The sequence below is a fragment of the Cervus elaphus genome, chromosome 11, assembly GCF_910594005.1.
Source record: "Cervus elaphus chromosome 11, mCerEla1.1, whole genome shotgun sequence".
Taxonomy (NCBI): Eukaryota; Metazoa; Chordata; class Mammalia; order Artiodactyla; family Cervidae; genus Cervus; species Cervus elaphus.
Window position 1 is genome coordinate 6,233,048 of NC_057825.1, and position 213,890 is coordinate 6,446,937.

General features: G+C 52.7%; 1 protein-coding gene and 1 long non-coding RNA gene across 3 annotated transcripts; one reads left to right on the forward strand and one right to left on the reverse strand.

Annotated features, from left to right (window-relative positions):
* Positions 1-8,216: 8,216 nt before the first annotated feature.
* Positions 8,217-181,619, reverse strand: HMCN2 (hemicentin 2). 2 transcript variants are annotated; one of them, XM_043916716.1, is made up of 98 exons: positions 181,212-181,619; positions 157,778-157,848; positions 156,064-156,222; positions 155,116-155,238; positions 146,269-146,440; positions 145,526-145,632; positions 144,286-144,406; positions 141,579-141,842; positions 138,427-138,571; positions 137,771-137,892; positions 135,552-135,824; positions 134,527-134,668; positions 133,968-134,095; positions 132,765-132,878; positions 130,039-130,188; positions 120,107-120,295; positions 119,229-119,324; positions 118,812-118,939; positions 116,865-117,009; positions 113,547-113,659; positions 113,264-113,423; positions 112,066-112,231; positions 101,021-101,148; positions 98,364-98,618; positions 97,588-97,674; positions 92,795-92,989; positions 91,730-91,860; positions 91,247-91,394; positions 90,731-90,857; positions 89,578-89,732; positions 88,337-88,615; positions 86,423-86,704; positions 85,638-85,746; positions 85,243-85,412; positions 83,552-83,706; positions 83,008-83,104; positions 81,849-81,944; positions 79,960-80,136; positions 78,786-78,943; positions 77,637-77,760; positions 76,806-76,981; positions 75,475-75,571; positions 75,151-75,270; positions 72,488-72,649; positions 71,398-71,679; positions 70,080-70,247; positions 68,354-68,467; positions 67,853-67,939; positions 63,835-64,026; positions 61,902-62,075; positions 61,671-61,784; positions 61,023-61,165; positions 60,506-60,656; positions 59,704-59,919; positions 56,970-57,083; positions 56,163-56,350; positions 54,865-54,961; positions 53,947-54,108; positions 53,643-53,756; positions 52,683-52,885; positions 51,907-51,988; positions 50,025-50,156; positions 46,890-47,033; positions 46,638-46,797; positions 46,424-46,548; positions 45,373-45,556; positions 42,778-42,875; positions 41,975-42,241; positions 41,023-41,213; positions 40,490-40,571; positions 40,259-40,395; positions 39,552-39,693; positions 39,321-39,465; positions 38,393-38,520; positions 37,604-37,760; positions 36,682-36,803; positions 35,721-35,885; positions 34,334-34,441; positions 33,983-34,117; positions 33,497-33,631; positions 32,761-32,951; positions 30,868-31,081; positions 29,582-29,716; positions 28,201-28,391; positions 26,552-26,633; positions 22,708-22,977; positions 18,901-19,050; positions 16,994-17,131; positions 16,752-16,873; positions 16,159-16,396; positions 15,963-16,025; positions 15,728-15,850; positions 14,935-15,069; positions 13,300-13,428; positions 12,454-12,771; positions 11,196-11,315; positions 10,219-10,345; positions 8,217-9,029 (listed from the first exon to the last, which is right to left on the reverse strand). In XM_043916716.1, the coding sequence occupies exons 1-98, from the start codon at positions 181,465-181,467 to the stop codon at positions 8,684-8,686; spliced, it is 15,222 nt and encodes a 5,073-aa protein (XP_043772651.1). In that variant the 5' UTR covers positions 181,468-181,619; the 3' UTR covers positions 8,217-8,683. The 2 variants fall into 2 exon arrangements, with proteins under 2 accessions (XP_043772651.1, XP_043772650.1); XM_043916715.1 differs by having other exon boundaries at positions 46,890-47,036.
* On the forward strand, positions 8,627-24,525 carry LOC122702838. The gene is made up of 3 exons (XR_006343342.1): positions 8,627-8,756; positions 23,851-23,978; positions 24,061-24,525. It is a non-coding gene; the product is annotated as an uncharacterized LOC122702838 (long non-coding RNA).
* Positions 181,620-213,890: the final 32,271 nt, after the last annotated feature.

The window sequence follows — 213,890 nt, forward strand, 5'->3', positions numbered from 1 at the left end:
AGACCCTGGTTCAGTTCCAGGGTTGGGAAGATCCCTAGAGGAGGGCATGGCAATCCACTCCAGTATTCTTGCCTGGAGAATCCCCATGGACAGAGGAGCCTGGAGGGCTACAGTCCATGGGGTTGCAAAGAGTCGGACACAACTGAACGACTAAGCAACTAAGCATAGCACATTTACTACAGCAAACAATATGGACGTTCTTTAAAAAACTAAAAATAGAGCTATCGTATGACCCAACCATTCCACTCACGGGCATATATCCAGAGAAAACCAGAATTTGAAAGGATGCACGCATTCCGATGTTCATTGCAGCACTATTTACAGTAACCAGGACATGGAAGCAACCTAAATGTCCATCAACAGAAAAATGGATAAAGAAGATGTGGTACATATATACAATGGAATATTACTCAGCCATAAAAAGGAACAAAATTGTGGCACTTGCCGAGCCGTGGACGGATCTAGAGATTGTCATACAGAATGAAGTAAGTCAGAAAAACAATCATTGTTAATATCACTTACATGTGGAATTTAGAAAAATGGTATGGATGAAGTTATCTACAAAGCAGAAATCGAGTCACAGATGTAGAGAACAAACTTACGGTTACCAAGTGTGAGGGGTGGGATGAATTGCGAGATTAGGATTGCCATATATACATATATACAATGCATATATGTGCCATACATATGCATTGCAGGCGGATTCTTTATCAGCTGAGCTACAAGGAAAGCCCAAGAATACTGGAGTGGGTAGCCTGTCCTTTCTCCAGCAGATCTTCCTGACCCAGGAATCGAACCAGGGTCTCCTGCATTGAAGGTGAATTCTTCACCAACTGAGCTATGAGGGGAGCCCCCATATATACACTGCTGCTGCTGCTAAGTCACTTCAGTCGTGTCCGACTCTGTGTGACCCCATAGACTGCAGCCCACCAGGCTCCCCCGTCCCTGGGGATTCTCCGGGCAAGAACACTGGAGTGGGTTGCCATTTCCTTCTCCAATGCATGAAAGTGAAAAGTGAAAGTGAAGTCGTTCAGTCGTGTCCGACTCTTAGTGACCCCACGGACTGCAGCCTACCAGGCTCCTCCATCCATGGGATTTTCCAGGCAAGAGTACTGGAGTGGGGTGCCATTGCCTTCTCCCACATACACTACTGTGTATAAAACAGAGAGCTAATGAGAACCTGCCCTACGGCACAGGGAACTCTACTCCATGCTCTGTGGCGACCTAAACGGGAGGGAAATCCAAGAAAAGACTGGTATGTATACACATAACTGACTCACGTCACAGTATAGCAGAAACCAACACAACATTGTAAAGCAACTGTATTCCAATAAAATTAATTTAAAAGAAAAAGGATCCCTGCTGCTGCTGAGGTGTTGTAAATGGACTAGGTGAGTGTGGACACGCTCCACTTGGGAAAGAATGTGTGGCTGTCGTGAGAAGCGGCTGGAATCCGTGGCATCAGTGTGAACAGGTCGCCTCTGGTGCTGGAGGAGGAGACAGAGCTTCTTGGGGCCCCAGAGCCCAGCTTTGAGATGGATCTTTTATTGGACACTTTGGATGACTTGCCAGGCGGAAGTCTATTCTCAGGCAAATGCCCAAGTCTTTCATTTAGAGAAGTAACACCTGACGGGTTGGGGCATCTCTGATGGCTGGTACAAAAGTCCTCATTTTCAACCCGACTGCCAACAGATCCATCTTGACTCAGATGTCTGAGCACGTTTTATAGTTTTCAGTGTGTGGTTCTTGCTTCTTTCATTAAATTTGTTTCTAAGTATGTTAAGGTTTTTTGATACTATTGTTAAGTGATATTTAAAATTTTATTTTCCAATTGATTGTTGCTAATATATAGAAATACAACTGACTTTTGTATATGGGATTTGTCTCCTGCAACCTTGCTAAATTTGCTGATTAATTTTAGTAGACTTTTGTAAATACCTTAGGGTTTTCTATGTGGACAGTAACGTTGACTGTGAAGAGAGACAGCTGTCCTTTTCCCCTGTGTTATCTTTGTGCCTTTTTTTCTTGCCTTATCCCAACGGTGAGGACCCTAGTACAGTGTTGAGTAGAATTGGTCCGAGTTGATATTCTTCACTTGTTTATGATCTTAGGGGGTCATTCATTCAGTCATTCACCATTAAGTATGATGTTAGTTGCAGGTTTTTATTAGATATTTTCCACAGGTGAAGAAATTCACTTTTCTGTTTTTGTCATGAGTAGGTATTGAATTTTGTCAAATGTTTTTTTCTGCATCTGTTGAGATGATCATATAATTTTCTGTAAATGTGGTAAATTACATTGATTTTCAGATGTTAAAGCAACCTTGCATTCCCCAGATAATTCTATTAATATCTCAATAAAGTTTATTTTTAAGGGAAAAAAAAAGATGAGACAGGAACTTTGAGTTAGAACACACATAGAGGACTTAATCAATCACAATGTGTAGATTTTATTTGGATCCTGGAATTTTTTTCATCATAAAAGAAATATCTTTATGAGGAATTGGAAGTTTGAACACTGATAGGATACTTAATAATAGCAAGGAATTATTGTTGATTTTTCAAAGTATGATAATGGTATGATAACAGATCTTTTCTAAAAAGATTTTTAAAGTTTAGAGCTATACTGTGAAATACCAATGAATTAAAATGATTTCTAAAAAGACTCTGATGGCCCTCCATCCCTCTTAGGATAAAATCTAGAACCCTGTACGTCCTTTTCTGCCCTCACCCGCCACACTCCAGCAGCACTGGCCTGCTTTAGGTGTCTTCAACATACCAATCTGTCCCTTGTCTTATGGTCTTTGCACACGCACACTGCTCCTTGGGGCTGCTTCTCTGACCCTTCCCTTCCTCCCACCGGTTGGCCCCTGGTCATATGCCGTCTCTCACACTGGTACCTAGTAGACCCCTAAAGTTTCCAGTGGCAAAATGCAGGAGCATGAGGGCTCTGATCTCTTCTCCCCCTCCCCACTGCTGTGTTGTTGTTGTTTTTTTTTCTCTCAATATTTATTTATTTGTCTGGTTGCATCGGGTCTTAGTTGTGGCACTCAGATCTTCATGGCATCACGTGAGATCTTTCATTGTGGCGCACAGACTCTCTAATTGTGACGCACAGACTCCTCTAGTTGTGACGCACAGACTCTCTAGCTGTGGCTCAGGGTCAGTAGCCTCACGCCACGTAGAATATCAATGCCCCGACCAGGGATCAAACCCGAGGCCCCTGCATTGCCAGGTGGCTTCTTCACCTCTGGACCACCAGGGCAGTCCCCTCACTGCTGTTGTCTTAGATCACCATCCCTTGGCACCTCTACCTCTGCAGGAGACACCTCCCCTGTCTTCCTGCCTATGCTCACTGCCTGCTCACTGCACCTTCCACACTGCATCCAAGGTGGTTTTCTCAGGGTCAGCTCTGACTATTGAGGTCCGTTGTCTGAACTGAAGGGCACGCTCAATGGACGTGATCTTGTTGAATCCCCCGAGAACCTATAAACATAGATGCAGTTTGTGACCATAGAGTAGGTCCTTCTTGTCCCCCATCTCTCCTCTGCCACACAAGAGCTCTGCATGTGCAGCTCATGGAGGGGCCTGGGTGTGTAGAGACCCCAGCCCCGCACCCTGCGACGATCTCATGGTTGGCACCAGAAGCCTCTTTGCTGCTGTCCGGATCTGGGCACTGGCCCCAGGAACAGGGAGTGCCCTCTGGGCTGGACCCCGGGTTGCCTGTCCCCACCCAAAGGGAACACGGAGTCCAGAGTGGGTTCTTGGAAAGGCTGCATCAGGGAGTTTAATGAGTGACCTGCAGGGCTGTTTTCCACCCCTGATGGTTCAGAACAGCCTCAGAGGTCAGGCGGCAGCAGGAGGCTGGGCAGTTGGATGGGGTTTTGGCCAATGGCGGCGGCAGCTGGAAAAGCAGAGTAGAAAACACCCCTCTGGGGCCAGCTGAGCTTCCTTGGGAGGCACCTCCTCCCCTTGGCGATCATTCTGGGGATGAGGGTAGCGTGGGAAGCACAGGACTCGGCATCACAGCCTGGATTCCAGGCCAAGTCTGCCCCTGGCTGGGGTAGACTCGGAGCAATCGCTCCCTCTCACCTGTCTCTGTTTCTGAGCTTCAGATGGGAAATTGAAGAGAAGAGAAGGCGGAGCGGGGGTAGGGGGTAGGAGATGGGGGTGGGAGGAGGTCAACAGAATTCACCCTGTTTTGGCGGCTCCTCAGGTCTGGAGTTGCTGATGTCTCTCCTCTTCATCCTGCTCCTGGCCTGCCTGCTCCTTTCCATCCTCCTTTCTCGGAGACTGGAGGCAGGGGAGCCTGGAGGCTGCGTTGAGTCCTTCTCTTCCCCTCTGTGCTGTGTGAGCTTGGCCAAGTGGCTCACCTTCTCTGAGCTCCCATTCCCTCATCTGTGAAATAGAGATGCTACTTTTTTTTTTTTTTAATCGCTGGAGTTCCTGGGAGAATTAAATAAACTCAGGTCTATAGGGCATTGAACAGTCAACAAATACTTTGACAAACATGAAGGGCCAGCGTGAGTCTGGGGAGAGGAGGCGGGAGAGCAGCAATTCTCACCACTCAATGCCACGTCCCCAGGGTTGACCCTTTCATGGGCGGTAAAGTCCCTGACTCCATAAAATATTAACAGCCCAGCAAAGGGCAGGGCTCAAGTTGTGACCCATGGCCCCAAGGGCTGCACAAAAAAACGTTGTTCAGTCCAAGGATAGTCTTTACAAGTGGGCCCCGGACAAAGCGGGTTTGAGGAGGAACTGGGAAGCTCCTCCCTCCCTTCTTCCCTCCTCCCTGGACTCTCTCACCAACCCAGCTTGAAATTCCACCATTGGCAACTTCTGTGCTTTAAGCCAGCAATTGGTAAACTATGGTTCCTATTTGTTCTCATGAAGCCTGCAGGCTAAAAATGGTTTTTGCATTTGTAAATGGCTTTAAAAAAAAAAAAAGACTGTTCTGCAGCACATGAAAATTGCATGAACTTTAAAACCTAGACAGTATATTAAAAAGCAGAGACATTACCAACAAAGGTCCATCTAATCAAAGTTATGTTGAAGAAGGAATCCATAGGGCCTGGACTCCATCTCAGGCCTGTCTGTGCTGGCCGTGCTCGGCTGCCTCTCCAGCAGACTCTGAACTCTCTGCTTAGTGCCTGTGGGGATGACAATGGAAGGATAAGACCCCCTCCAGACAGGGGAATCTTGAAGATCACATCCAGGCTACTCATTGCCTAAGAGGAAGCATACCGTAATCACCCCTGTCTCCGGACAGGTCATAAACTTTTTTTGTATCTATCAGGATGTAATCACAGGCTTATCGATTATTAACTGGTTGGAATGTAACTGCGGGCTTATTGACTATTGACTGTTTAGACACGTACACATGGGGTAGGTGGTGGGTTTAGACACGTACGCATGGGGTATAAAAGATTTTCACAAATGCTGGACAGGGTCCTTGGCTAAGAGGAGACTCTGCCTTGGGCCCGCCGGCGTAATAAACTGCACTCCACTATCTGCATTGTCCTTCTGAGTGAGTCTGTTTCCCGGAAAGCGTGGCTATAACATTATAACAATGTTTTTTTCCAATAGTCATGTATGGATGTGAGAGTTAGGACTATGAAGAAAGCTGAGCGCCAAAGAATTGATGCTTTTGAACTGTGGTGTTGGAGAAGACTCTTGAGAGTCCCTTGGACTGCAAGGAGATAACCAGTCCATCCTAAAGGAAATCAGTCCTGAATATTCATTGGAAGAACTGACACTGAAGCTGAAACTCCAATACTTTGGCCACCTGATGCGAAGAACCAACTCATTGGAGAAGACTCTGATGCTGGGAAAGATTGAAGGCAGGAGGAGAAGGGGATGACAGAGGATGAGATGGTTGGATGGCATCACCAAAGCGATGGACATGAGTTTGAGTAGGCTCTGGGAGTTGGTGATGGATAGGAGGCCTGCTGTGCTGCAGTCCACGGGGTCGCAAAAATTTGGACACGACTGAGCGACTGAATTGAACTGAACTTAAAACACAAATGAAGTGTTATTGGAAGCCAGTCACTCCTCTTCTGTGTGTTGACTGTGACTGCTTTTGCAGTGCAATGGCCAGGGGAGAAGTTTAATGTGTCCCCAAAGCCAAAATGTTTCACTCTTTGATCCTTTACAGAAGATGTTCACAGACCCCCAGTTCAAGAGAAAACGAAGGGTTATTTGTTCAGTTGTGTCCGACTCTCTGCAATCCCATGGACTGTGCCCGCCAGGCTCCTCTGTGCATGGAATTCTCCTGGCAAGAATGCTGGAGTAGGTGGCCATTCCCTTCTCCATGGCATCTTCCTGACCAAGGGATCGAACCCAGGTCTCGTGCATTGCAGGCTGATTCTATACCGTCTTCAGCAACCAAGGAAGCCTGGTTCAAAAGAAACAAACTTTGAAATTGGGAGTACCATGGGGAAGATTCAGTTGGGGCTGCTGGTGGGAGTCCCAGTCTAACCACTAACCAGTCACCTATCAGGCAAGGGACTGGGCCCTGTTCGCTCTGAGTGTCCTTTTCTCTACCTATAAAATGCACACAGACTCCCTGTTCACCCCAGCATGGCTGCAAGGGCTCCGTTTATGAAGTCTGATCGCCATGCATCCCTTAGTGGGAAATAACTCTGCTTTTCTTGTTGCCCATATGAGAGGCTGGGGATGCTAGGCAGAAGGTGAGTGTCACACTGACCAAAGGGAGCTGGGACAAAGGATCCATCCTCTCCAGAAGCACGTGGAAGAGAAATGGCCTCTTTCTGCCAGAGGCTGTGTTTAGGGGCAGCTGGCACAGAGATCCCTGAGCAGGGGGCTGTGGGCAGCCTGGGCGGGAGGGCAGGGAGTGGGGAGCGTGAGGGAACAGCATTGCTGGGCTTCTGATGACTCCTTTCCCAGCTCACTGGAGACAGGCCCGTACAAACACAGACATTCCAATCGTGTCCCTCAACAGTTCACCCCGTGGAAGCCAAGACCCCTACAGCGGCCCCACAGGCCCCCAGAATCTGCCTGACCCTCTTTTGCTTCTGATCGCGCTCCCCACCCTCCACCCCTCCTCCCGCCAAGCCGCAGCATCCTTCTACCTGGGACACCCTGGCATTTGTCGTTCCCTCTGCCAGAACGCCCTTCCACTGACTTCTGCATGGCTGTGCAGACCCACCTTCCTTGGGTCTCTGCTCCAGTGCCACCTTCTTGGTGAGGCCCACCTTGATGGCCTATTAAAAACTGCCCCCGTACCCCCACCTTCCCAACAGAGTTTTTCTCCCCAGCACCTTTGGTAACTGACAGATACACATTTCACTCTTCATTTCCTTGGCGTCTATAAACCTTTGCCATGAAAACATAAACTTCACAAGCGCAGGAATTTTACGTTCACTGTCTGGCACATAAGTAGGACCTAATGACTCTCCAGTGGATGATGAAATGATCAAATGTAATTAATTCATTAAATATGTTGACTTAAAAGTATTTATGACCTAAAAGTTGAGAGTATGTTTTATTCGGTGGCAACTTTTAGGACTTCAAGCCTGGTCGGCAGCATCTCAAATTTGCCTGAGAAAACCGCTCAGAGGAGGCAAGGGTAGGAGCCAGGTTATACAGAAGTTTTGCAACAAAGGGCAGGTAGGCTGAACATTAAAAGATTTTTGTTAAAGGAAACCACATGTCCCAAGTTAAGGAATGGAGTGCTTTTCTATGTATGGGAGGATGCAAGGCTCACTGAACTCAATCCTTTCATATGCACTTCAGCCACCTGGGGTCAGTTTCCTGTGTTTTTCACATCCTGAGCTCCCTTGGGGCTCACCAGCTCACATTGGAGGACTGCAATCACTGACTGTGACAACCTTGTTTACTGATATGGCCGGAAACATTTCGTTCCTCAAATACAATTAGCAATTATTTTAAATTAAGAATTACTTTTTGCTACCAGGGATAGCTGCTGTCTGTGTGATACATTTCCTTCTTCATTTAATTATCCCCACAGCCCTGGGTTGGGGGCACTCTCAGATTTTCATATTTTTGGCTGAGGAAACTGAGCCCAGAAAGGTGCCAGGACCACCCTATCCACAAGGAGCCTGGGCTCCATCCACGGGGAGGGCCGTGGTAGCCCCACCTCACCAGGGGACTGGAGCACCAGGACCTAAAGGGTGGTGGTCTCCCTCCCAAAGCCCCTCCTTACCAAAGCAAAATAACTGGAGGAAGAAACCGAACTGGTAAACACAGACGTTTTTATGGTTTCCATACACACACCCGGTTCAGGATGACAATGCCAGGTATGGGGGGCGCCTTAAGTGTCTCAGGGCGCTGTGTCCCGGCCCGGGGTCCCCTGGGGCTTGCGGAAAGACCGCCGAAGCCGATCAGGCTTCATTCACCCCAGCCTGCCTGCTGTCTTCGCCACCTAAGGACCACGTTTGTCACCTATCTGCTGGGCTCCACCCCCACGGCGGAGGAAGCTAGGCGAGCTCGGACGCTCGCTGTCCTGGGGTCAAGGCTGCCTCGCCGGGCCGTGTTTGCTGAAGGTCTCGCTGACGCACGGGGACAGGAGAAGATGACGTCGCTTGCCACAGCTGGCGGCATGGGCCAGGGCACCGCCGGGGTGGCGGGGGCGGGGGGAGGAGGGCGGGGTCTGGTCCTCTCTGGCCCCCATCCCCGGAGGTCGCTGCCCCTTCCCGCGGCCCTCAGTAGGGGTAGGGGGACACGGCGATGAGCAGGACGAAGACGCTCTGGTGGCGCGGCGCCGCGGCGTGCACGGTGAGCCGGTAGAGGCCGGCGCGGGTGAGCGCGCGGCGCGTGTATACGGCGCCGTATCCGGCGCGCAGCGGGCGCAGCGCGAAGGGGCTGCGCGGGTCGGGCTCCAGCACGCGGAGCTCCGTGCGGTTGGCGGGGACGCCGGCCTCGGAGAAGGCGGCCAGGCGGGCCACGTCGTGGAGGGCGCGCACGCCCAGGGGCAGCGGGAGCAGCTTGTACTGCAGCGTGGAGGGGCCGCCCGAACTGCAGTCCTGCGAGCAGCGCCGGAAGCATGTCCTGCGGGACAGACAGACCGACTCCGGGTTGCCATCCGCGGGCCCCGGCTGCCCGCATAAACCAGACTCCACCCCAAATTCCAGCAGTTCAGCTGTGAGCTGCACGACCACCACCTCGCGCGCCTCATGCCTTTACAAGCGTCACTGTTAGCCCATTCTAGAGAGCAGCGAACTGAGGCTTCAAGAAGCCAGAGACCTGCCCCTTCCCACCCAAACAGGTCCCCCATCAGTGATAAGCCCTCTAGGCACTCCAGAACCCCAGAACTGGCTCGGGGTTACCCCTTTGCAGCGGGGTAAGGGGGGGCTTCTCTCCTAGCTCAATTGGTAAAGAATCTGCCTGCGATGCGGAAGACCGGGGTTTGATCCCTAGCTGGGGAAGATCCCCTGGAGAAGGAAATGGCAACCCACTCCAGTATTCTTGCCTGGAGAAACCCATGAACAGAGGAGGCTGGCGGGCTATAGTCCATGGGCTTGCGAGGAGTCCAACTCGACTTAGCGACTAAACCATCACCACCAGCAAGGGGGTTCAACCTTGCCAAGGGCGGCCACTCTCTCTCGCCTCTCCACCCCACCCCCACCCCCAGCCTAGGCTTCCTGATTAATGCTGTCCCAGGCAGGAGGACACCCAAGATCCTTGCCCTGACAGCTGCAGCTCCTGCCAGCCAAGGTCCCATCTCCGCATCTTTATGAGTATCTGTAGCCACAGTGAGAGGCCTGGAGGAACGTGTTTCGTGTTTGTGTGGCTGTGTGTGTTTGAGTCCTTGGGTTTTGCGTGGGGTTCTGGGTGGAGTTTATGCGCCTGCGCGTGTGTTCCTGCATGGACTCACGTGTCCCCACGTGTCCCTGTGTGTGCATCCCCCAGCAGCCCTCCCTCCCAGTGCTCTCCTGGCTCTGGCCTCTCCCTGCGCTCCCTGCTTAGCGGAAGCCGTGCTGTGCAGGAAACGATAACCTTTCAAGTGAGTTCACATCCCAAACGGCTGCAGGAAAAGTGCTTTTCTTGATGGCATGTTGCCCTTGAGCTCAGGAGCCCCGCCCAGGAATTCTGGCAGGGTTGACCCTCTGGCCCGAGACAAGGCCTTCCTGGAGGAGGAGGGGTCAGGCTCTCTAGGAGCCAGAGTGCCCCGCTGCCCAGCTCCTGGCAGACCAGCCGCCCCCCACCGCCCCCCACCCCCAGCCAGCCCGGCCCTTACCCGGGGCTGGAGCCCTGCCGGTAGGTGGCGGGGCACGGCGTGTCCACACACTGGTAGCTGCCACGGGTGTTGAAGCACATCTGGCCGGGCCCGCACTTGATGCCGTCCTCCTCACACTCGTTGATGTCTGGGCAGGCAGGTGGGTGAGGAGAGCAGGGTGAAGAGATGGGGCAAAGGGGAAAGAGCCCAAGGCAGGAACCAGGGAGGCGTGGGGGGGGGGGGGCGGTTAGGTGGGAGAGCGATGCCCTCAGAGGACAGCGAGGTGGGCAGCCCCTTGCCCGGTCCCCACCCAGCCTGGCCCTGTAACAGCCCAGCTGGCAGGCCCCTGGCACATCCCTGTCTCCCCAGGTGGGCACTCCGGGGACTGCTGAGCCTGGAGCTGGGGTGGAGAGGCTGAGGGAGACGATGACTGCCCTAGGACCCCGAGAGGCCACGGCTAGTGATCCTTCTCTGCACCCCCATCCCCGTGGGAGCCCCACCCTCGCAGAGGCCATTCGGTGACCCCCACGATACAGAGTGAGGGATGGAGACTGGCCAGGCAGACACGGGCGTTCCTGCTTTATAGAGAAGCAGCAGCAAGACCCGACCGGCTCCAGAGCACCTCAGGGGAAATGTGCTGGCCTGGGGCTTAGAGGACTTCCCTTCTACTCCTTGCAGCCGCTGCCTTGCTGAGCACGGGCTCTGCGCCCACCCTCCTCATCCAAACATTTATTGGAGGGGCTGTGTGAGCCCCACCTCGCCAGGAGGCTGAGGCACAGAGAGGTGAAGTGAGTTGTCCAGGGACACACAGCCCAGCTGCTTTCAGAGCCTGTCCACAACAATTTCTTAGCTCCTGCTGGGAATGTGGGTCCCGCCCTGGCTCTGGCCACCTGGGAGGGGGCAGCACGTACCCCCTCCTGCCCCTCTGTCACAGGAGAGGGTTGAGGGGGGGGCTGGAGAGAGCGCAGACTGGGTGAGAGACGCCCCTTCCTGCTCACCCTGGCAGTTCTTCCCGCTGGGGAGGAGGCGGTAGCCTGTGGGGCAGAGGCACTGGTAGCTGCCCTCTGTGTTTTGGCAGGCGTGTTGGCACAGGTTTCTCACGCGGCACTCGTCCAGGTCTGGCCCCAGGGTGGGGTAGGGGGTTGCGAGCAGAGAAACACTGAGTCACTGATGCCCAGCTGGCCTCACCCCTGCCTACCGCCAGGCTCGGGACAAGCCAGGGAGACCCCCTGCTTAGGCACCAGCGATTTCTCCCTGCCATGCCCCTTCCCTGGTGGCTCAGACGGTAAAGTTGTCTGCCTACAATGTGGGAGACCCAGGTTCAATCCCTGGGTTGGGAAGATCTCCTAGAGAAGGAAACGGCAACCCACTCCGGTATTCTTGCCTGGGAAGTCCCATAGACGGAGGAGCCTGGTAGGCTACAGTCCATGGGGTTGCAAAGAGTCAGACAGGACTGAGCCACTTCACTTTCAACCTCCCCTGGATGGGGAGGTGGGGAGAGGCCCCGGGCTCCGCGTGCACCAAGCCATGGGGTGGAGGTGGTGGGCAGACAGCGCTCCCAGGACAGACGGTTCTGTCTAGGCAGTGATGCTGAAACACACCTGCCTTCCAGGCTACCTTCCCCCTCACCTCTCTGCAGCTCAGCGCCAGTCTGCCTCCACACAAGGGCCCTCTACCTGCATGAGTCTGTAGCACTCCCCAGTCCCTGCTCACCTTCCCAGGTCAACCTGGACCGTTCTCCTTCCCTCCCTGACTGCTTCACCTCTGCGCACCCGAAGGAGGGTTCCTCCAAGTGGGCTCCTGGGAACATTTGCCCTCCCTCTGGGTAATGTGAACGTGAAAGGCACTCAGTCGTGTCTGACTCCTTGTGACCCCATGGACTGTAGTCCGTGGAATTCTCCAGGCCGGAATACTGAGTGGGTAGCCTTTCCCTCCTCCAGGAGATCTTCCCCATCCAGGGATCAAACCCAGGTCTCCCATATTGCAGGCGGATTCTTTACCAGCTCAGCCACAAGGGGTAAAGTAGTCCTGAAGTCAAATGGTTTGGAAAACGTTCCACCCACTTTGGAAGCCCCTTGCCCATTGGCACAGCCGGGGTTCCGAGAAATCATGTAGTGAGGAGGCAGCCATCTGCCTGCCTTGCCCAGCCCACTTGCCTGTGAACCCTGGGTTTCTGAACACGGGAGTGGTGGCCACACGCCCAGCCCGGGGGCCTGAGACAGCACAGCGGGGTGTGTCCCACGGGGCCGACCTTACCCGTGCAGACTCCGTTCTGCCGGATGAAGCCGGGCGGGCACCAGGCCCGGCCCACACTCAGGGCTCTGGGGCCCGGTTGGAGGGAGACCCAGGCGTGGTAGGACCCCCCGGGCTTGGGGGCACGGGCCCGCAGCCAGGCCACCAGGAGGTCCCGGTGGCTGACGGTGGTCACGTTTGGTCCACTGCGCTCCAGCGGGGTGCAAGTCTTGCCGTCACGGAGGAGAGCCTGGCCCGGCGGGCACAGGCAGCGGAAGCCGCCCTGGAGGTTGTGGCATTGGTAGGCGCAGGGCTCGGGCAGCTGCAGGCACTCGTTGATATCTGGGGGGAGCAGGGCCAGGCCAGGTGCCCAGGCGGCTCAGGGTTGTGCTGCTCCGCCTGGCTCTGGCCATCTCTCTTGCCCTCCAGCCTTTCCCAGAATCCAGCTGCCTCGCCCCCTGCACACCAGCCTGCCACCAAGCCCTCCCTCTCCGCACCCCCAGCCTCCTCTCCCCTTCCAGGATCTACTGCTCCGAGAGGTTCCCATCTCCCCCAGCCCTGAGCCCAGACCCAAGGTCCCTCAATGCTCCTCCCTTCAGCCTCCAGGCTCATTCTTGGCAAAGCTTCTCTGAGACCCACCCACCTCTCACCACCCTCCTCCCCCTCCTAGGCCCCCAGGGAAGGTGACCTTGCTGGGCAGGGGGTGGGAAACAGCAGGCGAAGCACAGATCAGGCACGTGCTGGGCGCACAGTTGGTCTTGGCGGCTATTTCTGTTCACTGAACTCAGTGTCATCCTTGTTAAGACGGCTCCCTGCCTGTGAGCTGGGGTGCTGACCAGGGTCCCAGCGAGGGGGTGGTGCTCCCCGTACCTAGACAGGGCAGGCCGGGGCCCTGGACCCGGAAGCCCCTGGGGCAGCTGCAGCGGTGTCCGCCTGGGATGTTCTCACAAATCTGGTTGTAGTGACAGTCGTCCGTCTGCTCCAGACACTCGTCCACATCTGGAAAGGCAAGAGCAAGGGTGGGCCGGGTTGCAGGGGGAGGTGGGGAGGGTTGCTGAGCCCAGAGCCCCTCCCCCAGGACACATCACACCTCTCAGCATCTGGGCCTCATCCCTGTCTCCTTCTTCAACTTCAGTGCCAGTAGGTGGAATGCCAGCCTTTGCAACCACTACTTTTAACTATACCAGCTTTGGAGGGTAAGAAGGGTCTGGGTTCAAAGGAAGGAAGGGGCTTAAAAGGTGGACTCTGGAGGCACAGGGCTTCCCTAGTGACTCTGACAGTGAAGAATCTGCCTCCAATGCAGGAGACCCAGGTTCCATCCCTGGGTGGGGAAGATGCCCTGGAGAAAGAATGGCAACCCACTCCAGTATTCTTGCCTGGGAAATCCCATTGCCTGGCGGGCCGGCTACAGTCCATGGGGGTCACAAAGAGTCAGACACGACTGAGTTGCTTAATGCTTTTCGAGGCAAAGCGCCAGGTTTGGACTGAAATCTGCCATGTCTCTGGATCCTTGAGTCAGGAACTTCCCCTCTCTGAGCCTCAGTTTCCTCATCTGTAGAAAGGGGTCACAACAGGACTGTTCCATGGGGTCACGGGGAGAAAACTGGCTGGTGCATATGAAGGGTTTAGGACCCTGGTGAATGGGCAGAGCTCAAAATACGGTGAGAAAGAAGGAAGGGAGGGCAGGAAGAAGACGGGAGGCAGAGGAGTCCTACAGACAGTCACCGAAATGGAGTGACTGCCTCTTCTGGGTCCAAATTGACCACGCTCTCCCCATTCACTGATGGCCTCTCTCGGAGGAACCAGAAAGAAAGATAGTGAAGTCGCTCAGAAGTGTCTGACTCTTTGCGACCCCCATAGACTGTAGCCCACCAGGCTCCTCCATCCATGGAATTTTCCAGGCAAGAGTACTGGAGTGGGTTGCCATTTCCTTCTCCAGGGGATCCTCCTGACCCACGGATTGAACCTGGGTCTGCAGCATTGCAGGCAGATGCTTTTACTGTCTGAGCCACTAGGGAAGCCCAAGGACCCACCATCATGAAAGCCTAGAATGCTAGGACAGGAAGGACCCTAGAAGTCACGTATCCAGGGCTGGCACCTAGGTTTCATCTCGAAGGAGAGCTGCAATAGTCACTGTGGCTGGAGAAGCTGTGTTAAAAAGGATGCTGAGGCTGGACCACGCCCAGCATGGTCCAGCATCTCCCATGAGGGGAGATGGTAGCAGAAGTAGCCTGTGTTTGCCATCCCTGACCTGGCCCCCCTTCATCAGGTAGACAGATGACAAACTTGGGGCCCACAAAGGAAAAGGGCACTTGCCGAGGGTACTTGGACCTCTTGTGCCCAGCTCAGGCTTCCTCCCTGGCCTCTCTGGGCTCCTTCTGCCAAGAAGACTTCCAGCTTCCCTGAAGGCCCAGCGTCCCAGGGACACACGACAGGCCCTCTGCTGCACCCTGACCACCACTGGGCTCCCAGGAGCGGGATAGTTCAGCCCCCTGCTCTGATCACCTTCACAACTGGCTCCATCGGCAGCCACCCGGAAGCCAGGCCTGCAGTCGGGCAGGCAGTGGTAGGACCCCAGCAGGTTCACACAGTGCTGACCCTCCTGGCAAAGGTCGGCCTCCCACGCACACTCGTCCACATCTGGGGGGGGAGCGGGGCGCATGAACACTTGTCCCCAGGCCCAGCCCACCAACCCACAGAGGCTTTGTCCCCAGGCCCAGACACTCTTGGCACGAAGGTCCCCGCCCCTCCTGCTAGCGCTGGCCATCATCTCAACACCCCCAGGAGCACACAGCCCACCCCAAGGGGCCCTGGGCCTTGGCCTGTGGCATCTGAAGTGGGGCTGCAGACAGCACCCTTTGGGTGCCCCGAAGACACCCAGCAATGCCAGGCCCCACTGGTGGGATGGAAGGCACAGGCAGGGCATCAGTGTCTAGACCGCGGCTCACGGTCAGGTTTGTCGTCCAGCAACTTCGATAAGGGGGCAAGTAGAACAGGAGGGGACAGGCGGGTGTCAGCTCACTTGCAGTTGGCCGGAAATGCCCGCTGAGGCTTCTCAGGGGGTGTGCATGTGGTGAGCACGTGTATATCTTTGAGGAGCCCCCTCACCCCCAAGTACTTGAGCCTCCCCACTCTGAGGCCCTCAAAACAGCAAGATCTCCGTGAGAATAGGGCATTGGAACCCCTCGGCTCACATCCCCTGAAGGGTGTGCCCCTGGCCCAGGGTCCAAGCCCGGAATCTCCCTGCGCGCCCCTGGGCCAGGTCCCCGGTGAGCCTCTCCCCCGGGGGCCCGCTCACCTCTGCAGGTCCTTCCGTCCCTGGCCAGGGAGAATCCAGCGGGACAGGAGCAGGAGAAGCGGCCGGGCGCGTTGTGGCAGGAGTGGGAGCAGGGCCGGGGACGGTCGGAGCACTCGTCCCTGTCTGCAGGGAGCAGGGAGGTCTGGCGGTCCATGCTCCCAGGCCCTCCCGCCAGCTCGCCCTTCCTAGGCCAGGAGGCCTCCCTCATCCTTGCCGGGGCAGGGAGGGTGCTCACCCACACAGAACTCTCCCTGGGCGTCCAGCTCAAAGCCCTCTGGGCAGCCGACCTCATTCTCTTCTGCAAGGCAAAGGGGACGGGCCCTGAGTTCACGCGGGCCCCAGTGCCCAAGCTGCCTGGCGAGAGATGGCGCAGGCTCATCTGGGGGCCCTGGCTGGGGCCATGGGAGCTGGGGAGACAGACAGGGCCTCACCAGCTTGCAGGGCTGTGTCGAGCTGGAAGCGCAGGGCCTCGGCCTCGGGGTCGAAGGCCGAGCTGATAGAGGAGGCCCGCAGGTGCTGCACCAGCTGGGGCTGGGGGCCCTGGGCCGCGCTGTACCGGATGCTGTGATTGCAGCGTAGGAACGAGCGGAGGCTGTCCTGCAGGAAGCTCTGCGTGGAGCCCACGAAGAGCCGGCCGGGCCCTGTCTGCACGTACCGCTCCTGGAAGTCCTGGGCAGGGTGGGGGGTGGGGGGACAAGGACATCAGGGTACCAACTTCCAAGGGGCGAGGGACCCTGTTCTCGACTGGGGATGCGGGCTTGGTGGGCCTTTCCGCTCTGCTTCCAACCAGCTGGGCTCCCTCGGGCTCTTGGGGAAGCTGGACCCAGAGCATCCTCCCCCTGGGGGCTGGTCCTCCTCTAAGTCAGGCCAGGCCAGGCCCAGACCCTGCTGGGGGGCCAGGAAGGAAAGGGGCTCGGCTGCTTGGGGCAACAGTGGCGGGGGTGGGGGGCATTGGGGCAGGACCTCCCACTCTCTCACCCACCCCACCTGCACACCCCAGGGCTCGCCACCCCCACCCCCCCACCTGCACTTGCAGATCTGCGTCCGCTAGGCTCTCAGGGACGTTGCCATTGACCACCATGTCGAGGAGCAGGAGGCCATTGCGATCCAGGCCCCGGGCCACCTGGGTCATTGTGAGCAGCTCCCCTGCAACCCACCCCACCCCCCAAGGCTGGAGTCACCAAAGGGGAGAGGCCCAGGGCTCAGACCTCAGCCCCACTCGGCCCACCTTGGGGGAGACCACCTCCCCCCCAGCCCCACCCTTACCTGTGGCAAACTCCACATGCGACTCCTGCTGGAAGCTGCCACCCGTCAGGGAGTGGCCGTTCAGGGCGTCTCCACTCTCTCCAGCTAGGGCCCAGTAGATGGGGGCAATGGTGACCACGAGCACCCGCATCAGAGGCCCTGGATGGATGGACACAGAGGCCGGATCCTAAGGGCAGCAGCTCTCCCGCTCAAGGTCCCTCTGTGGCTCCCTATTGCCCCAATAGGAGAGATTGGTCCCTTCCCCCCCACCGCCCAGGCCCAGCCTCATGAAGACAATATCCACTTCATGGACTAGTTGTGAAAATTAGCAAAATATATTTATGCAGAGGAGTCCATTTAGTATTCAACTGAGTTCAATAAATACTGAGGGCTACTGGGTCACCACAGAGCCCAGAAATGTACAGACCGTCACTGTATACATGCTGGACCCAGTTGAAAATTAACCATGTCTCCTAACTTGTAGACACCTTGCATAACAGCCTGGGAGACACAGAACCACTGACTTGGGAAAAGGAGCCCCCCCCCCACCACCACCAAAAAAAAATGTCCTGGACAGGGATTCTCAGATCTCCCATGAAGCTCAGCCTCTGCTTGGGGCAGGTGGGATCTGGGATTGGGGGGAGGGGGAACCCTGCTGGCTTGGGGCCAGGGATGGTCCAGCTTCTCCGCCAAACTGCTGGCTCAGAAGAGGCTCAAGAGGGCTGATGTTCACGGGAGCCAGCCGGGCCCCCGTGCCTGGGAGCAGAATCTTCTTGGCCTCTGTGTCTCTGCTTCCACTAAACAGAGCCTGAGTGCCTGGCCTGGGGCCAGAGGCTTCTCCATGGCTCCTGCTCCTGCAGCTGGAAGAAAGGCAGCCGCATCTGGGCAGTGTCTCGCTCGCTGTCTACTGAAAGCCGCCCGGAGTGACCCCCTGCAGCCCCGCCCCATGCCCCCCGGCCAGGGCTGACACAGTCTGCGGTCAAGGGCAGTGCTGGAGGGGCTGCTTGTAGCAAAACCCCTTTCAGCACAACCCTCTCCCTCCTCTGGACCCCCATGAGGGGATGTAGGAGCCCCTGGGCTGGGTGAGATGGTAGGGTCTGTTACAGCAGCGTTTATAATGTCTCTCCAGAACATTCCATCTGCGTGCGTGTGTGCGTGCTAAGCTGCTTTGGTCGTGTCCCACTCTTTGTGACCCTACGGACTGTAACCCGCCAGCTGCCCCTGTCTGTGGGGTTTCCCAGGCAAGAATACTGGAGTGGGTTGCCATGCCCTCCTCCAGGGGATCTTCCCCACCCATCGAACCTGCAGCTCTTATGCCTCCTGCACTGGAAGGTGGGGTCTTCATACCAGCACCACCTGGGAAGCCCATTTGCTTAGAACACACTATTTTATGAATCTGTTTGAGAGTGGACATTTCTTGATTCTCCAGGCCTTCTAGATAATTTTATTTTCCACTTTCCCCATGTCTGTCCCCTCCATCCTGAATCCCTTACTCCTTACTGATGGCTTCCCTTGGCTTCCCTAGCAGCTCTTGCCTTAACAGTGGAGAAAACCTCCCACAGCAATCAGTGGTGGCAAAAAGTCACGATCTGACCTTGCATTCGTATCAACCTGGTCATTTCACACTCTCTCAGGCTGATTTAAAAAAAAAAATGTATCTGGCTGCTTCAGGTCTTAGTTGCAGCACACGAACTCTTAGTTGCAGCATCCAGGATCTAGTTCCCTGACCAGGGATTGAACCCGGACCCCTGCATTGGGGGCGTGGAGTCTTAGCCACCAGGCCACCAGGCAAGTCCCCCTGGGGCTGATTTTAAATGCAGTTATTTTGTTTGGCTTGGGGCTGCGGGGTGGGGAGGAAGTGATCCGCACCTCCACCTGCTTTGGTTTGGATTCAGCTGGAGTCAGAGCGTCCTCTGGCCCGCACTCACCCACACTCGCGGGGATGTGGCTGATGCTGCTGCGGATGGTGGTGGCCCCGGAACGTGCCTCCTGTTGCACGCTGGTGTTGAGAATGGCTGCGCCAAATTTCTGGCCGTTGATCACCCCGATCACGCTGCCCCGGCTCCCCCGGGGCTCCCCTGTGAGGAAGGAAGAGAACAAGAGGGACACTATCCACCTCTGAGCCCTCAAGGCTATGCGGGTGCTGTTGTCCATTTTCCTGAAGGAGTAAACTGAGGCTCAGAGAGAGGCAGGAACTTGCTCAAGGACACACAGCTCATGGGTGATGAATTTAACACCTAGACGATCCTGGCTTTGAGAGAGACAGGGGGCATTTAAGAGGAAGCCCCTGAAGAGGTGATGCCAGCTTTTCATTCTAACACCTTCTTGAAAAGCTTGGCAAGTTAGGCCCTCATGCCACCCTGGAGTTGGCTCCTCTATAAAATGAGGAGGTGGGGCCACAGATGTGCCAAATACCTGTTGGGTTCTAAAATGCCAGGTGATGGGGGGTGGTGGGCTGGTACACTGGAGGAGCCAGGGTGGAGAGGCAGGGCACCAAGCCAGGAACTAAATGCCGCCACCTGAACACCTCCCATTCCATCAGTGTAGTGCTGGCTCCAGCCACCCTGCTGCTGGCCCCGCTGGGGTGGGCTGGGTTTCTAGCAGCCGCCAGGCAGTCTGCTAGCAGACGCTCTTGAGCACTAATCAAATGGATGGTACGGGCACAGGGGGGTGCTTCCTCTGCCTAATGGGCCAGCTGTCTTGTCTGGACAGATGGCATTCCAGGGGGCAAGAGAACAGAAGCTAGCCTGACTCTCCGCTCACCAGCCCTCTGGGGAAATTAACAAGAAATTGCCAATGATCTGTCAAAAAAATAACATAAAACACTCAACTGCCAAGATCCTAAGTGGGTAAATCAGGGGGCTGGTTGATTTTGGATTCCAGGAAGCAGTGCCATTGCCTGCTGGGGTTTGATGAGATTTGATGCCCATCTGGGATGTCTCCTGTCAATATCCGCAGCTAGGGTTTATCGAGGGGAATAGGGAAAGGCCGTGAACCTAACCCTGGCCTTGTAATAAGGGGGCAAGGAAGGAATTGGGAGCAGCAGGTAAGAAGGCAGCAGTGTGGCCCTGGCAGCTGCAGAAGGGGACAGAAACTGGAGGCCAGGATGACAAGCCACTGTCAGCTTTCTCAGATGTGGGCTGACTCAGCAGCTTCTTGTCCCCCATAAGCCAGCATGCTCCCCCAGGCCGATGGGAAAGGAGGGAGGCGGGTAGGGAGCCTCAAAGCCTTTGGACATCTTTAACTAGCAATGTCCCTTGAAGGAATGCATCCTAGAGAAATATTCAGGCCAGCACACAAAGATGTGCGCTACACGATGGCTGTCAGAGGGGAAACTGGAAAAGAAAAACCTGTTGCTTGTTTAATGAAGCCAACAGCAATTATGTTATAAAAATGGGACTTCCCTGGTGGTCCTGTGGTTAAGACTCAGCACCCCCAACTCAGGCAGCAAGGGTTCCATCACTGATCAAGGAAGATCTCACTGCCTTGTGGTGCACCCAAAAAATTTTTTTTTCTATTAAAAATAAAAATGTCCCTATGAAATGATACGAAACCATCACAGAAGGTGTGGACTAGGCTGACTGTCACGGAATATTTTCCGTAATAGAGTAAGAAAGATGGCAGGCTGTAAACACAACTTGTACATTTGTACTCATTTGTAAAAAGAAAATATATATATATCTCCTTACATTCAGAGAAAAGGGTATAAATATACACCCCCAAATATTACCTGAGCTATTCCTGATAGCTGAATGATCAGAGATAATTGATCACTATTTTTATCTTCATAGATTTTAAAAAATTTTCTGGCCCTTCTATGGTTAACATATATGAGTTAATATAATAATAGAAATTAGTTTTTTCCATTAAAAAAGTAAGGAAGCTGTTATGGATTGAACTGTGTCCTCCTAAAAGGATGTGTTGAAGTCCTAATCCTCAGTACCTGAGCGTGTGACCTTATTTGAAGATAGGGTCTGTACAGAGGTAACCAAGTTAACATGAGGTCAGGAAAGTGGGCCCTAATCTGATATGACTGGGGTTCGTATATAAAGGGGAATTTTAGAGACAGACACGAGCACAGGAGGAATGCCACGTGATCATGGAGGCAGAGACCAAAGTGATGCTTCTACAACCAAGGAGGTCTAACGACTGTCACCAGGGAAGACCCTGGTGATCCAGTGGATCAAACCCTGCACTTCCTTTGTGGGGGCCTTGGGTTTGATCCCTGGTCAAGGAATAAGATACTGCATATGGTGTGGCCAAAAAATAAAAATCAAAATAAAGACTGCCAGCAAACTACCAGAAGCTAGAGGAGAGGGCTGGATAGATTCTCTATTACAGATTTTGGAAGTAACCAACGGTGCTGACACCTTGATCTTAGATTTCTACCCTCCTGTGAGATTATACATTTCTGTTGCTTCAGGCCACCTGGTTTGAGGTATTTTGTTATGGCAGCCACATAAACTAACCCAGAGGCCATGTGAAGAGAGAGCTCTGTGGTTTGGGGTGGGAACTTTTCGACAGGACAGGGTAAGAACTGAAATAAAGGGAAGGTCTGCTCAGGGAAGGTTTGCTCTAGAGACAGCATTTGTGGCCGGGTGTCTGAGAACCACTGGGTTTTCAGAACTGCATGTGTCCGTGTTCCATCCCTGCCTGCAGGAGATGAGGAAACCAAAAAGGCCAGAAAGGGTCCCACCGTTGGTTGGCAGTGGGTTTCGAGTGGGTTTTCAAATGGCCAAGTGTCGATTCCCAATCCAAGTCAGTGTGGAGGTGCTGCATGAAGTGCTCTGTGGAGAAGGGATCTGATGTCGTGGGTGGTGATAGATTAGTGATGTCTGCCATGGACAGGGACAGAGTCACATAGCCACAAATATGGAGTGTCTCCTACAGGTGCACAGAAAGAATATATTTTGTGACTTTCCTTTATGCAATCTCAGTCATTTTAGTGCAGTTTCTCAGCATAGTCCTTTACCAAATTTTAAAGTTTGATCTGACCCAAAGGAAAAGGAAGCTGACTGAGGAGACCTGAGATGTCAGGGTTTAGCATCACCAGGAGGCAGCATCCATTACTGACCACCTACCACGGCTGGGCAGAGCTCAGGGCAACACCAACTCACAGACTCCACCACAAGCCCCAAGGTGGGTACTGTGGACACCCTTGCTTCACTCTGCCACATTATAGGATCGTGTGTGCCCAAAGGGGCTTCCCAGGTGGCTCAGTGGGTAAAGAACCCGCCTGGCAACGCAGGAGATGCAGGCAGATGCAGGTTCGATCACCGGGTCAGGAAGAATCCCCTGGAGGAGGGCATGGCAACTCACTCCAGTATCCTTGCCTGGAGAATCCCCATGGACAGAAGAGCCTGGCGGGCTACAGTCTGTAGGATTGCAAGATACAGCTGAAGTGACTGAGCACGCACACGCTCAGTCCTTTGTGTCCAAACGAAGGACACCAGTCTGTGCCAGCTAAGCTGGAAGGGCCAGGATCCAAGAGGAGCGTCAAGCACTCAGCATTTCAGAGCCTCAGTTTCCCCAGGTGTAAAGGGCAGGGTAGACAAGATGACCTCTTAAGGCCCTCTGGGCTGGTTCATTCTAAGTCTGTGACTCCAAACAAAGAGAAGAAGAGTCAGGGAGTTGACAGGACACTGAGCCAGGAGCCCCCCAAGCAACACACAGATCCCCGTCAGGCAGGGGATCCCACCCCCATTCATGATGATCTGGGCAGGGGCGCCCCATACCTCTCACGACCAGGAATGCCCGAGCCGTGGCAGAGCCCAAGAGGTTGTGAGCAACGCACTCATACGGGCCTGCATCTCCGGCCTCCACTCGCTCCAGCCACAGGCTCCCGTCCGGCAGGGTCTGGAGCCGCCGGCTGGCCCGCACGGGCTGGCCCGCTCGCAACCACTCCACCGTGGGCACCGGCTCTCCGGAGGCCTGGCACCGCAGGGCCACGGAATCCCCGGGTCTCACTGTCACGTCCTGGGGCTTCACCTGGAACACCGGGGCACCTGCGGGAGGCCCAGGACAGCTTTCAGGAACACTTCAGTTGTGTTTGCACACAGGCCGAGCGCACAGATACGGAAGGTTCAGTTCTAGACCACCGCGACAAAGCCAGGATCACAATAAAACAAACCACGTGAACTTCTTGGTTTCCTAGTGCGTACGGAAAGTATGTTTAGGGAATCTCCTGGCAGCTCAGTGGTCCAGATTCCGCACTTCCACTGCAGGGTGCACGGGTTTGATCCCTGGTCAGAGAATTTAAGATCCTGCATGCCATGTGGTGCGGACAAAAAAAAATGAGAAGGGGAAAAAAAGTACATTTACACTATATACTGTAGTCTATTAAGTGTGCAATAGCATTATGCCAAAGCGTACAATCTATATATCTTAATTTCAAAATAATTGATGACTAAAAATGCTGACCATCATCTGAGTCTTCAGTGAGTCACAATCTTTTTGGTGGGAGGGTTTGAACTAGTTCGAGAATTATCAAAATACGACACAGAGATACTAAGTGAGCCAACGCTGCTGGGAAAATGGTGCCAGCAGACTTGCTAGAAATAGGGCTGCCACAAGCCTTCAGTTTGTAAAAAAATGCAGTATTTGCAAAGTGCAATAAAGCGGAGCACAATAAAACGGGTGTGCCTGTATTCAAGTGACCGGTATTCATTCAGACAGACTAGAAAACCCAGAGGCGAAGGATCCTCCCACCCCAATACTCATTTCAGAGTGTTTCCTTCTTGACAGTGTTTCCTTATGGGAATGTGATCAGATTGCCCTTTCTCTTTCTTCTTCCTTAATTCTATAATAGGTCATAAGGACCTTTTGTGGCGTTCAATATTCATCTTTAGTGACCACTTGCTATTCCACTGTTTGGGCAGGTTACAATTTGCTGAACCGGGTCCCTATTAGCGGACATTTAGCTTGTTTCCAGTGAAGCCCTGACATCTGCTAGAAGTGCCTCTGCTTGACACCTGGGTACCTGGCAGACGTGGACTCTCACCCACAGGTGAGTGGTTGTCACTGAGTCACGCCCTCATCCTCAGGTTTCGCCTCTGAAGATAATCATTCCTGTCTCCTCACTACTACAGACCCCCCAGAACGGCTAGAATGAAAAGGATGGAAGATGCCCAGTGCGGGTGAGGCCCAGCCAGACTCTCGCCCTGCGGGGGGGGATGCGTGTCATCACTGCGGAAACCATTTGCCAGCGTATTCGTTTCCTGTGGCTGCTGAAACAAATGGCCACAGACTTGATGGTTTAAAGCAGCAAAAATTTGTTCTCACACAGTTCTGGAGGCCAGAAGTCCCAGGTCAATCGTTTCTCGGGGCTAAAGTCAAAGCGCTGTGCTCCTTCCAGGGCTCCGGGGGAGGAGCTGCTCCTCACCTCTTACAGCTTTTGGGGGGCTTCTAGCAATCTGCGGCTGGACTCCTGTGGCCGCATCGCTGCATTGTCTACCTACACCTTAACATCTGATTCCCCTCTCTTGCTTCCCGCGTCTCTGTGTGTGTGTCTCCTTCTAATGCCCCTCTGCTTCTCTCTTAAAGAACACTTGCTAGCATTCAGAGCTCACCAAGACAATTCAAGACAACCTCTTTATCGCAAGATCCTTAACTCAATTGCATCTGCAAAGATTCTTTTTCCAAGTAAGATAATATTATACGGGAAAAGGATCCGACAAAGAAGAGGTACACGTATCTGTGTAACTGCATCACTTTGCTGTACATCTGAAATGAACACAACACTATCAGTCAACTGTGTTCCAATATAAAGTAAAAAGTAAATTAAAAAAATAGAAATCACAAGTCCTGGAGACTAGGATGTGGCCGCATCTTTGGGAGCCACATGTAGCCTCCCGCAGCCAGTACGGCAATTCCGCTCCCGTGTGTGAATTTTGTCACTTGAAAACCTGTGGGGATTTCCCTGGAGGTCCAGTGGTTAAGACTCCATGCTTCCAGTGTAAGGGGTATGGGTTCGATCCTTGCTCAGGGAGCTAGGATCCCACATGCCACGCAGTGAGGACAGGAAAAAATTGTGTAAAAACCATAGAACATAAAATTTACCATCGCACTCGTTTTTAAGGACACCGTTCAGTCGTGCTGAGTGTATTTGCGTTTCCTGCAACTGTCACCACCATTCACCCACAGAACTTTTTCATTTTGCCAAACTGAAACTCTGTATCCATTAAACACTAAATCCATGTTCCTCGCACCCAGCCCTTTGCCCCCATCGTCTTACTACCCATTTATATGAATCTGATTACTCTAGGGACCTCATACAATTAGAATTATATAGTATCTGTTTCTTTGTGACTGGCTTATTTCATTTACCGTAATGTCATTCAGGTTCGTCCGTGACATAGCATGTGACAGAGTCTCCTTCTTTTTTAAGGGTGGGGCGTTTTTAATATGAATGGGTGGATTTTATGGTACATAAATTGTGTGTCAATAAAGCTACATTTTTCTAAAAGGCGAAGCCCTGGACGGTGGTTCCCTTGGGATGGGGGTAGAGACTGGAAGGTGGTGTGATGTGGGGAGGGTCTGGGAGCTGATACTGCTCTGTTTTCGGATCATGTGATGAAATTTCACTGAGGTGTCCTCTTGCAACATGTACCCTCCTCCTTGAGTGTTAATCAACACAGAGTATCATTAAAAATCCCTGTTTATTTCTGTTTTGTAAATAAGTTCATTTGTACCATATTTTTCTGACTCCACATATAAGCAATACCATATGGTATTTGTCTTTCTCTAATTTACTTCATTCACTATGACAAGCTCTAGGCCCGTTCATGTTGCTGCAGATGGCATTATTTCCTTCCAGAGCTGGGGGGAGCGGTAAACTGAGAGATGGGGATTGACATATACACACACTACTGTTTACAAAATAGATAACTAACAACGACCTATTGCGTAGCAAAGGGCGCTCCAGACTCTATGTGGGATGACCTGTATGGGAAAAGAATCTTAAAAAAGGGTGGATATATGTGTATGCATGACTGTTTCACTTTACCGTACAGCAGAAACTAACACATTATATTAATAAATCAACTATACTCCAATAAAAACTTTAAAAAAATTCCTACTCAGACTGTTTCATAAGCTTATTTTGAGGCTCACATGGTGCTTTGTTAGTTATAAGCTGCTTGGCAAATGTAGGAGCTGTCATGATCACCTTGGTGACAGTTTTGAGTTCTTTTTTTTTTTTTTTTTTAACTGTATTTATTCATTTGGCTGTGCCACGCAGCGTGTGGGATCTTCGTTGCCCAGCCAGGGATCAAACCCATACCACCTGCATTGGAAGCGTGGCGACTTAACTAGCGGACCACCAGGGAAGTCCCTTGAGTTCTGCATAAACAGGATCCCCCAGGCCTGGCTGCTGGGTCCCTAGGACTCACCAGCCTCTGATTCCCATCCCACGTCGTAGAGACAATTCATGGAACTTCAACTGTGTGTTCTGAGTAAATATTCAGAATGGCCCTCCTGTCCCATCAGACAGCCACAGCCTCAGCACAGCTGCCCCCTGAGGACCCCTGTCACCTGGCGTCCCCCCACCCAGGGCCCAGGAAAGGCGGGCCCGAGACTCACTCTGCAGCGCAAGGACCACCACTTTCTCCACAGCGCCCAGCTCGTTCTCTGCCAGGCACTGGTACTGTCCTGCATCGTCCATCTGCGGGCGGGCACAGAAGGGGGCGTGGCATTCAGGAGAGGAGGACGAGGGGGGCAGGGAGCATCTGGGGACAGCTGGACACGGGAAGGGGCCCCTGGAGCAAGGCCCGCCTAACCGGGAAGGGGCTGAGAGCCCAAACCAGCCAGGGGCCAGCACGTTCCATCAGCAGGGCAGCCACGGCTACTGCTGAATAGAATCCAGAGAGGAAACTCCTGCCCCTTTCACACCTGCAGCTTGAGGGTGGTGGCGGTTCATGGCTCTAAGTGGAGCCATATGCTGCCAACGCATGCATGAGATCCACCTCTTCTGAATTACGTACATTAAAGTATTATGATGCCACCGCACATTATTAGGGATGCCTTTTTAAAAAATAGTTTGGGCAACACTGAGTTAGACAAGAACAGGTGCAGACACAGAACTGCAGGCTCCTTGGGGGCACAGCTGCAAGGCTTCCAGGGGAGGAGGGAGTGTTTACAGCACTTCCCGGCCCTGGTGAAACGGAAGACTTCGTCCTGGGATATCCATGACCACGGCAATGAGGCAACTCAGGAAGAATGCTGGCTCAGATTCACTTCCGAGGGGCAGTACCGCCATGAGATGGAGCTGGGGGCAGCCAAGGCCAGGGTCCACACCCAGAAGATAATTTCCCGGAGGCCGCTCCCAAGGGACTGTAAGCGGGAGGCATGGCATGCAATTAAGAGGGCAGAGTTGGGCATCAGTCCAAGATGGGACCGGCTCTGGCTCCCCTGCTTACCATATTGAACCCATTACTAGTGCATGACTGTGTCTCTGGAGACTCAGTTTCCCCATCTCTGAAATGGGGATGATAGGATTGTTGTAAGCATCAGATGAGATCACGCTCACTAAGCGCGAGGCACAGTGCCTGGCCCCACACTGTAAATATGCAGGTCACGGAAGCCCCGTTGCTGCTGCTGTAGCTGCCTTGATACTGGTCTGAGACAGGCTCCCAAATGGGTGAGATTAAGGACCTCTAAAGCGAGTCCATGACAGCCCTGAACTGTGGGTTTCTGAGCAACCACTGGGACTTGGGACACAGAAGCAAAGGTGAGCAAGCAGACTGCCTCTGAGTTCAAGGCTTTGGAAACAGCGTGGAGTAGGAATCAGGATACCTGGGGTGGGGTCTTGACTCAGGTGCTTACTGACTGGGGGCCTCTCTGACCCTCAGTGTCTTCATCTGTAAAATGGTGCACTCTTATCTGCTTACTCTGCTCCATGGGGTAGTTATCGATTATATACATTAGCATTACCGAGGGGCCAGTCACTCTCATACCTGGTGTGGGTCATCTCACTGATTTCTCACTGCACATCTATGAGGTGGGATGATTATTAGCCCCACTGAATGGATAAAGTAATTGAGGTGCAGAGAAGTGAAGCCATTGGCTGGAGGTCGCCCTAGTTAGTCAGGGGAGAATCTCGGGGTATGGGCAGGAAAGCGCTTTGAAGACTGTATCAGCAGGTGCCAACCTACTAAACAAGTATCTTGGGCCATCAGACAGAGCGGAGCTTGTCCTGGGTGGCCCCAGCCCAGCCCCGGGCCCCGCCTTGCCTCCGTCCTGCGGATGATCAGTGAGCCATTCTGCAGCCGGTGCCGGAGCCGGCTGCCCCGCAGCGGAAGGCCATCTTTGATCCAGTAGATGTCAGGCGCTGGGTCTCCATGGACTGCACAGTCCAGCCGGATGCTACCCCCGACGGGTTCCACCAGGTAGGAAAATGACTCCCCTTGTAGGACAGGGGCCTCTGCGTCAGGTGACATCAGACAGGGGGGTCAGAAAGGAGGTCCCCTTTAGGTTAAGCCTCCCACGAATCCATCCCCAAAGGCCTGCCTGCCAGACCCCAATGACCCACAGAGGCTCCTGCTGGTTCGGCATGGCTGTGTAGAGTCAATGCATTAGGGATAGCAAACAACTTCCGTGTCATGGGTCAAGTGCACTAGCTTGGCAGTAGCTGCCAGGAACACGGTGCTGAGGATTTGAAGCCGAGTGGGAATAGTGCTATGATTGATTAGTGATGCCTGAGACAGGCACAGGAATGGAGAAATGGTATGAATGTCATATACTCATAGAGTACTTTGGTAAACAAGGATGACAGGGTCATTAGGACACCTCTGTCGGACACAGCAACACTGAGACGTCTCCGATTCTCATTCCATGCAATGCTTAAACCACTCTTGGCTGCCCTGTGCCGGTTTTCACCCTTGCTGCTTTCCTGAGGTTGAATCTACTGACAGTAGCGTCCTGGTGCCAGGGGCAGCTCATTCTGTCCATTGGGCCCCACCCTCCCATCCTAAAGTTGAGTCTGCACATCATGGTGCCATGAGGGTTACTGGGCTGCTCCTGGGGGAGGAGGGCTGTGGGGGGCAGTTGGAAAACTGGTGAGATTCTCACATTGTTGGCCAGGCCCCCGGCCCCCTCCCACACTTACCCTGTCCAGCTAAGGGTAGTGCTGAAGGTCAGTGGGTCAGATCTCATTCTACCTGCAGCCGGGGCATCTGGGCATGCTAAGTCACTTTAGTTGTGTCTGACTCTGTACAACGCTATGGACTGTAGCCCGTCAGGCTCCTCTGTCCAAGGGCTTCTCCAGGCAAGAATACTGGAGTGGGTAGCCATGGCCTCCTCCAGGGGATCTTCCTGACCCAGGAATTGAACCCTCATCTCCTAGGTCTAACTGCACTGGCAGGCGGGTTCTTTACCATTAGTGCCACCTGGGAAGGCCCGAGACATCTGGGGAGGGTAAAAAATACTGATGTTGGGGCCTTTACTGGTCAGGTGAAATCTGGGCCTCAGGGTTTTATGAAGCCCCCCAGGAGATTCCAAAGGCCAACCAGGGTGGAGAGGTATTGGTTCAGAGATCAGGAGGCCAGTTTCTTAGAAAAACCACTAGACTGGGTTGGCAGAAGTCTGGAGGAAGCCCACGGGGTCATTGCCTACCCTTCACGTGGACGAAGCTGACCACCTGCACGCGGCCCACTCTGTTCTCCGCCCAGCAGATGTAGGTCCCACTGTCCTCTCTGGTGACTGCCACCCGCTGCAGTGTGCTGCCCCCGTCCTGCTCAGACACCCCTTCTGTGGCAGAGAAAGAGACGCCCCGTGGAGCTCTGGGCTCAGGGTGCCGGGACCTCCTGCCCGGAACACTTAACTCGGGCCTGAGTATCCAGCAGGTGCTTCATAAAGGCACAAAGTGTCCTTGGACTGGAAGCCTGAGCAAGTCAGACCCGATCACGGCAGGCACAGGCCATGTTACAGGGTGCAGTCGAGGACCTGTCTTTTCTCATTTTCCTGTTCACACTGAGTTTGATGAGTGGCCCAGGGAAGGTGTTTGGAGACCTATTAACACGTGATACTTGTAGAGATGATGCCACGATCTACATACAGATAGGTGCTGTGGCCAGCCTTTGATTTCCCTGTCATCATTAGACATGGTCCCTACATCAGGCACAAGGGCAAGTGCTACACTGATGGGCCTTTTACTCTGGGCGAGGCCCTGCCAGGCGTGCCTTCTGCATTGAATCATGCTGCCCTCAGGCACACAGCTTTCTCCATTTTAAGATGAAGAGCAGGGCTCACAAAGGCTGAATCTCTTTCCCAAGCTCCCTGCCCAGGAAGCCATGGGGTTGAAGCAAAGCTTTCTGTAGGTGTACAAACGGGAGCCACACCTGTTCCCCAGCACCTGGGCTAAGAGGGTCTGAAAATATCATTTGCAGTGGAGGGGGCTTAGCAATTCATCCATTCAACAGACACTTACTGAGCACATACTCTATATACCACAGGGCCTGGATAGACCTTGTTGTTGCTCAGTTGCTAAATTGTGTCCGACTCTGCAACCCCATGGACTGAAGCACGCAGGCCTCCCTGTCGCTCACTATCTCCCGAAGTTTGCCAGGTTTGTGTCCATAGAGTCGGTGATGCTATCCAACCCTTGGGCCTCCCAAAATAGTGCCTGAGGTACAGGTGGGAGGAGTTTGCTGAGGGGCTAGGTTGGAGTTCGGTCAATGTTCCTGGCCCGGAGGTCTCCAGAGTCTTTTTTGCAGGTGGCTTCTTGTCGGGTCTGACCTGTGACTGGTCACGTAGGGCCACGTGTGTTTGCCCTGTCCCCCCAACGCAGGGCCAAGTCTGGAGACCCAGAACCCACAGGCTGACTAGCACCCTCTTCCCCATCCTCTTCAACCTCCCAGGGTCCCAGGTCCCTGTCCCGCCCGCCCCCAGCAGGCCGAGACCTGTGACTAGCCGGTTGTTGATGGTCCAGCCTATTCGGGGTGTAGGGCTGCCTCGGGCCGCACAGTGAAGCCACAGCCTGTCCCCGAGGCGCAGGCTGCGGTCCCCGGGCACAGTGGTGAAGACAGGCAGGGCCAGGATGGTGAGATGCACTCGGCGGCGGGCACGGCCCACAGCGTTCTCAGCGGTACAGGTGTAAGTGCCAGCGTCCTGGCTCTGTGGGCAAAGGGAGGAGTCAGCCTGAGAACTGTTCCCGCTACAGCCAGAATGTTCCCTGGGGACCTGCTCCCGGGAAGGTTCCCGTGGACCATGCTGCCCAGAGAGGCAAAGTGACTTGCCCCAGTCACACAACTGGTGAACGGCTTGGCTTCACCACTGTGCCTCCCTGAAACCTCCATATGGCTAGGCACTGGTTTTCTTTCTTTGGACGGTGCCATGTGCGGTTTGTAGGATCTTAGTTCCCCACCCAGGGATGGAACCCGTGCCCTCTGCATTGGGAGCACAGGGTCTTAACCACTGGACCGCCAGGGAAGTCCTGGCTATGCGTTTTGATGAAATAAAATTTATATTTTAAGGCAGGACAAGAAAAATGAAACATCAGATTCTCTCTCCAAGTCTTTTTGGGCCTCCCCTTCCTCTCACTAAACTGCACTACCCATTAACCAGACCTCCTCAAAGATGGATGTGCCTGCTTGGCCGTAAAGACCAATCTTTTTTCTTTGCTCAGACGCTAGCAACATAACTTCTTAAAAGAAGAGCATTCTATCCCAGCTCTCTAAGCGGGTCATGGTGACTTGCTGCTCACTTTGTATGTGCTTACCTGGAGTATGTGTCTTTGGTTAACTTTATTTAAAATACCAGTATCTCATTTTGATATATGATTCTTTGTCTTAAAAATGTATGTGACTGTGTCTTTGATGTCTAACAGGTCCCCTGGGTTATAATCCTCGGTTGGGCTCAAATTAAATTCCCTTTAAAAAAAAATCTTCATCTGATTGTTTATTGAATTTTCAGCCTTTATCATCCAGGCCTGACCACACGCTCGTAACAGTCACCATTCGCTGAGCACCTATTACGTGTGCAGGATGGGACCTGAGCTCACCTCATCCATCATCCCTGAGGCCAGTCCTTCTCTGAGAGGAGACATCCCAATGGGCATCTCAACAGGGCTCACCACTGCACATCTGGCTCCCTGTGTGGCAGGATCCCTGCCCCCGAGACCCCCTCTGGTGTGCCCGCCCAGCAGCCAGCTGCCCATCTAACTGGAGAGCGACTTTTTGTCATTATAGAACATGATGCATGCTGATGGGGGAAGGGGGCCCGGGTCCCATCCACGCCCGTGGCTCAGGTTGAGAAGAGTAGGGGCAGTTTGGGGACATAAAGTCATTGCCATGCACCCCTCTCCTTCCCTCCAGGGCTCCTTCCCTCCCCAGGAACTAGCCACAGAGGTCCTGATTCAAATCTCCATTCTGCCTCTTGGAAACAGCATGTCTTGAACACCTGGGTACACTCTGAACCTTAGTTTCCTCATCTGTTGTTGCTGTTTAGTCACTAAGTCATGTCTGACTCTGAGACCCTGTGGACTGTAGCCCACCAGGCTCCTCTGTCCATGGGATTTCCCAGGCAAGAATACTGGAGTGGGTTGCCATTTCCTTCTCCAGGGGATCTTCCCCACCCAGGGATTGAACTTGGGTCTCCCGCACTGGCAGGCAGATTCTTTACCACTGAACCACCAGGGGAGCACTTCCTCGTCTGCAGCGGGGGTGATAACACCTACTTCCCCAGGTTCGAGGATTAAGAAGCGGCGCAGGGTTCAGCACAGACCATGACACACGGTGTCTGCTGCTTCCGCCGTCACTATCATCTCCCTCTGCTCCCTGGGGCCAGGCCCTCACCTCCGAGTTTTTCACCAACAGCTCCCCGGAAGGCTGGATGGTGAACTTCCCCTCGGCTCCGGACACAGGCTGGCCATCCTTTTCCCAAGTGATGTTAGGCTCGGGGCTGCCGCTGGCGGTACAGGGCAAGAGGGCGTGGGCGCCCTCGGTGATGGACAGGTTGGGGAGGCCAGTCTTGATCGCGGGCGGGACTGTAGGGGGAAGGGGAGTCCACTCGGGGACTGGGGCTGGCCTGGGGTGGCTTACCCCTGTCCCAGTGCCCTTGCACTTGGCACAGCCTCAGCCCCTTCTTCCACCTCACCTGCTGGACCCCTCACTGTCCCCTGGTCATAAGCCATTGCCTGTGGTCTGCACAGCCTGGGGATTTTCTCGAGTTTGGTGAAGCTGTGATATAGTGACCCCCATTCACACACACGCGCACACAGGGACTAAGACGACAGGAATGGCTGTTGCTACTGCAAAGCCAATGTGAGCGAAGAACAACCAGATTCGTTTCCCACGAGAGGCCAGAGGAAGCAGAGAGGACTGGAGTTACTGTCTGAAGCCAGACCTTGGGTGCAAAAATGGGAGCTGTGTTCCTTGAATTCCTTCTAGAACCATCAGCCATGCTGGAATAGGCGTGGACGCAGGGACATGCCCCACCTGGGACCAGCCAGGCCAAGACCGAAGGGGCTCTCAGGAGTCTCAAAGCCCCTAGCTCACGGGGGTCCACTTTGGTCCCCCTCCCCGGGCCCACCTTGCACCACCAGCCGAGTCTTCCCCACGGCACTGCCTGCGCTGTTCTGGGCGAGGCAGAAATAGTTCCCGGCATCCTCTGGGCTGACATGGATAATCCGCAGCTGTCCACTGGGTAGGACCTGGGTACCGGCCCCTGGATTTGGTGGGGAGGAATTGGGAGCTGGTGGCTGGGGCAGCAGGACCCCCAAGGAGGGCTGGAAGGCTGCTTGGGCGGCTTGGTCTGACCAGGCAAGTGACTTGCTGTGGTCACAGGCTGACCGGGGGACAGAGTGAGCCTGGACGCTGGACCCAGAGCCCTTCTGGGCTATCCCCCTCCTCAGTCCCCCAACCCAGCCACCAAGTGCTCAGGCAGAATGAAGAGCTCTGGGCTGGTGAGGGAAGACAGGTGGGTGCCATGCCTCTGGGCAGGGCATGGGCTTTCCAGACCTCCCCGCAGGAGTGGGCGGCCCCGGGACAGGAAGGAGGACCCCAAGAGGGGACTTACCCGCAGGCACGCTGAGCCCCTCCTTCTGCCAGGTGATGCTCGGCCGGGGGAGGCCCGAGGCCTCGCAGGGCAGCAGTACCTCCTCCTTGGCCACCGCCCAGACCACACTGGGCAGTGGCTTCACCACGGGGGAGGCTGCAAAGGAACAGGGCGGCAGAGGTCCCTGGGGACACCTCCAACCGAGGGGTGTCTGAGCACCAGAGACAGAGGCTTCTAAAGGGAACAGGGGCTTCCGGAAACCTCGGAATGGAGGACATAGGCAGGCTAAGTCTTTTCTCCCAGAGAATCCCCTAGCCCTCCACCTGCTCCCCTGCCTCCAGGGCCACAGCTGTCCGGCCCGGGGACGCTCACCTCGCACAGTGAGGACCACGTGCTTGTGGGCCATGCCGGCAGCGTTGCGGGCCGTGCAGGTGTAGCGGCCGGTGTGGATGGGGAGGGCCTGCCCAATTTCCAGGGCCCCTGTGGGTGGGAATGGGGCACAGAGAGGGATGAGGGGACCCGGAACGGACATCCCAGGGGAGAAGCCGGCTGGGCTCTTACACATCCCACCCTGGTGTCTCTGTTGCAGACCATGCAACCTGCCTCCCTGCCCATCTGTAAGGAGCATGCGGGAACCTGGGCCTGCCTCTCTCCCTGCCCAGAGCATAACCATGGGCAAGTCCCTTCCGCTCTCTGCACCTTCCAGTCTCTGGGCCAGGTGTACAATGTGGAATCACACAGGATGGTCTTTAGACCTTTCTGGCTGTGATGTGCCTGAATCTGCCACTGCCCCACCTGGAATCCCTGGCCCACCTCCACCTTAGCAAGGTTCCACAGGCCTTCACTCTGCTGTCCTTGTTGTGTGCTGCTCAAAATTTGCCTCCTCCAGGCAGCTCTCCTGGGTTACCACCTCCTCTGTCTTCCCTTGGCCCTCTCTGCCTCAGTCTTGGCTGCTCAGTGAACACCATTTCAACCTTCCCAGACTGTAAGCTGCACCTTAACAGTCAGGTAAGGTGGTTTCTAAATCATTCCCTGTAGACCCCTGAGGGCCTCCTGAGTGGGCAAGGGAAGCCGAGGCCCGCCTGACTCTGGACCACTCTGCAGCACCCACCCCAGCCCCAAACAGAACCAGAACCTAGCTTCTCTCACATGTCCAGCTTCCTCATAGCCACTTGTCAGAAGGAAGAGTTCTACTGCTTTGAAAGAGTTGGACAACTACAGATCTGGCCAATGGTTCACACACTTTAGGATTTCCATAACCAATACAAATACATTTAATTTGGAGAATCCCCGTAAAGTTGCCAACTTTTTATTTTGACAAGCAAAGACACTTAAGTCACACCTACTACCACTTAAGTCACATCACATCTACTATCACCTTAATTTCATAAAAACTTTCAACCCCAAATTATTAAGAAAAGCGCTATTTCAGAATAAAGGACAATTCTAATGAGCTAAAACCAGCTTTATGAAAACTCTCACGTAACCCTTATCTTTCTCATTTTGTCATTAAGCAGCACCAATTTGCCAGCTAGCATTAGGGACCAACTGATAAATATCAACACTCCAGTGATTGGATGGGCAGACCCAGAGAGGGTCAGGGGGTTCTCCCAGGTCACACAGGGAGGGAATGGCAGAGTCGGGCCAGCACTTTCCATCTTGCTCAACCACCAGGCCCCCGTGGGCTGCTTCCACGGCCTCTGCCCAGTGTCCCTCCGTGTCCCCTCCGCAGAGGTCCACGCGGCTCACCCTTCCTCACCTGAAGGTAACACGCGGTAGCCGTTCCCTCGCACCCCCAGCCGGGTGCCTGCTTTGCTCCAGGACACGACCGGGGCCGGCATGCCCGTGCTGTGGCATGTGAGGACCACAGGCGCCCTCACGGTCACCGTGAAGTCTGTCTGGTCGTCGGCAATGGTGGGAGCCACTGAAACACAAGTCAGGGCTTGAGGTGCCCCGGGGATCACAGAGCCACGGGGCCAGGCGGACAAGGAGGACAGATGGACTAAGACACGGGGATGTCAGTGATGGGAGCCAGGCAGCGAGGCACAGCAGAGAGGCAGTCACATTCGTTCACTCAGCTGTTCTGCTGGGCCCGGGGGATAGTTATGAACTGCTTTCTAGAAATACTAGCCAGGTATCTCAGGGAGCGTTTCACAAGACAAGGGCGCTTGGTGGGGGCACAGAGCTGGGGAGGCCAGAGAAGGCCCTCGGGGGACATGGCATTTAACCTGAGACCTGAAGGAAGAGCAGGTGTTGCCTGGGTGAAGGGAAGAGTGTTCACTGCAGAGGGAACAGCATGTGCAACGGCCCCGAGGTAAGGAACAAAAGGCTGAGCTGAACCTGGGGGTTGGCAGGGCTGGCCTTGTGAGCCCAGGTGACACTGAGCTTTCTATCCTGAGGGCAGTGGGCAGCCATGGTGGGAGGGGCTTTTATCTGGGGTGATGACAAGGTCAGATTTGGGTTCAGAACATTTTGGATTTAGGGAGAAGCCTCTCCTACAAGCTCCCACAGGCTGTGCTGGAGTCGGGTTATGTCAGTGTGAGAGGGCAGGATCAGAGAGGGCTTCCTGGAGGAGGTGATTCAGGAATAAAAGAAAGACTCGGGGGAACCCTCAGGTCCTTGCAAGCGGAGAGAGCGCCCAGGAGAGGGAGGCACTGTCCTCAACCTTCACCCCTGACCGTGAGCTTCCCGTAAACTATCAGCCCTGACCCTGAACTCACCATGAACCATCACCCAGTAGAGCTTGCGGGCCTCACCCACTTCATTGCTCACCACACACTCAAACTGGGCTGAGTCCTGGGGGCTGGGGGCTTCAAGGAGCAAGGCGTTGGAGGGCAGGAGTCTGGACGGAGAGACAGACAATCATCTGCTAAGTGACTGGCTTGGCTGACCTGAAACCAGCCAGCCATGACTTCCCTGGCTGGGAAAGTTGGAGGCAGGGCATGTGTCTCCTGACTGTTTTCCCTTCCTGTATCTGGCCCCCAGGGCTGACTCGAAAAGTTTCTCCTAGAATTTTCCATCTCCTAAGGTCAAGCTGTTGAGTTTGTGGGCGGTTTTAGTGTCTGTGCCTGGGTTTCTCCATAATCCTAGAAAGTTTTCTACAGTCAGCACCTGGGATAACTTCTGCAGTAGCAACCCCATCCAAAGCCCTGATTAGAACTGCTTGTGTTCACTGAACACCTGTTTCATCACAAAGCTCCGCGATGACCCGGCACCTAACACAACAAATACCTGGTGAATTCATTGCTGAACCGGCTCCCTTAATCCTCCCAGGGATCAGCTCAGGATCAGATTTGAGAAACAGGGAGACCAAGGCTGCTGCAGGCGCTATGGGTTCAGTCTCAGCCAGCATGAACTTAAGCTTCTAGGTGGGTTTTTAAATAGTGACTGAAGTGGTTTCAAAGGCCATATATTCTCCAGTTGGCTTTATGTCACCAATGCCCCCACCTCCTACCGAGCATCTCCTGTAAAGATCTCCTTGCCCCCTGAGGTCCGGACACAAAAGTTCTGGTGCTGGCTTTGGTGAGTGAGACCCAAGCACATCCCTACCTCGGTTCTGACCCAGCTCCCCGTCTGTGAGATGGGCAATCCCTCCTCCACCCTGAGGATCTCCTGATGTCCCCGGAAGTACCAGCTCAGCACCTGTAGGTGCCCTGATGCAGGCGGAAGTCCAACTTCTGTCCATCCTTCCACCAGGCCACGAGGGGCTTGGGGGAGCCACTGGCCTCACAGGGCAGCGAGGCTGGGGTGTGAGCAGTCAAGGTCAGGTTGGAGGGGCCGGGGGCGATGGTTGGAGGCTCTGGGGAGAAAGCAGTGATCAGGAGACACGGTGCGGAACGCAGGCAGCGGCAGGGGGTCTGGTGGGGCTGTGCCCAGAGAGGAAGTCAAGGAGCAGGGTTTACTCTTATCCCCTTCAACCCGCTCCCAAGGAAGCAGGGACTGGGAGGCAGGAGAAACTCCCGGAGTGGGTCTTCCAATGGGCTCCCAAAGCTGGGGTGATGGGACCTTTGCTCACCGGAGTTTGGCATCTCCCTAACTACCTCTCCTTGAATGGGGCCTCCAGGGCAAAATTCCCCAGCAGCCTGCCTGAGGCCAGTGCTCAGCTCCTCCACCAAGGTCATCAATTGGATTGAAGAGCAGATTAGAGCCTCTGGCTCAGTGATTCTGAGTGTTATACAGCTTGTACATCTTTTCTCTCTCAATATAATAGTATAGTAGTAAGTGTATATGTTTGTATAAAAACAAATATGCATCTTTGAGTATACACACTCAAAACTTTTAACCAATGGGCTTCATAGTCAAAAAACATTTGGAGACCATTGCTCTTGACTCCTGACAGCTAGGATGACCCAGAAGCTAAGCAGGACCTGGCCCAGACAGGGGGTGGGTGCTGAAGGCAAAAAAACACACTTTCTTTACTCATCTACCTACCAAAGACCCGGAGGTCACGACCCTGCCGATCAGAACCTGCAGGGTTGGATGCCAGGCAGAGATAGTGGCCGGTGTCCTGGGCGAGGACTGGCTGGATCCTCAGGGAACCCTCAGACAAAATTTGAAACCTGGAACACAGGGAGGGGATGCCTGGTGGTGTCTCCAGCAAGACCCTCCCCTCGGTCCCTCACTTTTCCAGCAAGAGGTTGCTAACTCAGGAGTCCTGCAGGTTTGAGGCCAAGGTCTGGGTGGGGTGGGGGTCACGGCCATGGGCAGCAACCCACATGGTGACCTAGAACCAGAAAGGGTGAGGGGGGCTGCTTCCGGCCTTCCACGCTCCCACCTTGACCCAGGCTCTCCCCAAGAGCCCGCAGGCAGTGGTACCCCCACTCCTTCGGAGAACAGCCTCTAGATCAGGTCTGGCAACTGCCCTTTCCCAGGGGCCAGACTGTACTCTGTGATCCCACCCTTGGCCACGGCCAATTGGACTGGGGACGGACACACCCCGCAGGCCGGGCCAATGGAATTCTCTGCCCTGGGAACTTGGAACTGGGATTCACAGACAGCTCTCCAGGCTCTGCAACTTGTGTGAACGGAGGAGTTATAACTTGGGCGGCGTGGGAGGCTGGTGGGGGAGCATCCCTAACCTGTTCACAGAGAAAGAAGGTATAGAAAGTTGATCTGAGGGACAGAGAGGCCTAAAACTCACACACGGAAACAGAGGTTAGCAAGCGAGAGTCAAAACCAGACACAGACAGACAGACAGACAGACCAGGGTTCTCAGGCCTTTAACCAATGGGCATGTCTGCCCTTGGATTCTGAGAAGATCCATGTCCTTTCTGCTCCAACTGCCCAGGTGGGCTTCCACTTACAACCTGCAGAGAGGTACCTGAGCTCCTTCCTAAGGCTGCCCCTTGCCAGCACCCACCTGGGGCTCTCAGGATCCAGGGGGACCCCGTCCTTCAGCCAGCTCACGAGGGGCCGGGGGGCACCGTCTGCCTGGCAGGGCAGCAGGGTCGTCTGGTTCATAGAGGCGTTCACTATAGGTGGTCCTGGATGGATGGTGGGTACCACTGGAGGAGGGGCACAGAGAGAGCGGGTGCTGGGAGTCTGTTGCTCTCCGGAGGGTGGGCAGGGCGGGTGGGCTGGGAGCACTCACTGTGGACCTCCACGTGGAAGGCCAGGCTGGTGCTGCCCGCCGCATTGCGGGCGGTGCAGCTGTAGTCGCCGCTGTCGGCCGTGCTCAGGGCCTGCAGCTGGAGGAATCTGCCCTCCTCGGGGAACTGGGTGTGGGCATCTGCCTGGAGAGACCCCCCACCGGGTGGCAGACCCTCATCAGTGGGGGACTGGACCTGGCCAGCCCCCCAGGTGGCCCGGTCATGGAACCAGTGGGACTGGCCCTGCACTGGTGCCCAACTGAGGACTCTCTGGGGAAACAGACTCCTTTGGGAGGGAAGGGCGTCCTCCCTGGAGCTCCGCCTTTGGGCCTATTGCAGGGCGCTCAGGCTCAGACCAGGAGCTGGAGCCTCCCTCAGATCTACAGTCCTTGAATCCACAGCCTCAAATGGGCCTCATCTCAGGGGTGAGCACAGAGAACCTCAGGAACGGGCCCCAGGCCACACAGTCACGAGGCCTGGCTCAAAGGTACAGTAGACAGGCATCAAAAGTCCTGGGTGCAAACCTTAGCCTCATCTCAGTGGCCCCGTCACCAATATGAGGTAATAGTAATATAACAATTTAAGAGGGCGGAGATACAACTTAACAGTCAGGAGAGCAGGCTCCTGGCACCCGGGAGCCAGCCTGCTCAGGGCCTGGGGCCCGAGAGGGACGGAAGGCAGCGCCCCAGGGGCCCAGCCTGCCACCCACCTGCAGCAGGACGCCCTCTCGGTGCCACTCGATCTCCGGTGCTGGGTCTGCTTCCACCGAGCACTCTAGAACCAGCTGTCCCGGGGCCAGGCCAACCACAAAGCGGGGGCCATGGGGCCCAATGACATTTGGGGGGGCTGGTGGGGCAGGCAGGGAGGGCATGAGAGATGGACTCGCCGTGGCCCGTCCCATTCTGCCTTCCTCTCCTGCCCCCGCTCCGGCACCCCATACCTTGAACTCTGACCCGGAAGCTCTTCTCAGCTTCACCGGCAGGGCTGTGGGCCAGGCAAGTGTAGAGCCCAGCATCACCCACCTGGGGATGGAGCAGGGTGAGCAGCTGCCTCTGGCCCCAGCCTGCCCGCCTCCTGACCTGGCTTCCCACTTACACAGCTAAGGGCCCAGGACTCAGACTCAGGCCTGTTGTCTGCCACCCCGCCTTCGCCACAAACCCATTCTCCTCTCTGGGACGTTCCTTCCCTATTACTGCCTCGCCCTTGTTTCAGGGCTAGGGCAGAGCTCGTCTCCTCCAGGAAGTCCCCCTTGACTGTACCAGTTCTTTCCTGGTTGGGCTAGGGATTTACCTGTTTCCGCATAAGCCTTGAGTCAGACCTGACTGGGGGTTCCCAAGGGCATGGCCCCGGGCCAAGGGGCTCATCTTCACGTCCTCACACCCCAAACAAAAGGGGAGCTTGGCCGAACCTTGCCGAGTGCTGCTGGGCCCCTCCCCGCCCCTCCTCGTCCCATGGCAGCAGGGGCAGCCGCACCTGCACACTCTCCACCTGGAGCATCCGCCTGGCCCCTTTGCCATCCTCTGGACTGCTCAGGGCCTGCCCATCCTTGTGCCAGGTGATGTTGGGTGCGGGGGTGCCCCGGGCATCACACAGGAGCTCCAAGGGGGTGCCGGGGGTCAGCAACAGCTCTTCGGGCTCGCCTGAGTCCTCGATGTAGGGGGGATCTGCAAGACAACCCGCCCTGGGTCAGCCTTGGGGGCCGTGTGGGGAGCACTGGGAGCTGGGGCTCCCCACCCCCCACCCTCCCCCACCACCCAGATGCTGACAGCAGACAGGCCGCAAACAGGCGGTGGTGGTCGTGTTACTGCTGCTGCAGCTTACTTCTTCACTCGTGTCCAGCTCTTTGCGGCCCCATGGACTGTAGCCCACCTGGCTCCTTTAACCTTGGGATTTCCCAGGCCAGAATACTGGAGTGGGTAGCCATTTCCTTCACCAGGGGATCTTCCCCACCCAGGGATCAAACCCATGTCTCCTGCATTGCAGGCAGATTCTTTACCACTGAACCACCAGGGAAGACCTGGTGATGGTGTTGGAGGGTCCTAAAAGCATCAGACCATTGGCTCATCTGCCTGGGGCAATTATCTGTGTTTTAAAACCAACCAGAAAACAGGATAAAGGGAGATGCATCTTTTCAATGTGGCACAGCTCTTGCAAAATCTTGTGCTTGAGACCCAGAACCCCCGAGACCTCAGTGGCTTTTTACCTGCTTTACAAGGTTTGGGTGATGAGACTGGGGGGCACAGCCCCAGGAGAATGAAGAATCTGGGTCCCCAGACACTGCAGCCAGGTCAGCAAGGCCTGTTCCCCAAGCCCCAAGCCTCTGGGGTGCTCACCTCCCTCACCACCTTCTCCATTTTCTCCCCACCCTGAGGACCCCCTGCCACCTCCAGCCCAGAAAAGCTGGCACTAGGGGCAGGCGACTCACCCATCACCGTCAGCTGGAAGTGCCTCCTGGCTTCCCCTGCCTCGCTCATGGCCACGCAGGAGTAGGTCCCTGTGTGTCCCGCTTCCGCTGACTCCAGCAGCAGGCCAGGCCCATGCTCCACGCTCGGGGGCAACAGTGGTTCCCCATCCTTCATCCATGACACAAAGGGCAGGGGGCTTCCCCGGGCTTCACAGGGGAGGAACACCAGGGAGCCACGGACCACTGCCACGTCATTCTGGAACTCAGCCGGCACCAGGACAGGGGGCACTGTGCAGAGCCAAAGAGTGAGCATGAGTCAATTTATTTGATGCCAGGTGGCCCCTGGACCTTTGCACAGGCTGTAACTATTGGCCAGAGTGCCCTTCTCCCGGTCTATTCCTTCTCATCTCCAGTCCATAACTTAGACCTCACCTCCTCCAGAAAGCCTTCCCTGAACCCCCAAGACCAGGTAAGGTGCCCCCTCGGTGCTCCCCTGGCATCCTCTCCTTCCCCTGGCATCACCAGTCACCTTGAATTTTAATTGTCTTTCTACAGAGCTGTTTTCCTTACCGACCTCCTAAGGTCAGCGGCCACCTCTGCTCACTGCTGTATCCTGGTGAGGCCCTGGCATGCTAGTGTCCAAGAACCACTTGTGAGATCAATGAAAGAGTGACTGAATGAACCAGGGGCTGCGTGTGTGTCCTGCCTTGACATTCCTGAGGGCCAACCCTCGGTTCTACACAGAGGGGCAGAGGGGCGGGGACAGGGCCTTGATTCTCACCCCTAAGGCCACAGGACCCGGTAACCCACCCCCTGCTCCGTACCGTGCACCTGCAAGACGAAGTGTCTGTTGGCCACACCTGCTGGGCTCGAGGCCACACAGGTGAAGGTGCCCGAATCTGCTGGTTGCGCCTGAGAAATCCTGACGCCCTCGAGCAAAGGGAGGGATGAGAGTGAGAGGGGGAGAAAGAGAGAGAGGGACTCAGACCCCTTTCTTTTCCATCTCGTCCCCAACATCTCACTGGCCAGAGGGTGGGGCTCTGAAACATACACCTGACCGGGTCCTGCCTCTGCTCAAACCCCCAGAATGAAGCCCGGACTCCCCACCTCCACCCCTGCTGCCTTCTCTGCCCACCTCACTCTGCACCCAGACTTTCTGCTTCCCAGATTCTGAAGCTTCACTGTCCCTCCCCAGGGCGGCCTGCTATTCCCACCCCTTTCTTCTAGACAATCTCGCTCAGCTCCCAGGACTCATCAAGCATCTCTACTCACTGTCTCCACTGCCTGAACCCCTACTGTCTGTTGAATCCCCTTTCACCCTGACCACTCCTCCTGAGTTGCCTCTGTCAATGGCCACAGTGACCCTGAAATGTCTGTTATACCCGCCCTAACGCTGGCAATCTGGGAACAGCCCACACTCGATCCCTGGGGAATGCAGCCCATCCTGGCTTCCAACACCAGTTGTTTGGGGACCATCTCCAATCACCCATCTCCTAACTCCCGACTAGAGCATCCACTGCCTGGTTCCCATCTTTCCTTCTGTCCAAGAACCTCTCCAACCAACACGAGGGAAGACAGCCCAGGTCTCAACCCTCAACCTGCTCCTCCCACTGTGGACCCGTCTCAGAAAATGGGAACTCAGCCTTCCAAGTTCCCGGATAAAGACCCCAGAGCCCTGCTCAACTCCTCCCACCATCTCTCCTCTCTCCACAACGCCACCAGCTGGACCATCGCCATCACCCCCGTCACGTGGCTCTGACCCAGGCCCCCCCACCATGTCTCACCTGGATTATGACCGAAGCCCCAGAACACCCTCCTACTGAGCCCTCAGCCCTACAGCCTGCCTACGGTACAGTCTGCCTACAGTACAGTCTGCCTACAGTACAGTCTGCTGTCCACACTGCAGCCTAAGTCACAACCCAAAGAAATGAAAGTAGAGGCTCAAGTGGATACGTGCACTAGGATGTCCAGAGCAGCATTATTCACATTTTTCAGCATTATTCACACAGCTGCTGAAATGTGGATGCAACCCAAGTGTCCACTGACGAGTGAGTGGATGGATAAAGGAAATGTGTTCTACGCACACCACGTGATATTATTCAGCCTTAAATATTAGGGTGGAAAGTTTGACACAAGCTACAGCATAGATGATCCCTGGGTCGTGAAGATCCCCTGGAGAAGGAAATGGCAACCCACTCCAGTATCCTTGCCTGGGAAATCCCCATGGACAGAGGAGCCTGGCAGGCTCCACAGGGTCGCAAAAAGAGTAGGATATGACTTAGCGACTAAACAGCAACATGCGCGAATCTTGAAAACATGATGCTAAGTGAAATAAACCTGTCACAGAGGACAACTACTGCATGATGCCACTTACATGAGGGACTTGGAATAAGGCAAATTCATAGAGACAGAAAGTATGATGCTGGGCGCCAGGAGAAGGGGAGGGGTCGGGGAATTGGTGTTTAATGGGTCAGAGTCACAGTTTGGGAAGACGCAAAGGTCTGGAGAAGGATGATGGTGACGGCTGCCCAACAGTGTGAATGTCCTTAATGCCACTGAACAGTGCACCTAAAATGGTAGATTTTCTATTATGTATATTCTACTACTATAGACACAAAAGTCGAGCCACATCATGAGGCTTCTCTGCTGAAAACTCTCTCAGGACTCCCCTTCTCTCCTTAGGAAAACCCAAGTCTTTTGAAGCGCTTACAAAGCCCTGTGTTGCCTGACTGACCTTCCCTTCATTAACCCTCCAACTCTGTTCCTAGAACGCACAGCCACATGCCCACCTCAGGGCCTTTGAACCTGCTCTTCCTGCCTGGGAGCTCTTTCCCATGGAATCCACTCACCTCCCCTTCTTATCTCGTTCTACATCTGCTCAAGTGTCATCTCCTCTGAGTGCCTGCCGCTGGCCACCCTAAAATTGTGCCCTCCATGGCCACTTCCTATCCCCTCACCCGGGCACACATCTCCTGTGACATGTCACTTTTATACTTGTCTATTTTCCATCCCCACAACTGCAGGAGCAGAGGCTTTGTCTTGATCACTGCTCCACCCCAATGCCTAGAACTGTACCTGGAACAAGCACCCCGAAGTGTTGCTGAATGTGTGAAGACTTTGCTCAGGCACCTTCTTCCAGGAAGCCTTCCCTGATTTCTCCCACCAGGGCTAGGCTGACTTAGGTGCAACCGGATGTCATCACCCAGATCTGTGCCTCCCCTACTGGCCTATGAAAACCTGAGGGCAGAGGCCACTTTCACTTCTGGAGTTCCATTTGGGTCCTCTCATTCCCCTCGTCAAAAACGTCTATGTGTTTATATTATTTTCAGTCTAAAAGCCATTCAGTAGTGTTTTTAGGCAAGCTGCTTGAGGAGGATGTCTGGGGTCCTGGTTGGGGGGTTGGGGAACCAGCACCTTACCGGAGGCTGCGGCCGGAGCTGTGGAGGTAGGTGCGGTGGGAGAGCGGAAGGGGCAGGCCGTCCTTGAGCCAGCTCACGTGGATAGGTGGGGAGCCCCGGACAGGGCACGCCATGCTCACCAGATCGCCAAGCCTGTGCACCAGGGTCCCTGCACCCTCTGGCCCCTGCTCGATGGTGGGAGGCACTGGTGGGTGGGCAGAGAGGAGAGAAGGAGCAGTGACAGGGTCAGAGAGCTGGACCATAAAGAAGTCTGAGCGCCAGAGAATTGATACTTTCAAACTGTGGTGCTAAAGGAGACTCCTGAGAGTCCCTTGGACTGCAAGGAGACCAAACCAGTCCATCCTAAAGGAAATGAGTCCTGAATATTCATTGGAAGGACTGATGCCAAAGCATCAATGCTTTGGCCACCTGATTCAAAGAGCCGACTCACTGGGAAAGACCCTGAGGCTGGGAATGATTAGACAGGAGGAAAAGGGGACGACAGAGGATGAGATGGTTGGATGGCATCACAGACTCAGTGGACAATGAGTTTGCCCAAACTCTGGGAGATGGTGAAGGACAGGGAAGCCTGGCGTGCTGCAGTCCATGGGGTCGCAAAGAGTTGGACATGAATGAGCGACTGAATAGCAAGAGCAAGGGGGTCAGGGGAGGGGGGGTGGGCTCCCCCCAGGGAAGCCCCAGGAGATGGCACTGATATCTAGCAGTCATCAAGTGGCAATCACCATGTGGTTCTCGGATCCACATCCACCCCCGGTGAGGATGACGCCCGTGGCGTGGGGGTGTGGCCTTGCCCTGTGGGTCTCTCCTTTATCCTCTGACTCGCTCGCTGTACCCCTGGAGCAGTTGTGCCCCGGCCTGAGGATGAGGTAGAGGCCCAGAGAGGCCAGACGGGCCTGGCTCACAGGGGGGGCATGGATGGGGGCTCACAGATCCCCCCATCAGGGCCCTGTCTGTACCCTCCAGATAACCCAGTGGAGGCCCTGTGTTGGCCCGGCTGCTGCCCTCCTGGGACGGCTGGACTGCCTGCCTCTTCTCGCCCTCAGCCGCTCACCCAGCACGTTGACGGTGTGGAGCCTGGCGTCCTCACCGGCAGCGTTGTGGGCCACGCAGGTGTAGGCGCCCGAGTCTGAGGCCCTCAGGCCCTTCAGCACCAGGGAGCTGTTGTCCAGGTAGAACCTGTCAAGGGGAGAGAGAGCCGGGAGGCAGGCGTGTGAGGACACGCAGGCCCGCTGCCTGGGACGGGGAGGGTGCTGGCCGGGCCTTACCAGGGGTAGGGGCCCAGGCTGAGGTCCAGCGGGCGGCCGTCCTTCAGCCAGACCACGTCCGGCGGGGGCTGCCCATAAGCCTCGCAGTCCAGCCGCACGTCCTGTCCCTCCAGGACGCTGTGCTCCTGAGTGGTGCCTGAGCTCCAGATCCGGGGGGCCACTGTGGTAGGGGCTGTGGTGAGGCCCTGGGGCAGAGGCCGGGGCTGGTGTGTGGGGAGTGGAACACGGGAGGGGCTCAGGGTGCGGACGTACCCAGCACGGCCACCACGAAGTCCTTGCGGGCCTCAGCCTGGGCGTTCTCGGCCACGCACGTGTAGGTACCAGCCTGGTCTGGCTGCAGGTGACTCAGCTGGAGGCGGCCCCCCCGGGAGACCACACCATGCGCCACGCTGCTCTCTGCTGGAAAGAGGGGCAGGCCTGGGCATCATCTGCTCGGACCCATCACCCCCGGTGCCACTATTGGGCCCAGACACAAAAATCACGTGACTCCCCGGGAGGGTGGTTAATCCCCACTCACAAGGCTGGAAAGACCCTGGGAACCCTTGAATTACCCACCCTTTTCTTACACTCATAGGGAAACTGAGGCCCAGACACATCACAGCCTTCCCCAGCCTGGGCACCTTTGATTGCTTCAGTCGGTATAACCAACCCCTCCATACACCCTTCCACTGGGGACATTTCTCCCCAAGGGATCCCACTCCTTTTATTGTCTACGACTTGCTCCTCTTCCTGTTGACTCTCAGGCCCAGCTCATCTCCCACCTCCCTTCCAATCTTTCCCTCCGCCCCCCTGGATCACAGCAAACCAGAACTCACTGACCTTGATGTGAGTCAAGTGAGGGGCTCCTCTGAGGCTCTGCTCAGGCTGCACACCCACCCCCACCTGGAATGTCCCCCCCCATCGTGTTCTCCAGCGGCACCTCTGCCCCAAAGCCTTCTCTGACTGCACCAGCCCAGGCTGGTCTGCCCTCCCCTCAGAGCCTCATCTGTCCAGCCAGCCCTTCAACACAAAATGTATTGAGCAACTACTACAAATCCAACAGCGAGCTCAGGAATAGAAGACACGTGAAATGTGGTCCTGTCCTCAAGGAGTTCAAAATGCATCAGAGACAGTGACACGGGTACAAGCCTGTGTGCCTGGCCCTGTGAAACCCTGATGGAGCCTGGAGAGACAAGGCCAGGCTTCTGGAGGAGGTAAGCCTCAGCTGAGACTTGAAAAGTGGGTCTGAATCAGCCAGGTGAAAGTGGAGGTGGTTCAGGGAGCCCAGGGTGGGTATTTCAGGAAGGAAATAGCATGTGCCAGGAGCTGAAGGCCAGAGAGAAGAGAGCCCAGAGCAAGGAAAGCGTATGCCGTGCACTTGTACAAGAACATTCACGCATGTTATCCCTCACAGCCAAAGGTGGAAACAACACAAATGTCCATTGACTGGCAGACGGATAAACAAAATGTGATAGAGCCACACAGTGGAACGTTCAACCATAAAAATGAATGAAAAAATAAACTTAATGAAGAACTGACACATGCTACAACATGGATGATCCTTGAAAACACGGTGCTAAATGGAACAAGAGGCCATGTGTTGTGTGATTCCACATGTTACATGAAGTGTCCAGAACAGGCAAGTTTATAAAGACAAAGTAGGTTAGGGGCTGCCTAAGGCTAGAGTGGCTATGAGTGAAGGTAATGAGTAAGGGATTTCTTTTGGGTGATAAACTTGTTCCAAAATTATAAACAACGAGGTCCTACTGTATAGCACAGGGAATTGTTCAATATCCTGTGATAAACCACAGTGGAAAAGAATATAAAAAAGAATGAGTGTATATATATATATATATATATATATATGGGTATGCATGCATATTCAGTTGTGTCCAACTCTGCACCCCATGGACAGTAGCCAGCCAGGCTCCTCTGTCCATGGGATTCTCCAGGTGAGAATACTGGAGGGGGCTGCCATTTCCTTCTCCAGGGGATCTTCCCCACCCAGGGATCAAACTCACATCTCCTGCAATGACAGGCAGATTCTTTAAGGTTCTTTACCACTGAGCCACCTGGGAAGCCTATATATATGTATACACGCACACACACACACACACACACGCATATATGTGTGTGTGTGTGTGTATATATATATATATGTATATATATATATATAACTGAATCACTTTGCCATACAGCAGAAATTAACACAACACTGTAAATCAACTATACAAGTCTACTACAATAAACTAGGAAAAATAAAATACACAGTTAAAAAAATGTTTCAAAATTGATTGTGTGTATGCTCTGTGAATGCAAAAAACAATTGAATTATACATTTTACTTGGGCAAACTGTACAGTATGTGAACTGTATCTCAGTAAAGCTGTTATGGAGAGAGACAGACACGGGCACATGCAAGGAGCCGAGAGCAGCTGGGTCTGTCTGGAGTACGGGGCAGGATGGAGGCGGGCTGGCCCCGGCCAGTGGGCCCTGGCCCCGAAGGGCCTCCTGGGCTGTGGTCCTGAGGACTCCAGCCACGGAAGGATTTTCGACAGATAACTGACGCGCCCAGACCTGCCCTTTGCCATCCCTTCTGCCCCCGTGGAATCTGCACTGAGGCCTGGACGGGGCCCAGGAGACAAGTGTAGGGGCTGTGCCCTCACCCAGGGGTGTGGACCGTGGGGCTGAGATGGGAAAGGCTGTGGGTGGAGAGCAGGGCTGACCTCAGACGTGTTTACACTGACAAGACGAGGCACCTACTGGCTGATGGGCGGGCGGGTTGGGGGAGAGTAAGAGTGGGGCAAGGATGGAGGCCTGGATGGGGGTGACCACCAGCAGGGCTGGACAGAGCTGAGGTGCTGGAGGAGGAGCAGCTCTGGGGACCAACGTGGAGCCCAGGGTCAGGCCAGCTGTACCCTCAGCACCCACTGTGTCTCTGTCCTGTGGACACAAACACAGGAGCTGCCAAGCCCCCATGTGAATGGTCCTCAATGTTGGGATTTCAAGGCCAACAGGGTTGAGAGACAAATGGGGGAATGGATCAACAAGGTGCTGCCAGCTTTTGATTTTGCCAAGCAAGTACAGTTACAAACCCAACTCTCCCCTTCTGCTTTCACTGCCATTTCATTAAGTAAAGAAAGTTGTTGTTGTTGTTTTAGTCGCTAAGCTGTGTTTGACTCTTTTGTGACCCCATGGACTGTAGCCCGCCAGGCTCCTCTGTCCATGGGATTTCCCAGGCAAGAATACTGGAGTGGGTTGCCATTTCCTTCTCCAGGGGATCTTCCCGACCCAAGGATCTAACCTGTGTCTCCTGCATTGGCAGGTAGTTTCTTTACCGCTGAGGTACCAGGAGAGTCCCAAATGAAGAAATACTTGGCAGCAAAATGATAAGGACTGAGGGACTCACCGACAGGTATCCTGTCCTTCAGCCAAGTAACAGTAGGTGCAGGGACCCCGGTCACATCACAGCTCAGGACCAGGGGGCTCCCAGCCACCTGGCTCACGGTCTCCATCTCTGGGTTCTCAAACGTTGGGGGCACTGCAGGAGAGAAGCCAGATTCCCAGAATCCTATGACTCTGCCCCCTACTTCCTTCCTCCCAGGCTGATCATGGATGCCTGAGAAGCACTTCCCTGTGGTTAGGAGCTGACATTTTATGTTTTGCCATTGATGCGGATATGAGTTGTTTTATCCACAAACATAAATACGACCAGCAGCTGGCTATTTCAAAACATTTACAAAGCAGAGCCCAGAGGGGACCACTTAGCTGAAGGATGGTAAATACGTGACTATTGCACCAGCAGGCGTTAACCTATGCCAGGGCAGACATCACTAATCGATCCCAACACTCTCTCCTGCTCAGCCAGCATGAAGTTATGCACCACAGGCAGCCACTGCCAGTGGAACACAGATGGCTGTGCTTAGGATGAAACAGCTCTCTCAAGGACTGGAATTCCACCCTCCCCCTGTTCATCAAGGTGGCCATTAGGAGAAGGAGCTATGAGCTTAGAGCAGCAGACTTGGTATCAATAATTTTCAACACTGGCATTCAGTATGGTCAGGGTTGGATCCATCCACTGTCCCTGTGCTGGGGAAGCTGCAGGCTTTGGCATCTGCGGCAGATAGCTGGTGTCTCTCTACCTGTCCTTCCCATCTCACACAGGGTCACTCGGGTAGAAACTACATTTCCCAGTCTTCTTTGCAGTCCACTGTGGCCAGCTGCTCAAGTTCTCTGTGTCTACTCATTTCTGCTTCATGGGCTGGGATACAATGCAACGTGTGTATGCTGAATCACTTCAGTTGTCTCTGACTCTGAGAGCCCATGGACTGTAGCCGCCAGGTTCCTCTGTCCATGGAATTCTCCAAGTAAGAATACTGGAGTCGATTGCCATCTCCTCCAGGGGATCTTTCTGACTTAGGGATCGAATCTGAGTCTCTTCTGTCTCCTGCATTGGCAGGCAGTTTCTTTAACCCTAGCGCCACCTGAGAAAGCCCAAAGATGCAATGCAGACAGGGACAACCCCCGGGGAATGGGAGATTAATAGGATGGAAGGGTCTTGGTCCCTAAATTAGCATTTGGTAAGTCCAGAGTTACCCTCCAGCCCAGATCCTCACTTCTAGGCTTTTGGATGACAGAGGTAAACTTCTCTCTTCCTTGATGCACTATATTTTGGAGTCTTTTTGTTACACAGCTGAGTCTATTCCCTAACTGACACAACATCTGACCACAAGAAAATCTGACCAAGCCTTCATCCTTTGCTTCCTTAGGCAGTTCCGACAAGCTCTCCCTTCACCCCCAGCTTGAGCCACACCCAATGAAATGCCCATCTATATTCCATCTTGGGCTGCCAGGACAAGTGTCTCAGGACTCAGGTGGGGATGACATGGTCCCAGGACTCCGAGGGTCTGATCTTTTAGGGGTCTGTCCCAGTGCTCCCATCCTGGGCCCTGTGCCTGGCCATTTCTAGACACAGTCATGGCAGACCATAGATGGGGCGCTTTCTGCATGCCTAACAGGCAGGTCCTATTTTTGGCTCCTTTTACTGCAGGTAAATCTGAGGCTCAAAGGGACAAGGTCACTCAGAGCAAGTCATCAGTGGAGTCCTGTTAGGATCCTGATCTTGTGCCTGATGTTTTCAAAAAAGATCCTGAGCTTTTCAGTTCCAGATCTTGTGCCCTAAACACTCAGCAACATGCTTCCCTTTTCAGCCACTGCCCTTCCCATCCTTGGGAGCCCCGTGTGCTGCCAGGGGTCCCACAGTGGTGTTTGGAGTCTGGTCCCCAGCTTACCCTGGACCGTGAGGCTGAAGGCCCGCATGGCCTCCCCGGCTGCGTTGCTGACTCTACAGCTGTATAAGCCTCTATCCGACACCTGGGGCAGACAGAGCACGTGACGTCAGTGTGCATGTGGTGGGGGTGGGCCCCCCAAACCTCCAGGCCCCAGAACCTTCCAGAGCAGGACTCCTCTAGGATACTGGTCATGCCTGGGAGACCCAAGAGGGAGATGGGACTTTCCGGCCTTTCCCAAATTCTAGAGATGCAGGAGAGATGAGAGGAGGTGGGTACAGAGGACCCAGACCCCCCCCTCCCCCGGGTCTGCATGTCAGCTGAGCCAGGGCGAGAAGGTTCCTTCACTGTGGGGATGGAGCTGAACCCAGAGAGGGGAGCCCTGGGTACAGTTCCAGAGGAACAGCAAATATTCACCCAGTGAACACTTGTGGGTATCTAATCCACCAGGGAGGGGGGTGGCAGGTAGAACCAACTCCCCGGGAGTCATAACCAGAGGGGCCTGGAGAGGCTTCTGGATCCTGGGGAAACAGGCAGGCGGCAGGGCCTGGATCCGCTCAAAGTCGTTCTGGGGGCCAGTGTGGAGCCGGGCCTGGGATCCGGGGCTCTTTCTGCATCTCCCACCCCCGAGGCTGCTAATCACCTTGGACCGGGGTTCTTTGGGCCGAGGAGGAAACAGGCCCCACATCCTGCCACCCAGATGCCCGCCTCCCCCTGGTACACCAGGAGGTGACAGCCCCAGGGCTGCCCGGGGCTGCCCGCACGACCAGACAGCTCACCTGGGCGTCCTGGATCTCCAGCCTCTGCCCACCCAGCAGAGCTTGGATTCGCTCTGCCAGGACCAGGGGCTGCCCGTCCTTCTGCCAGGCTACAGTCGGCGCGGGGAGTGCGTCTGTCTCACAGCTCAGGACAGCCTTGTCCCCCGCACTCACCAGGACCGCATCCTGGGGTCTGCTGGGCACCTGCCGGAAGGTGGGGGGAACTGGGGCAGGAGACGAGCCGAGTGAGGGGCCAAGGCCTTCCCCTGTCCGCCCCAACCGCCCCGCAGGTTAACCGTCTATGGAGAGAAAGGGTCACACAGCGGACCCCACCCCAGGGGACGGTACTGACTCAGGGGGCTGGACTAAGAGAATCCAGGCCGGCACACCGAGGACCTGCTGGGTGACCTGGGAAGTGCCTCTTGCCCTCTCTGGGCTCAGCCTCCCAGTTGGGGTACATGCATGCTGAGTCACTTCAGTCGAGTCTGACTCTTGCGACCCCATGGACTGTGACGCGCCAGCCTCCTCTGGCCATGGGATTTCCCAGGCAAGAATACTGGAGTGGGGCTCTGTTTCCTCCTCCAGGGGATCTTTCCGACCCAGGGATTGAACCCTGCATTGACAGGCGGATTCTTTACCAGTGAGCTACCAGGGAAGAAGTCCTGGCGCTGGGCTAAATGCTCACATACCACCATCTAATCCTAAACCAACCATCACCTTATAGTGATGGGAGACTCAAGGCTCAGAGAGAGAGTGACTTGCCCAAGGTCACAGACCAAGGAAGCACACCGCTGAATTTCAAACCCAAGGGCGTCCAAGTCTTAATAACCAGGAAGCTAACCCCACGGTGCCCCTAGACACCACTGCAGCAGAACGCACGGTGCGTCCCCGGCTCCCCCGGGGCCGGCTGCCCCTCCCCTGACTGTGCTGACGGAGGGGTGTGAGGGCTGATGGGAGGAGTGGGGGACAGACGGCACGTACCCAGCACGCTGAGCTGCACCAGCTTCTGGTCTCGGCCGGCGGCGTTGAGGGCCTCACACATGTACATCCCAGAGTCCGACAGCTGAGCCCGAGCCAGCTGCAGGGTGTGGGTGCCTGCCAGGGGTGGTGGTGGGAGGATGGTGGGCAGCCAGCGCTTGGCACCAGGGAACAGGCCCCAATCCCCAGACCCCACGCCCGCAATCCTAAAGCCCTGCCAGACCCCCCGTTCTGTCCCAGGTTTGGGGAGGCTACTCGGCTTCCCCACAGAGCCTCCAAGCCGAGCCTCCAGCCTCAGTTTACCCACCAGGCAGGAGGAAGCCCTCTTCTCCCAGGGAGAGGGTCCGGCTGTCCTTGTACCACGTGACCTCGGGGCTGGGGTGAGCACGGACTTCGCAGGGCAGGGAGACGCTGCTGTTGATGGTGGTGGTGATCTGCTCCGGGTTCGGACCTGTGATTCGTGGTGGGACTGTCCCCACAGGGCAACCGAAATAAAGAAAGACGTGACAATGCAGACCGGCAGGGAGCCAACGGCCACAGGGTGATGCACGGGGCCTCCCGGGGCTCCTGGCACTTCAAACCAGCTCTTGTTCGTCTCCCTCATCTTGTAGAGGAGAACTCGGGGCTCAGAGATCAGAGAGGGAGCGTCATTTTTCCAAGGTCACTCAGCTGCTCAGTGGCAGGGCCAGAATATCCATTCAGTTCAGGCGTGAGTCCTAGACCTCGAGTGCCCAACGCTGTCATCCCTCTGCCCCTGAGGCCACAGTTGCCCCACGTCTGGAGCCAGAGCTCTCGGCCCCGAGATGCACATGTCATAGGAACGCAGAGGTTGAGAGGGCTGACTCCGGGGCGGGGAGACCCCCACCGAGTAACATCTCTGAGACTGTTTCCACGGCCCTAAAATGGGACCCACCTCTCGGCCTTGAGCCCAGGAAAGTAAGTGCTCTCAGAGTAAATGATCAATCATGCTGCTGGAAAGGCCTCGAAAGAGCCGTTCTTCTGAGAGCTTCCAAGGTTGCTTAAGATGGTTTCTAGTGGCCAGGGTCCCCCAGAGCTCTCTGTCCTGGGGTAAGGCTGGCAGAGGCCGAAAGCCCAGGATGCTGGAAAGACCGTGGCGCTCTGCCTGCCTGCCTGGTGAGCCCATGGAACGCGCCACGGCCGACTCAGAGGACCAGCCCCTGCTCAGCTGGGGAACCCGCGGGGGCTGCCCGCTCGCCCGGCTCACCTTGCACCCTGAGTGTGAAGAGTTTCTCTGCAGAGCCCGCCGGGTTGTCGGCCACACACATGTAGCTGGCAGCATCAGCCACTTCCGCTGTGGAAACCTGGGGGTGCATGTCGCCAGCCCGATGGCTCTGGGCCCCCCAGGAACTGCGAGGGCTCCCTCCCACCCATCCCAGGCACGGCAGGCACCAGGCGGAGCCCCCTCAGAAGACCACCTTTGTCTACACGGAGCAATGCTTAGGGAGGTCACCTCACGTCCAGCTAGGGCTGTCTGTGACATTGGGGGGTGTGGGGCTGACAGATGAGTCCCTGTAGCAAACTGGGTGGTGACCACGGTCCCCTCCCCCAGCCCCGGGGAGGGTGCTCTGTGCTACACTGGGCTCCAGGGGTCCCTGTAGGGGTGTCTGGATGCTGGGGGTCCAAGGTGCTGCCTGAGGTCCCAGGTGCCCGCACTGGTCTGTGGGCATCCGATGGCCTTCCTAAGGAAGGCTGCTCTGTGCCACGCTGGCTCCAGGCATGCCAGCCTCTGCTCCTTTTCAGGGGCTGCGAGCAGCCCTCCAAGGCTCCTCACATATGGTTCTTTGGTGAATTAAATAATTAAGTAAAAGTGAAAGAAAGTGAAAGTGTAAGTCGCTCAGTCGTGTCTGACTCTTTGCGACCCCATGGGCTATACAGTCCACGGAATTCTCCAGGCCAGAATACTGGAGTGGGTAGTGTTTCTCTTCTCCAAGGGATCTTCCCAACCCAGAGATCGAACCCAGGTCTCCCACATTGCAGGCAGATTCTTTATCAGCTGAGCCACAGGAGAAGCCCAAGAATACTGGAGTGGGTAGCCGATCCCTTCTCCAGGGGATCTTCCCAACCCAGGATAATTAATTAAACCCTGAATTAAATCCCAGGGGTTCCAAGACAGTTCCAAGCAAAGAGCTTCAGATGATGGTAGTTCGTTGGTCCCCAGACAAGCAGAACTGAGTCACTGTAGCAGCTACCTTTATTTATTTCTTGATCATGCCACAGGGCATGTGAGATCCTAGTTCTCCAACCAAGGATCGAACCCATGGCCCCTTGCAGTGGAAGCACTGGAAATGCAGTCTTTTTTGCTTTTGTTTTTAAATAAGTTGTTTTTTTTTTTAAAGTATTTTTGGCCACACCCTGCAGCATGGGGGATCTTTGTTCTGCCCCCCAAACTAAGGGTTGAAGCCAAGCCCTTTGTTGGAAGGAAGGCAGAATCTTAACCACTGGACCGCCAGGGAAGTCAGCCGCTGCCTTTAGCCGGAGCAGGGGTTAGGGAGTTGCCCTGACCTGTAAGATTCGCCCGTCTTCCAGGACCTGCAGCCGTGGGCTTGGGGAGAAAGGCAGCCCATTCTGGAGCCACGAGATGGTGGGCGCAGGGTTGCCCAGGGCTGGGCAATACAGGCTGACGGTGCTGTTGGCATTGACGGTCACCTCCTCTACAAGCTCCTCCGTTTCACCCAGGATCACGGGTGGGGCTGGGGGCGGGGAGAAGAGGGTGAGGAGTGGGCAGCCCCCTTGGGAAAGGCCCCAGGAGGAGCGGGGTGTGGAGGCGAGAGCTCTTGGTGCCAGGTGCTGGCTGGGGCTCCTTGAACCCTGCCCACCAAGCCCTTCCAAGCCCTGAGATGGCTGAGGAATCCAGGCCACAGAGAGGGCTGTGGTTCACTCAGGGTCACACCGCTAGCAAGCAGCTCATGTGTGCTGAGTCACTCAGCCGTGTCCAACTCCACAATCTCATGGACCGTAAGCCCACCAGGCTCCCCTGTCCCTGGGGTTCTCCAGGCAAGAACGCCGGAGTGGGTAGCCATTCCCTTCACCAGGGGATCTTCCCGACCAGAGGACGGAACCCATGTCTCCTGCCTTGCAGGCAGACTGTCTACCGTTTGAGCCACCAGGGAAGCCCCAGAAGCAGCTCACTTGGAATCCGAACCCAGTCTGGTTTGGTTTCAGGGTCCGAGCTTGTAAGCCCTGCGTCATCCACTTTGGAGAACGGCAGGACTACAGCTGCTCTCTACTTGGCCCCCTTCTGGGGGGCCCTCACGGGGCCTTAGACCTGAGCCCGCTCCCTGCCGCCCGCCCCCAGGCTGGGCCACTCACTCAGCACCAGCAGCTCGTAGTGTAGCCAGTCCTCACCCGCCTCGTTGGAGGCCCTGCATGAGTACCTTCCCGCATCCTCCGCCCGCACCAGGGGGATCTGCAGGACCCGGCCTCCTGCAGGGACATGGGGGTAGACAGAGGTCTCAGTGAGAACCAAGAAACCTGCTCTTCCCCCTGGAGGGGGCCCGGGACACATCACCGCCCCGCTCCCCACACTTCATCTGTGACACGCAGAGAAGCACCTGCTGTGCCCGGGGCCACGGTCGGTCGAGAGGGTCAGTTAAAGCGGTAACGGCTTGCTCTGCACCAGGCCCCAGGCTCAGCACGTCCCGGCCTCCCACTGGGTGCTGCCACTACTCCCATCTTACAGATGGAAAATCTGAGGCTTCCTAAGAGTACCTGGCAGGGCTGAGCCCAGCCCCTCGATGAAGGCAGAGAGCTTGGCACAAGCCTGTGCAGAGTCTCTCAGGAGGCTGTAGTGGTTGGAGGTGGGGGCTCTTGAGGGGCGTCACCTGGGACCCTCTGTGATCGAGAGCCAGCCAGGACCAGACTCTGGCATCGAGGGGGGCTGGAACTGGTGTCTAGCAGGAGCGGGGTTCGGGTCACTGTGTGCTCAGGATCCTGGGTTGCAGGGTGGCCAACCCAAGATGTGATGGGCTGTGAGCAGGGTTAGAAGCAGGGGCTCATTATATGCAGAGCCAAGGGGTGGTAGCCTGGGCTGGGGAGGCCGTGGCCATGGTCAGGGGAGAGGTCACTTAATGTGTGAGATTAATCTATGATCAGGGCCAGAATTAAGGTCAGTGGTGACTATGACCACTGTGTGCCCAGGATTAGGGGCTCTGTGGCCAGGGTCAGAGGCCAGTGGTGGGATTGGGGGGGTCAGCATTGTGACTGAGCTCTCTGTGGCCCCAGGTCAGAGGGCAGTGGCCAGGTTAAGGGGTCAATAACATCTTTCTGTAAGCACTGCCTCTCCCAGATCTCCAAGGGGTCGCCTTCTTTCACAAACACCAAAGTCCAAACCCTGCCATGACTGTTCATCCTACAGCCCACCTCATCCTTCCCTCTACCACCGGCGTCACCACGGACCCACGCCTGGCAGGCCACCGTGTGACCGCAAGCCAGGCGACCACCCTAGCGGGGCTCTGTGTCTGGGACTCCTCCCAGTCCTGGACCCCGCCGGGGAAGCCAGGCCTTTCTAAGCCCCATCCCCAGAGCCCTCTAATTCAAAGCCGTCCGTAAAGAACTATGCTAAGACAAAGCAGTTGTTTAGGCAGGACACGGAAGCAAGTTAGATGCCCATCAACTGATGAGTGAATAAAAAACATGTGGTACATAAGCACAATGGAATGTTACTCAGCCATAAAAAAGAAGGGATTTGAGTCAGTTCTAGCAAGGTGAATGAACCTAGAGCTTGTTATATACATAGTGAATTAAGTCAGAAAGAGAAAAACAAATATGGTATATTAACGCATATATATGGGATCTAGAAAAATGATACTGATGAACCCATTTGTGGGGAAGGAATGGGGACACAGATGTAGAGAATGGACTTGTGGACACAGTGGGGGAGGCAGAAAGTGAAGCCGCTCAGTTGTGTCCGACTCTTTGCGACCCCATGGACTGTAGCCCACCAGGCTCTCTGTCCATGGGATTCTCCAGGCAAGAATACTGGAGTGGGTTGCCATTTCCTTCTCCAGGGAATCTTCCCGACCCAGGGATTGAACACAGGTGTCCCACACTGCACGCAGGCGCTTTAACCTCTGAGCCACCAGGGAAGCCCAGGTGGGACAAATGGAGAAAGTAGCATCAGCATAAATACAAAATATCCACGAGATAGATAGCTGGTGAGAAGTCACTATGTAGCACAGGGAGCCCAGCCTGGTGCGCGGTGAGACCTGGAGGGATGCAGTGGGGGAGGGGAGGAGGCCTGGGAGGGAGGGCTGTACTGTATGATTATGGCTGATTCACGTTTTGCATGGCAGAAACCAGTACAACACTGCCAAAATTAAAAATGTTTTAAATATCAAAAAAGAAAAAGTGTTTATGTTCTTAACAAAAAAGCAAGTAACTTTAAAAGATTCTTTACCAACTGAGCTCTCAGGGAAGCCCAACTTTAAATAAACAAATATGTAAAGCAGGAAAAAGACATAAGAAGGTCACAGGACAACCTGAAGGGGTGGGAGGTGGGAGGCAGACTCAAGAGGGAGGGACATACGTATGTTTACGGCTGAGTCGTGTTGATTCGAGTTGATTATATGGCGGAAACCAACACAATGTTGTAAAGCAACTGTCCTCCAATTAAAAATAAATAATTTTTTTTTTAAGGTCACATGAGCCATGATCTTGGATCCTGGGTGGGCATCAGAGCCCCATGAGAGCTTCTTCAACATTTGGGGTCTTAATAAAGGAACTGCCCCCTCCCCCCGGAAAAAGGGGCCAGGACATTACAGATCTCGAAGCCCAGAGGTGGGCGTGGTGCAGATGAGGACCTCTGTTCTAACCAGAGGCAGAAGGGGATCCTGTTCTTGCCTTCAAACTAGTAAAGGACTTCTAGCCCCAGTTTATGAAAGGCGGCTGAGGTCCAGAGTGGTCAGATGCCCTGCCAGGGTCAGACGGCAAGCAGCAGGCCGGAGACCTCAGGCCGCAGCGAAAGGAGAGGAGGCCAGCTCTGGTGTGGGAGTGACCCCGGCGCCTGCCTGTACAAGGCCCGCACTTCCACGCAGCCCCGGCCTACCTTGCAGAATAGACACCCCGTCCTCGATGGAGAGGGGGTGGTCCTCCCTGAACCAGGTAAGCTCCGGGGCTGGCACCGCATTGGTGTCGCAGTAGAGGTAGGCAGGGTTGTTCTCCACGACCTCCCGGTATTCCGTCACCCGACCCCGGGCCTCTTCTTCCCGGAACGGGGTCTCAAAGACTGCAGTGGCATCGCTCTTGTGGAACATGGGGGGTACTGGGGAGCAGGGGACAAAGCCGTCAGGACACACCATTGAGAGATGGGCATGAAGCTCTGCTCAGAGATTCCCGTCCCAGCCTCCCCCGGGCAGGGATATCCCACCATTCCAGCCAATCCCTTCCATCAAAGCAGTTTTTGTTTTTGTTTTTTAATGGTCTTTTTTCTTCATTATCAGCTATTTTTTTTTAAGATCTTTTTTTCTGATGCAGACCATTTTTTAAAAGTCTTTAGTGAATCTGTTACAATATTGCTTCTGTTTTATGCTTTGGTTTTTTTGGCCAGGAGGCCTGTGGGATCTGAGTTCTCGGACCAGGAACCCACACCTGCTGCATTGGAAGGGGAAGTCTTAACCACTGGATCACCAGGAACGTTCCCTGATCACCCATATTTTACAAGGATAAAACTAAGGCCTGGGGGGCAGTGATGTCCCGGTCCCCAGGTCAGTTCATGAAAGAGCCCAGGCCAGGGTTCAGGGGGGCCAGACGTGCAGACAGCGATGAGAACAGAGCCCTCCTGCCAGGCCTCCCCAGAAGCACTGACATCCCCCAAGTCCCACTGACCCCCGCCCTGTGGCCCCACTCACCCTGGATGAGCACGTTGAAGTCCTGGTCATCCTCGCCTGCCACGTTGGTGGCCACGCACAGGTATCGCCCAGAATCCGAGACCTGCGTGGGCTGGATCTGGAGCAGCCGTCCTCCACCGAGGATGCGGACACGCAGGTTGGGGGTCACGGGCTGGAGGTGGAAAGAGGGGGGACGGAGGTCAGGACTGAGGGGTAGAAAGCACCCAGATAAGTGTACTTACATTTTCACATGATTTTTAAAACACCACACAAAGTGGTCAGAGCACCCTGACAATTCTGTAACACCAGACCCACAGAACATAAAAATCAGAAGAGAATTCAGTGAGTGAATATAGGGTTTCATGTTTATGAGACTTGTTTTCTATAAAGAGTTGAACTTCTTATTAAAATATAAAGGACGGGGCAGGGCCCAGGACAGCTCTGGGGCCTGCTGCTATGACTGCCTTTTCTGGAAGGTTCTGTGGATGACGGGGACCCAGACTGAGAATCTGAGGCCACCAGGGGCTCCTGATCTTACCTGTCCGTCCTTGTACCAGCTGATGGTGGGTGGGGGCACGGCCCAGCACTCACACTCCAGGGTCAAAGTGCTATTGACCTTGGTCTTCACTTCCTTCACGCTGACCTCCCCCAAGGGGTCATCTTTGGAGATGGAAGGGGGAACTGAAAACCATAAAGGAGTCTGAAGAGCAGGCCGGGAGAAGAGGTGTTGAGACCCTACACTCCCCCTGGCCCCTAGGCCCATCCCAGAAATTGGGGGCTGGCTCCCCAGAGTAGAGGAACAGAGAGCCTGGAAGCCCACCTGCTCCTGGGAAGAGATGGTTATGGGACAGGGCAGGTCTGAGGCAGGAGAATTCCTGGGGTGACCTCTGGGGACCCTTCCGGGGGTACCAGGTCTCCAGCTGTGGGCGCTATTATTGCACTGCAGTGTGAGTGGCAGAGGAAGCCAGGACTGCTGTGGGTCTAGGCATGCACATGGCCCTGTCCTAACTCACTGGATCCCTCCTCCTAAGCTCTAGGCCCTGAATGAACCGAGCTGGCCTGGCTGGCCAGGGACCATCAGAGGAGACAAGCCACGTGAAGGCACCCGGGGTGTCCAGTGCAGCCCCGGCTTTCCCGGGCAGCCTCCTGCCCCTCCAGCTGGTGCCCTGGAGGGGCCCTGACTCACTGAGGACTTCCACGTGGTAGTTCTTCACGGCCTCGCCCAGCTCGTTGGTGACCACGCAGGTGTACTGGCCCGCGTCTTCCTTCTGGGCATTCAGGATCTGCAGCCCGTGGGTGCCTGCTTGGGGTAGGGCAGCGGTCAGGGTCACCCCCTGGTTCCCTGCCTCTGACCCAGCCTGAAGACGTGTCACCTGCTCTCCGCCTCTTTGCCCCCCCATCCCCTCGAGGGCATCACCTGGGAGCAGCTGGATGTTGTTCGAGGCCTCAAAGGGGGCCCCGTCCTTCATCCAGGTGATGGTGGGGGAGGGAAAGGCCAGGGCCTCGCAGATCAGAGAGATAGGGTTGTTGATGGTCACGGTCACCTCCTCGTCCACGCTGTCCTCCGTCACTCCCAGGATGGTGGGAACCACTGCGGTGGGGCAAGGGGTGTGCTCCTGAACAGGGATCCCCCACCCTGAGCCCGAGGACCCAGGAAAGTCTGAGACCCTGGTGCTGGGCTTCGGAGCTGTTGTTTGCATTACACAGATGGGAAACGAGGCTCAGAGGAACCACGTCCTGGGCTGCCAGACTTCAATTCAAGCCTTGGTGGCCCAGAGCCCAGGCTCTCCCTTGCTAAGCAATATCATAGGGGAAGCTGGCCTCTGTCTCCCCAGTGGGCTCTTAACATCCATGCGTGTGCAGGCTCAGTTGTGTCCAACTCTTTATGACCCCGTGGACTGCAGCGTGTCAGGCTCCTCTGTCCACGGGATTTCTCAGGCAAGAACACTGGAGTGGGTTGCCATTTCCTCCTCCAGGGGATCTCCCCGACCCAGGGATAGAACCCCGTCTCCTGAGTCTCCTGCATTGGCAGGCAGATTCTTTACCACTGCGCCACCTGGGAAGCCCCTCTTAACATCCAGACATCTGCTCATTTAACCAGCATCTTCCCAGTTCTGTGTGTGGTTCCAGTTTGTACCCTGCTCTGAGCAGAGGTGGGGGTGGAGTTCTGTTTTCTGCTGAGTAGAATAGCTCTGCTTTCATTGGTCCCCAAATATTCTCTTTCCACTCCTGCTGGGGACCCTCCTTTTTACCAACACGCAGTTTATTTTATTTTGTACTAATTAATTTTGGCTGCCCTGGGTCTTTGTTGCCACGGGCGGGCTTTCTCTAGCTGTGGCGAGCAGTGGCTAGTCTCTAGTTACACTATGCAAGCTTCTGTTTGTGGTGGCTTCTCCTGTAGCAGACCTCAGGTTCTAAGGTGTGCAAGCCCAGTAATTGCAACTTGCAGGCTCTAGACCTTGGGCTCATAGCTGTGGCACGCAGGGTTAGTTGCCTCAGACCACGTGGAATCTTCCAAGAGCAGGGATTGAACCTGAGTCCCTTACATTGGCTGGCAGATGCTTAACCACTGGACCTCTAGGGAAGTTTTGTGCTGTGCGTGCTAAGTTATTTCAGTCATGCCTGACTCTTTGTGACCCCATGGACTGCAGCCCGCCAGGCTCCTCGGTCCATGGGATTCTCCAGGCAACAATACTGGAGTAGGTTGCCATGCCCTCCTCCAGGGGATCTTCCTGACCCAGGGATCGAACCCGGGTCTCCCACATTGCAGGTGGATTCTTTACCGCTGAGCCATCTGGGAAGTCCTACCAACAGCATTTTGAGAAACAGATCTGTCTAATCCTCTAGAGCCCTGTTTCTCCTAATGAGACAGCTCATGCTGATAGCTCTTGGGAGAAGGACTCCCTGGGTGTAAGCCCCCACCCTGAGGCCTGGAGTCTTGTCACCTCCCTAAGCCTCACAGCGTCATTGGTGACCGGGGGACAAGCACATCTCCCACCTCCTAGGGTTTCTGTAAAGATTCAGATAGTCAGCGTGACTCCCTGGTGGTCCAGTGGTTAGGACTCTGCCTTCCAGTGCACGGGGTTTGGCTTCGATCCCTAGTTGAATAACTAAGATCCCACATGCTGCGGGGTGCGCCCCTCCTCCCCCATTCAACTAATCAGGCCTGTCCAAATGCCTGGCTTGTGGTAGATGTTTAGCCAATATACCTGCTATTATTACTTTTGTTGTTGCTGACATGGAAGAAACAAAAGTAAAGTGCTTTGTGGGAAGCTGCCTGTAAGGAGGTGGTCACCTTGGTTTTCCCTTCTGCTTGAACCTAGGGTCACCAGGAGATGTTCGGCACTTACCCAGGACGCTAAGCTGGAAATGCTTGGTCTTCTCCCCTATGGCATTGGCTGCAACGCAGGAGTAGTGGCCCGCGCTAGACAGGTTGGCCTGGAGGACCCATAGGAAGGCTCCATCTGGAGAAACGTGGTGGGTGTCTCCACTAGCTAGGGGTCGGCCGTCTTTGAACCATGTGACCTTGGGCTGTGGGTGGCCTGTATGCAGAGGGGAGAGGCAGGTGAAATGATTCAGCAGGTTTTGACCAGGTCAAACCAGAGGTCAGAGGCTGCTCCGAGATGGGGTGGGAGACATCGTTCTCCATGTCAGTCCAGAGGCCCATACGGCAGGGCAAGACACAGAAGCAGCCATCACACCTGGCCTGGACCCTTTCCTATGTGATTCGGTTACTGTTTCCTTTCCCAGGTTGTGGGCAGGGATGGCTTGGTACAGACAGGCAGAACATAAAGGCAAATTATTCCTTCCATCCATCCATCCATTGTCCATTCATTCATCTACCCATCATCTACCCATCCATTCATCCATTCACCTACCCATCTACCTATCCATCCACCCAGTCATCAACCCATCCATCTACCCATTCATCAACCCATCCATCCATTCATTAATCTATCCATCTACTCATCCATTCATCTACCCACCCCACCCCATCCATCCTTTTATCCATTCATACATACACACATTCACCCATTTATCCATCCATCCATTCATCCATCTCTCCCAGGCCACAAGCATTAATGGGAGCTTACTTTGCCAGGCACTTGGGGAACCACGGTGACAAGATAGTTCTTGGTTCTCATGGAGCTCAGAGCCTGGCTAGGGTAGACAGATGTCATAAGGCCACTATGGCCAAGGGTGGTCAATGCTGGGACAAGGGAGAACTAGGACCTTGTAGGAGAACAGCCGAGAAACGCCTCCAGAAAGAATGAAGAGACCCAGTTGTGGATGTGACTGGTGATGGAAGTAAAGTCTGATGCATAAAGAACAGTATTGCATAGGAACCTGGAATCAAGGTCCATGAATCAAGGAAAATTGGAAGTGGTCAAACAGGAGATGGCAAGAGTGAACATCGACATTTTAGGAATCAGCGAACTAAAATGGACTGGAATGGGTGAATTTAACTCAGATGACCATTATATCTACTACCGTGGGCAAGAATCCCTTAGAAGAAATGAAGTAGCCCCCATAGTCAATAAAAGAGTCCGAAATGCAGTACTTGGATGCAATCTCAGAAACGACAGAATGATCTCTGTTTGTTTCCAAGGCAAACCATTCAATATCACAGTAATCCAAGTCTATGCCCTGACCACTAATGCTGAAGAAGCTGAAGTTGAACAGTTCTATGAATATCTACAAGACCTTCCAGAACTAACAGCCAAAAAAGAATTCCTTTTCATTATAGGGGACTGAAATGCAAAAGTAGGAAGTCAAGAGATACCTGGAGTAATAGGCAAATTTGGCCTTGGAGTACAAAATGAAGCAGGGCAAAGGCTAACAGAGTTTTGCCAAGAGAACACACTGGTCATAGCAAACACCCTCTTCCAACAACACAAGAGACAACTCTGCACATGGACATCATCAGATGATCAATAACAAAATCAGATTGATTATATTCTTTGCAGCCAAAGATGGAGAAGCTCTATACAGTCAGCAAAAACAAGACTGGGAACGACTGTGGCTCAGATCATGAACTCCTTATTGCCAAATTCAGACTTAAATTGAAGAAAGTAGGGAAAACCACTATACCATTCAGGTATGACCTAAATCAAATCCCTTATGATTATACAGTGAAGTGAGAAACAGATTCAAGGGATTAGTTCTGATAGACAGAGTGTCTGAAGAACAATGGACTGAGGTTTGTGACATTGAATAGGAGGCAGTGATCAAGGCCATCGCCAAGAAAAAGAAATGCAAAAAGGGCATGGTTGTTTGAGAAGGCCTTATAAGTAGCTGATAAAAGAAGAGAAGTGAAAGGCAAAGGAGAAAAGGAAATATACACCCATCTGAATGCAGAGTTCCAAAGAACAGCATGGAGAGCTAAGAAAGCCTTCCTCAGTGATCAGTGCAGAGAAATAGAGGAAAACAACAGAATGGGAAAGACTAGAGATCTCTTCAAGAAAATTAGAGACACCAAGGGAACATTTCATGCAACAATGGGCACAATAAAAGACAGAAACAGTATGGACCTGCCAGAAGCAGAAGATATGAAGAAGAGGTGCCAGCAATACACAGAAGAACCATACAAAAAAGATCTTCATGACCCAGATAATCACGATGGTGTCATCACTCACCTAGAGCCAGACATCCTGGAATGCAAAGTCAAGTGGGCCTTAGGAAGCATCACCATGAGCAAAGCTAGTGGAGGTGATGGAAATCCAGTTGATCTACTTCAAACCCTACAAGAGGATGCTGTGAAAGTGCTGCACTCAATATGCCAGCAAATTTGGAAAACTCAGCAGTGGCCACAGGACTGGAAAAGGTCAGTTTTCATTCCAATCCCAAAGAAAGGCAATGCCAAAAAATGCTCAAAATACCACTCAATTGCACTCATCTCACGCTAGCAAAGTAATGCTCAAAGTTCTCCAAGCCAGGCTTCAACAATATACAAAACATGAATTTCCAGATGTTCAAGCTGGATTTAGAAAAGGCAGAGGAACCAGAGATCAAATTGCCAACATCTGCTGGATCATCAAAAAACAAGAGAATTCCAGAAAAACACCTACTTCTGCTTTATTGACTATGCCAAAGCCTGTGACTGTGTGGATCACAATAAACTGTGGAAAATTCTGAAAGAGAAGGGCATACCAGCCCACCTGACCTGCCTCCTGAGAAATCTGTATGCAGGTCAAGAAGCAACAGTTAGAACTGGACATGGAAAAACAGACTGGTTCCAAATTGAGAAAGGAGTACATCAAGGCTGTATATTGTCACCCTGCTTATTTAACTTACATGCAGAGTATATCATGAGAAACGCTGGACTGGATGAAGCACAAGCTGGAATTAAGATTGCCAGAAGAAATGTCAATAACCTCAGAAATGCAGATGACACCACCCTTATGGCAGAAAGCGAAGAGGAACTAAAAAGTATCTTGATGAAAGTGAAAGAGGAGAGTGAAAAAGTTGGCTTAAAGTTCAACATTGAGAAAACTAAGATCATGGCATCCAGTCCCATCGCTTCATGGCAAATAGATGGGGAAACAATGGAAACAGTGAGAGACTATTTTTGGGGGCTCCAAAATCACTGCAGATGGTGACTGTAGCCATGAAATTAAAAGACGCTTGCTCCTTGGAGGAAAAGTTATGACCAACCTAGACAGCATATTAAAAAGCAGAGACAGTACTTTGCCAACAAAGGTCCATCTAGTCAAAGCTATGGTTTTTCCAGTAGTCGTGTATGGATGTGAGAGTAGGACCATAAAGAAAGCTGAGTGCAGAAGAATTGGTGCTTTTGAACTGTGGTGTTGAGAAGATTCTTGAGAGTCCCTTGGACTGCAAGGAGATCCAACCAGTCCATCCTAAAGGAGATCAGTCCTGGGTGTTCATTGAAAGGACTGATGCTGAAGCTGAAACTCCAATATTTGGCCACCTGATGCAAAAAATTGACTCACTGCAAAAGACCCTGATGCTGGGAAAGATTGAAGGCAGGAAGAGAAGGGGACGACAGAGGATGAGATGGTTGGCTGGCTGGCATCACTGACTCAACGGACGTGAGTTTGAGCAAGCTCCTGGAGTTGGTGATAGACAGGGAGGCCTGGAGTGCTGCAGTCCTTGGGGTCACAAAGAGTCCGACATGACTGAGCGACTGAACTGAACCAAACTGAGGACCTTGGAGGCTGAGCTCCGCAGTCAGATGAGTAGGGAAGAGTGTTTGTGGCAGAGGCATAGAGAGTGAAAAGTCCAAGATGCCAAGAGACACTTTGCAGGGAACAGCAGGGTAGTGGGCCGGCACGCCAGATCTCTGAGGACCCCCTCCTTCCCACAGCTGCCTCTTCACCCTCCTCCAGTCTGCTGTGTGTCCCTTACCTGAGACGTTGCACCTCAGCTGGGCAGTCTCCCCCTCGGGGACCTTGACTGCCTCCTCCAGGTCCTCCTTCTCAATACTGGGAGGAACTGCGAGAAGCAGGGAGGACAGACGCTCACTGACTGGGCCGAACAGCCACGGAGCAGGAAGCCAAGCGCCCACAGGATCTGTCTTCCTCCCCATTCCCTCACACCTGTTGCCATGGGGCAGGGGGTCTAATAAAAATTTGCAGCTGGCTGAGACAAATACCAGTGCCACTGGGAGAAGGCCCCAATCAGAGGAAGGCAGTTGGGTGGTATTGAAAATCTTTGCCCCCTTTCATCTTGGGTTGGTTCTGGATGTTTCTGGAAAGTTCTATGGCAGCCTCAGAGAAGAGGCTGCTGATGAGGCAAAGAAGACGAGGCTTGGTCTGTCCCTCCTGTCTGTACTGGGCCCACCCCCAGAGGCTCCCAGGCTGGGAGGAAGGATGGGTGGGCGCCTGTGAGAACCGGGTGGTGACGTACCCAGGACCTCCACGCTGAAGTTCCTCCGTGCCTCCCCAGCCTTGTTGCTGGCCAAGCAGGAGTAGAAGCCTCTGTCCTGCTCCTGTGCCCGGGTCAGCTTCAGCATCCAGCCACCTGGGAAGTGGGAGAGTGGGCTCCAAGCACAGCTGTGAGCAGCCTTCTGTCCCTAGCTGAGCCCAGGCTGCCCACCGGGAAGAGGAGCACGCTGGGCAGTATATTTAGATGTTTATGTGTCTGCCTCCCACAGTGTTCCATTCCGCAGAGAGGGAAACTGAGACCCAGAGGGTCAGCAGATGGATGGAGCCCTCTGGACATTAGTCCTTGCTGTTGTTTAGTCGCTAAGTCGTGTCCAACTCTTTTGCAATCCCATGGACTACAGCCCGCAAGGCTCCTCTATCCATGGGATTTCCCAGGCAAGAAAACTGGAGTGGGTTGCCATTTCCTCCTCCGGAGGATCTTCCCAACCCAGGGACCAAGCCCTCATGTCCTGAATTAGCAGCTGAATTCTTTACCACTGCCACCAGGGAAGCCTGGATATTAGACCTACGCCAGGGTAAACTTCCCTTAAGCGTCCACGGTGACTCAGATGGTAAAGAATCTGCCTGTAATGTGGGAGACCTGGGTTCAATCCCTGGATTGGGAAGATCCCATGGAGGAAGGAATGGCAACCCACTCCAGTATTCTTGCCTGGAGAATTCCCATGGACAGAGGAGCCTGGTGGGCTACAGTCCACGGGGTTGCAAAGAGTTGGGCAAAACTGATAAGCACACATAAGCACAGGGTAAACTTGACCCTGTTCTAGTAAGAAGACTCTGTCACCTGGCTACCCTCTCTCCTGTGGACTGACTAGAGCTGAAAGCACAGCAGCGGTTTATGCAATCCTGGCTCAGATCAGAATCCCATTCTACTCTGATGGACCTGGTGCAAGTCCACCTTCTCCCAAGGACCTCTCAGAGGTGGTTCACTCAGAGGTGAACCAGTTCCTCTCAGAGGAACACAAGGATCTCCTAAGACCAGCCCAAGGAAAGCAGATATACAGGACTTGTCATCACGGCTACTCCTGCACCCAGGGCAGACATCACTAATCGATCACCAGGCTCCTTCCTGCTGGACCCAGATGAAATCTCTGAATTCATCTCATCTGATGAATATTGCAGCCCCTACCAAGTGACAGGAAGTGATACACGAGGGGAAACTTATTTACCATCCCAGCTTGGACTGCATGGAATAATTGATGGGTCATTGAGGCTGAGCTTCAGTGGGCCTGGAAGTCCCTGCAAGATTCTGATGGGATACTGCCTCCTAAGCCTCAGTTTCCCCATTTGTATTCCAGCAAGAACCTTCACAAACCAGCTTTGTGAAGAATATGAGTATTCAGAGAAGAAAGTGCTTGGATCAACATTTCTAAAAGTTTGCTACAGCTCCATGGGAGGTTATATAAGCTCCATGAGATTTTTTTTTTTTTTTTTTGGCTACAGGACTTATCAGAACCTTGACTATGCAAATGGTTCCTGTGGGTCTCCAGGAAAACTGAACAGGAAGCCTTTTCCAGACTTATTTAAATCCTTTTTTTTTTTTCCTGGAGCACCTCATCTGACCAGTGTTTTGGGGTGCACTCTTGGGAGACTAACAACTGAAATGATTATCCCAACCATGCCGGGCAGGGCAGGATCAGAGATCACAGGCACGTGATGGACAGAGGCAGAAGCTGAGTATCAGACCTTACCTGCTAAGAGGTAGGTGTTCTCCCCAGGGCTGATGGGCTCCTCCCCGCGGAACCAGCGGACCTCTGGTGGTGGGACGCCCGTGGCTTCACAGAACAACGACAAGGGGTTGTGCAGGCTGGCTGTGACATTGGTCAGTGGGTCCAGGTCGCCGATGAGCTCTGGGGGCACTAGATACAGAGAAGAAGCCACGGTCAGGGTGCAGATGGGGGCTGTATGCTCTTTGCTGCCTCCCCACCGGCCTCCCCAAGCATTCCCACGGAAGGGGGTGAGTGGTGGCCACAGGCTGGACTCTGGCGTCAGGCTGAGGCCTCAGTTTCCCCGACCCCTCAGAGGACCGCCAGGAGAATCCGACAAGGACATGTGTGAAGCCCTTAGCTCAGACCCTGGTACGGAGCAAAACTGAGCAAAGGAGACAGAAATCAGAGCCAAGGGGAACACAGATGGGACCCCAGGTCAACACAGCAGAGTCCCCTTCAGAAAGGAAGCCCCACTCTATCAGGCAGGGACTGGTGGGTGAGGCCTGGGGTCCCAGCAATGCTGGCGATATGATGAGAAGAGCCTCCCTAAAGGACCCCTGCCCACCTCTCTCCTTGTCTCTTCCCACTCCCTGCCTCCACCCTGAGGTATGCAGTAGGAGCTCAGTAAAAGATTAGAACCAGGAGGCTGTTCTAGCTACTCTGCTCCAGGCCTCTGCAGAGTCTGTTCCCTCTGCCCAACATTCTTCCTCTCACCCCAGCTCCTGATGAACTCCAACTTAGCCTTTACATTTCACGTTTAAAAGTCACCTCCTATAGGAAGCTACCCTGACTTCCTAAGACAGATGACGGTCTAGCTGATCTCTTAGGAACGCTCAAATCCCAGCATCACATACAAACCATGCAGGATAAAGACTGCCCAGAATAGAGTAGGGAACAGCAAAGGAGAGAGAGAAAGGGGGACTTCCCTGGTGATCCAGTGGCTAAGACTCCAGGCTCCCAATGCAGGGGGGCCCAGGTTCCATCCCTGGTCAGGTAACTAGCTCCTCCCACATGTTGCAACTAAAGATCCTCCGGGTCTCAATTAAGTCCCAGTGCAGGCAAATAAGTAAACAAATAACTTTTTTAAGGCGGGGGAGAGAGGGAAGGTGGGAAGAGGGGAGGGGGATGAGGGCTCTTTGGAGCCTGTCCTGATTTTGAGAGCAGTGTTCGCAGCTTCCCCTGACAGCAGCCTTCGCCAAAGGCCTGGCTCCCGGCAATACAAGGAGGTGGCCCCAGGAACACGGAGTCTGAGGCCGCCATGCCCCTTCCTGCCCTCCTCCCGGAGGCTGCGGGTCCTTACCGAGCACTGAGAGCGAAAACCACCGCTCCGCCCTGCCGGCCTCGTTCTCGGCCACGCAGCTGTAGCGCCCGGCGTGGGCAGGCTGCGCCCGCTCCACGTGCAGACTCTGGCCGTGGTTCTGGAGCCGCAGGCCGGTCTGGGTCCCCACGGGCCACCCGTCCCGCTCCCACGTCACGCTGGGCGCGGGTTTCCCTGTGGCGTTGCATTCCAGGCTGGCCTCCTCGTCCTGAACGACGGACACGTCCGCGTAGGGCTCCGCGGGGCCGGCAATCTGCGGGGGAACTGGGGTGGGGAGAAAGCACGTCGTGGGGGGCGGTAAAGGGGGCTGTTGGGCACCAGCCTCAGGCCAGGCTCTGGGCTCGCCTCCATCTGGCCTGTGTACCCACTGCCTCTCGCTGGCCGTGTGACCTTAGCCAGGTGAGCTCACCTGCCCAGGCCTCCACTTTACATCTCTATAAAAGGATCACCAGGGTACCCCAGCCCCCTCTCCTATACCCTGGGAATCACGGGAGGGCCTGCCCTTTGGACAATGAGCTCACAGCACGGTGCTGAAGATTTGTAAGGACTTTTCTTCCTTAGAAGCCAGGGGCTTCTGAACAGTTGTTAGGACTGGTGGTGGGGGTGGGGGATAGTTCCACAGGTGGGATTTTCCCCGAGACCTTAGACAGTAGTTTTCTTGGTTTTATTTTCTAGAATGATTTTTATAAGGCCGAGATATTTAATTTTATCCCCCATAGGATAAGTAGATGGAAACTTTTGTTTCCATCACATATGGGAACTTCATATCAATTTTACATTTCTTTAGTTTCCAGCTGTTTCAAGCTGTGGTTTCCCTTTTCTCTCAGGGCCATTGGGAGTCTCTTGGCATCAAGCTGCTTGCTCTCTCATGGTCAGGAGCTATAAGAAGCTGACTTGGAGGGGGCAGTTAAAAGAGCAGTAATCTAAAGGGGGACAGGAGAATCCAGCTTCTGTCTTTGCTTGGGTTTTGCGGGGGTGAGGTCTGCCCTGCCAGGGTGCCTGGTTGCCCACCCTTCAGGCTGGCCCCTTCCAGCCCATCCTGCCCGGTCCAGGTCATCCCAGGCCGACTCACCGTACACCACCAGCTGCTGGTCCTGGCTGCTATTTCCAGCCACGTTGCTGCACTCACAGGTGTATGTTCCCTCCTGGGCTGGCTGGGCCTGTCCCAGATACAGCAGCTGCCCCACAGTGGACACCTGCCCAAGGCTGGCCCCCTCCCTGGGCAGGGGCTGACCTGGATGCATGAGAAAGAAGCCCCTGGTCCCTGATCCTTCCACCTTGGACATCTGTCCTCCCATCCATCCTGGCCAACTCCTGCTCATCCCGCAGATGCCCGCTAAATGTCACCTCCACCAGGAAGACTTCCCTGAGCACCAAATCTGATCCCAGAACCCCCTCTGATAACCCACAACTCTGAGCTTCTCCCCAACCCAGCTCTACCTACAGGTGGCACGTCTGAATCCCGCCCTGGCCTGGGCTGTCCTGGAGGGAAGACCCTGCCTCACTTTCCCCCTGGGGTCCTTGGAGGCTCTCCAGGGCCTGGCATATAATAGGGCTCAGTGAAAGCTATTGAGTGAATGACCCGTCTGTCTAGCTACAGTGGTGGCAGAAGGAGACCAAGCAGCAGGCACGCCTGGCAGCAAGGAGACCCCGGTGCAGGGAAGGGTTTTGTAACCCTGGAGGCACTAACCTCCATCACCCTGCACCTGTTCACAGAGGAGCAGCCCTCTGGGCCCCCGTCATCCAGCAGCACGTGTCCTGGCCGGGGGAGGGGCTCGGGTGGCCATACAATAGGCTCCCTCGCTCTTACATTCTATTCTCTGTCCACGCTGTCTCCCCTGGTGATCTCGGCTTGTCTCATCACTTCCGGATTTATTCTTAGCCCAGACCTCTCCTCTGAGCTCCAGACACCTCTGTCTGACTGCCCACTTAACATCTCATTTGGTGTCTAATGGATCTGAAAATTAAAATGCCGCAAACTCCCGGTCTGGCCCCATAAACCTGCCCTCAAAGCCTCTCCATCTCGGGGATGGTAGCAACTCTCTCGATTGCCAGGCCAAAACTTTGTCATCCTCAACTCCTCATTCTCCTTAGCCTCTCATCCCAGCCTCATCCCCTCATCCCCTCATCAGGACATCCTGGCAGCATCACCTCTGAAATGCATCCAGAAGACTATGGCCCCCTCTCAATACCTCCTTGCTACCCACCTAGTCCAGGTGCCAGTTTCTCTTGCCTGGAGTCCTTGCAGAAGCCCCCTCACTGGCCTCCTGCTCCCACCCTTTCTCCCAATGGTTTGTTCTTATCATGCTGGCAGGAACCTGCTAAGTACAAACCAGATTGTGTCCCTCCTTTTTCCAGACTCCTAAAACAGCCCATTTCACTCAAGGTAAAACCTGGGACCCTTACAACAGCCTTTGACCCAGCCATCATAGCTCATGTGACCATCTCGAGCTGAATCTGCTGCCGCCCCACAGACCGATCTGTTGTTCTTCAAACAGGCTTGACTCACCCCTGCCCCAGGGCCTTTGCACCTGCTATCACCTCTGCCCGGAATGCTTTTCCCTAGAGTCGTCTCATGTTCATTCCTCACCTTTCTTCATGTCTGCTTGGTCAAAGGTCCCTGACCACTCAACTTAAAATCACAAGCCCCACCCCTCCCCCAGCAATCTTCTCCTCTTTCTTGGCTTATATTTTTTCTGTAGCCTTTATCACGTCAGGTATTAAGTCATTTTACAGGCACACCTCAGAAATAGCAGTTTCAGTTCCAGACAACCGCAATAAAGCAAGTATTGAAATGAAGCGAGTCACATGAATTCTTGGTTCCCCGGTGCATATATGTTGATACTATAGTCTGTTAAGTGTGCAATATTATGTGAAAAGAAAACAATGTACATAGCTTAATTAAAAATATTTTAAAATGCTAACCATCATCTGAACCTTCAACAAGTCATAAGCTTTCTTCAATAGAAACATCAGAGATCACAGGTCACAGATCACCATAACAGACTTAATAATAACAATGAAGTCATAAATACTGTGAGCATTATCAGAATGTGACAGAGACCCAAAGTGAGCAAATACTATTGGAAAAATGACACCAATAGACTTTTTGGAGGCAGGGTTGCCATAAACCTTCAATTTGTAAAATACATAATGCCTGTGAAACTCTAAACACAGTGCATTAAAACAAGGTATCTCTGTACTCATTTCTTTTTTTTTTTTTTTTTTGTACTCATTTCTTATTTATTATCTGACTGTCTCAATCCACTGCTGCATTTCTAGCACCTAGAATGATGCCTGGTACAGACAGGCTCTCAATAAATACTAGTTAAATGAATGAATTCCAAATATTCACTGAACATCTGTTTTGTATCAGGCACTGCTAAGCCACTGCTAAATTCCCAGACATTGCCTCCCGGGACTCAGGGCTCATGGAGGAGCAGACACTGAAGGACTAAGGTGGGTGACATGACAAGTTAGCACATAGGGGCGGTGTCAAGGAGGCCCCTCTCCCTAGACTGGGGTAGAGGTCAGGGAGGGCTTCCTGGAAGAAGAGACATCTGATGGGAGGCCTGAGATCAGTCTAGCTCTCACTGGCTGAGAAGGGGCTGGAGGGGCGCCGGGGGCTTCTGTAACCAGCACCTGCACCCATCTCCATCTCAGCCAGGGTCTGAAGCAAGGGCAGGGGGCAGCCTCGACGGGTGGGGCAGTGAGCCTGGGGCTCAGCCAGCCTACCGTCCTTCTTCCAGGAGATCTTGGGGAAGGGAACGCCCCTACAGTCGCAGGAGAGCCGGGCAGGGTGCCCCTCGGTCACGGTTAGGATGCGTGGCTCCCGCGAGGGGAACACTGGAGGGACTGAGAAAAACGGAGCAGAGGTGAGGAGGGCAGGAAGCTGGGGACTGGGGTGAAAAAGAGACCCCCGGGGGAGGGTGCGGCGGGGGAAGGCTGTATCCTGGGACCCATGCAAGGCAGCACCGCCCTCCGCCCTGGGCTTGAGAGCCAGCTCTGACAGACGCAGGGGGAGGGACCCCAGCCCAGCCCAGCCTGGGAGACCCTCACCCCAGACATTGAGGTTGTAGTGCTTCTGCGAGCGGCCCACTAGGTTCAGCGCCTCACAGGTGTAGCGGCCCGTATCCCCCACCTCGGCTCTCTCCACCTGGCCGAGAGCAAAAACCACCCATCAGGGGTCTAGCGTAGAGATGGTGTCACATCTGTGTGACCCGGGCCCGTCACTTTCCCTCGCCGAGCCCACGCTCCCACCTGGAACCTAGGGGTTGATAAGCCAATGGTAACACCCGCTGTACCTCCGGCACCGGGGAGTTTCTGGGAGCCAAGGGCTTGGTGGCCCTGCCACCCTCACCCTACTTCACATCCACAGCCGTGTCCCAAGGGGGAGGTGGAGGGGGCCCTGTCTCAGGGGTCAGATCCTGACCTGGGGGATAATGGAGCCGGGCTGTGGCTTTGAAGAATGAAAGAGGAAGGAGGGGGCAGTATTCCAGGCGGAGGAAGCCAAACTGAAGTTGCTCGGAGTTAGGAATGATCATATCACCAAGTGTAGAGGGCTGGGGGAAGGAGGAGCAGGCTGGAGTGGGGAGTGCTCCCCAAAAGCTTGGAGCTGTGCCCCCCTTCCCCTAGCTGACGGGGATGAGCTGTTCTCTAGGGCAAGTGGGGACCACACAGGCATTCTCTGAATTCTCCCGGCCAGCCCAGGAGAAAGGTGTCACCGTGCTCACAGGTGAGAGATCTGAGGCCAGACAGGAGGTGACTGCCACAGGCAGGAGCGGCTGACTCTAGACGTGACTCTAATTAACCCTTGCTTTGCCGGGCTGGATGAAGGGCCTTAAATGCCCAAAGGCAAGAAGGTTTTCCAGCAAGGAGTGAAAAATGGGTGGAAAGCTTTGGGGGAGGGGAAGGGCTGAGAAGGACTGATGCTGAAGCTGAAACTCCAATACTTTCGCCCCCTGATGCGAAGAACTGACTCACTGGAAAAGACCCTGATGATGGGAAAGATTGAAGGCGGGAGGAGAAGGGGATGACAGAGGATGAGACGGTTGGATGGCATCACTGACTCAATGGACAAGAGTTTGAGTTGGTGATGGACAGGGAGGCCTGGCGTGCTGTGGTTCATGGGGTCGTAAAGCGTCGGACACGACTGAGCGACTGAACTGAACTGAACTGAAGGGGCTGAGAGAAACTCCCGGGGCTCAGTCCTGGGGCTTCAATCTCCATCCTGGTTTGGCTGGAAGTGGCTCTGCTGGGTCTGGGGACTGGATGGGCTGCAAGTCGAGATGAGCTGAACTGATGTTGGAGGGGGTGTCCCAGCCCGCCCGGCTCAGGGCTCAGATCCGCTCATGGTGGGGCCCTCCTCGGTGGCCTGGGAGGCCGCACACCTCCAGCAAGGCCTTGTCTGTAGAGAGGTGGACGCCGGGCCGGGGCTCCAGGGGGCGGCCGTCTTTGCGCCAGCTCAGCACAGGAGGGGGCACAGCGTAGCTCCAGCACTCCAGGGCCACGGACTCATTGGCCACGACAGACACGTTCTGCTCTTCTCCGAGGAAGCTGGGGGGCGCTGCGGGAGGGGGCGGGGCAGCGGCCGTCTCAGGCAAGTGAGTCAAGTCACGTCCTGAGTCAGGCCCCCCCCATCCAGCAGCCAGGAGCAAACACGGGGGACGGGGAGGTGCTGTGAGGATGGGGGCCACCCCCTGAACTGAAGCCCTCTTGTCCTCCCCTCAATGACCGGCAGAGGAGACCCCCAAACCTGAACAGGATGGTGGGTTATGACGTCAATATTCTGAATATGATTTTGTATTTTACTTTTATACTTCTATAAATTTTTTAAAAAGAAACTTTAATCTTTATTTATTTAAGGTCTTAGGCCAGGCCATGCACAGCATATGGGATCTTAGTTCCCTGATCAGGGATCAAACCCGTGCCCCCTGCATTGGGAGCACAGAATCTTAACCACTGGACCCCCAGGGAAGACCCCTGATTTTGTACTTTAGCTGTATCAGATGTTACCACTGAAGAAGGGCCCACCAGCCCACCGGTCCATGAGAGGGGAGTTGACAGTTTAAGACATGGTTCAGGGGGGTCCAACGGACCCCTACACGAAGGCAGATGCAGTCTCAGGACAGACCTGGCACATCCACCCCCTGGGGATGCCCCAGTCCCACCGTCTTGAGCCTCCAGCCTGCACCTGGCAGCCTCCGGGGCCTATGACTCACTGTGGACATGCAGGAAGACGTCCCGGCGGTCCTCGCCCACTGCACTCACGGCCACGCAGGAGTAGCTGCCAGAGTCGGAGGCCCGGGCACTGGCCAGCGTGAGGACCCGGCCCCCAGGGAAGACCTGTGCCCCAGAAGAAAGTCCACAGGCGATCAGTCCCCTTCACAAGCTGGCATTGCCGACAGGTGCCCCTGGGCAGCCTGCCCCAGGCCCCCAAAGCCCCCCAGCAGTGCAGGGGAAATGCAAGCTATACCCGGACCTCAGGACCTCTGCTGGCTGGTGGGCAATTCCATCAGTCTTGAGAAAGGGTCCCCTGGGGAGTAGGGCTGGGGCTGGGAGCCCTTGAAATAAGGCCGGTCCCCAGGTGTAAGATGCATGACAGATGTCAAAGGGTTTGTACCAAAAGGAGAAGGTAAGCTGTCTGGTTAATGATTTTTTATAATGATCACTTGATACAGTGACACTTTTGGGATATACTGGGTGAACTAAAATGTATTTTTTATGCGGCAGTTTTTAAAATATTCCCTTTTTATATAGCCAAAGGGTATTCTGTTTGCTTGTTTCTTTGTTTATTCATTCATTTATTTTGCCTGCACTGTGCAGTTTGCAGGATCTTAGTTCCCTGACCTGGGATCAAACCCCTGGCCCTTGCAGTGGAAGCACGGAGTCCTAATAACTGGATAGTCAGGAAATGCCCTAAAATGTATTTTTAAAATTGGTTTCACCTGTGTCTTTTTACTCAGTCTCATGCAGTTACTAGAAAATTTTAAACTAGATATTTGGTTCCTAACATATATTACATTAACATTATGTTATGTTCAGTTCAGTTCAGTCGCTCAGTCATGTCCGACTCTTTGAGACCCCATGGACTGCAGCACGCCAGGCTTCCCTGTCCATCCTGTGCATAATGCAATGTATGTTATGTTACGCTACATTATATTATGATTATATCTCACATTGGTGGTGGGCCTTGTTCCTGGAGACCACCTGGCCCCTGACTCCTTTTAGCGGCTCTCCTCCCTCCCTGCAGCCAACCGACCTGGGCCATCACTGTTGCCCTCTCCCCCCGGCGTCCCCAGGCCCTGACCTCTGTTCCCAGCACCTACTGAGGCACCAGAGAGGTGAGTTGCCCCCCCCACCCCACTGACCTGGAGACCAGTGGTCCCTGCAGTGGACACGGGGTTTCCATCCTTCAGCCACATCAGCAGGGGGCTGGGAGTCCCGGTGGCGTTACAGGTCAGCCGAACCGGGCTGTGGAGCAGCACGGGGCCCGGGAGGCTGGGCGGCAGCGTGATGCGCGGGGGCACTGCAGTGCGAGGGAGACACGGGGCGCTGGCTGAGCCCCGCTGAGGGCGAAGCAGGCAGGGCCCCTGGCCGGGCACCCCCGCGGGAGTGCGTGGCCACCAACGAAAGCTCAGGGACAGCCACTCCCAACACGGGCAGGGCACGCCCCGGGTCTCAAGGCTGCTCGTTTCATCCCTCCGGCCCCACAGATGGGAAACCGAGGCTTAGAGAGGGCCAGTGACCTGCTACCCGGGGCTGGCAGGAGCAGCCCTTGAACCTGGGCCTCCTGGTTAACCGTGAGGTCATCATCATGCCGGTGGTGTAGGGGTCACAGGGGTGACCCCTGTTATGGTGATCAGTGATCTTTGATGTTACTGTGACTCACCCAAGGCTCAGATGATAGCAGTTTTTAGCAATAAAGTGCTTTTTAATTAAGGTATGTCCATGTTTTAGACACGCTATCGCACCTGTAACAGACTACAGTACAGTGTATATAGAACTTTTCTAGGCACTGGGAAGCCAAAAAAACTCATGTGACTTGCTTTATTTTGTTTTTTGCTTTATTGTGGTGGTCTGGAACCGAACGTGCAATATCTCTGGGTTGTGTCTGTACCCAATAAATGTGGTTGGATAGAAGATGGACAGATGGAGGAATTGATGTTTGAACAGACGAATGGTTGGGGGATGAACAGCTGGATGGTTAGATGGGTGGGTGGGTTAGATGGGCAGAGAATTGAATGGTTGGTTGAATCAATGGATGGACAGTTGGGTGTTTCTATGTGTAGACAGAAGAATGGATAGATGAATGGATGGGTGGATAAATGATAGATGGAAGGAAGGAAAGATAAATGAAAGGAAGCATGGATGCATGGATGATTGATGGAAGACAGAAAGGATGGATGAATGGATGATGGATGGAAGGATGGGTGGTGGATGGAAGACGGGAAGGATGGATGGATGAGAGATGGAGGAACAGACAGGGACAAATGGATGGGCGACGACTTTGGGGACAAATCCCTTTAGTCGTGGGCAGCTCACCATTGACTTGCAGGTTGTACTGCAGCTCCGTGCTGCCGGCCACATTGGATGCCACACAGCGGTAGCTCCCAGCATCAGAAAGCTGGGCTTGCTCAATGAGAAGAATTCTCCCATCAATTGACACCATCACTCTGTCCCGGGCAGAGACAGGCTGGCGGCCCTTAAACCAGGAGATATCTGGAGAAGAGAAGAGAGAGGCAAGGGTCCCTGCCAGCCTTTCAGAGTGTGCCTGTGTCCTATGCATCCGAGGGAGGCTTCCAGGGTGCCCATATGGTGCAACTTTATTTCAGGCACTGGAGAAAGCCTGGAAGGAGGACAGATGGGAGCAGAATACGGCAGTTGTTTGAGATGGAATTGAAGGCAGAGAGGGACACAGGCTGGAGCAGCCAGGAGCAAGAACAGTCAAAGCCAGCCTGGCCCCTTCACATCTTCCCCCTGCCAGGAGACCACCCACGAGGTAGATCTTTAAAAGAGAGTATAGTGAAAGTGAAAGTGAAGTAGCTCAGTCGTGTCCAACTCTTTGCGACCCTGTGGACTGTAGCCTACCAGGCTCATCCCTCCATGGGATTCTCCAGGCAAGAATACTGGAGTGGGTTGCCATTTTCTTCTCCAGGGGATCTTCCCGACCCAAGAATCAAATCCGGGTCTCCAGCATTGCAGACAGACTCTTTAACCTCTGAGCCACCAGGGAAGCCCCAAAAGAGAGTATAGTACACCCCCAAACAGCAGCCTCATCATTATGGATCGATTGTGAATAGATACATGGACCCCAGGTTCCAGCAGCACTATTCACAATAACTGAGATAAGGAAACGACCTAAATGTCCATCAACAGATGGATGGATAAAGAAGATATAGTACATGTATGCAATGGAATATTACACAACCATGAAAAAGAACAAAATAATGCCATTTGCAGCAGCATGGATGGAACTAGAGATTGTCATACTAAGTGAAGTAAAGACAAATACCAGAAAGAGAGAGACAAAGACCATATGATATCACTTATATGTGGAATCTAAAATATGCTACAAATGAACCTATCCACAAAAGAAAAACAGACTCACAGACATAGAGAACAGATGTGTGGTTGCCCAAGGGGGCGTGGGGGAGGGAGAGGGATGGCGTGGGAGGCTGGGGTCAGCAGATGTAAGCTATCATGTATAGGATGGAGAAACAAGGTCCTACTGTACCCACAGAGAACTATATTCAATATCTTATGATAAACCATAATGGAAAAGAATATTTATAAAGAATGTACATACATGTGTACAACTGAATCACTTTGCTGTATAGCAGATATTAACACAACATTGTAAATTAACTGTACTGCAACTAAAAACTAAAGTTAATAAAGAGATTATAAATGAATAAGGACCGACTGTATCTCCAACTTCCTTCCATTCTTCCAGGGCCCATGCCAGAACAGGGTTCCCCTACAGCAGAGGGCCAATACCTCCAGGGCTCACTACCCCAGGCAAAGCAGGGTGGCCATGGTTCCGAAGGGGGACAGGAAATGGACCCTCTTCCTGGGCCCATCCTGTCTGCTGGGCATTCACACCCAGCCCCAGCTCCCAGCCCTTTCCTCAACCGCTGGTCTAGAGAAGATTCTCAACCCCCAGCCCAGGGGCAGCCCCATGAAACCACGAACTCAGCAGAAATCCTGCAGGTTTGTTTCAGACACCAGCACAAAGGCTCTGCGCCCTGGTGTATAATGGGCATGAGATAAACAGCTGTTGAGAAGGACGAGGGGAACATGGGGAGGGAAGGGGAGGGTCTGCTGATTTCATCCTCAGCCAGAGCGGTGCCTGGAGCCCTGGCTGACCTCTTCAGATGGGAACTGGGGTTGGCTGGAGGCGGCTTTCAGACAAGAGGAGGGGTCTTACTTACCAGGAGGGGGCACGCCAGAAGCCAGGCACTCCAGGGTCACGGAGGCATTTTCTAGCACCGCCTTGTTGACCAGGTCCGGCTCAATGTTGGGAGGCACTAGGGAGATAAGAAGAGCCTGGCTTTCAGGGTGAGGCTCCAGGCAGCTCAGCTCAGCCACCCCAAGACACCCGCCCCCCAGCCTTCCCAAGGGGGCCTGGGCACTAAGGCACCCCAACGGTTCATGTTTGCTGATTAAGGAGCCCCCTCCTGGACCATGCCCAAGAACAAAGGCGCTGGGATGCAAGCTTTATTTCAATCGCTTGTACCCAACCCCCCAGGAACAGCCAGCATCAGGCACAGTGGGGGAGGTGGACTCCAGGGACTCCAGGAAGTCATGAGGGGTGACAAGGGCAAGGATGTGCCCATATACCCAAGGACCTAAATGAGCCCTCAAATGCATAAAACAAGCAAAGATACAAATGAATGAGAACAGGCTGTCCACTGAAAGTCTAACAGAAAGCGATCAAAGGAGAGGCTTCCCTGGTGGCTTAGTGGTAAGGAATCTGCCTGCCAATGCAGGGGACGTGGGTTTGATCCCTGGTCTGGGAAGATCCCACGTGACATGTAGCAACTAAGCCCGTGTGCCAGAACTACTGAACCTGTGCTCTTGAGCCCGTGAGCAGCAACTACTGAGCCTTCACGCCACAACCACTGAAGCCCACGTGCCCCAGGACCGGTGCCCCACAACAAGAGAGGCCACCGCAATGAGGAGCCGACCGCAACTAGAGAGTAGCCCCTGCTGGCCGCAGCTAGAGAAAAAGCCCACGCAACAAGGAAGAACCAGCACAGCCAAGAAAAATAAATAAATAGATAAATGAAATTATATATATACACACATATATATAAACAACCAAAAGGGACCAGAGTAAATGACTTTCTACTTATTTTATCTTATTGGCTGCACTGCATAGCATGTGGGATCTTAGTTCCCCGACCAGGGATCAAACCCTTGCCCCCTGCAGTGGAAGCGTAGAGTCAACCATTGGACCGCCAGGGAAGTCCCATCGACATCTAAAGTTAAGTACGTGACATTGATTTTAGGACCCCCGGCCATCTCGGACCTCTGGCAGTGGCCCCGCGGGCCCTCAGCCACCCACCACGCCCGTTACAGTCTCCTTACCTAACACCCTGAGCGTCACGTCCCTCCTGCTCTCCCCGGCCAGGTTAGTGGCGACACAAGTGTAGATGCCTTCGTCCTTCAGGTCCACCTTCTCGATCTGAGTGGACAGGAGGAAGGGCGGGTGTGTACCAGGGAGGTGGGCAGGGCCCGGGGTCAGGGCGGTCAGAGAGACACTGGGGTATGGCAAGTGGGCAGGCTGCTGCTGGCCCCAGGGCAGAAGAAAGTGAGGATGGGCACAAGCTTGGTTCTGGGGTGGAGTTCTGAGCCCCGCTTTCAGATTCCAGAGGATTCCTCTGATCTTGGGGGCTACTCCCCTCCCCCAACTTTCTCCCTCTGGCCACCCAAACTCTCAGACCCAGTCGAGGCTAAGGGCTCCCTTCCTTCTTCAGACCCAGCACCCCAGCGTCCACTGAGCATTTCCAGGATGAGTGGACATTGTTCTGCCTTCAGGCTTCCAGGGCCCCTCTTGGGCTCTCCAGGACCCCAAAAAGCAGCCGCTCCCCCTGTGCAGTTGTCCCACCAGCCCTAGGGCCCTTGCACATACCTGCAGGCTCCCCCCCGAGGCTGCCAGAGCTGCCCCATCCTTCCACCAGCGGAGGCTTGGGGTAGGCACCCCAGTCCCTGCACATCGGAGGGTCACAGGCTGCAGGAAAGGGGCTGTGATGTTCTCACTCCCAACTATGACCACCGATGGGAGCTCTGGGCAGAGGAGAGGCAGGGAGGCCCAGTCAGGGTCAGGAGGGGTGCAGTGGGCACCCAGAAACCTCCTCAATGCCTGGGTAGTGAGGGAGTGGCCTTGCGGGGCTGGCCTCTAGCTTCCCCCCACTTAACCCTCCAGACACCTGGCCTTGCGGGGAAGAGCAGCAGGCTGGGAGCCAGCAGAACAGGTCTTTTCCTTTAAAATTCTCCCATCCACCATCCATCATCCACCCATCCATCATCTACCATCCATCATAGATCCATTCATCATCCATCCATCCACCCATCATCTACTATCCATCATCCATCATAGATCCATTCATCCATTCATCATCCATCCATTCATCCATCCATCCACCCATCATCTATCATCCATTCATCCATCATTCATCATCCATCCATCATCCATCCATCAACCATCCATCTATCCATCCATCAACCACCCATCCATCCATCATCCATCTATCCAACCATACATCATCCATCCATCCATTGATCATCCATTCTTCCTCTATTCATCCATCATTTGTCAACTGTCCATCCACAATCCACCATCCATCCATCCATCTACCATCTGTCTATCCATCATCCATCCATTCATTCATCCTTCATCCACCCATAAACTGTCACCCATCCACCCATCCACCATCCATCCATCCATCATCCATCCATCCATCCATCCATCATCCATCCATTCATCCATCATTCATCACCCATCCATCCATCAACCATCCATCCACCCATCATCTATCATCAATCATCCATCCATTATTCATCATCCATCCATCTACCATCTATCTATCCATCATCCACCCATCCATTCATCCATCATCCATCCATCCATCCATCCATAAACCATCATTCATCCATCAATTCATCATCCATCCATCCATCCATCCATCCATCCAGCACCCACCCATCATCCATCATCCATCCATATGTGCACTGTGCCCCTCACTGCACTAGGCACAGAGACACAGCAGAGAAAGCTCTGTGCCGCCCCCAGAGCTCCCAAGCTGGGCAGGAGAGATGAACAACCAAACAAGCAATTCCAGTACAATAGGTGGGGGTGCTATGGTCATGAAGTGCAGATTGTAACCATGTTGGAATCAAGGAGGGCTTCCTGGAGGAAAGGGTGTTTTACGACAGATTTAAAAGATAGAGAGGAGGTAAGCAGGCGAAGAAGACTGTTCCAAGCCGAGGAAACAGCATTTACAGGCTTGAGGTAAGAGAGCCAATTTATTTAAAGAGTTGAATGAAGTTCGGTGTGATCAGTATAAAGAGAGCAAATGGGATAAGAGAGGCTGGGGAGAGGATCGTGGGCCTGTGGACTGGGGAGACATCAAGTGTAGTGAGAAGCTGAGACCCCGCTCACGTCTGTGTCTCTTTGGTGAGCTGGGGAGTCCAGCCCAGAAATGCCGTCCTGAGAAGACCAGCTCCCCACCCTGCCCAAGTCTACGAGGCCTGCCAAAGGCGCAGAGGACCTTGGCCCTCTGGCTTTACCCACCCCGGCCCCGGAACCCCAGGCCCACTCACCGTGCACAGAGAGCTCCACCTCGGCCCCGGCCGTGCCGGCCTCGTTGGTGGCCTGGCAAGCGAAGAGACCTGCGTGGCCCAGCTCCACGCGGTCGATGTGCAGCATCGTCCCCTGCAAGGCCACCCGCACCCCGGGCAGCTCCTCGGCCGGGCGGCCATTCTGCAGCCACCTAGAGTGTGGCGGGGAGGGGAACAGGTCAGTCTAGGCCGGGGCAGGCAGGGGCGACGGGACAGGCCAAGAGGTCAGGCACATCTCTCTCCTGCTCTCATGCCCCTGGCTCCGTGGCCTCCTTCAAACTTCTGGGAGGTGGAGTATCTCCCAGCCCCACCCCTCCAAGCATGCTCTTTGCCCACCCCCATCCCCCCCGTTCTGGCCTCCACCACCCCATACGCACTGGATCGTGGGCACTGGGAAGCCCGAAGCCAGGCAGGGAAGGTCCAGGGACTGTCCCACGAGGGTGGTCACCTGGCCCAAGCCTTCAGCCACCAGGAGCTGTGGGGCAACTGCAGACAGGAGTCACCACTGGGTGTTTGGAGTTGAGAAAGTGCCGGCCTCCAGCCCTCCCAAGCCCCTGTGCTGCCGGAGGAAGGCCCAATCTCCACCTCACCCTTCAAGTCTCCCTATAAGTGGCCCCTCCCCCAGGAGGCCTTCCAGGACCACCCAAGTTCGGCCTCCCCACCAGAGCGGTCTGTTTTTCAGCATCTGTCTTCTCCCCAGACCCAGGGCTCAGGAGTCTCGTCTGCCTGTTCCCTGACTTATCTCAGAGTCAGGGGTGGGAAGAAGCAGGCAAAAGCCCCGCCCACCTGTCCTGGGACCAGCGCCCACCACCCAGCTTTGGGCCTCAGAGAGTTAGTTCCCCATTGAGCTCCCATTGACCAGGAGCATCTCCTGGAAGACAGATGTCCTCCTTCCAGGGGTGGTGTCCTCCACCCAGGGGTCCTCCACCGCCAGCCAGGTGGTGACCTAGCCCAGAGTCCTGGGAGGGAACAGGGACCCTTGAACCTGGGAGTTAACCCCGTCCACCCGGTAGCTACGAAGGGCCCCTGCCCAGGTCACAGTGCCCTCATCTGTCTCAGGTACTGGTCACTTCTCCCCCAGCTTCCACCCCCTCCGCACACAGCCGGAGTGCGAGGAGGGGCCCCCGGCCCAGTGAGGCGGGCGGGGCAGGCCTGGGCTCACCCTGCACCTCCACGGAGTAATGCAGCACGGCCTCCCCCGCGGGGCTGCTGGCCACGCAGCTATACAGGCCTCCGGACGCCTCCCCCAGGCTCTCCAGGCTCAGCACACCGCCGCCCGCCTCCAGCCACGTCCCGTTGCTCTCCACCAGGGGCAGCCCTTCGTGGTACCAGGAGACGGTGGGGGGTGGGTAGCCTCTGGCCACACACTCGAGGGTCAACGGCCTCCCGGCCACGGCCTTCACCACTCGAGGTCCTTCGCCAGTGCCCTCGATGGTGGGCGGGACTAGGGGAGAGACGGAGGCGGGGGGCTGTTGAGGGGCCAGAAGCCCAGTTAAGCCCCTCCCTGACCCCACCCCGTGCGAGATGCCTCCTCCCTGCTCCGCTAGCTGGAAGCCCTCTTCAGACCTCACCTCCTCCTCTGAGTCTCCCCCAAACCCCTAGCTGGAAGCACCCTCTCCATCCTCTGTCCCTAGGTGGCACACCCCCCATTACCCCCTACTCTGCCTGCATCTTCTCTCCATGCCTTGCTCCCCCCATGAGCTCATCTTCCACAGAACGCTCGTCTCTGCATATCCCCAGTAGGTCTCCTTATCCACTGAACCCCAGATGATGTGCTCCCTCGGGCCCAAGACCAAAGCCTCTGCTCCTACAGGCCCCCTTTCTGGTCCAAGGGAGTGAGCCGACCCTAGTCCAGATGACCCAGTCTGTGGGGGCTCCTAACTCAGCCAGGGATGGCCAAGTGGGTAGCCAGGGAGGGGGGCTCCTCTCTTCCCATTGGGGAGGGCCCCCCAAGTTGCTAAGCCCATGGAGCTATTGTTGGAGCTGTCGCCCAGAAGGCAAAAAGAGACTAGGATGGGCGTCTCAACCTCACGGGGGTCACAAGCCCCACTGTAAACATAATGAAAATACACGTGCATTTTCCGTCAACTTCCAGGAGGCCCTCAGATCCCTGAGCTGGCAGCTGGGCTCACTCTCAGAGGGGGCCCGCAGAACCCAGACACCCCAGCTTCCCTTTGGGGTTCCCAGGACTCCAGCACCCAAGCCATGGGTATCTTCGGGGACCAGAGCTCCAGAGCTGACCCTTCGAGAGGAACCAGAAGGACCTCACTGGCCTGCATTCTGTCCTCTCGAACTTCACCTGCTCGGACCCATCCCTGCCCATCGACACACATCCTGTCCCCTGAGTTCTCTGCATGCCCTCAGAGCCAAGACCCTTCACGCAGGCCAACGCCCAGGTTAACAGCATGCGGGAGACCAGGGTTCAGTCCCTGGGTTGGGAAGATCCCCTGAAGGAGGAAATGGCCACGCACTCCAGTATCTTGCCTGGAGAATCCCATGGACAGAGGAGCCTGGCGGGCCACAGGGTCGCAAAGAGCCAGACCCGACTGAATGACTAACACTTTCACTTTATCTATAGTCAGACCCTCTAGGTGTGAACCAGGTCCTCTCACCTCCTAGCGGGGTGACCTGGGTCAGTCCCAGAGCCCACCAGACTCACCCTTGAGTGGGGGGACCAGGGCCCTAGTCCCTGAGATGAAATTAGCTGTTGCTATGATGAGGCCCAGGGGGTCTGGACCACAGTAAGTGATTAATCAAGAGCTATTAGTGGTGGTCTTGGGGGTCTGGGTGCAAGTTTCTGAAAAGCCCTAAACCATGAGGGGAGACCTGGCTTCTCCACTGGGCTCTCCCTGGGCCCCGAGACAGACCCGTCTCCTGGTCTTAGTTTCCGCTTTGGCCAGGGGAGGTTGGATGAGATGACCCTTCTCCCCGGGGTAACTCTTCAATCTCATCATCTTGGGCCTCTGGCCACTCCCCTTGCCACCTTTGGAGCCAGACAGAGGCCACCGTGGTGCAGGGTGCTTCCCCCGCTCACCCCAGCTGACCCTTGCTCCTGCCGCGCCCCCGGGCCGCTCACCGTAAACCTCCAGCCGGGTGGTCTTCTCCACGACCCCCACGGCATTGCTGGCCTTGCAGCTGTAGGTGCCAGCGTCTGAGCCCTGGGCCCGCTCCAGCTGCAGCTGCCGGCCGCCTCTGGTGTAGACCACCTCAGCGCTGGGGACCAGGGGGTCCCCATCCTTGAACCAGGTGATGTCGGGCATGGGCACCCCTCGCGCCTCACACAGGAACCACACGGGGTGGCCCTCCATGACGGCCACCTCGCTCGTCTCGTTGGAGCCCCAGATGGTGGGGGGTGCTGAAGACAGTGGGGGCAAGAGAAGGTCATAGGGAGCCTGCCCAGTGCCGAGGCAGCTGGCGTCCCGCCCCTTGCAGCCCCCAAGCCCCTGCCTGTGGGTCACAGCACCGCACCCGTCACAAGCTTCCACTGCAGGGGGCAGGGAGGGGCAGGGGACTCTGGGGACAGACGGGAGAGGCCAGCTCGGGACATGCTGACGTGGAAGGCGAGCCTGGCCATTGCAAGCGGTGCAGGAGGCGGGGCAGGGGCCGCAGGTCAGGCTCTGGACGCCCCCACTGCACCCCCCGCCTCTAAGTGGCTATATGACCTGGCAAGGTCGCTTTCTCTGGGGTTCAGCCTCCTCATCTGTAAAACGAGGGGCTGAACTGGATCAGGGGTCCCGCAGGGCAGGTCACACACCACGGGTGGTACCCAAGGGGGCCCTCGGGACACACGGACGTGCATCTCATAACAGAACAGTTATGCCCTTCCCTAATCTCCTTCTGGCCTGATTACGACAAAGGAAAAGGCAGTTTGGTGTGTCTGGCGTGACTGTGTTCTTAACCTTTCTAGCACTTTTTATTCTGCACTTTCTACCACATGCGGGCAGCTCATGCCTCAGGGTTTCCAACATCCCTCTTTGGTGGCATTTGTTTTCACAGCTTCCTCCCACGAAGGCCAAGCAACACTGGTTCCCACTTCCCTTTGAAATATCCAACATCCTTTTAGGTAACTGGGCTTCAGTGGAAAGAAAAGTGACTTGATTTAAAGAAACGACCATCTGGAGTATACCAGAGATAGGAGAACTCGGAAAGCTCGGATGGGGACGATGGGATTTGGGGAATGTTTCAGATTCCCTCTGTCCGTCCCCCTCCAGTTTTACTGGACTGGGGGTGGACTCCTCAGAGACTCCCGTTTCTGCCCTCACCCCCTCTCCATGCAGTGGGCAGCCCCTAGTGAGGATGGGAAGGGGCCGGGCTCACAGTAGATTCTGAGCTGAAAGTCCTTGGTCTGCTGGCCGGCTGGGCTGAAGGCCACACACTGGTACCAGCCCTCATCTCCCAGGTGACTGTTGGTGATTCTGAGAACCTGGCCATCCTCCTGAAGCTGGACGTGAGGCTCCTCCAGAAACACAGGTCTGGAAAAAGATGGTTGAGAGAAGTAAGGCCAAGGTGCTGGCAGGGGCAGGCTGCACAGAGGGGGCCTGCTGCTTGGGAAAAGGAAGACTGGAAAACAGTCGCTGAGAAGTACCAACAACCCAAGTGCCCATCAATGGATAAATGGATAAACAAAATGTGGTCCTTCCCTACAATGGAATATTATTCAGCGTTAAAAGGAATGAGGTGGCGTGGTTGTAGCGTGAAGGAACTTTGAAAGCTCTGTGCTAAGGGCAAGAAGCCAGCCGTGAAAAGTCACACGCATACTGTATGACTGCAAGAAATTAATACAAAATAGAGGGAAGTCCGTAGAGACAGAAAGCAGGTTAGTGGTTGCCAGGAGCTGGGGGCGAGGGAGGAACAGAGGAGTGACTGCTCATGGGTGTGGGGTCTCTTTCCGGGGTAATGAACTATTCTGGAACTAGATAGAGCTGACGGATTGCAACCCTATGGATGTGCTACTCACACTAAATTGTGCACTTCAGAATGACAAAGAGAAAGTAAAGTGAAAGTCACTCAGTCGACTCTTTGCGACTCCACAGACTATACAGTCCATGGGATTCTCCAGGCCAGAATACTGGAGTGGGTAGCCTTTCCCTTTTCCAGGGGATCTTCCCAACCCAGGGATTGAACCCAGGTCTCCCGCATTGCAGGCGGGTTCTTTACCAGCTGAGCCACACGGGAAGCAATGGTAAGCTTCCATTTCAGAATGGTAAACATCATATGAATACCTAAAAAATTTTTTAGAAACCTTTAAAAATACTTTTGAAAAAGTTTTAAAAATAAAAGGAAGGCTGGCCGTGTAACGAGAAGGCTCTGCCCATGGAAAGCGGGGTCTCACCTGGGTGGTCTCTGCCTGGGCCCTGTGTGACTCACGCAACACCCGTCAAACCCCATCCCTGCAGAGTTTACCTCCCTGGAGGACCCCACTCACACGCACACTCCACCCAGCCCATGCTACCCGCCAGGGGCCACTCACCGCCCGTCCTTGGTCCATTCCACCTGGGGTGTGGGGACCCCTGAGGTCCGGCACTCCAGCTCCACCCCTGCACCAGCCAGTCCCACCACCTCCTGGGCAGCCTCGGCTCCAAGCACCGCAGGTGGGACTAGCCGAGAAAGGGTTGGGGGGTGTGGTGAAAAATCCTCAGCTCCTACAATCCCTCCCTGCCCAGGGCCTCTGCCTGCTCACCCTTCCCTTCTCCCAACCGGCCCTCGTGGGAAGCTCCCCAAGCCCCTGGCCCAGCAGCCCCGGCTCTGCGCATCCTCTGCGCCTGCATTTTGTATCACATGGTCCAACAGCAGTGACACAGCTCCCGGCCCGCTTGTCCAATGACCGCCCCACAGCTCCGTGAGGACAGAGACGCGGTCTGCCATGGGCCCCTCTGTGCCCCCAGCTCCCAGCGGGCAGTACCCCCCGCCACACACACACACCTTAAAGGAGAGGGGGCGCAGGGCCAGAACCCCCTGGGAACTGGGGGAGCTCCACCTCACTCACTGAGCACGAGCAGATCGAAGTCCCTCTGGGCGATCCCGGCCTGGTTCTCGGCCCGGCAGGAATAGAGGCCAGAGTCGCCCTCCTGGATCCTAGGAAAGTGGAGGGCCCGGGCTCCATCCAGGAGGCGGTGGCCACCCACGGCGGGGATCTGAGCAGAAGAGGCCCGAGGGAGTTGGCAGTGGGGGGTGGTCCGGCCACCCCCTAGCTCCCAACAGCAGTGAGGAAACTGAGGCCCAGGGAGCTGGCTGGTGACTGGAACCCAGAATGGTGCTGTGCCCTCTCCACCATGCAGCCCTCCAGGCTTCATTGTGGGACCACAGTGAAGGGACCCCCGTGGCCCTGAGCCCCCAGTGCGTCCCCAAAGACACCTGTCACCTTGCCACATCTCCCAGCCACATCTGGTTACCTGCAGGAACCCGTCCAGAAGGCCCACACCCTGTCTATATCCCACCTGGAGCCCATCCAGCCCCGGGGGACACCCACCTGCCGCCCGTCCTTGAGCCACGTGATCTCGGGGGCTGGGAAGCCATTGGCGTCACACTCCAGCGTCAGGGACTGCCCGGCCATGCCCGACACGTTGGCCCTGCGCCCGTCCTCCCGGAGGCTGGGGGGCACTTGGGAGAAGGAGAAGCAGAGGAGCCGCCCCTCGGCAGGTCAGCCACGGCCAGGGACCCCACTTGGGCCGTTCTTCCTGGCCTGGAGGGCAGTCCTGACTCCCCCCTCTTCCCCAGCTTCTGGGCTTCCAGGATGCCCATTCCAGACTCTGGCCGTCAGGAGCCATGTGGACCTGGGAATGGCCACGGCGGCCTCGCCCTGGGACCTCGCCCTGGTTGAGCCCAGGAACTCTACTGGCTCTGACATTCAGCTCTCCAAGATGCGGGAGCCATTGGTTCCATCCGGTTCTCCACCCAAACGGTTGTCATGGTCACCAAGGAGGGTGCCTAGGGGACCACGCTGTCCCCCACCCATGGAGTCAGAGTCTCTCTAGGTGGGGCCTGGGTATGTCTTTGAAACAAACTTCCCAGACAAGTCATTACAGGGCAAGCGGGTGTGGCTGGTTACCGGGAGGCAGAAGGTGGTTCCATTAGGAACCTATTATTAAAGCGGCTTCTCTCACATGCTCTGTGAGCCCAAGTTGAGGGAAGGGCTCCCTTCCCCCTGCACACAGCACCCTGATGAAGGGGCTGGGTACCAGGGAGACATGTGGGCCTTGGGAAGTGGGAATATGAGCCTCAGGTAGCTTCAGCAGCTTTAGTGGGAGGTGGGCTTTGACCACTGGTGAGCATTCTAAAGGTGATTCACTCCTAGCCCATTTTAAAGCCATTTACGGAATTCCAGGGTCTCCTTACACTGTCTCCATGGGAGGCTCTCTGCATGAAGAAAGCACTCTCCCAACAACACCCTCAAGCCCTCCCTGACAGGCATGAGGGACAGAGGAGCAAGGACCTGTATCCTCCTGGCAGTGAGCTCTCGGGCCAGGGAGCTCACGTTGCCCCACCCTGGCACCCCAGGGTACCATCACCCCCCAGCTCTGGGGTCTCTACTCACCATGGACCACCAGCTTGGCTCTCCTGGACGCGGAGCCCGCCTCGTTGGTGGCCTGGCACTCGTAGTCTCCGCCATCGGAGGGAGAGACGGAGGCCAGGAACAGAGAGCCTTCGTCCAGCACCGCCAGGCCGGGCCGGCCACGCAGCGGCTCGGACGACGGGCCCTTCCGCCACGTGACCTGCGGCTTGGGCGTCCCTGGCAGGGCACCGGCTCGTCAGCACCAATGCCCTGTCTCCTTCTCGGTCCACACCCGCACTGCCTCGCCCCCAACCCGGGTGCAAACATCACTGTCCCTCCAGGAGGGGGTCGTCTCGGGCCCCTCCTGGTCCCCAGGCTGCAAGAGCTGCTCCTAGAGCTGCAGGTGCCCACACACCCGGCCCCTCCCACCCAGAGCTGCGTGTCCACTCAGCCTCCCAGCGCCCCCAGAAGCCGGTTCCCTTCTCAGAGGACCCACCCCGCCTGGAACTGCACCGTCACGGGCCCTCCCACACCCCACCCCCCACCCCTGACCTGTGTCTTCCTTTGCCCCCCACCTACAACTTCCTAATGTATATAAGATGCACTTTTTTTTACACTATATATGTATTTTTTGGTCTATTGTCTGTCTCCCTCCACAAGGTCTGGGGTCTCTGCTTTGTGCCCCGCTGCACCCCCAGCTGCAACCCCAGCCCCTGGCACCCAACAGGTGCTACAGGGAAGAAACCAGCCCTCCATGCTCAGCCCTGGTCTCGTCGCATTGGATCATCACATAAACGGTGGAGGCCCCGGCTCGGCCTGGCCTGCTCTGGCCTGGCCTGCTCTGGCCTGGCCACCTCTGAGGCACGAGGTGGGCACTGCTGGCCACACACCCCTGCCCCATGAGCGTCGCGATCCCCCAGAACGCCCTTCTCCATCATCCCCCACGTTGCACTGTCCAGAGTCTGGCTCTGCCACAGGACTGTTGACTCACAAGGCCTGGCACACAGTGGGTGTGGGATAAACAGCCGGGGCACACAGTAGGTCCTCAGATCAGTATTGGAGGCATAACCCAGTCTTTCAAGCAATGCACGTGCCCAGGAGGCGAGGCGCCCAGTGGTCACAGCCAGGCTCGGGTCACGTGAGCCCCAGCTCTGCAGAGGCGCTGAGCGACCTCAGGACCAAAGGCAGCCCTTACCCCACGGCCTTGCCCACTGGGCCCTCACCTCCCTTCCTGCCTCCACCAGCGCCCAGGAAGAGGGCAGCCTACAGCACCTCCATCACCCCCATCGGGATCATAGTCATCGCCAAACACCGTCATCATGAACTGCACCCCCACTTCGCCTGCCCACTGCCCTGGCAGCTCGGGGCACTCTGTAAACACACTCTGTCTGTCTCACTTGCTCTCTTATCCTTGCTATTGCAAGGAGGGGTGGGCCACCTCACTTGGGGGCAACAGGGGAGGGAATGACATCAAGAGGCAGCATGTCCAGCCTCCCCTGGTGATCCAGTGGTTCCCCTGTGAACCCGAAGGAGACACCGGTTCGATCCCTGCTCCGGGAAGATTGCACATGCCTCAGAGCAACAAAGGCCCATGCTCCGCAACTCCTGAGCCCACGTGTGAAGAGCCCGTGCTCCGCAATAAGAGAAGCCGCTTCAGTGAGAAGCCCCTGAGCTGGGACTGGAGGGTAGCCCTACTCGCTGCAACCAGAGAAAGCCGGCACAGCAACAAAGACACAGTGCAGCCAGAAATGAATAATTAAATAAAAAAAGATGCGGCACATTCAAGGCATCCAAGGTGTTCAGGAGGCCCTGCCCGAGCAGCACCGACAAGTGCTGGGCAGTCTGCCCGCTGGCCGTCTCGGAAACGGAGGGACCACAACCACCACTCTGTGATCTTTGAGCCACTTAATCCTCCGTGTCTGTTTTCTCATAGGCTCCTCTGTCGTTTCCTCTGTGCCTGCCTAGGATGCTCGTCCAGGTGACCCACTGCCGGGTCCTGCTCCCCAGGGTGGGGACACGTGTGTGAACACACACGTACACCCCACAAACACACACAAGCCCCTCCCAGCGCCTCATCTTCTCCAGAAGACCCCAGCCCGTCCTCCTCCTCCTCCCCAGAGACCAGGACCTCGGAGCTGCTGGCCTGGAGGGGCATTGCGTTTTGAACCCTGGAACTTTTCCTTTTAAATACAAATGCCTAACCCCTAAACAAACTTTAACCACAGAACTCCACCACTGCTCTGAATGAAGACTCCAGGGACTCGGGGCTGTTGCTGAAAATCACTCTTCACTCCACTCCCATTTTAAGGGGGTTGAGAGAGGAGGGGTGATTGTCCCAAATCACCAGCAGGTTGGTGACCAGGCTCCTGGCCTCTGCCACACCCCGCAAGGAGGAGGCAGATGGTGCCACCCACTGCAGGGGACCAGGGCTCCCAGGGGACACACCCAGGTGCTCAGGGCTTTCTCCTTTTGACATCAGAGCCCAAGGTCGCATGGCTGAAATGAATGCCAGTGCCCAACAGACAGTCACCTGCTTGAAAGGGAGAAGGTCAAGGGCAGCTGGGGAGTCAGGGAGGGGGAGTAGGCAGTTTTAATGAAGGAGACTTGGGTGATGCCGACCTGGCTGAAGTTAGGCCCAGAGGACGCCCTGGCTGACCAGAGATGATGCTGGGGTCGTGGCTGGCCGTGAGGCATCAGGGCAAGAGGTGGTGGTTGGTGGTTCCGCCTCCCACAGCCCACTGTTGCTGTTTAGCTGCTAAGTTGTGTTTGACTCTGCAACCCCAAGGGCTGTAGCCCGCCAGACGCCTCTGTCTATGGGATTTTTCCAGGCAAGAATACAGGAGTGGGTTACCATTTCCTTCTCCAGGGGATCTTCCCCATCAGAGACTGAACCTGTATTTCCTGCATGTGTCTATATCGGGACTCCCTGTGCGAGAGCGACCGAAAATTTTTTTTTATGTATTTTTTTGGGGCTCCAATCACTGCAGATGGTGACTGCAGCCATGAAATTAAAAGACGCTTGCTCCTTGGAAGAAAAGCTATGATAAACCTAGACAACATATTAAAAAGCAGAGGCATTACTTTGCAAACATCTGGTCAAAGCTATGGTTTTTCCAGTAGTCATGTATGGATGTGAGAGTTGGACTATAAAGAAAGCTGAGTGCTGAAGAATTGATGCTTTTGAACTGTGGTGTTGGAGAAGACTCTTGAGAGTCCCTTGGACTGCAAGGAGATCCAACCAGTCCATCCTAAAGGAGATCAGTCCTGGGTGTTCATTGGAAGGACTGATGCTGAAGCTGAAACTCCAATACTTTGGCCACCTGATGTGAAGTACCGACTCATTTGAAAAGACCCTGATGCTGGGAAAGATTGAGAGCAGGAGGAGAAGGGGACGACAGAGGATGAGATGGTTGGATGGTATCACCGACTGAATGGACATGAGTTTGAGTAAACTCCAGGAGCTGGTGATGGACAGGGAGGCCTGGCGTGCTGCAGTCCATGGGGTCGCAGAGAGCAGGACCCGACTGAACTGAACTGTGTGAACGTGCCCTAAACATTCCTTGCTGTTACCAGACACTAACACAAGGTGGCGGCCTGGTCAAGGGCGAGATGAGGGTTGGTTCAGGTGGTCGGCGCCCAGGGCTCCAGTGATTAGGCGCTCAGTGGCGAATGCCTCTTTGCAACCCCATGCACTGTAGCCCACCAGGCTCCCCTGTCCATGGGATTCTCCCGGCAAGAATACTGGAGTGGGTTGCCTTGCCCTCCTCCAGGGGATCTTCCTGACCCAGGGATCGAACCTCGGTCTCCCGCCCTCCGGCATTGCAGGTGGATTCTTTACCAGCTGAGCCAACATGGAAGCCCATGGCTCCCACCTGCCTTCTACCTGCCCTCCCCCCGTCCCTTTCCGAGGACTTCCCTGGGCCCCGAGCAACGAGGAAGTGCAGTGCCAACCGGAATCCACTTTCCTAGCTCCTGCCAGTCTTCCTGTAAGCTGCCACTCGCTCCCCGAACACCCAGACGCCTGCTCTCCAAGAGAACACTGTCCACATACAGAGGAGACATTTAGGCCGTCTTGGTCCAAAGCCAGAAGAAGCAACTTGGGCTGGCACCCACTGGGTGCCACTGGGAGGCTTCACGGATGGTAGAATCACTCCACGCATTCAACATGTTTCCCCAAGCCCCTACTGTGTGCCAGGCACGGTGCTGGGACCTAGTACTCCTGCAGTCCATGGCAGTCCTCTGGCGAAGAATGGGTGTGACCCCACTGGACCACCGAGAAAACTGAGGCTTGGAAAGGACATGTGACCTGCCCAGCACTGGGCAGTTGACCAGGGGTGGCGATCTTGACCCCGCACTGTGCTGTCACCCCAGGAGGGCCCCCAAGGGACGGTTTGCCCAGAACCCTGTGGATCCATCCTCTGTGAGAAAGTCTGGGGCTGGGGGAGAGGCCGGAGCCACAAGCCCTGATCCCAGGACCCCTGGGCCTTCCTCAGCCCCAGGTGTTACGCTCCCTGGACACAGAGGGACTCAGGGCTTAACAGGTACTCAGAGCTAGGGGTTAAAGCATATTATACTCCGTGAGTCATCTTCCAGGTGTGTGACCTCGGGCAAGCTGCTTAACCTGTCTGAGCTTAAATTGCCCCTAGTGAAAAAGAGCTAATGCTAATACCCATCCTATAGGGTTGTGGATGGGATGAAGTGCTTGGCATGGCAGGCGGAAGTGGGGACCCCATAATCCTCCATACCCGTGGGCACTGCCCACAGTGAGTGACCCAGGGCGCTGGAACATGGGTGGATTTTCTCCCCCGCCTGGCCCACCCAGGGCCCAACCTCACCTCTGGCAGGGCACGGCAGGCTGGCGTTCTCTCCTGCTACCCTCTCCAGCAGGCCGCTGGTCTCATCCGTCCCCCAGTGCGGTGGCTCTGGTGGGAGGTGATGTGGCCACACTCACACCCCCAAACCCAAAGTCTGGCACTTCCCCCAGGAGCCCAGGGCCTTGGGGGGAGGGAGCGTTCCCTTCAGAGCCTCAGCTGGAATAAGGGGGGCAAGCCCTGCACCCCAACCCTCAGCCTCAGGGCCAGAGGCATCAGCTCACCCCCTGCCCAGGGTGGTCCATGGAACAGCCTCTAGGGCCATGCGCAAACCCCCCAGGCTCGGGGGCTAAGCTCGGGCATCTGGCCCCTCCAGCAGCAGCTTTCTGTGTGCATGTGTTTCAGATTCATCAGAGCGAACAGGCTAACACCAGGGATCCAGAACTTTCTATGCACCAGACACTTCACACGCATTCTCGCACTGACCCCTCACATATTATTGGACACATTTTATGGGGTCAGAGAATGTAAATGACTGGCCGATGGTTGTCCAGCTGGAAAGTGGGAGAAGCTGGCCCCAGGCCCAGGAGTCTGCTCTTCAATCAGCAACCCCAGGGCGCCTGCAGCCCACCCCAGGGAAGGAACCCCGCCCCCGCAACCCGGGGCGGGCGAGAGCTGCCTGATGCGGCCTCAGGTCTGGGGGGAAGAAGGAGTCCAGCAGCTCAGAAGCCCAGGCGGCTGCAGGGGGCTTCAGAAGATGGGGGGGGGCTGGGGAGCTCCGGGGGTCGGGGGCCACTCACCCAGCACCCTGAGATCCAGCTCCCAGGCGTCCACCCCGGCACTGCTGGACGCCTCGCAGCGGTATGTCCCGGCGTGGGAGGTTTGGATGGCCGTGAAGTGGACGGAGCCCTCGGGCCCCTCGCCCCGCAGGGCCACCCCATCCTTGGACCAGGCCACCCGGGGCTCCGGGTTGCCCTCGGCCACGCAGTTCAGGTCCACGGCTTCTCCCACCAGCACCTTCAGGACCCGCGGGCCCGGCTGCACCTGCGGGGGCACTGACAGGGCCACGGGAGGGTGGTCAGGGCAGTGGCACGGGGGGCGGGGAGGGGCCCAGGGCCCAGACCCACAGGGCAGGCCCGGCCTGCTCGGGGCTCCCCGCATCCTGGACGTCACCAACCTGCAAGGGCGCAGGGGTGATCGGAGGCCGACCGCTCCTGGTTTCTTGGGAAACGACATCAGGGCACCTTGTGTGGACCACCCCCCCAAGCATGAGTGCCATCACCCTCTCCCCTGAACAACCGAGCTCTCACCAAAGCATCGCTCCTCCACGCTGGACTTACTTCCCCACCCCGCCCCAGCACTCCCCCCCCACCCCCGGGCTTGCCCCCAGCACCATGTGAGAATCACCAGCTCGGTGTGGGGTGGGGACACCGAGGCCCAGGGGGCAGCAGGCACGAGAGGGGGCTTCAAATCCTAGCCATGCCCCTCGACATCACAGGACCTGCATTGGCCGGGGCCTCAGTCTCTCCTGCTCACAAAGTTGCCCCAGATGCAACAGGACACGGCATCAGAGCAGCCAGCACGGAGCCTGGTCCACAGCGGTGCCTAAAACGCAGCGGCTTAGACCCACTCTCGGGGTTCCCAGCTCGCTCTTTTCCTTTCCCTGGGATGGGGTGGGCTGGGGATGAGGGAGATGATGGGTTTCATTTCCAACACATTTTCTGTTTTCAAGTCACTTCCCCATCCTCCATCCCAGTTGGCCCCTCCCACGGGTGGGTGATGCCATGCCCATTTTGCAGATGAAGAAACTGAGGCTCAGAAGGGTTATGTGACTTGACCAGAGTCTTCCACTCCATATCTGCTCACAGGAGCTGGATCAGCCCCAAGCCTGGGTCTGGATGAGCAGGAATGCAAGAGGTTTCCATGCAGCCAGACTGGGTGAGCCTGGGGGAATTCTCAGAGACTTGGATAAGTGTCCTGGGCCCTCAGGGGAAGTTGAGGACACCCAGTCCCTTCCCAGCTTCAGAGGAGGAGCCTGAAGATAAGACCATCCATGAGAGCTGGCCCCTGGGCAGAGTTTGGCTCCCCCAAACCCAGCCCAGAGCCTCGCTGTCCAGAAGCACAAGGGTGGACAGGGTGCCTACCACCCCCCTGAAAACACTAACAGTTTCCACTGTGCTGAGTACCTGAAGTCATCAGTACCCTTACTGTGGGATAGGCGTTATTGCCTCTACTTTGTAGACGAGGAATCCAAGGCTCAGAGAGGCCAAGCAGCTGGCCTAAGGTCACACAGCCGGTCGGTGGCAGAGTCAGCACTCAAGCCCAGCTCTGTTCATCCTCCCGCCCCCCGCTTCCCTGTTTCTCTCCTGAGCTGTGCTGTGTTTAGTCTCCCAGTCGTGTCTGACTCTGTGCGACCCCACGGACTGTAGCCCGCCAGGCTCCTCTGTCCATAGGATTTCTCCAGGCAAGAATACTGGAATGGGTTGCCACGCCCTCCTCCAGGGGATCTTCCCAAACCAGGGATTGAACCCAGGTCTCCCGCACTGCAGGTGGGTTCTTTAACATCCGAATCACCTTCTCTCATACGCTCATGTGAACACACAGCGAAGCTTTGAGCCCCTCCCTCTCTGAGCCTCAGTCTGTCCACCTGTAAAATGGGGAGTTAAGCCTAGAGCAGGGATTGGCTCATTCTAGAAAGGGCCAGAGAGTAAATATCTTAGGCTCTGCAGGCCAGATGGTCTCTGTCTCAGCTACTAACTTTGCCATTTCAGCGTGAAGGCAGCCACAGACGCTATGTAACCGAACGTGTGTGGAGGCGCGCCAGTGAAGCTTGTATTAATGGACACTGAAGAACTGAGCTTCATATAATTTTCATATGTCACATTATTTGTCTTTTCTCCCCCAATCATTAGAAAACGCAGACATCATTCTTCACTTGTGGGCCAAATGAGAACGGCGTGTAGGCGAGAAGTGGCTAAGGGCTGTGGTTGGTGGACCCGGGTCTCAGATGACTCACTGGGGCTCTTGGAGGTGACAGGCTCCCCGCCTCTTTGGTGGAGTGACTCCACTGCATGGCTTCTGTGAATGGGACCTGGACCACCCAGGTGAACACCCACTCCTGGGCCCCCACCTGGGCTGGGACCCAGAATCCCCTCCGTGGGTCGCCCTCCCAACCCCCAGGTCCCTGCTGCCTTTGAGTCCCACCCTTGGTTCTCAGGGAGGGAGCTCTGAACAGCCTGTCTGAGCTCAACCAAGGGGTACAGGAGAGGGGAGGAATAGGGGTGGGGAGAAGGACAGACAAGACTCGAGGAAGGAAATAGGGTAGATGGAGCACACGCTGGAAGGCCATGAAAAGGTGACAGAGCCTGGCATGGGGATGGGGAGGAACACAAAAGGCCCGAGAGAGGTGGGGGCAGGGGCCACGTGGGGAGACGGAGGCTGCCAGCCAGGGCCCTACCTTGCACCCTGAGGATGTAATATTGAGTAGCGGACCCGGCGGGGTTACTGGCTGTGCATTCATAGAGGCCGCTGTCACTGACCTGGGCCTGGGCCAGATGCAGGGAGCCCGGCAGGAGGAGGTGGTGCCTGAGGAAATGAGGGACACTGGTGAGACCCCAACCAACCCCGCATCTGCTGGCAAGGTCTCAGGACCCAGCTGCCTCCTCCAGGAAGCCTGCCAGGACTAAGGCAGTATCCACCACCCACCTTTCACTGCCCCCCGTGCCCTGCTTCCAGTTCCCCAAACCACCAGGCCAAGGCCAGGTCCACTCCAAGTGGTGTAAGAGACAAAGAACATTAGGCTAGGAGTCCGCTGGCTGGGTTTGACTTTGAACTCCAATTTTGAGCTGGGTAAAGCAAGTCTCTTCATCTCTTGGAACCTCTGTTTCCTCATCTGTAAAATGGGTACATTAAGGAGTGCTGTGACTGGGGCTGGTGAACAGATTCCACGTGGGCTCAGTCCACGGCCCAGCACCTGGTCTCCAGCAACTCTTCCTCTTCTAATGCACACACCTACGATCCCTCAACCCTGTCCTGAGAGGTGGGGAGGAGGCCTCACCTGGAGGACCCCTGGCTTCCAGGGAGAAGCTGCAGGCCAGAGGCCCTCTGCGTCTTGGGGTCAGATTCACCCAGACTATGAACACAGTGCTTTTTGGTGTCCAGCTGTCTGGCGCTGTGCTGGGCTCTCGGGAGGAAGCTGTGAGGTTCCCCCATCACTGTCCTCCCCACTCCAGCCCACCTGCTGAAGTCACCTGGCCCCCAGCCCAGAGATCTGGGACCCTCAGCCAGGCTCCCGCAGCTGGACTGGACCCCAGGGGATCCCCGCAGACATGATATCACTGGCCCATATGTGCTGGCTCCGTGTAGCCCCTGCCCTGATAGAACTGGGAGGGCAGCTGCGGCCCCTGGCCCCAGCCGGCCCTGAGCACAAGCAGCCAGCATAGCGGTGGGGGACCCCCAAGGGCCAGGCCCTCCCCCGCCTGTGCTCATCAGGGTCCAGCTGAGCACCAATCCCCGTCCCCACTCCCCTCTCATTGAGTCTCAGATTTTTGCTATGCAAAACAGGGATGACAGTAGTCCCCCATTTACCAAGCAGCTTCAAGCAAAGTACTGGGCATACACTTGTCCACCAGGTCGATACTGTTGGCAGTTCACTTTCTGTGCAATCTCGGGCCACTAGCTTTGCCCTGTGGGTCCTCTGTCTCCCCATCTGTAAAGTGGGGTTGTAACCCCCTCCTCTAGTTTGCCCTGAACGTCCAGCGGGCACCTGGGCCAAGTCCTCTGAGGACAGCTGGGAGTGATACACCAGCTGGCGGTCTCTAGAGCCCAGGCACCAGGCTGGGGCCAGCTGGCTCCGACCCTGTTCTGCCCTGCGCCTGCTGTGTGACGTTGGTTAAGTCACTCAGCCTTTCTGTGCGTTGGTTGGCTCCTTTGCAGGGCAGGGGGAAATACGACAGAAGTGGTGCTTCTTCCTCATGGGGTTGTCCAGAGAACCGAAAGACCTAATTCACAACACGGTGCCTAGAGCAGTGTGAAAGTGTGCTAGGTCGCTCAGTCATGTCCCACTCTTGGCGACCCCATGGACAGCAGCCTGCCAGGTTGCTTTGTTCTTGGAATTTCCCAGCAAGAATACTGGAGTGGGTAGTCATTCCCTTCTCCAGGGGATCTTCCAGACCCAAGAACAGAGACACACTCAGTCAAGGTCAGCTGTTACCATGGTGACGACCGTGCATCCATTACAATATGCCACACAATTTTGCATTGTTTAAAACTCATATAAATGGCAACGTGTATATGTATGTGGGTCCAATTCACTCATTTTTCACTGTTGCATAGTAGTCCTCTGTGTGAATTTACCACACGTGATTAATTAGTTCTCCTTTTGGTGTACATTTAAACATCTAGATTTTTTTCCTTTCCTCCAGCCCTTTTTTCCTTCCTTGGCTCTTTCTTTCACCACCAGAGTTCTCTGCATACTGACCTACGTGTCCCCCACGCACAAGGGCTGGCCTCCCGGGCCACACGTGGGCTCGCACACCATCAGCTCTCATAGAGGCCGTCACTCCCTGCTCAGGGCACGGCTTCTTATCAGAATTTTCCAGCCACATGTGAAACATACACATTCCCAGGCCCCAGCCAGATTTGGGGGTCGGAGGCTGGAATCAGGGTTGTACCAAGACCCTCTGGGGTCCACCCTTTGGGAGCATTGCCCCGGGACACAGGGAAGTGCCCCTGCCCCCCAGAAGTGACCCAGAGGAGCGGACGGGAGCCGGGCTTTGACAGCAAGTGCCATCACCCCCACCCATGACCTTTGGGCCAAGGACTCCCTCTCTCTGAGTCTCAGTGTCCTCACCTGGGGTCACAGGACACGGCACATATGAAGTGACATGACGCACACAAAGTCCATGGTCCCTGGGACATAGGAAGTGCTCCATACACGATCCCGCTGTTAGTAAAAAACCCACCTCCAGTGTGTCCATGTGCTCGCTCCCAGCCCCCAATCAGTAGGTCCCTTGGTCTTCCAAAGTGGAAGAAAAAGGAGCAAAAACACCACACAGATGTCTGTTTGTCCCAGTGACAAGTAAACACTTCCCCTGTGCGGCTCCACTCCCCTGGCTTGGCTTTTCTCATCCACCGTGGTCGTGTTTTTTTTTTTTTTTAATTAGGTTAAATAATGTCAACATCCAACAGCATGAGCCAAATCAGTGTGAGGTTGAAACATACGCACTTAATCACACTTGGGGCGGTGACAAGGCTCCCTCGGGGACTTTGCTGCGAACCTCGACTAGCCAAGCAGGAGCCCCTGGGCCAGTGGAAAGATGTCTAGGCTGAGCACTAGAGTTCTGGATCCAAGGTCCCATTCTGCTCTAGACATGCTGTGCAACCTCAGACAGGGCAAACAATGTCTCTGAGCCCCAACTTCTCCATATTTGAAAAGGCAGCTCTGGACTCCTTTTATCTTAGAAGTTGCCTTCTAGTTCTTCTAAGAACTTTAGAGACTAAAGGACCTCTTGCTCCCTCCCTCACCAAGCCCTTAAAAGGATAGGAAGTCGGAGCTTCTGGGAGAAAAAAAAAAACAATAATGAAAGAAATTTCCAAAAGTGGAAACAATTCTCAACAATAGAACAGGCCTCTTGTCTTTCTCATGATGAGCCCCAGGTCATTTCCTAGAAAGGGAAGGCTGCTCGCTATATCACAGAGGAGGAGATGGAGAGAAGGGAGACTCCATCTTATAGATGGTCAAGCTGAGACCTCTAGAGACCCCTCCATCGCAGCCTTCACCACACTGGCTTGTGACCACCTGTCACCTGCGGGCCCTAAGAGAACACATTTCCATCCGCCTTATTTGCCTTTGTATCCCCAGAACCTAGCCCAGACCTGGCACAGAGCAGACCCCACTCAGACCAGACTTAGGACAAAGGTGTGGGGCCTGAGATAGATCAGAGAGGACCTGGAGGTCTGGGGGTTCCAGGGCAGCCCTTCTGAACCACCCAAACTCCATGCCCCTTGCACACTCTCTCTCTTTCTCCATGTTCCCAAGGATCCTTGAGGTTTGGGGGCTACAACCTCCAGGAATGGGGGTGGGCATGGGCAGGGGCGAGGTGGGAGGAATTGGGGAGAGGGCTGCCGTGTGGCCGGGTGTGGTGTAATTAGCAGCAGACTCCCATCGTGGTGAGAGCAGCCAGATGGCTCCAAGTGGCGCCCAGATGAAAACGCAGAGAGGTTCGAGGGGAATTTCCTGTTTATGACACGCACTGGACTTCAGCCTTGGCTGCTGGCTGTGAGGTTCACACAGCCACGCAGATGGTGGGGGACGGTGCGGGGGAGATCCACCTACCCTGCCGGGTCTCCCTGGCCCTGAGAGCTCCAAGGGGGACGTACCTGCCCGGAGAGACCAGAGGGCATTGGGTAGAAAGTGCAAATCCCAGGCCACACCTTTGCTGCAACCCAGCTAGGGGTCTCCTCTCCAGGCAGCTGCCTCTGCTGTCCCAGGTGGACCCCTGCTCTCACACAAAGGCTCCTGGAACCACGATGGCATTTATCACCCCTGCAGCTGCCTGTCGCTCTCTGATGGCTCTGTGGGGGCAGGGGCCAGGTGTGCCCAGGTTCCTGCCATGTCCCTGGCCCTTGGCACAGGTGCTGGCCCATAACAGGTGCTCGATAAATATTTAATGGCAAATCCCAACTGTCCCTGTCCACACACACACACACACACACCCCTTCCCAGCTTTGCTCACAGTGTTTCCCACACCCCATCCTGTCTCAGCACTGCTCTCCTGCCTCCCAGATCCCCTTCAAGGAAGCATAGCCTCCAGCTCCTCCAGGAAGCCTTCCCTGATGAGACCAGGCAGGTGAGTTATACTTCCCCTGCTCTGAATTCTACGGAGCCAAGTTCTGCCGATTGCTCGTTTATTCACTGATTCACTCATCTGCCAAAGAGCCACTGGGTTCAAGGTGGTCCAGCCGCTGCTGTGGCGGAGTGGATGTCGCCCGTCCTCAGGTTGCTGGGAGTCTGGGTGGTTGGTTTCCACCCAGTCCCTCTTGCTGGATCCCATGCTCATTCTGCTGCCCTCATTTCTAAGCAGTCCATCCAGCCTCCTCTGCAATCAGAGCCTTCTGGGAGGAGGTTGTCAAATGAATGAACAGCACCACTGCAGAACCGAGCCGGCCAGAGGCTGATCCTCACCCACAGTGCACAGCAGAGCTGGGCAGCGCCCAACAGATGCCCACCGCATGTCACTAACATGCTGGCCACGAGTCTGCTGGGCCAGGGCATGGTCTGAGCCCGGGGGCAAGGACTGCCCCCCTTCCCACCCCCAGCACCACTCAGCCTGAAGAGCGCCTTCACCCATCCACACTTCAGGCATATCATAGACCTTTGTAAGGAAGCTCCAAACGGAAACCACAAGCTGGAACAATTCAGCAAGTGGGGCCTGACACCAACCGAAGGGCCAAGCAAAATATGTGAGCACGGGGGTGAACGCGCAGCCCCTGAGCCCGGGAACATAAACCCTGAGACAGCTAACAGGTGAGGCTGTCAACACTCAGATGCTTCCTATGCGCCACCGTGGAGCTCAGCACTTCCACGGACACTTGAAACTCCCCAAATCCAAACCTGCAAGGCAGGCAGATCACCCCGAGGCAGGGGTGACCCAGTCATCTCCCCTTTTGCAGAGGAGAAAACTGAGACCCAGAGGGATGAAGTCATGCTGTGCATGGGCCACCCAGACACCAGGCTAAGAATCGGCATGAGTTATGAAGATCCAGCCAGGTAAAGACCCCCACGGGGAGCCCCTGGGCAGTCCCTGCCATGCCATTGGCTTGCGATGGGGAGTAGCTTTTCTCTTGGACCGTCAGAACCCAGGTGCAGCCCCCTCCCCTCCTCTGAGCCAGGAGGGGGAGTGAGTGTCCCACTGCCCTGCAGCATCCCTGGACGCTCCATTCTCTCACTGTTCCCTCTCTTCCCCCCGACGCGGTTGGCCTGGCCCTGTGTGGATCCTGGCCGGCTGCCCCCGGGAGCCAGAGCCGGAGCCAGGAGCACTTGCAGCTGTCCCAGCTACGCATCAGAACCACAAACAAACACTGTTGCCTAGCAACACCGCCTCGCCCCAGCATCCCCAGGCTGAGTCAAGGGACCAGAGTCACTAGGCGCTCTCCCGCCACCATCGCCTGTTCAACTCTTTCATTTCTCAGATGGGAAGACTGAGGCCCAGAGAGGGGAAAAGGTCTTGTTCAAGTTCACTCAGGGAGCTGGGGGCACGGCTGGGAGGGTACTCAAGGTCTTTTGCCACCTGACGTCACACACAGTCCGGACCCAGGTCTTCTCTTCCTATACAATCCTGGGCACAAAGGTGCTCAATAAACCCTGTAGACTTCAATTTTGAATTCACAACGACAATGTGTTTTTTTTTTTTCCCAAACAGCAGTCCCACAGGGTAAGAGGCACACGGTGGCCATTCCCAGCCTTGGACTCAGCCCTCGGTTTTTGGGGCTCTACCCCAAGGAAATGATCCAGGAGATAAAGAGAAGCATTTGTGCAAAGACGTTCCAACAGCCCCATTTATTATCACCAAAAACTGGCAACAGTGCATCTGCCTCAAACAGAGGAAGAGCTTAGCAACCATGAGAGCTGAATGCCCGGAATGTTATTTTGCCCTTTAAATGAAAAGCAATGACATGGGTCAGGATGAATCTAGGAAATGGGTAAATGTGGGAAAATGTGGAAAAATCAATGATGAGGGCAGGATAGAAGATGCACTCAGCTGAATTCTGTAAAAGCATCTGTAAGAATACATTAGAAGGGGTCATGGACACAGGTGGGTGCTTTAGAGTTTCAGGGGTATTCAGGTTCCTACTATGTTTTCTTTCCATCAGGACTTTCTGACTCAGGAGGTCAAGTCTCCTGAGTTCAGAATATTCTCTAGAATCTCCAGAGAAAGCAGTGGCATGCCTGATCTTGGCCCAGAAGCCTGATATGTGTGTGTCCATGTGCTCTCACACTTGCCTCCCTGGTCTGTCTGTGTGCCTGTCCATAAATGTGTCTGTGTCTATGTCACAGCTGGAGTCAAGATTGCCGGGAGAAATATCAATAACCTCAGATATGCAGACATGCAGATGACACCACCCTTACAGCAGAAAGCGAAGAGGAACTAAAGAGCCTCTTGATGAAAGTGAAAGAAGAGAGTGAAAAAGTTGGCTTAAAACTCAACATTCAAAAAACGAAGATCATGGCATCTGGTCCCATCACTTCATGGCAAATAGATGGGGAAACAATGGAAACAGTGACAGACTTTATTTTCTTGGGCTCTAAAATCATTGCAGATGGTGACTGCAGCCATGAAATTAAAGACATTTGCTCCTTGGAAGAAAAGCTATGACAAACCTAGACAGCATATTAAAAAGCAGAGACATTACTTTGCCACAAAGGTCTGTTTTGTCAAAGCTGTGGTTTTTCCAGTAGTCATGTATGGATGTGAGAGTTGGAGCATAAAGAAAGCTGGGTGCTGAAGAATTGATGCTTTTGAACTGTGGTGTTGGAGAAGACTCTTCAGAGTCCCTTGGGCAGCAAGATCCAACCAGTCCATCCTAAAGGAAATCAGTACTGAATAGTCATTGGAAGAACTGATGCTGAAGCCGAAACTCCAATACTTTGGCCACCTGATGTGAAGAACTGACTCATTTGAAAATACCCTGATGCTGGGAAAGATTGAAGGTGGGAGGAGAAGGGGACGATAGAGGATGAGATGGTTGGATGGCATCACTGACTCAATGGACACGAGTTTGAGTAGGCTCTGGGAGTTGGTGATGGACAGGGAGGCCTGGCGTGCTGCAGTCCATGGGGTCACAAAGAGTCGGACACGACTGAGTGACTCAACTGAACTGACTGTGTCTATGCAATGCATGGCCATGTGTCTGTGTCTCTGTGCCTGTCCTTCTATATTCATGTCTGTAGGTGTCTGTGCATGTCTATGTGTGTCTGTGCACATGCACATGTGTGTGTGTGCTGTGTGTGTGTGTGTGTGTGTATGTTAGGGCCCTCCCAGGAGAAGGAAAGTCAGGATTCTGGTTCCCCACCCCCCATGGCTTCTGTCTCCTCCCTCAGTGCACTGTGCATGACCCTGCCCACCCCACCCACCTCCAGGATGGCCAGCAGAAGAGGGCAACCGCTCGCCCAAGATGAAGAGGCCTCAGAGGCTCAGCCACACTGTGGAACTCAACCCTGATTGCACCAGAGTCACCATGGAGCACCAGCGCTGGAGGTCTGCTGGTGACCCGGACCACAACTCCTTGGCCAGGGTCGGCACAGCATCAGGAAAGAGAAGCCCTGGGCAGCCCATGCAGTTCAGCCTTCCCCTTGCCCTCTATCAGCAGAGGACAGAGGAAGGGGCCACTGCAAAAGAGGGGCGTGGCTTATCCAGGCGGAAGGGGTGTGGCAGAGTAGGGGCGTGGTTCAGCCAGGCAGAAGGGGTGTGGCAGAAGAGGGGCGTGGTTCAGCCAGGCAGAAGGGGTGTGGCAGAGTAGGGGCGTGGCTCAGTAAGGCGGAAGGGGTGGGGCAGAGTAGGGGCGAGGCTCAGCCAGGCAGAAGGGGTGTGGCCGAATAGGGGCGTGGCTCAGCCATGCGGAAGGATCTCAGGTTCTGGAGGTAGACGGTTGCCCACGACTCATCAGAGTAAGTTCTGAAGCAACCAGAATGCCAGCTTTGAAGCTGAGCCTTGGTGGGACGGGAGCAGCAGCGTGTCCCTGGGAGATGGAAAAGATGGAGGAGGAAGTGGGGAAGAGCAGCGGACAGCAAGGCCACCCACTTCCCACCATCATCAGTGCTTCGTGTGTGCGTCCCACGGGTTTTTTTTTTTTTTTTTAAATTTTTTATTTTATATTGGGGTGTAGCCAATTAACAATGCTGTGATAGTTTCAGGCGGACAGCAAAGGGGCTCAGCCGTAGGTATACATCTATTCATCCTCTCCCAAACTCCCCTCCCAGCCAGGCTGTCTCCTAACATTGAGCAGAATTCCCTGTGCTGTACAGTAGGTCCTTGTTGGTTATCCATTTTCAAGGTAGCAGTGGGTCCATGCCCATCCCAAGCTCCCTAGCTATCCCTCCTCCAGACATTTCCCCTTGTGTGTGTGCCCAGTCAGTCAGTCGTGTCCGACTCTTTTCGAGCACATGGCTGACCAGGCTCCTTTGTCCATGGGGATTCTCCAGGCCAGAATACTGGAGTGAGTTTATATGCCCTCCTCCAGGGGATCTTCCCAACCCAGGGATCAAACCCAGGTCTCCCTCATTGCAGGCGGATTCTTTACCAGCTGAGACACGAGGGAAGCCCATCCTTGCCTCATGGGTTTTTCAAATCCGCATTTTCTGGCTGAATGGCCATGGGACTAAGGGAACTGTGTCTGGTAAGAAAACTGAGCTCTATTCTGTTCGGGGAAGTTGTCAGATGCTACTGGGAGGCCCAAAGAACCACACGGACGCAGAACCCACGAATGAAGCTAAGATACAATCAATAGTCGGTGAAGTTATTATTCACAATTGCCAGCAAGAGGACACAGACCAAGTGTCCATCAGCTGGTGAATAAATCGACAAAAGGTGGTCCATCACCACAACAGAATACTATTCAGCCATAAAAAAGAATGAAGTCCTGACACCTGCTACAACACGCAGGAACCTCAAAAACATGGTTCTCAGTGAAAGGAGCCAGACGCAAAAAGTCACATTGTTCATGATTACATTTATGTGAACCATCCAGAGCAGATCAATCCAAAGGCAGAAAGCAGATGAGTGGTTGCCAAGGGCTGGGCTGGGGTGGGGAAAGGATGAGAAGTGGCCGCCAACCAGTGTGGGGATATTTTCATGGAGGAGGGTGCTGGAAATGTTCTAAAATTAATTGTGATGATGGTTACACAACTTTAGAACTTACTAAAAAAACATATAATTGGAAAGCATGTGAATTATATCTCAATAAAGCTTTCCTATTGAAAAAAGTCAGTGAGAATTAAATGGGATAATAGATATGATGATGATAATTTTTTAAAAGCTGGAAATGGTGCTTTAGTTTCCAGCAGCAGCAGGAAAATGATATCAAAGGGGGTGATTTTCCACCGCTCACAATGCACCAAACATCGCACATTCATCACTGTATCTTGAAAGCAGGATTTAAACCGTGTCCACCTTACGGATGGAGAAACAGGCCAAGAGGAGCCAGGGGCCACCTGAGGCCACATGACTAATACATAAGCAGTCAGCATCCGCAGGCAGGTCTGATTTAATGCCAGAGTCTTCGCCCTTCACCCCAGCCCCACCCCGCCTGGCACATTTTGCCTCTTCATGTAGGTGAACTCCCGGAATCTCATAAATCTCAAGAGAAAGCCATAAGCCAGCAAGAAGTGGAGGGGGCAAGGGAGAAAGAACAGAACAAAACTCTAGGATTGCAAAAGCAGCTTTCACAGATTTATGGCTCCCGGCTGATCTATTAACGTATCACAATAAGGAGGGGCGAACAAATGGGAATTGCGATTCTCCATTTCAGTAACAAGCGAGAAATAAACAAGCACCCGCCGGCGGCTGTCCAGCCAAGGAGCCAGGACCGGGCTTTCTGGGGAGAGAGGCAGGTTCCTCCGGCCCCCACGCCCACCCACAACACGGAGCCGCCAGAGACACCGGAGGGCATGCGGGTGGGGGCGGCACAGAACCAGCCCGGTCACGGACCCCAGCCCCATTCAGGTGTGCATGCTTCCAGGACTGGGAGGGTCACCAAACAGATGTTCGGAGAGCAGAGCCCCATGTGTGGGTGTTGGGGGGGGCGGGGTGGAGGCTGCACCGCAGGCTACTCTGAGACCTTCTCCATCTGGAACGTCTCAGAGACCTCGCCAGGACTGATGTCACCAGCTGGAGCTGCCCCCTCGCCCCACCCCCACCCCGCGAGAGTCAAGGGCCCCAGGAGTTCTGAGGCATTCTTGTCGGGAACCACCCTGCCCTACATCCCTGTCTAAGCGTGGGGGTTTGGCCTGGCTTTGAAGAGCAGCCTCCTCCCTCTCCCCTCAACTCCCAGGACCCCTGAAAGCCCGGCTGCCAGACACCGGGTTGGAGGAGCAGGCAAGGATGGAGCACATGTCTTGCTCAGGAAGGCGGTCCCAACCATGGCGTTCCACTTTGCTAGCTGAGTGACCACGAGCAGCTCACCCCACCTGGCTGAGCCTCACTTCCACTCAGGTAGCAAGGGCTGCTGAGCAGATAGGAGGCGATCCTGCAGGCAGCGCCCCTTGGCTGTGCGGGAAGGGCCGTATGCGTGTTATTTCAGAGGCCTCGCCCCTCTGAAGGGCAACCATGCTCCCTTAGAGGCCAGTAGGTGGAAAGCACTGCCCGTGGAATCAGTTGCATACCCCGCCCCCCACCATACACAGGGTCCCACACACCAGCTGGGTCACTGGACACCTTGAGGTCAGTTTCCCCAAACATCAAGCTCTGTCCATCCCCTGACCCGAGGCCATGCAGCTGGGGTTACCTGTCGGTCATGGGCAGCATGGGGCGGGAGTCCTTGGTCCAGGTGACCAGTGGGGGTGGAGAGCCCTGGGCCTCACAGTCAAGGATCACCTCATCACCAGCCTTGGCCGTGACCCTCAGAGGCTTGTCTGCTTCATGTGACCCATTCACGAGGATCCTGGGCTTGGCTGTTGGCGGAAGCAGGCAGGGAGTATGAGCAGGGTGGGAAGCCATGGGATGCGGCCCGCAGAGGACCAGCGTGGCTCCCCTAGGAAGCTGAGGTGGTACTGCCACCCCGGAGGTGCAGAGGAAGGTGGGCTCTGCTCTATCGGGAGAGCGTAGGTTTCGGGTTGGACTCAGATCTGATGGTTTCCCCCAGCCTCCCCTCTGCTTGTCCACCCCACCCTCCTTCTGGAAGCTCATCTTGCTTTGCTGACCCCAACATGGTCCTTCCTGCCCCAACATCTATATTCCTCTAGCTTCTCTCCATCCTGCTCCCCTTCCCCGGGGACATTCTGGCAGGTTCTTTCCTCCCTCCTTTCTCTCCCTTCTTGGCCTGGATCATCCCATTTATCCTCAGGAATAAATGGGATTAACCATCAGCTGATGCCCAGTCTCCCTCCGTGCTTAGGGCCCGAGGGGAACCCTGGCTCCAAACAGTTCAGTACACAATTAATTATTCAATGGCAGTTGTGATGGGCACTAAGAAGGGGAAATTCCAGAGAGTTCAGCCCGAGGGATCAGAAAGCACTGAGATCTGACTGATGGGAGAAGTCAGTGGACCAGGAGTGAGGGAAGGGCATGCCAACAGAAGGAACTGTGTGTGCAAAGGCCCTGAGGTAGGACGGATCATTTAAGAAATTGAAAAGTGGCCAGAGGTTCTGGGCACGAAGAGTCAAAGAGTCGTGGAGAAAGGTGGGCAAGGGGGCTGCTGAGGGGTGGGAGTCCAGTCTAGGGCCTTGTGTCTTTCCCCGGCTTGTCAACATGAAGGTCTCTCCCCCTCCCCATCCAGTTACTGAGCTGGAGCCACTCTTAGAGCGTGGCCACACTGCTGGGGACAGTCCTCAGAGGCGGGACAGCTTTGATCTTCAGACAGGAAGCATTTAGAGGCAGGGCTGCTGACAGGGTGCCAGGAAGATGCAGGGGAGGTCAGATTGTACATGCCCCTGCCTCCACACCTGCCCAGCCCCTCTCCCAGGACAGGGGTGGCCATCACTCACTATTGACAGAAAGCCACATCTCCTGGCTGGAGAAGCCCACTGCATTGGTGGCTGTGCAGACATAGGCCCCTGCGTCCTGGACAGACGGCCGGGGGATGACCAGGGTGCCGTCCTTGCTCACGTTGTAGTGGGGATCCCCAGAGGCCAGGGCATTGGTCTCCTGCAGCAGAGTCACAGGTGACATCAGCAGAGCCCACCTCCCACGGCAACTTGCATCGCTCCTCTCCCCATGATCACTGGGCCTACCTCTCTGGTTACCTTTATGGTAACAGGCTTCACCTACCTTGGTCCAGGTGATGGTGGGGGTGGGAACTCCTGAGGCTACACAGCGGAGAGAGGCTGGAACGCCTTCATTGGTGATATGGTGGGTGGCAGTGGGCTGGATTCTAGGTGGCACTTTCAAAAACAAACCAATTTCATAAACCAGAGTTCACAGCAGCATTGTTCACAACAGCCAAAAGGTGGAAACAATCCAAGTAGCCATCAGAGGGTGATGGATAAACAGAATGTGATGTGTACGTGTGGAATATTATTCAGCCCTACAAAAGGAACAACCGTCTGATACATAGTACAACATGGAGGAACCTTGACAATATTATGCAAAGTGAAATAAGCCAGACATGGAAGGACAAGTAGTGTAAGATTCCACTTATAGGAGATACCTAGAACAGGCAAATTCATAGAGACAGGAAACAGAATTAATGGTGACCGGGGGCTGGGGGAGGGGAAATGCAGAGTTGGTGGGTACAGTTTCAACTTGGGAAGTTGAAAAGGTTCTGGAGACGGACGGTGGTGGTGATGGTTGTGAAACTGTGTCCCATGGAGTTAAAAACCCATCCCCAAACTGAGCCCCATGGAGTTAACAATACCGGCAACTAACAGAAATTCTTGAGCTTATCTTACAGCTTGCTGCATACCCTTCTGCCTGAGCCCGCCTTCACTGAGCAAGATCGCTTAATTGTTTCATTGCAAATTGCATATCCTCCAAGCTTCGTGTAGCCTAAACAATAAGATGTTTGTCTGAGTTGTTTCCCAGGAAAACAACTGGAAGTCAGCTGTGTTTAGTTAAAGTACAAGCCAGCTAAGACTGATTGGGACCACTGACCCTAAAACTGGGTCTACGCAGGTGTCTGATAGGTGACTTTTTGACATCAGAGGACCAAAAGCCCCACCCTCAGATCACGCTAGGCGCCTCCATTTTTGGACATGCATCTCATGAAGAAGCAAGTCACCCAGGGACACCTGCACAGAACACTGATGACCTTGCCCCTTCCCTGCCTGCAGTCACCTTTTCCCACGCCTAAGACCACACTACTTCTTTAATAAATACCCTAGGCCTCTGGCCTTTGGGGAGGCCAATCTGAGATTTATTCTCCTGTCTCCTCACTTGACTGCCTTGTAAACACACCCTTTCTCTGCAGTAAGCCTCAGCATCCCAGTGTTCTGGCTTGCTGCATTCTGGGCAAGGGTCTTCCCAGATGGCGCTAGTGGTAAAGAACCCGCCTGCCAATGCAGGAGACAGACACAGGTTTGATCCTGGGTCAGGAAGATGCCCTGGAGGAGGGCATGGCAACCCACTCCAGTATTCTTGCCTGGAGAATCCCATGGACAGAGGAGCCTGGCGAGCTACGATCCATCGGGTCGCAAAGAGTCGCACACGACCGAAGCGGCAGCACGCACAAGCATGCATGCTGGGCAAATGAACCTGGTGGCACGGCAACGCGAATGCCACTTATGCGACTTAATTTATGCCACTAGACTGCACACTTTAAAATGGTTAAAATGGTAAGCTTTATATCGTGTATATTTTATCATGATTTTTAAAAATAACATTTTAGCAGGAGAATACAGCCACCGCTGCTGTAAATTCATGTCCCAGACAGAGCGCAGCCTGTGTCTAGGAACCAGCTGTGCTGTTTCTTCACTGTGGGACTTCGGATAAATCACTTAATCTTTTGGTACCCGTATTCCTTGATCAGCAAAAAAAAAAAAAAAAAAAGGGAAAAAAAAAGCTAAATTAACCTCAATTCCCTGCTCACTCTCTGGGGATGGACAGATGAGAAGTGGCGGAAAAGAATGTTCACAGGACACAGTGAACTTGAAAACAAGTGAAGAATCCATCCTGGGAACCATCCAGATTTTTAGGCATTAAAATGGGGCGGGGCGGGGGGGTTGTCTGCAGGAGGAGCAGGGGAAGGGAACCAGGCATGGAGAAATCAGACCTGGGAGGGAAGGCCAGAAGCCAAGGGCTCTGACGGTAACACTAAGTTCTTTCCGGGGAATGCCCTTCTGGATTCTCCCAGGTGGCCAAAGCCAGCAAGTCAATCAGAATTTGTTGAATGGAAGTGAAATGAGCCAGGAGGGCAGAGCTTGATGGCTACCCCCACAGAGGGGGCTGTGTGCAGGGAAGGAATTGAGGGGGAGGCTTTCTGCAGAGGCAGCCCTTGCTGATGGTATGATTTGCTGAGTTACCTCCGTCTTGGAGCCTCAGCTTCCTTAACTTCAGAGCGTGGAGGCTCTTAAAAACTAACACCCTCTTAGAGGTCTGGATGTGACACATACCCTACTTTTAACCAGAAGTGTAAAGAGACAGGACAGCTGGGTGCTAGACCCAGCCTCCTTCTGAGCTTGGGTTTTCCACTACAAAATGGGGAACGATGAGTTCTTCCCACTCATCCCTCAGGGGTTTAATAAAACAAGTGAAACAAATAAAAAGAGGATATTGATGTATGCGGTGAGTAACAAAACATAACTGGACTTAAACTTCTTATTTTATGTTAAAAAGAATGGTGGTACCTGGTTGGGTGGTGAAGGGAAACAGGGACCCTCCCACCCTGTGGATGGGAAAGTCACTGGGCAAATACACGAAAAGCCCTAAAAATGTGCCGTCTCCGTGAGTCAAAACTCAATTCCACATCAATAGTGTATCCTAGGGAAAGACCTGGTCACATGGGCAAAGGTGGGGCCTCAGGACGTTTATCCCCAGGTGTTCACGCAGGTGACACTGGACAGGGTTGGGGGGCAGGTTAGATACACCTGGTTCATCCAGACAGGGGACACGCAGTCTGAGTCTTACTAGCAGAAAACACGTCATATATTGTCACAAGAAACACTTGGGTTGCAAGACAGTAATATTACTCCAATTGGTTTCTAAATATTTCTATGTATGTGTATACAAAGAATTTATACATAATTTATATACAGAATGTATATCATGCAAAATAACTTATATACAACATATATAAAGAATATTTATAATGTACATGTTAAAGTATATGTACATTTATATAAACGTGTATAAATATATATACAGCATGTATTGTGTATATGTGTACATGTGAAGCTCATGTGTGTATAAAGTATGAAAGATACACAACAAATGTAAGATTATTCCAGTTCTTCTTAGTTACTGGTGTTATGGAAGGTTGGTTTTGTTCTGGAGTTTTTTGGTTTGGGGGGAGTGTTTTGGTCCAGTCTTTAAATTTCCTACAGTGAATATGTACTGTGTGTGCAATCTCTTTAAACAGAGGTGTTCAGGATCAAGGTCCCCTTGGGCGCCGTCACCCACCCCAGCTGCCCCCGCCTCCAGCCCAGGACTCACCCTGGACAACCAGCTGCACGTCCCTATGCTGAGAGCCGGCCGTGTTGCTGACCACACAGCTGTACCTGCCGGCGTCCTCCAGCATCGCCTGGTCAAGGTGGAGGCTGCCGTCTGCCCGGACGGAATGCCGGCTGCCCGGTGGGAGCTGGTGTGGGCGAAGAAGAATCAGCTTGGACCAAGGGCCCCACTCAGAGCTGCTAAGAGAACTCCAGAAACCTCACTGCCCACTAGCCCAGCATGGAACAGCCTGGATAGAGAGGCCAGGGGTTTGCAGAGAGGGTGGGGGGCCTGGGGGTGACATTCCCATCTCTTCCCGGGTAGTCATGAGCCCCCACAGGCCCTCATGGCCAGGTGGGTCTGACCCCCGGCATACCCTTGACCCTGCTCGCCCAAGGTCCACTGGTCCAGGGCAGGACACCTGACCCAAGGACGCTGAGAGGAGCCCCTCCTAGGAGGGTAGGCTTGGGGCCAGAGCCTTCACTGAGTCAGCACTGGAGCTCCGAGGCCTGTCCACACCAAGGCCAGAGAGAGGAGGGACAGCCCGTCCTCGGGGAGAGAACCAAGCTGTGCAGAGTGGAGCGGAGGTGCGGCCGCATCAGCTGTGGTCCCAGGGAGAGCGGCTCCTGGTGGCTGGCCAGGTGTGTCCCCATCAGGACCGGGGTGGGGCAGGGGAAGCTGGTCCAGAATGGGGCCTGGGGCCACCTCTGCAGAGATGCCCAGCCAGTCCATCCTTGGTGAGGACCGTTCCGCCAGGTGAGCCCACTCTGGGCTTCCCTGTCTCTGTCCCTCGAGCCTGGCTGCATATTCTGCCCTCGGGTTCTGGGAGAGGCTCCCGGGCTGTCTTGGAACCCCTTGGGGATGAGTGAGTTGAGGGGGCTTCTGCTCTTTGCCCCCGGCATCTGGGCAGGAGCAGGCCCACCCAGTGTCCCCGTTGAGCTAAAACAGACTCTGCCTCTCTGGTCACTCTCTGTCCTGGCGTGGACGAGGCCCAGGGCCACCCCTTCCCCTCATGCCTATCGGATTCTCCTGGGGAATGCTGCTCCCTGCCCCAGCCCGTGTGCCCAGGCAGGTCCTCCTCCTGGTGACCCTGCAGAGGGGCACCCACGTGATCGGCCTCCACAAAGCCTGCCCGCTCCGCGAGCTGGACCCTGCCTGTCCTCTTGCATCAGGGGCTAGGACAGCAGGGACGGGACCAGGGCAGCAGTCTGCCCACACAGTTGCTGCCTCCCCTGGGTGTCCAGCATCTTCTGGGGTGTCTTCTGGGGTGAGGGCACCTTTTTTATAACTTCCTGGGCACAAGGACCTCAGATGTCTGACCGGAGAAAGGAGGGAAAGGAGGAGTGAACGGAGAAGGGAAATAGAGGGACCCAGGTGGCTCAGTGGTAAAGAATCCGCCTGTCTATTCAGGAGACTCAGGTCCAGTCCCTAAGAAAGGAAGATCCCCTGGAGGAGAAAATGGCAACCGACTCCAATATTCTTGCTGGAGAATCCCATGGACGGAGGAGCCTGGCAGGCTCCATAGGGTCGCAAAGAGTCAGACACGGCTTAGCGACTAAACAGCAGCAACAACAAAGAAAACCAGATCAATGGGAGCGGGTAAAGCAGCCACTGTGTGCCCAGCAGTGTGCCAGGCCGCCGGGCACATGCTCAGTTGCACAGATCTCGCCTCTGTCGTGGAACCATCAGAACGGGGGCGACGGCTGAATGCGTTGTGTCTGTGCCCCCACCAAACTGCTGCTCCCCAGTCACAGCACAAATGAAGCACAAGGACTTGAGAGGGTAAAGGATGCTATTAGTGCATTATCAGAGAAAGTTCTGGAAAGAGGCAGGGAAGGGAGAAGACACTCCCAAACAGGGGAACCGCAACGCGGAGGTCGAGGTGTTAATGTGACAGTTCCCTCCTCCCCACAACACTGCCCGCGGCACCCAGAGGGGCCCAGCACTCACAGGCATGCCGGCCTTGAGCCAGCGCCTCTCGGGGCGGGGTCTCCCAGACAGGACGATACAGGGCAGGGACACCGGCTGCCTCTCCAGCACCCGGACCGTGGAGGCACTGCTGGCGATCTGTGGGGGGGCTGCAGGGAGGGGAGATGGTGTTGGTCCACTGGCTTCCTGTGGGAACCAAGGCCCTCACTCCCCTCTCTCTCCTCCCCACAGAACCCAGAGAGGCATCAGGATTGGGGATCCCAAAGGGTCAAATGGCACACTTCTTGGGGCACACTACCCAGAAAGTAGGGGTTCAGATGCTCCTCTAGGAGAATCTGGCTGTGGACACTCCTGTCCAAAAGGACAGGCAGCCATGGGGGCCTCCCTGGGGGGCCCAGTGTTCCCACCAAACCCCTCCTCTCCAGATCCACAGCGAACCATGTCCAGTCACGAGGAGGTGGGCCTGCGCCTGGACCTTCCCAAAGACATTTTGAGCTTCACAGATATACGGGGCCTGGTCTTCGGGGACCACACCTGAGGGGCAGGAAAAGGCAGACCTGACTGTCAGAGCACATCTTGCCTCCAGCCCCCACAGGCTCCAGCTCCCCAGGTGCCAACAGCGCCCTTGGCACAGCCTGGCCCTGCAGAGGTCAGATAGGAAGGCTGGGATGGCGGGGAGGAGGAGGATAGGGGATACAGCCGGGCCTTGGAAAGGTGAGAAGGCCTAGTCTTGCTCATGTGTAGAAAGGGGATAATTTATCAATAACTGCGCCTTGTAGTATGATTAGGAGGGATCCATAGATGATGCAAATATAGTGCTAAGCATCCGGCCTGGCACAGTAGTGAAAATAATGGTGATGGTGATGATGGTGGTGGTGATGATGGAATTGATCATGATAAAGATGATAATGAGGAAGATGATGGTGATGATTTATGGTGGTGACGATGATGGTGATGATGAGGGTGGTGGTGGTGAGGAGGATGATGGTGATGATGATGGCTATCACATATAACACTTAATATGTGTCAGACACTGTGCTAGGGGATTTACGTGTATTACTCACACAGTAGCTCCTTAAGGTGGACTGTTGTTAAACCAGGGTGGGAGGTACCGTCACTATTACTAGTGTGACTGGTTCAGAGGAGTGGAGTGACATGACCAGAGTCACTCGGCCGAAATATGACCCTACATCAGCCTGACCCATGGCCAGCTCCTGGGGTCAGTGTCCTGCTCCCAGTTGCCCAGTCTGGGGGCTTAGGGTGTCAAAAGCCATCCTGTCTCCCCTGTCCACCCTCCCCCAGCCCCAATCTCTTACTTTCAAAGAACAGCACCCCTGAGTCGGGCCTCCCAGGCCTGCTGCCTGGCCTGGGCCCCAGAGGCTGGTCATCTCCACGGCGCCAGGTGATGGTAGGCAGTGGGCGCCCCGTGGCCCGGCAGGCCAGGAGGGCGCTCCTCCCCAGTTCCACGGTGACATCCTGGGGCAGCTCCAACAGCTGGGGCGCATCTGCAGGGAGGTGACAGTCAGCCTTGCCCAGTGGCTGGACCCGCCTGGCCCCAAGGGCACTGTTCCAAGGCCTGCCTTCCTCTCCCTTCGCTGGGGGATTTCCCTCTTCCAGCCTTTCCCTCAAGAACCTAACTCATGCCAACTTGAGCTTGGCAGGGTGCAGCCCTGAAGGGCTCCTGGGGATGATGAGGCCGAACGAGCAGCATTCAGAGGGATGAAGTCCTCCCCACATGGCATCTTGGGGACCCCGCCTTGTCCAGACATACAGGGGAGCAACACGCCTGCTCCTGCAGATGACATCTCCTGGGAAGCCAGCTTGGAGGGGCTGCAAGTCATGCCTGACCACAGGAACCCCACCAGCTCTGAGGGCCTCCCCACCACCATGCCTTCCTCCTGGGCCACCAGAGCTTCTCTTTCCACAACCCCAAACAGCCAACTTCATAGGGAGGTTCTAGCTCATCTTTACTTTGCTACATCCTTCTCTGCTTGTTGAACATCTTGTAATAAGCATATAAATCTCTACTACAAAGTCAAAACAGGCCTATAAATAACTTGACCTTAGACTTTATGGTCCAAATGGGACACTGGAGAGTGAAAAGAGCCATCATAATAATTACGCCAGGATAACAGACGTAACCAAGGGCACCTGAATTATAAAAAAAATTCAAGCATCACATAAGGGTTTATCCTTCATTTTTGCTCCACACACTTCAAACCCCATGTCCTTGCCACTGTTAATGGTTTATAGTGTTTCTTCCAAAAATTTTTTTCTAAGCATTGTCTTATTTTTATGATGGGAGGGGGGGCCTTGAAATAATTTATTTCCCCAAACAGAGACTCATAATCCTTTCCACTCTTCTGCTGGCCAGAAGTCGGCCCAACTCCAGACAGGTCCAGGCCCCGTTCCCTGCAGCTTCTGGGCACGCCCTCAGATCCCTGTCCCCAGACCCCTGACCAGGAAGGACCCCGGCCTGTTCCGAACCCATCACATCCAGCATGGAGGAAAATCCTCCACCCCTTCGTTCTCGCCGTCTCTCGGCAGAAATCTCCCCCATCCATCCAAATCATGACATCAAATTTCCCTCTTGGCCTTGGGGAGCAGGGGAGTTCCAGGGAGATATAAACACAACTTGGAAAATCGCTGCGAGGAGGAAGACAGTTTTGGACCCGAGCTCAGACACCACCCGCACGTCGCTTTTCTTTCTCACTGGAGCCTGGCAGCTGCAGCGACTGAGAATCCAAGCAAGTATCTGCTCTGGGTGCCTCAGATGGGGTCACTGGTACTGCAAAGCCCTGGCCCTGGGGATACAGCTTTCTTATTCCCCTCTCCCCACCCTGAGTAGGTAGCTCCAGGGCCGGGTACCCCAGAGCCCGCCTCCTCAGCTCTACCCAGCGCACTGCAGGGCCCAACTCAAAGCTCCGTCCTCCCGCAGGCCTTCACTCCCCATTTTTCTCATGCTGCCTCTTGACCCTCTCCTTCCATAGTCAAAGAGTCCCACTGTTCCTCCTAACTGTGGGGTATTAAAAAGCACACCCTCCTTCCCATTCTCCTCCCAATCCTGAACTTCACCTCCCTTCCCAAGAAGGGACAGTTGACTTATAATAGTAAGCAACTATCAGAGGGTTCTGGGCTTCCCTGATAGCTCCTCCTGCAATGCAGGAGACCCTAGTTCGATTCCTGGGTTGGGAAGATCCGCTGGAGAAGGGATAGGCTACCCACTCCAGTATTCTTGGGCTTCCCTCGTGGCTCAGCTGGTAAAGAATCCACCTGCAATGCGGGAGACCTGGGTTCGATCCCTGGGTTGGGAAGATCCCCTGGAGAAGGGAAAGGCTACCCACTCCAGTATTCTGGCCTGGAGAATGCCATGGACTGTGTGGTCCATGGGGTCGCAGAGTTGGACATGACTGAGCGACTTTCATGTCACATCAAAGCGTAGCATCTGGAATGCCTACTCAGTGACAGGCATGATGGTGGTACTTTAGAAACATGACTTCATTCATGGTCTCAATAAACTCACGAAGTGGGTATTCTCACAACCCCAATTTGTTGTTGTCATTTAGTCACTAAGTCATGTCCAATTCTTTGCAACCCCATGGACTGCAGCACGCCAGGCTTCCCTGTCCTTCACTATCTCCCAGGGTTTGCTCAAACTCATGTCCATTTAGTCGGTGATGCCACCCAACCATCTCATTCCTGTTCCCCTTTCTCCTCCTGCCCTCAATCTTGATCTTCCCAGCACCAAGGTCTTTACCAATGAGGTGGCTCATCACATCAGGTGGCCAAAGTATTGGCACTTCAGCATCAGTCCTTCCAATGAATATTCAGGGATGATTTCCTTTAAGATTGACTGATTTGATGTCCTGGCTGTCCAAGGGGCTCCCAAGAGTCTTCTCCAGCACCACAATTCAAAAGCTCATTTTACAGGTGGGGAAACTGAGTGTCAGAGGGATTAAGACACCTGCCCCAGGTACAGTTCAAGGTCAATGGTAGAGCTGGGGTCAGAGCCCAGATCCGGCTGCTGGAAGACCCAAGCTCTCGGCCACAGCACCCTTGCATCTCATGGGTATTCAGGGGCAACTCGCACCTCTTCAGTCCTCTCTCAGAGGTGCGGTCAGCTAAATTCCGGAATCAGATCCCGCCCCTGAAACTGCGACTCTGTTTCCTATGCCGCCTTCCCCCTGCTCATCACTGGAGACTCCAAATAAGGCGGGACCCCAGAACCCTGCACACCAGAGCCGGGAGTCCTCTGCCCCTTTACTGTGAAGATGGGAGACTGAGATGCAAAGCTGGGCCCCCGTGGGCTCCACGCTTGTCCTGCAGCGTCTGGAGGTAGGGTGGGCGGCCAGCCCCATGGCCTTCCCAGGGTCCCATCCACAAGGCTAAGCCACCTCTGCTTTCAGGCTCCAAGCCCCCTCCTCAGACTCTCAGGTGCCCCTCTGCAGGGAGGGACGATGAGCTGGTTCCACAGCCACCAGGTTTTCCCAGGAATGGCCCCATTTGCCTCGACCTTGAGCAGGTTTACGGGGCAGGAGCTGTGAGTGCCCTGAGACAGCTAGACACACGGTCGCCGCCACGCTCTGTAATCTCATCATCTGACAGCTGCAGTGCCTTTGCAGGGAGGCAGCTCTGTGTGGGGAACCGGAAGCACCCAGGAAGAGAAAACTGCCCCATGAAGGGTGCCAGCCACCAGCCTGGGCGGGGGCAGGACAGGAGGGTGTGGCCACAGCTGAGACTTAACAGCACTGATGAGCTATTCCCTCCACCCCCGGGGATCCTCCAAGGAAGTGACATGGACAGAGGTGATGACTTCCTCTTACTTGGCCCCCCGGGCAAGGCCACCAGCCTGAAGGCCTGAAGCCTGGGCAGGGCCCCTCCCCACCCCCGCTTCACGGCCTCTGCCCCACTGGACACCCATGGATGAGCCCCCTCACCACTCTGGACCTCGGATCCCCCTCCAGAAAGAGATAACTATATTCTCCCCAGTTCCAGTACCTTAAAGTTCTAGGGTTCTTTATCATCATCTGGAGACCCTTCAGTCCCCCAGTCTCCTCCACCATCCTCCCAGTTCCCATGGCCCAGAGCCCTGAGTCAGAGCTTGTGGGGATGTGCCAGCTTGGGAAACGGAGCTCTAATCAGTCTTGACTCAGCCTGGCCAGAAGGAGGGCGGGGGACCCAGGCCCAAAGACTTGGCCGATGGGCAGGGTGACCACGGGAGAGGCTGGCCTCAGGCCCTGCCCTGCTTATAGAGGGATTCCAGGGTCTCTTGGAAGGAGACAGGGCTGGGGATGGCTGCCACAGCCCCTCCTGGGAAGACCCCTTTCCCCACAGAAAGACCCTGCAGTGGAGCCTGGAGCCTCAGCTCCACTGGCCAAAAGTACAGGATGACTCTCCTCCTAAAAAAAAAATCTTAAACTGTATTTTATGACTGTTTATAAAGACAAATACAATCCAGGCTGGGTTCATTGTCATCTATTTATTATTCTTCACTTTTTTTTTCTCCTGATGGCAAAAGAAATTAAAAGCAGAGCCCTGTCCAGCAGCCCTAAACGGGTCACGGGCTCCGGGCCCTTGCCTGATGGAGAAGCAGCCGGATGCTGGCCCCAGAGCCCAGCTGTGTTCCTCTCCTGCTCCCCTTGGCTGGCCGGAGGGGTTTGCTTTCACAGACGCACGCCTGCCGCTCCCCTGCTCATCCACCCAGCAACCAAGTGCTTCCAAGTCAGGAATAAGAAGCAGAGATGAAAATGAGATGATAGAAAGAGGGCTGAGTGGGGACTTCCCTGGTGGTCCAGTGGTTATGGATCTGCCTTGGCATGCAGAGGATGCAGGGGCAGTCCCTGGCAGGGGAGCTAAGATCCCACATGCCGTGGGCCAACAAAGCCCAAACACCATAACTGCTGAGCCCATATGCCACAACTAGAGAAGCCCGCACACTGCAATGAACATCCTGCGTGCCACAACTAAGATCCGATGCAGCCAAGTAAATAAAAGTCCTAAAAATAAAGAAGGAAAGAGGGCTGAGTGAACATCCTTTTCAAGAGAAACCAGCAGGACAAAGGGAACTTAGGTCAGAGCAGTTTTAAAATAGTAGAAAGAGCATTGAGCTCTGGGGGTGACGGGGGGTGGGGGGACTGGGGCACTGGGGTACTGCCATGTAGCCTGGTCACCAGCCACGTGACAACCACTCTGTCTCACTCTGCCACACCAGGCCCTTGTCACCTGGCACAAGCCGTACTCTGAGTATTTATTTCAATCAAGTCCCGAGTGAAGCACATTCTCATTAAATCTCTCGAGGACTTTGTGAATAAGCCTCGGTCATCAGCAGCCCCATTTTACAGATGAGGAAGGTGAGGCCCAGGAAGGTAACTAACTTGGCCAAACAAGCAGCAGACCCTGGACCTCAATCCAGGACTCTTGTCTGCCAAATGCCAGGCCCAGAGGGGAGAGACCCTCAAAGGCTGGTCAGGGGAAGGCTGCCCTCCTTTCTGTACACCGTCCCCGCACCGATACCTCCAGGAAGCCAGTTCCCAGCGGAACAGCAGGAATTGGGCACAGTGCCCCCTGTCCTCAGCCCTGCAAGGCTCTGGCGGGCTGGCCAGAAAGGCCACACCACAGCTGCCACCCAGATGGGCAGGAAATTCAATTTCCCACCACCGCTGCCAGGCCAGCTCTCCCCAGACACACAGGTGTTGGGCTACAGTCCACCCCGTCCCTGACCTCAAGGCCAGAGGCCACAGTGGCCCCTTGCCCCAGATGCCTGCCTCCGGGGTGCCCGCCACCTCCTTTCTCTGACATGGGGAAATGGCCTCCGGACCAACGGCTGAAGGTGAAGGAACAGGATAAGGCAGGCGGGTCGGCCTGGGCCCCAAAGAAATAGGGCTTTGCTGAAAAGCAATCAGACACGGAACAAAGGAGGACCGCTTGTAACAACGCCCAGGGCACCATCCCTGGAGCGCCTTCTCTGTCTACCCAGAACCCACCGACTAATCACAGTGACAGTGTCATCTGTCAGAGCCCTTCTTGTCCGAGGCCTTTCCTATCTCTCACTCGCACAATAGCCACAAACATTTTGTAGGTGAGCAGCCCGAGGCTCAGAGCGCAGAAGCGACGTCCAAGCTCACCCTGCTGGAAGCATCAGGACCAAGTCCAGGGGCTAAACAGCCCTGACCCTGGGTTCAGATTCTGCCACTCACCAGCTGTGTGATCCTGGACAAGTCACTTAACCTGTCTGCGCCTCGTTTCCCCATCTATGAAAGGATAAAGTGGAACCCATTGCAAAGGGATGTTATGAGGATTACAGGTTAGTACATGAAACGTGCTTAGAGCTGGGCTTGCTACAGGGCAGATTTCACAGAAGACTGATTATATTTTTATCATCAGGCCCTATGGCTTTCCACACCCACCACACCCCACCCAAGAGCCCAGCCACACAGACAGGGAAAGTCTGAGCACATCATTCTCCTTAGATACCTCTCACCGCCTCCTCAGGACAAAGCCCAGACTCCACCGGGCTCCCCAAGCCAAAGGCCAGGAGTGACCCACAGCTGGGCAGCCGGCCGCCTCGGCCTCACCCCTCCCCATCCTCGATGCCTCACCCTCTGCTTGGCTTCTCTTGCCCTGGGGAGAGCTGCACATGCTGTTCTCTCTGCCTGGAACACTGTCCCCGCAGCTCCTCAGTTCAGTTCAGTCGCTCAGTCGTGTCCAACTCTTTGCGACCCCATGAACTGCAGCACGCCAGGCCTCCCTGTCCATCACCAACTCCCGGAGTTTACCCAAACTCATGTCCATTGTGTTGGTGATGCCATCCAACCATCTCATCCTCTGTCGTCCCCTTCTCCTCCTGCCCTCAATCTTTCCCAGCATCAGGGTCTTTTCAAATGAGTCAGCTCTTCACATCAAGTGGCCAAAGTATTGGAGTTTCAGCTTCAGCATTAGTCCTTCCAATGAACACCCAGTACTGATTTCCTTTAGGATGGACTGGGTGGATCTCCTTGCAGTCCAAGGGACTCTCAAGAGTCTTCTCCAACACCACAGTTCAAAAGCATCAATTCTTCAGCGCTCAGCTTTCTTTATAGTCCAACTCTCACATCCATATGTGACTACTGGAAAAACCATAGCCTTGACTAGATGGACCTTTGTTGACAAAGTAATGTCTCTGCTTTTTAATATGCTGTCTAGGTTGGTCATAACTTTCCTTCCAAGGAGTAAGCATCTTTTAATTTCATGGCTGCAATCACCATCTGCAGTGATTTTGGAGCCCCCCAAAAATAAAGTCAGCCACTGTTTCCACTGTTTCCCCATCTATTTGCCATGAAGTGATGGGATCGGATGCCATATCTTAGTTTTCTGAATGCTGAGCTTTAAGCCAACTTTTTCACTCTCCTCTTTCACTTTCATCAAGAGGCTCTTCAGTTCTTCTTCACATTCTGCCATAAGGGTGGTGTCATCTGCATATCTGAGGTTATTGATATTTCTCTTGGTAATCTTGATTCTAGCTTGTGCTTCTTCCAACCGAGCATTTCTCATGATGTACTCTACATATAAGTTAAATAAACAGGTGACAATATACAGTTTTGACGTACTCCTTTTCCTATATGGGACCAGTCTGTTGTTCCATGTCCAGTTCTAACTGTTGCTTCCTGACCTGCATACAGGTTTCTCAAGAGGCAGGTCAGGTGGTCTGGTATGCCCATCTCTTTCAGAATTTTCCACCATTTATTGTGATCCACACAGTCAAAGGCTTTGGCATAGTCAATAAGGCAGAAATAGATGTTTTTCTGGAACTCTCTTGCTTTTTCGATGATCCAGCAGATGTTGGCAGTTTGATCTCTGGTTCCTCTGCCTTTTCTAAAACCAGCTTGAACATCTGGAAGTTCACGGTTCACGTATTGCTGAAGCCTGGCTTGGAGAACTTTGGTTATTACTTTACTAGCGTGTGAGATGAATGGAACTGTGTGATAGTCTGAGCATTCTTTGGCATTTCCTTTCTTTGGGCTTGGAATGAAAACTGACCTTTTCCAGTTCTGTGGCCACTGCTGAGTTTTCCAAATTTGCTGGCATATTGAGTGCAGCACTTTCACAGCATCATCTTTTAGGATTTGAAATAGCTCAACTGGAATTCCATCACCTCCACTAGCTTTGTTCGTAGTGATGCTTCCTAAGGCCCACTTGACTTCACATTCCAGGATGTCTGGCTCTAGGTGAGTGACCACACCATCGTGATTATCTGGGTCGTGAAGATCTTTTTTGTACAGATCTTTTTTTGCAGCTCGTCACCTGACTGCTTCTGGGTTCAGCTTAGACATCGACTCCTCCAAGAAGCGTTCCCAGCCTCTGGTGCTGGCTTAGCCCCCTTCTCTGGGCACAGGCCCCACGGATGCCACTTCCAATTACTCAGTACACTGAGCATTCTAATTGTCTGTTTACTGTCTCTCTTTTTGGCACCAAGGATAACACAAGGGCTGATGTGGTTGTCTTCCCAACCCAGGGTCTGGGGCACAGGGCCTGGCCACCTGGTGACCACGTGCTGAAGGATGGCAACGATGGAACAGATGAATGAACACTAACGGCACCCCCACATGTGGGAGGATCCCCAAGCCTGAGATGGCACCGTCTCCCCCAGGGCCAGACCCTCCTGATCAAGCCTCCCTGGGGAGGCCCCTGGCCATCCCATCCGGCCCATTCAAGCCCATTCCCCATTCTCCGCACTTCCCCCGAACTCTGAACACCTGTCTTTCCCGTCATGGCCACAGCTGACCCTCAGAGCCCCATCTGCTCTGGCTCGGCGCGCCAAGGAGCTGTGCCCACAACTTCCGAGCAATTCCCAGTGCCCGGGATCCAGGCCTGAAACCAAGAACTCATGGCAATCACAGCCAAGGCCGTGTTCCAGCCACAGAAGAATCCAGACTCCCCATCTGTAAAAGGGGAATAGTCACTTCTCCATTTATTAAACACCCATGATGGGCCAAACCCAGTGCTAAACGTTATGTGTCTGATTGCACTGAACCCTCACAGCCGCTCAACAAAGAAAGTAGTGTGGGCAGGTCTGCTTTGTTGTTGTGTAGCTGCCAAGTCGTGTCTGACTCTTTTGTGACCCCAGGGACTATGGCCCGCCAGGCTCCTCTGTCCACGGGATTTCCCAGGCAAGAATACTGCAGTGGGTTACCATATCCTTCTCCAGGGCATCTTCCCGACTCAGGACTCGAACCTGCTTCTCCTGTATTGTAAGCAGATTCTTTACCGCTGAGCCACCAGGGAAGCCGTCGGCTACATTTTACAGATGGGGAAACTGAGGGTCAATGACTTGACCAAAGCACATAGATGGTCAGTGATGGAGACAAGACTGGAACTCGGGTCTCAGGGATGACGATGCCCAAGCTGGAGCCAAACTATTTCCATGGTGGGCAATGTCCCCCTGCTTCCTGGGACTCTCACACTTGAGGGGTCTCTCCCACCCACCAATACCAGGGTTGGTCCATGTGACCTATAGGATATAACAGGTGATGGTACATCACTTCCAAGACTGTAACTGGCTATAAAGACTTACTTCCCTGGTGGCTCAGAGACTTCTCTGGTGGCTCAGACGGTAAAGCATCTGTCGACAATGTGGGAGACCCAGGTTCAGTCCCTGGGTCGGGAAGATCTCCTGGAGAAGGAAATGGCAACCCACTCCAGTACTCTTGCCTGGAAAATCCCGTGGACGGAGGAGCCTGGTGGGCTACAGTCCATGGGGTCGCAAAGAGTCAGACACGACTGAGAGACTAAACTTTTCCATCTTGGATTCTGTCTATCCCTCTCAACTCACTTTCTCTAGGAAAACCCATGTCACGAGAAATCTTCCAGGGAAGACCCTATGGGTAAGGAACAGAGGCTTCCTGATAAAAGCCTCATAAATGAACTTCAGGTGGACTCTCCAGCCCTAGTCAAGCCTTCAGATGACCACATCCCCGACCAATGTAATAAGTGCCATCCCGTGAGAGACCCTGAGTCAGAACCAGAATCCTAGCCCCCCAGAACTGTGCATCAATAGATGCTCACTGTTTTAAGCCACAGAGTTTCAGGGCAATTTGTTACACAGCAAGTGGTAACACATACACACCATCTCCCTCTAAAATCCCTGTCCCACGTGCTCTGGATCCAAATGATGCAAATTCCCCACTGGCAGGCTACAGGGTAGCATTCTCTCCTCCCTGCTCAGAAGTAGGGCAGGTGGCAGGGCACAGCGGGGGACAAGGTGTACACTCACGTCCAACCTCCAGCCGGATTTCTGCAGAGGCATCGCCCAACTCATTGACAGCTCGGCAGGTATAGACGCCAGCATCCCTCTCACGAACCACTGGGATCCGCAGCATCCCAGAGCTGGAGTCCTCAGAGGCCAGAATCATTTCCAGATCCCCTGGACCAAAGATGAGAAAACATCAGGCAGGTACTCATGGCTGCCACAGGAGGCCCGGGGATCAGGCTGCCTTCCTGACCCTGGGTTCCTGGGATGCCACAAGGCTGGGACCTCAGAGGGGTGTGGGTGAGGTAAAGACCCCTCAGCCTGCAATCAGGACTGTTTAATGGGCACAGATTTTCAGTTTTGCTAAATGAAAAGAGTTCTGGAGATGGGTGGTGGTGGTTGTACAGCAATGTGAATACACCTAAAAACGGTTAAGAAGGTAATGGATATGTTATGCACAATTTACCACAGTTAAAAAACTTTTCTTTTAGGTCAGCACCCCTGAATCCAGTTCCCTGAGTCCCTCTGTTGGCCAAGAGTGAGTCTCAGCCTGCCCCCTTGCATGTGACAGGTTCATTACCCAAGAACGCCTTGCCTGGGTCTCCCTCCTGGGTCCCCGCCCTCTGCTCAGGGGCAGACTGAGGCTTGGGTCAGCTCTGGGAGAAGACCCCCACCTTCCCCCCCAGTTCTGCCTCTCTGATGCCTTTTTCTCATTTCTCTTACTGTTCCCTGACTCCCACCCCTCCTGGCCTGAAGGACCACCCTGATTTTGAACCTTTTTTTTACAACTTAATTTAAATTTTTTGTTTTTAAAATTGTGGTAAATATACATAACACAAGATTTTACCATTTTAAGCACTGAGTGTCCAATTCAGCGGGATCAGGTACATCCCCATGATCCATCCACAAAACTTTTTCATCTTCTCAAACGGAAGCCCTACTTATTAAACACTAACTCCCCATTTCCCCCTCCCCAAGCCCCTGGCATCTCCTCTCTGTCTCTAAATTTGCACATACTAGACATTTCTTATAAGAGATCCCACTCAGTTAAGTGGAATCATATAATATTTGTCCTTCTGTGTCTGGCTTATTTCGCTTAGCATCGTGTTTTCAAGGTTCATCTATGTTGTATAAAAATTGCATTCCTTTTTTCTAAGTTAAAAAAATTTTTTATCTTTTCTTTTAATGTTTTACTACTTAAATACCCCATATTAGAGCAAATGTCTCTGAAAATGTCACAGATAAAATATTTTTTTCCTCATTTGGCCAATTAGAAGTAGGGGGAAATTTTTACATAATAGCTGCTATGGGCCTGATTTTTTTTTCCAATTTTTTTTTCTTTGTCATGGGAGACTAATTAAGAAAAAATTTAATTGTGGTTTAAAAACTCATAAAATGTATTATCTTAATCATTTTCAAGTGCACAGTTCAATGGTAACTATATTCACGTTGTTGTGTAACTTGAATTTCATTCCTTCTTAAGGCTGAATAACATTCCAAGGGATAGCGTGTGTTTGTGCTCAGTTCGACTCTTTACAACCCCACAGACTGTAGTCTGCCAGTCTCCTCTGTCCATGGGATTTTCCAGGCAAGAATACTAGGGTGGGTAGCCATTGCCTTATCAAGAGAGGATTTTCCTGACCCAGGGATTGAACCGGCATCTCTGGCGTCTCCTGCATTGGCAGGCAGATTCTTTACCACTAATGCCACCTGGGAATCCATTCCACTGGGAGATCCCCCTGTAAAAAGGCGACTCCCGGGCTGGGCTGGTAGAGCTCCCAGCCACGACAGGCAGTGACCACGCCATGAGGAAGGAGTCCCGAGGCCTCTGCCGCCACTAGCTGGTGACCACAGACAAAATGCTCAAACTCTGAGCTAACACTGCCTGTCAGGGTCAAGGTGAGGCTCTGCTGAGATCAGACAGGTGCAGCCAAGACTGGAGTGCGTCTGGATGGGAGGGGGCTGTGCTTGAGAAGGAGCCCAGGGTTCTGCCCTGAAAAGTCCAAGGCAGGCGCCCCAGGACCCAGGTCCACTGGTGTGGGCGCAAGAGTGGCTCCTGTCGATCAAACTCCAGCTTGGGGTCCAACACACAGAAAACCCTCTACACTCACTAATTCAGAAAAGCCTCACAACAGAACGCTCACCACGACTGCCAGCTCCCTGACAACCACAGCATCTTCATCACCACCATTAAGGACACAGCCCAGGCCGTGGGCCAGGTTTGTTCTAAACAATTCGCACATATGGACTCATTTAATCCTCACACAACCAGCCTATCTCAGAGGCTGGTGGTCCAGTGGCTGGGACCTCGAGCTCCCAATGCAGGGGGCTCGGGTTCGATCCCTGGTCGGGGAGGTGGATCCCACCTGTCACATCTAAAGAGCCGATGTGCAGCAACTAAGACCCGATGCAGCCAAATAAACAAGAGAAATGTTAGGGAAGAAACAAGCTGTCTTTGATTTTCCAACTAAGGAAACAGGCTCACAGTTGCCAAGCCACTTGTCCGAGGCCACTCGGGGGGGCCAGAATTCAAATCTGGGTCTACTCTAAATCCTGCTCCTGATCACAGAGCCAGTCTGCATCAGTTATAAAATGGATACTGGGCTAGGGGTGATGGGGGCTGCTCGAAACAGTCCTTCTCCCCAGACACCCCATTCCGAGTGCCCCCCACGACCGTCCTGGAAAGCTGATCCTCCAGGGCCCCCCGCAGACCCCTTCTGCAGGCCCCTCTCCCCACCCAATCCATGTACCTCGATACCAGATGACCCGGGGCGGGGGCACCCCAGTTGCCTCGCACGCCAGCACCGCCTCCTCCCCTTCGGCAGCCAGCACCACGCCGTTTACAGCCGACACGGATGGTGGGTCTGCGTGGGGAGCAGACGGGGAATTGGGGACCAAGCCACAGACTCCCTAGAGCGACAGTGCCGTTTTCCCCAGCTGGGGGAGAGTCAGAGGGGCCAGGGTGGGCTGAGCACCTGCCTCCTCCCCACCCCCACCAACCGGGACAGTCACCCTCAGAAAGATGCAGCCTTGGCCGGTTTTTAAACAGCCAGTTACTCCGGGGACTAAACTCCCTTCTTGTCCTCTTTTTTTTAACTTTTTATTTTGAAGTAATTTCACACTAGAAAGTTGCAAGACTAATACAAAGGTTCTTCATGTACCTTTCACCCATATCACCAGATGTTAACATTTTTGCCATATTCGTTTTGTTTTATCATGATGGAATTCTCTCTGTATTCTTTTTTTTTTTCTAAATGGCTGAGAATAAGTTCCAAATATGATATCCCTTTACCTCTAAACACTTTATATTTCCTTTTTCTTATATATAATTTTTAAAGATAATTTTTAAAGTATAATTGATTCACAATGTCATGTTAGTTTCTGCTTGCGGCAAAGTGAGTCAGATATACATACACTCTTTCTTATTTATTTTTTATTGTCCTCTTTGAACCTGGCGTAAAAGGTGAAATCTTACAAGGTTCTAAAATGCACCGCAGGGCCAGCTGCGGCTCCCTGGCCCCTGACCCCAGCCAGCCTCCTACTCCTTGCAGCCCCTTGGGGACCCCAGGGGCCATTCCTACCTCGAGGCTTTTGCCCCACCCTGTCTCTCTCCCTGAAACGCTGTTCCCATTCCCGTCTGGGGCAAGAGTTTGATCCTGTGTGTATGTTTCCTTCTCTGCCCAGCTACACGTCGCTCCATCACACCACCCTGCTCTGTGCTCGTCCCATACCTTCACCATCTGAAAGTACCTTATTTATCTGCATGCTTTGCTTTCTGCTTCCCCATTAGAATATAACCTCTACCTGGACAGGGACCCTGTGTTCACTATTGTATCCCCGTGTCTGCCACACAGTAGATACTCTGAAGTATTTGTGGACGAGAGGGAGAAAGGGAGCGAGGGGGGAAGGCAGGACTGGGGACCCGCTTCTGCAAATGCCCTTGACCCAAGTACCTGTATAGTAGAGGGTGACCGTCTCTTCATCTCTGCCAATCTCATTAGCAGCCTGGCAGCTGTAACTCCCCGCATCCTCTGGGGCCACCCCCTGAATGATCAGGGTTCCTTGGGCATCCACGCGGACTCTGGAGTCGTGCCACGAAATGTGTTCAACAGGAAGGGGCCGGTTAGGTTGGGTCGCATGGCGTTGCCCCAGTCATTATTAAAAGCAGATTAACAACATCACTGGTGACATCGTTTTACACTGACTGCTTGCTCTGTGCCAGGCTGTGGGTTCATCACTTTTTATGTTCCTTTTTCATTCATCAGGCTCAGAAAGGTAAGGTGACTTGCCCAGAGGCACACAGCCTGAATGGCAGAGGCAGAATGCAAGCACAGGTCTACCAGATTATGTAGCTGGAACGCCTGACTCCAGAACCCACATGAGGCATCGCTATGTTTCCCAAATGTCTCGCTCCTGAGTCTCAAATCATCAGGAGGAAGGCAGGGCAAATGCCACTCCCCATTTGCTACAGTTAAGAAGACTGAGGCCCAGAGAGGTCCCCGAGGCCCTCACCTGCTGTCCTCCTGCAGGGCGCGACCCTCGCGGCTCCAGGAGATGCGGGGTGCAGGGTATCCGGAGGCCGAGCAGCGGACCCTCACCTCCATGCCCTGGGAGAAGCGCTGTGACCTCGTGTGGATGCTGACCTGCGGGGCCTCTGGCGTTCAAGGAGTGGACAGGTGGGGAAAAGCTTGTCAGAGCAGCCATGTTGTCCCAGGCACCCAGCACTGGGCCCCCTGCTCCTCCCCGCAGCCACAGACAGCGGAGACATAGGAAGGAAGGGCCCCGAGGGACCTGCATCCTTGTGACTGGCTTCTCAGGGAACCAGGGTTGACCAGGCAGCCCCCAGGCACATCCCCGGGCCACAAAGGGACCTGAAGTCCCTAACGCCCCTGGTGGGAACCTTGAGCTCCCTGAATTTCTGCTCTGAGCTGAGTCCCCTCTATACCAGCAGCCTCGATATGGCCTCAGAATCTTTCTCAACACACTCTAAGCAGCCAATCCAGAGTCATCGGCACAAGAGCGAGATTTGTTCCAACACACTCACTTTTACGCTTGGGGGAGATGGGTCCCTAGAGGAGCAAGATGCGTCTCAATCCTGAGTGGACCTAAATCCCAGGTGAGTACCTAATCCAGGCACTAACCCTCTGGATGTGTTTCCTCTCACTGCCTCCTCCACCCCCAGCTGGTCAGCGCTACCCAAACCCTGCCAAGCACATCTGATCTCTGGGCTTCCAGAAGTTTCCGGTGTCCCATCTCTGTCCTGCATATCGAGAGGGCTGGACAATGGAAGTGCTCAATGACCCAGAAAGAGGACAGGACACAGTGAAACTGGCTTGGCCGACAGCAGTAGAAATTGAGGCTAGATATGAGGATGAAATTCCCAACAGTGCCGAACCACTACACTCAGTACAGAATTCTCTTACTCCGAAGGTTGAGAAAACTCTGGAAGGGCTGATGCTGCCTGCCAGAGCTGATGTCTGAGCAGAGGGATGGACGGATGGGCTCCTGGAGAAATGCCAGGTAGTGAGCAGCCTCACCTCGCACCAGGAGCCAGACGGATGCCCTCGAGACTCCATTGGAGTTGCTGGCCATGCACTGGTACCGCCCGCCGTCGCTGGGGGTGGTGTTCCTGACCTCCAGGGATAGGTCGGCCAGCTGGGTGACTCTGCCCGTCGAGGCCGACAGGACTCGCCAGTCCCGGACCCAGGTCAGGTTGTAGGGAGCCTCGCTCAGGACCAGGCAGGACAGGATGGCGGTCTCTCCGGGGGACACGGTCACATTGGAGACGGGGACCAGCTGCGGCGGGGGGTCTGCAGGAACAGGAGTGCAGGAGGCACTGAGGGGTTGGCGCGGAGAAGGGGACGTCCTGCAGACCTTGGTGGTGTCCAGACCCCAGAGTCCACTGCATCCCCCAGCAGAGCAGCTCACCAGCTTCTGCTCATCATGCCTGGACGATGCCACCCCATGGCCATTTCACACCCGCCCGGGGGCTCTGCATGTGTGTGTGTGTGTAGTGTGCGCGCGTGCGTGCATGCACGCCTGATTTCTATACAACAGCCAATGGCAAAATTTAACAAGAGTCAGTCCATTCTTCGGGGCTTTCCCAGGGCTCAGTGGTAAAGAATCCGCCTGCCAATGCAGAAGATGTGGGTTCAACCCCTGGGTCGGGAAGATCCCCTAGAGAAGGAAATGGCAACCCACTCCAGTATTCTTGCCTGGAAAATCCCGTGGACAGAGAAGCCTGGCGGCCTCCTATCCATGGGGTTTCAGAGTCAGACATGATGCAACGACTAAAGTAAACAAACAACCCACACTTCACACCCTTTGAGGCAATAATTCCACGAGCGTACATGCTCAGTCACTAAATTGTGTCCGGCTTTTTGTGACCTCATGGACTGTAGCCTGCCAGGCTCCTCTGTCCATGGGATTTCCCAGGCAAGAATACTGGAGTGGGTTGCCATTTTCTTCTCCAGGGGATCTTCCAGACCCATAGATTGAACCAGGTTCTCCTACATTGGCAGACAGATTCTTTACCGCTGAGCCACCTGGGAAACCCCAATAATTCCACACTGGTGGATAAAGTCTTGGAAATCACCCTTAACTGGAAAAGAGTAACAAGTACAGAGCTATTCTCTGTATAAACAGCAGCTAAATGTGGACTAAGTAAGGAAGGCCACTGCCCCCAAAGAAGAAAGAGCTTAGAAACCCACACTCTCAATAAGAAAAAAACCATTAAGAAGTGACAGCTCAGAGACCACCTAATCAGGGACGGTCTGCAGGACCTATAGGAAAAAAGCTGGGTCCATATGCCAGTGACCATGATGTCCAATGGGGAAATTTGACTCCAGACATCAAATCAGGTTGCTGTAAGTATGTACGATATTATCCCGTTTTTCTTAAAATGCACACATGGATAAAGGTCCAAAAAGAAGTAAAGCAAAATGCTGTCAAAGTCATCTCTAGAGTGGAGGGGTCACAGGTCATTTCCATCTTTTCTGTTCGCTTATATTTTCCCAGTCTTCCTACAGGGAGCATGAGTGATTTTGAGTGAGTTTAGGAATGCAGAGTGACTGATCCCTCTATGTTCATTGAGCCTCTTTTCTTCAAGGCAGCTTTGTGGTTGTTTAGTCGCTAAGTCGTGTCCGACTCTTTTGCGACCCCATGGATTGTAGCCCGCCAGGCTCCTCTGTCGATGGGATTTTTCCAAGCAAGAATACTGGAGTGGGTTGCCATTTCCTCCTCCAGGGGATCCTCCCGACCCAGGGATTGAACCCGTGTCTCCTGCATTGGCAGGCGGATTCTTTACCACCGAGCCACTGGGAAAGCCCATCAAGGCAGCTTAGGTTCATTATTTTAAAAATGAAGCCAATTGCATTGTAAGAGGATCTGTGGCATTTCCAACCTTCCCGAGTTCAACGCTGCCACGGCGGCAGGACCTGAAGGCATTACGGGTTGGGGACGAGGCGGATGGTGGCCCTTGTAAGGGCCTGGGGGCTGACCAAGAAGTCAAGGGTGGGATTGAGGCTGGGGACTGGGAGGTGGAGCCCTGAGCTGGGGTCCTCAACCTTCCTGCAACCACAGGCCATTCGTGGGGCAGACGGTCCAAACCGGAGGCCGGCAGGCAGGTGCAGTGTGGGCGTCGGGCTCTGGATGACGGACGGTCCCTGACAGCTGGCTGGCACACTCACCCACAGATGGAGGAAGCCTGGGAGGGAGTCCTACAGGGAAGAGTCAGGACGGGCCCGAGGGGACAGACCTGTGACGACGATCTGAGCCCTTGCTCGTCCGGTCCCAGCCCGGCTGACTGCCGTGCACTCGTACATGCCTTCATCGGCCTTGGAGGCCCAAGGGATCTCCCAGCTGCTGTTCCCTGACTCCCTGCAAACACAGAAGAGCTGGGGACACACAACCGCACTGTCCCCCATCAGGGCCCCCCGGCCTCATCCAGGCTTCCAGATGGGGGCTTGACCGCCTGAATCTTGCCCAGAAAGAGGCCCCCAAACCTCTCAGAGACTTGGTAAGAAGAGACAGGCAGCTAAGGACATGCAAATCCCAACGATATGCCATGTGACTCTGGGAACGTTCCCTTCCCCTCTCTGAGCCCCGGGCTTCCAACCATAGGAGGGAAGGTCTCAGAGGGTCCTTCCTGCGCTGACCAGCACAGAGCCGGGCCTTCACGGGTTGAGTTTTCAGAATCAGAGGAAGGCCTGTAGCTCAGCCACGGAGTGATGGCCCAGCAGCGGTGGGAGCCTCAGGGACCCACTCTCCCCCAACCCTGGCCAAGCTGGGAGGTGCCCAGCAGGACGACCAAGGCCGCACGTGTGCCACCCACGCCCCCCTTAGGTCCCTCCAGGGCATCAGGCCCCCAGGAGCCCTGGGACTGGGGCCACTGGGCAGTCCCGAGCCACTCACCGAAAGCGCCTCTCCTCACCCAGCCTGGCCCCCTCCCGCCACAGCTGGAGCCGGAAGGGGAGGGCGCTGTGCACAGAGCAGGAGACCCGCAGAGGCTGGTGTAGGTAGCCGTGGGTCCTGGGCGGCATGCTGACCAGGGGGGCACCTGTGGGCAAGGACCCGCACTCAGGATTCCTCCCTGCCCTCCCCCCTCAGTCTGCCCTCGACACACCTAGCAACACCGAGACCCACAAGGATGACCAGGGGCCAGAAGGCAGGGCTTCGATCTCCAGCCTCACCATCCGGTGGCCACCAAGAACAGGGGGCATCACCTCCCTAAGCCTCAGTTTTCACCTCTGTAAAATGGGTTAATGGCATCAGTGACTTCATCAAGTTGTGGTGAGCTGCCGGTGAGAGGTGGTGAGTGGGAGGCCCTTGGCACACACACGTGGCAGGGCCAGCTCCTTCCATGAAGACTTGTGGGGGTTTTATGGCTTGTGCTACCATTCTGTCTATTGTGTGGGAGACAGAGAAGTCGAATCAGCCCTCAAATCTGATGAAATGCTCCCCAGATGGGACTCTCCAGGGGCCTGGGGAGGGCTGTGCATCATTCGCCCCTCCTGCAGGGTCAGTTTTACTCACAAGCTGTGGGCGGGAAGCCTTGTTTTTTAATTTAAAAATCAGCCTAGTTGGAGCATGGCTGTGACTACAGAGTTCACACGCATTTTCAAGATAAAATAAGAGATTTCCATGTAATCTTACAGCTTCGGATGAGCCTCTGGGGACCCCCATCAGATGCCACTGCCTCCTCCCACTTGACCCTGGATTTGGGGTGACACATAGTCTTTCCTTGGCTCTTGGAATCACTTCAGGGGAAATGTCTGAGAACTGACCCCCAGGGTCAGTCTCGGGCCGTCCATGCCTCGCGGGGCGATCGCAGGCTTGTGGGGAACCCTTGCGCTGCCCTCTCCCTCATCCCCGCCAGAGATGCTCCGAGGGTGAGACAATGGGCCAGACCTCCTCCGAGCATAGCGCTGGGGGTGGGAGGGCGGCGGTGACATCATGTTACGGGCTCCCTGCCACGTCCCAGGGGAGAGGGGTGTCGGACCATCCAGCCACGTCCTCAGCTGTGCGTGCGGCAGCCACGGCTCACCCCCACACACTGCAAGCCTCTGGCTCCCTCTTCCTTGAGCTGAAAGAAGCCCAGGGACCCCCTGGGCCCGCCACCCCCATGTCTCCAAACCCAGAGTCTTTTGCTCCCAATCAAACTTCCAGCCTCCCAGACCTGGCGGGGGGGGCCGCAACCCCCCCCCAAAACCACATCTTTCCCCCACTCCACCCCCATCCTTTAATCTAGAGCTGACATGGAGACCGAAAGCCAGAACTTAACTCCCCAGCTCTGGGAGCCATCTGAGAAAAGAGGAGAGAGAGAGAGAAAGGCTGCTTTAGTCTCCCTGCTGAGATTCCTGCCTGAAAATGCCTCCTGAAAGCTGCAAAGGCCAAGGCAGGAGGAGCCCCGGGGGCCACAGCCAGGGAGTAGAGGCTGGGAGACGGAAGGAAGGGGTCCCAAGTCCTAGGCCTGCAGATTCCCTGCCCCACTCAGGTCCTCAAAGTCCCCCACCTCACCACGGGCATCTCAGCACCCTCTCTGCATCCCTAAGTGGCCAGGGGAGTCTGAGACCCCCAGCACTGCTGACGTGGGATGTCAGTGTCACCCACCTCTGAGCTCCTCCTGGGTCACCACCAGGGGAGTGGTGCCCAGTGAACTCAGACCCCACTCCCCAGGGCCAGAGGCAGATCTGGAAAGCCAGAGATGCCGCCCTGCCCTCCGGGCGCCTCCAGCCTGGATGCCGAGACCTCTGGGACACACGGGAAACCCGCAAAGGCCACACACGTGAGAAACAGCACAACACGACCAAAGGTGGGGACACGAGGTGACTCGTGCCTACAGTGACATCACAGTGCCAGCAGCCACGTGGAGGGGCGTGGTTCACGGTCCCCACACCCTGGGTACAGCCTCTGAGCATCTGAGAGCCATCTTGTTTGTTACGTGCATTAGTTTATGCAACCCTCCGAGCAACCCTGTAAAATCAGTGGTCTCAGTTCCCCAGCAATAAAATGGAGACACATCTCAGAACTGGGTGTAAGAACACAGGGAGGTCAGCTCAGTGCTCTGTGATGATCTAGAGGGATGGGGGTGGGGTGGGGGGAGAGGGAGGCTCAAGAGGGAAGGGATATATGTATGCATATAGCTGATCCCTATTGTTGAGCAGCAGAAATTAACACTGCATTGTAAAGCAATTAAACTTCAATTTCAAAAAATGAGAAAAAGAAGCTGTTAATACAGGAGAAGGTAAATGAAGAAATTTATTACTATTATGGTAACCTTGGGCTTGCCTGGTGGCTCACAATCAAGGATCTGCCTGCAACGCGGGAGACCAAGGTTCAATCCCTGGGCTGGAAAGAACCCCTGAAGAAGAGAATGGCTATCCACTCTGGTATTCTAGACTGGAGAATTCCATGGACAGAGGAGACTGGTGGGCTATGGTCCATGGGGTCACAAAGAGTTGGATACAACTGAGTGACTAGCACTTCACACTTCACTTCCTCAAGAACATCTCAAAGTAAAAGGCTTGAAAAGATAGATTTTACAAGGAGCATGCAAGAGATTATAAAAAGAAACCCTTTAGAGCAGGAGGGGGGGAAAAAAGGAACTGGTATAAGCATTTAATGAACAAATGCATGGCAAGTGCTTGGCCCAGGATTGTCCCACGAGACGTGCTCAAAACGGTGATTAGGTTAGTGTTACCATCGCTATGACGATGATAGTAATTATGATTATGCAAGGGCGTACCTATATTCACTGCCCTGCCCACTGTTGTGGCTACAGTTTCTAGAACCATGACTGATGCAAAGTGAATGTTGAACGCACAGGTGGATGGATGGATGGATAGATGCATGGATGGATTTACGGATGCATAGATGACTTTGCAGTAAACCCTGGAGCTGAAAACTGCATTTGAAGCATCTCAGTATTAGGCATAATGTATTGCAGAGCTTGCAGTTTAATGAATAAACATTTCCTAATCTAACTGAATCAGGAAAGCCTTGCAGGGAGAAATAAGCCTGCAAGGGAGCCAGGGAGCTGGGGGTGGTAGGAGTCAATTACTCACCTGGAGTCACCCCACGGTAGGAAACTCCGGAAACACGGAGGAGAGGGTTTCCCTCATGATCCTTGCCCTTCACCTTGAGGTAGAAACGCTCCTGGGGGCTGTGGAAGGGCGGCCCACCCCACAGCTGGTGGGTTGACCCATTGGAGAGGGGCTGTGTGGGCAAAGTCAGGAGCGACCGCCCTGAGCTGTGTGAGAGCTCCACTGAGTCCAGGCGGCCAGGCACCCGCAGGCCCGTGGAGTTGATCACCAGGGAGATGGGCACGCCTGCAGAGGAAAGGGCGGGGAAGGAGGTGCTGGCACCTGTGCTGGGCTCCACGAGACTCCCCAAGCAGGGGCCCCACCCCAGGGCCATGGCTAGGGGCCCAGCCTGCTTGGTCCGCCTTCACCCGTTCCCTCACCTTCTCTTCCCCAGGCCAAGGAATGCTGGGTGGGATGAGGAGAGAAGGGGGGTTGCTACTGTCCGTGGTCCTGAAACACCACTCACATGACTTTCCATGATTGCATCACCTCTGCTCCGCAGACAGGGGCGCTCACGGAGAGAGCTGAGAAAGGGCACCCTCCCATCCCGCTACTAACTCTGGTGTTGGCTGTCAACCGACAGGCTCTGGGACCGGCCGAGGTGAGATACACACCCCAGTTTGGGAATGCTGATTCCCGCTTGGCTTTCCTGTGGTTTCCCTTCCCATCTCATTGGAAATGTACTTTCCACACCATCCCAGGAAAGCCAGAACTGGACTTGGGTTTCCCAATCTTCTAAGTTGATTTGGAAACTGTTAGGTCGCTCCCTTTTCAGATGGCTATTCTTCCCTCTCTCTCTCTCTCTCTCTCCCCCTCTCTGATCATAAACTGGGAACCAAAGGATGTGGTAGATGTGATCCATGAAATGCCTTCCATCTTTTGAAAAAAATGTCAAACAGTCTAGAAAGGGCATGTTCAAATCTAGAAGTCCAGATTTCTTTGAAAAATCAAGTGTGTCAGTGCTGGGCTTCCTTCCCATGTTGCAATAACCAGCCAAAGGCACGTAGCAGCTGCTCCTGTGGCCCAGGCCCCCACTGTTCAGTTCGCTTCAGCCTCTCCCACTCCCTGGTGCCCCGGGGTCAAGTGCCAATCATCATTTATCATTTGCGATTGCCCTGCTGTTTTTCTCACTTTTAAAAAATGTCTTGGATGGAGCCACATCTTTATCAAAAGCAGAAACCAAAGAGGGTCACACATGGCCCCCTTCACCCTCTCCCACGGGGACTGTCCCTGAGGACCGCTCTGCTTTCAAACTCTCCCCTGCCACCCCCATAGCACTTCACTTAGGATTTCTCATCTCTCTTGGCTTTAGAATAGGAGTTAAGTTTCTTTGCCTCCCTCCCACTTCCTTGCTATTGGCAAAAACAAACAGAATGAACAAGCAGCCCACTTTTCATTTTGAAGATATCGCTGCTGGTCCTGGCAGGGAAACCCATAAAGGCTGACAAGAATGACAAACATTAGAGGACATATAGACTTGAAAGAAAGCCCTAAGGACCCAGTATCAACACTTTGGGGTCACTGTTCCATGGTCCAGAGTTATCTGACCTGGCCCTGCTGTTACTCAGCCCCTGAGTCCCACTCTTTGCGACCTCATGGACTGCAGTACGCCAGGCTTCCCTGTCCTTCACTGTCTCCCAGAGTTCATTCAAACTTGTGTCCACTGAGTCTGTAATGCCATCCAAACATCTCATCCTCTGTCACCCCCTCCTCCTCCTGCCCTCAATCTTTCCCAGAGATTTCTTTCCCGGAAAACACCAGAGTCTTTTCCAATGAGTTGGTTCTTCACATCAGGTAGGCAAAATATTGGAGCTTCAGCATCAGTACTTCCAATGAATATTCAGGGTTGATTTCCTTCAGGATTGACTAGTTTGGCCTTCTTGCATCCAAGGGACTCTTAAGAGTCTCCTCCAGCATCACAATTTGAGATAATCAATTCTTTGGTGATCAGCCTTTTTTATGGTCCAATTCTCACTTCCATACATGACTGATGGGAAAACCATATTTTTTACTATATGGACCTTTGTCAGCAAAGTGATGTCTCTGCTTTTTAATATGCTCTGACCTAGTCTCTCCCATCTCTCTGTTCAGCTGGTCCCAGAAAAACCCTCCAAATGGCCTCATGGCAAGAGGCCACATTTCTGAGCCCTGATGCTGGGAAAGATTGAAGGCAGGAGGAGAAGGGGGCGACAGAGGATGGGATGACTGGATGGTATCACTGACTCAATGGACATGAGTTTGAGAAAACTCCAGGAGATAACGAGGGACAGGGAAGCCTGATGTGCTGCAGTTCGTGGGGTCACAAACAGTTGGACACAACTTAGCCCCTGAACAACAGCCTGATGTTCACTGGAAGAAGTGGGGCTCAAGACAGACAAATCTTGACAAAGAGAAAGGGAAAGGTGGGTTAGGGGGACAGTCTGACCTCATGGAGCCCTTGAGGGACAGGAAGGAAGTTCTAAAAGTAAATGGTCCCAGGGTCACCCTGGCTGGAACCCAAAGAGAAGGTGCTAGCCCTGGGTGCAGTTCACTGTGATGTGAGAGAGAGGCTGGACCAACCCCTGCAAGCCTACTCCATAGTCACAGGCTCATGGCTGCCCCCCGGAACTGCAACCCTCAACTTCCCAAAGGTGAACCCCACCCCTGCAGAAGGCAGCCTTGCATCGCCCCAGGGCCCAGAGCACCGTACCTTGCAGGGGCCACTCGATGGTGTGGTTGAGGTCCAGAGACGGCTGAGTGGAGAAGCCAGCTCGGAAGTCGATGTTGCTGATGCCCGTGATCCTGACCGAATGGCGGCCACTGCTGTAGACCTAGCCCAGGCCCAGGCTTGCGTCACTGGGGTGTCTGACCCCAGCCCCCCAGCTCCAGGTGGGAGGTGGCTGACCTGACCCAGCCTGGAGTCAGCAGCTGGAATTCTCCCACCTTTGCAGACTTGTGGGTGACTCACCCGCTCCCTGGAGACCCAGCACGATACTCCCCCATTGGAGAGGAAGAAACCAGCCATGGCACTGCCTGAGCGGGACTCTCGAAGCGGCCCTGTCGTTCCACTCCCCACCCCAACACCCACAGGTCCCCTCTGTCCCCCTGCACATCTAACCCCTGCCTTGCCTTCCCCACTGGCATGAGAGCTCTCGGCCCAAAGACGCTCCGAACCTGAAGGACAGCAGTGCCCGCAGTGCCCAGCACTGTGCCTGGCACCCAGTTGCTGTTGGTTTAGCCACTCAGTCGTGTTTGACTTTTTGCGACCCCGTGGACTGTAGCCCACTGGGCTCCTCTGTCCATAGCATTTCCCAGACATGAATACTGGAGTGGGTTGCCACTTCCTTCTCCAGGGGATCTTCCCCACCCAGGGACTGAAGCTGTGTCTTCCAAGTCTCCTGCTTGGCAGGCAGGTTCCCAACCACTGAGTCACCGGGGAAGCCCAGCACCCAGCAGGGGCTCCAGAACTATTTGCTGATCAGCTGTGTGCTCCCGAGACAGCAGCCCGCCCCATCCCAGGTGCTTGGCCAGGAGCCCTGCCCCCAGCCCCAGGCCCCCAGCCCCTGGCAGGTTAGAACAGACTCTGCCCCGCTGCCGGCCCTGTGCCTCTGAGCCCAAGGTCACCCTAGCCTCTTCTGTGCACTCCTCAAAGGACAGGGTCCTGAGCCACCCCTGCCGCCCCCCTGTGGACACTCGAGTGGTTTCTCCAAGCCCTTCTCTGAAGCCCCCTCACTAACGCGAAACCACTCCCCTTCTCTCACTGGTGCAAAGCAGAATACTCCTCCTCTGATCTTGCCCCTCTACTTCTATTGATATGCCCACATCACTGCCCACACTCCAACCCTCAGCTTCCCCGGGCCCTAGGCTCCTGAGGGCCCAGGCAAGAGGAAGACGATGTCTCAGCTTGGTGAAGCTGGTCTCCCCAACCGCAGGAACCCAAGGCCTCCTACCTTGATGGACCACAGTCCGGGATGCTCGGGCTTAAAGGCCACGACCTTGGCGGAGTCAGGGATGCTGAGGAGAACATTGAGGCCATCGTCTCTCTGCAGGATCCTCCCTGTGGAAGCCCCAGGACCTGCTCAGCCCCCGACTTTTTTCTGAGGTTGACAGAGTACTGCTCCCCATCCCCAGGAACCTGCAGCCCTCCAACACCAGCCTCGGGCTTCCTAGAGGAGCTGACAAGAAGCCTTTGGTGGTACCCGGGCCTGTCCCTCCTCCAGCTCTCCATCTTCATCCCTCCCCAGGTGCTGGCTGTACTCCTAGCCTCTGGACCAGAGTACTCAGGACATCCTTGGAACACCACGGCACCAGGCAGCCGGGTCCAGATCATATGGAGCCTGCATGACCCTGACAAGTCACTCCACCTCCCAGAGCCCCCATCTCTGCACTGTGCCACTAATTCTTGCCCCACTGACTCTCCAGGCCACTGAAGAGAGAACCCAGGGAAGATGCCATGTGAATCTGGCAGCCCCGGGGACTGTCATCATTTTAATTCCCCTCGCTGGGCTGCTAATGGCCTCCCTGAATCCTCACCCACTGTAGGCACCCTCTCTGCCCTCCACTCAGCATCTCCCTTACCCTCCATGCTCCTGGAGTCTTGTGTCCAAAATCCCCTGGCCTCCTCTCTGTCCCATCCTGGGCTTTTATTTCAGTCTCAGGGCCAAGGAGGAGGCCAGCCCTGGGGCTCACGTACCCAGCGGGTCTCGGACTTCGATCTCGGGCCCTGGGCCACTCAGGGAGATGGTGACCTCCTTCAGGCTGGGGTCAAAGGGGATCCTCCATGTGTGCTCGCCGCCCTCCTCGTGGTCCGTGGACAGCAGGTGCACCTTGGAGGCCTGGATGGCTGACTCCACCCACTTCAGCACCTGGGAGGCAGGAGAGCAAGGCTGATGCCAGCAGGTGCCCATGATGCCTTGCTTGTGTCTGGCCCACCAGAGGTGGGTCCCTAGCAGGCTGCAAGCTGTGTGCAGCGTCTGGTCCCCTGGTGACTTTCAGGCGGCATACAGGCTTTCCAGGTCACTTGAGGCTGTCACAGTCCCCACTGCCCTACACTGGACCTGATTCACACACCACTTCCCTCTTGGCCTGTGGTCTCAGAGCTATGACACCTGAATGAAGGCATCCAGAGGACTCAGCCCAGATTGAAGGAGGTGAGGGCACCCCCCTGATGGGATGACGCTCCTCCTTCGTCACATGGCCAATTTCTATGACATCCATCACTTCCTCCAGGAAGCCCTCCTGGTGCTTCCTACACACTGATGCACCCTGGAAGTCCGGGATCTCCCCGAGAGCAACGTGGTTCACTATCCCTGCCCAAGGGCCCTCAGATGACATCCTCCACCAGGCACCATGCTCTCTAAGCAGGACCATGTCTTTAAGCGGACAGTCTGCTCCTGACCCTTATCACAACACTGAGAAATCTAATATCCTTGGTTATACAATTGCTTATTCTTACATTTGGGGAATTCCCTGGCAGTCCAGTGGTTAGGACTCCATGGTCTGACAGCTGAGGTTTGGGATTCCATCCCTGGTCAGGGAACTAAGATCCCACAAGCCCTGTGCATGGCATGGCCCAAAAAATTAAATTGAAATAAAAAATAATAAAATCTTATGTTTTTGACAAGTCCCATTGAAAAATCAGGTGACAGATAACTCTTCAGAACATCCTACTAGGCACACATTTAGAGCATGATTTCAGGAGGTTCTCAAATCCCCGCCAAGACAGTCTCTACTAAGCACAAAATTATCTTGTCTGTCCAAGACTTATCATGGTCTCTAAGTCCCTGTGTTCTCTGGTTCACCTGTTCAACCTGACCCAAGGTCATGATGCTCCTGATGCCCCCATGCTTGCCAGGCTGGCCCCCCGTCCCATGCCCCCTGGACAGCTCCCCACCACACATGCTCTTCTCTTTGCAGAAATCCCTGCCCCTTCCTCAGCAGCCAGCTCCTGGTTAGATTCACGCCCGTCACCCCTCTTGGCCTGGGAGCCCCATGTGGTCAGAGACTCTCTGCTGTGACCCAGGCTCAGCGGCTGGGCAGGGTAAGGGGCTCAGGACACATGCTCACTGTGTGTGACACCGCAGGGCACACACCTTTTGAACAGGCTCCTCAAGTTCATCTCACAAATGCTCAGCTCCAGCCACCGCCCACCCCAGCTCACATCTCCTCTTTAGCAACAGCTGAGCCACTCAGGTTCCAGTAAGAAAACCAAAAGAGAGGGAGGGGGGGAACCTCTCCAGTTTTGAACCACCTCTTTTCAAGGCAAGTTATGTCAAGAAGCATTCTGTGCAAACCCTAAAACAGAATCAAAATGAAACATGAACTGACTGTATGACAAATTGATATCATAACCCCAATATGAGGGAAAGGGTTAGCACCAAGTCAATCAGAAACCAAGGAGTTCCACTGCACTTTCTCAGTGAGAGCCACCCTGAGGGCGAAAAAAGAAAGTGCAAAGAAACTTTTATTTAGCAGTTGGCAGTTGGCAGAACTAATTGTATTGTGATTGTGAAATCGTTTTATGTCTCCTATGAAGAGGAATTAAAAAGCCTCTTGATGAAGGTGAAAGAGGAGAGTGAAAAACCTGGTTTAAAACTCAATGTTCAAAAAACTAAGATCATGGAATCCAGTCCCATCACTTCATGGCAAATAGAAGGGAAAAAGCGGAAGCAGTGACATTTCATTTTCTTGGGCTCCAAAATCACTGTGGATGGTGACTGCAGCCATGAAATTAAAAGACACTTGCTCCTTGAAAGGGAAGCTATGACAAACCTAGACAACATATTCAAAAGCAGAGATATCACTTTGCCAACAAAGGTCCATACAGTCAAAGTTGTGGTTTTCCCAGTAGTCAGGTACGGATGTGAGAGTTGGACCATAAAGAAGGCTGAGTGCTGAAGAACTGATGCTTTTGAATTGTGGTGCTGGAGAAGACTCTTGCGAGTCCCTTGGACTGCAAGGAGATCAAACCAGTCAATCCTAAAGAAAGTCAACCATGAATATTCATTGGAAGGACTGATTCTAAAGCTGAAGCTGTAATATTTTGGCCACCTGATGCAAAGAGCCAACTCACTGGAAAAGGCCCTGATGCTGGGAAAGACAGAGGGCAGGATGAGAAGGCAGTGACAGAGGATGAGATGGTTGGATGGCGTCACCGACTCAATAGACATAAATTTAAGCAAACTCCAGGAGACAGTGAAGGACAGGGAAGGAAGCCTGGTGTGCTGCAGTCCACTGGGGTCACAAAGAGTCAGATATGACTTAGCAACTGAACAACAACAATAACAATCAGAACTAGCCGTATTGTGGTTGCGAAACCATTTTATGTCTCTTGTAGGATAAAGCAAGGAAGGAAATCTCAACCAAGATTTTTCTCTTACGGCCCGGAGAGAGCTGCAAGGATTTTCTTTAAATATAAATTTATTCCAAGTGAATTCAGAACCCAGTGGTTTCTAACTACTGTTTTCCCCCAGAGTTCCTTGGAGAAATGGCTGATTTCCAGTCTGGGGCAGGCAATATACAAGGAAAGCCTAGGACTACTGGTAATTTCATAAAGCAAGGAAGGTCTCAAAGACTAATGGGGACAGGGAATTCCCTGGTGGGCCAGTGGTTAGGGCTCTGAGTTTTCACAGCTGAGGACACAGGTTTAATCCCTGGTCAGGGATCTAAGATCCTGCAAGCTATGTGACAAGACAAAAAAACAAGAGTAATGGAGACCTATCAGAAGGACATAGGAACCAGCATAAAGGAGCTCCTGTTGGCTAAATGCGACAGACTTTGAGCCTCCAAAAGAATAATGACTATAATCAATCAAACCACACCGAATTATACAATCTAAGTTAGTCACTCAGTCCTGTCTGACTCTTTGCCACCCTGTGGGCTGTAGCCTGACAGGCTCCTCTATCCATGGAATTTTCCAGGCAAGAATACTGGAGTGGATAGCCATCCCCTTTTCCAGGGGATCTTGCCGACCCAGGGACCAAACCCGGGTCTCCTGCATTGTAGGCAGGTTCTGTACCGTCTGAGCCACCGGGGAAGCACCATGTAATCTAAGCGCCACAAAAACACTCAAAAAAGAAAATCAAAATTCAAAGCAACAAAACCTCACTTGCCACCAATAAAAGCAAATTCTTAATTAAAGAGAAAGAAGTGTGATCCCTATTTTTTCAGTGGGAACCGTGACTTCAGAGGAACCAAATCACCCCTTTGGAGAAGCAAATGCTCTTCTTCGTGGGAGAACGCCCATTAACAAATGTGGAAGGAATGATGCAATTAGGAAACCATCTTTTTGCAACCTCCTAATAAAATTATTGTTTCAGGCAAGCATCCTCAGTGAATGCTAAAACCATGAGATGAAAAGCTCCTGGGGAACTAGAGCCCCAGAGTGACCCCACCGACCCCTTGGGTCAGAAAGGAAAAAACAAAGGCTTGCCATGCAGAGAGCTGGCTGTCACCACTTTAACCGATCAAACTGGTCATCAGTAACGGGGACAATCAGACATCATTTCCCTCCTGGTGTGATGCAAAAGAAAACACACACAGAGCACCAAGGATGAAATACTCCTGCCACAAAGGTCAGCCTCCATCTGAATAGTCATTTAAAGCTAACTTCCAGGCTCGGACGGTAAAGAATCTGCCTGGAGTGCAAGAGACCCGGGTTCGATTCCTGGGTGAGGAAGATCTCCTGGAGGAGGGCATGGCAACCCACTCCAGTATTCTTGCCTGGAGAATTCCATGGACAGAGGAGTCTAACGAGCCACAGTCCATGGGGTCGCACAGAGCCAGACACCCCACTGAGTAACTAACACTTTCACTTTCCAGCTTAGAGGGGGTAAAGGCACAAGTGGGGGAGACCACTTACGGGACACCATAAGGAAGCAATCAGATGAATCCAGAACACAGGACATTATATAATCAACGCCTCTCCAACAAGTTAGTGGCCTGAAAAAAGGATGGATCCCCTCCAGATTTAAGGAAACTTAACAGACATAACAACCCCATAAAGTGCACAGCCCTTGATTAAAACCTGATTTAACATCCTGAGGACAAATAGAGAAATTTAAATATGGACTTGGCATCAGATGATACTTGCAAAGTACTATTCATTATATTAGGTGATACTAAGGGTTATGCTGGAGTCTATTTTTTTTAATCCACACTGAATTATTTATGGATAGATACGGTGTCATGATTCAACAAAAAGTATAGAAAGAGAGAGATGTAGCAGCCAGAGCAAAAATGTGAATTGCTAAATCTAGATAGTACCTTTTTTTTTTACTTTTTAATATCTTTGACACTTCTCATAGGAAATTTTTAAGTAAAAATCATCTAAAAGGAACGAGTATATGTTTACAAGTATGACTTTAAAATATACCTGAGCAACCATAGTGCTCTCCTGTCGCTTGCCAACTCTAATCAACTGGCAGTGACTTCTTGGAATGCCATTTGGAGAAATGCGAAGCCACATTCAGACTCAATTAGAAAAAGGTCTGTAGTTGATTAGCAATGTCTGCCATGGATATGGAATTAGAAAGTGGTGTCTGGCATGCTACATACTGGTCATCCTCGCTCTAAATCACAGTCCTTCAGCTCTGCCTACCATGTGATCTTCCATGGAAGAGAAAGGAATTGGAAGAACTGCTCGAGATTTGGAAAGTGACTACGTTTTGATGAGACCGAGCTGAAACACATGTGCCTAGATTTTACAGCAAGATTTCAGTTATCACGGGACAAGAATCCTGTGTTCTGAAACTCTTCTGTTTTTACATTTGGAGCTACTTTATTCTTCTGTTTTTGCCCGACTTTCTAAATAATGTTTCTCTTAAAAAGATCCCACCTGTTCGGGTTAAGAAATGAGGACAAGGTTATTTGTCCATGCGGGGGTGGACGGGACGTAGCAGCCAAGGCTCCCAGCTAGAAAGGCGGACAGAAGCTGGCCCAGTAAGTGAGGCAGCTCCCCCACAGCAAAGCAACAGCTCTCTGACCACTGTCCCCTTCGCCCAGGGCCAGGCCTTGTCAGGGGTCAGGAGGAAATCATAACCCAGCAAAGCTGGCAGGTGGTGGTGGCAGCACCATCTGACAGTTACCCAGACGCACCCCACACCCGCTACTGTGTTGCAACTGTCATGACAAGCTCTTTCTAGGATGTTTTGATGGAGAGAAGATGCCCAAGAGCTCAGGCTACTGAACCACGCCATGGAGAGAGGGCTGAGATGGGCCAGAAGGCCAGCGACCCCATCAGGGGGCGGCCCACCCACAAGGGCTGCCCTGTAACACATCGCCGCTCCAGAGCTGGGGGTGCAGACCCTCTGACCCCACAGCAAGCCCAGACCCCCGCAGGCCCGGGCCTGGGGGCAAAGCCTGCTGGACCTGGCGATGGCTCCGGGGCTCAGAGAGGAATCTAGGGACACTCCTGAGCAGAGAGGCTTCATCAAGTGGGCTTAATGTTTATTTGCGAAGGTAATGACTTCCAGATGTCAGCAGGACCGGGGGCCTGGCAGCCAGCAATGCGCTGGGTCTCGTCTCTCTGTCACTGACGGGGAAGGAATGAGAGAATCTGGCGCTGCTACCCCGGCCAGATGGTTGCCGCTCAGCCCTTCACAGCAGATAAATCACCACCACCCCCGACCAAGGCTCCTCCCAGACATCTGACAGCCAGAGAGGCTGAGGAAGCTGGGGCAGTGAGGCAGGATGGGGGTGGGGAGTGGTCACTGAATGGACCTCACGAGCCACAGATCAGAAAATTGAGGGCCTCTGCCAACTGGGCATCACGGCGCACTGTCCCCAGGCTCTACCTTCCTGAGAACCTTATCCCGAGAGAGCTCTTAATCTTGAGGGGGGCTCCCTGGACCTCTGCGAGTGTGTATTCTGTACTCCCTATCGAAGCACGGGGCTGGAGAGCCCGTGGCCACCACTAATTCTCACTCAGGGCTCCCTCCCAAGGGTGGGTCTTCCTCCCACCCTCGCCACCATCTCTCCAGGCAGGGGCCCTCATGACCCAACTGTGAACATGAGGAAACAGAGGCCCAGAGAGGTCAAGCGCCATGCTCAAGGTCACAGAGCAGACAGGTGGCAGAGTTGGAGAGGAGTCTGAAGCCAGCATGTGACCCGACACCCCCTCCCACCCCACCTCCCCAGAGAAGGATCCAGGACGGGGTCACCTCCAGAGCCTGTGTCTCCTCACCTGTTAATTCCACTTTCCCGCCCCCTCCCCGCTCACTGTCTCAGGGGGCAGTTCGCTTTTCCCCTGGTTAATGCCCACCCCCACTGGCCATCGAAGGATGGCAAAAGCTCCAAAATACCTCTGCCAGCGGGGAGAGGATCTTCACCTTCCTTTTGTCACTCCAGAATCTCAAAGGCAGAGAAAGTTAAATGCCTGAAAGCATGAAATCTAAGCTTGATGGATTATCTCTTGGCGGCCTGCATTTAAAGCTGCCCCGGCATGTAGCAGGTGCTCAATAAACAAAGAGAAAAGTGAGGGCAAAATGTGACACGCCTGGCACACCAGACATGCTCTGAAAAGGTAAAAGGACAAACAGGCAGGATGTGGGCACTTTGGCAGCTTCTAGCCAGGCAAAGGCACCGTTTCTTCTCTCCTGGGGGTGGAGGTTGGTGGTGACCATTGCCAAATGTCTGGGGACATCTGGAAGGGGCCAGGTACAAGGCATGAAGCTAACGGATGATGGCGCTGTTTGCAGGGAGGGGAGGGACCCAGGCCCCTACCCAGGGGCAACCAGTCCTGGTCACTGGAGATCCCAGTACATCAGACAGGTGCTGCCCAGCCAGGCTCCCACAGCAGAAGGCGGGCACCAAGGCCAGGAGCCAGGGGGTCGCCCCAGTTTCCATGTCTCGAGTGAGAGGCTTGGAGAGTCCGGCCCCACACCTAAGCAAGCCGTCCTCCACCAACTCACCTGCTGCCTGGCATCTGACTGACCCCTGGCAGGAACCCAGTTCCTGAGCAACTGTCCAGATAAGATGCACCCCCAAACAAGGACCAAGCCATCACTCCACTCTGAAATGCTTCCCACACTTGCTTGGGCGGCTCGGTGCCAGAGCAGGCTGACATGCCAAAAGAAATAAATCCTGGCGTGTCGCAGAGAACCATAAACGCCATCTGTCAACAGGGAGCCAAGGCGCTAACCTAAACACGGCCCTGGAGACGAAAATATACAACACACGGGCTGGCGGGAGGCCGCGCCGCAGCGGCCTCAGAGATGCTGTTCCTCCCACTCTCCTCTCCCTCCAGCCCGAGGGACCCCACATCATCGATTCGCCAATTGTCTGTGTCCATCGACTCAGCAAGCACCTGCTCCAGGCGGGAGGCTGCGCCGGGTGCTGGGGACACAGTCATAAATGGGACCTTAAGGGCCCTGCCCTCGGGGATCTCACAGCCTAACAGCATTAAATAATCACACGGTTGTAAAATTATGATTATATAAAGCCCCCCAGGGAGCTTCGAGGGGGTATGAAAGGAGACTTAATCTTGACAAAAATCAAGGCAGGCGTGATTCCACTCAGACTGGAAAGATGAGGAACTGGGGAGGGGGAGCTGGAAAAAGAAGCCACATGAGCAAAGGCCCTGAGGTAGAAAAGACACAGGACGTGGAAGAAAGCAGAGAGGCAGCGGCAGCAGCGCCTGGCAAGGGGGGGAAACACAGGCGGTGGGCTGGGAGAGGCAGAACTCAGATCAGCGTCTGGACCTTCCCCAGGGCATTACGTGGAGGGGCCTGCTGGTTGGATTTGTTTTAGAGGATCCGGTGGGATGTAGGAGCTGGCTCACACAGGCCCAAGACAGCAGATTGCGAGCATCACTTCCCATGCTCTCTGACTTTATGATGGCAGCTTGAAACCAGCCCAAGTCGGAGTATTTACACTGGGGAAATGGGCATTCTTGTTCCTTCCAGAGAGAGATGGTCGTGAAACATTTACCAGCATGCCACTGGAAGGATGCCTCTGGCTCCTGGGGAGGAATGGACGTGCGGGGCAGAGGGAGAACTGGGAGAGATCTGAGCAACTGATGGAGCCCGGAGGGGAGGGAGGAGGGGCTCCTGCTCCAAGACCGAGACCAGGACAGACGTCTGGTCAGCTGGGCCATCGGCGGCCCTGCATGTCGGGCCACAGTGTGTCAAGCAAGCCCCTCCCTGCCAAGTCCTCAAGCACAGCTTGTCCCAGCAACACAGCCTGAATCTGACGGCCCTGGTGATCCTCCAGCCACCCCTGGGCTCCTCGACTCTGGAGAGAAGCTCCCCTTAACATCCCTACTCTGCCGAGCTTTGCTAGATCCATCCTGCCAGCCTGTACTTGCTGGGGATCCCGGGTTTAAAACCCAGGATATTCCTTCAGGCCCCAGACATTTTTACCGGCAAAACTGAAATACCTGCAGCACCTACTTTTGGGGGCTGACTGAGAGGGTTCTTCAAGATGAAGTCAAAAAGCCCTGAGCACCAGGCTTCCTGCTGTGAGGCGAGCACTCAGCACTGCTCCTGGAAACCAGCTGATGGGCAGAGCCGCCCAGGGACACGGGGATGTCGGGCAGGCTCACCTCGGTCACCTGCTGCTTATCCAGGTGGAACACCTGCCCGGAGCTGGCGGCAGCGATCTCCTCGTAGGCCAGGTAGCCAGGGTGGGTGCGGTCACCACAGTCCCCCGTCAGCACGAAGACCACCTAGAAGACAGACGGGCAGCCTGGCTCACGGCGTCCTCACCACCTTCAGAGTGAATGGAGTGGGGAGGGGCGGCCAGACCAGGAGGGAGTGACCCGGAGGAAGCCCTGTCATCTCTCTGGGCTCCGGTGATCCACCTGTGAAATGGGAATGATGAGAGTTCCCGCCCTGTGGGGCTCAGGATGGATGCAGGTCACGTGTCCATCACTGGCCAGGAATACACCAGGAGCCGTTATGAAATCTACAAGGGAGGGAGTGAAATCGACTCTGCTCCAAGTGGCCCCCGGACGCCGCAGAGCTAGAAGAACCTTGGAGAACCCGCGTTTTTTCTAGATGAGAGAACAAAGGAGTTTTCCTATCCAGAGAGGAGTCCCAGCTCTTGAGGTCTTCCCCAGGGATTCCTCCCTGCAACCCCACCCCACCCCCGCCTCCCCCACCGATCGCTGTGACAGCCAGGAGCCAAAGCCCCAACGCATCTTCCAGACCCTGAGACAATGGGTGAAGAATGACAGACGGGGAGCAGAGGAGACGCCAGGAGAAAGATGGATCGCCCAGACTCGGACGGGGTGTGAAGGGAGCGGAGGAGTGCTGTGGTCTGTATCAAAAGTGGGCCCCCGCCAGGGAGGCGTGAGCCCGGAGGGCGGGGCCGGAGCATGAGAACACACTTGGACTTCGCAGCCCGGCTCCACCAGTGGGCTGGCCAGCGCGGCTGGTGCGGACTGGAACCCAGGCTGTGCAGGAGAAGCCCCAGCTCCGCTCTCCCGGCGGGGGCTCGGGGCTGCCCTCGGAGACCCCAGTGGCCCCCGGAGCCCCTGCCGGTAGCTCACCTGCGACTGTTTAAGCTGCAGGAGCCGCAGCACCTCGTCCTTCTTGTGGTAGTCCTTGGCACGGGCATCCGAGAAGACGTAGATGAAGGAGCCGGGGTTGGCCACCTCCACGGCAGCCTTGATGGCCCCCAAGCTCATCTCTGGGCAGTCCCCGCCTCCCTGCAGGACAGGGCAGGTCAGCAGCTGCCGTCCACCTCCTCCAGGTGGGACCCACCCTGGGGGGGGGGCGGCGTCCCCTTCAGTGGCTTCTGTCCTGCCTGTCCAGGGGTCCCTAACCCTTCCCTGAGACACACCTGCGTCATCTATCATTCATTCACTCATTTCTTCATTCACTCACTCATGCCCGAGGAACATGGTCCCTCCTTCCCATGGAGTCTGGCAGGGAGGCAGACTTTACATTAATAAACATGACACAGTTATTTAATCACCATGGTGATGAGTGCTACAAGTGGAGGAAGAAGGATGGAGCCACGGAAGCATCTAACAGGTACACCAAAGAAGGCATGAATGAAACATGGGCAGAGGGAAACATTCAAAGCCACCTTGTCAAGCCTTCTCTCTAACCTGCCCTGGTGCATGCTTGCATGCTCAGTCACTCAGTCGTGTCCAGCTCTTTGCAACTCCATGGACTGTAGCCCACCAGGCTCCTCTGTCCATGGGATTTCCCAGGCAAGAATACTGGAGGGGATTGCAATTTCCTTCTCCAAGGGATCTTCCTGACCCAGGGATCGGACCCAGGGATTGAAGTCAAGTCTCTTACATTGACAGGTGGGTTCTTTATCACTGAGCTGGGAAGTGATATCACTGGGAAAACCAAACCCACCTTGGAGTCAATCCCAAATAAACACACAGCCGTCCCTCCCCACTCCCAAGCCGGGAGCTTTCTGCCTCCCCAGGTTTGCACATCCAGCACCAGAATCAGAATGTGCACAAGGTAACCTCAGTAAATGCTTCTCTCCTTGGTTCACTCATTCGTTCTGTGTGCCGGGCCCTGTTCTGGGCCCTGGGGGACTTGGCAATGAGCTGGACACATCAGAGAATGCCCTGCATTCAGGAAGCTGGCAGGAGGAAAACAGAGGCTGGACCAGGGTGTTCAGTGTGGCCAAAAAGCCCTGGTAGCCATGGGATGTCTGACCCAGTCTCGGGCTGGGTTTGGGGGTCTGAATCGATCTCTCTTGCACCTTCCCTTGGGCTTCCCAGGCAGTGCTAGTGGTAAAGAACTCACCTGCCAATGCAGGAGACATAAGAGACACAGGTTCCATCCCTGGGTCTAGAAGATGCCCTGGAGGAGGGCATGGCAACCCACTCCACTATTCTTGCCTGGAGAATCCAATGGACAGAGGAGCCTGGTGGGCTACAGTCCATGGGGTCACAAAGAGTAGGACACACCTGAGCGACTTAGCAGGCATACATCTTCCCTTAGCTGTCATATACCCCCTCCTTCCACCCCTGCATCCATGCGGTCAATAATAAGACCTACTAGGTGCCAGGCCCAGGGACTCCTGTAGGTATTTGGTCACTGAATAAAGGAAGGAACCCCAAGCAGTATGGAATCTCCAGGACCTCCAAGCTGAGGGGGAGCCCCAGGCAGTGTTGGGTGGCAGGTCACTGTAGGAAGCACCGTCTTGGCCCCTAGGTGTGGCAATAACCTGGGCCTCTGGCATGGTCTGGGACGAAGGGCACAGGGGACCAGCAGCCAGGCGGGGCAGCCCACCTGCACATAGAGTTCTCTCAGCTCCCTCTGAAACACCGCTGGGTCCGACGTGAGGGTCACCGGGCCAATATCTGTAGGGAAGAGAGGACCAGATGGGCTTGACCCCCAGACGCAAAACCTCTGCGGGCTGGGCAGCAACTGAGAGGAGCCGAGGCCTGGGCCTCAGAGACCCCCACAAAGTGGGGAGGGGTGAGGGAGCAGCTGCCAGGATCAGATCTGGAAGAAAATATTTGCAAATGAAGCAACTGACAAGGGCTTCATCTCTGAAACATACAAATAGTTCATGCAGCTTAACATCAAAAAAGCAAACAACCCAATCAAAAAGTAGGCAGAAGACCTAAACAGATGTTTCTCCAAAGAAGATGTCAGGATGGCTAAGAGGCTCAACAGGAAAAGATGCTCAACGTCACTAATTATTAGAGAAATGCAAATCAAAATGACAATGAGGTATCACCTCACATTGGTTAGATTGGCCATCAACAAAAAATCTACAGACAACAAATGCTGGAGGGGGTCTAGAGAAAAGGGAACCCTCCTACACTGTTGGTAGGAGTGTAAAGTGATACAGCCACTATGAAGAACAGTCTGGAGGTTCCTAAAAAACTAAAAGTAGAACTAACATATGATCCAGCAATCCCACTCCTGGGCAAACCCCTGGGAAAAACTATAATTCCAAAAGATACATGCATCCCAATGTTTATTGCAACACTATTTACAGTAGCCAGGACATGGAAACAAACTAAACATCCATCAACAGAGGAATGGATAAAGAAGATATGGTACATATATATAATGGAATATTAGCCATAAAAAGAAATGAAATTGTGCCATTTGCAGAGACAGATTCCCTGGTGGATCAGCAGTAAAGAATCCTCCTGCAATGCTGGAGACACGGGGAGACTTGGGTTCCGTCCCTGGGTTGGGAAAATCCCTGGAAGAAGGAAATGGCAACGTACTCCAGTATTCTTGCCAGGAGAATCACATGGACAGAGGAGCCTGGTGGGCTACGGCACATAGGGTCACAAAGAGTCGGACACAATTGAAGTGACTTAGCATTCACACAGGCAGAAACTAACATGACATTTTAAAACAACTATACTCTGATTAAAATTTTTTTTAAAAAAAAGAATTGTACTCAAATATTCATAGCAGCTGTATTCACAATAGCCCAGCACTGGAGGCAAGCCAGCTGTCCATCAACTGGTGAATGAATAAACAAACTGCGGTACATTCATGTAATCAAATACCACTCAGCCAGAAAACAGAACAAGCTACCAGTACAGGCAACCAGATGGATGAACGTCACAGATACAGTCCTGCACGAAAGAAGACAGTCACAGAAGAGTGTCTACTATATGGTTCCACTTACAGAAAGCTCTGGAACTGGCAGAATTAATCAAAGCTGAAATAAGTCAGATCAGGGGTTGTCTAGGGGAGAGGGAGATCAAAAGAACTGCCTGGGAAGGCAGGAGTGGTCCATGTTGTGATGGGAATGTGGGTTCCCTGGGTGTATCCAGTTGTCAAAAGTGTAAAGCAAAGATTTTCAGTATTTCAATGTTTGTAAATTTTATCTCATTAAAAAAAGAACCATAAAAAAACGATCATTGTTGAGTGGTGTAGTGGAGTAGGGAAGGAGGTATAGAAGAAACAAGAATGACAGGTTTTGCAGGGTATTTGGTGATGCTGGGGGATGGGGATACATCCATGTGTGCATGCTCCCTTGTGTCAGACTCTTCGTGAAGCCATGGACTGTAGCCCGCCAGGCTCTTCTGTCCATGGAATTTTCCAGGCAAGAATACTAGAGTGGGTTGCCATTTCCTTCTCCAGGGGATCTTCCCGACCCAGGGATCGAGCCCATGTCTCCTGTGTCTCCTGCACTGAAGGCGGGTTCTTTACCGCTGAGCCACGTGAGATACAGGGATTCATTACACTATTCTGCTTACTTTGTATAAACTTGACACTTTCCCTAATAAAAAAGTCTTTTATTAAAGAGAAGTCACTGAAAGCCACAGCTAACATAAGACAAGACAACCAGTGCACAGAGAACTGAGACAGAATTCCAACTCACCATGTGGACATGTGCACAATGAGGGTTTTGCAAGGTGATGTGGACATCCGACTTCTTTAGGAAACAGTTCATCTGAGTTCTTGGTGAATTCTAGTCACGGGCTATTCTTAGTTTAAGAATTATAAATTCCAATCACTCTCTAAAAAATATTACTGTACTTGGGAACTCGTCAACCAACCTTAGTTCTTAGAAAATGAAGCACGTGGAATCATCCGGCATTCATCCACAATTATCAAGGAAGAGTCTGGACACCAGCTTTTCTTCTGCAACCACAAGTCTGGGCTCTGTATCTGGGAGTCTGTTTCTGTTTCATAGATATATGTTCATTTGTGTTGTATTTGAGATTCCACATATAAGTGATTTCACATGGTATTTGTCTGACTTCATTTCATATGATAATCTCTTAGGTCCATCCATGTTGCTACAAATGACATGACTTCATTTTTTTTATGGCTGAGTAAATATATATATATTTTATTTGGCTGACTATATATATTTGGCTGTATATATATATTTATACCACACTTCTACCCAGCGGCCCCTGCCTCTCTGCTATATATTTACTCACCATGTCCAACGCCTCCTTCTGTACCTGCTCTGGCCTTTACCAAGTCATCTCCACCACCTCCCTCCTTCTGAACACTGCAGTGACTAACTCAGCCAAAACCTTTGGCCTTTGACCTCAGACAGGCTTCCCTGCTAGTTCAGTTGGTAAAGAATCCCCTGCAATGCAGGAGACCCCGGTTCAATTCCTGGGTTGGGAAGATCCCCTGGAGAAGGTATAAGCTACCCACTCCAGTATTCTTAGGCTTCCCTTGTTGCTCAGCTGGTAAAGAATTTGCCTGCAGTTTGGGAGACCTGGGTTCGATCCCTGGGTTGGGAAGGTTTCCCTGGAGAAGGGAAAGACTGCCCACTACAGTGTTCTGGGCCTGGAGAATTCCATGGACTGTACAGCCCATGGGGTCGCAAAGAGTCAGACATGACTGAGTGACTCACTTGACCTCAGACAGATCTGATTGGAATTTTGCCTCCACCCTTCTCCTGCCATAGGGCTTCTCAGAGCTTACTACACGGCTCCAAACCTCAGTTTCCCCATCTGTAAAACGAGGCGTTATCTCCTCACTGAGAATGATCATTGTGAGAATCCAGTGAAGCCAGGCAGGGAAGCACCATGCTTGGCTCGGAACCAAAAGCTCAGCAGCTGTGAGTTGGCCCTGATGAGCTGAACACGCGATTCTTTGATCTTCCTCTTCTTTTCCTTTTTTTAAATTTTATTGATGCATAGCTGATTTACAACATTGTGTTAATTTCTGCTGAGCAGCAAAGGGATTCAGTTATACATATGTGCTCTTTTTCATGTTCTTTTCCATTATGGTTTACCACGTACTTCGTGCACTTAGTCACTCAGTCGTGTCTGACTCTTTGCAACCCCATCGACTACAGCCTGCCAGGCTCCTCTGTCCATGGGGATTCTCCAGGCAAGCACACTGGAGTGGTTGCCATGCCCTCTTCCAGGGGATCTTCCCAACCCAGGGTTTATCATAGGATATTAAATATAGCCATCTATGCTATACAGTAGGGCCTTGTTGCTTATCCAGGGATTTCCCTAGTGGCTCAGACGGTAACGAATCTGCCTGCAATGCAGGAGATCCAGCTACAATCCCTGGGTTGGGAAGATCTCCTGGAGAAGGAAATGGCCATCCACTCCAGTATTATTGCCTGGAGAATCCCATGGACAGAGGAGTTTAGCGGGCTACAGTCCATGGGGTCATAAAGAGCTGGACACAACTGAGCAACTAACACTTTAACTTTCATACATTCATTTAAAAAGACATGACATTAACGATACTGATATTTCCTAAGCACTTATTGTGTATCAGCCCATGTGCTGAGATGTTGCCTGTATGTTATTAGCTCACTGAATCCTCCCTCACACCTGGCAAAGCCAACTCTTACCCACATCTTACAGAGGAGAAATGAAAGCCCAGAGAAGCTAAGTAACTTGCCAAAGACACACAACCAGTAAGCATCAGAGCTAGAATATTAGTTTTTCGTTGTTGTTCAATCACTAATTCACGCCCGACTCTTTGCGATGCCATGGACTGCAGCACACCAGGCTTCCCTGTCCTTCATTATCTCTTGGAGTTTGCTCAAATTCATGTTCATTGAGTCAGTGAGGCTGTCTAACCATCTCATCCTCTGTCGCCCCCTTATCCTTTAGCCTTCAATCTTTTCCAGCATCAAGGTCTTTTCCAACGAGTTGACTCTTCCCATGAGGTAGCCAAAGTATTGGAGCTTCAGCTTCAGCATCAGTCCTTCCAGTGAATATTCAGAGTTGATTTCCTTCAGGATTGACTATTAGCTTAGGTCTGTACAACTCCGGAATCTGAGCTCTTTCTTGACAGCTGCTTCCTATGGAACTGTACATAGAAATTCCTGACATGCAGAAAAAGCAGGGAATTCTACCAACCAGAAATCATTACTCTTATTTTTACACATAACTTTCAAAATGTTCATGCATATTTGTAAATCTTATACAAATGAGTACTACTTGTAGCAGAAGTTCTGTTTATGTATAAATAACATACTCTTTTTAACTTGATTCCTTTCAGTGAACAACATATTGTAAGCATCTCTCCAGAAGGTCAAATACTCTGTTCAAAATCATTTTTAATGGCTACAAACTATTTCCCTTGGATAAGACTTGCCCATGTTGTTATGTTTCCAATTTTCATAATGAACAACATTATTAAGAACATCTTTATCTTCATCACATTTAAGCACTAGTTCCATCGTTTCCTTGGGATACACTCCCATAAGCAGACTTGCTGGGCCAAAGGGAAGGGCATTTGTAAAGACTCTGGATGCAAATTCAGTAACCCCATCACTGTCCTCCTCATCCCCAGACATTCCTGCTTCTGATCCATCTACTGTCAACGCCAGAGGAGCTGCCTTCATGGCAGTGTTGCTCATATCGCCCTTGTTCAGGAATCATCGGCAACTTGCCTGGGAACCAAGAGAAGCCTCTGCAGTGCCCAGTTCTTTTTTCAAAACGTGATAGTCTTATTTTATTTGGCTGTACCAGGTCTGGGTTGCAGGACAGGATTTCAGTTGCTACATGGCTATAGTTCCCTGACCAGGGATCAAACCTGGGCCCCTGCATTGGGAGGGCCGAGTCTTAACCATCGGACTGCCAGGGAAGTCCTAGTGCCCAGTTCTGAATCTGGGAGGCCCTGCCCCCTCCATCACAATCTATCAGAGGGACTCTCTCAGGCTACCTGATAGATCCCAAGGCTGGACCCGTGCTAGGCTGGTCACATTCCCTCCCAATCACAGCAAGGTGAGAAAGATGGCTATCACAAATGTGCTCCTGTTGGAAGGACTGCCCTTTCTTCTGCAGTCCATCTGTTTCCTTCTTGGGGAGCTAAGGGTCGTTCTTTCTTCCAAGGAAGGATCAGTTCAGTTCAGCTGCTCAGGCGTGTCTGATTCTTTGCAGCCCCGTGGACTGTAGCACACCAGGCTTCCCTGTCCATCACCAACTCCCAGAGCTTGCTCAAACTCATGTCCACAGAGTCGGTGATTCCATTCAACCATCTCATCCTCTGTCATCCCCTTCTCCTCCTGCATTCAATCTTTCCCAGCATCAGGGTCTTTTCCAGTGGGTCAGTTCTTCACATCAGGTGGCCAAAGTATTGAAGTTTCTTGGAAGGATAATAGTAGTCAAAGGGAGTTGATCCTCTCCATGGTTCTACTTGTCAAGTTAAAATGTAGGTCATCAGCTTCCTCTGGGATTTCCCCTCATTTTTCTTTTTTTTTTCTTTTTTTTTTTTTAAAACAACTTTACTGGATGGAGAAAACCAAAATGGGCAGCCCTGTAGTGGAAGATGGGGAGAATGCCAGACCTACAGTCTAAAGTCTGACTTTCCATCATCAAAGCTGTTCTGAGATATTCTGTACTGAGAGGAAAAAAGATTCCTTGGGGAACTGCCCAATCCCAACTCCCTCACACCCTTCAGCAACGTTCCCCAACAGGAACCACCTCATGTAACCTCTGGGTGTCTCAGCCAGGGATCGTATGGCAAACAAAAGACACAGGAAATTTCAGGAGCCCTGGAGGACCCCCTGGGCTGGTGATCCCTGGAAAGGACTTTACGGACTCTGTGTTAGTTTTCTGTTATTGCTGTAACAAATGACTACAAACTCAGTGTCGTGAAACACCACGTGTTCATTTCTGGAGGTCAGGAGTCCTAACACCTAGGTGCTGGCAGGGCTGTGTTCCTTCCTGAGCCTCTAGGGGAAGATCTGTTTCCTTGCCTTCTCCAGCTTTTGGAAGCTTCCTGCATTCCCTGGCTCATGGTCTTTGCCCTCCATCTTCAAAGCCAGTAATGTCACGTCTTAAAATAGCTTCCTCTCCTTCTGCTCTGTCATCACATCTCCTTCACTTATTCCGATTCTCCTGCCTCCTTCTTAGAAGGACCCTTGTGATTACAACGGGCCCAGCCACGCAACCCAGGGTCATCTCTCCATCTCAGGATTCCTAACTTAGCCACCTCCACAAGGTCCCTTTTGCCATGACAAATAATAGATTTACAAGTTCTGTGGGTATCTGGGGGGCATTATCTGGCCTATCTCAACCACCACCATCCTGTCTCCTTCAAGAATGGGCTTGGACCCCTATGTTCATAGCAGGATTATTTGCAACAGCCAAGATACAAGAACAACCTAAATGTCCACTGACAGAGGAATGGATTTAAAAAATGTGGTATATATATACAGTGGAATACTACTCAGCCATAAAGAAGAATGAAATCATGCCGTCTGCAGCTACATGGACGGACACAGAGATTATCAGACTGAGTGAAGTAAGTCAGAAAGAGAAACAAATATCACGTATCACTTATATGTAGAATCTACAACACGACACAAATGAACTCATCTATGAGACGGAAACAAGACTCACAGATATAGAGAATGGACTTGTGGGAGGGGGAGGGGCTGCAGGGCAGAGGGATGAATTGGAAGTTTGGGATTAGCAAATGCAAACCATTATACATAGGATGGATAAGCAACAGGTCCTACTGTATGGCACAGGGAACTATATTCAACATCCTGTGATAAACCATAATGGAAAAGAATATACAATATGTATAACTGAATCAATTTGCTGTGTAGCAGAACATCATAAAGCAACCATACGTCAATGAAATAGATTTTAACAAAAGGAATGGGCTTGGGGAAAAATGATTTGACTACCAACCTACGTGCCAAACATAACAACGTTGAGGATGAAGAGATCTGAAGACCCCAGCTTTAAAAAGATGGTGAAACTGAGGCCAGAGAGGGGAAAGGAGTCCTTCCAGGTCAGGTGGGAAGATCTGGCACAAGAACTGATTGACTACATCATGCCAACAGTGATCCCTTCTCTTGTTCATCATCATAGACCTCGTGCCAACCTCAGTGTCTGGCACATGATAAGTGCTTAAGAAATACTGTCCAAATGAGTAAATGAATAATCTTTATTTACTTATAACAAATCCTGTTAGAGTATACTGTTTAAGTAGCCTCAAGTCAGGACTGAAGTTTCATTTATCTTTCTATCCTATGCCCAGCACAACGCCAGGCATATCGTCAACACTCAGCAATTACTTGCTGGATGTGAAGCCTGTCTGATCCCCAGGCCCTCCATCACAGAATCCACTCGCTGCCCACCACTCAGAGAAACAGATCCAAAACGAGGCAGGAAACCAAAGGTGGTTATTCAGGGCATGCAGGGGAGTTGGCCATATTAAGGGAGAGCTGGCCAGATGGACAAAAGTGTGTATCATTCCCCTTGAGGTAGGGGACAGGGCATTTTAAAAGCTTGGCCCCAAGTTCTGAACAAAGAAGACTCTCAGGGGAGAGCACACTTGCATACATAGACACACTGATGCACAGAACTAGTCTGATTTCTTCTTTGTACTGAACAGATAATCCCCCAAACACCTCTGGGTGCTGACTGTTACTGACCAGTCCCATCCATTCCAGGAATGGACCAGGTATCAAGATGCCCAGACAGGGATGGGGGCACAAAGGTCTTCTTTCCACCTGTCCTCCTTGCTGTCTGATTGTCCTCCCGCCCACCCATCCATCTACAGCTTCAGGCAGTGAGACAGAGATGGATGCCTCCTTGTCTTTCCCTGATGTTGGCCCACGGCTTTATTTTTCATTCCTGACACTTGCCGCAACATCATCACTCACCATCCCTAAGCTTCCAGGACAGGGTGCTTTCGGCAGGGTGGACATTTCAAGACCTGCCTTTCAGCAGGACAGAGTGAGGTACCAGGACAGGGCAGGACACCTGGCATGTCTCCATGTGAGTTTGCCCTCTGAGAGGGCTTGCTTAAGCCCCTGTCCATCTCCTTCCCTCACAGGGTCCAGGCAGGGGTGGCTCTGGATAAAAGCCCTTCCTAGCATGACTTGATGTGGGTGATGGTGGTGGTGCTGCTGGTGCTGCTGTTGGTGATGATGGTGATGATGTTGATGATGACGGTGGTGATGATGGTGATGATGTTGATGATGACGGTGGTGATGATGTTGATGATGATGGTGATGATGTTGATGATGACGGTGGTGATGATGTTGATGATGATGGTGATGATGTTGATGATGACGGTGGTGATGACATTGATGATGACGGTGGTGATGACGTTGATGATGACAGTGGTGGTGACGTTGATAACGCCGATGCCAATGACACTGATGATGATGGTGGTGGTGAAGGTAGAAGTGCGTGATGACCCTAGCAGCAGTTTCAATGCATTGAGCACTTAGTATTTCACAGAGTTTAGCTCAGTCCTATTAACAGTCCCCTGTTAGAATTGAGGATGCCAAGACCTTGGTGAAGGTCATACAACTCGTAAGTGGTAGTTAATATCTGTACTAGTTTCCTGAAAGTGAAAGTGTTAGCTGCTCAGTCGTGTCCGACTCTTTGCAACCCTGTGGACTGTAGCCCACCAGGTTCCTCCATCCATGGAATTCTCCAGGGAAGAATACTGGAGTGGGTTGCCATTCCGTTCTCCAGGGGATCTTCCCAATCCAGGGATCGAACCCAGGTCTCCTGCATTGCAGGCATATTCTTTACCATCTGAGACCCCAGGGAAGCCCCACTAGTTTCCTGGTATCACTATTAATATAATAAAATATCACAAACTTGGTGACTTTAAACAACAGAAGTGTATTCTCCCACATTCCTGGAGACTAGAAGGCCAACAACAAGGTGTCAGCAGCCCATGCTTTCTCTGAAGGCTCTCGAGGAGCATCTGCCCCATGCCGTCTTCCTCTTCACCTCCCTGGTACCAGCAATCCTTGGTGCTCCCTGACTTGTGGACACAGCATCACTCCAATTCTGCCTCCATCGCTGCAGGGCCGCCTCCCTGTGCCTCTTCTCTCCTTATAAGGACACCAGTCACACTGGATTAAGGGCTCACTCTACTTCTGCATGACTTCATCTTGACTAATTACATCCTCAATCACCCTGTTTCCAAAAAAGGTCACATTTTGAGATTCTAGGAAGGACAAGAATTCTGTGAGGACCATGTTCCAGCTAGAATGATGTCCCAATCCACATAATTGGCTCCAAAGCCACCTAACTGGCTATACTGTCTCCCAGAATGATGGTGATGATGATGATAAGGACAGTTACCATTGTTTTGATATTTATTAAGCACCTGATTCTGTTCTAGGCACTTAATATACATTTGTTCAGGGAAAAAAAATTAGCAGTCTATAGCCTCCTATTTATTATCTCTGTTTTATAGATGAGAACTTGAGGGCTAGGAAGGGAAAGCAAACTTCCCAAGATCTTACAACGAGGAAGTTGCAGAGGTGGGATTCAAACCTGGGTCCGTCCAACCCCAGATCCAAGCTCTCAACCACGCATGAAGCTGCAGACCCTTGACACTTGTTCCCCAGCCCCAAATTCCTGTTCCTGGAGGGGAGGGAGGTTCGTGACTGAAGGTGGGCACTTGCCAAACAGTTGGGCAGATGTGGCGTGCAGTCTCTCCGAGCAGGGCTTGCTGGCCACAGGGATGATTAAACCCATGACCTTGGCTCTCCTTGTGCTGTGCTGGAACATGCAAGCCCCAGAAGCCTGGCCCAAAACTATCTCTCCATAAGGAAGTTTTTTCCACTCGACAAGAGGAGGGTGTGGAGCCTCTGGGATATGAGGATCACGCACAAGAAGAATCACCCAGCCCTTCACGTGGGTGATGGATGGTTCAGCCCCTCACCCACTCTGCGCATCCCAGTGGTCAAGGCCACAGTCAGGCACCAGATGTCCAATCTCAGAAAGACCTCACATCCAGGACTCTTCCCTGAGTCTAGAATAATGTCTAAAATTTCATCTAGAATAATGTCCCAAGCCACATAATTGGCTCCAAAGCCACATAATTGACTATATTGAATCCCAGAATGATGGTGATGATGATGACAAGGACAGCTACCATTGTTTTGATATTTATTAAGCACCTGATTCTGTTCTAGGCACTTAATATACATTTGCTCAGAAAAAAAAAATCATATTCCAACCTATAGCTTCCTATTTATTATCTCTGTTTTATAGGTGAGAACTCGGGGGCTTAGGAAGCTAAAGCAAACTGTCCGAGGTCTTACAATGAGGAAGCTGCAGAGATGCTTCCCACCTGCTTGAAAGCAGCGCTTAGATCCTGGGGTCACTCCGGATGTGCACATGGCCCCTCCTCCAACTGCAGGGGCCCCACGAAGGGTCCCACCATTTGCCACCACAATGGGCAAATTGTGTCCCTTCTCCGGGTCTCAGTCCTCCCATGTCTAAAAGGCAGGGGCTGGAGAAAAGGAAGTCTGGCCTGCTAGGATTACAACAGTTCCTGAGCCCAGGGTGGCTGAATGGACTCCCTTGAAGACACGACTGAAGGCAGAGGAGGCGGGGCAGGAGGCAACTGTGGTTCTGTCCAAAGAGCTCAAACAGCCCCAGAGCCTCAGAACCTTCTCGGCTTCCTCCTTGGCAACCAGGAGTCTAGAATCCGTGTCTCCTGAGAGTCTCCTGGGGCCCTGATCACACGATGGATTCAGGCTCTGCCTTGAGCATCCACATCTGCCAGTCCCCCCATCTTCAGGGAGATGGGAGATGCTCAGATCTATGCTCCTGCCAGCCGCAGAGCCTTCGTTTGTGCTCTCCCATCTGCCCACTGTGCTACCCTCGGTCCTGTATGGACCACTCCCGCCACCTACACCCGGGGCTTCCCTGGTGGCTCAGGTGGTAAAGAACCTGCCTGCAATGCAGGAGACCCAGGTTTGACCTCTGGGTCGGGAAGATCCCCTGGAGAAGGAAATGACAATCCACTTCAGTATTCTTGCCTGGGAAATCCCACGGACAGAGGAGCCTGGCGGGCTATAGTCCTTGGGGTCACAAAGAGCCAGACACGACCTAGCAACTAAACCACCACCACCGCCCCCACACCCAGCCCTTCCCCATCTCAAAGATCACTCCTGTCTCCCCACCTCTCAGAGCAGCCCAGGACTCTCTGTTACAGGGACAGAGAGTTAATGGACTTGGGCCCTCCTCTGGGGGCCTGGAGGGACTCACTGTAGGTGCCAGAGCACAAGCTGGCATCCTGCCGGGCGCATCCTCCCTGGGCAATCCCCTGGGAATCGCATGCGGAGCGAGTGAATAGTGAGTCTGTCAGGGATCCCTGGGGACCGGGTGGACTGAATGCACTCAGCCACCCCAGGCCTGCCGGGCAGGCAGCCTCCCCACTCTCAGACTCATCGCATCCTCACCCTCCTGCTTCTCTCAGAGGCATGCCCAGCCCGCTCCTCTCCCCACACCCCTGCCCTGCACCATCATGCTGGAAAGCCCAGGCAGGGACGCTGCACTTTGATGAGGTGCCCTTGGTGACAGGGACAAGCCTGTCCGAGGAGAGACGCACCGGGGGGTAGGTCAAAGGGCTGGGTTTTCTGCTCAGAGCAAAGACTGATTTATCTATTTCATGATGAGAAGTTTGTTAATAGCAGTGTCACTCCAGGGTGACAGTATATACAGGTACACATACAAACACACATATACACAAACATATTAGAGCTTGCAGCAAGAAGCCAAGTCACCCCACCTCATGGGCGATTCCGCCTGCTGAGCACATTCACTTTGCCTGCCTGCATCCTGGCTCCTGCCCTGGTGGCTCAGTGGTAAAGAATCCACCTGCCAGTGCAGGAGACACAGGTTCCATCCCTGGGTCGGGAAAGATCCCCTGGAGAAAGAATTGGCAACCCACTCCAGTATTCTTGCCTGGGAAATCCCATGGACAGAGAGGAGTCTGGTGGGCTATAGTCCATGGGGTTGCAAAAGAGTCAGACGTGACTGAGCGACGAAACAACGACAAGAATCCTGGCTGCTGACCAGCTAAAACCACCTCGTCCCTGCGGAAGGCTGGCAGAACACCTGGGGACCCCGAGAAGATGCTCGAACTCACCCTCAATCAGACACACGCAAATTAAACCAGGTCAACACTTCTCACCTACTGGATTAGCAAAAACAGGAAGCATAATATCCCTGGATGCCAACAAGGTTGGGAAAAGCAGTATCACACTCTCTAGGTAAGAGGGCAAGACGGTACAGCATTCGGGAGGACAGCTTGCTGATCTCTATGAAAGTTAAAAATGCTCACATGCTTTAACGATGGCAACTGTAGTCTGAGAACCTATCCAACAGCGATGCTTTTGCAAATGTGTGTGTGTGTTGCAAAGAAATTCAAAGCAACCTATTTTCCACAATATGAGAATGGCTGGATAAGTCAAGAGAAGATAAGCGAAGACCTCTCCATGTGGACACGGTGGGGGAGGAGGTGTGGGGTGAACTGGGAGACTAGTACCGACATGTGTGCACCGCCATGTATAAGACAGACAGCTAGTGGGGTGGGATGGGGGAATGGGTGTGGGAGGGAGGTCTAAGAGGGAGAGGATATATGCATATATATAGCTTATTCACTTCATTGTACAGCAGAAACTAACTCAGCATGTAAAGCAACTATACCCCAATTTTAAAATAATTAATCATTAATTTAAAAAATTAAGGTCCTTCCTGTAACACCTTCTGTAGTCATGAAAACAATGGGGTGGATTGATATTTCCTAACATGAAAAGATACCCATGATATATTATGTGGGGCAGAAAAGCAGGCTGCAAAACAGTATGCATAATATCATCCTATTTTTATGTAATAAAAAAATGAAGTGTGCATATGTATGCAAGTGAACCACACACAGAGCCTGGAAGCACAAAATTATTAAAAGCGTTTGCGTTTCTTGAGAGTAGTGTTATTAGAATATTTAACAAGCATGTGTTAAATTTGTAATTTTTTGAGGAAACAATAATTTTAGTTATTCACTGAAAGAGCTAAGCCTTGATGCCAAAATTTGACAAAGAGCACAAAGAAAGAATATCACTTACTGATCACACATATTGAAATGAGTGGAGAAGTCCCAAATAAGACACTGGCAAATAGAATCCAGCTGTATACCAAAGAATAATCCTTGCTTGGTCATGGTGAATTATTAAGCAAGGAATGTGGAAATGGTTAAGAAGGAAAGAATCACAACAAGAGTTCAACAGGCAAAAGATCTCACAAACATCTCAGCAAAGCCAGAAAGTCACTGGCTAATACTGAGCACCCACCCTCATTTGGCTTTTTTTGTTTGTTTGTTTGTCAGACTGCAATTCAGTGCTCAGCTCTATCTGACTCTTTGCGACCCTTTGAATTGTAGCCCACCAGGCTCCTCTGTCCATGGAATTTTTCAGCTAAGAATGCCAGAGGGGTTGCCATTTCCTCCTCCAGGGCATCTTCCCAACCCAGGGGTCAAACCCACACGTCCTATGTCTTGTGCCCTGCAGACAGATTCTTTACCCACCGCGCCATTGGGGTTTATTTGTTTAGGGGGTGTTTTTTCTACCCTTGGTAAATTAATAATGAGAGTATCTTCCTCCATCTGGAGAAGAAGACTTCAAATCAAGAACTAACAAGAAAGACAATACAGTAAAGATAAGACCCACTTCAGCCATCACTATTACTTAACACTGTCCTGAAAGCTCTAACTGCTAAATACTACAAAACATTCCAAATGAGTGAAAACTTTGATTGGAAAAAAGGAAACAATATTATAATTTGGACAGGCTGTGGTTGTCAACCTAGACAACTCAAGACATTACTCCCTCAAAAAAAATTAGAACTAGTCTTTTAAAAAAAACCCTTTAGTAAGAAAGTTGGAAACAAAATAAATATATGAAAATAAATTGCTTTCCAACATACTAGCAATACTCATTTGCAAAAAATGTAATGAAAAAAGTCCTTGTCAAAATAGTCATACAAAACCCCAAATATTTACAGATCTTAAAAAGAAATGGGTGGAGCCTATAAGGGAAAAAGACTACAAGTTTTCAAGAAAGGAAATAAATATGTTTAAAAAAAAAAAAAAGGAAGAGATCTTCAACAAGGTGGAGCAGAGGTAAAGAATCCATCTGTCAACGCAGGAGACACAGGAGTCTCAGGCTTAATCCCTGGGTGGAGAAGATCCCCTGGAGAAGGAAATAGCCACCCACTCCAGCATTCTTGCCTGGGAAATCCCATGGACAGAGGAACCTGGCGGGTTGCAGTCCATGAGATCACAAAGAGTCAGACTTGACTGAGCAGCCTAACGCAGCATACACACAGCACTCCTACATGGAAAAAATTAAATTTTTTTAATGATAATTCTTCCCCAAATCAAAATTTAACACAATTCTGAGCAAAATCACAGCAGGAAATTTTGGGGGGAAGTTGACTAAGTTTGTCTACTTTTCATCTGAAAAGAATCATGTTCAAGAATATTTTGAAAATGAAGAAGAATAAAAAAGAACATGAAGAAGGTCCCTGGCCAAGTAACTCTGGAAATGAGTTGCATCTACAAGACTAAAGGCTAAAGAGTGGTACTCTTGATAATAAAGTTCTTTTCAATGGGGTGCAAATTAGCAAAGCTAAAACCACCATAAATGTACACTGACACTGAACAATTATGTCAGCGATAGTGGGTGGTGGATGAAGAGGGCCAGGTTAGTCATTGTTGGCGTGGGAGGTTATAGATAAGCAAGAGTAGGAGGTTAGAGGGATCCACGTGGTAATGAAAGAGAGTTGGAGGCTGCAGAATGAACTCGCTCAGCTTAACCTAGATACAAACGGTAAATACAGAAATAGTTATAGGTACACACACAAGTTACATATACAACATCTATCTCCTGCTCTGTCAGCTAAAGATACAGAAGCAGTGACAACCCAGTGGCAACAGGCACACTTTGCACTCAGAAGTGAGAGGTGTGAGTTCAGTCATGTCCAGCTCTTTGTGACCCCATGGACTGCAGCCTGCCAGGCTCCTCTGTCCATGGAATTCTCCAGGCAAGAATACTGGAGTGGATTACCATTTTCTACTCCAGGGAATTTTCCCAACCCAGGGATCAAAACTACATCTCCTGTGTCTCCTGCATTGGCAGGCGAATTCTTTACCACTGTGCCACCTGGGAAGCACTCGGGTGCTGGTGTCTAATGCTGGCATCGAATACCATCTTTTAATAAGCAGAACCAGGGTTCCTTGGAGAAACTGCTAATTCTGGAACTGGGGCAGGAAATACATGAGTCTGGAATAGCTTGTAGTGACAGAAAGTAAGAAAGAGCTTTAAAAAATAGCTCACAACAGTAAGTGTATGTCAAAGGTACACATACACTTTGGAGGCCAAATGAAAGTGCTTCCAATGATTAAAGTTGGAAAAACTTGAGCAACAAAATAAATCCAGCAGTATTGGATTACAACCCAAAGAATAAAACAATGTGTCCATACTGATACATACCAATGATTGAATAAACAAATAAATGGAGAGGAGTCAACTCTCTCATGCAGAAGATTTCCAAACAATTTTTGTAAATAGTCCATATTCACGGAGGTGGATCACAACTCCTTACTTCTTAAGTGTGGGCTGCATGTAGTGACTTTCTTCCAAAGAGGACAGAACAGAAAGGGAGAAAGAAAAGAGTAAGCTTCCATGAAGACGCCTGACAACCTCGGCCACGTGATCAAGGTCAGCGTCAACAGTGATAAGTCACACTGATAGCATGTGCCCTTGACATAACATGATGAGAACATATCATATCTGGTTCCTCTGTGATCTTCCTCCCATTACCCAGTCTAACTGGAGAAAGACACTTGGCAAATTATGATGGAGGGGCAAAACATCTGAGCAATACGCATCGAAACTGTCAAGGTCATCAAAAACAAAGGTTGAAAAACCATCACAACCCAAAGAAGCCTAAGGGACATGGCAGGTACATGTAACACAGGATCCTGGATGAGATCCTGAAACAGACTCTAGGGGAAATTTGAGGGAATCCGAATAACGAATGGACTTTAGTTAATAATACTATTTTAATATTGGGTTGTTCAGTTCAGTTCAGTCACTCGGTCGCGTCCGACTCTTTGCAACCCCATGGACTGCAGCACGCCAGGCCTCCAGCATCACCAACTCCTGGAGGTTACTCAAACTCATGTCCATTGAATCAGTGATGCCATTCAACCATCTCATCCTCTGTCATCCCCTTCTCCTCCCACCTTCAATTTTTCACAGCAACAGTTGAGATAAATGCACCATCATAATGGAAGATGGTAATAATAGAGACAACTGGATGTTGGGTATGTGGGAACTGCTGTACTATCTCTGCAATGATTCTGTAAATTTAAAACTGTTCTAAAATTAAAAGTTCATTAAAAATTTTAAATTGCTGGGACTTCCCTGGTGGTCTACTGGTTAAGACTCTGCACTTCCACTGCAGGGGTCACTGGTTTCATCCCTGGCAAGGGAACTAAGATCCTTCTGCACACTGGGGCAAAAAAGATAAAAATTAAAGTGGTCAACTGTGAACGGATAAAGATGATACAGCATACATACACAATGGAAAATTATTTGACCACAGGAAAGAAAGAAATCCTGCTGTTTGGGACAACTTGGATGGACCTTGAGGGCATTATGCTAAGTGAAATGAGTCAGATAGAGAGAAACAAATACTGTATGATCTCACTTATATATAGAATCTAAAAAAAAAAAAAACAAAAGCACCAAAATTCATAGGAACAGAGTAAAGTGGTTTCTAGGAGTCAGGGAGTGGGAGAAAGGAGATGTTAGTCAAAGGGTAGAAACTTCCAGTTATGAGATGAATAAGTTCTGGGAATTGAATGTAGAACATAGTAATTATCACTAATAATACCGTATTATGTACTCGAATATTGCCAAGAAAGTAGATCACAAATGTTCTCACCACAAAAAAGAAATGGTAATTATGTGACAAGATGGAAGCATTAGCCAATGCTATGGTGGTAATCATTTTGCAATATATAAATGTATCAAATCAATACACTGGACATTTTATTCATTTATTTATTTTTACACTGGACATTTTAAACTAACACAATATTATGTGTCAATTGTATTTCAATAAGGCTGGGGGTAATTTTTTTTTAAGAATAGGAGGAAGGATTTGCCCCATTATAAACCCAAATAATGAATGCAGTGTGCCCCTGGCACAAGAACTGTCATACAATAGGACAGAATGGAAAGATAAATTAATTGATATAAAGTAATTTTGGATAAAGACAGGATCCAAATGAATGAAAAAGAAAGGAACATCTGATAAAATGTACTCTAACAATTAATTATCCTGTTCTAGAAGAATCACATCGTTATTTTTAATATCATATGCCGATTTTTTTTAATCCCAGGTTTTAAAAGTGAATACAAAAAGAAAAAAAGAGAACAAATGAAAAAACCTAGAACATTTACCTAACTGATTTTGTGATAAGAAAACAACATATTTTTCTAAGAATGAAAGTGAAGAAATTTACAAAGGGAAAAAGTCACTAGATTTGCTACATAAACACTTAAAACTTCAGAACATTAAGAACCACAAATATTAAAAGGCAAACAATCAGGGAAAACGCTACAACATACAAAATCATACAACAAAAAACAATAATATCATCAATATAAAGTCCTCATACTGACTGATAAGAAAACCACTAAAAATCTCAAATGGAAAAATGAGTAAAGGAACTGACAATTTATGAAAGCAGAAATTCACACACACACAAAAATCTAGTGAACACTTGAGGACTTACTGAAACTCACTAGCAATTAAAATCAGTAGAGATCATTTTCCATCTTTTGAACTAGGGGGGGAAATATTATCCGAATCCCTAGGACTGGGGGCTTCCCAGGTGGTGCTAGTGGTAAAGAATCTACTTGCCATTGTAGGAAATGCAAGAGACTTGGGTTCAATCCCTGGGTTGGGAAAATCCCCTGGAGTGGGAAATGGCAACCCACTCTAGTGTTCTTGCCTAGAAAATGTAATGAACAGAGGAGCCTGGCGGGCAGAGCAGCCTGGCGGGCTACAGGAGCCATGAGGCCAAAAAGAGTCAGATGCGACTGAACAAACAAAAAAACAAAAACACAATGCCCCTTTCCAGTTTATCAGCTGTTCGGGCTTCCCCAGTGGCTCAGCAGTAAAGAATCTGCTTGCCAGTGCTGGAGACAGGGGTTTGATCCCTGGGTCAGGAAGATCCCCTGGAGAAGGAAATGGCAACCCACTCCAATATTCTTGCCTGGGAAATCCCATGGACAGAGGAGCCTGGCAGGCGACAGTCCGTGGGGTTGCAAAGAGTCAGGCAAGACTGAGCATCTGAGCGCACATACACAGCACACTAGTGCTGAGGGCAGCTGCTCTGAAACGGTCCCCTAGATGCTTCTGGTAGAAGTTTAACTTCCAAGACATTTTGGAAAACAATTTGAAGGGTTGCCCCCCCACTCAGTGTGTTTATATAATGACCTAGGAATTCTGCTTCCAAAACTTTAATCCAACGAAAAAACCAATCAAAGATGCAGACAAAGATTTACACACCAGAGTGCTTTTTGCGACATTTTAATAGAGAAAAACTGAAAACAACCTAAATTTCAGCCAAAATAAAACCATTAGCAAAATTCTAACTCTGCCATTTGGGAACATACCATTTTTTTTTTTTTTCCCATTAAAAAACATTTCCAAAGCACAGGTTCTGGTTTAGCTTGAAGCATGTGCCACCCAGAACCCACTAGAAACTTGCAAAGTGTGGTCTCTGGGGTTTAATGTAGGGGTTTCCTTTAGGAAGATGCTCCTAGTACACAGCCCTGGGGGACCTGAGTGAGTGAGTGAAAGTCGCTCAGTCACTTCTGATTCTTTGCAACCCTGTGGGCTGTAGCCTGTCAAGCTCCTCTGTCCATGGAATCCTCCAGGCCAGAATACTGGAGTGAGTAACCACTCCCTTCTCTAAGGGAATCTTCCCAACCCAGGGATCGAACCCAGGTCTCCTGCATTGCAGGCAGGTTCTTTACCTTCTGAGCTACCACGGAAGCCCTGAACTGTCAGCTAAAACCCCAACCTCTCAGCCCTACCTCCACCAAAGGGAATTCTACTGGCCGAGTCAAAGGACACAGCCTAACCTAAACCAGAGCTCCAATCCTTGCTCAGAAACACTCAATGTCTGCTCAAAGCCCATAGAAGGACATCTAAGAGTCCTCAGTTCTGCGGTCATAGTGAAATGGAGCAGGACACTAGGGTCCTTGCCCCCCGCCCCCACCTCCTGCCCATGTCCTCTGCCTGCCCTTTGTCTGTGGAAAACCTTTAGTCAAAGAGTAAGTTTAATCAGAGAAGTGTGAATATGCAGAAATAAGGGGAAATAGTCAAAGGAGACCAAATAATAATAATGTGCTCATTAAGCATATTCAAAGATCTTTGGTTCCTTCTCAAGGTCTATAGGTAATATTCTGAGCCACATCCTGTGAGCTGTCTTGCAGATACCGAAACCCCACCAGGTGGAGAAGTTAACTACACGATGACAAAACTGTAGCCATGACCCAAGCTGCCCCAATTCCGAGAATGTGCCTCAAAGAAATGCAAACAGACTGACCCTGGAACTGAAGGTTCAGTTCAGTTCAATTCAGTCGCTCAGTTATGTCCTACTCTTTGCCACCCCATGAATCGCAGCACGCCAGACCTCCCTGTCCATCACCAACTCCTGGAGTTTACTCAAACTCATGTCCATCGAGTCGGTGATGCCATCCAGCCATCTCATCCTCTGTCGTCCCCTTCTCCTCCTGCCCCCAATCCCTCCCAGCATCAGGGTCTTTTCCAATGAGTCAACTCTTCGCATGAGGTGGCCAAAATATTGGAGTTTCAGCTTCAGCGTCAGTCCTTCCAATGAACACCCAGGACTGGTCTCCTTTAGGATGGACTGGTTGGATCTCCTTGCAGTCCAAGGGACTCTCAAGAGTCTTCTCCAACACCACAGTTCAAAAGCATCAATTTTTCGGCACTCAGCTTTCTTCCCAGTCTAGCTCTCACATCCCATACATGACCACTGGAAAAACCATAGCCTTGACTAGACGGACCTTTCTTGGCAAAGTAATGTCTCTGCTTTTTAATATGCTATCTAGGATGAAAGTGAAAGAGGAGAGTGAAAAAGCTGGCTTAAAGCTCAACATTCAGAAAACTAAGATCATGGCATCTGGTCCCATCACTTCATGGGAAATAGATGGGGAAACAGTGGAAACAGTGTCAGACTTTATTTTTGGGGGGCTCCAAAATCACTGCAGATGGAACTGAAGGTTAACCTCACCCAAAACAACCAAGATGATGCTGGTCAGACCACCGATGATCAGTTTCAAGATGACTGTCAGAGCTGACTGTGCTATTTCTGCATCTAGCCCCCTCCCTCCATCTACAAAAGCTCTTCCCCAGTGACTGTCAGTGGTGGTGGTTGGGGGAGGAGGGGTGTCGGCCTTTGGATGGATGTCCACCCTCCCCCGCCCAGTTGCTGACATCTGAAATAGAGCAAACTTTCCTTTGCACCAACCCAGCCTGTTTACTGGCGTTTGAGCAGCAAGCAGCCAGACCCTACCTTTCGCTAACAACAGGCTGAACCAATCTCGCCTCTCCCGGCTGCCCCAGCTCACCCCTCCTGCACCCAGGCTCCACATCCACAGACACCTGCCCCAACGTGTCAGCCGCTACTCAGCGAGCTCCATGTGTTTAGGAAGACCTCTGTCCCTCTGTATCCCTGGCACCTAGCATCCGCCGGCAGGTGGTCAAAAGCTGATCAATTTCCCTTCATCTTCCTCAGGTCCTGCTCCAATGCTGCTTCCTCAGAGAGCCTTTGATGAGTCCCTTCCCACACTAACCAAGAGTCAGGAGCCGTCAGGAGGGATACCTGCTACCCTCTGCCCGTGTCGCCAGCAGGCTGCCAGCTCCTTGGCATGAAACCTGCCTGCTTCACACTGAGAGCTTCACAAGACTGTGCACACAGCAAGGGCTCAATAAACACTGAGGTTCCCCCTCCATTGGGATCTGGGATGTCTGTAGGGAGCACGGTCTGGGAAGCAGAGATGGGAAAGGGGGGGTGGGATTTTTTTGTTTTGCAGAAGATGGAGTGAAGGCTAGAGGGTCACCCATGCGCTCAGCATCCAGAGAGGAGAGGAGAGCTTGGGGGTGGAACGAGGGCTTCAAGATGATGATGGCCAGAGAGGGGACAGTGAGGACACTATGGATCCCAGGACACTGTATCTACTTCCAACAGGCTGCTCTCCAGCCCGCCAACGGAGCCAAGCATTTTAGAAACAAATATGGGTTATTTTTATTCAGTTACTCAGTAATGTCTGATTCCTTGGGACCCCATGGAACTGTAGCACACCAGGCTTCCCTGTCCTTCACTCTCTCCCTGAGTCTGCTCAAACTCATGTTCACTGCATCAGTCAGAAATCATGTCGGCCTGGCAGGTGGCCTTGGGGAAGTCCCATCCGTGTTCCGAGCCTCAGTCTCTTCAATTCTAAGAGTAGGGGTGGATTAAATGATCTCTAAGCCCTTTCAATGCATTATCTTTGAAAGCCCGAGAATGACCCAGAAGGGAGTGAGAAAGTTAGGGGGACAGAGGATGAGCTGTGTTTGAGCTGAAGCCCCCAGGACACACCGCACACCCCACAATATCACAATTCCCCTAACCTCACTCTTTCCTGACCTCAAGTGGGAGCCAAGCTGCTGCTGCTCCCAGAAATCTTTCTAGACTCCTGGCTTCTGGGCTGTGAGCTGCAGAGCCTTACAGAGCCCAGAGCTCCTGGAAGCGTAGGGACTCCACACTCAGCCTGGGGGCTGTAAAGGATTATGTCACACCCAGCTTTACCCTGCTTTTCAAAAATCTCTAATGATGTGATTAATCAAGGAAAACAGGGCTTCTAACAGGGCTTCCTAGCTCATCTCGCCTTGGGTGCATTTCCTCTGAATAAGAACACTTTGCAGTACAATTCTGCAAAAAGACTCTGCCATTTTTAGTGTAGTTTTTGGCTTTAGAAAGCTATCCTTCTGAACAGGGAGGTGCCTAATGGAGAGACAAGACAAAACGTTGTGAAATTAATCATGGGATCTGAGTGGTGGGCAGACAGGTGTTCATGTATTTTTCTCTCCCTATGTTGCTGTAAGTCTGAAGTTTTTCACTAAAAATGTTGAGAATAAGCAGCCCTGCCATTCACGAGGTTGGGAGTCTGAGCCCACCGATCCACAGCTGTTTTCCTTGAAAGGCCTCACAGTGGGGTCTCCCAGGAGCCTTTTCCAGGGCGTGGCCTTAACACTGAGATGAAAGGTAGGGGGCTGTAGGGGGCGAGGTGCTGCCTGCAGGGGAGAGAGGGTTAGGTAAGGGCCTGGCAGTGAAAATAAGCTGGGTGGAGGCCACCTGGCCGCAGTTTTTCTCTGGAGAACAGGTGAGGGGCAATATGCAGCGTTTAGCCCCTGAATCCCACGATGGGAGCAAAGTCTAACTAACACAGGGCAAACCCGCAAACCCAGCGGAGGCGCACACGTGCCAGGCCCTGGACACAGAGGCCCCAGTTCAACATCTCAGCGAGCCTGGGAGGCAGTTCTCACCCTGTGATGCTCCGGGAGGCAGGTCATTTGCTGAAGTCGCGCAGCCGGGAGGTGACCGCGCGGCTTTTGAAGGCAGTGCGCCTGCCTCTCTGTCACCCGCCCGACGACGCGGGCAGGAAGGCGCGGGAGAAGGGGAGAGTAGGTTCTGGGTTGCGTGGGGGAGGACGGGGCGGCTGCGAGGTCTGCCCCAGGTGCCGGGGCTCGCGCAGAGCGGACATGTGGAGAAGGCGCCCGTGCCGGGCCGCGGTGCCGCCGGCGAGCATTCAGTGCGCCCCGGGCGCAGAGCCGGCGGGTGAGCGCACGGCGCCAGGGCGCCAGGCCGGGGGCGCGGGGGGCGCTACCTGGGTCGTGGAAGGGCACCAGCGCGTAGTTGGCGATGACCCGGCTGCCGCGACTCAGGCTGCGCTCCAGAATGCGCGAGGCGCCGTCCAACACCTGCATCAGGTCGTCCCACATGGAGCCGGTGACGTCGAAGACGATGGCCAGGGTGGCGCCCCCCGTGGTAGGGGACAACGCCGTCCCGGGCTCGCCGACCACCGCCGCGGCGGCCGCGGAGACCGCCAGCAGCAGCCGCAGGAGCGGCGCCCGGGGCCTCATGCTGAGCGCGGCCGAGGGGCTCCGGCTGCCGCGGTGGAGGCGCGCGGGTCCTGGGGAGCGCGACTGCCCTGGTGCACCCAGCGGCCACCCGACGAGCACTGCAGCCAGCCCCTCGCTCCGTCGCGCCGCGGCCGGTGCGCGCGGGACCTGGGTTTGCGGCGGGGTCCCCCTGCTGGGAGCCCGAGGCGGGTCCTAGAGCCCACCCCGTTCAGGGTCACGGGCCCGCCTCCTCCGCTCCCCCCACCGTGACTCAAACTTTCCCGGCCCCACTGCTCGGCCGTCCAGACCCGAGGTTAGAGGAGGACGCGGGGCGGACGGCAGAAGGGAGCTGGGGCCCCGGCCAAGGCGGCGAGGGATGCGGACGCGCGGGACCCACTGGACACCTGCGCCTCCCGCCGACCGCGCGCCCCGCTGCGGGGGCAGGAGAAGGGGGGGACCGCGCGTCCCCTGCCCTGGAGGTCTGCCCACGGCCCTAGCTTTTATGGCTCCCTGCACCCAACTCCCTAAAACCCCCCGACAGACAGACAGACAGACAGACACACACACACACACACACACACACGCACAAAATGCAACTCCCTTTCTTTCCGCAGGGATGTGTGCGTCCCAGTTATTGTCTATTAGGACGGTTAATATAATCAAGGCACAGAAGTTGAGCAGCTACGACGTTGCTAAGCCTTATCACATAGTTACTATTTCCTTAGAGGCTGGCTGCAACCCTAGAGGGAGGCAATAATAGCACAACCCATTTTACAGATGAGTAAATGGAAGCTCAGTCCTTTGCCCCAAAATCACTCAGCTTTCAAATAGCAGAGAAGGATCCCAAACCCCTGGGCTCTGCTGCCTCTGCTAAGCATGATAAGACATTGTCCGTAGGTCATCTGATGACTCCAAGCGGTGGGGCTTTCCCTCTGCCCACCGGTCTCACTGGCTCCCACGTGAGGGTTCTGGGACACAGGTGAGATGCTCATGGTGCTATCTGGATCCCTATGGCCATCCTTTCCCAGACGGGGCTCCCTCCCACCACCTGGAGAGAGTTGGGGCCCCAGCACCGCTAACCCCACGCTGTGTTCTCATGACTTCTTTCTATGCCTCTCTCCTGACTGGCCCATGAGTCCTTTGAGGGCAAGAATGCATCTTGGTTGCCCAGATCAGACCCCCCTTGACCCCAGTTCCCAGCCCAGTCCCTGGCTCATGCTGGGGACTCACTCAGTATTGACTGAATAAATAAAAAAGAGGGACTTCCCACGTGGCTCAAGTGGTAGAGAATCTGCCTGCCATTGCAGGAGACCTGGGTTCAATCTCTGGGTTGGGAAGATCCCCTGGAGAAGGAAACAGCCACCCACTCCAGTATTCTTGCCTGGGAAATCCCATGGACAGAGGAGCCTGGCAGGCTATAGTCCATGGGTTGAAAAGAGTCGAACACCACTTAGCAACTAAACAACAAAATAAAGAAGAAACAGCTTCGTGGGCTTGCCGGGTTTGGAGCACCACTGGAGGCAGCCACAGTCCTCTCACTTTTCAGTCCCTCCCCCGAGAACATCACGCTCCCAGGTCAGGCACAGCCAGTCCCAGGGACACGACTGAAGGTTCTGGTCTGTATGTGGGGCGTGGTGGTAGATTTCTCCAGACCCTGCCCTTCCGGAGCCCTCAACCAGGAAGAAGCACCCCCCCCACCTTCTCCTCATAACATCTCCTTGCCCCCTCCATCTCAGCTCAGACCCCACCTCTGAGGTTACTTCAGCACCTTGCCCTGTGACTCCAGGGCCCCCTGTCTGACCTCTTGTCCTGGCACTGCCCACCCAGCATCACCAGTGTTATCACTGCTCCTCCCATCCCCACTGTGAGCTCTGCGGCAGCAGAGACCCTGTACCTGCACATGCTAGGCACCCAGGGAAGGTTTGCTGCCTAAATGGGTCAGCGGGTATTAGAGAGGCCCAGTGTCTGGGCTCTGGCCATGGGGAGGGAAGCAACACATATCCTCAGGGACTCAGTTCTAGACTAGGACTAGACCAGGAAGACTCAGTTCTAGACTAGGGCTAGACCAGGAGGACTCAGTTCTAGACTAGGGCTAGACCAGGAGGACTCAGTTCTAGACTAGTACTAGACCAGGAGGACTCAGTTTTAGACTAGGACTAGACCAGGAGAGCTCAGTTCTAGACTAGGGCTAGACCAGGAGGACTCAGTTCAATACTAGGGCTAGACCAAGAGGACTCAGTTCTAGACTAGTACTAGACCAGGGGGACTCAGTTCTAGACTAGGACTAGACCAGGAAGACTCAGTTCTAGACTAGGGCTAGACCAGGAGGACTCAGTTCTAGACTAGGGCTAGACCAGGAGGACTCAGTTCTAGACTAGTACTAGACCAGGAGAACTCAGTTCTAGACTAGGGCTAGACCAGGAGGACTCAGTTCAATACTAGGGCTAGACCAGGAGGACTCAGTTCCAGACTAGGGCTAGACCAGGAGGACTCAGTTCAATACTAGGACTAGACCAGGAGGACTCAGTTCCAGACTAGGACTAGACCAGGAGGACTCAGTTCCAGACTAGGACTAGACCAGGAGGACTCAGTTCCAGACTAGGACTAGACCAGGAGGACTCAATTCTAGACTAGGGCTAGACCAGGAGGACTCAGTTCTAGACTAGGGCTAGACCAGGAGGACTCAGTTCAATAATAGGGCTAGACCAGGAGGACTCAGTTCTAGACTAGGACTAGACCAGGAGGACTCAGTTCTAGACTAGGGCTAGACCAGGAGGACTTGGTTCAATACTAGGGCTAGACCAGGAGGACTCAGTTCAATACTAGGGCTAGACCAGGAGGACTCAGTTCAATACTAGGGCTAGACCAGGAGGACTCAGTTCAATACTAGGGCTAGACCAAGAGGACTCAGTTCTAGACTAGGACCAGATCAGGAGGACTCAGTTATAGATTAGGACTAGACCAGGAGGTCTCAATTCTAGACTAGGGCTAGACCCAGAGAACTCAATTCTAGACTAGGGCTAGACCAGGAGGACTTACTTCTAGACTTTTTCATAAGAAGGACTAAGATCTGGGGAAAATGGCCTCTGGGGAGCTGCCTGTCTCATGGATGTGGTGGGAACCAAGAGTCTAGAGCCAGGTGACAACAGAACTCGCGGTCAAGCTCACAGGAGGTTGAGTCACCTGCACTTCTGAACACGGGCTCTTTAAATCTCCCTGGGCTAGGCTGTGGCTCCCCCCGAGTCTGGGCAGGGCTGGGCCAGCTGTTGGAGGGAGAAGAGAGGCCCCAGCTGTGGAAGGCAAAGGGGGACAGGAGCCAGGAGCCAGGCACAGTTCACAGGCGGTGACGTTCCAGGCCGCGTGCAGGGGGACCTTTGAGGACACACACGTCCCTCGGCCATTCACTCCACGTACACTGGCTGAGCCCAGGCTGGGTTTCCGGCACTCTGCTAGGCACTGCTGGGGGAAGGAGGACATACAGATGTGGAAGGCATGCCTCCTACCCTGGGGAGAAGAGACAAGTAAACAAATCATTCTGAGTCAATGAGATAAGTGCTAATAGGGGAATGATCGAGAGCTCTGGGAGCTCAGAGGAAGGAGTGGCTGAGCCTAAGGGGTCAGAGGAGGCCATGGGGATAGCCTGAGAAGCCTTCAAGAACAAGAGGGAAGGGCATTCGAGGAGCAGGAACAGCATGTGCGAAGGCAGAGGACGCGAGACACCCCCTGCTAGCCCGTGCGACTGGAGAGGAATGGCAGAGGAGAGGACAGAGGCCGGCTCTTGAAGGGCTTCACGTGTCTTACAAAGGGCACACGTGGGGGTCTCTGCAGAGGCCCTGGAGCTGCTGAAGACAGCCCTTTGGAAGCAACCTGCTCCAGTCTGCTTTTCAGAAAGGTCACAGCAGCACAAGTTCAGAGCGTCAAGCTTATAGATTCCAAGAAGCCATAAGCCTTCTCCCCAGAGGAGCTGAGAGCAGACAGGACCCACAGAAAGCAAGACGTTTCTTAGGCAGATTGCCAGAACTGTGGGACCATGCATCTGAGTCCCCAGACAGCCTGGTGACCTCAAGCGAGGCCCCTGCCTTCTCTGGCTCGTTTCCCCATTTGTAGGATTCTTGGAGGTGGAAGGGGGCTGACAAGATGACCTCCAGTGGTTCCTGCAGCCCCCCACCTCTAGAACCACTTCCGGGGTCCCTTGGAGACATAGAAGGAGGCAAGGGAACTTGTCTGCAATCATCACGGCAAAGCCTCTCTCTCTCCCTTCCCCTTACCGTGGAAAGGAGCCTTTGGCAGGCACCCAGCATCCAGGATGGCCCCACTGAGCCCCTCCGGGTGTTCAGTGCTCCCCAAGAATGTAACCATGGTCACCCAAGTGAAGAGGCCTTACAGCACCGAGCGTGAACACAGAAAGGCCAGAGAAAACATAACCAAACTCATCAGTCAGCTTCTACCCCACTACCTTGACTTTATAGGCCGCCTGGGAGCCCACATTTTTGAACTCAAGATAATCCACATTTTTCCCCTGTTTCCAGAAAGAACAGTCTCAGTGGGGTTATTTGTTTCCTAGCATACCACATGTTTGCTATGGAGAGCATCGTGGGTCTGGCCCGTCCACTTGAAGAAGGCGTGCACTGTTATGGCTCCTCCCACCACTCTCCGACTTGGCTTAGGCATCCAGGCCTGTCTCCTGTGTCCACATTGGGATCCAAGACCGGCTGAGGGGCTGGATCAAAACCTGGGGCTCTAGACACTCGGCTGGTCCAAGAAAGGTGGCCCCTTCCCCACCCATAGGCCTTCCTTACCCTTCCTCACATCCCACTGCCTAAATACATCCTAGTCTCTGCCTCCCTGATTCTTTTTTAAGTTTGTTTTCTTTTTAATGTGGACCATTTTTAAAGTCTTCATTGAATTTGTTACAATATTGCTTCTGTTTTACCTTTTGGGTTTTTTTGGCCAGGAGGCATGTGGGATGTCAGCTCCCTGACCAGGGATGGAACCCACACGTCCAGCGTTGGAAGGTGAAGGCTTAACCACTGCTAAGGAAGTGCCAAGCCTCTGTGATTCTAACACCCACCTCTCACCCTGTCCCACTTGTCTTCTCCCTGAAGGAAACTGCTCTTTTCCTCTGAAAGAGTAAAAATACTAATGATGGAGGGCATCTGCCCATCCTTATTGAGTGCCAGACAGTCTGCATCGCGCCTCTTTAGCTCTCCCCTAACAACCACGGAGGTCAATACTTACCCTTCATGTGGCAGATGGGGAAACTGAGGCTCCGAGAGGCAAAGTCACCTGTCCAGGCTGGACTCGGCATCCATGCCCACCTTTCTCTAAGACCTGTGATCAGCTGCTTCGCTCCACGCTACGTCAGAAACGTGGGCAGATGACTGGTACAGGAGTCCCAAGAAGCAGAACTTCTAGAGCTACAGTGGACCCTGGTGGGCAGCCCTTGGGCTGGACTCAGCCTTATGTTTCAGACTCTCAGCACCTTTGAAATGCCATAAAGTCATAGCCTACCGTGTTTCACCAAACTGCCTGGGGAAAACGAGAGGAGAGAGAGGAGCAAACACGTACATAAGTCTGCCCATCCCTGTGCGATCACACACCCAGGGCTGGAGAGGTAGGAACCATCTCAAAGCCTTGCTTCTCTCTTCTAGAAGGAATTGAAGAATTGAGTGAGGGCCCGGGAGGACGAACTAGTGAGGAGTTGAAGAACTGACAAACAAGTCAAGAAGATGGAGCTACTGAGGATAAGAAGGAGAAGCCAGGGAGCCAGACTCATCACAGCGGTGTGCGGGCTCCAGGCAGCCAGGCACTTGAGTGATTTACTGCCAAATCCATCCCTCTGTGGGACCAGCCTCCAAGTCAACATGTGCCCTAAGGAATGGTTTGAGACGGTCCCAAGAAATATTTGAGCAGCTTAAGAGTTACAGGAACTGTTACTCATCCCCATGCCTCCAAAACTGAACAATGAAAGGAGCTAAACCACAGCCAAGAGATCCAAGACTTGCTCCCCACCACCCAGACCTGACCATCGTCCCCCAGATGGATCTCAAGTGTCACTGAGCCCCTGATGCTGTCAGCAGTGGGGAAGGGGCCCGGCTCATTGGCAAGGGCTCACAGTGCTGTATGCTAAGCCTTGTCACTTATGGCCATGATGTCCTCTTTGTCATTGTCATCAGTGGCTGAGAAGAATATCCAGGATGAGTTGAGGTTTCCTGTCTGTCCCTTTTATTGTTTTGTTCTCTCTCTTTCTCTCCCATGATTAAAAATTCCATTGAACTGCTTCGGGCATTTTGGCAGAAACTGTTGGCTTCTTACCCTAAAGTTTCCCCCACTTCTCCCTGGAAAGCTCGGCTTTCACCTTTGACTTTTGGGTTCAGGTGTCTACTCTTCATTCCCCTCTCCAAGTGAAATTCTGATGGGCTAGCTCACTCATGTGGTCCCAGTGCCCTGGCCAGTGGTTGAGCTGGGAATGGGAGTTGATGCGGTTCTGGCCAGTGGGATGTGAAGGGGATCTCCTGCTAGGGTGTTTCCAGAAAAGACACACAAAAGAACAAGGTCACTATCTGATTTGAAGGTTTATTCTAAAGCAACAGTAGTTAAGACAGAGTGGTATGGGCAAAAGGAAAGATGATATCCTTCTGGTTGATTCATGCCACTCTATGACAGAAACCAACACAACATCGTAAAGCAATTATCCTCCAATTTATAAGACAGAAAGGGGAATCGGCCAATAGAACAGAAAAAGAGAGTCCTACGATAGATCTGCACATCCACAGGCAACTGATTTTTTTTTCAAACTTTAAACTTCTTGTTTTATATTGGGATGTAGCTGATTAACAATGCTGCAGTGGTTTCAGGTGACCAGCGAAGGGACTCAGCCATGCATATACATGTATCTATTCTCCCCCAAGCCCAGCAACTGATTTTTGACACAAGTGCCAATGGGAAAGAGAAGCCTTTCTGAGCTAACAGTGTTGAAACAACTAGATATCTGATATCTGTATGGAACAAAATAATGAACCTGGATCCCAACTTCACACCATACACAGAAACGAAGTTAAGATGATTAGAAGGCCAAAGTGTAAAAGTTAAACTATAAAACTTCTAGAAAAAGAGGCACAAGGAAGAAAGAACCCCCTCCTCTTCCACTCAGTGATGTTGTGCCTGTAACTCTGCAGCCCGAAACCATGAGGAAAGCCAGCCTGAGGGGAAGAAAAGAGCAGAGAAGGGCTCTTTGGAGCTGCCCTAGGTGTGCCTTTCCATCACAAGCAATGAGGCATTTTCCTTCAGAGTTAAGCCAATCACATTGCATTCTCTGTTACTTGCAGCCAAAAGCTTCTCACTGAGACATGCCTCTCCTTCAGCACGGACACTCATAGCAGCATTATTCACACTAGCCCAAAGGAGAAAACAACCCAAATGTCCATCACAGACAAATGGATAAGCAAAACAGGGCATGTCCTGTGCTTAGTCATGTCTGACTCTTTGCGACCCCAGGGACTGTAGCCCTCCAGGCTCCTCTCTCCATGGGGATTCTCAGGCAAGAATACTGGAGTGGGTCGCCATGCCCTCCTCCAAGGGATCTTTCCCACCCAGGAAAAAAACCCAGGACTCCCGCATTGCAGGCAGATTCTTTACTGTCTGAGCCACCACGGAAGCCCAAGAATACTGAAGCGGGTAGCCTATCCCTTCTCCAGGGGAACTTCCCAACACAGAAATCAAACCCGGGTTTCCTGCATTGCAGGCAGATTCTTTAGCAGCTGAGCTACTAGGGGAGCCCAAAATATGGCATATTGTTCAACAATGAGAAGGAAAGGAGTTCTGACACATGCTACAATGTGGATGAACCTCAAAAACATTGTGAAAGAAGCCAGACACAAAAGGCCATATAATGGTATGATTCCATTTGTATGGAACACATCTGTGGAATCTGGAAACATCCAGAATGTAAACCAGGCAAATCCATGGTGACGGAAAGCAGACTGGTAGCCCAGGGCTGGGGGTGGGGACCTGGGCCAGCCACTGTTTAGTGGCTATGTGGGTTTCCTTCTGGGGTGATGAAAATGTTCTGCAACTGGATAGCAGCGAGGGTTGTACAACACTATGAATATATGAACTGTCACTGAACTGTACGCTTTCAAATAACTAACGTGGTGAATTTTATGGTATGTGTATTTCACCACAATAAAAAGATTTTCTTTAAGGCAGGACATGGCTATCTGAGGTGAGTGAGTGGAAAAACAGAGTAAAGCATTCTCCAGTGGCTCAACTGGTAAAGAATCCACCTGCCAACGCAGGAGACACAAGAGATGTAGGTTCGATCCCTGGGTCAGGAAGATCTCCTGGAGAAGGAAGTGGCAACCTGCTCCAATATTCTTGCCTGGAAAATTCCATGGACAGAGGAGCCTGGCAAGCTGCAGTCCATGAGGTTTCGAAGAGTCGGACACAACTGAGTGTGCACGCATGCACGCACGCATGCATGCACAAGGATTAGGGGATCTAGGGAGGGCAGCAGGGGCCTTCCTCTGTCTCTGGATAAAGCTGAGCTCAACCTCTGGGGGAGGATGATGGATTCACACACCACCCAGGACCCCTGCCCCCCGAGTCTCCTTTCACTTCCTGCCAATTCAGTTTGCCCTCAAGAGATCTCCAGCAAAAGATCCACAGTGTCGGGAAGATGCTGTCCATCAAGGAAACAGATTCATCCTAACAACTGAGCTGGGACAGCTGACCTTTGATTAAAGCAGGGAATTGCAAAATAAATCAGATTAAAAATGTTTAAATTAATGGCGCCTGGAATTGCCTCCTAAGAAACCCCGCTTGGAAAATCTGAAAGAGAGAAATGATACTTGCCAGTCCAGACATGAAGTCATGACCTTCTCAGCATGAACAGGAGCCGCGTGCCAAGCACCAAGATTTATGGGGTGGACTCCACTACAAAAGGCGATCTGGTGACCTCTCATTTGACATTTAGTAGATACAGGCTTACGTTGCAGGAGCAGAAGCTTTGGGAACAAAGTGGTTAGTGGCTGTTGCATGAATGCTCAATATATACCCTGCAGTGGACATTGGTTTTGAGTTTTGGCCAGCCACAATATTAAAATACAGTTAGCTGATCTCCCGCCCTCCCCTGCAGCTGAAGCACAGGTGATACAGGCTGTACCCATCAGATACCCTCTGCTGCCCTTCAGGTCCAGAGCCAGACACAAAAAAGCTGCCGGCTGCTTGGTGGCAGTAGCAGCAAGATCAAGTTCCCGGGGTGGCAGGGGCAGTGGTACTAGCCACAGCCTTTAGTCATCCGACTGGGACCGGGAGGGCTTGTTTCCACCTGGTGAGCACCAAGTAGATTCCCTGGCTCATGTGTGAGCGCCCAACTGCACTGCCGAGATCAGCAAAAGTTCGCCTCTGTTGCCTACAACTGACAACAGGGCTCCATTGCTTCAGGAAATGGATTTCAGCAGACTTCCCCCAACAAAGAAGGTCACATGACCCAGGCTGAACTAATCATATTGTCCCATCTCTCCAGCTGGAGAGATTGGTCTAGTGATGGTCACGTGAGCCAAACGGAGCCAATCAGAATACTTTTCTGGGATTGGTCTAGAAATAGGCATGTGACCCAAGTGGAGCCAATCAACATCCTTCCCTGGAATATTTCTACTGGGGAAGACGCTTGCTTCTGGGTTTGCAGGGCTCAAAGGCTGTGAGCAGGGGCCAGGGTGGCAGTCATGTTCTGCACTTCCATGCGGGGAGAGACCACCTGTAGTAGGAGAGAGAAGCCAGCGGAGCCAAGAGGCAGAGGGAGGAAGAGAGGGAAGGGTATCACTCTTTGAGTCCTTGCTCTACATCCCCTACTTTCTGTGGTGTGATCATAGGAATTGATAAGTTCTCTTTTCTTGTTTAGGATTGTTTGGGCTGAGTTTCCGCCATTTATAACAAAAGGCTGAAATACTGAAGGTGGAGAAATGTTGCTTTATTCAAGAGATGGCTTCATGGTCTTGTCTTTCTCCTGAGATGGCAGCTGACTTATCGTTAAAAGGAGCAAAATACCTGAGCACTGAAGCATCTTTGCCAGACCTGGCTAGTGTTAGTCAGTCAGCAAACAGGTTTTGAGCATCTTCCTAATGTCAGGTCCTGGCCTAGGTGCTTTCACTGCATGTAAAAGGATCTGGCATTCAGCAAGCACTCAATAATTGTTGGGTACAGCAAGCTATTATTATCATTGGTTCTAATTCTCTCCTTCCCATTTACAATTCAGAGAGCTGGTGGAGAGGGATGGGAGGAGGTGGGTTTAGGATTTAGGATGGGTAGTTTCCCCTCTTTCCCTCAAATATTTCTAATTAAAGCCCTCCCCTTACCAAGTGATTCCTCCTAGTTCTGTGAACTTGACAAAGGGGAAAATATATTTTTAATGTAACCAGACAACTGTGCGCTGAGGGAGTTGATGACCTGCTTTTGGAGGAAGTGATCCACTTTAAATACAGTACTTTCAAAATTAAGGAGTTCTCTGAATTCCAACATGTAACCTTCTTGCCAAGTCTCCCCTGTTGGCGTAGGGAGCATAGTTCTGTGCCTTCTGGGCCTGAAAAGAAAGAAATCCTACTCTCCCAAACTCCTGTAGGGTGTCCCCTAAATTAACTTGAATTAACCTTGAATGACAGCTTGGCCTCTGACTGACCTTCAGGTCCAACTCGGCAAGGTGTCATAGCCCGAAGAAATACAAGTGTGACTCAAAGGCATTAAAGAGTCAAGTCAGCCTTTACTGAAGGCTCTTGGAGTATTGGCAGAAGGGGAATTACACCTCCTGACATCTTGCCTAACTCTGTAAAAGTCTGCTTTCAACACATCTCCCCTGAAGTCATTTCATCCTCACAGCTACACCTCTAAATTTCTCCTCTCCACACCCTTTCACATCAAGTATTTTCTCCTTCATAGCAATGAACTCTTTTTAGAACGCAACTTAGTTTAGCCCCTTTGACTTATCTCAACTTCTCTACTCATTACTTTTTATCAGCCCAGAGTCTCAGAGAAAACAGGAAAATGTTCCTCAGGAGGTCAGGGGGGGACAGGAAGTGAAGACCCAGACTCTTTCAAGTTTCCCTCCTCAAAAATGTCGTGAGAGGAGTTCCTTGGTGGTCCAGTGGTTAAGAATGCACCTGCCAATGCAGGGGACAAAGGTTCGATCCCTGGTCTGGGGAGATTCCACATGCCATGGGGCATTTACGCCTTTGTGCCACAACTACTGAGCCCACACACCCTAGAGCCTATGCTCTGCAACAAGAGAAGCCACCGCAACGAGAAGTCTGTGCAGCGTAACTAGGGAGTAATCCCCACTCACTGCACCTAGACCCAGCGCAGCTATGAATAAATAAATAGAATTTTTAAATGTCAGGAGAGATGAAGAATAAGATTTTAGGTATATATGTGTTTGGATGTCCATAGGTGACATCTGAAACTCAGATGTTAGCCGTGAGCTCCCCTTTAGGAAGCAGGGGGGGCTGAGGTGATTCAAACAAATATGTGTCTGCCTCCCAAGAAAGTGCAATGAACACCAGTGCAGCCATGAAGACTCAGACTCTTGAGGACCAAGGCGCCTTGTCCCTCAACTTTGTCCCCTATTTGAACAAATCCTCTGTGTGGTCACTCAGCATATCTCAGTAATTCATAGAACCAGCAAGGATACAGGAAAATTGAACATCACCAACAACTACCTGGATCTAATTGACATTTGCAGAACACTCCACCCAACATCAGAACACACTGTCTTTTTGATTGCAACTGGGACAGTCACCAAGAAAGACCAGATCCTGCGTCATAACAAACCTGAAAATGTATGAAGTATGTTCTCTGACCATAGTGGAATTAAACTAGAAATCAATAAGAAAAATGAAAAGACAATGTACCAGAATATTTGGGATGCAGGTAAAGAAGTGTTTAGAAGAAAGTTTATAATATTAAATGTTCATATTGGGGAAAAAAAGATCTCAGATCAATAATCTAGGCTTCCATTTTAAGAAACTAGAAAAAGGCTTAAGACAAATCTAAAGCATAAGGAAAGAAACAAAGATAAGAGCTGACATCAGTAAAGTTGAAATCAGAAAAATGATAATCAGTGAAACCGAAGATTGTTTCTTGAAAAAGATCAATAAAACCGATAAACTGCAAGCAAAACTGACAAAGGAAAAAAATTATCAATATCAGGAATGAGAGATAAGAGATCACTACAGGCACACAGATATTAAAAGAATAACAAATAATAGAACAATATTGTGCACATAAGCCAAATAATTTAGATGAAATGGACAAATTCCTCAAAAAAAATTTTTTACAAAAGCTTACTCCTAAGTTGAAATAGATAACCTGACTCATCCTATAACTAATAAAGAAATTGAATTTATAATTTAAAACCCTTCCAAAAAGGAAGCCTCCTTGTCCAGATAATTTACTGGTAAATCATACCAAATATTCAAAGAAATTCTACCCAATAAAAGAGAAAGGAACACTTTGTAACTCATTTTATGACACTACCTGATACCAAAACTGGATAAAGACATACAATCAAAGACCAGTATTTCTCATGGGCAGAGATGCAAAACTCCTCAACAAAATATCAGCAAACAAATTCAGAAATACATAAAAGGAATAATATTCCAAGATCAAGTTGGGTTCATCCCAGGAATGTAAGACTAGTTCAGTGTTCAAAAGCAATCAGAGTAACCCACCATGTGGTCAGCCTGAAAAAGAAAAGCCACGTGATTGTATCAATTGATTCAGAGGAAGAATTTGAGAAAATGTGGTATCCATTCTTGAAAAAGCTCTCAATAATAGAAATAGAAATAAATTGACCCACCCTGATAAATGGAATCTACAAAAAAAACAAACAAAAAACCCTACAGTTAACTGCTCGTCAGAGTTACTGCTGAGAGACTGAACACTCTCCCCCTCTGATTGGGAGCAAGGAAACATTGCCACTCTCACCACTCTTTATCAACATCATGTTAGAAGTCCTAGTCAGCATAATGAGGCAGGAAAAGTGGGAGAGGGGGCTGGTATAGACTGGAAAGCAAGAAATAAAACTGCTCTTCCTTTGAGATGGCATGATTGTCAGAATAGAAAATTCCGATGAATTTTTTAACCCCCACTCCCAACCCCCCAAATCCCAGAACTAAGAAGTGAGTTTACGTAGGTGGCAGGGTCAAGATCAACACAGAAAAATTCATCTTATTTATATATACTAGTACTGAACAATTGGAAATAAAAAAATTTAAATGCTATTTTACAATAGTACCTCAAAACGAGATAATTAGAGATAAATCTGACAAAACAGCTATAGGATCCATACACTGAAAACTACGAAGTGTAGATTAAAGGAAGCAAAGAAAATCTAAAGACATGAAAAGACGGGGCTTCCTGGTGGTCCAGTGATGGAGGATCTGCCTTGCAATGCGAGCGACACTGGTTCAATCTCTGGTCCAGGAAGATCCCACATGCTGCAGTGCAACTAAGCCCATGGGCCACAACTAGTAAGGACATGGGCCACAACTACTGAAGCCTGTGTGCCTAGACCTGGTGCTCCACAACAGGGAAAGCCACTGCAATGAGAAGCCCACACACCGCAAACCAGTAACCCCTGCTCTCTGCAACCAGAGAAAGCCCATGCAGCAGTGAAGACCCAGCACAGGCAAAAATAAATAAATGTTTAAAAAAATAAAAGCAATGAAAAGACAGATTGTGTTCATGGATAAGAAGCCTCAGTATAGCCATGATGTCAATTCTGCACAAATTGATCTGTAAACCTAATGCCATTCCAATACAGATCCTAGCAGTCTCTAAGAGAGAAACAAACCAATTCTAACATTTCTACTGAAAGACAGGGAAATAAGAGCCAAAACTATTTTGAAAAAGAAGGCTACCACGGAAAGACTCATGACAGTCAATTTTAAGACTTCCTGCACAGAAGTTATCAATCAAGTCAGTGTGGTACTGGTAAAGGAATCGCTAATACATCAGTGGAGCAGAGGAGAAGGTCCCGGTATAGACACACATAATCACAGCCAGTTGGTTTTTAACAAAGGTGAAAAGGCAATTCAACAGACAGTCTTGGAACAATTGGATGTCCATAGGCAACAACTCGACAAATCCTTGACCTAAACTTCACACCTTATACAGAAATTAACTCAAATGAGTTGTAGATCTAAACATAAAAAATATAAAACTATCAAACTTAAAAAAAAAAAAAGATAATATATTCATGATCTGGGGCTTCTTCTGTGTTGAAGAAGACACAAACAGATGGAAAAATACTCCATGTTCCTGGATTGGAAGAATCAATATTGTCCAAATGACTACACTACCCAAGACAATCGACAGATGATTCAATGCAATCCCTATCAAAAAATCTTAAAATTTGACAAAGCTATAGTCATCAAGACAGTATGGTTGGTCCTGGCACAAAAACAGAAATATAGATTAATGTAACAGGATAGAAGGCCCAGAAATAAACCCAAGCACCTCTGGTCGATTAATCTGCAACATAGGAAGCAAAATTATACAATGGTGGAAAGACAGTCTCTTCAACAAATGGTGCTGGGAATACTAAACAGCTACATATAAGAAAATTAAATCAGATAATTTTTCAACACCATACACAAAAAATAAGCTCAAAATGGATTAGAGACTTAAATACAAGACCAGACACTATAAAACTTCTAGAGTAAAACATAGGCAGAACACACTCTGACATTAATCGCAGCAGTATCTTTTTCGATCCGTCTCCCAGAGTAATGGAAATAAAAAGAAAAATAAACAAATGGGGACCTAATTAAACTCGAAAGCTTTTGCACAGCAAAGGAGACCATAAACAAAATGAAAAGACAACTCACAGACAGAAAGAAAATATTTATAGATGATGTGACTGACAAGGGATTAGTCTCCAAAATCTACAAACAGCTCATGAAGCTTAATATCATCAAAATAAACAATCCAATCAAAAAATGGGCAGAAGACCTAAATAGACATTTCTCCAAAGAAAACATACAGATGGCCAAGAGACACAAGAAAAGACGTGCACCATTCCTGACTATGAGAGAAATGCGAATCAAAACTACGATGAGATATCACCTCACACCAGTCAGGATAGCTTTGAACAGAATGGAGCTTCCTTAAAAAACCAAAAATAAAGTTACTTAGGATCCTATAAAGCATTCAGTTGTGGTGCTGGAGAAGACTCTTGAGAACCCCTTGGACAACAAGAAGATCAAACCAGTCATTCCTAAAGGAATATTGAATATTCATTGGAAGGACTAATGTTGAAGCTGAAGAAAAGACCCTGATACTGGGAAGAGACACTGATGCTGGGAAAGATTGAAGGCAGGAAAAGGGGGCGACAGAGGATGAGATGGTTGGATGACATCACTGACACAATGGACATGAGTTTGAGCAGACTCCGGGAGATAGTGAAGGACAGGGAAGCCTGGCGTGCTGCAGTCCATGGGGTCACAAGGAGTCAGACATGACTTAGCAACAGAACAACAAATGCCCCTATAATCCCGCTTCTGGACATATACCCAGAGGCGAGGGGAATGCCTGAAAGGATACATACACCCCCATGTTCATTGCAGCACTGCTTACAATAGCCAAGACATGGAAGCAACTTAAATGTCCGTAGTCAGAAGAATGGATAAAGAAGATACGTTACAAATATATAATGAAATAATGCCCAGCCATTAAAAAGAATGATATAATGTCATTTGCAGCAGCATGGATGGACCTAGAGATTGTCATCCTGAGTGAAGTAAGTCGGACAGAGAAAGAGAAAGATCGTATGATGTTGCTTACATGCAGAATCTAAAGAAGAAACTGCACAGATGAACTTATTTACAAAACAGAAACAGACTTCCGTACTTAGAGAATGAACTCACTGTTACTAGAGGAGAAATGTGGAGGGAAGGGATAGTTAGGGAGTTTGGGATGGACATGTACACACTGCTATGTTTAAAACAGATAACCAACAAGGACCTACTGTATAGCACAGGGACCTCTGCTCAATGTTTTGTGGCAGTCTGGATGGGAGGGGAGTTTGAGGGAGAATGGATACATGTATGTATATGGCTGAGTCCCTTCGCTGTACTCCTGAAACTATCACAACACTGTTAATTGGATATACTCCAATACAAAATAAGTGTTAGTAGCTCATTCGTGTCTGACCCTGCAATCCCATGGGCTGTAGCCCACCAGGCTCTTTTGTCCATGGAATTTTCCAGGCAAGAATACTGGAGTGGGTTGCCATCCCCTTCTCCAGGGGATCTTCCCAACCCAGGGATCAAACCTGGATCTCCTACACTGCAGGCAGATTCTTTACCATCTGAGCTTCCGGGGAAACCCCCTTTTTATACAAAATTAAAAGTTTCTAAGAAATCAAAAATGTTCATTCTGTGAAAGACAGTTAAGAAAATGAAAAGACAGGAACTTCCCTGGTGGTCTGGTGGTTAAGAATCTGCCTTGCAATGCAGGGTACATGGGTTCAAATCATGGTCTGGGAGCTAAGATCCCACCTATCACAGAGCAACTAAGCCCACATAAAGCTAGAGAGTCCACGTGCCTAATGAAAGGTCCCACATTGAGGCAATGAAGATCCCATGTGCTGCAACAAAGACCCAAGGCAGCCAAATAAATAAATTTATTTTTGAATGAGAGAGAATGAAAAGACAAGCTACAGACTGGGAGAAAGCATTGGCGAACTGCACACCCAGCAAAGGACTGATATCCAGAATGTATAGAGAGCTATCAGGGGGTATAGCTTGGGGGTAGAGCATTTGATTGCAGAATGTATAAAGAACTCTCACAACTCAGCAGTAAAAAAAACAAGCAACCCCAAGAGGACATATGAAAAGCATATGTTCAATACGTTCAATATCATTAGACACCAGGGAAAGGCACGTTAAAGCCACTGTCAGATGAACTACATGCCTACTAGAGTAGTGCATGCATGCTCAGTCCTGTCTGACTCTGCACCCCATGGGCTGTACCCACCAGGCTCCTCTGTCCATGGGATTTCCCAGGCAAGAATACAGGAGTGGGTTGCTATTTCCTTCTCCAGGGGATCTTCCCAACCCAGGGATCGAACCTGTGTCTCTTGTGTATCCTGCATTGCCAGTGGATTCTTTACCAAAAGTGCCATCTGGGAAGTCCAGTAAAACAGCAAAAAAAAAAAAAAAACCAACCCAACAACACTAAATGCTGGTGAGAATGTGGAGGAAGTGGAACTGTCACTCATTGCAAGTGGAAAAGCAAAATGGCGCAGGCACTCCGGAAAACAGTTTTAACAGTTTTCATAAAATTAAACATCCACTTGCTGTGTGACCCAGCTGTCCCACTCTGAGGTATTGACTCTAGAGAGATGAAAGTTTATCTTCATACAAAAACATACATGAATGCTTATAGCAGCTCTATTCATAAACACCAAATCTCAGAAATGACCCAAATATTCTTCAGTGGGTGAATGGATAAATAAGCCCCACATATTCATCCATACCATTCTGCAGCAAGGGTAGGGGGGGTGAACTATTAATACAAGAAAGCAACAACTTGCCTGGACCTTGAAGCCATTAGCCTGAGAGAATGGAGGCAGCAAGGTTACAAGCAGCATCTTGGTTCACCCCCTCCAGAGCTTCCCAGGTGAAGTTGGAAACTGACCCCTACATGGAGGGCAAGAGAGACCTAAGAGGCAGGTCATTCTAGATTGGTAGGTGGCAGGGTTAATAAAGGGCTTCTCTAGTGGTTCAGATGGTAAAGAATACACTTGCAATGCAGGAGACCTGGGTTCGATCCCTGGGTTGGGAAGATCCCCTGGAAAAGGGAACAGCTACCCACTCCATTATTCTGGCCTGGAGAATTCCATGGATAGAGGAGCCTGGCAGGCTACAGTCTATGGTGTTGGAGAAGATTCTTGAGAGTCCCTAGGGCTGCAAGAAGATCAAACCAGTCCATCCTAAAGGAAATCAGTCCTCATTATTCATTGGAAGGACTAATGCTGAAGCTGAAGCTCCAATACTTTGGCCACCTGATGTGAAGAACTGACTCATTGGAAAAGACCCTGATGATGGGAAAGATTGAAAGTGGGAGAAGAAGGGGACGACAGAGGATGAGATGGTTGGATGGATGGCATCACCGACTCAATGGACATGTGTATGAGTAAGTTCTAGGAGTTGGTGATGGACAGGGAAGCCTGGCATGCTGCAGTCCATGGGGTCGCAAAAAGTCAGACACGACTGAGCAACTGAACTGAACTGAACTGAACTGAGGGTTAATAAGCAAGGGGTGGGACTTTCCTTGTGGTTCAGTGGCTAAGACTCCAAGTTCCCAGTGCAGGGGGCCTGGGATCAATCCTTGGTCAGATCAATCCTTGGTCAGGGAACTAGATCCTCCATGCTGAAACTAAGCTTCAGCACAGCCAAATAAATAAATAAATATTTTTTTAAAAAAAAATAAGGAAGGGGATGGGCTTCTCAGGTGGCTCAATAGTAAAGAATCCACCTGCCAATACAGGAGATGCGGGTTCAATCCCTGGGTCTGGAAGAGTCCCTGGAGAAGGAAATGGCAACCCACTCTAGCATCCTTGCCTGGAAAATCCCATGGACAGAGAAGCCTGGTGGGCTATAGTCGTAGGGGTGGCAAAGAGTCAGACATTACTTAGCGACTAAACCACAACAACAAAACAAGCAAGAGGGCTGGCTTACCAGATTAGTCCTGGGCTGCAGCAGGACAAGTAGATCTCCCCACTCACCTGCCAGAAGCTTAACATTTATTTAGAGACCATCCCTGGGCTCAGTCACTTCTATTGTCCAGGTGGTCACAATTACACCTTCCTCTGTCTAGGTCATGTCCTGGAGAATGGCTTCCGCTGTGGGAAAGGTGGACAGAACTACACTCCAAGAACAGGGCAGGGGCAAGGCGCCTCTGAGTGCCTGGATCCAGCTCTTGGGTGTACCAGCCATCACGTCCTCTTGATGATTCTCTCCAACCCTGTTTGTTTCCATTTATATGACATTCACAAAAAGACAGAACTATGATAGTGATATGGTGATGAGAACAGATCAGTGGTTGCTGTGGGTTAGGAGAGGTGAGGGTGTGACTACAAGGGGACCGCATAAAGGAATGTGCTTGTTTTTTGTTAATTTGTTTGTTTGGTCACACCACATGGCTTGCGGGCATCTTAGTTCCCTGATCAGGCATTGAACCTGGGCCTCCAGCAGTGGAAGTATGGAGTCCTAACCACTGGACTGTCAGGAAGTTTGCATAAAGGAGTTTTCTCAGTGATAGAACTGTTTTGGATCCTGGTGATGGCCATGGGTACACAAATTTATACATGTGCTCTGGGAAAGATTGAAGGCAGGAGGAGAAGGGGATAACAGAGAATGCGATGGTTGGATGGCATCACTGATTGAATAGACATGAGTTTGAGCAACCTTTAGGAGTTGGTGAAGGACAGGGAAGGCTGGCATGCTGCAGTCCATGGGGTCACAACTGAACAACAACAACAAAAATGCATAGAAATGTGCACCCCCCCCAAAAAAAGTCAATTTTACAGCATTTCAATCCAAAAAATTAAATTTAAAAATACAGAAGCTTCAAAATGTTAAGGGCTACCAATATATAGTTCCAAATAGAGCTTTAAATGGTGTTTTAAATAAAAATATCTTATGATAAAAACAAGACATGTCCATTACAGAAAATTAGAAAAATGGAAGACACAATGAAGTTTTAAACACTCCCTAAACCAGTTTCCCAGGAATAAGCACTGTTATTATCTTGATTAATACAACTGCAGACCTCTGTCTACGCCTGTGTCTCAGTCTGTTTGGGCTGCTATAACATAACACCGTAAACTGGGTGGCTGTAAAAAACAAAAATTTATTTTTTACAGTTCTGGACTCTGGGAAGTCCAAGATCATGGCACCAGTGGATTTTCGTGTCTGGTGAGGGCCGCTTTCTGGTTCAAGGACAGCCTTCTTACCTCTGTGTCTTCGAGTGGCTGAAGGGGCAAGGGAGCCCTCTGGGACCTCTGATAAAGGCGCAAATCCCGTTCATGAGGGCTCCACCCTCACGGCCTGATCCCCTCCTAAAGGCCCCACCTCCTAATGCTATCACCTTGAGGGTTAGCATTTCAACATATGAATTGTGGGGGACATAGACATTCAGTCAGTAGCACATTGAGTTTTTTTCTGGAGGGGTGTTAAATATTCATTTTCTTTCTTATTTATTTATTTGCTGCTCTGGGTCTTAATGGCAACATGAGGGATCTAGTTCCCTGGCCAGGAATCAAATCTGGGCCCTCTGCATTGGGAGCTCACTGTCTTAGCCGCTGGACCACCAGGGAAGTCCCCACATTGTTTTTAACAAGAATGACATCATTCTGTATGTATAGTTTTTTTTTACTGACAATATGTCATTAAAGGGTCTTCTACCATCTGATTTTTAGTGGCTGCTTAGGAACCCATTGGACCATGAGTGGACCATAACCTGTTTAGCCAATGCCCTACAATTAGACATCTATGTTGTGTCCTGTCTTTAATACTCCATATGTGAAGGCAAATTTTTCAAAATGATGAAAATTCTCATATAAATAAATCATGTTTCATGGGCAACTTCATTAGCAAGGGAATCGGCAGGATGAAAAAGATTGGAGTTGTATATAGCTGCTGAAAGAAAGAATGTGGATATAGATTGCTAAATTAGATACAGTCGTATCCCAAAGACACAGGGATCATCTTTGAGGTTATTTTCTAAATGACAGAAAAGAAAATCTATGTACCTTATCAGCTGTCTACAAATTAGCCTCTAACTTCACAGAGCTGTAAAATGTCTGATCCTTGATTGATGGCAACTAGAAAGTCAAAGGAAATTAACAGCTCCTGAGAGAATTAGTTGACCCTCAGGTGGGCCTGTTAGAAAATGCCCTTCCATGACATTAAAGGGATGCCCAGCCCTCTTTCTGCCTTATTTCCATTTTTTGAACGTTTTTCTCAACACAAGGCAATCATAATAATTGCTATTCCTTTTATTCACACTCGGTGAGCACATTGTACCTGAATTTTTGCAAAATTTTCAACGGAAAATTTTCCACAAGCAGGTTTCTGAGTTGAAGAGAGTATGTATTTATGGCTTCTGATATGTAAGGTGTCTGATATATCCTTCCGTCTGCAGTGGGAGGAAGTCTTTACTCTCCTCCGCCCTCCCCAATATTGAAAGTTATTCTTAAAATCTGTACCAATATGGTAGATGAAAATGTATCAGACTTATTTTTGTCTATACTTCTTGACTTACTAATAAAGTTGAACATTTTCAGTTTGCATATTGGCCAGGAAAATAGTGTTTTTAAGAAAATACAACTTTGGATTTCCTTGGTAGTTCAGCGGTTAAGACCCTGTGCTCCCAGTGCCGAGGGCCAGGGTTCAATTCCTGGTCAGGAAACCAGATCCTCCATGCTGCAACTAAGACCTGGCGGAGTTAAATAAATATTTTTTAAAAAGAAAATACAACTTAAAAATCCAATTATTATAATGTTAATATCCTTTTACTCAGCCTCTCTGAGCCTCTATTTTCTCATCTGTAAAAGGGTGATAGTAATGCTGACCTCCAAGTTTGTTGCCATCAGTTGCCTAAAATCATCTCCCCAGAAACTCCTTGCCCTCAAATTCTTAACTCACAAGTTTTTTCTGGGGAGTCTGAAATTAAGACAAAGACTAAAGCACAAGTGAGCCGTGACACCCAGCACAGTGCAGAGAGAAAATTTCACCTTTAGATCTTTAGAATCCCTAGGCCCTGAAGGTAAAGTCCCTTGGACAGGACTTTAGCCTCTGGCTCTTAGAGTATATCTTAACAAAGGCCCTTCTGACCACAGTGAAGCTTCCTATGGAGGTCTACCTGCAGGAGGAATGGCAATGAAGATCATTTGTTGAGTGTTTTCTCTCTTTTTTTTTCTTCCAGTTTTATTGAGGTGTAATTGACATACAGCACTGTGTAAGTTTAAGGTGACAGCTTCACGATTTGACTTACACACTTCCTGAAACGATGACCACAATAAAGTTCAGCAAACATCCATCATCTCATATAGATACAAAAGTGAAGAGTGTTGTGGGACTTCCCTGATGGCCCAGTGGTTAAGGCTCTGCCTCTCACTGTAAGGGACGCAGGTTCGATCCCTGGTCGAGGAACTAAGATCCCACATGCCGCAGGGCAACTAAGCCCTTGCGCCACAACTAGAGAAAACCCATGTGTCCCAACTGCTGAGCCCGCATCCTCTAGAGCCCATATGCCACGAGAGAAGCCCGTGTGCACCCCAACTAGAGAAAGCCCACAGGCTGCAAGGAAGGCCCAGGGCAGCCAAAATAAAATACAATAATAAGAAAGAATGGATGTTGGGTGTTTTCCACATGCAAAGTTTCTGCACATCATCCGTGTAGGTCTTACACTGACAGGTCCCGGGAGCCACTTGGAGGGTCTGTCCTTCATCAAACCCACACTGGAGTGGAGTTTCCCTCCCTCCCAGGGATCTCTATGGGCTTGAAGTGAAGTGAAGTCACTCAGTCGTGTCCGACTCTTTGAGACCCCATGGACTATAGCCGACCAGGCTCCTCCATCCATGGAATTTTCCAGGCAAGAGTACTGGAGTGGGTTGCCATTTCCTTCTCCAGGGGATCTTCCCAACCCAGGGATCGAACCCGAGTCTCCCACATTGTAGGCAGACGCTTTAATGTCTGAGCCACCAGGGAAGCCCTCTAAGGGCTTGGTGAACCCCATCTCAAAGCTTAGGGAGCACTTAAAAAGGAAGGATGTCCTGATACCTGTTGCAGCGTGGATGAACCTCAAAAACATCATGCTGAGTGGAAGGAGCCAGACACAAAGGAACAGCTATTGCATGATTCCTTTTACGTGAGACATCCAGAAGAGGCAAATCCATGGAGCCAGAAAGCAGACTGGTGACTGCCAAGCACTGGGGACAGGGGACGACGAGAGTGGCTGCTAATAGGAACAGGGCTTCTTCCGAGGGTGATGAAAACGTCTTGGCGCAAGACAAGAGGTGATGGCTGCACGACGTCGTGAAGGTACTAAATGCCACCTAATTGTATGCATTAAAATGGTTCAGGGTCAACTTTACATGATAGGAAATCTACCTCCATAAAAGAAGGTGACTCAGGGGACTTCCCTGGTGGTCCAGTGGGTAAGACTCCATGCTCCTGTGCAGGGGGCCTGGGTTCCATCCCCGGTCAGGGAACTAAACTCCACCTACCGCAACTAAGACCCCGCACAGCCAGATAAATAGTATTTTAATGGCTCAGGAGAGGAACAACTTTGCTGCCTAATGTCTAACTCGAAGTTTATACTCTCAGTTAATGGCTGTGGAGGGGCAGTCAGTAATACATAGTATCAGGAAGTAACGCTCAGACTTCATGGAAATAAAATGATCTTCTGTCCTGAGTTTTTGGTATGGATCTGTAAGATCTTTGAAACCCATCCATTCCATCAACGTCACTTAGTTTGGTCTTCCACCTTTGTAGCGCCTTCACTGCACCACAGTGTTAAATATATGATTTTTTTCTATTGTAAAACAGACACAGCACACACACAAAGATGAGGGACAGAAGCTGCTAAGAGTCACCAGCTGGTGCTCCCGCTGCATCTGAACCTCATCTGGTTGACACGAGGCCAGGGTGTGGTCAGGAGGACATCCCGCGGTGGACCGCGGGAACCAGGGCTCTGTAAGTAAGAGGCTGTGGGTCCTCCCGGCTGGCGTTCCCTGGAGAAGCTCCTTCCACTTGTAAAGAAATAGAGACATATTACAAATCATTTCATTTCACTTTATGGGAAGCATTTTATCATCCTTCTTCCATCCCCTGCAGTTTTTCAAAGCTCTCAAGTTTCTCTCTGGTCTGAGTGATGCTCAGCCCACTTTGCAGCAGGTATTGATCTGGGGAATTTCCAAGAATCGGTTCTCCTAACAGAGGCTGCCAGACAGCAGGGCTGAATCTGAGGCAAACTCAACATAGGCCCTGGGGCCACTTCCCCTCTGAATCCTTTGGGCTCCAGAAAAGTGGGGGTGGGGCTGCAGGAAGCCGCAAGGGCAAGGTCAGGTATAAATCCTGCCTTAGATGTGCAGGGCAGCTTTGCCTGCCAGGCAGAGACCGTGGGCACCTGGGCCCCACCTGGGCGGGAGACAGGGGCTTCCTCCCTGCTGTTTGCACAAAGCGCCCCTTTTGCACATTAAGGATTTGGGGGTTCTGGGATGCTCCCTGGGCAGGTGAGGGGACATCTGTAAGCAAGGCAGATGTCAGCACAGAGGGAGCCTGCCTCTGCTACTGCTTGGCTCAGCTGGCGCTCCTGACTCAAGGTATTTTCCTCTTGGACTCAGACCTGGGTAGAGATCTGGACTGCAGTTTCTCCAGGGGTTGGGGCAGCCAGAAACAGAAGCTAGGAGCCATATTTCTGGACCCAAACTGAACTAAACGAAAGGGCAGCAACTTTGGGGAGAACTGGATAATAACAACAATAATATTAACTGCTTCTGTTTACAAAGGAGTTCAGACACATCATTTTTATTGATTCTCTCCCACGGCCCTATGAGAAATGGACTTCTAGCTTCTATCGACCCCACTTGACAGATGAGGAAACTAAGGCTCAGCTAGTTTCAAGATTCCATAATTAGCCCAGATCCCACAGCTGGTAGGGGTGTAGCCAGGACTGGAACCCAGGGAAAGAAACATAACTATATTACGAGACTGGAAACTTTGGGAGAAGAGAGTAATTGTCCCTCACCCTTCGCCTCCCGCAGCGTTTAATTTACAGCCAGATGGTACAGCAAGTGGGGTGGCTTGAAAATGTCTTGAGACTAGCCAAAAAATACTGAAGACAGCGGGCTTTCCCAGGCCCCACCCTGCCCCTGGAATCCCAGGCCTCCCGGAGCCACGCAACGGTCCATCTGACCCCTCCTTGCGGAAGAAACCGTTTGCCTGCCTTGTCCCAAGACCAGCCAAGAGGCTGAGGGTGAGGGTCATGGGAGTGGCTGGCTTGTCGCCTCTTTTTCTTCCTAGAGCGTCCAGGGCAAGGAGTGGCCAGCCAAGGACGCCCAGTTGGGAGCCAGCAGCTCCAGGGAGCCCAGGGTCAGATTTGCCTTTGTGTCAAGAAAGTGAGATCTCTCCACGTTCAGACTGAGCCCGTTGCCTGGTGGAAAATTCCAGACTCTGGGAAGTGCTGGTTCCAGGCACCCTGAGAGAGAGGACACCAGGCCAAAACTGATGGATCACGGTGGTGGCTCCGGCTTTGTATTCGGAAGGCCTGGCCTCAAATCTCTGCTCTTCCACGTATTTGCTGTGTGACTCTAGAGAAGTCACTGACCCTCTCTGAGACTCGGTTTCCTCCTCTGAAAATGGGGATGAGGGCAGTAGCTACGGAGCGGCCGGAGTGGGGGAGGGGCACAGCTGTATGTGGGCACTTCCTGATTGCCCAGCCCCACCTAAGCTCGCCCTGCTCCGGTCACATGATGCCCACGACAGCACCCTGCAAGCTGAGTCCCGTGATCAACCCCATTTGACAGCTCCAAGCCTGTCCAGGTGGCACGAGGGGACCCTATCCGGCTGACCCCATCATTCCTGCAGCCCGTCCCAACCCCTCCCGCCTGCTCCTGCAGATCGTGCCTGACTGGCTTCCCTGGGCAGGAACGGGCTCTCAGGCTCGGATATTCTCAGGGTCCTCTGTCCCCAGCACCCAGCAAGTTGTGAGCCGGACCTTCCTCCCTGGGTCCAGCCCCTGCCTCCCTCCCCTTGTCTCCCCCAACCTGCCTCTGAGCTGCTTCTCCCACCAGGCGAGAGGTCCTCACCCCACCTCCATGGACCCCAGCTGGGCAAGCCCCCTTCCCTCACACACCTCACCTCCCCAAGCAGCAGCACCTGGGAGAGACCAGAAATGGCCATCCACTCCCCAGATCCAGACCTAACAGAAGTTACCTCGCCCTACACCCGGCATCTGGCCAAAGGCAGTTTATGGGAGCCTGGAAGCCCTTTACAGACTATAAGACAGGGACCTGCCACTTCTCTCTGGGCCTCCATTTGCTGTTGTTCAGTTGCTAAGTTGTGTCCAACTCTGCAATCTCATGGACTGCAGCACACCAGGCTTCCCTGTCTTTCACCAACTCCCAGAGGTTGTGCAAACTCATTGTCCATTGAGTTGGTGATGCCATCCAACCATCTCATCCTCTGTCACCCCCTTCTCCTCCTTCCCTCAATCTTTCCCAGCATCAGGGTCTTTTCCAGTGAGTTGGCTCTTCACATCAGGTGGCCAAAGTACTGGAACTTCAGCTTCAGCATCAGTCCTTCCAGTGAATATTCAGGTTTGATTTCCTCTAATATCGACTGGTTTGATCTTCTTGCCAGTATTCTTGCCTGGAGAATCCAATGGACAGAGGAGCCTGGTAGGCTACAGTTCATGGGATCGCAAGAGTCGGACTTGACTTAGCGCTATCTTTCTTTTCTTTCTTTACTTTAATATTGACTCGTTTGATCTCCTTGCAGTCCAAGGGACTCTCAGAGTCTTCTCCCGCTCCAGAGTTTGAAAGCATCAATTGGAATGTAATGCTAGGATCGGCCTCAAGGGGGCACTGCTGTAAAGAGTAAACAAGATGGCTGAGAACCTAGCCTGAGAACCTGGCTATTAGCTTTACCATGCTCTATCGTGTTAGGATTACTTTTTTGATAGAAAGGGTGAGTTACAGAGAAGAGCCACGAGGCCAGGCTTCCCAAGAAGCACAGAAAGAGGGCGATAAGCTCAGACTGCCCAGGTCCGGGCTGGTACTGATTCCTGGAAAGTGGTCCATGTCCCTTCTTTCTGTAGATTCATATCCTGGAAAAACCTGACGCTTCACTGACACGGAAGCAGTGGCCACTAGGTCCACATGCATTCCCCGCCCCATGTGGCTGTCTCCTAAAATCCTACTTCTGCATCTTTGCACCTGCTCTTTTCTGCCTGGGGCACCCCTCCCTCACCTCCTCCCCACCTCAGTTCAGTCGCTCAGTCCTGTGTGACTCTGTGACCCCATGGACTGCAGCACACCAGGCCTCCCTGTCCATCACCAACTCCCAGAGCTTGCTCAAACTCATGTCCATCAAGTCGGTGATGCCATCCAACCATCTCATCCTCTGTCGTCCCCTCCTCCTCCTGTCTTCAATCTTTCCCAGCATCAGGGTCTTTTCCGACAAGTCGGCTCTTCAAATCAGGTGGCCAAAGTACTGGAGTTTCAGCATCAGTCCTTCCAATGAATATTCAGGACTGATTTCCTTTAGGATTGACTGGTTTGATCTTCTTGCAGTCTTCCCATCTAGATCCTGCCATTCCTGAAGGCCAGCCCCGCCCCTGCTCCTGCAGGAGGCCCCTGGGTGACTGCAAGTGGGGAGAAGGGCTCAACCCCACCCCCTGGTGAGGTCCTTGGGTGACATCACCCATCTGCAGCTGAAGTTCACAACCCTCTGGGGTGTGTCCTGCTTTTGAGACCTGACCTGTGGCTGGACAGTATACACATATGAGTCTCGGTTCATCCCTACAGAAGCCAGACAAGGACTTCAGTCAGCCTGAGGCTGCTGCCTGGAAATCACTCAGAAAACAGCCAGCGCTGGGTGAGTTGGTTTGAGGCATGCGCTTTGGTGTAGAATTCAGATCTCAGAGTGGACTGGAGGTTTTCCCTGATGATGAAGATGGTTCCTGCCTGGTGATGAACAGCCTCTCCCTTCTCCTCCCAGGCCAGTCCATTGCCCCTTCACCCCAGGTCCCGGCTCTGGCCTCTGACGTTGCACAAATCTCCTCCTAAAGCCAGAAGGTTTTTGGATGCTTAACATATTAATTGAGTCCTCAGGATCCTCAAAAATCAAAGCTTTCCTTCCACAATATGGCAGAGACCTCCCCTCACCTCTGGGGCAACCAACATTCCAAAGATTAAAATGAGACACCCTCGGCCAGATGGCAATTCTCCACTATTCCTCCCTGGTCTCTAAACAAAGCTGTTTTAGTGTTGTTTTTTTTTTTGGCTGCACCTCACTGGCTTTTGGGATCTTAGTTCCCTGACAGGGTATTAAACCCAGGCCCCGGCTTTGAAAGGGCAGAGTCCTAACCACTGGACTGCCAGGGAATTCCCTAAAGCTGTTTTCATCACATCTGTTACCTCTAAGATCTGCTTATGTGATGGCTTTATTTCAGGTCTCTAGGGAAAGGGAGGTGGGGGTTTAAATGGACTGTGAGGGGCTCTGGTGCCCTCCCCCCCATCTTGAAGCCCCTGGCAAGGTCCTTCCAGTGCCCAATGTGTGGCCAGCCCGCATAGTACCCACCCTCACTGAGGTTTCCCAGGGAAATCCTGACTAACGAAGTCTTACAGGGCCTCCTGGCCCAGGCGGGGCCCTGCCCCACCCCCTAACTCCCTAGTCCTTCAGCGAAAGAAGGCCCTTCCCCCAAGAGTCCTTCCCACTGAGACCCTCAGCCTCCTGAACTTGTGGAGGGGGGCACAGCAGGAAAGGAAGAAGAAAAAGGAAGAGGGGCTGGGAAGGCATGGGTAAGAAGAGGCCACATGGGGAACACATCACACTGTCAGTTTTTTACTAAATCACTTTGGCAAACATTGAGAGTTTAGATGCAAACATTTGTAAGTGGCATCAGCTCATTTAAAATGACCCAGAGAATCACTCAGTGTATGAAGGTTGAATTAAAATGTTAAAATGTGGTTGTTGACACAGAGACCCCGGATGGCTTAATCATGTTGGAAGTGTGTTTATTTTGCTCCTAACAATCCCAGTGTAAATGGTCCAGGGTTGGTGCAGCCCCTCCATGGGATCAGGGGCCCTGGCACCAGGAAATCTGTTTTGGAATTCAAGGTCCAGCCAGAGGTAAGGAGGGGAAAAGGAAGGGAGATTTTATTCATTGCTTTCTTTCCATTGGTCAGAACTGAGTCACATGGTCACATTCAGCTTCAAGGGAGGCTGGGAAATGTAGTTCTTTTTTCCATGCAGTCCAGGGCACAGCTAAACGGAGGAGGGGTGGGCGGGTAAAGGCTATGGGAATAAGCAGAAGTCTCTACCGTACCTATGCAAGCTCGCTTTTCCTAAATTCAGGAGGCCTTCAAAGCCTTTTTCCATGCCACTTCCCTGACCAGGCTCCCCTAGATCAGGGGATATACAATTTCTATTCCTGGACGTGAGACACTCACAGGGAAGTCTGGCTCAGTCTCTTATGGGGTCACTGCTCCTTTCTCCTGGGTCCTGATGTGCACAAGGTTTTGTTTGTGCCCTCCAAGAGTCTGTTTCCCCAGGCCTGTGGGAGTTCCTATCTGGGCCACCTCGTTTACCAGGTTCGCTCATACACCAGGCTAGAATACTGGAGTGGGTTGCCATGCCCTCCTCTTGGGAATCTTCCCAACCCAGGGATCGAACTCAGGTTTCCCTCATTGCAGGAGGATTCTGTACCTACTGAGCCCCAGGGAAGCCCGGATGTGAGGCAGGCACTGTCACAGTGGGACGTGCACCTGTGACAGGCAGACTGCAGGGGGCACCCCCCAGGAGGGGGGCAGGGAGGGGGCGGCCACATCAGGGCAGGGGGCTGCATTGCATCCCCCACCCTCCATCCCACCGCCCACTTTTTCTCTCCTCTTCATGCCTAGCAATGCCCTGAGCTGGGCTCTGGGAAGTAAGATTTAGGGAGACGACTCATTTCTGTCATGCAGACATGAGTTTTGGGTTTGGGGATGGCATGGGGGATGGGGTGGGGAAAATCAGCCCATCTTGGGGGGTTCACCTATGCTAGTCTGAGCCATCCTGGTGAGCCAGGTGGCCCAGATAGGAAGGAATTGGCCAGATCTAGGCCTCTACTGGGCCTCAACCCACGGGAAATTGCCCAAGGTAGGCTGGGCCAGGGGGAGGTCAGTGCAGACTTCAACCTAGCCCAGAACAAGAGATTATGACCCACCCTGTGTCTTCAGAAGCAGAGGCTCTGAACCTTGTCCCTGTAGACACTTCCCAAGGTTGCCTGGAAAAGACCAGAGCCACCTCCAGTGACAGCTTACACTCACTGAGAGCTCACCATACCCCGGCATCGTTGCCCCAGATGCTTTCACACCAGGCCTTTGAACCGGATCCTGGGCTTCCCTGAGAGAGGATGCTCTGGTGCACACCCTTACTTTCAGTGCTTCAGTGGAACTGTGGAATCGGAGCACGTGTGCAGGTGTCAATTACCTCCAGTTCCCACCTCAAAGACAGTCCCTTCTGATTTGAAACACCCCACTTAGGAATCTGCTCTTCAGAAGGGGTCATATTAGCATTTTAAATATGTATTACTATTAAAACCTACACCCCAGAGTTGATTCATTAACAAAAGGATGCTACAAATCATTTTTCACAGAAGTGTGAGGTGATAGAAATTAATGATTGATAGAAAGATCCCCAGAACTCAGCATCTTTGTACCAAGTGGGAAGAGAACCCAAAGCCAGAGACTGTGCTCTGGGGTCTCTGGGGTCCTAAGTCCCCCAACTCCCTGGACAGACAAATGTTTTTAACCTTTTGCACCTGCTTGCTAGTAAATATTTGGACGTTTGGCAGAATTTGACCTAAGACTTGTTTTTGTTGTAACATTTCATCTGGTGGGAAGATTGCTGGGAAATGGCTGTGGGGTCATCACCTACCTCTAATTAGAGCCCACATTTTTACCAGAAGACCCTGTCAGTTACCTCCCCTTGGTCTGGAGAAGGGCTTCCCAGGTGGCGCTAGTGGAAAAGAACCCACCTGCCAACGCAGGAGACATAAGAGATGGGCGTTCAATCCCTGGGTTGGGAAAGATGCCCTGGAGGAGGGCATGGCGACCCACTCCAGTATTCTTACGTGGAGAATCCCGTGGACAGGGGAGCCTGGCGGGCTATAGTCTATGGGGTCGCAAAGAGTCGGACACAACTGAAGCAACTTAGTATGTGTCTGAAGGAGTTCTAGTGTCTTGAGCGAGGCTGGATGCTGGGTGCTCGGTGTGGCCATGGAGAGCACCATCTTTGTACCCTCTTCTCTGTGGCTGCTTCAGCCTCAAAGTGGGAGTTACACTGGGCCTTCCTCCAGCTTTGTCTCCCAGGTGATGGTGGTCTGACGATTCCTTTCACAAAACCAACTCTGAACCACAGCCTGTGTTTGCAGGTGGTGGCTCATTCTAAAGCTGGTGGCTTGATCATCAGCCTACACATGGGCAAGTCTTTCAGGAGCCTTGGGCCCAGAGCAATAATGTATTTCTAACCAGCAGTTATGCTCTTAATGTGACATCGCCTTTTATTGTCTTCCTAATTAATGCTTCTGCAGCAAACTCCAGAAGGCAAAGACTGTCCCCTCCTCTGATCCCTCCTGCCCCTCCCAAACACCCGGCACATGAAGGGACCACGCCATGCGTGTCCAGCAAACATTTGGTCACTTAACTAGAGGGGAAAGAAGGGGTCCCTCCAAGATCCCAGGTTCTGGGTGGAGGGCAGCCATGCCAAATCATGGGGTGCCTTTCTGAGAGCCCCCATCAGGGCTAATTAACTACCCACCTCCCCGCCCAAAACATGCCTCCATTCAATAAGCAACAAGTCTCTGGGCCCTTGCGCCTGACACATGACAGGTGCAAAAGTTACGTGCAGGTGGATATTTCGCTTGAATCCCCAGCAAATGGAGGGTGGACGCCTCTTTAGAACCCAGTTGGGGAATTCCCTGGTGGTCCAGTGGTTAGGACTCAGGACTTTCACTGTCGAGAGCCTGGGTTCAATCCCTGGTCAGAGAACTAGGATCCCATGAGCCACATAACGTGGCCAAAAAAAATAAAAATGAGAACCCAGCTGGTTGTCCCCCAGTGTCAACAGCTCCCCAGGGATTCCAGCATGTGATTCCAGACCAGCAGGGCCTGGGAACTTGTTAGAAACGTACATTCCTAAGCCCCAGCTCAAACTCAGTTAATCAGAAACTGGCGGTGAGGCTGGCATCCTGGGTTTCCACGAGCTCTTGGGTGATTCTGACAACACTCAGTCCTGAGCGCCACTTGTTGGGGCCCCCGTTTTCAAACATAGTTAAACCCTGTAGAGACCCGCAAGAGATGAGACAGGCGGGCATGGAAACGCTGGGGGTGACTTGTGGGGTGGGCTCAGGGTTCACGCTGCTGAACCCATGGCTTCCACAGAAACTCCTGGAAACGCTCTGGTTTGCTCACCACACCCAAGGTTCTCACTCTGCACATGGTTTCTCTCGGGACAACTGGGCGGACAACACCCAAAGCAAGAGAAAGGGTGTCACAGGAGGAAGGAGAAACCTACAATGAAACGAAAAAAAAACAGACAAAGCAACAGGTCCACACAAGGGAAGCAAAGACAAGTCAGGAAGCGTGTTTAATTGGCGTGACACAGACGACATACAGC

What these genes read in the sequence shown, in the direction of transcription:
- HMCN2 (XM_043916715.1), bottom strand. Translation starts at nt 181,467, where the DNA reads ATGAGGCCCCGGGCGCCGCTCCTGCGGCTGCTGCTGGCGGTCTCCGCG. An exon ending in CGTCTGGCTCCTGGTGCGAG is followed by an intron (nt 134,669 to 135,551) that starts GTGAGGCTGCTC and finishes CTTGAACGCCAG; the next exon opens with AGGCCCCGCAGGTCAGCATC. An exon ending in CGGCAGGGCTCCAGCCCCGG is followed by an intron (nt 9,030 to 10,218) that starts GTAAGGGCCGGG and finishes TCTGTCCCGCAG; the next exon opens with GACATGCTTCCGGCGCTGCT.